Here is a 288358-nt window from a genome sequence, read left to right on the forward strand (position 1 = left end):
CAATCATGCAGGAGGGAAGCATCCACTATTGAATCCTAATGCAGGATTCGGGGGCAAATGGCTTGTAAAACCTACTGTAGAGCATAGAGTCTGTGATGGAGAGTAGGAAAAAAGGCACCATGGTACCAAGGTAAATGTGGTTCCTGTTTTAGGGAGGTACTGTGCTCTGTTTGCCAGAGGTCTATGAAGATCTAAGCAGAACAATCTTAATAGATGTTCACTTGCCTCTTAGCAGCCTCTATTTGCTGGCTAATGACATATCTCAGTGTCAGAAGAGTCTGTGTCAAGGTCTGGTTTGCATAAAACCCTGCATGAGCGTCTATGAAAAGCCACCTTGCACTCCTCACATCCACGCTTTTGTGACATAGGCCGGATGGGCATATTTGCTTCGTCTTTACGTTGAAGCTTTTAGAGACTTCTCCTTTGATACCAATCAGCTAGTACCGACAAGACAGAGCCCAAGTATTAAGTCAGGCTGTGTCTGAGCAATGTCACACTTTGCAAAAGTCCAAGAAATCCTCTCTACTGGTCTCTAGTGCCAACACCTAGGAAGGGATCATGACTCCAGCCCCTCCTGGGCTCCATCTCAACTGCCTCATGGTCTGACTTGGAGGTTGTGACGACCCCTGAGACTGCAAGAACCACCAATAGCACATGAGAGATCTCGGCTCTAGCACCTGCAAGCCAGACCTTTCTCCACAGCACGGTGACCTGACCTTGGGGGAAGAGAGGTTCCTGGCTTCCTTTAGAGCAGTTTCTGAAGGGATCAAGGCAGCACGCGGCGTCAGATCCTGGCCAGTCTCTCACAAAGTTCTTCCCGCCTCTATTCTAGTGCTACAGCCCATGGTGGGAAGAACAATGCCCTGTTCAGCGGGTTGGGAATTTTCTGTCAAATGATTTTTTGATGGTTGTCACAAAAGTGAAACTTCCTGCAGGAAAACGTTGATTTCAGCTCGAATTTCTGTCAGGAAAATCAAGTTGAAACATTTTATTTCGTGTGGGTTCGACATTAAGCTAAGTCCGTGGCGCTGGGAGTTGTAGTTCAGTGCCTCATGCCCCCCATTCTGGCCTATGGACTGAGCTCCCTGACTGGACCACATCTCCCATGATGCACCAGAATCAGAGGTAACACTATGGTCCAGGTCTCCTGGTGATGTAAATCAGCACTTCATTGGAACTGTGTCAGTTTACATCAGCTGAGGATCTGGCCTTTATCTCCCCTGAAGCATCTACCATTATGAGGGTTGTCCTGGAGTCTCCAAGAATTAAAGATTAATCTTTAATTAAAGACTATGTCATGTGATTAAACTTCCAAGGAATACATCCAACCAAAATTGGCACCCCAACCAATATTAAGGCTGCACAGACCTCCACATGGACTAGTCAGGGCCTGTGGTGAGTGAGGCCAGGGCATCTATACTGAATATTTGTTCAGCTGTGTTTTGCTGTTATGATTGCCGTGTGATTCTGGTGTCAGCCTGCTATAAAGATGTCCGTGTTTGCAGTATGAAGTACATCTGCTTTACACTGGAGGATAAACAGTCTCTTATCTTTGTTTTCAGTACAGCCTTGTGTAACTGGAGATAACAGATCAGCAGAAACCAGCATTCTTTTCAAAGGAACTCTCCATCTTTAATTACATGATCACATCTTAATTTTTACCATAGCTTCATTCAGTGCACAAGACAGTCTGTGCTCTGGGGATGAAACAGGGGTATGTCGCAGGATGTGGGAAGGATCCCTTGTGAATCCTCACCCCAACCCCTTCATTCACCTGTGCTTGTCTAGGATTCGGGCCCAGGTAGGACAGGTTTAAGGGTCTGGAAACTCAAGGTTGGTGGATTACCAGGCAGGGTGGCCCAGCTGTGTTATGCACGGGGCAGAGAGAAGGAGTTGGGGCAGAGAGGGGGTGTGGTTCAGTAACTCACTATGAGATGGGCTGTTTATTTGTGGTCCGGAAGGGAGGAACTTCACTTCAAGGCTGGATCTGTTCCTGAGAGGAGAGCTGGAAGGGCCCATCCTGTGAACTTTCCAATGAAAAACAGCAGGGGGAAATACTTAAGAACAAGACCTAACCTGTAATTAGCCTTTGAGGGCTTCATTTTCAAAAGAGCTTAGTATTAGCTTAACTCTGCTCTCAGTGAAGCCAAAGGGAGCAGGGCCTTTGCCTTCAATGGGAGCAGAGTTAGCTCAATGCCTAGCACTAGTAAAATCCTGTCCTTACAGACTAATTACAATGTCATTCTGTTCTCCCCTTGAGGTATGATTCTTACACATATTTTCTAGATTAAATCTATACCACAGCAGCAGGTCTTCCCCAGGCACCATGTACCACTTAGTCACTGTGTTAAGTGCCTACTAAACAACGAGTGGAGCCAATGGACGATGGAGATGTTAAGGGAGCACTCAAGGATGATAAGGCCATTGCGAAGAAACTAAATGAATTCTTTGCATCAGTTTTTACAGCTGAGGATGTGAGGGAGATTCCTAAACCTGACCCATTTTGTTTAGGTGACAAATCTGAGGAACTGTTCCAGATTGAGGTGTCATTAGAGGAGGTTTTGGAACAAATTGATAAATTAAACAGTAATAAGTCACCAGAACCAGATGGTATTCATCCAAGAGTTTAAAGGAACTCAAATGTGAAATTGCAGAACTACTCACTGTAGTCTGTAACCTATCATTTAAATCAGCTTCTGTACCAAATGACTGGAGGATAGCCAATATTTATAAAGGGCTTCAGAGGTGATCTTGGCAATTGCAGGCTGATAAGCCTAACTTCAATACTGGGCAAACTGTTTGAAACTATAGTAAAAAACAGAATGATCAGACACACAGATGAACATGATTTTTTGGGGAAGAGTCAACATGGTTTTTGTAAAGGGAAATCATGCCTCACCAATCTACTAGAATTCTTTGAGGGGATCAACAAACATGTGGACCAGGGTGAATCAGTGGATATAGTGTACTTAGATTTTCAGAAAGCCTTTGATGAGGGACTGGTCAAAGGCTCTTAAGTAAAGTAAGCTGTCATGGGATAAAAGGGAAGGTCCTCTCGTGGATCAGTAGCTTGTTAATGTTAGGAATCATCAACAAAGGGACACCAGAGAATATCATGTTGCCTCTATATAAGTCCATGGTATGCCCACATCTTGAATACTGCGTGCAGATCTGGTCACCCATCTCAAAAAAGATATATTGGAATTGGAAAAGGTTCAGTCAAGAACAACAAAAATGATGAGGGGTATGGAACAGCTTCCATTATGAGGAGAGATTAAAAAGACTGGGACTTTTCAGCTTGAAAAAGAGACAACTAAGGGGTGATATGAGAGAGGTCTATAAAATCATGACTGGTGTGGAGAAAGTAAATAAGGAAATGTTATTTACTCCTTCTCATAACAGAAGAACTAGGAACCACAAAATGAAATCAATAGGTAGCAGGTTTTAAAAGAACTAAAGGAAGTATTTTTTCACACAATGTAGAGTCAACCTGTGGAACTCCTTGCCAGAGGATGTTGTGAAGGCCAAAATTATAACAGGGTTCAAAAAAGAATTAAATAAATTCATGAGGATATGTCCATTAATGGCTATTAGCCAAGATGGTCAGGGATGCAACCCCATGCTGTGGGTGTTCCTAGCCTCTGACTACCAGAAGCTGGTTGGGAGGCATGAGATGCAATGTCCTGAGGTTGGAGGTTCCACGACCACCACTCCCAAGAGGAGAAGGCGGGTGGTGGTGGTCGGGGACTCTCTCCTCCGGGGGACTGAGTCATCTATCTGCCGCCCTGACCGGGAAAACCGAGAAGTCTGCTGCTTGCCAGGGGCTAAGATTCGTGATGTGACGGAGAGACTGCCGAGACTCATCAAGCCCTCGGATCGCTACCCCTTCCTGCTTCTCCACGTGGGCACCAATGATACTGCCAAGAATGACCTTGAGCGGATCACTGCGGACTATGTGGCTCTGGGAAGAAGGATAAAGGAGTTGGAGGCGCAAGTGGTGTTCTCGTCCATCCTCCCCGTGGAAGGAAAAGGCCTGGGTAGGGACCGTCGAATCGTGGAGGTCAACGAATGGCTACGCAGGTGGTGTCGGAGAGAAGGCTTTGGATTCTTTGACCATGGGATGGTGTTCCATGAAGGAGGAGTGCTGGGCAGAGACGGGCTCCATCTTACGAAGAGAGGGAAGAACATCTTTGCCAGCAGGCTGGCTAACCTAGTGAGGAGGGCTTTAAACTAGGTTCACCGGGGGAAGGAGACCAAAGCCCTGAGGTAAGTGGGAAAGCGGGATACCGGGAGGAAGCACAGGCAGGAAGGTTTGTGAGGGGAGGGCTCCTGCCTCATACTGGGAATGAGGGGCGATCAACAGGTTATCTCAAGTGCTTATATACAAATGCACAAAGCCTTGGAAACAAGCAGGGAGAACTGGAGGTCCTGGTGATGTCAAGGAATTATGACGTGATTGGAATAACAGAGACTTGGTGGGATAACTCACATGACTGGAGTACAGTCATGGATGGTTATAAACTGTTCAGGAAGGACAGGCAGGGCAGAAAAGGTGGGGGAGTAGCACTGTATGTAAGGGAGCAGTATGACTGCTCAGAGCTCCGGTACGAAACTGTGGAAAAACCTGAGTGTCTCTGGATTAAGTTTAGAAGTGTGTGCAACAAGAGTGATGTCATGGTGGGAGTCTGCTATAGACCACCGGACCAGGGGGATGAGGTGGATGAGGCTTTCTTCCGGCAACTCACGGAAGCTACTAGATCGCATGCCCTGATTCTCATGGGTGACTTTAATTTTCCTGATATCTGCTGGGAGAGCAATACAGCGGTGCATAGACAATCCAGGAAGTTTTTGGAAAGCGTAGGGGACAATTTCCTGGTGCAAGTGCTAGGGGAGCCAACTAGGGGGAGCGCTTTTCTTGACCTGCTGCTCACAAACCGGGTAGAATTAGTGGGGGAAGCAAAAGTGGATGGGAATCTGGGAGGCAGTGACCATGAGTTGGTTGAGTTCAGGATCCTGACGCAGGGAAGAAAGGTAAGCAGCAGGATACGGACCCTGGACTTCAGGAAAGCAGACTTTGACTCCCTCAGGGAACAGATGGCCAGGATCCCCTGGGGGACTAACATGAAAGGGAAGGGAGTCCAGGAGAGCTGGCTGTATTTCAAGGAATCCCTGTTGAGGTTACAGGGACAAACCATCCCGATGAGTCGAAAGAATAGTAAATATGGCAGGCGACCAGCTTGGCTTAATGGTGAAATCCTAGCGGATCTTAAACATAAAAAAGAAGCTTACAAGAAGTGGAAGGTTGGACATATGACCAGGGAAGAGTATAAAAATATTGCTCGGGCATGTAGGAAAGATATCAGGAGGGCCAAATCGCACCTGGAGCTGCAGCTAGCAAGAGATGTCAAGAGTAACAAGAAGGGTTTCTTCAGGTATGTTGGCAACAAGAAGAAAGCCAAGGAAAGTGTGGGCCCCTTACTGAATGAGGGAGGCAAGCTAGTGACAGAGGATGTGGAAAAAGCTAATGTACTCAATGCTTTTTTTGCCTCTGTTTTCACTAACAAGGTCAGCTCCCAGACTGCTGTGCTGGGCAACACAAAATGGGGAAGTGATGGCCAGCCCTCTGTAGAGATAGAGGTGGTTAGGGACTATTTAGAAAAGCTGGACGTGCACAAGTCCATGGGGCCGGACGAATTGCATCCGAGAGTGCTGAAGGAATTGGCGGCTGTGATTGCAGAGCCCTTGGCCATTATCTTTGAAAACTCGTGGCGAACGGGGGAAGTCCCGGATGACTGGAAAAAGGCTAATGTAGTGCCCATCTTTAAAAAAGGGAAGAAGGAGGATCCTGGGAACTACAGGCCAGTCAGCCTCACCTCAGTCCCTGGAAAAATCATGGAGCAGGTCCTCAAAGAATCAATCCTGAAGCACTTAGAGGAGAGGAAAGTGATCAGGAACAGTCAGCATGGATTCACCAAGGGAAGGTCATGCCTGACTAATCTAATCGCCTTTTATGATGAGATTACTGGTTCTGTGGATGAAGGGAAAGCAGTGGATGTATTGTTTCTTGACTTTAGCAAAGCTTTTGACACGGTCTCCCACAGCATTCTTGTCAGCAAGTTAAGGAAGTATGGGCTGGATGAATGCACTATAAGGTGGGTAGAAAGCTGGCTAGATTGTCGGGCTCAACGGGTAGTGATCAATGGCTCCATGTCTAGTTGGCAGCCGGTGTCAAGTGGAGTGCCCCAGGGGTCGGTCCTGGGGCCCGTTTTGTTCAATATCTTCATAAATGATCTGGAGGATGGTGTGGATTGCACTCTCAGCAAATTTGCGGATGATACTAAACTGGGAGGAGTGGTAGATACGCTGGAGGGGAGGGATAGGATACAGAAGGACCTAGACAAATTGGAGGATTGGGCCAAAAGAAATCTAATGAGGTTCAATAAGGATAAATGCAGGGTCCTGCACTTAGGATGGAAGAATCCAATGCACCGCTACAGACTAGGGACCGAATGGCTCGGCAGCAGTTCTGCGGAAAAGGACCTAGGGGTGACAGTGGACGAGAAGCTGGATATGAGTCAGCAGTGTGCCCTTGTTGCCAAGAAGGCCAATGGCATTTTGGGTTGTATAAGTAGGGGCATAGCGAGCAGATCGAGGGACGTGATCGTTCCCCTCTATTCGACACTGGTGAGGCCTCATCTGGAGTACTGTGTCCAGTTTTGGGCCCCACACTACAGGAAGGATGTGGATAAATTGGAAAGAGTACAACGAAGGGCAACGAAAATGATTAGGGGTCTAGAGCACATGACTTATGAGGAGAGGCTGAGGGAGCTGGGATTGTTTAGTCTGCAGAAGAGAAGAATGAGGGGGGATTTGATAGCTGCTTTCAACTACCTGAAAGGGGGTTTCAAAGAGGATGGCTCTAGACTGTTCTCAATGGTAGCAGATGACAGAACGAGGAGTAATGGTCTCAAGTTGCAATGGGGGAGGTTTAGATTGGATATTAGGAAAAACTTTTTCACTAAGAGGGTGGTGAAACACTGGAATGCGTTACCTAGGGAGGTGGTAGAATCTCCTTCCTTAGAGGTTTTTAAGGTCAGGCTTGACAAAGCCCTGGCTGGGATGATTTAACTGGGACTTGGTCCTGCTTTGAGCGGGGGGTTGGACTGGATGGCCTTCTGGGGTCCCTTCCAACCCTGATATTCTATGATTCTAAGTGGAGAGAGGGGATGGATCATTCGATGACTGTCTGTTTTGTTGATTCCCTCTGGGGCACCTGGCATTGTCAGAAGACAGGATAGTGGGCTAGATGGACCATTGGTATGACCAGGATGATTCTTTTATGTTTTGCTGGGGTGGCTTTTAGGCCACATCAGTGAAAGTTCTGTACCTAAATAGTGGGTAGGGTATAAATGATCTTTCCTAGCTAATAGAATCAGTTCATTCATTTGACTTAGCCTGTTCATTCTACTACATGTTCCTATGATGTGTTGGATTTGCGCAGGGCCCTAGAGCAAATATTTTTAAAAGGACATAGACAATTGGGGAGAGGTTTTTGTATTGTTTTGCCATGTTCATGTCAGACAACATGAAAGTCAGCTTAATGCACTTCCCCAGGCTGGGTCATTGACCGGGCCCTAGTCTCGCTATGGAATATTCAGGGACAGACCCCTATGATCATAATAGCAATCATGTCAAAACTGCTTTGGAAAAAATAGAACAGGCAACTGCTAGGCAAGGTCTTGTGTCTGACAGCCTGAATGAACACTTCAGAGATCCAGATTCATTTTCTAGCCCTGACATGAGCTTCATAGGTTACCCCTTCACCTCTCTGTACATCAGTTCCCTATCTCTATAATGGGGAGAATCGTTTTCCCCTTTCCCCATGTGGTGTCATGAGGCTAAACTGACTGGTGCTCAGATATTATGAGGACAGGGCCAAAAAATACAATTACTAGTAAAAGGCGGAAAAAATCACTACCTGATGCTGGAAAATTCATAAATGTTATGAAAACTGCAACACTTCAGGGAAACTGCACTACAATTTTGCACAAAGAAAATGGTCAGTGCTATTTTGTTAAACATCTGTTTCATCCAGATGCTTTGTCCAGCTGTCTTCCTGTATGACATGTGTGGCTCCTGCTATCTCAGGTGGTGGAGGAGAACAGGAGTGACAGTGATCTTTCACAGCTAATCAGGAAAGGGGAGTAGCACAGTTTGCAGACAAGGCCTGTCGCTCCAAAACTGAGAGAGGATCAAACTCTTATCAAGTTCCACTATAACAGTGTCTAGTGCCTCCAGATCAAGGCCCATGGCTTTGGGTGCTGAACAAACATATTTAGGGACAGTCCCTGCTCTGTGGGATTCACAAGCTAAGCAGAGAAAGCAAATATATTATCCTCATTTTGCAGATGAGGGAACCAAGCCCAGAGAGATATGCTTAGGACCTGGTTTCTCTAAAGAGGAGAGTTCACAACCAAATTTTCAAGCGCTGAATTTCAATTTTCAGAATTGGAGCTAGATTTTCGAAAGAGCTGACCAATTTTGCAAATCTGGCCTTATGTGACCTTGTGCAAGGAGCCTATAGCAGGGCTGGGAACGGAGCCTGCCTGTCCTGAGTCCAACTAATGTTTTTTCTCGAAGCCCACCTTTCATTGGGACTTGAACAGAACACAACCCAAACTGAACCCAAATAAATACCAGTTCAGCTCCCTGATGTGAATCATGTTTAAAAACAACAACCCTGCAATGCCATCGTTCAGAACCAAGGTCACAGGCTGGAGTGGGCCCGCCTCCCAAGAACTCAACTCAGAGGCAGAAAGCCCTGGATTGACAGTCACAGATGTTGGAGGATGCTGACATCCATTCACTGTGGCTAATAACCCCCCATTTCGATGTTAGCTATACTTAAATTTGCATTAATTGATGCAAATTGCTATTAACCTGAGACTGGGATACCACTTCAGTTTCAGTGTGCAGCTTTCAGCCAGTGCTGGCAGAAGCAGAAAAGCTGGCGGAGGTGAATGTTTCTCTCTCTTTAAAGCATGATTTGACTTAACCATTTAGTTACAGCTCGTTGATCTGCTACAGTATGTGGCTTTCCAATTCTGTGTGGCATGGGCAAATATTAACATCTCTTTCCTACAGTTTTAGAAAGTGAAGGGGGCACAATTTTCAAATGCAGGTATTGTGACATCCCCCATTTGCACACTTATGGGGGGGGAGGGGAGAATCGTGCCACCCTGCCAGATCCATAAATGGAGCATCCCTTCCACACATACCTACCAGAAGCTGCCACTTCCTCACCATGGTCCCTGTCCCCCTGGGCCTGAGTGTCTCTGAGGAGCTGCATGAGGAGGTTGAATTGGAAGACTAGCTCTGATGTATTCGAATAACTGACCAAGCCAGCCCAGCAGCAGTCAGCAAAGTAGATGTCCTGTGTGTGATCAAACTTTTATATCTCTGTTATTTGTAGTACCATAGCACCTAAGAAACATAGTTGTGGAGCTGTTGTGCCTGGTGCCGTACAAACACAGAACAAAGAGAGGTTTCAGAGTAGCTGCCATGTTAGTCTGTATCCGCAAAAAGAAAAGGAGGACTTGTGGCACCTTAGAGACTAACAAATTTATTAGAGCATAAGCTTTCGTGAGCTACAGCTCACTTCATTGGATGCATCACAAAAGCTTATGCTCAAATAAATTTGTTAGTCTCTAAGGTGCCACAAGAACAAAGAGACTATCTCTGTCCCGGCTATGTACCTTTTTTCAGTCTCTCTTTCTCACTCTGTATTTCTGCTCTGCTCTATTTTCCATCCCATTTATTAATTGATTAATTACTTTAATAAAGTAAATACTAATGGAAACTGCGTGATCATGGGAGACTTTAACTTCCCAGATATAGACTGGAGGACCAGTGCTAGTAATAATAATAGGGCTCAGATTTTCCTAGATGCGATAGCTGATGGATTCCTTCATCAAGTAGTTGCTGAACCGACTAGAGGGGATGCCATTTTAGATTTAATTTTGGTGAGTAGCGAGGACCTCATAGAAGAAATGGTTGTAGGGGACAATCTTGGCTCAAGTGATCATGAGCTAATTCAGTTCAAACTAAATGGAAGGATTAACAAAAATAAATCTGCAACTAGGGTTTTTGATTTCAAAAGGGCTGACTTTCAAAAATTAAGGAAATTAGTTAGGGAAGTGGATTGGACTGAAGAACTTATGGATCTAAAGGTAGAGGAGGCCTGGGATTACTTTAAATCAAAACTGCAGAAGCTATCGGAAGCCTGTATCCCAAGAAAGGGGAAAAAATTCATAGGAAGGAGTTGTAGACCAAGCTGGATGAGCAAGCATCTTAGAGAGGTGATTAAGAAGAAGCAGAAAGCATACAGGGAGTGGAAGATGGGAGGGATCAGCAAGGAAAGCTACCTAATTGAGGTCAGAAGATGTAGGGATCAAGTGAGACAGGCTAAAAGTCGAGTAGAGTTGGACCTTGCAAAGGGAATTAAAACCAATAGTAAAAGGTTCTATAGCCATATAAATAAGAAGAAAACTAAAAAGGAAGAAGTGGGGCCGCTTAACACTGAGGATGGAGTAGAGGTTAAAGATAATCTAGGCATGGCCCAATATCTAAACAAATACTTTGCCTCAGTCTTTAATAAGGCTAAAGAGGATCTTGGGGATAATGGTAGCATGACAAATGGGAAGGAGGATATAGAGGTAGATATTACCATATCAGAGGTAGAAGCGAAACTGAAACAGCTTAATGGGACTAAATCAGGGGGCCCAGATAATCTTCATCCAAGAATATTAAAGGAATTGGCACCTGAAATTGCAAGCCCATTAGCAAGAATTTTTAATGAATCTGTAAACTCAGGAATAGTACCGAATGATTGGAGAATTGCTAATATAGATCCTATTTTTAAGAAAGGAAAAAAAAGTGATCCGGGTAACTACAGGCCAGTTAGTTTGACATCTGTAGTATGCAAGGTCCTGGAAAAAATTTTGAAGGAGAAATTAGTTAAGGACATTGAAGTCAATGGTAAATGGGACAAAATACAACATGGTTTTACAAAAGGTAGATCGTGCCAAACCAACCTAATCTCCTTTTTTGAAAAAGTAACAGATTTTTTAGATAAAGGAAATGCAGTGGATCTAATTTACCTAGATTTCAGTAAGGCATTTGATACCGTGCCACATGGGGAATTATTAGTTAAATTGGAGAAGATGGGGATCAATATGAACATCAAAAGGTGGATAAGGAATTGGTTAAAGGGGAGACTGCAACGGGTCCTACTGAAAGGCGAACTGTCAGGTTGGAGGGAGGTTACCAGTGGAGTTCCTCAGGGATCGGTTTGGGACCAATCTTATTTAATCTTTTTATTACTGACCTTGGCACAAAAAGTGGGAGTGCGCTAATAAAGTTTGCAGATGATACAAAGCTGGGAGGTATTGCCAATTCGGAGAAGGATCGGGATATTATACAGGAGGATCTGGATGACCTTGTAAACTGGAGTAATAGTAATAGGATGAAATTTAATAGTGAGAAGTGTAAGGTTATGCATTTAGGGATTAATAACAAGAATTTTAGCTATAAGTTGGGGATGCATCAATTAGAAGTAACGGAAGAGGAGAAGGACCTTGGAGTATTGGTTGATCATAGGATGACTATGAGCTGCCAATGTGATATGGCTGTGAAAAAAGCTAATGCGGTTTTGGGATGCATCAGGAGAGGCATTTCCAGTAGGGATAAGGAGGTTTTAGTACCGTTATACAAGGCACTGGTGAGACCTCACCTAGAATACTGTGTGCAGTTCTGGTCTCCCATGTTTAAAAAGGATGAATTCAAACTGGAGCAGGTACAGAGAAGGGCTACTAGGATGATCCGAGGAATGGAAAACTTGTCTTATGAAAGGAGACTTAAAGAGCTTGGCTTGTTTAGCCTAACTAAAAGAAGGTTGAGGGGAGATATGATTGCTCTCTATAAATATATCAGAGGGATAAATACAGGAGAGGGAGAGGAATTATTTAACCTCAGCACCAATGTGGACACAAGATCAAATGGGTATAAACTGGCCACCAGGAAGTTTAGACTTGAAATCAGACGAAGGTTTTTAACCATCAGAGGAGTGAAGTTTTGGAATAGCCTTCCAAGGGAAGCAGTGGGGGCAAAAGATCTATCTGGCTTTAAGATTCTACTCGATAAGTTTATGGAGGAGATGGTATGATGGGATAATGGGATTTTGGTAAGTAATTGATCTTTAAATATTCAGGGTAAATAGGCCAAATCCTCTGAGATGGGATATTAGATGGATGGGATCTGAGTTACTATAGAAAATTCTTTCCTGGGTATCTGGCTGGTGAATCTTGCCCATATGCTCAGGGTTTAGCTGATTGCCATATTTGGGGTCGGGAAGGAATTTTCCTCCAGGGCAGATTGGAGAGGCCCTGGAGGTTTTTCGCCTTCCTCTGTAGCATGGGGCATGGTTGACTTGAGGGAGGCTTCTCTGCTCCTTGAAGTCTTTGAACCATGATTTAAGGACTTCAATAGCTCAGACATAGGTGAGGTTTTTCATAGGAGTGGGTGGGTGAGATTCTGTGGCCTGCGCTGTGCAGGAGGTCGGACTAGATGATCAGAATGGTCCCTTCTGACCTTAGTATCTATGAATCTATGAATCGGGCTGGTTTTTACTCTATCTTCTCCCTTGCTCCCCATCTGTCCTAAGGCAAATGCAACCCCAATACGGGTCATATCTAAGTCAAAATGATGGTTTGAAATGATGGACAAACACGTTTGCTCCTCTCTAATGTAGTCAAATAGTTATGTGGATAGATGATGGCAGTAATTTTATTTTTCTGGGTAGGAGCCCAAACTATGGCTTTTTCCAGACATTTAAACACTGTTATTAGGACAATGACAGTTTCCCTGCTTCAGATTCTTTGTTTGCTCAGCAAGCTGGAGGATGCAATTGTGGTAAGTCCTCTTGGAGAGTTGTGTCCTTCGGCGTCTGTTTCGTATGGAGTATTTTTGATTGCAAAGCCACGTTAAGTAACAAAGCGTAAAATATGGCCTTGCCCTTGCCCATTAGGAACAGCTCAATGTTAAGAGTGTCTCACTTCAGCACTGAAGAGCGGGTGCTGCAGAACTGAAAGAATATGAAAGGACAAGCTACGACCTCTGCAAGGCAACATCTTCATATAGCAAGTGAAGAGCCCTGACAACCACACAGGTCCCTCAGCAAAGCAATCATCGGGTGTGCAGCAAAGATAAGAACATGAAAGACAGAGCCAGAGCTCCCTGAACCAGGAAAACGTGCTGCTTTGCTCAAGCTACAGTATTAAGTCAGTCTCTGAGTTTTGAAATAGTTTTTGCAGCAGAGCGATTTAATTTCCGCCTCTTCATTTGTTTTTAGGGATCTATTTTTCTTCATTTGTTTCCCCAGCAAAAGAGACGTTGCCTTCTCCTTGCGCGTGGACAGATTTTCTGGTTGGAGTAGATGAAGCAAGGAGTGCACTGTGTTGTCACTGCCAAATCAGTGCAGAGAAATGTAAAGTCGGGGAAAGCAGAGTGTTGTCAAAGGTAGAGTTTTCAGAACTGAGCACTTGCGCCTTTTAATATATGGTCATGTTCTTTATCCCGGGCAGGGATGATTTAGTTGGGGTTGGTTCTGCTTTGAGCAGGGGGTTGGACTAGATGACCTCCTGAGGTCTCTTCCAACCCTAATCCTCTACGATTGTATGATTATAAGCTATTTGTCAGTCAATACAGGCATTTCTTATGTAGCTTTTACATGCAGTAATTCTGCAGCATGTTCAGGCTTCAAATTTGCATTGATTCTGAACATTCAGTGAGAGCTACAAAACAAGCCAAGTTTGAACTGAGCTCTGTAGGCCACTGGGGGGAAACAATAGGACTTTGTGAGCTACAATGTCCAGCTACAGCATTTGCAGTTCAACCTGATTGGGGCCAGGGCCCATTGTTCTCAGTGCAAGACCCTGGACTGAAGGGTGCATTCCCACCAAAGACGTGGCACTTTCAGCATGTGAGGCTAGTCTCATCTTTGCCATGAAGCCTTGCTATAAGAAGCTGGATGCCAGCATCAAGCCTATGGTAGCTAGAACCTGTCATTCCTCTATCCATCTAAGGGCCATGCATTCTTAAGTTGAGGCCTGTATTTACAGGCAAAAGGGGTAGAAAAGAGGTTCGCTTCTCTTTGGTGGAATCTGTTTCTTTAAATCCACTATAGTGAGGCACCTTATACATGTGTGCCTCACTATAGTGGATACTGTAAAGATGATTTGTATTCCAGTAGCCTCAGCTGAGATCAGGGCCCCCTCGCATGGGGAATGGCCCAAACACGTAGCAAACGACAGTCCCTGCCCCCAAAACACTTACAATTGAAATGGCTGAGACAGAGAAATTGTTATTCCCATGTTACAAAGTGGGAGCCGAGGGCCAGAGAGATGAAGGACTTCCCCAGGGTCACACACAGAGTCTGTGGGTAGGTCAAGGCAGCAAAGAGAGCCCTGTAACAGCCAGTCTCAGAGCCCGGGTCAGCTGACCTGGACTCATCAGGCTTGTGCAGTAGGCTAAAAATAGCAGTGTAGACGTTCCAGCTTGGGCTGGAGCCTGGGCTCTGAAGCCCTCCCCCCTCGCTGAGTCTCAGCCTGAGTCCAAAGATCTACACTCAGTGCTGGTTTTAGCTCTACAGTGTGAGCCCCAGTCAGTCCCCCTGGGCTGAGAGACTTGCTGCCATGGAGGGATTTTTTTGCAGTGTAGACATACCCTGAGTTAGAGCCAAGAAGTGCTGGGAATCCTGAGCATCAGACCGCTGTCTTGGCCACACTGCCAGAGCCCCCCTCAGAGCGTAAGGAGCCGCAATGTCCTCTCTGTGGCTCGGCCCTGCGGCTGTGCCACTGTCTGTGTTCCCCCCTTCTGAGGGAGGTTTAGCTCCTCAAGAGTCCAGCCACTTCCTCACTGGCCACTGCAATAAATTGTCCTCACACTTCTCCAGTGATGAGTGAGGGGGACCCGGGCCCTCCCACTACTCCAGGTCCCAACCCAGAGGCCATATGGATTGCAGCCTCCTGCTGCACCTCCAATTCCTCTCACTGCTGCTATGTCTCCCTGGGCCACTGCCCCATGATCCCAGCACCTTCTTCACCCTTTCTCAGGGCCTGCAACGTGCCAATCTCAGCAGCCAGCCAGGAACTCCTCTTGCTCCCCCAGCAGTATCTCTGTCCAAGGTGCTACCAGGTCACAGCCTACTCCCCACACAGTTCTCCCTCCTCAAGCTCCAGGCAGCTACTGACTCTGCTATACCCTGAGGCTCTTTTTATATGGGCCTGCTGGGCCCTGATTGGCCAATCTTCACAGCCCCTCTCCTGTTGGCTGCTTCTCACACAGCCTCCTTAAGGCTCTATTAACGCCTTCCTGACCAGTGTGGGGTGGACGCAATAATAAAAAAGCAAAGTGTTTTCCAATCAGCTTACCTTCTATGAGGCTCTGTGGGGTATGCAGGGTGCACAACACCTCACTACCATCTGCTGTTAGTGTGCCGGAGCCTGGTCTGTACCTGCCAGGGTCAGCTCCCTGACAACCCCAGACACAGACAGCACAAGCTCTGCCCTCCCAGCCTGCACAGCTGCTGCTGTCCCTCTGCAGGTTAGCAATAGGCAGACTCCAACCCTGAGCCCTCCATCCTGCTGGAGGACCAACCCCTGCTCCATGGGGCACACACAGAGGGCACAGATATGGCATTCCCAAAGGAACAGCACACCCCAGCTTGCACCTTAGGCTCCAGCTCACAGCACCTAGATTTGTTTGGAGTGAAAACAAGAGTTAGTTTATTTACCAATGATCACAACTGGAATTAATGGGAACACAGGGTTGCACATACAATGCATTCTAGCAGTCAGATTTAACAAGATGCCCTCTGCCTACAAAGGTAGGGCTTACCAAAGTCCTTCTTCACAGCATTTTTCAACCTCAATGGCTGAGATCCACTTTTCATGAGACCAAATCTGCTCTATCCACCACATGAAGGACACCAGGGCACCTTTCTGCCCCTCTAGATAGGCCAGGCCTTTGTTCTTCACCTGTAAACAGGGTCATCCCCTGTCCCCTTCACCTCTTCTTGTTAATTTTTTCCTCACAGTCCCCACAAGCTCTTCATTAGCATTTGGCTCAGTGTGCAGATAGACTTCCATTGTCAGCCACACAAGAGTCAGCCTGAGCGAGAAGTGTCTCCCATCAGGTTTGATGGGGCTTGCCTTTAACTATGTGGCCTTAGGAACATAAGAACATTCAATCTTTATACACCTACACCTTGCATATTATCTGCACATACATTTTGCAAAGATTCCAATGACCCATGTGACACAGGCTGTAACCCTCAGCAGGACTAAAATCCAGGTCTACAGAAAGGTAGCTGGTATCTCCAGGCTGCCACCCAGCACTAGCTGTAACCAGCCTGTGTTCCACTGCCCATGGTCTACTGTGGACACAGATCATGTCCCATCTCAAAGAGTCTGACAGGCGGCAGCCTCAGGGCTACTGATTGGTTCCCCGCTCTATATAAACCCAAGAGGTGTTCCAGGAAGCACCCAGACAATGGATGGGGGAACCTCCTGCAGCTGCTGTGACTATTACTGCTTTTGAACTCCTGGATTTGACCTTGGCTTGATTTGGACTTTGCCTCTTGACCTGAAACCTGACTTGGGCTCTGTATCGACCCCTGCCTAGTATCAACCCCTTAGTATCGACCCCTGCCTAGAACCTGACTATGAACTCCTTCATTATCCCCAGCCTCAGGTTTGCCCCTTCTCTGACCCGTGGTCCTGACTGGTCTTGCTGGGATCCTGACACAGGCTTTCTATAGAGACCTTGCATCACACTCATTGATCTAGAGTGTAAATACCAAGGTATCCTGTAACCCTTATGTACCAGTCCCAAGGTATCCTGTAACCCTTATGTACCCCTCTACCTGTTGGCTTTGAGCGGTCCTGGGGTCACACCTTCAGCTAAGTGATCAATCCATAACACACAGATAGTGGTGCTGTAAAAGACAAATTACCTAGTTAATCCTTTACAAGTGCTTCATGAATACCAACTTCCATCATTGTGATGGAGGATGTTGCAGCCAGTACCAAAAGAATTAGGGGTGATTAGACACACAAGTGGTAAGGGATGCTGAGTTTTCTTGCAGACATCTTGAAGGGAAGAGACGCTTTGTACAGCAACAGCTTCTGTTGATTTGATAAGAACGATGACACTGCTGCACGGTACTAAGCGTGTTAACTGATGTTGAAGATGAGCCTACGGATCTAGGTTGCTGTGCTGTCTGGAAGGCGACAGACAAGTCCAACACTGGGGCCTTTGACACAGAGGAGTGAGATGTCCCTGCATGGCGCACTTGCTGTTACCGAGTCCTCTATAAACTGTGTGCGTGAGGACAAGTCCCTTTCCTGTCTGAGGATTTCTGGTGGCTTAGGTGAACAGATCATCAGGCACGGACAGCACAGCCCATGGAGAACACAAGGCATAAAGAAGGTCTCCCTAACTCCCCCAGCTCTGATAAATATATCTGGGGAAGAGAATTGGTTTCCACCTACTTTGGTTATTATAAAAAGTAGAGTATAGGAATTGGGTAGTGTCCCTCTACTCTGGGAGCCCTCTAGGGGGCAGCCCTCTGTGCCAAAGCCTCCCCCCAACCCCGACTCCACCAGTGCTGCAGTGCATGTATGGGGCTAGGCCTAGCATGTTTGGATATAGTTCACAAACGCAGCTCTTTGGAACTTGGCCACAGCTCTGTGGTTTCTTCCTACTCCTCGTGCTGCACGCCATGACCAGTGCGGCCTCACCGTCTGCTGGACTGAGGTCAACAGGAGCTTCACCATTCACTGGGTGCCACATCAAACCCAGCAACCACAAAGCGCTTGAGCTGCTGAGATGCCACTCTTGCAGGGAGAGTTGCCCAGTTATTTTCAGACAGGTTATCAGGTCTGACACCTGAATGAAGCTGGTGGGTGTAAGAGTTGCCCTTCACTCAGGATCGATAGGAGAAGCAGGTAAGCTCCGTTTGTTTAAGAGCTGAAACGACAGCAGCCACCTCCCAAAACGCTGGCTCCGTGCAAGGTCAGCTAAGAGCTAAGCTATGTGGGTAGAGGAGTTTCACTGCGGGCTGAATGTAAACACAGAGGGCTGGGTATTGTCGCACGGAGTGTGGGAGCCACTGATGGAGAATCTACCACAGATTGGTAAATTATTCCAGTGGCTAATTAACCTCACTGTTAAAAATGTATGCCTTATTCCCCCACTGCCAGAGACAGCTAAGAGAGCTTTTCAAAGAGAGTGCTGGCTAGAAAGAGAACCAGCTGGACACTGTCTCCTGATTCCATAGGGATTTTTAGCCTTTCTTTACCCTCTCATCTATGACCCCTTTCCCTGCTACCAGGTTTGAAACAGATTCTAATGCCCAGGACTTGTGTTTTGAGCTGTAGTGGAATGAATGCACGATGGTTGCTGTATCCTTCTCTAAGTCAGCATAGCAGTCAAGCTAGCTCCAGTAGTTAGCTTTCTCCCAAGGACCAAAGACTTCTCCTTCTCTTCCCCATAAGCCTCCTGTTTTCTCCCCCATGACCTGGCCTTCCCCTCCTTAGCTTCCCTGTTCCCTGTGCTGCAGGATTTCAGAGTGAAACTAGCTAAAGATGAATATTTTGCTGCACATTGGAGCCAGCAGCATTTAGACAGAGGATTTGCAGTAGCGTCCAAAGTAGCCCAGCTCTCCTCTGCTGAGAGCATCGCATCTCCCTGGCAAAGAGACACCTACAAGCCTTCATTTTGAAATCCCACGGTGCAACAGCACTGTGAATTGGGAGAGAAGCAGGGCAGAGAGAAGGACTGGGGCAGCCCAGGCTCTAATTGGGCTAGGTCATGGCTGCTTGGCAGGCTGGTGCTCTTTCCTGGGGGATGCCATCCAGGATCTAATCTTTCATTTAAAAATAAAAACCTAGCTCAGTGTGTGACATGAGTATTAACTGGCACGGTGATGTCTGCCTGAGTCTTCAACGAGTCTGAAACAACAGCTCCTGACAGTAAGAGGGTGAACTATCCCATTATTGCAATCAGGGGATAACTCTGAAGAGTCCTCATGGGTTAGATGGCCACATTATTAATAGCTTCCATCAAGAAAGAATAGGGTGAAATCCTAGCCCCGTTGAAATCAACAGCAAAACTCTCATGGGCTTCAATGGGGCCAGCATGTCCCTCAGCTATCTAAGCAGTTTCTGTCCCCTCATGCAGAGCACTTGAGAGAGCAGGGATGATTTGCAAAGTTTCCGACATGTGATGTCAGGAATATCACCCAGGCAGAATTTGGCTTGTAGGTGGAGCATTGGGGGGTATGACCAATTTTATCCATCACCTACCAATTTCTTTAAAATTCCTGTGGAAACAGTTGCAACCCAAACATTGCACCTTAGAGAACCTGGAAGTGAAATTGACTTCATTCGTTCCCCCCAATGTCCACACTGATAGAAATGCAGGTAGGAAGCAATTGGCACAAAGAGTGAACCTGAATATCTCTTTTGAGTTGAATAATCTTGGCTGTGATTAGCAGCGGAGATTAAAACTCCTCTGACAAACATGTAACATTTCTTTATGTGACAAGACCCTTATACGTTCACCAGGCCAACTTCTGCAATCAGAACTCTCTGCATTGCTAACCCACGGTGTTCAAAACTCCCAAATTGGGCCTCTCCCCCCAAAAATAATAAGATTGGCTTAAATCATGAGATTCACAAAAATAATACATGTTGGGTCCTTTTTATTTGCCCCTTTTTTGTGTGTTTTTAGAGGCTTTTAGGGTTCGTATTACTAAGGCCTGTTCTACACCTAAAAATTAGATCGATCTTGCTATACAGCTCAGGGCTGTGAAAAATTTCCTGTTCTGTGGGATATAGTTAGGTCAACTTAAGCCCCACTGTAGACACAGCTAGGTTGACAGAAGAATTGATCCGTTGACCTAGTCCTCTTGGAGAGGTGGATTAACTACATTGATGGGAAACCCCTTCCATCAAGGTCAGAAGCATCTACACGACAGCGCTATTGTCACAGGCCTAACACTTTTCTCTGCCACCATGAAGACTAGAAACATGGACTTAAAAAAAAGGTGCAGATCCAGTATTCTCATGACTCCAAGACCTGGGGCTTTAAGAAAAGTAGCACATATCATGACACTCACAAGAACATCCCAAGAGTTGGCAATACTGCAAACTCCTGTCGGTCCAATGGCATTCGAATGTCTCCCTCTCTCACGTTAGCGTTGTTGACTGATGGCCTCTCCCCTGCTTCCCCTGCATTTGCTGTTTGCAATAAGCGTAATGACATAAGGTGTTTAGGACACCCCTAGATGTTTTGCTTATTCGTTTGAGACATGCCTGGGGGGCAAGCAGGTGAACGTTAGTGGGTGTGTCACTATTTGTAAGGACTGCAGTGTTTACAACCAACACAAATCCAAAGCTCCGCACCTCTGTGTGTTTCAAAAGCTCTTTCTGGCCTTGCCCCAGCTCTTGGAGTCTCATGAGAGTCTGAGCATTATCTTCAGTTTAACCGTATGGCTTTCTCTTTACATTAAGTGTTCAGTTCAAAAGGAAATCCCTGTTAGCGAGTAGGTGATGCAGTGTCTCTCGAATGACAGAAGCCGGGGCATGGCCTGATACAGGATTAGACTGGTAACGCTGTTCATGGAACCCCTATAAACGTTGGCTAAACATGCCCCCTTGAATCATTATGTGTCTGTGGCAAAGGCTTGGTGGCGTGCGCTGTAGCCAGTTCTGGAAGGCGCTAGCGAGGGGCCATGGCACAGGACCAGAGGAGAGCCATCCTAAAACCAGCATCCTGCTCTGCTAAAGCAGGCAACAGCAGAACGTGGGCAGCAGTAGATTAGGTGGATTAAGATCAACAAGCAAAGAAACCACTGCTATTGTCTCTGGCACATCTGTGCAATGATCCTCAGACTGGCTTATGTCTTGCTCACAAAGGACCCTGAGCAGCTACCCTTGCCCTAGAGAACAGGGATTGGGTGAGGATTTGGGACCCCCTTCACTGGGCCTGCAGCCACTGTGCTCTCTGTAGGAGCAACCTGCTTCTGGTTTTGGCAGGGCTGGGCCCACAGAGGAATGGATGCTGTGGGAGGGGTCAATTGACACCTCCCCAGAAGGAGGGCAAAACTCAGTGCAGCAGCCTCAAGGCTCCTGTAGTTTTCCTGTCGCCATCCTGTGCTCTGGGTGGCAGGGAGGGCCCAGGTCAAACTAGCACTCAGGTGCTCTCACTCCCAGAAAAATACGCTAGTGACTGGGCCACACCACCTCCCATCAGTGAGGAGCTGAAGGGGCTCAGCACCATAGGGCCACACCACAGGTGAGCTAGTGACATTGGGAGCTCCCATCCATGTCAACATGGCAGGGCCACATCTGCTCGGGCTGGCCTGGGGGACAGGCAGTCAAGTGTAGCGGTTAGCAACCTGGCTCAGGAGAGTCACGTTCAGGTTACGGGGGTTCAGGCAGGAGCTGGTCAAACGTAACTGGGGGTCAGGCCCTGCTTGGTCACCAGAAGTCAGGCCGAGGTCAGAGTCTGCAGCACTGCAAGGGGTATGAGCAGCGGCCAGGTAACGACCAGTTGTGCAGACAACTTCCTGTGCCTCCCTCTGGATTTAAACAGGAAGCCCTGACCAATTGGAGATCCTGGTGTTCCTCCAGTCAGGGTCTAAGGGAAGCCTCCGTCATGTAGCTTCAGGTTTCAGGGTCTCTCTGCCCACACAGTTGGTAGCGAGCCACTGAGTGAGAGCAGCAAGGCGCCAGTGACGAGGACCCTCAACACCACCCCCCGCCCCACAGGAACCAGGTGTGGGAGCTGTGGGGTCAGGGGATTCTGTTCACTGCTCACCTGACCCAGCTATGCTTCTTCCTAGCCAAGGACTAAGGCCCAGGACCCAGAGTTTCTAAGCAGCCCCCCTTTGGAGAGCTCTCCCCTGCATCTCTGCCGGGTCCTCTCCCCTTTGCATCACCCTTTGGGAGAAGCAACCTTGTCTCCCAGCACAGCACATTCATCGAGATGTCTGCACTCGCCTCTCCTGCTCCTCATTACCCGGTCAGTGCGGGCAGGCCCGGACCGACCAACGGGCACTCAGTACAGGTGCCCAGTGTCACCGGCCACCACATCTGGGTGTGTGGCAGCAAAACAGGCCTAATCGGAGTGGCGCCATGAACCCCTGTCCCAGGTCACAATGCCAAGCACTCAGACTTGGCCCTGCTGCCCCTTTCATGATGGGGTGCGGAGGTGGCAGCTGGGCCAAGTCTGAGTGATCGGCGTTGCAAACTGGCAATGTCACGTGCTCAAACCTGGCCTGCACTGTGTGAGTGCGGGGTGGGTGATGGGAGCGAGCAGAGCAGCTGAGCGACCAGGCTGGGACTGGAGTGGAGCACTGAGAGGGATGTGGGGGGAGATAAGTGGCCCAGGACATTGGGTGAGGGGCTGGATTAAGGGAAGTGTGGGTGAGGGCAAGGGGGAATGTTGGGGGTGGGGGTGAAGATGGGGATGTTGAGGCCATAGCTAGTGGGGTGGAGGTGTTGGGGGTTGTGGTGAGTGGGATGAATGTCACAGCTGCTGAGATGTGTGGGGCAGGGCTCAGGTTAAATGGGGGCTGTCTGATGGAAGCACCCTTGTGCATTGCACATGTCTGTAGGAGCAGAGTGCCACTGAGTTAGGGAGTGAAAGTCACATTCTTAGCCTTAGCTGCTGACACATTCAGCATTAGAGGCTCTTCTGTCTAGAATAAAATCCAGTTGTATTCCCTGCCATTGGAGGAAGTGGCTAAGGGTACTGGGGATGGCTGGCACGCAGTACACACCTCTGAGCTGTCCCTCAGCAGACTGCCTTGAGATGGGGCTCCTTTGAACACAAGCCTGTAATGGGGGAGGATTATTTCTGGATCATTAAAACAAGCATATAGGAAATATTCTTGGTGCTAGTGAAACGAATGACATCGTTGTCTGCTGTCTGCACGTCTACTAGGTCGTTTTTCTTTCATATTCTCCATTTGGCTGCACGCCCGTTGGGGAAAGGCAGCATGGTTTAGTGGTTAATGAGTGGGATTGAAAACTGGGAGACCTGAGTCTGTTCCTGACACTGGTCTGGGACAAGTTACTTGGTTTCTCTGGGAGAGTTTTCACAAGCACCCAGGGGAGTTAGGAGCACAAGTTCCAGTGACCTTTTCCCACTTTGCTACTGAAATCGTGTGTGGAGGGGAGAGAATAACTCAAAAACCAAAAAATTATTTTTAAAGAAATCAGATGGGAGGGGCCCCAACAATGTTCCACAAACAATGTTTATTTTTTGGGGGGGGAAGGGTATTTTTGGTCAAACAATGTTGCAAAGAAAACCACTGAGTGGCTCTGCTTTGCAATGTGATAGCCCCTTCTCTCTGAAGATCTGAAAAATACCCATGCCTGTAGGGAGGTGGGGAACTATCATTACTGCCATGTGACTGAATGCATCCCTGTATTCACACCCAATGCACTCACTATTATAGTAATCTTTGTACAAAATATCTTTGTGCGGTATCTTTTGAAAACGAATAACTCACTGGTCAGTAATATCACGCTGAACAATGTGTAGCAACATTACATTTAAAGTGATTAATTCCCCGTGTGATGTTGGTAGCGCATATTCAAATCCACACCGTCCTGATTAGGCAGGAGTGGATAAGCAGGTCTGTCTTAAGCAAAGGATTTTGTGTGTACCTCAATTTACATATAAGTAGTAAACAGGGTCCTTGAGACAGCAAGAGGGAGACAAGGCAAATCTGCATTTCAGCATACACAGGGAAGGAGATAGGGCAGGGGCCACCTTCATCCCCAGACTTCATGTCGCCTCCTTTATGGTTTGAATAAACTTTGCTTTGAGTGCTAATCCTCAGTCTAATTCACTTCAAAGTGGGACTGGACTATTAAAGTGAGGGACAAGTTAGGTATCTCTCTCAAGCTCTTTCACCTAAGATGACAAAGGAACCAGCCCTTTGGACTTTGGGGGCTGATCTTGATCTAAGAATTTGGTCAGCCCTGTTGCTGGGAGCATGTGCTAAGGATTTGACCTTGAACCAAGTCTTGGCTACTAGGAAGTGTTTTATCTTGTAACCATTTCTGACTTCAATGACTTGCACTTGGACTCACTTAAAGTCTCTCTCTTTATAGTAAAATAAACTTGTTTTATTCTTTAATAAAAATGAATAGAGTGTTGTGTAAACTGAGCTGTTTGTGTAACTCCAATTAAAGTAGCAGACCCCTTACAGGGGCAACGGACCTCTAATGTCTGAACAGCCCAGGAGAGGGCGGGACAGTGCAGAACACTGGACTGAAACTCCAGGACTGGGAGTGTGCTGCGGTGGAAGCCACAGTATGACTGGAGTGTTGGTGGCAGGCTGCAGCTATAAACAGACACTCAGGATGTAACTTGCATGCTGTTTTTTGAGCAGCCCAGGTTGGGACTTATGGCAGCAAAGCACTGTAAGGTGCCCCAGGTTACAGGACAGGCAGTGACACAATCCCCCACTGGTCTGGATTGCACCCTGGAGTGTCAGACCCTATTTTACAGAAAGGGAAACTGAGGCACAAATGGGTTATGGCCAAAATCTTACAGTTCGGAGCTGAAAGTTAAACACTTCAATCTGTATGAAGTCACTGAGCACCAGGTGCTCTGAAAGCAGGGCCACTCTCATTTTGAACCATACGTCTGGCCAGCCAAGCTTGAAAATATTTAAATATTTTGCCCATGGTCACCCAGCTACTCAGAGTTAGAAAAAGAAACCAGAGCTGCTAATTCCCAGGGCTTTGCTTTAACCACTACACCATGCTTCCTTTAAAGCAAATAAAATATTTCACACAATATTTCCCTTTGTTAGTATTTTCCTCCATTCCAAATGCTGTGTGGACCTTGGAATGTTAGATTTCTACCACTGGATATCTCTTTTCACCTGCTGCTATGCCCTGTTTCTGTCCGCAGCTTAACTGCAGAGGTTATTACTATCGGTGTAAAAGGGCGAGAAGGCCTCAGATAGCACTGCTACCAGAGACATAATTCCGCTCAGTGGAACAGTTCAAAGTAGCAGGTATGGGACGTGGACAGCTGTTGGGAGTGACAAAGAACTCTTGCGAAGCAAGAAACTGCAAGCTAGCATTTCAGCCAAGGTTACAAAGTGATTTATGTAAACTCTAGTGAGAAACTAAACAGCTGCTTAGTCCCTTGGTGGTGAGGAAAAGCGGAGACTCCTGCAGCATCAGAACAATACACCTGTATCCAAAGGGTTTAAAAAATAAAAGGGGCCGTAAAGAATCCCCATCAGGCTGGTTTCACAGCACAGGCTAAGAGGGATGGCATGGATGGGTTGTGGGAAGAGCCATGTCTATTGTCATTCAGATGCTGTGGGTATTAGGTGCCATATAAAATACCCAGAGACACAGTTAGTAGACTTGGTGGTGAAGACACCTGTGCCTTGTCTACATTATTGATTGTGTGTTGAATATGTATTCCTTCCTACTCTGAGGCTGGGCTTAGAATAAAATGACCACAGAGCTAGCGTTTGTTTTATGTTTCACAGCATACACAGAGAAATTAGGTTAAAAACCAAAATACCCTTGCTGGAAGGTTGAGCATAACAAAACTTTATTTCTTAGAAATCAGAATGATCATACACAAGAACTCAAAAACAGAGAGAGACAAAGCAGGCTGCTCCCTAACGCAGAGACACAATTCACCCACCTGACTCTAGACTGGTTCCTTCTTGCCTGAATTGCTGCTCCCAGATGCTTCCCTACAAAGCCCCTTAGTGTGCAAGCTGAACCAAGAACCCCCACTCCCCTTCTCTCTCTAAAAGTGATAGCTTGCAATGGCTTTACGACTCGTTTCTCTTAGCCGAGACACCTAACATTCACTTTGGGGGAGATTCTCAAACATCACAGGGCTCTTCACGCTTCCTCACAAAATCATTCTGCTGCTTTGATCTTCCAGGATGTGCAATTATAAAGTAATGTGCTCTCATACAGTAAATGTAGTGAGGTGACCTGAAATCCAGGGCCATGACTTCACAGTGCTCTGGGTGCCTTTCAGATAGAAATGTGAATCCACGATTCCTAGAGCTTAGCCTCCGATTTAACGCCTGCCATTTGGTTTCAATCACAGCACCAACAAAAAGAAATGAGGTCTCTCTCTTTTTTTTTTAAAAGGCGATTGCTGGCTTAAAAATGCATGACACCAGCCAGCCAGTCTGTGCAACTGAAATGCAGAAGCAATAAAGACAGCATGGGCAAAGGAGGAAGGAAGGACGTGTTTTATCACTTCAGGAGAACGAGCGCTCAATGCAAAGGCAAGCTTGTGAGGTACTGATCTCATCCCGCTTCTGTTCCAGACAGCGGCAAAGCTCCTGTATCACTGGCAGCAGGATCAAGCTCACTGGCTGAAATTAAATTTAGGAACACAGGGATAGCTCAGTGGTTTGAGCATTAGCCTGTTAAACCCAGGGTTGTGAGTTCAATCCTTGAGGGGGCCATTTAGGGATCTGGGGCAAAAATTGGGGATTGGCCCTGCTTTCAGCAGGGGGTTGGACCAAATGACCTCCTGAGGTCCCTTCCAACCCTGACATTCTATGAGTCTATATTGTAAAACAACGCAGATAACTTATGTGCCCTCATCACATACAGCTTAAACAATTATTTGGTGGTATTTAGCTTGTCAAGAAACAAAACCATGCAATTAACCATCCCAGCCTGGTTTTAACTGAAACTGCTGACGAAGAGCCAGACTTCCAGCCGGTGTCAGCTCTGTTGACATGGATGGTGCTCTGCCAATTTACATCAGCTCAGGATCCGGCCCAAGTTTTTGATGAGGCTTGTTGTCAATTTCCTAGAATGCAGCAGTATGCTCCTGCTGGGTATTCAGATGGGGAATTGCTAGCTTCAAAGTGGTTTCTAGGAATTATGATAGAGCAACAAGAAATTGTCTGGGAATGAAGACAAAATTGAAGCAGTTCTTTTTCTGCTCAGGAGAAATGCTGACAGTGAGCAGTTGTCATTCTTGCTCATGCTTTGTGACCTGTGCTGCAAAGTTAGTGCAGTTCTGGTCAGCAGAAAGTTGAGTGTTGACTGGAACATCTTGGGTGAAAATGGCTGGTGTGGTTTTGTTCCATCAGACAGCCTCCCTGCCCAGCCAGGAGCTAGAATTGTCACTAGAGAAATTAGACTAGCAATTTACCCCAGATGTTCTAACTCACAGTGGCCCCAGATGGATTTTGTTTCTGCTGCCATGCTTTCGTCCCCATAAGTATTGTGCTTTTATTATTTATTTCTAGTACAGCAGCTCCTAGAAGGCCCACCTGAGATGGGGGCCCTATTGTGGCAGGCACTATAAGCTCTTTGGGGGCAAGAACAATCTCTTATGATCTGAATAGATCAGACAAGGAGTGGGAAGGTAAATTGAGGCACAGAGCAGGGCAGTGACTTGCCCAAGGTCATGCGGCTGGTCGATGGCATATCTAGGAATAGATCCCACCTCCCTTGGCTTGCCCACCAATGCACTACTACTGGACTACACTGCCTGTCTAAATGGCTGTCAGTTTCCTATGTACAGGGCGGGTAGATTTCACCTATCTAGGAAACCTCTCTCACTTTTGTACAATGGCTAATTTGCCACTTAACATTGGGTTTGTTCAGCACGGAGTTCTTGGCACTTCACATATAAATAAGACATCCCTACCTGATCATTTCAACTCCCACTCCTCCACTGACATCCTCCCAGGGCGCTGAAGGTCACACGGGTTCAGAATATACACTTATTAGGTGGTTAATCCTGCCATGTGCTGACTTGTTACTTCCCAGAAAGTGCTCAGCACCTTGTTGAATCAGGTCATAAACAGACACAGTGTAACATTTGCCTTTTGTTGCACATTGGATAGCTGAAGAGCAACTGTTTAACCTTATCACATGGTTTGAGTCCAGCTGTAATAAAGGAGTCCTGTTAAAGGACCAGCCTCCGTAGCTGACCCCAGTCACATGACCAGAGTTACGGCTACAAATGATTCCACTCGATCACATGATGAGGTCAGTACAGAATGGTGCTGGTGGTTACTGTTACACAGTCCCACATGCAAAGTCAAACCATATTATAACATGACTGGGCAATGACTGTATTTAAGCCAAGTGATTATAGCAGATTTTATAGTGTAGGTGGCAACTAACTCCTGGAATGGGATTTTAACCACTAACTGAGCCAACAAGGGTGACACAGAGTCACACTGACACAGTCCTTAAGACAAATTCACACCCACGTTTTATTAGCATTTACGTCAATGGGACATAAACATATGCAGTAGTGCTTTGCTGAATCGGGGCCATTGTTTCTCTCTGCCTGCATTTTGTGACTCGCTGTTGTTATGCAAACCATACAACTGGACAGAAACTTTAAATTATATAGCGGAAGCTAAGTGACAAACTGATGAAGCCCTGCGCGTTGAGTGACACAATCTGTAATTGTAACCCCGGCTTACACAATGTGGCTCACTGTTTCCCTCCAGTGACTAGACCACATAGGGGTTTGTAAAAAGAAAAGGAGTACTTGTGGCACCTTAGAGACTAAAAAATTTACTAGAGCATAAGCTTTCGTGAGCTACAGCTCACTTCATCGGATGCATTTGGGGTTTGTGAATCCACAACTGTCTTTGAGCTCACAGCAGCAGGTCTTTGAACAGGCAGTAGCAAGTCCTGCTTTTGGCTCCATAGATCCTCCACTTCAGTGTAGAGTCATGTTGCACAACAATGGCTGTGAAGTGCTGTTGGAGCAGGAAATCAGAGAGGCTGTTTTGACTTTCAATGGAAAATTGCTTTAAGTCAATTGATATTAAACAGGCACACTTGGTGCTAAGCAAAACGCGACGGTGGCTGGGGACATTTCCTAAGGAGGCCCTGAGCCTGCAGCGAGACTAGGGCAAGAAATCCGTGGGGCTCCCTATGGGTGAAGGGGTCAGCCTGGGCGCATCTCACTACAGGACTGGGGCCTGAATTCAGGGTTTATTAAGGATGACCAGCAATGGCAGGCGGGGGCGAGGGGGGGGGGAATTGGGCTTGTGCCCATTTGTGCTGTGACATGATGTATAATGGCAGCCTGCTTGTTTCATAATAGACCCTGTCTAGGCTAGAAATGCACAGAATGGTGTGTGAAGGATTTCCTGATGACGTTCATACACCAGTGGGAACATGGCTTTGGGCACTTGTTCCACAGGTGAGATGAGAGTGAGCAGATCAAACTGCTGTCCGTAATATGCAAGCACTGGAGAATCCATGAAATGACATTACAGGTCACAGGCACCAGCTGCCTAGCCATTGTCAAGTGTTCTGTAGTGGCTGAGAGTCATGGGAGAGCAAGGCTGACACCTTTCCAAAGGCACAGGTCCCAGTGGAAGGGAGCGCCATGGCCTCTCCTCTCCCCTTTGGCAAGCCTAGCACCATTTTACCAGGATGCTGACTTTGAGCAGTACCAGACCCTCCATACGCCCCCTCTCCACCTTGCTCTGCCCACAGGGCCATGGCACGCTCTGCTGTAGCTCAAAGAAAAGCTGTGGGCTCGATGCAGGAATCACGGGGTGAGGTTCTCTGGCCTGGCTTACCTAGGAGATCATGAGTCAGCCAAACTCTTGCTTGCACAGATAGGAGAGGAATCTGAGTCCCTCTTTTTGTCAAGAGCAACATTTTTGCTGCAAAAGCGACTTCCACTGTCCTACATTAGGAAGATTTCAGTCCACACAAGGGAGCATGGTCCTTTTGGCATACAGAAGAGATTCTTTGATAACTGTATTGGTGACATCAAGTCAGGTGATGAGCTACTCATTTGTTTGCGCTTTCCCTAACCAAGCAAAATGGAACCCTGCCAAGAAATCCACACGGAGCAGATATGGGAAGGCATCTGTACAAACAATCGATACATATTTTGTAACAACCTCTATTCAGAACCCTGATTTTCCTGCTATTACAAATGGACTCGACGTGATTTGCATGCAGCGAGGAACTCTAGAGGCTTAAAGATCTGGAAAGGTTTTTAAAACACTTAAAATGAAACAAAAGATCTCAATGCATTATTCTGTTGCTGTTGCATCCTTCTTTTGTTCTGGTTGGTTGGCAAGATATTTGCTGTGTACCCTCCATTTATACTTACTGTCTCAGTGATAATGCCAGAGAAAACTTTTTCGCTCACCTCAGCCTTTGAGAGTAGCCAGTAACCATGGCCTTTAAAGTAAATATTTTTCTTTAATTGTGCCAGCTCTTTTCAGTGGGACAGAAATGCTAACTAACTTTTTCCCAGCAGTAGAAACTTTCTGGTCTCCCAGTGCATCATTTCACCCCATTTCACAGACCACCAGGTTTTGTTGTGTTGTTATTTATGGCTCAGGACTACTCAAAAGGCAGGTTTGGTCACAATGTGTGTGCCAAGTCAAAAGATCTACCCAGCGTGAAGCTCAGTCTAAAACTTTAAATGGGAAGTGGTCCAGGAGGAGGACAGATCACAAATCCCATCTGGATCAGATTTTTGATTTTCAGTTCGATTGTATGTTCATTAGTAAAACGTAAAACTACCATTTTTAGCAATGGCCAGAGCAAACTGACAGTGGATTTCCTATTCCAAAAAGAATACAGTATTCCATTTAATAGTAACTTAATTAAAGGTGACCTGCAAGAGATTTTTTTATCAAAACTCGGCCTGTAACCTTTTTTGATTCGTGATGATGTATTAAAAAGGGTTTTTTATTTTCTCTGCTTTTAATTTTAAATGTAAAAACATCAGAAATGACGATTCTGATCTTCCCTGGTTCTGCTGGAGGATTCGTTAAGGGGATCTATGGAATCTTTCTCATCTTAACTGCTGAGGTACAATGTTAAAACTTTAACAGACTTCTTTTATCCAAAATGTCTATTCATCATGGAAGTTAATCGGTGTTAAGAAGAATAAATAAAATCAAGGTGTTACACAAATCTGATTTAAAGCCCCTTCCCCTCTGACTCACTCAGCTTTCACTCTCCAGTGTGGCCAACTCTTGTATGTCTGGGCATATCTGAGGGTTTTCTTAAAGCCCCTGTTGCTGGAATCAAGAGACTGTCTGAGAATCCCAGCTTTCAGTTGTTTAAAAGCAAGTTTTTAGCCTTTGCGACTGTTGAAAAAAGTTTGAAAAATTGAAAGAAATACACCCCGAACATTTCGAAGCCAGAAGGCAATCAGAACAACCCCAAAGGAATTATTTAAGAACAGTCAGGATGTTCACCATTGTATCTGAGCACCTTCCATATAAAATCGATAGCAACAGTGACATCCCTAATGGGCTCCATGGAGTCTATAGCCCTTGTCCCTTTCTGGGGTCTAAACTCTGCTTGGGGCCTGGGTTCCCCCACCTCTGGTTGGCTTTAGGGGCTTTGGACCGTGGTGGGGTGCTCAGTTTGTGAGTATCCCATATGATGGAAAGACTGTTCCTGAAGCTGGCCTGATTTCCACTGGACGATTGCCTCCCGGACAGGTCCCCTCGACCCAGAATGCTTTGTCCCCAGCATTGACATGTTTTGTCCTGAGCTTTGAGCTCCGTATAGTCCCACAGAAGTGCAGCTGGCACGGGAATTCATACATCCAAAGACTGAGTGTAATACAGCTTGATCCATTCATTGTTTTGAAAATTAGGACTGAAGTCTGTCTTCTGGCAAGGAATGTGTCTGAGGCTGTGGCTACATGGCAACTGGGGAGGTGAGACTGCACCAGGAGCAGACTTACCCCAGCTAGCTTGCTAAAACTAGCAGTGAAATCCCGGCAGCACAGATGGCGTATGTAACCGGGTTCTGCTGGACTTGTACTCAGGGGGCTGGGAATTAATTCCCAAGGAATTCATTCATTTCTCTGCCTGGGGCAGGTTGAAGGAGTAGCCGGTACAATCAAAGTGGACCTCATGGGGTCTTGTTCACCCTTCGTCAAATGACAGCTCAATCATGCCTCCCTTAAGCACCCCTATCGGCTTGTCGTCATTGAGGATAGTTGATGTGCTGTCTCTAGCCACCTGGTGTGAAGGGCGAATTCTGCCCAGCTGCGGCGGTGTAAAACTGGAGTACCTTGACTTGTGCAGTGTAACACAGCGGTGTCTGGCCCTGCCACTTGCAATGGAAGGCGGTGCTGAGGTCGATCAGTAGGCCCAGTGCTGCAGCTGGAAAGCCCTTGCACTTTGGTATAGACACTGCTTGAAAAGAGCCGTTGGAAAACGAGTAATTTCAGGGGAAGTACAAATAGACTTCTCGGTGCATAGCCAGGGGTGTTTAGAGTCAGCTCTCAATAGATGTGCGCTCCGCGGAGTGCTGAAGTGAAGACTGGTGTGGGGGAGAAGCACAAGGAGCACAATCACTTAAATACAATGTGAAAAAACCCTGGGCTTTCAGACTGGCCTAGTTTTTCAGAGACAAATGAGAGCAAGAGGGAGGGGAGGTAGAGTCATGCTGGGCTATTTGATACATAAGGTTGTCATGGAAACTACTCCATAATTAAAGGTTTCCTCTCACCTCAGATGCTCCAGTCGTGCTGTAGACGGAGTGTGTTATAACAAAGCAAATGGCAACAATTTGTTTTCAAATTGTTCAAAATAGGGCCGTATCCGCTGTGGCGATCGTGCATCGGCAGAGCTCCGGTGTTATTAGAGAGAGGGTTTTCTCCAACAGCACCATGCAAAATGTGCAGTCTCCCGCTCCCGCCTCACTCACAATTCTTATATGATGGCAGCACATGCACTGCCTCTAATCTGTCTCGGCATAATCCTGATTGCGGCTGCCCACTCTCAATGTCAGTGGGGGGCTGGGGGAGCAGCGCTTTATAGGAGTGGGGCCTTGCTTTGAAGACAAATGGGGGGGATATTCTGCGTTGCTATTTGCATTGCAGTAGCACAGAGAGGCCCCAACCGAGGCCAGGGCCACACTGTGCTAGGTGCTGTGCAAACACAGAGGGTGACACAGTCCCTGGTCTGAAGACCTAGACAGACAAGGCAAAGGGCGGGAGAAAGGAAGGATTATTACTCCCATGTTACAGGTGCGGTAATTAAGAGAGAGGATGATTGACAGCCAGACACCAACACCTCAGTCCTTAAGCAGATTCACTGACTTCAGTGGGATGACTCGTGCAGCAAGATACCTCTCAATGTGAGTGAAAGCATCAGCCACTGAACTACCCATGGTTCCTCGGGGGACCTGTGCCCAGCTGGAATTGCACCGTGATCTCCTGGGCCCCAGGTTGGTATGTGACTCTCAGCTCACTCTCCCTTCCAGGGATGTGGTTCGTTCTAGACGCAACCTTAACCATGTTCCAGACACATCATGTACCCTCATTTTTATCATTCAAAATCGTTTAGGGCATGTCTGTGCCCGGGCTGGCCTACCCAAGCTGCTGTGACTCTAGCTAGCAGAAACAGGAACAGTGAAGACTCCGCAATGTGGGCTTCAGTGCAGGTAGACCAAGCCCAGCCCGGATGCTGGGTATATCCTTAGCTTGCTCAGAGGGCCATGCTGCTCCATTTTCACTCCTATAGCTATCCATGCCCAATTAGATTCACAAAAAGAAAAGGAGTACCGGTGGCACCTTAGAGACTAACAAATTTATTAGAGCATAAGCTTTCGTGAGCTACAGCTCACTTCATCGGATGCATCCGATGAAGTGAGCTGTAGCTCACGAAAGCTTATGCTCTAATAAATTTGTTAGTCTCTAAGGTGCCACCGGTACTCCTTTTCTTTTTGCGAATATAGACTAACACGGCTGCTACTCTGAAACCTGCAATTAGATTCAAGTAACCTCAGGTAGGCTAGCCCACACACAGCTCCTGCTATGTAGACATAGCCTTTGAGCAGAAATGTGGAGTCATGAAACTCAGGTTACAGAAAGGGTTATTTACACTAAAGGCTGGAGTCGCAGGGCAGGAAACCCAGGGCATTGAAGTCTCCTAGATAACTAATATTCATGCATCCCACAGTGTGTCCCACATTGGGGCCTTGGCAGGGGGCCCAGTGTGCCTCAACCTCAAAAGCATTTTTCCTCTCTGTGTTGTATCTGAGCACTGCTGAACCCCACCCCCGCCCCGATCCTGGTAGTATTTCAGTGCCATTTGATTAGAATGAAATCCAAACAGCAGGGCAATGAATATTTAAGCGTATATTTATCAAGAACAGAACAGGTCTTTTTACCTTTCGATAGCAGGTAACTGCTACTAAGGAGAAGTTCAGTGGGTGCATATGCTTATTGCAGTCGGTACAGCAATACGCTACTAATACATCATAGTCTTATTGGCCCATTGCAAACTGTTGGTACATTAAACAGCTTTTGTTCCCACCCTGATGATTAAACCTTTCTCAAAGATTTCCCAAAGACCTGCGGAGATCACTGGGTGATGTTCTCTGGCCTATGTTATGCTGGAGGTCAAATAAAATAATCAACATCCTTCCTTCTGGCCTTAAAAATCTGTGCAGCGATAAAGAGGGAAATGCATTACCACTGTTAAACGGTGGGGAGTGTAACAGGGTGACTGTCCCTTAAGGGTAGTAAGGACTAATGGTCACTCAATACCTGGTTCGGGTGTGTCCTTCAAGTCCTGGGACTTTTTAGAGTGGCTGAAGACCATGGGAAGGCAGAGCTGGGAGAAAGGGAGACAGTCCCAGGAGAACAGTTCAAGCTTGGGGAAAAGTCAGGCTACTGTTTCTTTAAGGGCCTGGGACCAAGAGGCTTGTAGAGTGGGTGGGGCAGGGCTCCCTTCTCTCCCAGCCAATCAGGACAAACTGTGGGAAGATGACTGTATATATTCAGCCTCTTCTGTCAGAACAGGGGCCAGACTGTTACTTGTGGCCCTCTGTTAGCCAGGGAGGTAAGGGAGAGAACTTCAGAGAGCTGCTGGAAGGTGCCAGAAGGAAGCAGCTGGGGAAGCCACTGAGAGCCCAGAAACACAGGGCCAAAAGAGGAGAACTGTGCCGCCCTGGACTTGAAGGAGAGACTACAAGCCAGGGAGACTTTAGCTGGGATCGGAGACTTTATTGCAAATTTGTGTGGACTTAGTAAAGTTGAACCCCAGACAGGGAATTTTGTCTTATACCTTTGGACTGTGTTGAGTTCTTAAAGGGCCCTGAGAGAAGGGGAACTGAGGCAGGGTGTTTCAGAGCCATGCTTGGCTAGACAGACAGGCAAGCCCCTTTACAGATAGGCAAATGGGTTAGTGGGTTGGCAATGGGCCATAGCCCTTTGCATGCATGCGCACATCTCCCCCCTCTTGTGAGCTGCCAGTCCAAGCCAGGTTCAGGCTGCTAATGGCTGAAAGTTTATTCATTCAAATGTATGTTAGACTAGAATAAACAAGAGCATTCATGCCCAAACTCTTGGGCCCCTTCACCAAACCCTTAAAAACACATTCATACAGGCAAAGACTGTGGAATTACCCCCAGGTAACACTGCCCCAGCAGAACTATGTAACCCGCTCCCACACCTAACTCCCTATGGGCCAGGAGACAAGCTGAGCCTTGCAGATTGTTAAAAAACTTGGGTTGTTATGGACTAAGAGGGGAAGGTTGGTTCCAGAAGCACAGGGCCCTAGTGGGAAAACAACCTTCCACTCCCCACTCCCTTCTCTTACACCAGTGGTTTTGTACTGGTGACCCCTTTCATATAGCAAGCTTCTGAGTGTGACCCTCCTTATAAATGAAAAACACTTTTTTATATTTTTAACACCATTATAAATGCTGGAGGCAAAGCTGGGTTTGGGGTGGAGGCTGACAGCTCGTGACCCCCCATGTAATAACTGTGCGACCCCCTGAGGGGTCCCAACCCCCAGTCTGAGAACCCCTGTTTCACCAATGGGATTTCAGATCAGGCACCTCCACTGACTGCAGCTGAGAGAGGGATGTTCTCCTAGTCTAGGTGGTATCTGAATGATGAATTTTCAGTAACTTTTACAAAAAAAATTTGAAACTCCTGCAGAAACATCTGGCAGCCCTGTTATGAACCTGTTCCTTTAAATGTGCTATTTGCATCTGTTCCAAAAGACCACGTTACCTTCCACATAAAGCACTGGTTCCATACTGACTCAGAGGAAAGTACAACACTTACTGAATCACCAGCAGCACTTCCTCCTGAAGTACATTGCAGGTCTTCCATGCAAATATGGCCACCAGAATGCTCCTTAGAACGGGATATGTGGTAGGGGTGCAGAGAAGTTTATATGAATTCTGGCCATATGGTGCAATCTTTCTTTACCCAACCTTTTCATGCCTTGTATATGATCCTGTTTGTGTTTCCATGGGAATGGACATACCTGATCAGTTTATCTTGCCCAGTATTAAAAAGGGGTTTTTATTTTCTTTGCTTTTCATTTTAAATGTAAAAACATCAGAAATGACAATTCTGATCTTCCCTGGTTCTGCTGGAGGATTCGTTAAGGGTACCAGGCGATCTATGGAATCTTTCTTATCTTAACTGCTGAGGTACAATGTTGAAACTTTAAAAGACTTCTTTTATCCAAAATGTCTATTCATCATGGAAGTTAATCGGTGTTAAGAAGAATAAATAAAATCAAGGTGTTACACAAATCTGATTTAAAGCCCCTTCCCCTCTGACTCACTCAGCTTTCACTCTCCAGTGTGGCCAACTCTTGTGTGTCTGGGCATATCTGAGAGTTTTCTTAAAGCCCCTGTTGCCGGAATCAAGAGACTGTCTGAGAATCCCAGCTTTCAGTTGTTTAAAAGCAAGTTTTTAGCCTTCGCGACTGTTGAAAAAAGTTTGAAAAATTGAAAGAAAGACACCCCGAACATGCCGAATGACCAGTGCCAGGTGACTCGGGCTGGTTTAAAACCAACACAATGGATATTTGTGCAATGATATGCTCAGAGTTTCTTCCCAGGCAATTCGTGGTTTAGTTATTCCTTGAAACATGAGTTCAGATCCCCGGTAACCTTCTTATCTAACATAAGTGTAGATATTCTTGTTATACAGAGAAATGTGTAGACCAAGATCCTTAAAAGAGCCTAGTGATTTTGGGGGCCCAACCTGGGACACCTCAAAAAGGTCCTATTCTCAGCACTTCTTGAAAATTGGACCCCTCTAAGGTGCCTCAAGTCAGTAACCTGAGCCCACTAATCCCTTGGGAAAATATTGGCCTTAATCTTTTTTCTGAGTTCTATTAAACTCATCACCTCAATAACTTGTGGCAGTGAGTCCCACAAGTTAACTAAGCAACAGTATGTAAAATAAGCCTTTCAGTTTTGAATGTGTTGTCTTTTAGGGTGTCCCCTTGTTTTAGTACTATGAGAGTTGGAGCACCCTCATTGATTTTCTCCCTAGCAGTCATTGTTTTAATTACCTCTTATTCATTTCCTCTCTGAACAAAGTATTCCTAACCTTTTAAGTCTCTGCTCAGATGAAAGTCTTTCCCAAGTCTGACCATATTTGTAGCCTTCCTCCGGACATTTTTCATCTCTGCAAAATCCTTTCTGTGATGAGGGGGTCAAGAATTAATTAGTATTGTTCCAGTATCGGTCTCTCTCTTTGGCTTAATCCAACCTAACATCTTGTTTATTTTCACAATCGCTACTGCATGTTAAGTAGATATTTTCAATGAGCCATCCACAATGACTCATTTCCCTTTCATTCATTAACATTCCTCTATTATAATTAGCCTGTCTGTCCACCCAGAAGAAAGTCATCTCATATTACAGTCAGGTCACTTAGTTTCGATTTGACACCTTCGCAGCACACTAATCAAAATGCGAGCTGAATGTCCAACATTAGATCTTAGTTTTATGGTCAGTGGAATGGAAAGAAGAGCTACAGAAAAATGAGCTATTGGAAACTAATTGCGTATTAGCTGACTTGGTTGTACATCTTCATTGATAGAGTGATTTCTGTTGACAAGGTGGCTCACTGTTTCATTAAACATGGTGCTATTTTTGTTAATTATAAAAGTATTCTGGTCATTCCCTCTGGGGCACCTGGCACTGGCCACTGTGGGAAGACAGGATACTAGGCTGGATGGACCTTTGGTCTGACCCAGTTGGGCTGTTCTTAGGTTCTTATGTTCTTACTAAGTATTGGAGGGTTCTAAATTAACATCGTTGGTGGTGAATTAAGATGTCTCTTCTCACTCTCTTAGGACTAGTATGAGTGCTATAATCAGATTCCACTTACATTATTGGCCATATTCTCTACTTGAGCCATCCATACAATTCCTCTTATTTTTTTATGTATGGAAACCAGGAAGAATGACTCATTTAATAATTGCTACATTTAATTTTGCAAAGAGGAAGTACACCAGAGTTATGGTGGAAATGCTGGAATGCTAAGCTAAATGTAATTCATTTATTGTAATCACAGATCATATTTTCCCGTATGGTGCAGGGGCACGGAGCTTCTCCAGTCTCTAGGCTGCAGCAAGGGGGAAGGGTGGAAAGGAGCGAGCAGGGGGGCAGGGCTGCGGGGGAAGGAGTGGAATAGGGAAGGGTTATGGGTAGAATAGAGATGGGGTTGCAGGGGAAGGGGTGAAACAGGGTGCCATCATGGGCAGAATGGGGACATGGACACAGGGAAGGGGCAGAACAGAGTGGGGCCACAGTTCCAGCTCTGTCCCAGGGCCCCAGGAGACTTTAATCCACTTCTGAATCTCCCTTTTGAAGTCAGTGGGGATTTTGTTAGCAGATTTTCAGCTCATTGTGGTGGGGAGTGCCTTTTTGGTCTGTGTTTGTACAGTACCTGGCACAAGGGGGTCCTGGTCCATGACTGGAGCTCCCAGGGGCAACCGCAATACAAATAATTGATAATCATAAGCTTGTATTAGCATGACTTTCTAAGCACAAGTGGGTCAATCTAGTTTAACATGATGACATTATTCCATACCCATTCTTCATACAAAATAGGGCATATGTAATGACAGCTAATGTGCTCCAAGGGTCACAGATGCAGAGGAAACCCATCCCAAGGGGATATTTTCCCCCAAGAGAAAGCTAATTCCTAGCATGGTCTAGCTTCTGTCAGAACCTTTCAATATGTAATAACCCCAGTGGACTGGACCCAAGGAACACTTACACAAGCCTGGCTCTGAGAAGTTCTGCAGAAGGTCTAGAGATCCTCACTGGGAACAAACTCGAGAGCAAAGCAGACGTGGTTTGGAAGCTCCCAAGATGCTGGATCAAATACAGACACTTCTCCTGGCCAACAGCTTCCAACGCTTGCTTCTCTGCTGCAAACACAAAACGAGAGAAGCGCCAAAGTTACAGTCTGGAGGGGTCAGTTCTATGCAGCGTTCCGCCAGGTACTCAGTGCCCATGGCAAAGGCCAGAGAACTCTCGGCTTCTGGGGGCATCAGGAGCCATTGAAGTTCCTGTTCCCTTTGTGCAATTAGGCTTAGAAACCAAAGAGTCCCGGATTGGGTCCCTGAGCTCCCTCCCTCCCCCGAACAGGACAATATCAAACATGCAGCCTGTTTCACTAGCCAACCAAAACACAGCTGCGGGCTCCAGGCAATGCTGAAGTCTGTGGTGGGCCCTATCTAATGCTCCATTAATGCCTAGAAATGGCATTTCCCTGCAGCCCTGGTTTGTGCATAGAGGAAGTGGCCACACTTCCTTGCATCACAGTCACTGTCCTGCTTCCCACTCACCTTTCTCTGATGCTCCCATTCAGGAGCTCTGACTTCTTCGTGGTTTTCAGAGCCTCCATTTCCCACAGAGATTTGTATTCTGCCAAAAGCACCTGGAGACGAGGACGAGTTATTTAGTCCAGTAGTGCAGTGTCTGCTTTCCAATGGCCACTCCAGAAAGGCTTCAGGGAAATGTACCTTTTCAAGGCTGCCTTCCCCAGCACGGCTGGGAATCGGAGGCCCTGGCACTGCTCGGAGATCTGTCAGACACAAAACTATGGAGGGAGGGGTACAGAGCATTGCAGTAACTGCACACTGAGGAGAGCAAACATGGAAATGGCCAGGAAACCCTGGAGTTCTTGTTACCTCCCTCACAGCTCAGCCCCCTGGCCGTGCTCCAGAGATGCCAGCGGCTTGGGGAGAGATTGCACCAGAGCAAGGCACTTGGGCTCCGTACTGCCTGGCATTGTCTCTGTTCGCTATGGCTGGCTCGGCGCATGTGGCAAGGTCTCCATTGTCTCCAGGTAAGGATTTCTCTGCCTCGCCCTCGCACTCCATGACCATCCCCACTAGCCGGTCAGGAGAAGCCAATGGCAGGTCAGCAGGAAGCCAGCTGTCCTGCAGCTGCTGCTTGGAAGGGCTGAGGGCCGTGGGGCTGGACAGACTTTGCAGAAATCCATGGAGCTGTGGAGTTGATAGCCGGAGAACTCGGCCTGCCGTGTAGTGGGCAGTCATGCCACAGGCTGGCCCCTCTGTGCTGCTAGCAGCCCTGCCTCGAGCAGGGGAGGAGGCGCAGAGGGAACTAAGTCTGTGGCTCTTCAGTGTTCAGACCAGGGGCACTGGAATGGGGCGGGGCAGGGGGCCAGGCCCTTCCACTTTTTACTAGCCATAAGGACGAGCAACGGGGAGGAGGGGGTGGAGAGGAGTGAGCGAGGGCAGGGTGTTAGGGGGAAAAGGTGGCATGGGGGCGGGGCCACAGGGGATGGGGCAGTGTGAGGGCAGGGGCTTGGGGAGAAGGGACCGTGTGCGGGGTGGGGCCACAGTTTGGGTACCGGTGGCCACCACGCTTCTGGGCAGCATCCCGCACTCCTGGCTCAGACCCCTGCGTCTGCTCACGGTTACAACGGAAGGAAGAATACTAGCTCTTCTGTGCATGTGAACACACCCCTGCTGGAGCTATAGTCACTTCTCTAACAGCTTTCAGAGTAGCAGCTGTGTTAGTCTGTATCCGCAAAAAGAAAAGGAGGACTTGTGGCTCCTTAGAGACTAACACATTTATTTGAGCATAAGCTTTCGTGAGCTACAGCTCACTTCATCGGATGCTGTAGCTCACGAAAGCTTATGCTCAAGTAAATTTGTTAGTCTCTAAGGTGCTACAAGTACTCCTTTTCTTTCTCTGACAGCCACATCCAGTGCTTTGGTTGCCCCTCCTCTTCCACCCCAATGTGCCTCTCGCTGTGGGTGCTTCACTGTTTGTAGTGTTGAACTGGTGCTTAGCTCGGTGGCTCAAGCTCTCTGCTCACACCCCAGGCTCTCCTTCCCCCTCATTGTTTTCACTGCTCTTCTCTGGACTCCTGCACTTTGCCAGCACCTCCCTGTTACTGAGATGGCCAGAGCTGGACCATGTTCTAGGTGTGATCCCTCAGAGCACTCTCGAAGGCTACCTTTACCTCCTGGCAGCCTAATCCGCTCCCGGCTGCTCCATCCTCTCACAGCTCTTGGGGGCTTCCTGAGATTCCAGCTGCAGACCTGGGGGAACAGAAATGGACACGGTGACTGTCACAATCACACAGCACAACAGGAAGGGGATAGTCAGTGACACTCAGAGGCGACACATTCAGCACTGGATATGCTTTTCCACACAGTTTCGAGGCACTTGCTGGAGGGGATTCTGGAAAACTGGGCACTGGATGAAGACACTTAGATAAATATTGATATCACCCCCCTGAGCACATGTTGTCACCATCATGGCTAGTGGACACGCTGCCAAGCAGCTTTGGCTCAAAGGGGACATGATCGAGGGACAATCCATATGTTCTTGGGACAGTCTAAGTGCCCGGGGAAAGGTTGTACTTCGATATCGAGGGAGTAAGCTGAGCTAGGTGGAACAAGCAGCCTGGGTTGCATTGACGTGACAGTTGCAGCCCCGAAAGTCAGTTGGATACGTTCTATCAATGCATTTATCCCTCGGCCCTTCTAGCAGTGCTTTGTACAAATACGGTGCCTTCCACCCAAAGATCTCAAAGCGCTTCCCTGACACGAATTACTGAGTCCTCACGGCACCCGTGTGACTCAGGGACTAGCATGATTACAAATGGGGCTGAGGGACAGAGGTGAATGGACCATGCCCAGCCCAAGGAAGAATTTGTCAGAGCTGGACCGAACCAGTGGTTCTGGTTCCCAATCCTGCACCTGTAGCTGACGACCATTTTCCCTCTGGATTCCCTGCCAGTGTCCCCCCCACAGCTAATGTTACTGTTTGATGACTATAACTCCTGCTGGACATGCAGTGTGTTCAAGCTGTGCAGACCTGATGAAGTAACCTTCCTGGGGATTTCCCTGCATTCGAGCATGAGCTCGTACTCTGCCCTCCAGCAAGCCGCCAAGGCCCACATGTGCTCCAGAAGGCCTGCGGTTCTGTCAGCACACGGGTGTGTACTGGGACTCCAGAGGGTGGATTAAAATCACAGGCAAGCTGCACAGTCAGGGGAACCTGTTAGTCATGACTCAGCTTCCATCCAGGCCCCTCTGAGGCTCCTCCCGAGCCCATCAGTCTCTCACGGTGCTAAAGGTTGTCATTGCCTTTGTCATGTCCCAGGCAGGCAGGCCAACATTGCTTTGGCGCCAGACTGCAATGGAACCAGCTCGACTTCTGACTCCATAATATATGTCCAGGACATAGTGCGCAATGCTGGGCCTGTCTCTGGTTAGATTAGGCCACCAGTCACTTGTTCCTGCCTGTATTATTTGTAGTGCCCTGGACCTAGGAGCCCTGGTCAGGGAGCAGGACCTCATGGTGCCAGGCGCTGTACAAACACGGAACAAAAGGACAGTCCTGTCCCAAAGATATTACTTGCATTCCCAAGTGACAGGCAGGGTAATGACTGCTTCCCATTCAGTGAACATCAGGAGCTGCATTGTTTGAAGTTAAGAAAATTTAGTGAGAAGCTGAAATGAGAGCATCCGACCTATTAAATGTTCATTTCTCTCGAGTCCCTCTCTCAGCCACCATGGTCCATAGTTTTCAAGGTTACTTTGCCTCTACAGGATTTAAAGTGCTGGTTTGGGGCTCAAGTGACAGATTCAGCCCAAGCAAGGAGCTGACAACTGCAGGGCTAGCCTTGAATTATCCGCTTGGAGTCAAGGCTCCAGAACAGACTTTCTGAGGTGACTACGTAACCATCAGGGCCACACAGCGCTGAGGAACAGGAGTCACCTCCCGCTCGCTGAGCCGCGGAAGGTGAGGAAGGAGCAGCCTCAGGGGAAACTGGGAGCACAGAATCCTGCCAGGAAAAGTGCGGCGTCATTGTGTAGTCGCCTGACGCAGAGGTACCAAACAGGCTCCGTCCCTCTCCTTGGGGACATCGGTATCTAGAATAACGGGCATAACAAAGATCCAGTCGATGGTACTGGTTCAATAGTATGAAGTCTCATGCTATTTTAGTCTATGCTATAAAGCACCTGGAGTATCTTTGCTAGGCAAGGTGCTTTAGAAGGAACGCTATTGTAACACCGTGAATCACCCTCAAACCTTCCCGTGTGCTCAGTGGCTCGTAGTGTTTCTCCTCAGGGGCTTCCACAATGGCCGCTGTGCCCAGCAGCCTGAGCAGAGAGCTGATGGCATTGGGGGAGCTGTGCCAAGCTGAGGGATTGATTCAGCACAGTCTAGCACGGTGGTTCTCAACCTTCCGGGGCTCTGGACCCATTTGTAAACTTTGATGGCCTGTCATGATCCACGCGCCCTCCCTCCCTCCCCACACAGGTCCATTGCGGGAGGGCTGGTAGCTAGCCTGAAACTCTGGCTAGATGTGAACAGCTGGGGAACGCCCCCCCCTGCCCAAAAAACACATAGCTCCCCCGACATGGCCCATGGGGGCAGTGTAAGGGCTGTGGGGATTGAGGGGCCTGGAGATAAAGAGCGGCCCTAGGGGAGTAGTGAGGAAGGAATTAGAGGCTCAGCAGGGGTGGGGAAGGATATGGGGATAGAGGGGCTGGGCAAGGGATGGGAATCAAATAGCTCCCCAAAACTACACAATCCCCCATGTCTCATGGATGGCAGAAGATAAAGGGGTGGAGGGGATAAAGTGGAGGGCTGGACAGGAAGGGGTGGGGGGCAGTGAATGAAGGTCTGGGAGGCTGGGGTCCAGGAGGACTGGTATGACAGAGGGGGAGTCACCTGACAGTAGTGGAGGGGTACATTAGGGGGCCCATTCTGGGGGTTGGGGGCAGGACAGGGGTATGGAAGATGGGGAGTGACTGGGCTACAGAATGGGCGGGTGGGTAAATTAGGGGGCCGGTACTTATGGAGAATGTGACACCAATTGCTCCCTCCCAGCTCCTGTCCCACAGTCCCCCCTTTAGTCGTCTCTTTTCCAAAGTGAACTGTCCCAGTCTTTTTACTCTCTCCTCATACAGCAGCTGGTCCATCCCTTGAATCATTTTTGTTGCCCTTTTCTGAACCTTTTCCAATTCTACTGTATCTTTTTTGAGATGGGGTGACCAGAACTGCCCACAGTATTCAAGGTGCAGGTGTACCATGGATTTAAATTCTGGCATTATGATATTTTCTGTCATATTATCTATCCTTTTCGTAATGGTTCCTAATGGTAATGGTTTCGTAATGGTTAGCTTCATTGCCCGCCACTGCACATTGAGTGGATGTATTCATAGAACTATCCACAATGACTCCAAGAGCTCTTTCTTGAATGATAACAGCTAATTTAGACCCCATCATTTTATATGTATAGTTGAGATTATGTTTTCCAATGTGCATTACTTTGCATTGATCAACACTGAATTTCATCTGCCATTTTGTTGCCTAGTCACCCAGTTTTGTGAGATCTCTTTTTAACTCTTCGCAGTCTGCTTCGGATTTAACTATCCTGAGTAAGGAAAGAGTGCCTACTATGGATCAACACCAGTTATTGCAGCTCCAATCCAAAGAGCCTGGGGGCCAGACAATGCAGACGAGGCCATAGCATGAGTTGCTAGGGCATCATGAATGTATGCTGCTCTTTTGCTGTGCCTCTTTTCAGCTTCACACAGGGCAGGAAACACAGCACTGCGATTTTAATACCAACAAATATGTAACTGATTAAGCAATTCAGTGAAATTATTTCCAGCATCAGCCCTGGGGATGTGAGCCATGGGTTCCTGTTTATATGGCTTGTTTTCATGGCCTCACAGCCAAATGCACCCAATCCATACCAACGATCTGCTAGCCTCAGTGTTACATCACCCGCATGCTGTTGGTTTTCCAGTTCATTTGGCATCGGTAACCACAGCTTAAAGCTATCTGTATGCAGGTGCATGCTCTCCACCCGTCAGCAAAGTATTAAGGAAATGAAAAGGCCAGCCGAATGCATTCTTGTGGTGGGATGCTCATGCCCACATGTTTTACAGCTCAGCACCTGCTAGAGGAAGTGGGGAGGTTACTGTGATGAGAGGATTGAATTCTGCTATGTGCTATTCCCATTGAAACCAGCCAGGCCCCTATGGGGTGGCCTGTGAATTTAAGCATGTGTTGTACTGGTGGGTGGTGAGTCGGGGCTGTAGGAGCCCCTGACTGTGTGCATGAGGCAGGGCATCTCTGCCGCATGGTGAAAGGGGGCTGCGTGCTGTGCCCCTCCTCTGCTGGCTGGAAGGGCTGAGACGAGAAGATGGGGCTTGGAACTGCTGGCTGGCCAGCCCTTTGAGGAGCGCTGGGCTCAGCCTGGCCCCTGACTCAGCAGCTACCCCTCGGCCTTAGCTAGCAGCCCAAGGGCTAATTCCTGACCCCAGCTGGGTGTAATAATGGGGCTTAATCAGACAGACCGAGCCCACCTGTGGTGGCACAGCAGGGAGAGCGCTACTTCCATAGAGCTGGGAACTCAGCAGAGGGAGGAGCAAGGGGAGTGCCCCTCTGGCACTCAGGCTGAGTCCCCCTCAGGCAGCGGGATAGGCTCCTGTGGGGAAAGCCCTGAGATAGGCCTACATGGAGCAGGGAGCTCCTCAGGGTGACCTGCTGGAGACCCTGGGGACAGGCAGCAGTAGAGACTCCTGCTTGGGAAGGAAGTACAAATTCTTACCAATGACAGTAATTAAGCTTTGGAGGGAGTTACCCAGAGTCATGGGGGATTCTCCATCGCTGATGATTTTCAAATCAAGGTTGGGTGTTTTTTCTAAGAGATCTGCTCAGGGAATTATTTTGGGGCTATTCTGTGGCCTGTGCCGTGCAGGAGGTGGCCCTGGATGATCACAGTGGATCTGGCCAGGAATCTATGAAGATAAGAGCCCGGCTGCAGGGGCCAGGAGAAGGGACCAAGGAGCAGAGGATTTTGCCTGAGAGGGGCATTTTCTGGGTATTTGATATGAGTTGGCCCGTTTGTAGCTCCGGAAGGGGAGTGAGCTGTAACTTGGCCAAAGGGATGAGCTGCACAAACCTTGAGAAGGATTTGGGAGAAGACTCTGGCTGGGACTGGTCACCATGGCCAAGGAAGTGGTCATCAAGAGAGGGATGAGAGTCAAAATCCCCTGCAACGCCCTATCTGGGCATGGAAAGAGGTGAGGGTGAATGCTCCCTCGGGGTTGTTTCCGTGAGCTTGTAACACGCACGAGGCCCCCTTGATCAGGGTTTGCAAAGGGGCGCATGAGGATTTCAGCCCAGCTCTGGGTGTCTCTTACATTCTGGAACGAGCAACCGAAAGCCAATACTTCTGGGAATGATAAACAATTCCCACCGGGGCCTTGGGACCCATATACTAGGTTTTGTTGCAATGATTAGTACAGTAGATATACTGGAGATTTTTCCTTTGACTCTCTCTATAATTTTTTGCTGTTAAACTAAGTTTTCTTTTAAGTTCAGTTTAAATTGCCAGACCATGGGGACAAAACAGGTGTGTTTCCCTGACCTATTTTCTTTGTCCGTACCCTGGCCAGGGGTGGAATGGCTAAGAGGAAAACACTTCACCAGGAAGGAAGAACCTTGTGACCATCTCAAACAAGAATCATCAGACCTTCCATTAGTATCAGACTGGGATGGTCTAATGCTAAAGGAAGCACCTTCTAGTGCTCTTTGGCTAGACCTGGTTCCTCATAGCAAGGAAACATGGAGATTTCGGCTGCTCCATTTGGAATATGTGGAAAAAACAAGTCATGGCAGAATGGAAACAGTCTCCCAGATTGGAATGTAGTCAGGCTCCAGGTGATGTCTGGTGGCTTTTGTGAGACCACCAACCCATTTCAGAGCAGTTTCCTTAAAAAAGAGCGGAGCAGTATCTCAGGCAAGCCTATGGAGCAACCTATCACAGAAATAATTTGCTAATCAGCAGAGACACCTAGGACTTGCATGGTGACAGCAGAGACGGGCTTGTGCCACAGAGTCCCCGGTGTCTGAAAGTGTTTGGGTTCGGCCTGTTGTTGAGATAGGTGCCAGAGGTGAGGTTCAAACTTCCCCAGAGCTCAGGTGTTTTATCTGGAGTGTTGGCATTATGGAGGCCCTGGAACCTGTGTCTAGAGGTGGCTCCTCCAGGCCATGTTTGGAGCGTGCTGGTGAAGTGATTGCAGATGCCCATGCTGTAGTTGTCCTGCTTGGTAGACAGAGAACATCAGACTCCACAACTTAGAAAGAGACAGCCCAGGGGCAATGTGTGCTGGAGTGATCTAATATGTTGAATAAAAGCTATTACCTCACCCAGCTGGTCTCTCTAATACCCTGGGCCCAACCTGGCTACAACAACTTCACTTATTCACTTCATAGTCCTTTCAAGTCACATGTCTCACCTAGGATGGTTCTGTGCACACAAGCTTTTTCCACCTCCCTTCACCCGTGCATTGAGCTCTGACCTCTTGCCCTTCAGCATGTGCATTCTCTACATACCAACCCTGGCTCTTCAGGGCACTCCCTCCCCTCTCAGATTGCAGGCTTGAGTTCTTCTGGACCTTTATTGTGCTAAGAACCAAACAGCAACCAGAGCTTTTGAAGCCTCCAAGCATAAGCAAAACAGGAATGAACTTTGAAAAATGCTTTAGAAGCAGCAGAGAGCAGTTGAGGATTTGATGGTGTGAAAATCCATGTGTGTATGTGAAGCACTCAGGCCGGAGAGCCAGTCATCAAAAACATTGTAAGAGGAATATGGATCTTTGGGCATTTTCCCCTTAGGCACTCCTGTCATTTGCTCTCATATCTGGAGTCTTCCTGTTATTTAAACAGCTGACTCACTGCTGCCTCTGGAATGCTTAGGAAATTTATAACAGTCAGGCCCAGCGCTTTGTCTCAGGGTTGACCTCCAGTCAAATTCAGTATCAGATATTTGTACAGGGGATCCAGAGACAAGCCCAGATCTGAGCCAAACTCAAACCATGCTGGAATTGATACTGATTGAGACATGTTTCTCCTCCTGCCCCCAGGAAAAGTGTAGATGAAAATGAACATTTTCAGGTTTTCATCAAAAAAAGAAAAGCCAGATATTTAACTGGTGCCTCTGTGCACAGGCGCTGACTTCTACTGGCGCCAGTGGGTGCTCGACCCCCCACTCTGCCCCCGGCCCCTCCCCAACTCCACCCCTGCCCGGCCCCCTCCCACTCTCATTCCAACCCCTTCCCCAAAGTCCCCGCCCCCACTCTCCCCCTATTCCAACCCCTTCTCCAAATTCCCGCCTCTGCCCCGCCTCTTCTCCACCTCCTCCCCCGAGCGCGCCGCGTTTCCGCTCCTCCCCCTCCCTCCCGGAGCCTGTTATAGCTGTTTGGTGGGGGCGGCAAGTGCTGGGAGGTAGGTGGAGGATCGGGAACGCTCAGGAGACGAGGCAGAGGAGGAGGTGAGATGAGGTGGGACAGGGCAGGGCAGGGAGCTTGGCTGCCAATGGGTGCAGAGCACCCACTAATTTCTCCCCGTGGGTGCTCCAGCCCCGGAGCACCCACAAGTCGGGGCCTGTGCCTCTGTGTCCTGGTCTATAAAATGGGGCGAATGATCCTTGCCCACCTTTAATGTGATTTTTGACATACAGGTTAGTGTTGTTACAAATTAATGTTCAAGGTAAGTAGAGGCGTGTTAATATGTGTTAATGCTAGGTTCCCTTACCCAGTACCCCTTACCCAGCTGAGATCCAGACATCATGCTGCAGTGTGTTCCTGAGACCCTGTAGCACCCGGCCATTTGAACTGTCTAATATGGGAAAATGGGGTGCAACTCTCCACTGTTTGCAGCTGTCCTTTCTTTGGTAAACCCGCTGCTTTGAATCTGTGACCTGCCTATGTCAGGTTAAAAATCATATATTGGAAAATGAGTTTCCTTACACGGTATTAATGATGACTTGATTATTGCAAGTGACTATTTACAACACCCGTCGCCTTTTCACCATTGAACACGATTGTTTACTTCCGGTGTTTTCTGTGTGTTGAAGAACACCTAGCACAAAGTGGCCCCAATTTTGTTGAGGTATCCAGATGCTACGTGATATCAACATTCAATAGTAAGTCCAGTCACTTTAGGGAATACAACTAGAATGATCACCTTCACTTTGGTTCCTAGTCAGTTTCATCTGCCGAGGTAACGCACTTTGTTAGCACTGCAAGTTAAACACAGATAAAAGTCTTTTCAGTTTATACCAAAATTCCACTGAAACATTTCTGTAAGTCTTAGGCCAAGTCCTGCCGTCCTTCTAGTTCATAATTGGTCAAGCTGTTGGGCCACCTCTCCTGTTATTGGATGGTCTTCATGTGTTTCTTGACCAATCAAGGGTAGGTTGGCCCCAGATACAAAATTCAGATCTACAGTTCTGGAGTGTTTGCATCCAAAGTTTTGTTCTTGGCCCCCAGCTTATAAAGTGTACTTTCTCTCAGCGTAAAGGAACCTCCACTGATGTCAGTTCCAGTTAAACTTTGTAAGTATAGTCCCTATTTTTCCCAAAAAGATGCATCTTGAACAGAGATCTTAGACAGATTTAAGAGGCTGTCTCGTCAAGAAAAATAAATGCCCCAGCTTCAGATAGCATGGATAGATGGTGATTGACCTGTCCTATTAGAATCATTTATAACAGGAAAAAAAGCTTCTAAAAAGTAGCCTAATGACTTGTTTTACTTTTAAAATGTCCCTTTGTTATTTATGCTGAGTATCTGCAGCCAGCACTGCCTGGTCTGGGAAGAAAAAGCAATGAGAGCTCCTCCTACCCACCTTTTTCCAGTTTGTTTCCCTTTTTATTCATCCTGTCCCCCAGAAACAAGAGCATGGCATATTCACCCATCTCCCTCCAGCACATCTCTTTCAAGCACCGTATAGTAAGGACTTCTGAATCTGGAGTCCTTCAACTGGATACTGTATTGCCAACCCGAAAAGTTCAAAGATCATGATCAGACCTCAAAAAATTATAAGATTTTAAAAACAAATCTTCTGATTTTAAGCCCAATGTATTTGTTTTTATTTGCCTTTTCTGTTCTGAACCTTTAGGTTATACTCAGGTCACAGTTTCAAGCTTCTCTCCACAACCATGAGAACTAGAGACTTAAAGATAAAGAAAGAAAACTCAGATTCTCACCTGACTCCAAGAGCTGGGACTGCCAGAATATTGTGAGACTCAATAAAATTGTGAGAATTGGTTAACTGTTAACAGTGTTGCCAACCCTAAACATTTCAAAGTAATTAGTCGGGTTTCAAAAAATCATGAGCGGTATTAAAGTCCTGAGATTTAAAAAAAAATACTTGAGGTTTGTTTTCTTTTCTGTATCAATTCTGAGTCTTTAGTTAACATGCAGGTCACATTTTCAAACTTTTCTCAACAACCATGAGGGCTAGAAACATTTATTTAAAAAAATAAATAAAACAAATGCTTGAGACTTTCCTGTCGTCAGAAGCTGGGGCTTTAAGTAGAGCACCTAATATTGTGAGATAAGTTATAAACTTGTGAGCATTGCCAACTCTGCAGTCTTGCCAAGATTTTCAAACTTTGCTGTCTAATATTAGGCACCAAAATTCCTTGTGGACCCACTCTAGATCCTCACATCCAAGTTACATGTAGAACTTGCCAATTCTTTCTGCATCAGATGTCTATGATACAGCTTTGCCTAGACATCCACACAGCTAAAACTCTCAGCCACGTTCTCATCATCTTGCATCTCAATTACTTGCAGCATTCTTCTCTCTGGCCTTCACAAATACCATCTTCATGTTCTCAAATCCAGAGACCATTTTCCTAGTCCACCAGTATCATCACCATTCTCTTTGCATCGCTCCACAGGCTCCTCTTCTCTATTGAATCAAATATAAGCTGCTTGTCTTCATTTCCAAGGCATTTTATGGCCTATCCCCACCCCACCTATAATCCCTCATTCACAAGAAGTTCATCAGTCCGTGAAGCCAGCCTCAATCATCCAGTTGTTAAACTTCCTCTCTGGAAGGGGATGGCTAGATGGCAGATCTGCACCCCAAGAGTGTGCCTAGAGCCACTGGCTTGACTCTACTCTCAGGCTCGCTATTCCCCTGGGCACAGGGGATCCAGTGGTTGGATCCAAACACAGCAACCTGGTGAGTGTCCAGTAGGGAGAGTTCAGCCAAGCTTGTAGCAGTCTTTGTTCTGTGTTTGAACAGCGCCTAGCACAGTGGGGTCCTTCTCCATGACTGGGGCTCCTACGTGCTATGACATAGAAATAATAACTCATAATAACACAAGTAGCATGATTTTCAGCTACGCCGGCCACGCAAGTCACCTAAATATGGATTAATGATCAAGTCTGAAAAACATGGCCTAAGTATCTGCTGGTGCCTGGTCCAAAGGGATGAGCCAGTTGTTAAGTTGATACAATGCCTCATGTCAGTACACACCGAGCAGCAGGAGACAGTCAATCTGTGACAACTGACTGGCTCCTTTAGCACCTCCATTGTCTAGTGGCCCGGTGACGGTTTGGCAGGCTTCCCGCTTCTGATGTAATGTTAAAAAAGTGCTGTTAGGTTTTGAGTCTTTGGCTAGTTGCTCTTCAAACTCTTTGCTCTCCTGCCTAATTATACTTTTATACCTAACTTGCCAGAGTTTATGCTCCTTTTTATTTTCCTCAGTAGGATTTGACTTCCCATTTTTAAAGGAGGCCTTTTTGCCTTTAACTGCCTCTTTTACTCTGTTTAGCCATAGTGATTTTTTTGGTCCTCTTACTGTTTTCTTTTAATCTGGGGTGTACATTTAATTTAAGCCTCTATATGTTATTTATAAAAAGTTTCCATGCAGCTTTCAGGTATTTCATTCTTCTCACTGTTTCTTTTAATTTCCGTTTAACTTAATTTCCTCATATTTGTGTAGTTCCACTTTCTGAAGTTAGATACTACTGTGGTGGGTTTCTTTTTGATATTTCCCCCCCACAGGGATGCTAAATTTAATTATATGATGGTCACTATTACTAAGCGGTCCAGCTATATTCACCTCTTGGACCAGATCCTGTGCTCCACTTAGGACTAAATCAAAAATTGCCTCTCTTCTGGTGGGTTCCAGGACTAGCTGCTCCATGAAGCCGTCATTAATGGCGTCTAGATACTTTGTCTCTGCATCCCATCCTGAGGTGACATGTACCCCATCAATGTGGGGATAGTTGAAATCCACTCGTAATTATTATTGAGTTTTCTATTTTTATAACCTCTCTAATTGCCGTGAGCATTTCACAATCACCGTCTCCAGACTGGTCAGTTGGTTGGTAGTATATCCCTACTGCTATAGTCTTCTTGTTCAAGCGTGGAATTTCTATCCGTATTCTATCGTATAGTTTGGTTCATTTAAGATTTTTACTACATTGGACTTTATGCTTTCTTTCACATACAGTGCCACTCCTCCACCAACGTGACCTATTCTGTCATTCCGATATATTCTATACCCTGGTATTACTGTGTCCCATTGATTGTCATCATGCCACCAAGTTTCTGTGATGCCTGTTGTATCAATATCCTCATTTAATACCAGACAACCAAATTCACCCATCTTAGTATTTAGACTTCTAGCACCGCATTAACATTTATAAGTAGAACCCGATCTGCACAGTCCTCACTGCTGGGAGTGAGAGTGGCAGAATCAAGCTCTAATTACTTTGCTGTTGGTTCTTGGATCCTGTATTTATGATGCTGTTGGGTCCTATTGATGTTTGATTGAACTCAAGGTCCTGTCATGATGTCCTCGGGACATCCTGTAGCATGTCAGCTGTGATCTGCCAACTGCTGCTATAAGAGGCAGGTATTTAATTGAAAGCATTTGCTGCCCTTGTTAGTGAAAATACAATGAATGACAGGTTTCAGAGCAGCAGCCATGTTAGTCTGTATTCGCAAAAAGAAAAGGAGTACTTGTGGCACCTTAGAGACTAACACATTTATTTGAGCATAAGCTTTCGTGAGCTACAGCTCACTTCATCGGATGCATTGAATGATGAATGAATAATCTAACTGTGGTTCGTATGTGCCCCCCCACTCCATTAGTGTGCACATGACAATCTTCAATGTATTTATCCTGTCACCATTCTGTAAAGTAGGAATTATCCCAATTTCACATATGGGAAACTGAGGCCCAGATTTTTAAAGGGAGTTAGGTGCTGCTGTGCTCAGTGTTGCTTTGTTTAATGAACTAGACACCATTAATTTGGGCTTGAATAAAGACTGGGAGTGGATGTGTCATTACACAAAATAAAACTATTTCCCCATGTTTATTCCCCCCCGCCCCCCTCCCCACTGTTCCTCACACGTTCTTGCCAACTGCTGGAAATGGCCCACCTTGATTATCACTACAAAAGGTTTTTTTTCTCTCCTGCTGGTAATAGCTCACCTTACCTGATCACTCTCGTTACAGTGTGTATGGTAACATCCATTGTTTCATGGTCTCTGTGTATATAAAATCTGTATTTTCCACTGCATGCATCCGATGAATTGAGCTGTAGCTCATGAAAGCTTATGCTCAAATAAATTTGTTAGTCTCTAAGGTGCCACAAGTACTCCTGTTCTTTTTGCGGATACAGACTGACATGGCTGATACTCTGAAAGAAAAAGTGAGTGACTTGGAAAAACCAGGAGACAATCAGAAAACATCTGTTGTATCAGATGCTAAACATGTTAGCAGCATTGACGACCTCAGAGGTGAGACAGGCACCCCCGAAGGCAAGACAACAAATAGGAGATACCGATGGGAAGCCTGACAATAACCATCAAATGATAACAGCAGAAAACCCCAAGATTAACACCACTTAAGGACAAATAATTACAGGATGACATTGCAAAATGCATGGACTCAAATGGGAATTTACAACTATAAAGCTGGGGTTTTTTGCCATGGAACTATGGGTTCAGTCCTGCAAAGCCTCAGAGCATCGGATCGCGACCGACAGAGCCCAGTTTCTCACTTGTGTTCAATCTAACTGGCCATTAGATTGACTCGAGCTATACCAGACTGGTAACTATAAACAACAACTGGCAGGACTCTGTGTGTGTGTGACTGAAAAGCATATGCTAACTGTTGTATTTTCAATAAATGTGGCGTATTTGCCTTTTCCCCCTGAAAAGATCCCGTGTGCTTTGTATGAGCATAACCTCCTCGCTTCCTCCATATCCATATATCGTTTCATACACACTCTCATTGTTCTTACTTATAGCCTTCCCCTCTTCTAGAATCAAACCTACGTGTTTCTGCTAGGAAGTTCTCGAAATTCCTCGCTTTCTCACTCCATATCTTTCAGACAGGTAAATCTTATTTTTGACGTTCATTATTCATTCTTTCCATATGTTCAAACCATCTTAACTTTCCAATTATTATCCTGTTTGCAATTTAATTTTAAAATTTATATTATCTTACCCTATTAATCAATGTTCTCCCGCACATATTTCTCAATAAAAGCATTCCCACTGCATTTATTCAGCTTTCATCCTCATATCATAAATTAAGTATATATCCGGGGTAATGGAATTTATATTAATAATTTTTATACCTAATTTACAGATGGCAAAGCGAGGCCCAATCCACATATTTATCAAGCGGAGACATCCAGTTGCTGAACACGCAAGTAATTCTGAATCAGATGACAGCAATGTAAATGAAACCGAAGTATTGTCAACAAAAAGAATTCATACTAGCTTTACTCCGAAATATGACTCCTCATACATTCAGTTCGGTTTTGTAGCCATGAATGATGGTGGAGTGCCAAAACCGCAGTGCGTTATTTGTGGTGATGTTTTGGCTAACAATGCAATGAAGCCGTCAAAGCTCAAGAGGCATTTAAATACAAAACATAATGAAATTGGTTAAAAGCCGAAAGAGTTCTTTGAAAGAAAGCATGTTGATTTAAAAGGCTGTCAGAAACAGATCTTTTAAGTTTCACACATAAATACTTGTGCTTTGCGAGCTTCTTTTAAAGTAGCGCTTCGCGTTGCTAAGGCTAAAAAGCCATATACAATTGATGAGACACTAGTGATAGGCTGTATTAAAGATGTCTGCGTGGAAATACTGGACGAGCCAGTGGCAAAGAAAGTGGCTCAGGTGCCACTTTCAAATGACAATATAGCTCGACAAATTCACAATCTGGCTCATGATATGGAAGATCAGCTCATAGGACAGATTAAATTAGCAAAGTACTTTTCTTTGAAAAAAGAAAAGGAGTACCCGTGGCACCTTAGAGACTAACAAATTTATTAGAGCATAAGAATGAATGGACACAAATCAGACGTCAAGAATTATAACATTCAAAAACCAGTTGGAGAACACTTCAATCTCTCTGGTCACTCGATCACAGACCTAAGAGTGGCTATACTTCAACAAAAAAGCTTCAAAAACAGACTCCAACGAGAGACTGCTGAATTGGAATTAATTTGCAAACTGGATACAATTAACTTAGGCTTGAATAGAGACTGGGAATGGATGAGTCATTACACAAAGTAAAACTATTTCCCCATGGTATTTCTCCCTCCTACCCACCCCCCCGCACTGTTCCTCTGATATTCTTGTTAACTGCTGGAATTAGCCTGCCTTGCTTGTCACCATGAAAGGTTTTCCTCCTTTCCCCCCCTGCTGCTGGTGATGGCTTATCTTAAGTGATCACTCTCCTTACAGTGTGTATGATAAACCCATTGTTTCATGTTCTCTGTGTGTGTGTATATAAATCTCTCCTCTGCTTTTTCCACCAAATGCATCCGATGAAGTGAGCTGTAGCTCACGAAAGCTTATGCTCTAATAAATTTGTTAGTCTCTAAGGTGCCACGGGTACTCCTTTTCTTTTTGCGAATACAGACTAACACGGCTGCTACTCTGAAACCTACTTTTCTTTGCAGCTTGATGAATGTACAGATGTTGCTAATACGGCAATTCTGATGGTGTATTTGCGTTTTCAACGTGAGGGTGATTTGAAGGAAGAGTTTTTGTTTTCTGCTTCACTACCAACAAAGGTTTCAGAGTAGCAGCCGTGTTAGTCTGTATTCGCAAAAAGAAAAGGAGTACCGGTGGCACCTTAGAGACTAACAAATTTATTAGAGCATAAGCTTTCGTGAGCTACAGCTCACTTCATCGGATGCATTTGGTGGAAAAAACAGAGGAGAGATTTATATACACACACACAGAGAACATGAAACAATGGGTTTATCATACACACTGTAAGGAGAGTGATCACTTAAGATAAGCCATCACCAGCAGCAGGGGGTGGAAAGGAGGAAAACCTTTCATGGTGACAAGCAAGGTAGGCTAATTCCAGCAGTTAACAAGAATATCAGAGGAAGAGTGGGGGGTGGGGTGGGAGGGAGAAATACCATGGGGAAATAGTTTTACTTTGTGTAATGACTCATCCATTCCCAGTCTCTATTCAAGCCTAAGTTAATTGTATCCAGTTTGCAAATTAATTCCAATTCAGCAGTCTCTTGTTGGAGTCTGTTTTTGAAGCTTTTTTGTTGAAGTATAGCCACTCTAAGATCTGTGATCGAGTGACCAGAGAGATTGAAGTGTTCTCCAACTGGTTTTTGAATGTTATATTCTTTACGTCTGATTTATGTCCATTCATTCTTTTACGTAGAGACTGTCCAGTTTGGCCAATGTACATAGAATCATAGAATCATAGAATATCAGGGTTGGAAGGGACCCCAGAAGGTCATCTAGTCCAACCCCCTGCTCAAAGCAGGACCAAGTCCCAGTTAAATCATCCCAGCCAGGGCTTTGTCAAGCCTGACCTTAAAAACCTCTAAGGAAGGAGATTCTACCATCTCCCTAGGTAACGCATTCCAGTGTTTCACCACCCTCTTAGTGAAAAAGTTTTTCCTAATATCCAATCTAAACCTCCCCCATTGCAACTTGAGACCATTACTCCTCGTTCTGTCATCTGCTACCATTGAGAACAGTCTAGAGCCATCCTCTTTGAAACCCCCTTTCAGGTAGTTGAAAGCAGCTATCAAATCCCCCCTCATTCTTCTCTTCTGCAGACTAAACAATCCCAGCTCCCTCAGCCTCTCCTCATAAGTCATGTGCTCTAGACCCCTAATCATTTTCGTTGCCCTTCGTTGTACTCTTTCCAATTTATCCACATCCTTCCTGTAGTGTGGGGCCCAAAACTGGACACAGTACTCCAGATGAGGCCTCACCAGTGTCGAATAGAGGGGAACGATCACGTCCCTCGATCTGCTCGCTATGCCCCTACTTATACATCCCAAAATGCCATTGGCCTTCTTGGCAACAAGGGCACACTGCTGACTCATATCCAGCTTCTCGTCCACTGTCACCCCTAGGTCCTTTTCCGCAGAACTGCTGCCGAGCCATTCGGTCCCTAGTCTGTAGCGGTGCATTGGATTCTTCCATCCTAAGTGCAGGACCCTGCACTTATCCTTATTGAACCTCATTAGATTTCTTTTGGCCCAATCCTCCAATTTGTCTAGGTCCTTCTGTATCCTATCCCTCCCCTCCAGCGTATCTACCACTCCTCCCAGTTTAGTATCATCCGCAAATTTGCTGAGAGTGCAATCCACACCATCCTCCAGATCATTTATGAAGATATTGAACAAAACGGGCCCCAGGACCGACCCCTGGGGCACTCCACTTGACACCGGCTGCCAACTAGACATGGAGCCATTGATCACTACCCGTTGAGCCCGACAATCTAGCCAGCTTTCTACCCACCTTATAGTGCATTCATCCAGCCCATACTTCCTTAACTTGCTGACAAGAATGCTGTGGGAGACCGTGTCAAAAGCTTTGCTAAAGTCAAGAAACAATACATCCACTGCTTTCCCTTCATCCACAGAACCAGTAATCTCATCATAAAAGGCGATTAGATTAGTCAGGCATGACCTTCCCTTGGTGAATCCATGCTGACTGTTCCTGATCACTTTCCTCTCCTCTAAGTGCTTCAGGATTGATTCTTTGAGGACCTGCTCCATGATTTTTCCAGGGACTGAGGTGAGGCTGACCGGCCTGTAGTTCCCAGGATCCTCCTTCTTCCCTTTTTTAAAGATGGGCACTACATTAGCCTTTTTCCAGTCATCCGGGACTTCCCCCGTTCGCCACGAGTTTTCAAAGATAATGGCCAAGGGCTCTGCAATCACAGCCGCCAATTCCTTCAGCACTCTAGGGTTCAATTCGTCCGGCCCCATGGACTTGTGCACGTCCAGCTTTTCTAAACAGTCCCTAACCACCTCTATCTCTACAGAGGGCTGGCCATCTCTTCCCCATTTTGTGTTGCCCAGCACAGCAGTCTGGGAGCTGACCTTGTTAGTGAAAACAGAGGCAAAAAAAGCATTGAGTACATTAGCTTTTTCCACATCCTCTGTCACTAGCTTGGCAGAGGGGCATTGCTGGCACATGATGGCATATATCACATTGGTAGATGCGCAGGTGAATGAGCCTCTGATAGTGTGGCTGATGTGATTAGGCCCTATGATGGTATCCCCTGAATAGATATGTGGACAGAGTTGGCAACGGGCTTTGTTGCAAGGATAGGTTCCTGGGTTAGTGGTTCTGTTGTGTGGTGTGTGGTTGCTGGTGAGTATTTGCTTCAGATTGGGGGGCTGTCTGTAAGCAAGGACTGGTCTGTCTCCCAAGATCTGTGAGAGTGATGGCTCGTCCTTCAGGATAGGTTGTAGATCCTTGATGATGCGTTGGAGAGGTTTTAGTTGGGGGCTGAAGGTGATGGCTAGTGGCGTTCTGTTGTTTTCTTTGTTGGGCCTGTCCTGTAGTAGGTGACTTCTGGGTACTCTTCTGGCTCTGTCAATCTGTTTCTTCACTTCAGCAGGTGGGTATTGTAGTTGTAGGAATGCATGATAGAGATCTTGTAGGTGTTTGTCTCTGTCTGAGGGGTTGGAGCAAATGCGGTTATATCGTAGCACTTGGCTGTAGACAATGGATCGAGTGGTATGATCTGGATGAAAGCTAGAGGCATGTAAGTAGGAATAGCGGTCAGTAGGTTTCCGATATAGGGTGATGTTTATGTGACCATCGCTTATTAGCACCGTAGTGTCCAGGAAGTGGATCTCTTGTGTGGACTGGTCCAGGCTGAGGTTGATGGTGGGATGGAAATTGTTGAAATCATGGTGGAATTCCTCAAGAGCTTCTTTTCCATGGGTCCAGATGATGAAGATGTCATCAATGTAGCGCAAGTAGAGTAGGGGCATTAGGGGACGAGAGCTGAGGAAGCGTTGTTCTAAGTCAGCCATAAAAATGTTGGCATACTGTGGGGCCATGCGGGTACCCATCGCAGTGCCGCTGATTTGAAGGTATACATTGTCACCAAATGTGAAATAGTTATGGGTCAGGACAAAGTCACAAAGTTCAGCCACCAGGTTAGCCGTGACAGTATCGGGGATACTGTTCCTGATGGCTTGTAGTCCATCTTTGTGTGGAATGTTGGTGTAGAGGCTTCTACATCCATAGTGGCTAGGATGGTGTTTTTAGGAAGATCACCAATGGACTGTAGTTTCCTCAGGAAATCGGTGGTGTCTCGAAGATAGCTGGGAGTGCTGGTAACGAAGGGCCTGAGGAGGGAGTCTACATAGCCAGACAATCCTGCTGTCAGGGTGCCAATGCCTGAGATGATGGGGCGTCCAGGATTTCCAGGTTTATGGATCTTGGGTAGCAGATAGAATACCCCAGGTCGGGGCTCCAGGGGTGTGTCTGTGCGGATTTGTTCTTGTGCTTTTTCAGGGAGTTTCTTGAGCAAATGCTGTAGTTTCTTTTGGTAACTCTCAGTGGGATCAGAGGGTAATGGCTTGTAGAAAGTGGTGTTGGAGAGCTGCCTAGTAGCCTCTTGTTCATACTCCGACCTATTCATGATGACGACAGCACCTCCTTTGTCAGCCTTTTTGATTATGATGTCAGAGTTGTTTCTGAGGCTGTGGATGGCACTGTGTTCTGCATGGCTGAGGTTATGGGGTAAGCGATGCTGCTTTTCCACAATTTCAGCTCGTGCATGTCGGCGGAAGCAGTCTATGTAGAAATCCAGGCTGCTGTTTCGACCTTCAGGAGGAGTCCACCCAGAATCCTTCTTTTTGTAGTGTTGGCAGGAAGGTCTCTGTGGGTTAATATGTTGGTCAGAGGTGTGTTGGAAATATTCCTTGAGTCTGAGACGTCGAAAATAGGATTCTAGGTCACCACAGAACTGTATCATGTTCGTGGGGGTGGAGGGGCAAAAGGAGAGGCCCCGAGATAGGACAGATTCTTCTGCTGGGCAACAACTAGTTCTGAAGTGTTCAAGACTGTGAGCGACTACATCATTAACAAATGTGGGTTGAATTTCAAGTTTTGTGTAGGCGTATGTTCTGATGGTGCTGCCACAATGACAGGACGGCATTCTGGAGTGATTACCCAGATTAAGGCGCTTGCACCCGAATGCAAGTCGACACACTGCTTCCTTCACTGAGAAAGTCTTGCAACAAAAAAAATGTCAACAGAACTAAACAGTATGCTCAGCGAGGTTGTAAAAATTGTGAACCATGTAAAGGTGAATGCTTTAAATTCGAGACTATTCACTGCATTATGTGATGATATGGAAGCTGATCATAAACAGCTCCTACTGCATGCCGATGTACGTTGGTTATCGAGGGGAAAAGTCCTGTCAAGAGTATTTGAGCTCTGAAATGAGCTTGCCGAGTTTCTTCAGGACATAAAACCAAATTGATCACAATTGTTCCGAGATGTGGATTGGATAGCCAAGCTGGCTTATTTGGCTGATATCTTTGCCATCTTTAATGATCTCCACACCTCCATGCAGGGAAGGATGGCTTTGTGTCTTACAATAGCAGACAAGATCGACGGACAGAAACAAAAGCTAAAGGCGTGGAAGAGTCAAGTGTCAAGAGATTGTTATGACATGTTTCACAACTTAGCGACAATCATCGCCGATGCAGGTGAAGACCTTGATGTTACATCTCTACGAAATATTATCAGTGAACATTGACGAATTTGGCAGAACGTTTTGAGTTTTACTTTCCAGCAGAAGATCCATGGAAAGGGACTGGATGGATCTGAAATCCATTGAAAGATGACTTAACTGTCACTACGGAGGATAAATTGTTGGAGCTGGCTGCTGACAAAAGATTGAAGATGGGTTTCGAAACTACAACATCACTTGCTTCCTTTTGGATAACAGTGAAAGCAGAATATCCTGAGCTTACTGAAATTGCTCTGAAAACTCTTCTCCCATTTCCTTCAATATACATCTGTGAGACTGGCTTCTCAACCATGAGTGTCATTAAGACAAAGTACAGGAATAGTATGGATAGTCATTCTCCATTGCATGTGGCACTGTCCTCAATTGAAGCACGACTGGATAAACTGACAAAGAAGAAGCAGGCTCACCTTTCACATTAGTAAAGGTTAAGGTTTTAACATGCCTAATATTGTGTTAATAATTTTTTATAATATCTTTGTTAGGAGACTTTGCTGGTTTAATTTTTTAATATTTTTATTTGTATTGTAATATTGTATTATTTGTTTACAAAATAAACATAAAATAAAAAATGTCTGCCAACTTTTATTTTATTCATTATATTGTTTCCGATATAAATTAATATTACTATGAATGTTCAAATAATATTTTCTTGGATCATAAATGAACAATAGTCATTTTATACTATCCGCACAGATGCACAGCTTTTTAGTCAGCCTTCAGTGTATTTAAATGGGAACATCTCCTCCTGTATGCCAGACTCCCATTCCAATTAATACAGTGAAGAATGTTTGTTTTTCTGATCTGATGTGCTACGTGCCTATGCGAAAATGATAATAATATGGCAGGAATATGGTACCGGTCCCTGGCAAATATGGTACCAGTCCCTGGCACATTGGGGGGAAAAAGTTGCAGGTCCGCCATATCAGATAGTTTGAGAAGCACTGCTCTAGAACACCAGGCAAGTGCATGTTGTAATGGGGCTCTGTGAGCATTATTCCCGTGGGTAGCAGACAGCCATACAAAATGGAGTGGCCAATAGAGGGGAGAGAAGTATCACTCTTCACAATAGTGCTAGTGTTGTATGTTCATGATGGATGGCCCTACCTAGGTTGGGGGTTTGGATAAGTCTCTAAACATTGTTTCCTGTTTTTCTGAGCATCCCGAGTCTGCAAAACGGAGGCCTCAGGGGAACAAGCTGTCTTGGGAGATTGTCAGCACTTCCTCTTGTGGAAAATGGAATTGCAAAGAGAACAACCTCTCCCAAGGGCAGCTGGTGCTGCAGACTCCTGTCTCAACTTGGAAATGAGCATGGGGAGGAGATGTATCCAAAAATATCTCAGAACCTTAAATAAAATGCCCTATACAAGTTTGGCTTTGAAACAGCCACAGGGTCAGGTGGCTTGTTGTTTTACACCTGGACTATTCTGTCTCCCCACTAATATGAATTAAGGTTCTCAGAAAGTCTTAGGCACAGCTGAGGGGAATGTCAATTTTAAAGTTAGATGGTTACCTGCAACTGTCTAGGGGAAAAGTATGAATTGGTCAGCCTTCAGCTAGGTCAGCCCCTTGGCCTCAATAGGGTTGCCAACTTTGACTGAAGCTATCCTGGGAGATTTCCTCTTCCCCGCCCTGCCCCCCCTCCCCCGCCAACATGACGTAATGTCACTTTCTTAAAATATCCGATTAAAATCTCCCAGATTGCTTTCTATAGTCACCGGGAGATTGATGCCAATTCCAGGAGACTCTAGGCCAGTCCTGGAGGGTGGGCAACCCTAGGCCTCAATGGTAGCTCTTGAGGCTTTAGTCACATTTAACAGATTCCCCTCTAAACGTGGATGGGAAGGTGGTTTTGTGGTTAAAACACTGGGTTGGGACTCAGGAGATCTGAGTTCAATTCCTGATCCTGCCAGGGTGACCTTGGGTAAGTCACTTAGTCACAAAGCCTTAAAGGTATATGGGCGCTACTCCACTCAGCATTGCAATGCCTAACCCATATGGCTTGTGGCCCAGTGGCATCTTCAGCCCTGAGCTCGGTGCCCAGGCTCCCCACACAAGAGAGGGGAGAACTAGATGTCAAAGGAAGGGATCCTCAGAAAGCTGAGTGGGGAGCTCGTAAGTTAGCCAGGAATGAAATGCCAAAGGGAGAGGCTTAGGCACCTAAGCCATGTCAGTCACTCAGGGGATTGCGGTGGAATGTACCAACCCCACACTGGGGAACAAGGGGTTGAGGAGCAGCTCTGGTCAAAGGATGCTCTTCCCAGCCATGCCTGCTGGGCAGGTTCTCAATGGGATGGAGATTAAAAAAGCGCAGCGCAGCTCATTCAGGGTGGGCAATGCAAGGGAGCAGACCTGCCCTGGTAGCTCCTACAGGAATCCAGTAGGAGCCCCACGCCGCCCTGAAGCACACCTCAACCCAGAGCTGCAAGCCGCTGCGGAAGGGACAGCAGAGCATCTGTTTGTGAGGGGGGAGGAAACCTCCGGGCCCCCTTCTGGGGAAGACATGTTACAGGCTGTTAGCCAGGCCTTCAACAGGCCTCTGAAGAGGCAGGGATGCGGTAGGAGGTAACCTGGAGAATAGGCTGGGTGGTACCCTGCCCCAGGGCTCTGGGGTGGAACTTGGTGGAGCAGGAGGGCCAGGGTTCCCCCTACAGCCAACCCCAGACTTGAACCAGCAGGCAGTATGGCTAGCCAGTGCTCTGACCACTAGGAGACATGGTCAGGGCGACAATCCCCGCTCACTTTACAGGGACTTATGGGGGTTAGGTGGCAGCTGAGTGACAGCTTTGAAAATGTCAGTGACACCAAAACATTGGCCTTGGTGCCTGAGCCAACTCCCATTCAAGCCCATGCTCTCTGCGCCTCAATTTCCCCATCTGCAAGTGAGGCTGAGGCTACGTCCATTCTCTTGCTAAAGGGCGGATCGGCACCCAGCACAATGGAGCGCCCTGGGGTGGCTGTAAGACAAGTAAGTTTGCACACCCAACAATGCACGGCTGTTCAGGGCAGCCCCAAGAAGGGGTTAGAAGTTGTCCTAGCTTAGCTGCTCGATGCTTTGCTGCGTGTGATATCGCTGCATGGACGTTCACAGCGAGAGAACTGAAAATGACAGGCAGCACTGCCCATATGTGCCAAGAGATTGTGGGAAAATGGCAAGGGACATTTGAGAGAGATGTGTGCCGGCTCTGTGGACTATTCAACAAGCCTCTTACATTGGTGGTGGCTCTGCCCGGATCCTGCCCTGTCTTCACTATTACAATGGTGGGGAGTGACTTTGTCCAAAGTGGCCTATGCAGGGACGGCCGCACTAAATGGACTTCTCCTTGCCCACAAAGTTCCATCAGAACATGGCATCTGAGAGCAGTCACTTCTGCTTACTGTCATCCAGCCCTGTTAGACATTTCAGGAGCGGTTCAAAGGACAGCAGTGGGAAATGGCAGCCCTTTGAAAGGTGATGGCTCCATGCCATTTTCATTCTGGGCCTTGTGTTGAAGACTCAGCACCAACAAAACTTGTGCTTCATCAGCTATTTAAAAAGATCTACCCTGTCAATAAGAATGCCTCTGGCTGCCTGACCTCATCCAGTCAGTATCTCATTTTCAGTCCAGGCACCGGGTAAGGTAATGATTTGACACAGGTTGCTTCACCTTATCTAACAGCTGAGGGCCAGTATGCAGGATTGATAGAGAGAGCTGCTCTCCAATTGTAACAGTACCTGTTTGCGGTCCCTGAGATAAGGATCTGTCAGGATTTATTATCCACTTCCATGTTCCTGATTTTTAAGCTTCGCCATTAGAATTCTCTCTGTGCTGCAACATGAGATGTAAACCTCTTGTTCAGGGGCATGATTTGACTTATGGCTGACATGCAGGGAGCCATCTTGTCTAGCCAAATTGGAGATCGTAGGCTTTATATTTAACCTAATAACTTAAGTCTGACCTCTCCGAGTTTTGTATTCAGGAGTCAGAGACAGGGCATGTACTGAAGTGTCACCAGATACCTCTTGTGGCTTTGGTAACACGCTTCTTTTCATTAGGTGCCAGCAAGGTGCTTGGTAAGACCTCAAACAGCTTATAGCCTAGCAGAGACACCCAGGAGCTAGGATGCCCAGGAAGACCTAGAGGGGGGATTAACTTGGAGCAGTCTGGGAGAAGGGGTTGTTTATTTGGGCATCTGTGACATGATTTGAATCATACCGGTCATTCCCCTTGGCTTCAGGGATTTCTTGCAATGCACGAGCCTGCTCTGCAAGGTGCTAAGCACCCTGAGATTCCACTGGTCTCAGTGGGAGGAGAAGGCACCTCAGCTCCACACAAAGGAAATTCTAACAGAGAGATGACCCAAGGCAGGGGGGAGGGATTCAGAACCTGCGTCCCAGCCACTTGCTGTTCTGGGTTGTGACCTGATGCTGAAAGGTGCCAGCTGCCTTCTGTGCCTGGCTTGGGCAACCTCTGAGCCAGCTCCGGTCGCTGCAGAAATCACAGAGGTCATGGAAAGTCTTGGAGTCCGTGACTTCCGTGACCTCCATGAGAGACAGGCAGCCTAACTTATAAATCATGAAATATTATACAGAAAAGGGTGGGGTTCTTTTTTCCTGCCTTTTGGTTGCAGAACCTTCAGGGTGCACTCGGGTCATGTTTTCAAAAGCTTTTATCCACAACTATACGGGATAGAAATATACTTTGTATTTTAAATGAAAGCCAACAGTCAAATGGCTGGTCATTTAAGAAAAACGGTGAGACTCTCAAAAAAATCACAACAGGTAGAAACACTGAGTTAGGAGTTTCAGACCGACCTTTTTATAGTTTGGGGGATTGCTAATAGGTATCTATACATTTTACAATTGTTTTAATGTAACACAGTTCATCTTAGTAAAAGAACAAAATTGTAGAAATTCTGACTTCTCTGGAGCGTTTAGGTTTGCTGAATAGGTTCCATAGGCTTGACACTAACTAATTAATCTCCTTCATCTAAATTGCTTTTTCTACATGCCTGTTCTATAGGCAGGAATAGAATGAGACCAAACACCCAAGAGAGCAAGTTTAACTTATTTAAAGTATTGTTTCAGAAAAGCAATTTCCAGCCATTAATATGAGAACATAAATAAGCTGTGCATATCAGCCTTGGCTTGGGAGTCTCCACACCAGCTTGAGTTGTTTCAAAATCCTGGCTCAGATTCTGATTATGAGTCATCCTTTTTGTGCAGTGACTCTTAATGATACCAGATACCCCAACAGAGGTGTAGTCATGACAGCTTCTACAATCTTTATTTGGCTTGAGGCAGGGAACAGCATATCTATGGGGAGTATTTTGTGTGAAATTCCCATGTCATATTTCCTTTGTTTTGGCCAAGAAAGCCCAAACACGAGTTGACTTGATAGAAGTCAATGAATTATGTAGTGAAGCACAGCTGGGGAATGGCCTCCCATTTTCATCTGGTTATTCCCTGGCAGTCACAAGAGGGATATGAATGAAACTTTATTCATGAAGAATTATGTCAGATTTGTTAACGCTCACAATTAAGGGTACAAGCAATAAAACTTTGCTGGGTTCTAAATGTCTCCACTAAGTGAGGTTTAGTGGTGGGTGGCCAAATACTCTGGGGGATTTTTAAACTTTCTTTAATTCAAAATGGACTTTTTTGGTGGGGAATGGGGAGACTATTTCATCCACTCGACTTTTCTTTCTTGAGGAGTTTTCAGCCAATTGCTCCTTTCTCCCGGGGGAAGCGAGGAAAGCCATATTAGCACACAACTCAGTGCAGAGGCAGAGGTGGGATAGTTGTCATCTTTGACAGGTGTCTCCTGTGGGGAAGCGGGTGCGAGGAGGAGCCTGTGAGATCCACGCTCACATTTTTTGTGATGTGGGAGTACGTTAAGAGGTGGGGAAGTAGAGAAGAGGAGGAGGGGAAGTGATAGGGAGGCTGTGAATACTGACTATGGTTGGGGACACAGGTCTATCTAGGTTCTTAGACTGTACCCATCACATTAGTCTCTGTGCCTCCTACCTAGCTGGGCAATATTTAATTAAGCTAGCTGAGATGGAGTGTCCACCCCACACAAGCACTGAGGGGTTACCGTGGGCCAGGAGAGTCAGGTAACTTTAGATGCTTCACCTGGAGGGGAACCAGGGATTGACAGGGCCTAATGGCAGATGAAGCCCAGCTAGGGGAGGAGCTGAGATAGGAATACAAAGCCAGGAAGGGCTATGGGGAGGATATCTGCAGTCACTCCCTAGAGGGAAGGGAGTTGGCCAGGGACAATGAGGAGATTCAGGGGGAGTCCTGCCTGGGACTAGAGAATCTTACAGGAGGCCTAGAGTGGTAACAAGTAGCCACTCTACAAGGAGCCAAGAGAAGGAGCAACTGACTCTGAGACTGAGCAGACCTGGATTGCCAGTCAGAGGGTCCCTGGCCTGGAACCTGAAGCAGGGGACAGGCCTGGGTTCCCCTACCAGCCACTGGGAATGTGGCACGGGGCCTGGAGTTGGGACTGACGGCTGCCTGAGATGGCATATGGACAGCTTGTCAGTGGGTCTCTGTCACCCTGGCTGAAGGACTGAGTCACAGAGAGAGAGAGAGAGGCCACAGTGTCAGCAACCAAGGGCGGGAGTACCAGATGGGGTGAAAGCTGATTCCCAGCCACAAGGAGGCACACGTGTGGGGAGTGGAACCTCTATGCAACAAGGAATGAGGCCTAAAAGATTATGCTGAATGCACAGAATACAGGAAGGAAGTGACCAATACTCAAGGACCGTGTGCAGAGCTCACAGCAATAGGAACACATCTCAGCCTCACCCACCCCACAGATGTGTGCTCTGCTCTCTGGAGGAAGGTGGCTTTTGTGCCTAATGAGAGAGGAAAATACAGCAGCTGTCCAAGGACTCAATACATATGTTTCCCTTGACTTCAGTGACAGCTGGAACAGGTCCCCATGCAATAAAAACTAGAGATGGGAAGAAGTGGATTGATTTGGGGATCCATTTATTTAGATCTTTGGGGCAGGGACTGTCTTTTTGTTCTCTGTTTGTACAGCGCCTAGCACACTGGGGCCCTGGTCCATGACAGGGGCTTCTAGGTGCCGCTGGATACAAAGAAGTAATAATAGTCACACTAATGCTCCACAGGAATATGTGATATCTTATTGTTTCCAAGATACACTTGCTTATTTATGATCCCCAAGTGCCCATCCCTTCATTTCATTCCAGCCCTTCTAGGACTACAAGAAAAAAAAGACCATGCAAAGCCCAGTTTTACCATAACAAGCCACAAGAGAACATGCACTTGACTAGCCACAGAAAAAAGGAATTGAAGCTCAGGGCCAGCTCTGAGCAGCTTTAGTTTTGAGTGGAGTAAGGTTGCCAAGGGGAAAGTTAAAAGGCAGTCCCTTGGGTAATCAACCTGTAGGAATCCGGGGGGAGGAAATCTTTGAGGATTTCTTCTGTCCTTCCATTAGGGTGCCTTGCTTACCCCACAGAAAACTGTACTGGGCTAGTTAAAGCAGTTCAACTATACTATACTATGCTATAGAGAAGTGCTAAGTCTTGTGTGAAGTACTACACTGAGTATTAGAAGGACAGGCAAAATGTTCAATAAGTTCTACTCTGTGGCATGAGTCATTGATACAAATGATAACCTTGGGCCCGTTCTACTCTGCAGGTAAGAGAAGTCTGTGACTCTTTTCTGCTGTAAAGCACATCTGTGCCTAATGTCCTCAGTCAGGTCGGATTTGCAGTGAGAACAGCATATATACAAACAGCTCTCTCTGGTGTCATAAAAGAGCAATGACACAAGAATGGGAAACCCAGTTAGGCTAACTCGTGTATCACATGAAATCAAGCCTGGACTACATTTTGTTTAGTAAGAGGATTCCTACATGCTAAATTTATCTCAAGTGATTATTAAAAACTGTCTTAGGGAGCAGCCTGCTTTGTCTCTCTGTTTTGGGGATCCTTGTCTGTTATCATTCTGAATTCGACAGCAGGATTGTGCGTGCAACCAGCAAGGTGCCCTTGATTATCCATTTGCACATGGAAGCATGCTAACTATGTGCCAAGGTTGGTATGCAGTTTTAGTGCTGGGCTCAAGGGTCTTCCCTTCTAGAAGTTAGGCACATGATCACTATACAAATTATTATCTTGTTGAAAATTAGAAATGTGCCATGTTTATTTAAAGATCTACTAACCTGGAAAGTTGTGGAAGAGATTCTATTTAGAAATAAAATCTGCTTGAATATATTTTGACTTTTTTGACTCTGACCTCCAGAAAGCTTCCATATTATAAGTCTGTCTGTGCTACACCTGCTCTGAGCCAAATCAAATGACACCAGCTGTCTTTAGTATGCAATTAAAAAGTGCTTAAGTACAAATCAGGCTTGTTTATTTTCCTTGCCTCAAAAAAAGGTGACATGGTGGATCCTTTACTATTCAGTTTTGATCACATCTCACTTCTACAGCACTTAAGATCATGGCTCCTCCAGCCAGATCAGAATAGCTGAATTTCTGAGATGGGTAAGAACAAGAGAGAACTCCATCCCTGAAAGCAATCTGACAGCTGAAACAACCCAAGTAGACTGAGCGGTGCATCTCTCATGTGTTGAGTGACTTGTCCAAATTAAAGCTCAGTTGTACTTGGTAGGTCTGCTACTGTCCCCAGGGTTCCTAAAGCTGGTAAAATAAGAAATAGAGGAAATGTGAGGATGGCAGCTCTGTGGAGTGTGCTGATAAACTTCAGCAAAACTGCAATAACACATACTCCCTCTAGTGGTTACAAGGGGAAAGAGGCCTAGGCTGAGTTTGCAAAAACAAAAAGAAAAGGAGTACTTGTGGCACCTTAGAGACTAACAAATTTATTAGAGCATAAGCTTTCGTGAGCTACAGCTCACTTCATCGGATGCATGGTCCCAGGACCACGTGAACCAGAGATTTTAAGAGAATCTAAAATATTTTTATTATGAAGAGCAAAGAAATCAATTTGAAACTGCTGAGGATCCTATATTGCTAACAGGATACAGACACGAGGTCCGTAGTCCTTCAAATGCTTATGCACTTGCTTAACTTTAAGCATGGAATCATAGAATCATAGGGTGAGAAGCAGAGATGAAAGTAGGCCGATCCGGTCCGGTATGGCATACCGGCAAGAGCTGGTACGCAGCCGACTGTACTGGCATGGGGCAGCTTCCCCAGGCCAGCGATTTAAAGTGACTGGGGCTTCCTGCAGTGGCTGAAGCCCCAGGTCCTTTAAATCGCTGCCAAAACCCCAGGGCTCCCTTCCGGTGCCGCTACTCCAGGGCTCCAGCAGCAGGCTCTGGTGGCAATTTAAAGGGCCTGGGTCTCCAGCCACTGCAGGGAGCCCTGGGCACTTTAAATCGCTGGTCTGGGGAAGCTGCCTTTGCTTGAAGCATTTTGGGTTCAGGAAGCCCCCTGCCCTTAGTGCCATTGCCCCCCCCTCCCTCCCCAGGCACTTCTGCTCTAGGGCCTGGCAGCCACATGGAGACCTAGGCTCACTGGTAACAGCAAGTAGCAGAGCTCAGGGGCAGGGAGTAGCCTGTGGGGCTCCTAGCTGCAATGAGGGGGTCAGGCTGTGAACCCCCACTCAGCCTGCCCAGAAAGGAAGTGTGTGTGGGTGGGGGCATAGGCAGTCCCTTGAAAATCTTGGGAGAGAGCAGAGAAGAGTAAAGTCACCACCTCTTCTCCCTCCTCCGCCAACCCCTGATTTTCTTTTCAGTGAATGTTCCAGATGACAGGAAGGTTGCCCTCTTCAAGGCTCAGAGGCACTGCTCCTGGCCACACACACACACACAGTATTTTTAAGTTACTCTCCTACCCTTCTGAAAAACAGACAAGTTCATGGGACCAATGACAAATAGGCTCTCTCATTTAGGGACAAAACAGGATGTCCAGGAGTGAGGCAGGTACTGAAGGCCATGTCCCTGCTGAAGTTACCTTTCCCCACACCTGGGGCCACAGCTCTCCTGTCACCTAGACACATGGGAGCCTCTGCCTTTCCTCCAATGAGTCCCTACAGCTGCCCCCTCCACGGAGCCTCAGCCCTCAAGTGAACCCCCCCCTACTGTCCCCTCCCAGGAGCTCCTGCCTCCCCCTCCCTGCTGATGCGCTCAGGTCTGTCCTGCTTCCTGGTCACTGGCACCGAGGGGATCCACCGCTGTTTTGGCAGATTGAAGGCCACTTTTATAGTGGGATTTCTTATGAGACTATTCCTCTCGGCTCATCCAGAGCACCTCACCCAGTTCTGGAAAAACACTTCATCCAGTTCTCTGGCATCCAAGTCTCCCTGCTCCAGTCCAGCTCGTCAGTCAGGTTATTTTATTAGGCATGTAACGCTCTTTGCCTGTGCTGGCCAGGCCCAGATGAAGGGGCTTCGGGAGCGGGAGAGACCACAATTCCAATTTATGTCACACAGTTCACATCTTCCCTGACCACTACATCTACACTTCTTTGCGGGTTGTGTAAGGCAAGTGTATCGATGCAGAGTGCTCCTGCCTACTTTGTTTGTCCTACACCTCTCCCTGCACCAGAGAACTGCAGATGTGGGCAGGGGTTGTGAACCCCTGAATCAGGACCAGCACCTCTGGAAGGAGGCAGAGGATGGGTCTGCAATGCCTAACCACATATCACCCCAGGTTCTGACCTAGTGGGATAATCCCAGGACATAACCCAAAGGACACGGGTCGAATCCTGAGAGCAGCAAAAGTCCTTCTAAGGCTCTTCTCTCAGGGAGTCTCATATTCCACCCTGGCCCCTGATGATCAGCCCTAGGGCGTGGGGGAGGGGAAGGGGCTCACTGGTACAGAACATGCACCTGCCCATTGACCATGTCCTGCCTCCTTCTCCTACAGCACGTCAGCTTCTGGATCCAGTCCAGAGTCAAGGGAGAGCCAGGGCCATGAGGAGCAGCACCGCCCTGCTGTGATTCCCCACCTGCCTCCTGGGATTTGACGTAAGTGACCTTTACCCCTGGGTCCTGCTCCTCCGCGTAGCCAGGGCCAGTTCTGACAGGCAGCGGGAGCTGGGGCTGGGCAGTAGGGTCAGTGCTGGGTTTGAGCCTCCTGCTCACTCCCCCTTCCCACCCAGCGTGGAAGAGTGAGGAGAACTGAGCTGGGCCTCATGGGCTGGAGCCTTTCACCCTCATCTGAGAGCTGTCTGGGCCCTGCCCTTCCTGGGCACGTCTGGTGCCTGGCTGAGAGCTTCCTTCCAGGCCCCCTGAGAAAGTGCATCCTGTTCCTGACAAGACAGGCTTCTTCAGAGCCCCCAGCTGCTACTGCTTCTTTCCGTTCCCAGCCACCCCTGCCTTGTTTTCACTGGCCCTATCTCCCATGGCCAGACAGCCCTGTGCCTCTCTGCCCAGCCCCTGCCAACCTGCCCCAGGTCACAGATGGTTTTATGGATACCAGCAAACCAGTCTCATGCCAGTCTGGGGTAGTGGGGGGGATGAGTGATTCCACAAGGAGGTTGGGGTGGGGGGCAATGTGTGGGGAGTTCCCTTCCTGCTGAACCTGCTTTCGGCACTGCTGAGCTTTTTGCTTGTCCACACTGTGCTGAGAGGTGTCCATGGTGCACTGACCCCAGGGTGGGGCAGAGGGGCAGCCTGAAGAGCAGAACCCCATGTTTCCACCTGCTCCCTGCAGTGCTGGAACCAGCCCCATCTGCTTCAGGCCAGGCCAGGCTAGTGCTGATGGTGTGGTCACAGCAGGACTAGCACAGTTTTCTGGTTAGTTAGGGATCACACTCCAAGCACTCGTAAGTTAGAGTCTGAGAGATTCACAAGTGAGGAGGTTGGGAACAGACAAACCAAAGGTTACGGCTTGTTTGAATTTTGCTTTATTTCAGGTAAAGGAACGAGTGCAAAGGAAAGTATAGAATCCTAGAACCATAGCATTAGAAGGGACCACAAGGGTCATAAGAACATAAGAATGGCCCTACTGGGTCAGACCAAAGGCCCATCTTCCGACAGTGGCCAGTATCAGGCGCCCCAGAGGGAATGAACAGAACAGGAAATCATCAAGTGATCCATCCCCTGTTGCTCATTCCCAGCTTCTGGCAAACAGAGGCTAGGGACACCATCCCTGCCCATCCTGGCTAATAGCCATTGATGGACCTATCCTCCATGAATTTATCTAATTCTTTTTTGAACCCTGTTATGGTCTTGGCCTTCACAACATCCTGTGGCAAAGAGTTCCACAGGTTGACTGTACGTTGTGTGAAGAAATACTTCTTTTTATTTGTTTTTGTTTTGTTTGGTCATCTAGTCTAACCCCAGTAAGATGCAGAGAGCAGCAGAAAAGGCAGGTAAGCAGAGAAACATGCTGAGCTCCCTGAGAAGTAGTTAGCAGAATTGTGTCCACAGTAAAGTCCATCAGCTGCTGATACAAAGAAATTGGAGTTGGTGGCCATGCTGCACTCACAGTCTATGAGGTCCTTTTTTCTCCAACCGGGTGTGCAGGGGACCAGGCAGATGGTTCCCCAGAAGCTCCAGAAGAGGCAGTTGTGAGAGCAGGAGGTCCAGAGCTGTGGAGGCTGGACTGGAAAAGGCTGCTAGCATAGCTGAGACTGATGGAGCTGGAACCAGGTGTCAGAGTGAGGAGGCAGATCTGCAGTAGCAGATGCTTGCTGACCAGGACAAGCGCAGGTGGCTCGAAGAGAAGAAGGGAGCTTCCCCCATCCCTGGATCCCAGCCCTATGGCTGGGATGTGTTTATCATCATGTCATCCAGAAGAAGCATCCCCAGAGCAGGTGTTCTGGGACTGGACAGTGTTGTTTCCTGCAAGAGGTTTCAGCCACGTCCTTAGGCAGAGATCACTGTCTTTCATACAAGTTCTCTGGTGCCCATTTCTGCTCTCCAGCTCTGCTCACTCCAGGCCAAACCACACCCTGAACTCCCAGACTCCTGTTTCCTGCCACATGATGGCTGAGAGGCAGCACTGGTACTGCCACCGCCCCCACAACAGCAGGTTTCCTATGGGAATCTCTCTATAGTAGAGGAGAAAGAGCTTCTCTTCTTAGAACCAGCTGCTCAGTAATTCCAACACTGACCTCCTCTGAGCTGCTTTTTGTCTGGGAGTGAGGTCAACTTTTGAAAGGCCTTTGTGTGCGGAGGTGGGGGAAGAGACAAAATCTCTGGCCGTTTACACTGGAGAACACCACCCTTTGTTTCTACGGTCTGTCTAGGGCTCACCATCCAGTACGGAGATGAAAACCCAATGCGAGCTGAGAAACTGTCCTTGATGTGCAGCTTTGTCACAGAGAGGGTCAGCAGCAAACACACTACACATAGTGAAGAATGGGCTAAGCAGCCTGCAGTGATGGGTAAGGCCACCCATGGCCACAGAGATACCCTGGGCATGGGTGGGGGTTGAATCTGGGCCTTTCACCACCAACAGCACAAACCCTGTGAGGCTCCCATTCAGGAAGCCATGGAAAGCTCTGCTTGCAGACACCCCCTCTCCATTCCCACTGCCAGACTGTTGCCCGCGGTGACAATGAAGAAGCAGGAGAACTCCTGCGAGAGAACCCCAGGGCTGCACAGTTCGGTGTCACTGGGAGCCATTTACAGCAGATTCTGTAGAGCAGTGTTTCTCAACCAGGGACAGGCTTGCTGCCTTCCTAAACTGTGTCAGAGAGATCTCAGGGACTGGCATAGGTCCACGGACCGGTCGTTGAGAAACACTGCTGTAGAGGACCTTTTCCTTCCCTCCTCCCAAATAGTTCCTAGGAATCCCACTTAAGTTTGTTTCTCTAGCACGTTGTTTCCAATCCTTTAGAATCTAAAATCTAAAGGTTTTATTCATAAAAGGAAAAAGATATAGATGAGAGCTAAAACTGGTTAAATGGAATCAATTACATACAGTAATGGCAAAGTTCTTGGTTCAGGCTCATAGCAGTGATGGAATAAACTGCAGGTTCAAATCAAGTTTCTGGAGTACATCCAAAGCTGGGATGGGTCATTCAGTCCTTTGTTCAGAGTTTCAGTTTGTAGCCCTCCAGAGGTCAGAAACAGGATTGAAGGCAAGATTGAGGACCTTTTATATTCTCTGCCCATGGAAGGACCCCTCTTTGTTCTTACCGTGGAAAATCACAGCAGCAAGATGGAGCTTGGAGTCACATGGGCAAGTCACATGTCCATGCATGACTCAGTTTGCAGGCCAACGCCATTGTTTACATGCTAGTTTGAACATTCCCAGGAAAGCTCAGATGTGGATTGGTGTCTCCCAAAGTCCATTGTCAGTTAAGTATTTCTTGATTGGGCACTTACTGAGAATAGTCCTTTCTCAAGAAGCTAACCAAATGATTTACTGAGGCTACTTGGAATCAAATACATTTGAGATACAAGTACATAGCCAATATTCATAACTTCAACTACAAAAATGATACACACATACAGATAGCATAATCATAACCAGCAAATCATAACCTCTTTATAGATACCTCACACGACAGCCTTTGTATAATATTTGCTGCAAATATATAACAGTGGTTGCAACAATGATCTATATGGTCACAGTTTATGTCAATAACGTCACAACTGGACAACAGGAAAGTTATATGTGAGACATGTGAAGCACATTTCTCCATTGCCCATGTTGGTCAAAGTGACCTTCTGTTTTCTAAACACCACCAGTAATTAGTTACACAAATTAACATAGGACAATTTATCCATTAGGCTGTCTATCACAAACTTCGAAGAGACATCTAGACAATGACATGATTTCACCCAAGATTCATCTAAATGTTAATATTCCCTTTTGATCTCTAATTTAGTAGCTATAGTGACAGACAGGAACTGTGTGTTTACATGGGTAACATTTAAGATACACACAATTAGTATCATTTCTAACTTCTAACAATACAGGTTTGCATTTCAAAGTTCTAGCCCAGGGATCTCAAACTCAAATCACCACGAGGGCCACATGAGGACTAGTACATTGGCCTGAGGGCCGTATCACTGAAACTTCCAATCTTTCCATGAGGCCCCGCCTCTTCAAACCCCTTCCCCAAAGTCCCCACCCCATCCCTACCTCTTCCCCGCCTCCTCCCCTGAGTGTGCCACATTCCCGCTCTCCCCCCGCCCTGGAGAGTGCAAAGAGCTGTTTGGCGGCAGCTGGGCAGGAAGCGCTGGGAGGTAGGAGGAAGAGAGGGGACGCGGCATGCTCATGGGGGGAGGAGGAGGACGTGGGGCGGGTGGAGGAGGGGAGCTTGGCTGCCGGTGGATGCAGAGCACCCACTAATTATTCCCTGTGGGTGCTTCAGCCCTGGAGCACCCATGGAGTCGCGCCTGTGGCGGGCTGCAGGAAATAACTCCATGGGCAGCATGCGGCCTACTGCCCGCGTGTTTGAGACCCCTGTTCTAGCCTATCTAGCCATAGAATAGCCCTCATTACCATTTCTAATGTGTCTTTAATTAGCTTGCTAGCTGTTTAACTCTTTCTGGCCATGTGTTATACTCTTTATAAGATTTGTTGCAAGTATATAACAGTGGTAGCACTAATGATTTGCATGGTTATATTTTAATTAGACAACATCACAACCTTTAGCGGGACCTTGAGGATCAACAGCACCGGTGAGAAGGCACACATCAGTGCTCTCGACCACGGAATCAGGAAGGCATCCGACAGGGAGTCCTTGTTCCTGCCCCTGCAGTGAACAGGACACATGGCACTTTCTATTCTGCCTGGACGCAAACAGGTCCACGTGGGGAGTCTCCCACCTGCGGAAGATCAGGCTGACCACCTCCGGATGAAGCAACCATTCATGGCAAGACGAGAAGGTCCTGCTGAGGTGATTTGCCAGGACGTTCCTGGTTCCGGGCAGGTGGGCGGCTATCAGATGGATGGCATGCTGCACACAAAAGACCCAGAGGCTGAGCTCCTCCCAACAAAGGGCTGAGGACCTGGTGCTGCCCTGCCTGTTGTTGTGACTGTATTGTCCATCAGGACCTGCACCACCCTGCTCTTCAGGTGGGGCAAAAACACCTGGCAGGCCAGGCGCACCGCTCTGAGCTCCCTGACGTTGATATGAAGGGCCAGATCATTCTGTAGCCAACAGCCCTACGTGTAGAGCTTGCCCAGGTGGGCTCCCCAGCCCAGGTCCAATGTGTCCGAGACTAGGGTAAGCAACGGAGACGGGGTCATGAAGGGAACCCCCTGCAGCACTGACTCGGGATCCAGCCACCAGTCCAAGGATGAGAAGACATGGACTGAGGCCAGCCGTGCCTGCAGAGATCGTAGATGAAGTTGGCCATGGCTGACCATGTATGTTCATGTGGCCATGTTGCCCATCAGTCGCAGGCATGTGTGGGCTGTGGTGAGCGGGTGGCTCTTTACGTGGGCGATCAAGTCTGACATGGCCTGAAAACGTGCTTCTGGAAGGAAAGCCCTGGTCCGTGTGGAGTCGAGAACCGCTCTGATAAACTCAGTGCATTGAACTGATGTTAACATGGACTTGTCTGTTTATTAACAGGCCCAGGTCATTGCATATGGACCGCACCAGACTGAGGTTTCATTGCACCTGCTCTGGGGACCTGCCCTTGATGAGCCAGTCATCAAGATACTGGAAGATCTGGACCCCTCGATGTCTCAGGTAAGCTGCTACTGGTGCCACACATTTTGTAAACACCCTGGAGGCTGAGGACAGGCCAAAGAGCGGCACCGTGAACTGGAAATGGCACCTGGCCACTATGAACTGCAGGAAATACCTGTGCCCCAGGAATACGGAGACATGAAAGTAAGCATCCTTTAAGTCGAGAGCGGCGTACCAGTTCCCCTGATCCAGGGATGGGATGATGGAAGCCAGGGAGACCATGCGGAACTTCAACTTCTTGAGAGACTTGTTGCGGCCACGCAGGTCCAGGATGGGTCTGAGGACCACTTTTGCCTTCGGGGTTAGGAAGTAGCAGGAGTAGAATCCTCTTCCTTCCATGTCCCGAGGAACCTCCTCCACTGCCCCCAAGCTCAGGAGTTTCTCAACCTCCTGAATGAGGAGTTGCTCATGAGAAGGGTCCCTGAAGAGAGTGGAGTGGGAAAGTGGGGGGAGGGAAGGAGAGGTAACCAAGAATTGTAGGGTATAGCCCCAGCTACTATGTCCAGGACCCAGCAGTCTGATGTAACCCATGACCAGGCTGAGCGGTAGGGAGAGAGGCAGTTGAGGAAAAGGCGGGTAAGATCTGGTTGGCTGACTGGGGCGTCACTCTCAGGCACACCTTCAAAATGATCACTTCTGGCCTCCGGGTGTTTGGCGGGCCCAGGCTGGGCTGGCGAGCAGGAGGAAGAAAGGTGACAGCAACTAAAACCAGCATCCCTACTCCTTGAATATCCCTGATGGGATTGCCTTGGTGGTGGCCAGAAGGGCTTTCTGGCTGATTGTGTGCATGCCCAGTGAGCGAAGGGTAGCCCTAGTGTCCTTCTACCCATGCAGCCTGGTGTCTGTTTGATCAGAGAAAAAACCTGTGACAGTTTGGATCACAGAACACCCTTGGGGCTACTACCTGATGTGCCAAGACTACTTCTGCCCCTGCTTTCCCTGCTCACCCAGCTTGGGACTCCAGCACCCTGTCTTGCTGAGCCAGACATGCTAGCCTGCTCCAACAAAGACCCAGGTCTGAACCACGTCCAACAGCTATAGGCTTAATTGAAAGCAGCTTGGGAAGTGTTTCTGTCTTTAACACTCAAATGCCCAACTCCCAATGGGGTCCAAACCCCAAATAAATCCATTTTACCCTGTATAAAGCTTATACAGGGTAAACTCATAAATTGTTCACCGTCTATAGCACTGATAGAGAGATATGCACAGCTGTTCCCCCCCGCCCCTCCCCAGGTATTAATACATACGCTGGGTTAGTTAATAAGTAAAATGAGATTTTATTAAATACAGAAAATAGGATTTAAGTGGCTCTGAGAAATAGCAGACAGAACAAAGTGAATTACCAAGCAAAATAAAATAAAACATGCAAGTCTAAGCCGAGTACAGTAAGAAAACTGAATACAGCTAAAATCTCACCCTCAGAGATGTTTCAATAAGTTTATTTCACAGACTGGACGCCTTCCTAGTCTGGGCACAGTCCTTTCCCCTGGTACAGCCCTTGTTCCAGCTCAGGTGGTAGCTAGGGGATTTCTCATGATGGCCATCCCTTTGTTCTGTTCCACCCACTTATATATCTTTTGCATAAGGTGGGAATCCTTTGTCCCTCTGGGTTCCCACCCCTCCTTCTCAATGGAAAAACACCAGGTTAAAGATGGATTCCAGTTCAGGTGACATGGTCACATGTCCTGTGAGACCCCAAGCCTTCACTGCTCCCAGCCTGCCTCATAGGAAGGCCTGCCTGCAAACAGAGTCATCCACAGTCAATTGTCCTAGTTGATGGGAACCATCAAGATTTCAAACCACCATTAATGACCCACACTTTGCATAATTACAATAGACCCTCAGAGTTATATTTCATATTTCTAGTTTCAGATACAAGAGCGATACATTTATACAAACAGGATGACCACACTCAGTAGTTTATAAGCCTTGTAATGATACCTTACAAGAGACCTTTTGCATGAAGCATATTTTAGTTACATTATGTTCACACTCATCAGCATACTTTCATAAAATCATATAGAGTAAAATGTCACAAGACTAACTCATTCAAAAGGGAGGTCCTGGATCGAGGCCTGCATCTCCTCGGAGAGGCCCCCTGTTTGGAGCCAGACCACTGCTGATGTGACCACCCTTGCCACCAAGTCCACTCCGTCCCACGTCTTCTGCAGGGAACATCTGGCAGCCTCAGTACCCTCCTCCACCAGGGTGCCAAACTCTTGGGCCAGACCTTGAGGGAGAGATTCCTGGAACTTCTTAAGACTGTCCCAGAGATTAAAATTGTACTGGCCCAGCAGGGCCTGATGGTTTGCCACCTGGAATTGCAGGCTGGAGGTTGAATAAATGTTTCTCCCAAATAGAGTTTTTTCACCTTTTTGTTTTTGGGAGTCGAGGAGATGGGAACCTGCTTGTCCTTGTTGGCCGCAGACACAACCAGTGAGCCTTAGGGCAGGTGCGTATAAAGGTATTTGAAACCTTTGGCTGGTACAAAGTACTTTTTCTCAGCCCATTTTGAGGTGGGAGGGATGGAGGAGGGGGTCTGCCACAGGGTCTTGGCTATCTTGAGGACACCATCATGCATGGGCAGGGTGACCCAGGTGGGCGTAGAGGCCGAGAGGATGTTGAAGAGGATGTCTTCCTGCTCTGCCATCTCCTGCACCTAGAGCCCCAAGTCCTCAGCCATGCGCTGGAGAAGGGCTTCATGCTCCCTAAAGTCATCCGGCGGGCTAGCTCTGGAAGGCCCCACGACCGCCTCGGCTGGGGATGACAAGGAAGACTGGATTGCTGGTGGAGGTGCTGGGGTCTCAACCACCGTCTGAGAAGGAGGCTCAGGGGTGGGCACAGGTTCCTCTCTCCCTATCTCAGAACAGGCTTCCGGTACTGGGCCCAGTGCCGGTGGGGCCGCTAACTGATGCCCTGATGTGGCCACTGAGGAGTGCTGCGAAGGGGGCATCGTCACCACCAGTACACTCCATGCACTCCAATAATGGCCACTGCTTTGACCACTGGCCATGCTGCCACTGCGGTGCTGCAGAAGAGGGACCGGGCTCCAGTGCCCAGTCATGCCAATGGGACCTGGGCAATGGGCTGAACTGGCCTTCTGTACCAGAAGAACCACCTTCCGGTGACCAGGGAGGAGCCGTCAATGCCTGCATTTGCTTACTGGTCATGGCTACTGGTAACCGTTGACCAGGAGTAATTGACCAGTGACTGAACCGGGGAGAGTGGTACCAGTGACGGGGAGACCATTGCCAAGACGGGGAACATTCCCACTGTGCCAGCAACTGAGACCAACGCATAGAGTATGACCGGCGAGAGAGTGAGCGGTGCTGGGAATAGCAAGGGCAGGGTTGGCCCTGTACTGGAAAGGAGCACCGCGGGGATCTGGAAGCTCACCTGGGTGACCGATGATGCAACTGGGACCTTCCCTGGGATTCCCAGTGTGGCAGCGAAGATCGACGCCATCTGTCTAGCAACCAGCAGTGTTCCTCTGTCTCCTCAGGATTCTTAATGGAGGTCTTGCCCTCTTGGGGAGCCTTAGCTGGGTCCTGCGGCCCCAAGGCCATCAGTGGAGCAGGTGGAGACCTGTGCTCTCTCTGCACCTGGGGAGCCTGGGATGATGACAGTGCAGGCAGGGGCATGGGTCCCATACCACTCCCAGGAGGTGGTGGCCAACCTTTAAGGGGGCTGGGAGCCCCAATGGGGAGGTACAATCGTGTGGCTCTGGAGTAGCCTGGCGACCAGGCCTGGGTCCCTTGGCAGACGACCCCTGGGCCTTCTTGCTCAGTGCCGGGGAATGCTTATTGGCCTTCTTCTTCGGCACCAGCAATAGTGAACGGTACCGGGAGGAGCTCAGTGCCGGCGGTACGCTGTGCATGGAGGCTGAGGCACTCGGTGCCACCTGCCTGGATGGCTCAGAAACCGGGCGAAGGGCAGATTCCATCAGGAGAGCTCTGAGGCGGATATACCGTCGTTTCTGGGTGTGGGGACGAAAGCTTTGCAGATCCGGCATCGCTCTTTAACGTGTGACTCCCCCAAGCACTTAAGGCAGCTGCTATGGGGGTCACTCACAGGCATAGTCCTGCTGCAGTCCGAGCAGGGCTTAAATCCGGGAGACTAGGGCATGCCCTGCCTGGGACAAAGTCCCCGCTGGGACCCTAACTACTAACTCTCACTTAACTTCTTAACACTACCAAATGCAATTATGTGCAAAGGCCCTAAGGCACAAAGTTCAAAAAGGAGAAACCGCTAGCTCTTGCTAAGCAAAAAAGGTGCTCTGACCGACCACCAGGGGCCATAAGATGGAAGTGAGAGGACATAGGGCCAGCAGTGCCTGATATATCACGGGCATGAGCGTGGTACTCCAGAGGGCATCACAGTCGGCCCTAAGGGTACTGCTAATGCAAAAACCTCCGCGCATGCACACCTAGAATGGAATTGACACAAGGAAACACTCAAAGAAGAATAAACTATCTACTGCCACTCAAGGTTCCCCTGTTTACGCATCCCAGGATTTCATTAGCTTTTTTGGCCACAGCATCACACTGAGAGCTCATGCTCAGCTGATTATCCACCTTGGCCCCCAAATCTTTTTTCAGAGACTCTGCTTCCCAGGATGGAGTCCCCAATCACATAAATATGGCTTACATTCTTTGTTCCTAGATGTATATCTTTACATTTAGCTGTATGAAAGGCATGTTGTTTCATTGTGCCCAATTTACCAAGCAGTCTAGATTGCTCTGACTCAGTGATCTTTCCTCTTTATTATTCACCACTCACCCAGTTTTTATGGCATCAGCTGCTCCATGATCTATGTTAGGCTGACAGGCCTATAATTACTCAGGTCATCCTGTTTAGCCTTTTTAAAAATGGGCACAACATTAACTTTCTTCCAGTCTTTTGGAACTTCCTCTGTGCTTCAGGACTTGTTGAAAATCAACATCAATGGTTCAGCAAGCTTCTCAGCCAACTCTTTGAAAACTCTTGGATTCAGGCTATTGGGACCTGCTGATTTAAAAGTGACTAACTTTAGTAGCTTCTGTTTAATCTCCTTCAGAGACACTAATGGATTGGAAAGAGTGTTATCACTATATGATGAGACCCCATCATCTGTTTTTCCCCAAATACACAACAGAAATATTTATTGAACACCTCTGCCTTTTCTGCATTTTTATTGACAGTTCTACCATGTGCATCTAGTAATGGACCAATACCATTGTCAGGATTCTTTTTGTTCCTAATATGTGTGAAAAACTCATAGACTCACAGACTTTAAGGCCAGAAGGGACCATTCTGATAATCTAGTCTGATCTCCTGCACATCTCAGGCCTCAGATTCTCACACACCCACTCCCATAATAGACCAATAACCTCTATGTTACTGAAGTCCTCAAATCATGATTTAAAAACTTTGTTACAGAGAATCCACCATTTACTGTAGTTCAAGTCAGCTAATGATCAATTCCTTCTTATTACCTTTAATTCTGCTTGTCATAGAATTTTACTTGTGTCCCTTGGCTTCCCTTATCTGTTTTCTATCATTTATAATTTCTGATTTATATTAATTACTATGATCTTCCCCCTTCTTCCTTTTTGTTTTATATGTAAAAAAAAAATTTGTGTCTGTGCAGCTCCCTTCATTTCTCTTACTAATCAAGTAGTTTTTCTAACCTGCACAGCCTTCTTCCTCAATTGTAGGACCGTGATTTAAATAATTCCCAATTATCCTTCATATATTTCTGATTAAAATCCTCCTCCCTTCTGATTTCACTCAATTGTTTTCAGCTTTGTGAAATTGGCCCTATTAAATTCTGGGTGCCACACTTTAGGAAAGATGTGGATAAATTGGAGAGTCCAGAGGAGGAGAGCAAGAAAATTTTTAGAAAATCTGACCTATGAGGAACGGTTAAAAAAAACCGGGGGCATCTTGAGTCTGAGAAAAGAAGTCTGAGAGGGGACCTGGGAACATTATGCAAATACACTAAGGGGTGTTATCCAGAGGATGGTGATCAATTGGCTTCCATGTCCCGAGAAGGTAGGACAAGAAGTCTTGGGGATAATCTGCAACAAGGGAGGTTTAGGTTAGTTGTTAGGAAAAACTTTCCAATTATAAAGGTAGGTAAGCTGTGCAACTGGCTTCCAGGGAGCGGGGGGGGGGCAGGGGAGAGGGGAAGGGTTGTGGAATCCCCATCATTAAAGGTTTTTCAGAACAGGTTGGACAAACATCTTGATAGTCTAGATTCTGATTGGCTTCAGCTCCCAAAAGCAAAACCTGACTCTGCGCTACCTGGCTGGTTTTCTGTGGGAACATCATAGAATCACAGATGGAAGCAGGGCTGGGGAATTTTGAGGGGAGACTGGGTGAGGAAAGTGGTCAGTGGAAGCATGTGACTAAAAGAACCAGGCAGAGGAAAAGATGGGCTAGTGAAGAAGAAATAGAGCTTAGGAACAGGTTTGCAGAGATGGAAAATGAAGAAGGGGCTCAGCAGGTACTTGTTGAAGGTGGAAGGGTAAGGAAGAAGAGAAGAGAGGCTAGTCCTATAGGAAAAGCGGAAGAGTCAAGGGAGACTACACCAAATATGAGCCCCGGGAGGATACAGGATGGGTTGAAGAGGATTATAAGGGAAAATAGGAATGGAAAGAACTTGCAGCCAGAGGGAACAGGGGAGAGACTGGAGAATAGCACTGTCACCAGGAAAAGGCAGGTCTATGTGATCGGGGACTCTTTATTGAGAAGAATAGACAGGCCTGTAACTAGAGCTGATTCAGAGAATAGAAGGGTGTGCTGTCTTCCGGGTGCTAAGATACGGGATGTAGACCTGAGGTTGAAAAGGATCCTAAAGGGAGCGGGAAAGAATCCCCTAATTATCCTTCATTTGGGAACAAATGATACGGCTAGATTCTCGATGGAAAGTATTAAGGGAGACTATGCTAGGCTGGGGAAGACGCTTAAGGAAATTGAGGCTCAGGTGATCTTTAGTGGGATCCTTCCTGTTCCTAGAGAAGGGCAACAAAGGTGTGACAAGATTATGACTGTCAACAGATGGCTTAGACAGTGGTGCTATAAGGAGGGCTTTGGGATGTTTGTCCACTGGGAGGCATTCACGGACAGAGGACAGTTCTCTCGGGATGGACTTCATCTGAGCAGGGAAGGAAATAGACTTCTAGGATGGAGGCTGGCACAACTGATAAAGAGAGCTTTAAACTAGGAATGTGGGGGAGATGGTTGGGAGATGTCCAGGTAATCTCCACGCCAGATTTTAGCATTGAGAGGGAAGAAGACAAAGTAAGAAAGGATACAGCCGTGGGTAGGAGAATGTATATAAGGAGCAAGGGCGGTGTGGATACTAGTCTAATAGGTTATACTGGCTGTAGAATGACTGTGCCTAATAGAGTACAAAATGTGAGCGAGGCCAAACAGTAAAAATTAAGATGTTTGTACACCAATGCGAGGAGCCTAGGTAACAAAATGGAGGAACTAGAGCTACTGGTGCAGGAAGTGAAACCAGATATTATAGGGTTTACAGAAACATGGTGGAATAGTAGTCATGACTGGACTACAGGTATTGAAGGGTATGTGTTGTTTAGGAAAGACAGAAACAAAGGTAAAGGTGGTGTAGTAGCATTGTATATTAATGATGAGGTAGAATGTAAAGAAATAAGAAGCGATGCAATGGATAAGACAGAGTCCGTGTGGGCAAAAATTACATTGGGGAAGAAAACTAGTAAAGCCTCTCCTACGATAGTGCTTGGGGTGTGCTATAGACCTCCGGGATCTAATTTGGATATGGATAGAGCCCTTTTTAATGTATTTAATAAAGTAAATACTAATGGAAACTGCGTGATCATGGGAGACTTTAACTTCACAGATATAGACTGGAGGACCAGTGCTAGTAATAATAATAGGGCTCAGATTTTCCTAGATGCGATAGCTGATGGATTCCTTCATCAAGTAGTTGCTGAACCGACTAGAGGGGATGCCATTTTAGATTTAATTTTGGTGAGTAGCGAGGACCTCATAGAAGAAATGGTTGTAGGGAACAATCTTGGCTCAAGTGATCATGAGCTAATTCAGTTCAAACTGAACGGAAGGATTAACAAAAATAAATCTGCAACTAGGGTTTTTGATTTCAAAAGGGCTGACTTTAAAAAATTAAGGAAATTAGTTAGGGAAGTGGATTGGACTGAAGAACTTATGGATCTAAAGGTAGAGGAGGCCTGGGATTACTTTAAATCAAAGCTGCAGAAGCTATCGGAAGCCTGTATCCCAAGAAAGGGGAAAAAATTCATAGGAAGGAGTTGTAGACCAAGCTGGATGAGCAAGCATCTTAGAGAGGTGATTAAGAAGAAGCAGAAAACATACAGGGAGTGGAAGATGGGAGGGATCAGCAAGGGAAAGATACCTAATTGAGGTCAGAACATGTAGGGATAAAGTGAGACAGGCTAAAAGTCGAGTAGAGTTGGACCTTGCAAAGGGAATTAAAACCAATAGTAAAAGGTTCTATAGCCATATAAATAAGAAGAAAACAAAGAAAGAAGAAGTGGGGCCGCTAAACACTGAGGATGGAGTGGAGGTTAAAGATAATCTAGGCATGGCCCAATATCTAAACAAATACTTTGCCTCAGTCTTTAATAAGGCTAAAGAGGATCTTAGGGATAATGGTAGCATGACAAATGGGAATGAGGATATGGAGGTAGATATTACCATATCTGAGGTAGAAGCAAAACTGAAACAGCTTAATGGGACTAAATCGGGGGGCCCAGATAATCTTCATGCAAGAATATTAAAGGAATTGGCACCTGAAATTGCAAGCCCATTAGCAAGAATTTTTAATGAATCTGTAAACTCAGGAGTAGTACCGAATGATTGGAGAATTGCTAATATAGTTCCTATTTTTAAGAAAGGGAAAAAAAGTGATCCGGGTAACTACAGGCCAGTTAGTTTGACATCTGTAGTATGCAAGGTCCTGGAAAAAATTTTGAAGGAGAAATTAATTAAGGACATTGAAGTCAATGGTAAATGGGACAAAATACAACATGGTTTTACAAAAGGTAGATCGTGCCAAACCAACCTAATCTCCTTTTTTGAAAAAGTAACAGATTTTTTAGATAAAGGAAACACAGTGGATCTAATTTACCTAGATTTCAGTAAGGCGTTTGATACCGTGCCACATGGGGAATTATTAGTTAAATTGGAGAAGATGGGGATCAATATGAACATCAAAAGGTGGATAAGGAATTGGTTAAAGGGGAGACTGCAACGGGTCCTACTGAAAGGCGAACTGTCAGGTTGGAGGGAGGTTACCAGTGGAGTTCCTCAGGGATCGGTTTTGGGACCAATCTTATTTAATCCTTTTATTACTGACCTTGGCACAAAAAGTGGGAGTGCGCTAATAAAGTTTGCAGATGATACAAAGCTGGGAGATATTGCCAATTCGGAGAAGGATCGGGATATTATACAGGAGGATCTGGATTACCTTGTAAACTGGAGTAATAGTAATAGGATGAAATTTAATAGTGAGAAGTGTAAGGTTATGCATTTAGGGATTAATAACAAGAATTTTAGTTATAAGTTGAGGACGCCTCAATTAGAAGTAACAGAAGAGGAGAAGGACCTTGGAGTATTGGTTGATCATAGGATGACTATGAGCTGCCAATGTGATATGGCTGTGAAAAAAGCTAATGCGGTTTTGGGATGCATCAGGAGAGGCATTTCCAGTAGGGATAAGGAGGTTTTAGTACCATTATACAAGGCACTGGTGAGACCTCACCTAGAATACTGTGTGCAGTTCTGGTCTCCCATGTTTAAAAAGGATGAATTCAAACTGGAGCAGGTACAGAGAAGGGCTACTAGGATGATCCGAGGAATGGAAAACTTGTCTTATGAAAGGAGACTTAAGGAGCTTGGCTTGTTTAGCCTAACTAAAAGAAGGTTGAGGGGAGATATGATTGCTCTCTATAAATATATCAGAGGGATAAATACAGGAGAGGGAGAGGAATTATTTCAGCTCAGCACCAATGTGGACACAAGAACAAATGGGTATAAACTGGCCACCAGGAAGTTTAGACTTGAAATCAGACGAAGGTTTCTAACCATCAGAGGAGTGAAGTTTTGGAATAGCCTTCCAAGGGAAGCAGTGGGGGCAAAAGATCTATCTGGTTTTAAGATTCTACTCGATAAGTTTATGGAGGAGATGGTATGATGGGATAATGGGATTTTGGTAAGTAATTGATCTTTAAATATTCAGGGTAAATGGGACTAATCCCCTGAGATGGGATATTAGATGGATGGGATCTGAGTTACCCAGGAAAGAATTTTCTGTAGTATCTGGCTGGTGAATCTTGCCCATATGCTCAGGTTTAGCTGATCGCCATATTTGGGGTCGGGAAGGAATTTTCCTCCAGGGCAGATTGGAGAGGCCCTGGAGGTTTTTCGCCTTCCTCTGTAGCATGGGGCATGGGTGACTTGAGGGAGGCTTCTCTGCTCCTTGAAGTCTTTAAACCATGATTTGAGGACTTCAATAGCTCAGACATAGGTGAGGTTTTTCGTAGGAGAGGGTGGGTGAGATTCTGTGGCCTGCGCTGTGCAGGAGGTCGGACTAGATGATCAGAATGGTCCCTTCTGACCTTAGTATCTATGAATCATAGAAGATTAGGGTTGGAAGAGACCTCAGGAGGTATCTAGTCCAATCCTCTGCTCAAAGCAGGACCAACCCCAACTAAATCACCCCAGCCAGGGCTTTGTCAAGCCAGGCCTTAAAAACCTCTAAGAATGGAGATTCCACCACCTCCCTAGGTAACCCATTCCAGTGCTTCACCACCCTCCTAGTGAAATAGTGTTTCCTAATATCCAACCTAGACCTCCTCCACTGCAACTTGAGACCATTGCTCCTTGTTCTGTCATCTCCCACCACTGAGAACAGCCGAGCTCCATCCTCTTTGGAGTCCCCATTTAGGTAGCTGCAGGCTGCTATCAAATTCTCCCTCATTTTTACCTTCCGCAGACTAAACAAGCCCAGTTCCCTGAGCCTCTCCTTGCAAGTCATGTGCCTCAGCCCCCTAATAATTTTCGTTGCCCTCTACTGGAGACCCTTTCCACCACAGAGGTGGCTGGACATTTCATCTCAGCGCTCCCCTCCGGTTGCTAGCTGATGCCCCTCCGCTCTCTGTTGGGACCTTTCTTGTGGATGGGGTCTCCAGAGGCCCATGCTAAGGGGCTGAACTGCCATCCTAGGGAGGGGGAACATGGCCATCCAGGTGAGGTGATGGGCGTTGAGCTCAGAGACCAGGAACGTACCCTACACTGAGCTGGCAGCAAACCAAGATAGTTATAAAAGTGGGAGAAATTTATCTTTTGAGAAAGTTCCAGTGACATTTACCCCTCCAATATACTGATGAGGAGGCATTGCTATAATGGAGGGATGAATCATCTCTCTCTCTCTCTCTGCAGGATTCTTGGAAAAACTAGATTCTCATTGGCTTAGTAATGACCGAACATCTATTGTGTTCTCTGGCTAATCAGAATCTGGCCTATTCTTAAAAGTGAGATTGAATGTATCTGTATTAAACTAGTTTCTGATTAGCTGAACTAGTTAGGCCTAAAATTTAATTGGTAAAATGGTTTGCTGTGAACTGCCTTGGACAGAAAGCCAAAAGAGTCACTTTGGCACATATCAGATTCTTTCAACATTTTTTCACAATGTGATCAGTTGAAAACTTTGTTTTAAATCAGTTTTTACCATTAGCTGAAACTTAAAGTTCTTAATGATAAAGTAATTTTTCCTCAGGTTTGGATTATTTCTTTTAATTAAGTTACTTTCTGGAATTGGGATTGTTGGCTTTCAGACTTCCTTGCTTCCACAGTAGAAAAACTGGACTGTAACAGGATCAATAGGTGGGGAAAAAATGCCTAACGATCAGGGTTTAAGAAAACTGGGGAAGATGAAAGAACCGCTTGTTGACCTGTGAACGACGGATTCATGTACCACCAGTGTTGTCCATATTAGCAATGAACACATTTGTGTAATGGTTCATTGCTAATACCTAGCCATATTAATTTTCTATGTGTAAAACTTGAGCCATTAATTTAGGCATAAGGAACTGGGATATGATTTGCTTTCTTATTAATGCAGTGTGTAAACACTGAATGGAGTCTTTGTATTCATGCATTTTGATCATTCATGTTTTTAATGGAGTGTGAGGAACCTAAATGTTCTCTGTTCCCAGGGCCCCAATAAAATCTTAACCCCCCTCTGCCTCCAGGCTTAGTGCAATGTGTCAGGAATCACCAGCTGCAGAGAGGGTTCCAGGCCAGACGCCTGTTCTAGCCAATAGAAGCTAAATACCCCAAAGACAGGGCTAGCACCCAGGGGTGCCCACACCCTGCTGTACTCACTGCAAGCCCTGCTTCCCAAGCTGCACAGAATCCTGTGTCTTCCAACCAGATCATCCTCTCTAGGCTGGAAAGGTGTCGTTTACTGCCCTTCTTTGAACTTCCTATGAGTAAGGGCTGTTCCAAAGGCGGCGCAGACTCTTGAATGGATCCTCACAGCTGCTTCTGCCCAGTGAGAGAGGTAGGGGAAGATTATTGTCCCCCATTTCTTGATGGAGAAACTATGGCAGAGGAAGGTGAAGTGACTTCTCTAATATCAAATGGGCAGGCAGTGGCAGAGTTTGGATTAGAACCCAAGAGTCCTGCCTTCCCTTGGGGGACTTTCCCCGGGGTCTAGGAGGAATGGAACCCAGGAGTCCTGACTTCCAAACTTACTGACTGCTCAAATTTCAGACACCAAATGCTCACAATAAAATGCTCTCAAATGAGCTACACGAATTGTACCTTGAAAATATGCAGCAAGTAATGTGGAAGAACTAACAATCAAACACCTCCCAGATATTAGTGGAGAAAAGATGGCAAACCTTATCATCTGTGTTATGAATTGTTGCTCAGTCTTGAAAGTGAATAACTCGAGGGTGGAACGCTTCATTCCTACCAGAGCTGAGCTGGCAGGGGGTGGAGGGGGCAGGAACACAGTCTCTACCCCTGAGCCTGTAGCAATTCTTGTCCGAGTGAAGTGAGGCTACCACGCAACTCCATGGCAGTGAGATAGATTGCGATTTCCCACAATATCTGAGAGATTCCTATGGAATGAGGTTAAACTTGATGGAACTAAGATTCAGTGTTTTAGGAGATCATTGTATTGAAAAGGCAAATGTTTCTGTATTATGGTGGGATTGTATGGAAGTTCTTTAAGGAGGAGACATGGCAAATGGAAACCTTGAGAAGCACTATGAGCTTCAAGGGACTCTGAAACAATGTGCTAGAGAAACAAAGGTAAGTGTCATAGGAAATCCATGAGAGGAGGGAAGACAACGTCTCATTCTCAAAACAACCCTTTGAAGCTCCACCGTGGTGAAAGACCCTTGACTGCTCCTCACCCGTTGCATGAAGAAGATGAGAGGCCTCTAGCGGGTAAAAGAGTGACTCAGAGATTCCTGGGTATGCTTCTTCTGGGCCACAGTGCTTCTGATGAACTAGTAACCACAGACAACCACCTAGGAGGGGTGTGAAGGCCTGGTCACTGGCCAGAGCCTTTTGTGGAGTGAGGTGATCTCTGGGAAGCTTAGCAGTGTGTGGGTAGGTTCTTCATACAAAGGAAGCTCTTTTCAGGTACCTGCTCCAGGATAGCGTACATGCCGCAGCTCCCATGTCCGGTCATCTTCATTGTCTCTTCCAAAAAAAAAAAACAAAAAAAAAAACCAACGAACCAAACACCAGTCAGTCCCTCCCCCGAGGTCCCTTACCAAGTACCACAGAAACTCCCCTGTGTTCAGCTGCTTGCTATCTCCTGTGGTGAGACTTTTAGACTTAATCATGTAAAGCAGACGAGAGTATAATCATACAAAACAATAAAAGTAAATGTGTGCCCCTGCCTCAGTTTCCTCATCACTCCAGGGGATTCTCTGTGCTGGGACCCCGGATTAGCCAGAGTCCTGGGCCAAAGTAGGCAGCTCCTCCCCCCACACTCCTCATGAGCCTTCTACATGTTAGGTGGCCTCTTTTCTGGACCCTTCATCCAGCTTCTGTGACCTTGCTCTCTCTCCCACGCCACCCCTCACTTCCTCTTCCTGGCTGGCCCCTGTTCCTGTGTGTTTCTTTATTTTAAACCACCGTGTTCTCATCTGGTCCCTTTTGTTCTTCTCCTTATAAGGTTCCACGGCTCCTGCTTTCCCTGCTCCCTTCAGGAGCCATCTGCACGTGTTTGCAAAGGATGCAGCTCACCCATTGTCCCAGATGTTTGTACCTCAGTAGGGTCATTCTGTCCTAAGCACCATCTCCTTGTAGCTGTCTGGTGCATGGTGCTACAGGGCTTGTCAGCACTGGGGGCTCCACATACTTACAGGCTCTCCTGACACAGCAGATTTTCATAGCACAACTCCACAAAAAGAACCACAGTCCATCACGTGTACTGCCATAGCCCCAAACCATACAGATTCGGTGGGAAAACGGCAGCGGGAAGAGAAACAGATCCACGCAGGACCTGCCCCTGAGTAACTGACTTCAGTGCTGGGCAATGGAGGAAAGGAGCGGAACTGATTGAAACACAAACACACACCCAGCGCTAGAATGGTACAATAATATCACCTCCCAGCCCTGCACACCCACCACCGAGGCTGAACAGGTAGTGCCAGTGACTGACATGGCTTCTTGCTTCTCCTCTCATTGTATTTCTCCTTCTCCCCCTACACCAGAGGGGCATGAGACACAGGACGCTGGGGAGTCAATGTGGCCAAGCAGAAAGCAGGTTTAGCCTGCCCTGGGAAGTTACCTTGTTTAGCAGGAGATAGGAAGCTAGGGCATTGGAGCAAGGGGAAGGGGAAAGGAATGGACATTGCTCATTGGATCCTAAGCCCATTGAAACTCTGGAGGGGGCACAGCTAGGGAATGTTACTAGAAGTAATTCAGAGCAATGGGAGAAGTTAAATATAAGGCAAAGGGGTGTGTGTAGACCACAGTTTGTCCTCAGGGGCGGGGGCGGAGGGAAGGAAATCTGCTAATTTCTTCCTGTTCCTTCAGTTTGCTTTATTTCTTCTTCTCCCTTATCTTAAAGACACTCAGAGTGGAAGTGGTGAGACTTCTCCCCTGAGGGAATGGCTCTGAGTCACTTTCCTTTGCTTCTTCCCACCTTTACCAGGGCAGCTAGCAGGGCGATGATCCTGACCAACGGCTATTTTCATTCTTTTCTGTCTAACTGTTTAGCCCTGGAATTGGCCTTGCTAGATAGTTAATTTCTAATGGGCAGTCCGGGGAAAAAACTTCGTCAGTGCACAGTTAAGATCACCTGGGGAGACTTTGTCCCCTTGCAGAACCTAAACTTCACCAAAACTCAAACCTCTGAACATCAGGAAATGCTCCCACACCCTTAACTCTGCCCTCTTTCAGCAATATCCCAATATGCCCCGGTAACACACATACGTTTTGCTCTGCCAACACCACAGTGGCTGAAATGTCTGAACTTTTCACCTCCATTTACAGCCCTTCCAAACAGACCCACCCCTTCAGTTAGGCCTGACACAGCACAACCCCTGGGCAAGCCAGATGGGGGTGCAGGCTGGGCCTGGCCATGAGAGTGACTGCAGAGCCAGCCACCCCCCACTCAGAGGAATACCCCCACCTCACTGACCCCTTCTCACTCACCCACATTGCCCCCCTCAATTCTTAAAGCCTGGGTGGGGAAGCTTATTTTCTTGTGTGATGCTCTGAGCATCTGGATCTAAGAATGGTGCCCCCTCAGCTGTTCCCCTGGAAACCAAAGGGTTAATTTTGAGGGAGCTGATTAGGCTCCAGGCTGGACCAGATGATCATCACCTAAGCTCTCCATGGTCTCGGCCCATGTTGCTAATTGAAAGAACTAAGATCCGATGTCCCTCTTATACAGTTTATTAAAGTGAACAAATCGAGACCACACATCACTAAGGCTAAATTACTGTAAACACTATAGAGCTAACTAAGGGTTAAATGATATAGTTATACAGTTACGCTCAAATCATTGAATCAATGAATTAACAAAGATATTGCACTGGAATAAAGTGTCATCAATTTAGTGAAATCATCAGAGTAATACAGCAGAACATCAGCCCTTATAAATCCTAACACAAGGGGAGCCGGCCAATGAGCTGTGACTGTCGAGTGAGGTGTCTATGGAAAGGTTAGGATTTGCTGGTTAGGATTATGCTATCTGTACGCATGCATCATTTTTGTAATTGAAGTTATGAGTATTGGCTCGATACCTGGATTTCAAATGTTGGCTCCTAGGGTACAGCCCACAAGGTAGCTAGCCAGCACATCTTGAAGGGACTGTTCAAATTAACAGGTTTTAGAGTAGCAGCCATGTTAGTCTGTATCCGCAAAAAGAAAAGGAGGATGTGTGGCACCTTAGACACTAACACATTTATTTGAGCATAAGCTTTCATGAGCTACAGCTCACTTGTACTCCTTTTCTTTTTGTTCAAATTAAGTGGTTCATCAAAGAACACTTGGTTGACAATGGACCATTGGAGATGTCGCTCTGCACTGAATGGGCTGTCAAGTAAAGATGCTGTCTGGAGTGTAGGTAATGGCTTCCTACAAAGAGTGAGGGAAATTGATCATGAACATATGACTTGCCCATGTGACTCCAAACTCCGTCTTGTTGCTATAATTTTCCACAGTAAGAACAATAGGATCACCTCCACATGGCAAAAGCTGTAAAAGACCCTGGAAAGACCTCCATTTTGTCTTCAATCCTGCTCTTAACCCTGGAGGAACTTTGCTACAAACTGAAGCTCTGAACAAAAGGACAATGACCCATCCAAGCTGTGGACGTACTCCAGGGACTTAACTTGAGCCAGCAGTTTATTCCATCACTGCTACAATCCTGAACCAAGAACTTTGCCATACTGCATGCAATTGATTCCTTTAACCAATTTTAACTCTCACCTCCCCCCCCCCTTTTAAATGAATTTTAGATACTAAACGATTGGCACCAGCGTGATTTTGGGGTAAGATCTGCATTATATATTGACCTGGGTGTGTGACTGGTCCTTTGGGATCTGAAGAACCTATTATTTGATTAGACTTCTTGTAAAGAGCCAGTCACCTCTGAATCCATTGGTTTTGGTGGTGATATAAGAACTGGAATGCCTGAGGAAACTACCTTTATGTTTTCTTGTTAGCCAGTGTGGTGAAACAGAAGTTTACTTTTGTGACTGGTTTCGTATATCCTTTAAAAGAATAACCACCAGTTTTGGGTTGTGTTTGCCCTATTTCTCAGCAGTTTGTCCTGAATTTGACATTCTCAGTTGTGACCCACTAAGGCACAGTTACAACTGGAAAAGAGATGATGGAATGGGACACAGGCAAGGCTCCGTGGCATCAGAGCTCGGAAGGGAATATTGGGGAACAGACTCTGCCAGTGTGAAGAGCTATGAATATGTGTCAAGGTTTCTTCCCCACTCTGAACTCTAGGGTACCTGCATGAAAGACCCCGTAAGCTTATTCTTACCAGCTTAGGTTAAAAGCTGCCACCACCAACCTGTTACACAAAGAACAAGGAAAGTGCCCACTTGGAAACGTCTTCCCCCAAAATATCCCCCCAAGCATTACACCCCCTTTCCTGGGAAAGGCTTGATAAAAATCCTCACCAATTTGCATAGGTGAACACAGACCCAAGCCCTTGGATCTTAAGAACAATGAAAAGCAATCAGGTTCTTAAAAGAAGAATTTTAATTAAAGAAAAAGTAAAAGAATCACCTCTGTAAAATCAGGATGGTAAATACCTTACAGGGTAATCAGAGTCAAAACATAGAGAATCCCTCTAGGCAAATCCTTGTTACAAAAAGATACAAAAACAGGAATATACATTCCATTCAGCACAATTTATTTTATCAGCCATTTAAACAAAACAGAATCTAACGCATATCTAACTAGATTGCTTACTGACTTTTTACAGGAGTTCTGACCTGCATTCCTGCTCTGGTCCCGGCAAAAGCATCACACAGACAGAAAAGACCTTTGTTTCCTCCCCCAGCTTTGAAAGTATCTTGTCTCCTCATTGGTCATTTTGGTCAGGTGCCAGCGAGGTTATCTTAACTTCTTAACCCTTTACAGGTGAAAGGGTTTTTCCTCTGGCCAGGAGGGATTTAAAGGTGTTTACCCTTCCCTTTATATTTATGACAATATGTTTGCCTGGAATTAACCCCAATAAACATTGCATTGCCTGTGTAACCCTTCTGCCCATAGAGTTGGCATCAACAAGGGCCGGGTTCAGTATCTAGGCATTCCATTCCAAGAACACAATGCAAAACCGGCTCGAGCCCCCACCCAGTGACCTGGGACAAATATATACCACCCCCCCCCCCCTTGGGTGCCTCCAAGAGGCAATACTTCCCCTCTTGCAAGCACAGAGTCTGAGTGTTGCAAAACCTTTTAATAACAGAGAGAAACAATGTGGCATTATGTTGAGGAAACACCACCAACAGGATTCATAACACAACCCATAAGCAAAAAACCCCATTTTTTGGGGTATGTCCTTTCCCTTTGACTCTTGAGTCCAGCAACCCAAAATCACCCAAAATCATAGAATATCAGGGTTGGAAGGGACCTCAGGAGGTCATCTAGTCCAACCTCCTGCTCAAAGCAGGACCAATCCCCAATATTTGCCCCATATCCCAAAATGGCCCCCTCAAGGATTGAACTCACAATCCTGGGTTTAGCAGGCCAAATCTCAAACCACTGAGCTATCCCTTCCCCCAAAAGTCCAACATCCCAAAATTCTGTGTCCCTGGTCAGTGCAGCACCAGAGTTCAAAAGTTTATCTGCAGAGTTTTATCTCCCAACCTGGTGGAGATGTGTGTGTGTGTGAGGGGGTGTTAAGGGGCACCTTACGTGGTCCAAAGCTGATTGCCCCACCTCTCCATGGGGCTCTGCTCCACCAGCAGCCCCCATGAGCTGCTCCAGGCATCCCACAAACTGCTCCACTCCACCAGTCATTCTGCTCTACCAGCCATCCCATGAGCCACTCCAGCCGCCCTGCTAACTGCTCTGCTTCACAATATATCTTCAGGCTCCCCCACTACTTAACACAATTCTCGGTGATTTCAGCTCTTAGTAAGTTTAGCTCTTTTGTGATTTCAACTTGAAGTAAGGGAGCCTCAGTACTAGTGCACCATTAGCCCAAAGTGAATTCAGCTCAGCAGCCTGTAACAAGATTCCTAATAGAATCAAAATCAGCTCTGATATTCCACAATGGAGAGAGAAGGTAGTGTAATTAGCACATAAGGCCCTCACCATAAAGCCCCTACCACCAGGTATTAATACCTATCCCCAACTTCTCTCCATTCACTGGGGTTTTGGAACCCATGACCCTTGCCGAGTGAGTGTTACTTAATTGATGATGAGTCCCTGCATCATAACAAAAGGCCAAAGTTCCACTGTCCTTGATTCACATAATCAGGGTAATAACAGTTTATTCCTGCCCCAATAACAGAGAAATTGGGGCTCCTACAGCAGCCAAAGTGACCACCGAGGCAGGGTGGGTGTGCCTATGCAAACGAGATCAGCCTCTGTCATAAATATAAAGGGAAGGGTAAACACCTTTAAAATCTCTCCTAGCCAGAGGAAAAACCCTTTCACCTGTAAACGGTTAAGAAGCTAGGATAACCTCGCTGGCACCTGACCAATGAGGAGACAAGATATTTTCAAAGATGGAGTGGGGGAGAAACAAAGCCTCTCTCTGTCTGTGTGATACATTTGCCAGGGACAGAACAGGAATGGAGTCTTAGAATTTAGAGCATATCTAGCTAGATATGCGTTAGATCTGTTTGTTTAAATGGCTGAGAAAATAAGCTGTGCTGAATGGAATGGATATTCCTGTTTTTGTGCCTTTTTGTAACTTAAGGTTTTGCCTAGAGGGATTCTAGGGATTTGAATCGGATTACCCTGTAAGGTATTTACCATCCTGATTTTACAGAGGTGATTCTTTTTACTTTTTCTTCTATTAAAATTCTTCTTTTAAGAACCTGATTGCTTTTTTCATTGTTCTTAAGATCCAAGGGTTTGGGTCTGTGTTTACCTATGCAAATTGGTGAGGATTTTTATCAAGTCTTCCCAGGAAAGGGGGTGTAGGGTTTGGGGAGGATTTTGGGGGGAAAGACATTTCCAAGCAGGCTCTTTCCCGGTTATATATCTCTTAGACGCTTAGTAGTGGCAGCGATAAAGTACAAGAGCAAAAAGTAAAATAGTCTGTACCTTGGGGAAGTCCTAACCTAAACTGGTAAAAATAAGCTTAAGGGGTTTTCAGGTCCCCACATCCGTACCCTAGAGTCCAGAGTGGGGAAGGGACCTTGACAGCCTCTGAAGTTCTTTTCCACAACCCACCCTGACTCACCACCAGATGTCAGGGTAGAGCTCAGCCTGACTCTGCTTACACCTGCACTTGGGATTTCTGGTCTTCTGCTCTCTCTCTGTGTGACAAGAGCCAGGGGAGAGGGTGAAGGAAAGGAGGCAATTAAGTCCACTTCTAAGAGGTTTAGAATAAAGGCAGCATTATGAGAGATAGACAGTAATTTTTTTTTAAAGTTTGGTGCTACTCCAGTAAAGGTCACTGGAGTACTTTAAATTAAAGTTTGGGGTGGTTAAAGATAACTTGGCACAGCAGGTTTTGGTCGGAGTGAAGAAAAAAGAGGAAAAAATGGTTTTGAAGTGGAAAAAGGGAGAGTGAGTGGGTTAACCCGGGAAGTTGCTCACAAACAATTAACTGCAACAGAGAATGGCACTTCTGCAATTCAACTGAGGTGCAAACAAAAGCGCAAAAAAAAAAAAAAAAAAAGGCCCAGGGTAAGGCAGCTGTATTGCACCTTAAAGAATTGAATGCAGAAGTAAGTGAAGTAAAGTAAGTGAAGAGTTACAAGTAGCTTTTGCAAAAATTAATACTGCAGACTTTGTAGGGAAGTAAACACTTGGGAGTTGTGAAAATGTTAAAAAGTAACAGTTGTGGTGTTATAAAAAGGGAATTCTTGGTTTAATAATAATCCCCAGTTATGTAAGTATAAATATATGTGCAATGACTCGTCCTTCTCACTGGCTTCAGTGACACGGCGGCAGGCTCAGGAGATGACAGCTGGGTGTTCACAGGCGAATGACAGTGATGGATGTTAACTGCCACAGAGGGTAAGTAATAGCTGCAGGTGGCTCTTGCCCGGAGTTTCCATCACCTGTGGAAGCAAACCCACATGCACCTGCCACTCGGATGGACAGCCCCCAACTGAGGTAATGGCTGCTTTTATATAGACTCTATAGCGCAAAACACCTTAGAGAAACCCCCTAGGATCCCCAGGAAAATCCAGTTAAAACTGGAACATGTTTACTACTTGGGCCCCGACCATTGGAAAGGGCAGGAAAACACTCCAACTGCCCTCCTGATCACATGACCAAGTCCTCCATTTTAGATAACATAATGGGTTCCATACAAACATAATAAATCATAATACTAATAGCCTTACAAACACAGCTTTAGAAATTTGCCCCTAACAGAGGGGAAATGGGAATAGTTTGTAATCAAAATCACTAGATGGGTGTGTGTGTGTGTGTATATGCATATGTGTGTGTGTGTTCTTTTGGAACTTAACTTGACTGCCTCCATTATACAAAATGGGAATGTAATCAGGGTACAGTATTATAAAAAAAAAAATTAGAGCAGTGCAAGGGATATTAGGCAAAAAATAATTTGTGTGTGTAAATATTTCTGTGTAATGATGCAAGTTTTAAGGACCTAAACCAACACTCATGGTTTGTAAAATCCTGTTTGTAGGTTTAAGGATAATTGGGTTTGTTTTGTTTTTAAATAAAAAAATAATGCCACTAAAAGTCCATTTGAATCTCACATCCAAAGTTGCAACATTGACAGACCCTTTTGCCAGCTAGGATGATGTGGCTTTGGAATTTAGCATTTGGAATTTAGTACCTTTGGGTACTTCTATGTGTTTATTAAGTTTAATATCTTTTTAAATGAGGACCAAAGAATGTGGCCATAGCAGAGGCAGCCACAACTGGGAAAATGGAGAGAGATACTGGATCCTTTTTTTTTTTTTTTTTTAACTAATTGTGAATTGGTTGGGGATCAAAATAATACTGGGGTGGGGGGAGTAAATGGGATGGAAGGCTCCCTTGCCATGCAAACAAAAATGACACTACTAATGTTTAGAGGAAGGAAAGTCCACTGAACACTTTTACTTTCATCTAAGCGTGCAGCCAGCAATAACCTAAGTGACTGCATACCGCATCACTGATATTTAAAATATGCCTTTTCCTAATTCTTTCTAAATGATCCTATTGTTTTTCAGCTGTATCTTTGTATCTCATACTGTTATTTATCAGTTTTGTTCCCCATCAAGTGTTTTTATATGGAAAAAAATGTATTGAAGAAACTTGTTATGCAGTTGACAAAGAGGAATTTGGTGTAATTATGATTGGTGATTATTTTTTATACTGTAAGTGCCAAAGCTTTACTACTGTAGAAAGACAACTGTTTTAATAAGATTTACAAACCAAATGTGTGGCAAGTGATTTTTTTTATTTTTGTTGTTGCAATGGGGTTCAGGGAAAGAAGGTGTACACTGAACTCAAATAGCTTTGCCTTTGGAAAGAAGACAGGACAGCCATCTTTCTGCAGTATGAAGTTGAAAATAGGAGAATATTTGTTGATCATTTTCTTAAAGAAAGTAGCATAGAAATGATTATTTGAATTACAGTAGCCCCTAGAGACACCAGTGGAGATCAATGCATCACTGAGTTAGTACAAACCCCATAGAATTAGTACACACAGAGTAAGAAAGTGATTGAGAGAGCTTCAGGGCAGGGACTAATTAGATGAGACAGACAAAGAATGGGAGAAAGGAAGTATTATCTCCATTTTAAAGATGGGAAACTGTGGGACAGCATTTAAGGCCTCAGTCCAACAAGATACTAAAGTATGTGAGTAATTTTAAGCACACCTATTGTCTCATCAGTTTTAATGGGATTACTGACATGCTTAAAGTTAGCCCTATGTTTAAATATTTGCTGAACTGGGGTCCAAGCGCCTTGCCCAGCATCCCAAAAGAAGTGGCAAAGTCAGGAATTGACCCTACATCTCCTGAGATCAGGCCTATAGCTTAGCTGCACTATCACCCATACAGAGTAAGCACTGGGGAAGAAGATTATAAACTATCTTAATTCATCTCTCCCTATAACTGTGGATGGAGGATAATTTAATCACTCGTTTCTAAGCAAGGGATGGAAATATATAAGAGATACCTGTCTCCATTTTACAAGAATTTACAGATCCATCCTACTTCTTTCTTCCAAAAGTGGGCTGCTATTCAGGGTGGATAAAAACAATCTATGATTTAAAAAACATAAATAAAAAAAATCACTTTTTTTTATTTAAATCAGATTTTTGAGGAAAAAACCTCTCTAAAGATAGTTTTAAGATACACCATAGCTCAAAGATATCTCATCATGGAATAGGGATTATAAATTATCTAGTATGAGACAATATATGCATGTAATGTTTAAGAAAAGTTTTGTAAATGAGTTCCAATAGTTCGTGGATTAGGGACCCAATCTTATGGGGTTCTAGGGGCTTCTGTATAGATTATTTAGGGTAATCTTTCTATCTATCCAATGGGGCTCAGTCTGGAAGATACCATCAGAGATGCTTAGTTTTTGTAGTTCTCAAACTGTGGATTTGTGTCTCCAGAGATAACATGCTTGTTAACAGCAAAAATGTTTTAAATAAATAGATAATATAGAGAAGTGAGAAATAACAGACCTCAACCCTATTGTCCCTCTGCAAATTTGTGTACACAGAGTCAATCCCTTACCTCTCACTAAAAGTGCAAAGTTTCCAAAAGTTCAATGAATAGAAGATTGTTGGGGGCAGAATAGATCTGGACAAGGAGAAGAAGTTTGGAGATAAATGTGAGAAGGAAGGGACAGGCAGTAGAAACAAAAGTGAAACTGTTTGAGCAGCATATTCCAGAAGTTTTGAGGTCTTTCTGAGTGTAGCCTTCATTGATTTGAGAAGTACCATACCATTCTCTCACTAGAAGGGAAAACCTATAATGGCAGCAGGCCGTAAAAGAGACCCAGTTTGGGAATATTTTAATGAAGTTCCTCTACCTGTGCGTAACACAGGCATGCATGTAAAATGCAAACAGTGCAACAAAGAAATGCAAGGTCTGGTTGCCCAAATGAAACAACACCATGAGAAGTGTTCCTTCTCAGGGGGAAGCTGTATTGAAGATGATGAGAGGAACATGTCTGAACATGCAGGATCTTCAGTTGGTAAACTTTATTTCATTCTTTCTTAAGGACTGTCTGTCTTCCTTCTGGACTATTCTTGAATTCTCATGTTTGAGCAAAAAATATAGTTGTTACTCTATGGTACTATCATTTTAGATACAGTTTTAATAAAAAATAAATAGCTGAAATCAGCAGATCTTCCTTTTACGATTTCACCTTTAAAGTAGTACTGAGGGTCAGTGAATGCAATGAGTAATACGAAATGAGCAGTATGGTAATAATAACTGCATTGACTTATTTTGTTTAGGAGAATCCATCCTCAACATACAGGATTCCGAAGACTATCTGCCTTCAAGATCACCATCATTTTCTATAGTTTTAGAGTTATCTGCCAATGATAGTGTTTCAGGAACATCAAGTATGTCACATAGCCACAGTATATCACCTGTAGCAAAAAGAAAAAAAAATCTACATCATCCAAAAACAACCAAAGATAAGTTTGTGATAAAAACCAGCAGATTACAAAAAGAGGTAATGATGAAAAAATTGCCCAGTTTGTTTATGCAACAAACTCTCCTTTCCATATGATCAAGAACCCACACTTCATTAACATGGTTCAGTCATTAAGACCAGGATACAGTCCACCCAACAGAGCAGATGTCGCAGGCAAATTGCTGGATAAAGTGTATGAAAGAGAAATTGAGCAGTGTGCAAAAGGTCTAGGGGTAAAATTGTTAACCTGAGTCTTGATGGATGGAGCAATGTCCACAATGATCCTGTTGTATGTGCTTGTGTGACAATAGAAGAAGGGAATGTCTTCTTTACAGAAACAATTGATACATCAGGAAATGCACACACAGCAGAATACTTACAAGAAATAGCAGTAAAAGCTATAACAAACTGTGAAACAAAATTCAAATGTCTAGTACGCAGCTTGGTCACAGACAATGCTGCAAATGTATCCAAGATGAGAAGAAATTATTTTGAAGAGAGTCCAAAGCTAATAACATAGGGATGCAGTGCTCATTTGATGCACCTCCTAGCCAAAGACTTCAGTGTTTCAGAAAAAAAGGCCAATGTTGTTGAAATTGCAAAAAAATACTTTGCAGCAGCTGCTCTGAAAAAAGTGGGAGGACCCAAGCTAACTCTCCCACAAGACGTGCGATGGAACTCAGCAGTGGACTGTTTTGAGCACTAGATTAAGAATTTGCCTAATCTGATGACAGTTTGTGAACAAAATCCTGAAAGAATAGATGGCACTGTCACAGCCAATGTTCTCAACATTGGGCTTAAGAGAAATGTTGAACACATGCTGAGTACCCTGAAGCCTATTTCTGTAGCCTTGAATGCAGGGAAATAGCTGTTTTAGTGCTGATGCTGTTGAAATTTGGAAGGAACCGAGCGAGATCTTAAAAAGAGAAATATGCAATGACGGAGATAAATTACAAGCATTAAAAAAACAAATGGGACAAGCACTATCTCCAGCTCATTTTCTTGCAAATATTCTCAATACTTGGTACTAGGGTCAAATCTTAACTGCTGAAGAAGAGGGGTTGGCTATGACATGGACATCCAGCAATCATCCCTCCAGAACGCCAACTATAATACACTTCAGAGCTAAGGGTGAACCATTCAAGAAATATAGGTTTGCTAATGGTGTTTACAAGAAAGTCTCACCAGTGAACTGGTGGAATTCACTTAAGCACTTGGATTCAGAGACTGTTGAAGTGATAATCTCACTTTTAACAGCAGTCGCTTCTTCTGCCAGTGTAAAAAGAATATTCTCTTCCTTTGGATTAGTTCATTCCAAATTGAGAAATCGTTTGGGACCTGAACAAGCAGGGAAGCTTGTTTTTTCTTTTCCAGATTATGAGCAAACAGGAAAATGAAAGTGAAGACGACTGAATTACCTGCAGAAGCCAGTATTTTAAGTTTCTCATGTTAACCTGGCTGACATAGTCAATTTAATTTTTTAAAAAATATTTCATTTAACTATTTTAGTTACAATTATTTTTAACAAAAAACCTGATTTTAAAAAACTTGAATGTTTAACTAAATTCAAAAATTTATATGCTTGTTTTGTTAAAATATTATACGTTTGCTGTTGAAGAAAAAAAATCCAGAATACATAATGTTGTTGTTAAATAAAACAATTTAAATGTCTGTTCTCCTTCTAATACAGCAGGGATTGGCAACCTTTGGCACGTGGCACACCAGGGAAAGCCCCTGGAGGTCCAGGCTGCCATGTCCTCAGGTTCGGCTAATCGCAGCTCCCACGGGCTGCGGTTTGCCATCCGAGGCCAATGGGGGCTACGGGAAGGGAAGCCAGCACATCCCTTGGCCCGTGCCACTTCCCGCAGCCCCCATTGGCCTGGAGCAGCTGAACCTGCGGACGCTGCAGGTAAACAAACCGGTCCGCCAGCGGCTTTCCCTGGCAGGCCGCGTGCCAAAGGTTGCTGATCCCTGTAATGCAGCATGGCAAGAAAATCCTCCAAATATTAATGATTAACCTGTTGAATTGGAGATATTTATGAAGTCATTGGGAGGTGAACTATCTACTTCAATTACGGTTGGTAAATGAAATAACCAAACAATCATTCATTTTCTGATATAGCTGTAAAACTAATCTGAAAAGTTTTCAAAATAAATCACTTTAAAAATGTATAGTGTTTACCTTCTAAAAATGAAACTTGTATCTATCTCTGAGTTGTGAAAAATATTTATTAAGGTTATAACAACCAACAAAAATGCACTTTTATGTAGAAATCCATGATGAAATCAAGTCTTCCTTACTAGTGATTTAAATTAAATCCACCCTGATCTTAGCACTTTCAGTGTCCTTACAAACTAGATGCTTCTCACCACAGGCTGGCTGGTTGCCCTTCACCCAGGCTCTCCCCTTTGATCAGCACTTCAGTCACTTGGTGTGGTGATGTCTGTAGATGGAGGTGGAAGAGAGAGAAAGAGCATGGCAAACGCCTCTCCCTTTTATCATGTTCTTTCTTCCCTCTTGACTTTGCCATCTCCCTTCGGAGCTGGGTGAGCATTACTTCATCACAGTCCCAAACTGACCAAAGTAAGGGGGGTGACTCACTCGAGAGTCCAACAGATCCTTTGTTGCTGCATAAGCCAGTGTCCTTTGTTCCTGTGAAGCTGAGCTGGGTTTGTCCCATACATGCCCTGATGAGGTGTGAACTGTTCCTCTGTTCTTGGACAGTTTTGCCTGGGCCTGTTTTAAGCCCTGAGGCCACATTTTCAGCCTCATAACTATATACTTGAAATTACAACCTAACACATTACATTACTATAACAACAATGCTCAGTGCATCATGAGCCTTCCAAAGACGCCCAACATGGCAAACTTTGCATTGGATACTACACAATCCTTTTATAAGGATGAACATGTGAGCGTAAGGTGTTCCCACGAGGTACAGAACCTCACAGTGGGCTAAAAATATCTCCACACATGGGCCGAGGTCAGACAAGTTCTCCCACAATACATTACAAAACAGTTCAGAGCGTGGCTTGGTTGAAAAATAGCCAGTTATGGGGAGTCTGCCACAATCATTGGCTGTTAAAAATGTGTGCCTTATTTCCAGTCTGAATTTGTCTGGCTCCAAATTCCAAAGATTGGATTGTGTTAGACCTTTGCCTGCCAGATGGAAGAGCCCATTATAAAATTTCTGCTTCGAAGCAGGTACTTAGAAACTATGATCAAGTCACTCCTTAACCTTCTCTTTGCTAAGCTAAATAGACAGAGCTCCTTAAGTCTCACTGTAAGGCAGATTTTCCAATCCTTTCATCATTCTGGCAGCTCTTCTCTGAATCTCTCCAATGTTTCTACGTCCTCTTGAACTGTGGGCACCAGAACTGGACACAGGATTCCAGCAGCAGTCACACCAGTGCCAAAAACAGAGGTGAAATACCCTCTCTGCTCCTTCTCAAGGTTTCCCTGTTTATACCTCAAAAGATCACATTAGCCCTTTTGGCACAGTGTCACATTGGCAGCTCATGCTCAGCTGATTGTCCAAGATGATCTCCAAGTCTTTTGCAGAGTTGCTGCTTCCCAGGATAGAGCCCCCCATCCAGTGAACGTGACCTACATTCTTTTTTCCTTGCAGGACATTTACATTTGGCCATATTAAAACACATATTGTTTGCTTGTGCCCCGTTTACCAAGTGATCCAGACTGCTCCGTATCAGTGACCTGTCCTCTTCATTATTTACCATCCCTCCAATGTTTACCATCCCTCCCTCTGCAAACTTTATCAGTGACACTATTTGCCTTCTTCCAAGTCATCAATAAAAATGCTAAACAGCATAGAGCGAAGCTTCGATCCCTGTGGGACCCCTCTGGGGAAACACCCATCAGTGAGGATTCCCTGTTTACAGCTACCTTGTGAGACCAGTCAGCCAGCCAGGTTTTAATCCACTTAGTGGGTGCCAGTATGTTAATTTCACACTGTTCTAGTTTCTTCATCAAAATGTTGTGAGTTAAGAAGTCAAATGCCTCTCAGAATTCTAAGTACACTACATCAGCGCTATTACCTTTATCAACCAAACTTGTGAGTTTGAGCAGATCTATTTTCTACAAACCTGTGCTATTGGCATTAATTATATTACCCTCCTTTAATTCTTTTTTGATTGAGTTGGATATCTACCATTCCATTCTTTTGCCTGGGATCAATGCCAGTCTGACAGGCCTACAATTACCCAGGATATCCTATTTACCCTTTTAAAATACTGGCACAACATTAGCTTTCGTCCAGTCCTCTGGAACTTCCCCAGTGTACTAAGAGTTATTGAAAATCAGCATTAATGAGTGAGCAAGCTCCTCGGCCAGCTCTTTTAAAGCTCCTAGATGCAAGTTATCTGGATCTGCTGCTTTAAAAGTAGCTGCTGTTAACATTCTCCTTAGTCACTCTTGGAATAGAAAGTATTTCTCACCATCATATAACATGAATACATTATCTGGCATTTTCCCAAATGGAAAACAGAAATATTTATTGAATGCTTTGGCCTTCTCTACATTATTATTGTTGGCTCTACCATTTCCACCTAGTAATGGACAAATACCATTGTTAGGTTTCCTTTTGTTCTGAATATTCTTAAAATGTGTTTTTATTGTCCTTAACTCGGCTGGCCATAGATAATCTCCTTGTGTCCTTTTGCTTCCCTTAGCAATTTTCTACAATCCCTAGCGTCTAATTTATATTTCCCCCCATTTGTTACATATTGTATATTTTTATAGCTGCTTTCACTTCTCCTCTCAGCCAGGTTGTTTGTTTTGTTTTTTTTCCCCACCTGTGTAGCCTTCTTTCTAGCTTGGGGAATTTGGGCTTTTGGGGCATCTAGTACAATGTTCTTATACAACTCCAAAATATCATTTACAATTTTCTGATTAAATCCTTTCTCCCAGTTCACTTGACTCATCACTGTTTTCAGCTTTGTGAAACTTTTAAAGCATCAGTGTAGATAGAATTATACTGGTTTGGACATTATTCTGTTTGCACATGACAAATGTAATCAAGTCATGATCACTGGCACCTAAGCATCTTGGGCTTATTCATCATTGCTGCTCCTTAATAATAAAATAAAAATAGTAATAAGACCCAGCTCTTATCTAGTGCTTTTCATCATTAGACCTCAAAGTGTTTAGAAAGGTCAGTAACATTATTCTCATTTTACCAATAGGGAAATTGAGGCAGAGAGCTGGGCAGTTACTTGCCCAAGGTCACACAGCATGCCACTGGTGCAGCCAGGAATCCTCTCTGGATTCAATCCCAATGCCCCCCGTTACATGATTCCCAAGCAATTAATCACCCCAGGAATGTGCTCCCTTCCCCCAATCCCACAACTCACAGCTGACCCGACATGCCTCGAATGGCGTGTGATGCAGAACATGTCTGGTGGGATGGGGCCGAGCGGGCCCAGGGGATATGGCATTGCTGGTTTGTATCTGGCAAAGTGTGTGACAGATTTTTGTTACCAGTCTGTCAGGTGATCAGTCTGAGGCCACAGGATCATTAAGAGAGGAGATGACATAACACATCAAGTGTCTAAATTTTAAAGCTTTATTGATAAAATAATAAAATAACAGCAGAGAGTGCTGGGGGGGGCATACCCCACATCACTCAGAGGAAGGAAGAAAGCGTTAGTGCCCCAAGCCCTAACCCACTTTCATACTCACACATGCACTACCCGAGGCCGGCCAGGCCTGGGTGTAACATAAGAAGAAGAGGGAGAAGGGTGGATGGGAGTTCTGTCCTGTGCACACATGTTGTCTGGGTCCACTGTGATCTCCAAGTTGCTGCAGCTCTCAGGAGGGTTTTAAGTCCCAGGCTCCTTGGGGTGGGTGCTTCTTTCAGTGACCTCTGCTCCTGGTGCCCTCTGTGCCAGTCCAAACTGGCTTTCCATGGTGTCTTCAGTTTTCTCAAAACACCCTGGGCTCCAGGGACGCAAGGCTCGGCTCCCCCTCTTGCGGTCTCGCCGGTGTTTTCAATCTCTGCAGTCTTAGACCTTGTTTTCTTCTTTGCTGGCCTCTCTGCCTTGCAGGTCTGTGCAGTTGGGTTTTTCTTTGTCACGGCTGTTTGGGCACTTTCACGCCCCCGTCTTTCTTGGCTGTGAGCAGCATCCTTGGGCAGAGCGTCTTATCATTGGACTGAGCTTGCTAGCTGCAATGTTGAGTTAACCCGTTCTCTGCTCTCTTTCTCCTTCCCTCTTTGGCCTCTTGCAGCCTGCAAAAGAATCTTTCACTCTTCACTCACACCTTTGACCCTCCCCAAAATGCTTTGTGATGCTTGCAACAGCTTTAGCAACATGCAGTGCTGATCTGCCTTCCCCAGGGGAACCCCTGAGGTTGTGAGAGGTGTCTCTGATGCAACATCAGCTGTGACGTCCCCCATAGTCAGTGCACGGATGGGGCTTCTCTCTGTGCAGCTCCAGAGGGTGCCCACTGCTTCACTTGCTCTCCAGTTGGGATTCCCAGGTGAGGACTCTCGAGTTGGAGACACAATCCTGTCATCATCTGGGATAAAGAGGCCATCTGGGCATGAGCCATCCCCTGGGGGTGGAAGACAGAGAACTCAGGAATAGGAACTGCACACAGGGGTGTCATGGAGAACCTCTGCTCCCAGGGCATGAACCCCAGAGCTGAATGCAAAACATCCATCTGCTGAGGGGAGGAGATGGGCGAGGACAACTAGGAAAGGGAACAGTGAAGGGAAGGTGATTGGGAGGGGGGGCAGGAGGGGAGAAGGCTGCAGGAGTCTCGCTCTCTCTTTGGATACCTAAGATCCTTTCTGGCTCAGTCACTAATGACTGGGCTGGATGCAGGATTCTCCAGAGGAGGTTCTCTGGCCTGGGTGATTGAGGAGGCCAGACTGGATGGGCATAATGGTCCCTTCTAGCCTCAGGACTCTACATTTATGTTTTGTTTTACGGCTCCCTGGTACTCAGGGGGCGAATCCCCCCAGGCAGAAAGGGCTGCTCAGAGCCATGGGATGGCAAACACTGCACATTTCCAGCTGAGACCTGCCTCTGCAGAGCTCACAAGAAGAGGCAGAGCTGGGGGAACTCATGCCGCTTTCCCAGGGTCCCAACATTTAATTTCATTCGTTGGTGGGTTCATAGGTGCTTTATCCCATCCCGCATCTGTGTAGATGCTTCTCAGCGTCTCTGGTTCCTCAAGGCCCTGGGCAGCTGGGACAAAGGGCTCCTCTCCTCGCTCCAGGCAGGAGATGATGTCAGGCTTGTGAATGGGAATCCCTGCTTATGGGAAAGTCCACAGGTAGGGTCCCAGCCCGCCAAATGTCTCAGCATTCATGGTTCCATTATTTTAACCCCAGCCACCCTTCCCGTGCTCAGAAGGACATGGGATCCGCACAGCTGGGGAAATACCAAGGAAGCCTTCTGGGGAGGCAAAGTGTCTGCGAGGGGGGTTGATGTGCCCTGTTAAGACGCCAGAGCCTCTGTTAAATGCCAGTGGACCCTCTATCTCCAACTCAGAGGGCTAAATCCAATCCTTGCACTGCCACTATTGTCGTCATCCCCCAGCAGCAAGTTACGACTGGGGGGCACAAGCTAAGGGGGGAGAAAGACGTGACCGCCCCACGTGTCTCCCCTGCCGAGTAAACCCCCGCTCCCCCGCCCAGCCTGGGAACACTGTGTTCTCCCCACCCCAGGTTACTTGTGGGGAGGAGCCCAGTGGGTTCTGTCCTTCTCTCCCTGTGCCTCCTCCCTCCCCCATGCAAGTTCGACCTGCTCTCCCTGGCAGCTGGGCAGGGAGCGGGACAGAGCCACTTCTGCCTGAGAGAGCCTGGCGTGGAGGCAGCCTGGGCTCGGTTTCCAGGGAAGGGAGCAGGCTCCGGCTCACTTGGCCCCTGTCCCTCCAGCAGGACCGGGTGTGGGGCTGCTGCCCCAGTTGCCAGGGACGGGGTGAGCAAGCCAGAGTCCCCTCCCCCCTCCAGCATGTTTCTGGCTCACTCGGCCCTTGTCCCTGGCAGCTGGGTGGCAGCAGGCTGCCCCCTGCTCAGGCCTTGCTATGGGGACAGGGGCCAAGGGAGCTGGAGTCCCCTCCCACTGCGCCTGAGCTAAGGCGGGGTGGGGGCTGCCCCTGCCTCCCAGCCAGGCTCTCTCAGGCCATGCGGCTCTGTGCCCAGGTGTGGTACAGGAAACTGCTCCCCCTAGGTGTGTGCTACTTATGGGGTACTGAGCATGCTCACATGAACTGAGCATGCTCAGTAACATCTCCTGAAGCCACTGCCCTTCACCCTGCCCTTATTAGCCATAAGATTCTGCAGACTGCTTTCTACGGGGGCTTCAAAAGGGGAAAATCGGAGGAGGGGGTGATCAGGGTCTGAGCAGGGGGTGCAAATTGACTGGTCAGGGGAGTCAAGCAGCTGGAGGTAGAGTTAGGAGAGGGGCTGAAGGCAAAATCAGGGATGGCGGGGGAAGGAGCTGGGGTTAAGCCCAGGGGTGAGGCACTGCCAGAGGGTGACGGAGGGCAAAACCCTGGCACAGGCAAGGGCAGAGGAGGTAACAGTTACCCCACTGGACTGAGTCACCAGTGTTTGCAAAAAATAGGGTGTGGGGAGCGGAGGGGCTTTTTTATTTCCCCTCCCACAGACAGCACCTCTCAGCACGGGCTTCCCAGGGCTGGGTTCTTAAAGACACAGACATCTGAATGTCTAGTCACTGCAGCTCCTCTTTCTCTGATGTAACCTACTGAGGTGCTCCAGCAGGAGACTTAATTCAGTGAAACCGGGCCTCCCCTCGACCCCCGTGAATTTCCCCAACACCCCCCGGTGGTCAACTAGTCACATGCAATGTTGCCAATTTAGTCATTGGTTGGAAATTTGAATTGAAACTGAAACATTAATACACACTTTAAAAGCACAGAAAATGTATGATACTTTTTCAAGTACAAGTATTTTATAATAGGTTTGAAAAGTATGAACAAAGACTAGCTTCCTCACACAGCTGTTGTTTTTGCTGACAATGTTGGTGCATTCATTTCAGCAATGTAGTCCAGCCTTATAATTTAAAATTATGATTAGTAAGCAAGGTCAGAATGAGCTCTCCCCTGACAGCTAACGATGAGCCGGGGAGGGGGAAGGCTTCAGGACCCGAGTGTGTTTACATGAACTCAGCTACTCTGCCTAGGTATCCTGCAGACAGAGCCGTGTTGCCCAAGTGATCAATTTTGGCTGCTGTTGGGAGTTTCCAAACTAAACGTTTTCATTATAATTAAGTTTTACATAAGAACATAAGAATGGCCACATTGGGTCAGACCAATGGTCCATCTAGCCCCGTACTCTGTCTTCTGACAGTGGCCAATGCCAGGTGCTTCAAAGGGAATTAACAGAACAGGGCAATTATTGAGTGATCCACCTCTATCACCCACTCTCAGCTTCGGGCCAACAGAGGCTCTCAGAGCTTGGTGTTGCATCCCTGCCCATCCTGGCTAATAGCCATTGTTGGACATATCCTCCATGAATTAATCTAGTTCTTTTATAATCTTGTTCTAGTTTTGGCCTTCACAACATCCCCTGGCAAAAAGTTCCACAAGTTGATTGTACGTTGTGTGAAGAAATACTTCCTTTTGTTTGTTTTAAACCTGCTGCTTATTAATGTCATTGGGTGGCCCCTAGTTCTTGTGTTATGTGAGGGAGCTTTTCACTTTCTCCACACCAGTCAAAATTGTATAGACCTCTATCATATCGCCCCTTAATAGTCTCTTTTCCAAGACGGAAAGTCCCCCAGTCTTTTTAATCTCTCCTCATATGGAAGCTGTTCCATACGCCTAATCATTTTAGTTGCCCTTCTCTGTACCTTTTCCAACTCCAATATATCTTTTTTGAGATGGGGCGATCAGGACAGCACATAGTATGTGAGCATTCCATGGATTTATATAGTAAAAGTGGAGGAGCTTGGTTTGCCAGGCTGATCAGCAAAGCCAATGCTGACAAATTCTGTGAAAAGGCTGCAAAACACCAATCCTTGGGACTGCATTGACATGCAGAAAGCCTTATAAGCCAGTCATTGTCAAAGCCAATTTTAGAACTACTTAATGAGGCTGTTAAGAAAGCTGGAGACATAACACAGTTTATGCGAACAAACATGGCTGTCACATCATCCTCTCTCTTTAAGCAAGAGATACCACACACTACAAACTGGAGGCCAATGTTAAGTGCATTGTCATTTGATAATCCTGAAGTTGGACACTGGTTACAACCAAGACCAGCAAATGCTCACTATCTTTCTGCAAGAAACTTAGCTGACTGGCTAGAAGCATGCGGTGCAATAGTGAAGGACTCAGCAGTTGAAAAAGTGAATAACTCTCTCACTGCATTCAGAAAATGTGCATAAATGCACCGATGGAAATGGGTGTCAAGTATTAAGTCACTACGTATGTTATCTCGATATCAGTGGTAGGTCAGTAGATGAGCTTCTAGATGTTCAGGTTATAGAAGACACATTGGCTGCATCTGTGACAAGCCACACCTTAGAAGAGTTAAAAGCTTATCAACTGAACCCCAAACAGATGACTGCTTGTGCACTTGATGGAGCTGCAAACTTCTCTGGAAGGCATGGTAGAGTACAAGCTTTGCTCAGAGAAAAGTGTAACTCTAATCTCTCCAATATACATGGCAGAGGCCATCTACTCCAACAAGCTGCATAATCTTCAAAAGGCATTTAAAAAGCTATACATTTAATGTCTTCATTATACTCTTTTTCAGCAAGAGTCCAAAGGACTGAACGTCTTGGAAAATATAGAAGATACATTGGGACAGAAGTTCAAATTAGTCCAACCTGGGAAAATCCACTGGCTTTCTCATGAGCGGTCCTTGGCTGTTGTCTTAAAATTATGGAAACCATTATTATTGGCTTTGGAAAGTTTCTGCTGAGATGGGACAGATCTAAGTAGTGAGGCTGGTGGACTACTTTTGCTGCTAAGTTCAGAGAAGACAATCACCATTCTCTCTTGTAAGTCTACTGTTGAAACCACTTGGGTCATTAAACAATGCCATCCAGGCATCTGCTACAACAGTAGTAGATCTCGGTCAAGCAATGGAAGCTACACTTGGATCAATCAGAGAGATATCCACTGAAAATGTACTGGAAGAAGCAAAGACTTCAGTTCAGAAGTTGACTAATTAGGGCACTTATATTAACTCCTTAAATGAAGACAAGAAGTGTTTGTTAAGCCAGCTGAAAAAGTAAAGTACACTGACTTGATTCTTACATCTCTACAACAACTTTTGGATTCCATCAACCTTTACGTAGCTTTTACAGATGTCTGTCTTATAAAACACCGACAGTTGAGTGGAGTGAGGCCCTACCAGCAATGGGGCTGCCATGTGAACAGGACAGAATAGAGAATTTGAACACAGAGTGGAATATCATACAATGAACGAATGTAGTTTGATTTCAACTTCTTCTTTATCATCGCTAATGGTTTGACCCAATTTTTGTGCTATGTTTCCTGGGATGAAAGAAATAGGAATTCATCTCTTTCTACTCCCTGTCACAACAGCTACAGTTGAATGTTCTTTTTCCTCATTGAATAGAATTTTGTGTTCTGAAAGAAGTCCCCTTGGGCCTGATCATGAGCATATCATGAAGGACTGGCAGTCCCTGACACATGAGAAGCCACCAAAAATGAATGCACTGCATTCGAGAAATTCATTAACAGAGTTGTGCAAAATTACAAGAAACCAAGGAGGATATAAGTATAGTGCTTCATAGTAGGCTTGTATAGCCAACTATAATTTGTGTGATGATTTAAAAACATCAGTTAAATCTAATAAAATGGTTGTGAAACATTTTTCAGTTTTTACTATGGTGCCATACAGCCCACCTTTGCCCTAACAGTTTCGCCCTTCATCGGTCCTCACCCCTCCCCCTGTATTTTTCAACACACACCCTAATTTCTGAGGAAAGCACTGCAGTGAAATATATTTTCTGTGTGATACTTGTTCATATAGTATTCTCTCAACTGCACTATTCAGCATCAATTCTCCTCCTAATGTAAATAGCAGGGTAGGTTGGTTTCTTTTGCTAGGCTGCTTCACTGGCTCATTTGATTGTGGGAGAAGCCTGAACCTCTAAAGAGCTATTCACCTCACTGAAAACACCATGTCAGTTTTTCAGTCGAACTCTTTGCCTCCTCACCAAGGTTTGTCTGAGTTTGAGATCCTCAGTAGCAACAGTTATAATCGTCCTATGCCATGTTTTATAGAGATCATGAGCACTTTACCAACTGCAGGCTCAAATTATGGCTCTAAAGCTTGAGCAATGGTGTGGAGGAGGAGAAGGTCATACATCTTCAGGCAGTGGTGGTAGAAGCGGTGTTTGTGCTGGTGGAAGCTGGGGAAGCCCTGGGGCCACCAGGAGCACTGCGGAGTGAGGGTTGCCCTCACCAGTACAGAATGGGTGTAACAGCATACACTCCACACAATGCCTGGCTCCTCTGGGGTGCTAAGAACAGGTGGCAGGACCGTCGGCCCCTCCCCGTCTGCCATCAGGGTATTTAGGCAGCAGCAACATTATAGCTTCCACATGCATGGGAGTGTTTGGGGGAAGGAAAGGGCATTTTGGCCCTCTTCTCACCTCCATCACCACTAATGCCTCTGTGTGATGGCAGCCATGTTTTGACCCTGTAATAAACAGATAGGAACTGCTTCTGCCAGGAAAAATTTCAGGTGAGTTTAGCTGGTCTTCAGTAAGGGAAATAGGAAATGAAAAATACTTCTCTCTCCTTTCTACCCAATCCCCAGAGAATAAGATATAGCTGCATGGAGACAAAACCATCTGGCTCATTTTTACCCTACAGACTTCAAAATCTCTTTCTCAACAAGCCCTTGCATCTCCAATGAGATATTACCCCCAGGAGCTGGCTGGAATCTACGCTCCCTTTGATCAGAAACCTCTCTCAGTCAAGGCAACAGGATAAGTGGATTGCTGCCTATGCCTACCTGCTGAGGGGATGAACTGTAATGGTCAGAGTTCGCACCAGCATAGATGTATATGGAAAGGGAACCCTAAGGAAATTAAGAGTTTAAATTATCCTCCACATGTCCAGCGTCCCACTACAATGAATCCAGGCCAGGTCATTTGGAAGCTGAACATTTTATACTTCCATCCCACACCACTGTAAAGTTTTAGCAAATTAGGACAAGTCAGCAAATAAGAACAACCTTATTTATCAGTAATTGCTAATGGTAACAAAATTCTTACAAATAGTAGTTTCACACATCCTATGGTGTAAGAAACTACTATCTGTAGGAATTAGCTACATCAGCTAGCAGTTTTTAGCAAGTTAGGACAAGTCAGCAAATAAGAACAACCTTGTGTTCTTGCTGGTGATGGGGGACTTCAGCTACTCAGACATCTGTTGGGAAAATAACATAGCAGGGCACAGATTATCCAACAAGTTATTGGAATGTATTGGAGACCATTTTTTATTTCAGAAGGTGGAGAAAGCTACTAGGGGAGAGGCTGTTCTAGATTTGATTTTGACAAACAGGGAGCAACTGGTTGAGAATTTGAAAGTGGAAGGCAGCTTTGGTGGAAGTAATCATGAAATGATAGAGTTCATGATACCAAGGAATGGTAGGAGGGGGAACAGCAAAATAAAGACAATGGATTTCAAGAAGGCAGACTTTAGCAAACTCACGGAGTTGGTAGGTAAGATCCCATGGAAAGCAAGTCTTAGGGTATGTCTACACTACGAAATTAGGTCGAATTTATAGAAGTTGGTTTTGTAGAAAGCGTTTTTATACAGTCGATTGTGTGTCCCCCCCACACAAATGCTCTAAGTGCATGTCGTCGGTGGCGTGTGTCCACAGTACCGAGGCAATCGTCAACTTCCGGAGCGTTGCACTGTGGGTAGCTATCCCACAGTTCCCGCAGTCTCTGCCGCCCATTTTGAATTCTGGGTAAAAATCCCAGTGCCTGATGGGGCTAAAACATTGTCATGGGTGATTCTGGGTACATATCGTCAGGCCCCCCTTCTGTGAAAGCAAGGGCAGACAATCGTTTCGCGCCTTGTTTCTTGAGTTACCTGTGCAGACACCATACCACGGCAAGGATGGAGCCCGCTCAGTTCAGCATCACCGTATGTCTCCTGGGTGCTGGCAGACGTGGTACTGCATTGCTACACAGCAGCAGTTTATTACCTTTTGGAAGCAGACAGTGCAGTATGACTGGTAGCCATCGTCAACGTAGTCTGGGTGCTCTTTTAACCGACCTCAATGAGGTCGGGGCGCCTGGGCAAACATGGGAGTGACTCAGCCAGGTCATTTCCCTTTTAAGTTTTGTCTCATGGCAATTGAGTCCTACCGGCAGTGCACTGGCTTTTAATCAGCAGCCAGCAGAAGACAATGGCCAGCAGTCATACTGCACTGTCTTCTGCCAAGCACCCAGAAGATGATGATGGTGGCTAGTGGTCATACTGCACAGTCTGCTGTCAGCAAGATGTATAAAGATAGATGAAGTGGCTCAAAACAAGAAATAGATCAGATTTGTTTTGTATTCATTTTCCCCTCCCTCCTTCCCTCCCTCTGTGAAATCAGCGGCCTGCTAAACCCAGTTTTGAGTTCTATCCTTGAGGTTTTGAGTTTTATCCTTGAGGGGGCCATTCAGTTTCTCGCAAAGCCACCCCCTTTGTTGATTTTAATTCCCTGTAAGCCAAAACTGGAACATAGTTCTGATAACACGGATTCCTCTCCCCATACAGCGATCGGATCCCGTACCTCCGGTTCAGTCCATGCTGGAGCTCTTTTGCGATTCTGGGACTCCATCATGGTCACCTCTGCTGATGAGCTCTGCATGGTCACCTGCAGCTTGCCACGCTGGCCAAATAGGAAATTGAAATTCAAAAGTTTGGGGGCCTTTTCCTGTCTACCTGGCCAGTGCATCTGAGTTGAGAGTGCAGTCCAGAGCGGTCACAATGGAGGACTCTGGGATAGCTCACAGAGACCAATACCATCTAATTGTGTCCACAGTACCCCAAATTCGACCCAGCAAGGCTGATTTCAGCGCTAATCCCCTTGTCGGGGGTGGAGTAAGGAAATCAATTTTAAGAACCCTTTAAGTCAAAAAAAAGGGCTTCGTCGTGTGGACGGGTGCAGAGTTAAATCGATTTAACGCTGCTAAATTCGACCTCAACTCCTAGTGTAGACCAGAGCTAAGCACCACTCCCCACCTGAATTATGGGGAGTTTGATATCCAGGTAATATTTTGCACTTATTTGGCACCTTCCATCTGAGATTCTCTACAGTTTACAGATGTGTATTTAGCCTTACAATATCTCTTTGAGATAGCACTTACCTATCTGTTGTTATTCCCATTGTACATCTGAGGAAATATAGACTCAGAGACTGGCTCAAAATTATAGAAATGTGCTGGAGGGGACTTCTGGGAGCTCTCGGAAGCCCACTATTAAAGCAAAGGTGAGGACTGTGTTCAATGCAAGGTCACACAGGATGTCTGTGTTAGATCCAGGAATAGAAGCCCAGGATCTGATTCTTTTCTAACTTATACTGATTTTTACACTAGTGTGACCCGATTGGCTTCAGTACGGTTACTTGATTAATATTAGTGTAAATGATGGGACTTTGGGCCCTTGGTCTCCCCTCTCCCAATCCTGTGATCTGCTCATAGCTCCACATCTGAATTTTGCACCTTGAACCAGAGTGGGTGGTAGGCTATGCAAGCAGTGAGGGTCAACATAGCATTTTTTTACCCATGGTTTCCATTACATTCCATGTAGGTAAAATCCCATGGGCAGCAGCTCTAAGGGGAAAAACAATTGATGACAGTTGGCAGTTTTTCAAAGACATTATTAAGAGCACAAGAGCAAACTATCCCATTGCATAGAAAAGATAGGAAGGATGGCAAGAGACCACCCTGGCTTTACCAGGAGATCTTCAATGATCTAAAACTCAAAAAAGAGCCCTACAAAAAGTGGAAACTTGGTCAAATTACAAGAATGAATATAAACAAATAACACAAATATGTAGGGACAAAATTAGAAAAGCAAGGCACAAAACAAGATCAAATTAGCTAGGGATATAAAAGGAAACAAGAAAACATTCTACAAATACATTGGACACAAGAGGAAGACCAAGGACAGGGTAGGCCTGCTACTCAATGAGGGGGGAAAAACAATAACAGAAAATGTGGAAATGGCAGAAGTGCTTAATGATTTCTTTGTTTTGGTTTTCACCAAGAAGATTGGTGTTGATTGGACGTCTAACATGGTGAATGCCAGTGAAAATGAGAGATGAACAGAGGCAAAAATAGGAAAAGAACAAGTTAAAAATTACTTAGACACATTAGAAAAGGAGTACTTGTGGCACCTTGGAGACTAACAAATTTATTTGAGCGAAAGCTTATGCTCAAATAAATTTGTTAGTCTCTAAGGTGCCACAAGTACTCCTTTCCTTTTTTGCGAATACAGACTAACACGGCTGCTACTCTGAAACCTGTTAGACAAATTAGTTGTCTTCAGGTTACCAGGGCCTGATGAAATGCATCCTAGAATACTCAAGGAGCTGACCGAGGAGATATCTAAGCCATTAGCAATTATCTTTGAAAAGTCGTGGAAGACTGGAAAAGGGGAATTATAGTACCAATCTATAAAAAGGGAAATAAGGACAACCCAGGGAATTACAGACCAGTCAGCTTAATTTGTATACCCAGAAAGATAACGGAGCAAATAATTGAGCAATCAGTTTGAAAACATCTAGAAGAAAATATGGTGATAAGTAACAGTCAGCATGGATTTGTCAAGAATAAATCATGGCAAACCAACCTGATAGTTTTCTTTGACAGGGTAACAAGCCTTGTGGATGGGGGGGAAGCGGTAGATGTGGTGTATCTTGACTTTAGTAAAGCTTTTGATACTGTCCTGTGTGACGTTCTCATAAACAAACTTGGGAAATGGAATCTGGATGGAGCTACAATAAGGTGAGTGCAAAACTGGTTGGAAAACCATTCCCAGAGCGTAGTTATCAGTGGTTCACAGTCATGCTGGAAAGGCATAACGAGTGGGGTCCCGCAGGGATCAATTCTGGGTCCGGTTCTGTTCAATATCTTCATTAATGATTTAGATAATGTCATAGAGAGTACACTTACAAAGTTTGCGGACAATACCAAGCTGGGAGGGGTTGCAAGTGCTTTGGAGGATAGGATTAAAATTCAAAATGATCTGGACAAACTGGAGAAATGATCTGATGTAAATAGGATGAAATTCAGTAAGGACAAATGCAAAGTACTCCACTTAGGAAGGAACAGTCAGTTGCACACATACAAAATGGGAAATGACTGCCTAGGAAGGAGTACTGCGGAAAGGGATCTGGGGGTCATAGTGGATCACAGCCTAACATGAGTCAACAATGTAACGCTGTTGCAAAAAAATGAACATAGTTCTGGGATACACTAGCAGGAGTGTTTTAAGTAAGACACGAGAAGGAATTCTTCCACTCTGCGCCGCGCTGATGAGGCCTCAAGTGGAGTATTGTGTCCAGTTCTGGGCGCCACATTTCAGGAAAGATGTGGACAAATTGGAGAAGATCCACAGAAGAGCAACAAAAATGATTAAAGGTCCAGAAAACATGACCTATGAGGGAAGATTGAAACATGGGAACAGTTTTCAAGTACATAAAAGGTTGTAAAAGGAGGAAGGAGAAAAATTGTTCTTCTTAATCTCTGAAGATAGGACAAGAAGCAACGGGCTTAAATTGCAGCCAGGGCGATTTAGGTTGGACATCAGGAAAAACTTCCTGTCAGAGTGGTTTAGCACCGGAATCAATTGCCCAGGGAGGTTGTGGAGTCTCCGTCACTGGGGATTTTTAAGAGCAGGCTGGACAAACACCTGTCAGGGATGGTCTAGATAACACTGAGTCCTGCCATGAGTGCAGGGGACAACACACCAGTGCATCTGCTACACCAGACACCCGTCTTTTACAACAGCAGTTTTCTACAATCCATTACATTTCAGGTTTCAGAGTAGCAGCCGTGCTAGTCTGTATTCGCAAAAAGGAAAGGAGGACTTGTGGCACCTTAGAGACTAACAAATTTATTAGAGCATAAGCTTTCGTGAGCTACAGCTCACTTCATCGGAGCTCACGAAAGCGTATGCTCTAATAAATTTGTTAGTCCCTAAGGTGCCACAAGTCCTCCTTTTCTTTCCTTACATTTCAGTAACTGCTACAGGCGGCCGGTTCCCACAGGGGGTAGTTTCCTACACTACAGGCCGGCGGAACCATCGACCCACCCCGGTTCCCGAGCCGGGGCAGACGGTTCACCCCGTTCGCGGCCACTGTTATCCTCTCTGCCCCCCGCCCCCGGCTTCTCTGCCGGCGCCCGCGCCCCCTTCTCGCCCCGGCTCCTGCCCCGCCCGGCCTCTGCCCGCCCCCGCCGGCTTTGCCCCGGGGGCCCCAGGCCAGCAGGGCACGTGCCCAGCCCCGGGCCGGCGCCTCAGCCGACGGGAGCGAGCGGCGGGAGGCGCCGGCCCGGCCCCGCCCCCTCCCCAGCCCCGCCGTGCTCGGCGCGGGAGCGGCTGGGGCGGGGCCCGGCGGGGGGCTGGAGCCGCGGCGCGGGCGGGAGCGGAGGTAACGTCGCTGTCTGGGGCCCGAGGGGGAGTCGGGCCGGGGCCGGGGCCGGGGCCGGGGGCTGCTCGCGGGGGCTCCGGACGCACCGGGGCTGGGCCGCTCCCTGGCGGGGCGGGGCGATGGGGGCGGGTCTGACCTGGCCCCAGCCCGCGGGGTGCCGGGAGAGGAAGTCCCGGGCCGCCCCGGGCTCGGTCCGTAAGTCGCCGGGCCGGACCCCGCTGCACGGAGCCTCGGGGCCCGCGGTGCCGCCATCACCGGGCAGCCGGGCTCCAAGGGGAGGAATCTGGGCGCCTCCCCCGTCCCCTCCGCCGGCGTCCAGCCTGGGGGCTTCCCCGCGGGGCCGGGCCGGGCCGGGCCGGAGACCAGGTAACCGGGGGGCCGGGCCGGGGAGCGACTCTGCGCCGCGTCCCCGGGGCCCCGGATCCCCGCCGGGGGCGGCTCCCGCGCTGGGCCTGCGCCGGCCGGGGGCTGCCCGGGACAAGGCGGGAGCCCGTGTGAGCTGTGGTGGATTTACCCATCTCCGTGCAGCCAGGACATCACGGGGGGGGAGAAGAGCCGGGGCCCAGCCGGGGGGTTAAATCCCCCCCGATTTCACCTCTTCCCTCTCCCAGAGCGATACAATCCTCCCGCCTCCGCCCCGCCGCTCCAGAATGAGCCCGTCGGGGTGTAAAACCCCTGTCGCTTCCCCTCGCCTGCCCCGCTGAGTCCTCGGGTCTCGGCCACGGCTTTTGCCCCAGGCTCCACCCTGGGGACCCTAGACCCAGCAGCCATGTCCTGCCCGCTCCAGCCCATCGCTGCGATTCCCTGGGCCGCCTCCGACAGGGCCCTTGTATCTGCAGCCCTGTCGCGGGGCGCCATCCTCGCTTCTTCTCTCTCACCGGGCCCGGGAAGAGCCCCCCGGCTTTCCTCCTTCAGTCCGGCCAGGGCCTGAGCTGCTGGGCCCCTGCCGCCCCTTTGCTCCCAGTGGCTGCTTCTGGGAGGCCTGTGGAGGCCCTAGAGAGACCCAGAGGACCCACCTCGGCTGTTTCCTGGCGCAGGATGTTGTGATCTTGTGGGCTCTCTTGTAGGGAGCGGCAAAGGCCAGCTGCATCCATCACAAATCCCCTGAAATGTTCCCGCTTTTCCCTCCCGTTCTTCAATGTCGACGTAAAGTCCCCTCAGATGTTGCTGTTTTTCTCTTGTATTGGGAAATGTTTAGTTTTTGCCCCATTTTCTCCTCCGTTCTGAAATATTGACAGAAAATTCCTGGACATTTTGCCCCATTTTTCTCTCTCGTTATCTATGATTTATTATCCCCTGAGATTTTCCCCATCTAATCATCTGACATTGTCTTTTTCTTACATTTGTGAATATTGTTTGCTGTAAAATCCTTGCGCATTTTGCCCTTTCTCTCCCTAATGATCAAATATGAAATCCACTCAAATATTATCTCTTACCTTGTATCAACTATTGATATACAATCCTTCAAACTTCTCTGTTTTTCTCTGTTCTGTGGAAATTTCTCATATTTGCTTCCTTTTCTTTTTAGTTACTGAGCACTGATGTCACATTTCAGAATTTGCCATTTCCAGATAATTATCAGTTATTGATTTTAAAAAATCCCTTCCAGCTTGTAGGAGTTCCCCTTGTTTTTCATGTGCAGACCCTTCTCCTTTTTTGGAGGGACCCTGTAGCCCTGAGTCATTCTCCATAACGGAGGTTGCAGAGGCGTTAAATTCCCCAGTGATCAACCTTCCTCCTCACATTTGAGAATCATTTGTTTCCCCCTTTGTCTCCATTAAAATCCACAGGGTTGCTGATCAGAGTGACTTGCCCCCTTTCAGATACACATCCCAGGCAGGCCTTACACTATCCAGTGTCTCCCAGACCCTGGCTGAATTTCCTTTCCCCAGACGGTGCGAGACATTAACTCCCCTCAGCGGGCTGCTCTGTGCGTGGGTGGGTCCCTGTTCCCCCTGCAGGCATTGCCCAGAGCAGCTGAGACGCTCCATCCTCCTGTACTAACTTCTCACATTCCGATAGCTGCTTTCACCAAAAGGGTCCCCAGAGCTGGTGGTGAACGGTCACCATGAGGGGTCTCTTCCTGCAGTGCTGAGACCCAGCCACCTCTGGGGTGGGTCCATGGTGGCCATTATTAGCCAATGACAGGACATGGAAGTTTATTGAATCGTCTGGCTCCTCCATCCCCTCCCGTCTCCTGTTAAAGCAGCTTTGTCCAGGGCTGTGTGAGTGGCCAGTCAGGGCAGTGATAACTTTCTCTCCATTGATCAAATACTAATATAAAATCACCCAAATTTTGTTTCTCTCCCCATTCAGTGAGATGTCGGATGTTCAGGGTTTGGAGGAAAGATAGTTGCCCTGAGTCTTTGCTCCAGATGTGGGGAGCGGGGGAGAAGGGAAGGCCTGGAACCTCCCCTCCCAGGATGTGTTTAAACAGATTTTGGCGTCTTTCCCTCCCCAACGTCACATTTCTGGTCTCATTGACTCCAGAGTCGCTGCAAGGAAGAAAAAGGAGCGATTCTGGATTAACATAGGAGCCGATAAGATCCGGGAAGTGGTGTCCTTAGCTGCTGTCATCAGAGGGCTCTGGCTGTTGCTAAGGGAGGGGAGGCTGTTCTCTCTGTCTCTCTTTACCCAAGATATCAGGGTTGAGTTTCTTGGGTGGGACGGTGCTGCCTCCCTTGTGATCTGGGAGCCCAGGCCTAGCCGCTGCTGATCCTCAGCAGGATCTGTGCTGTGGAGAGACCTTCATTAAAGCCTCCTCCATCCCCAGCCAGGGACTTCCTCCAGTGCCTGGAACTAGCCCCCTAAGGGAGCCCCGAGGCCTCTCCAGTGAGCTGGTTACCATTGTCACATGTGTAAGTTACAGCTGACCCATAAGAGAAGTTTTTCATGAACCTGCCAGTCAGTCTTCCATTGGGGATGACACAGAATATGCTCACAAATGGGTACATCACTGCTCCATGCAACACGCATGCCAGAAATATCACATTGTCTGTAAGGCTGTCCAATCAACTGGTGCCCTTCTTCACATGTAAAGTTGATGGCTAATCCAAAGAGGATATCTGTTAAAATATTCTGCCATTCTCCGGCTCTCCTGGATGATCACACGATTTCTCAGTTAATTTTGTGATCAGGGTAGGAGCTCTCTTATCAGGGATTTCATGTATTGCATACAGCCTTTTGAAGCTTATTCAGCAATATCATTGTCTTCACTGTTTGTAGGACATAAGTGTTCCCATTTGTGAATTTTTGGAATGGTTAGGGTCCTGGGGCATTCTGGTTCTTCTTCCCTAGCAGGTCCAGTTGCTGTTTTCACTCTTTCTCTTTTTCTTCCATGGCCCTTTGGCGTGCAACTTCCTCCCTGGCTGCCTTTGTCTCCATAGCCCTTCTGTGTGCTGCAATCCCACAATGCATTGGGGGGGTCAGGATTCCTCAAACTGCACCAGCTGCGAGAAGTGACCCAAGTTGGCAAGAGCCATGTGTTGGCTGAGGGGAATTTCTGTAACTTAAAGTAGAAAGCAGAACACTTTTATCTTCCTCTGCTCAGGATCCTCGTGTCTGTCCCATCTTGAAATGGGAACTGGAAGTGATTTAGAAGATGATATTCAATAACTTCTTGGTCTACTGCAGCTTTTGCTGCGCAGTGTGTAAGCCCAGAAGTGGAGAATGGAAGAATAAATGGGGTACAGCCTGTCTACAGACCCAGAGACATCGTTGTGTTTGAATGCAACCCTGATTATACACTTGAGCAGCAGCCCAGAGACTCCCCCTTGGGAGAACAAGCCTGGTACATAACAATTTCTTTGTTAAATTGATGAGCCTATATGAGCTTGCAGTGTCCAGGGGGCATAACTAGACATTGCAAGACGAAGGTTCCCAGGGTTGTTTCTGGGACCGGGGATATTGGCTAGTGTCATTCGCTTGCAAGTAGCTGGGAGCAGCTGACATGCCAGAGGCTGTGTGTGACCAGCCCAGGAGTAGGGGCTCTTACAGTAGAGCAGGGTAAGGCTGGATCCCAGCGTCAAGGATTGGAGAGGCCTAACAGATCACTGGTCCAGATAACACCAAGGGGAATCTCTGACACACTGCAAAGCAAATGCACTGCTTCAGGTAGAATAAACAAACAGATTTATTAACTATAAAGGTAGATTTAAGTGATTATAGGTCAAAGCATAACAAGTCAGATTTGGCCAAATAAAATAAAAGCAAAACTCATTCTAACCTGATCTTAACACTTTCAGTGTCCTTAAAAACTTAGATGCTTCTCACCAGAGTCTGGCTTTTCAGTCAGGCTCTCTCTTTTGGTCAGCTTTCAGAGTAGCAGCCGTGTTAGTCTGTGACAATGTATACCTTCAAATCAGCGGCACTGCGATGGGTACCCGCATGGCCCCACAGTATGCCAACATTTTTATGGCTGACTTAGAACAACGCTTCCTCAGCTCTCGTCCCCTAATGCCCCTACTCTACTTGCGCTACACTGATGACATCTTCATCATCTGGACCCATGGAAAAGAAGCTCTTGAGGAATTCCACCATGATTTCAACAATTTCCATCCCACCATCAACCTCAGCCTGCACCAGTCCACACAAGAGATCCACTTCCTGGACACTACGGTGCTAATAAGCGATGGTCACATAAACACCACCCTATATCGGAAACCTACTGACCGCTATTCCTACCTACATGCCTCTAGCTTTCATCCAGATCATACCACTCGATCCATTGTCTACAGCCAAGCGCTACGATATAACCGCATTTGCTCCAACCCCTCAGACAGAGACAAACACCTACAAGATCTCTATCATGCATTCCTACAACTACAATACCCACCTGCTGAAGTGAAGAAACAGATTGACAGAGCCAGAAGAGTACCCAGAAGTCACCTACTACAGGACAGGCCCAACAAAGAAAACAACAGAACGCCACTAGCCATCACCTTCAGCCCCCAACTAAAACCTCTCCAACGCATCATCAAGGATCTACAACCTATCCTGAAGGACGAGCCATCGCTCTCTCAGATCTTGGGAGATAGACCAGTCCTTGCTTACAGACAGCCCCCCAATCTGAAGCAAATACTCACCAGCAACCACACACCACACAACAGAACCACTAACCCAGGAACCTATCCTTGCAACAAAGCCCGTTGCCAACTCTGTCCACATATCTATTCAGGGGATACCATCATAGGGCCTAATCACATCAGCCACACTATCAGAGGCTCGTTCACCTGCGCATCTACCAATGTGATATATGCCATCATGTGCCAGCAATGCCCCTCTGCCATGTACATTGGCCAAACTGGACAGTCTCTACGTAAAAGAATGAATGGACACAAATCAGACGTCAAGAATTATAACATTCAAAAACCAGTTGGAGAACACTTCAATCTCTCTGGTCACTCGATCACAGACCTAAGAGTGGCTATACTTCAACAAAAAAGCTTCAAAAACAGACTCCAACGAGAGACTGCTGAATTGGAATTAATTTGCAAACTGGATACAATTAACTTAGGCTTGAATAGAGACTGGGAATGGATGAGTCATTACACAAAGTAAAACTATTTCCCCATGGTATTTCTCCCCCCCACCCCACCCCCCACTGTTCCTCTGATATTCTTGTTAACTGCTGGAATTAGCCTACCTGCTTGTCACCATGGAAGGTTTTCCTCCTTTCCCCCCCCTGCTGCTGGTGATGGCTCATCTTAAGTGATCACTCTCCTTACAGTGTGTATGATAAACCCATTGTTTCATGTTCTCTGTGTGTGTGTATATAAATCTCTCCTCTGTTTTTTCCACCAAATGCATCCGATGAAGTGAGCTGTAGCTCACAAAGCTTATGCTCTAATAAATTTGTTAGTCTCTAAGGTGCCACAAGTACTCCTTTTCTTTTGGTCAGCGTTTCAGTCGCTTGGTGTTGGTGGTGTCTGTAGATGTTGGTGAAAGAGTGAGCATGGCAAAATGTCTCTCCCTTTTATCATGTCCTTTATTCCCTCATGGCTTCCCCCCCTTCAGAGTCAGGTGAGCATTACCTCATTGCAGTCCCATACTGCCCAAAGGAAGGGGGTAACTCCCTCCAGGGTGTAACAGATTCTTTTGTTGCTGCCTAAGCCAGTGTCCATTGTTCCTGTGAAGCTGGGCTGGGTTTGTCCCATCCATGCCCTGACGAGGTGTGAACTCGTCTGCCTCTCTGTTCTTGGAGAGTTTTTGCATGGGCTTGCTTTAGCCATGAGGTTACATTTTCAGCCTCATAACAATATACATTAAATTATAATCTTACTATAACATTACTGTAACAGTTATTATAATGTCACTATAACAATAATGCTCAGTGCATCTTGAGCCTTCCAAAGACACTCAACATGACAAACTTTGCATTGGATACCACACAATTATTTTATAAAGATGAACATGGGGGTGTAGGGTGTTCCCCTGAGGTACAGAGCGACACAGGGAACTTCCTCCAGTGGCTGGAACGAGCCCCCTAAGGCAGCCCCAGGCTCTGCCAACCCCAACTGCTGAGCCGGAGACTCCAGGTGACTGAGAGAGACCAGGACATGGTCAGAAAAGTGACTCTGCACAAATGTCACCAGGAGCCTCGTATCTCACAGCCCCTGGGAATCTGCTACTTGTTGTTAATGCACCTGTGGGCGGAATCCAAGTTGCCTTAACAGCACCAAAGCCACTGATCTCCTGCTAGAATCTGCCTAGTGGCATAACTGGGGATTGAGGAGGGGAAGAGACTGGCTCCATGGGTTTTCCCTTTGCGTGTCTGGGGTGTGGAGGTGCCAGGCAGGGAAGAGTGGTGGAGGGACAACGATGGAGGGAGAGACAGTGTGAGTTGGGAGCAGTCAGGAAATTACAGGGGCGAGGGAGCATGAAATCCCCTGTGATTTTGCCACTTCCCTCTGAAAGATTTATAAAATTCTCTTTGATTCCGTTATAATTATCAAATATGGATATAAAATCTATGTCAATTTCTTCTTCTTTTCTCTCAAATTATTGACAATTTCTCCATTCAGCTTTTGCCCCATTTTCTTTCTTAATTCTCCAATGTCAATTTAAAATCTCCTCAGATTTAGGGTGTTTCCTACCCCTTGGATCTGCAGTGCTTTGTCCTTGTTTGGTAGGGAATAATTGACTTGAGCCATTCCCCAGGTTGGCCAGTCTTTGCTGGCAGTGGGGCATGGAAGGGGCACGTGAGGGAAAGGGAGAAGCAAATCTCCTACATGGAGACTGCCCAGCCCCTGGTTACCCAGTCCCAGCTGCTGCCCCACACTGTGACCTGTGTGAATGGCATGTGGAGCGGGGAACCATTGTTTTCTTTTTATTGAACACCCATTTTCCCTGACAACTTCCTTAATGCAGCGCTAAGGGTGCCCAGTGCTGTCTTGTGCCCTTCCAGCATGTTGAGTTCAGCAAAATTCAGACCTCTCAAAAGTAGGAAATCAAAGCTGTATCGGTCTGGTGTAGACGTACCCTAAGTGTTTCTCAGTGCAGCAGAACCTGGAATGTATGTTTTCAGGGAGAACGCCTGGGATGAATGGAGGATGTGAAATGGACAAAACCCCTTCTGAAATCACTCCAACTGCCCTTCTCGCCCTGACAGGCTGCAGAATAACATCCACATTTTGCTCTGGATTATCCCATCCTCCCAGGGGAAAGGAAATGGCGTCAGAGGAACCAGCTCAGGTAAGAAGTTGTCTGGGAGCTGGTGGTGGGTTCTGGCAGGAGGGAGAGGGACAGTAAATGTACAGGAGAATGGGAGCTGCTGGAGGTGGGAGGAGGGGGGCAGGAAATAGACAATGTAGAGAAAGGGAGAAGACAGTGTGACCATTCTGCTGGAATTAGTTGTATCTGGGGCTTGCTTTTGAGGAACAGACTCATGGGGTTTGGAAGTGGGACTTCCCCTGTTTGTAGAACAGGAAATAACCCCCCCCGAGAAAACTTTCCACACTCCCAGAGCCTGAACCTACCGATAGACTTCATTATTTGCCGCTCCCCCCAATCTTTGTGTCATCTGCAAACTTTATCAATGATGACTTTATGTTCTCTTCCAGCTTGTTGATAAATAGCACAGGGTCAAGAACCGATCCCTGTGAGATCCCACTAGAAACACACCTACTCAACCATGGTTCCTCACTTACAGTTACGTTTTGAAACCTATCAGCCACATTTTAATTTTTTTCATGTGTGCAATGTTAATTTTGAATTTTTCTGGTGATTTAATCAAAGGATTGTTCTGTATCAAGTCAAATGCCTTAAAGAAGTCTATGTATATTACATCAATGTAATTACCTTAATCAACCAAACGTCTAATCTCATCCAAAAAGACATGCAATTAGTTTGCTAGGATCTAAACCTATGTTGATTGGTATTAATTATATTACCCTCCTTTAATCTTTTATTAATATAATTATGAGATGCTCCATTATCTTGTCTGGTATCAATGCCAGATGGACAGTCCTATAATTTCTTGTGTCATCTCTTTGAAACCTTCTAAGTATTCGCACAGGACCATCTTTCTTCCATTCTTTTGGAAGTTTCCCAGTGTTCCAAGACCCATTGAGAATCAACTGTAATGGTCCAGCGGCTCCTCAGCCAATTCTTTTAAAACTCCTGAACGCAAGTTATCTGGACCTGCTGATTTTAAATATGTTTAACTTTAATAATTGCTGTTTAACATCCTCATTAGTTGTTACTGGAATGTAGAGAGTGTCAGTATCATATAATATTACTATCATCTTTGTGTCTTTTCCCCAGGTACAGAACAGAAGTATTCACTGAACACTTTTGCCTTCTCTGTATTATCATTGATAATTCTATGGTAATTGAGCAATACCATTGTTAGGATTCTTTGTTAATATATTTACAAGAAAACCCTTCATATTTTCCTTAACTCTGCTGGCCATAGATTCCCCCTTCTGTCCCTTTGCTTCCCTTAGGAATTTTCTACAATTCCCAGTTGCTGATTTATATTCTTTCCTGACCACTTCCCCTTTCCTTCATTTGATATCTATTGCTTTTTTATGGTATGGGTTTGGGATTCCTGCTGGGATTCCATGTCCTGTATCAGCCCCTGGCTAATAGGTGTGTGATAAATGTGAAGACCCTTGTTCCCTCTGTGTGCTGGCCGGGACAAAGGGCTCTCTCTTTCTCCCCTCACCCTCTTGGCTGCTCTGAGTGGGATAGGGATGCGAATCTGCTACCGTCCCTCCCAGAGCATTCATTCTACTGGCCCTTCTCTCCTGTGAATACTGGTGGTGTCACTGGGCAGCAGGTACTGAGTGGGCGACTCTTGTTTTTTTAGGGGCTGGTGACCTTCGAGGAGCTGGCTGTGTACTTCACGGAGGGGGAATGGGCTCTGCTAGACCCTGATCAGAGAGCCCTCTACAGGGAGGTCATGCAGGAGAACTATGCCACTGTGGCCTCACTGGGTAAGCATTCCTGTGCCCTGGTTATTAGAAGCTGTGGGGTCTCTACAGAACCCGAGTAGTAATAACTCTGGACCTTTACTCAGCCTGTAATTTTTGGCAGGTTTCCATGCCCGGCTTTTTGCTTCATGTCTTTCCCCGATGTCATTTCTGGACGTGCGTGTATTTGATGTCGGCCATTTTGAAAAAAATGTGATTTATAAAATTTAGTTTAATTTATCCTTATTGGATGCATTAAAACTAATGAATAAATAGAGCATTCACACCTTTCCTCATTTGAAGGGGACTCTTTGCAGCTGGTACAATTCTAGATACAGTCCAGTAAACAGGGGAACTACGAGGTACATGGATGGTATGACAGTCAGGTGAGCCCATCTTTTGATAGGTGAGCGTAGGAGGTTGTCTCTCAGGAGTCCATGGGTGACAGGGAAACAGCAGTGGGAGGGGAGGAGAAGGGGAGTAGATATGCCAGGATGGGCTGAGAGCGGTGGGAAGAAAGAAGGGGAGTGTGGAGGAAGGGCACCCAGGAAGGGGGCAGGGGGGGTCGGGGGAAGGAAAAGAGGTTTTGGGGCTCTGGAGCAATGGGGGATCCCAGCCCTTTCTCACACAATCCCTGACCAGGCCTTGTTGCTTCAGAGCCTATGCTCCAGTTTTAGTTCTGTTCAGTTTCACTTTATTTTACATTTTTTCCCAAATATTAAACTGGGCAGGTGACAACCCTGATAGACGTAGATGGAATTTGGGTCTCCATCCTCATCCACTCCAGTTGTGGACAGACTCTGGTACATCAGGACCTCATCAAATCCCCAGAGCCGCAGCTGGGGGTCATTAGGCTGTTGTGCATCCATGGGTACATAAAACCTTATCCTCGAGCCTGAGCCACCGTAACTGTGAGGGGAGAGATGAGGGTTATGATGGCGGGCCTGGCCTAAAGGCTGGTCCACCCAGTCATTTTAGGTCAAGACTGGAGTGGCTCTACACACTGCGAGATCCTACACACCGCGAGCCTTGAGTCTCAACACCCCGGGTGGTTCTTGATGGAAAGCCTCTCGAAGGGGCCAATGGGACACTCGGAGACCCCAACACAGGCACCCCAGGAAACTCTGAGGCTGACTGGGACCCACCCCCCGATGATAAGGACAAGTCCAAGCTTCTCACTGAGGGTGAGCCTCCCAGTTTAGGCACAGACTTTAGCTGTGACCAACGGAAGGATCCTACCCTGGGGCGGGCCTATGAACAATTGGCTTATGTTGATGGAACGATTACAGACCCACGCCAAACGACTCAATATTCCCACTTGGAGTTGACCAGTGACTGCCTCTATCGGGTTGATTGTGATTCCCAGACCCAGGACATCCGGACCCAACAGTTCCCCAATGCCACTGACGGGCCATCCTGCAGCTGGCCCGTGGCATTCCCACAGTGGGGCATCAGAAAATCCTAGCCAGGACCTGATGCAGTTTTTCTGGCCAGGAGTGCACTGGGAGGTAAAGGATTTTTGTGACTCCTGTCTGGAGTGTCAACTCGCAACTCCATGGGGGGTACCGAAGGCTCCCTTTGTCCCCCTGCCAGTGATTAACACTCCTTTCGAGAGGATCACATGGATCCTGATAAGGCATCTCCTGAAGAGCACTGCAGGTTTTCAGTATATCCTGGTTGTGCTCAACAATGCCACCCTTTTCCCAGAGGTGATTCCCCTTCAAAACATCATGGCAAAAATGCTGATTGCAGAGCTTCTGAGGATATTTTCCTGGGTAGGTCTCCCCTGGGAAGTCCTAACAGACCAAGGCTCCGATTTCACCTCAAAGCTATTCTGACAGGTCTGTGACCTCTTAGGAATAAAAATGTTAAAACTGTGTACCACCCACAGACTACCAGGTTGATAGAACGCTTTACATAAGAACATAAGAATGGCCATACTTGGTCAGACCAAAGGTCCATTTATCCCAGTATCCTGTCTTCCGACAGTGGCCAGTGCCAGGTACCCCAGAGGGAATGAACAGAACAGGTAATCATCAAGTGATCCATCCCCTGTTGCTCATTCCCAGCTTCTGGCAAACAGAGGCTAGGGACACCATTCCTGCCCATCCTGGCGAATAGCCATTGATGGGCCTAGCCTCTGTGAACTTATCTTGTTCTTTTTTGAACCCTGATATGGTCTTGGTCTTCACAACATCCTCTGGCATGGAGTTCCACAGGTTGACTGCGTTGTGTGAAGAAATACTTTCTTTTATTTTTTTTAAATCTGCTGCCTATTAATTTAATTTGGTGATCCCTAGTTCTTGTGTTATGAGAAGAGTAAACAACACTTCCTTATCTGCTTTCTCTACACCAGTCATGATTTTAAAAACCTCAATCGTATCTTCCCTTAGCTGTCTCTTTTCCAAGCTGAAAAGTCCCAGTCTTATTAATCTCTCCTCATAAAGAAGTCGTTCCATACCCCTAATAATTTTTGTTGCCCTTTTCTGAACCTTTTCCAATTCCAATATATCTTTTTTGAAATGGGGCGAACACATCTGCACGCGGTATTCAAGATATGGGTGTACCATGGATTTATAGAGGCACAACATATTTTCTATCCTATTATCTATCCCTTTCTTAATTATTCCCAGCATTCTGTTTACTTTTTTGATGGCCGCTGCACATTGAGTGGATGTTTTCAGAGAACTATCCACAATGACTCCAAGATCTCTTTCTTGAGTGGTAACAACTAATTTAGATCCCATCATTATATGTATAGTTGAGATTATGCTTTCCAATGTGCATTATTTTGCATTTATCAACATTAAATTTCATCTGCCATTTTGATGCCCAGTCACCCAGTTTTGAGAGATCCTTTTGTAGCTCTTCACAGTCTGCCTGGGTCTTAATTATCTTTAGTAATTTTGTATCATTTGCAAATTTTGCCACCTCACTGTTTACCCCTTTTTCCAGATCATTTATGAATATGTTGAATAGGACTGGTCCCAGAACAGACCCCAGGGGACACCACTCTTTACCTCTCTCCATTCTGAGAACTGACCATTTATATCTACCCTTTGTTTCCTATCTTTTAATCACAAAAAGAAAAGGAGTACTTGTGGCACCTTAGAGACTAACAAATAAATTTATTTGTCAGTCTCTAAGATGCCACAAGTACTCCTTTTCTTTTTGCGGATACAGACTAACACGGTTGCTACTTTGAAACTTATCTTTTAACCAGTTACCAATCTGTGAGAGCACCTTCCCTCTTATACCCTGGCAGCTTATTTTGCGTAAGAGCCTTTGGTGAGGGACCTTGTCAAAGGCTTTCTGAAAATCTAAGTACATTATATCCACAGTATCCGCTTGGTCCCCATGCTTTTTGACCCCCTCAAAGAATTCTAGTAGATTGGTTTCAGAGTAGCAGCCGTGTTAGTCTGTATTCGCAAAAAGAAAAGGAGTACTTGTGGCACCTTAGAGACTAACAAATTTATTAGAGCATAAGCTTTCGTGAGCTACAATGCATCAATTCATCCGATGAAGTGAGCTGTAGCTCACAAAAGCTTATGCTCTAATAAATTTTAGTCTCTAAGGTGCCACAAGTACTCCTTTTCTTTTTTAGTAGATTGGTTAGGCATGATTTCCCTTTACTAAACCATGTTGACTCTTCCTCAACAAATTATGCTCATCTATATGTCTGACAATATTGTTCTTTATTATAGTTTCAACCAGTTTGCCCGGTACTGAAGTCAGGCTTACAGGCCTGAAATTTCCAGGATCACCTCTGGAGCCCTTTTTAAAAATTGGTGTCACATTAGCTATCCTCCAGTCATCTGGTACAGAAGCTGATTTAAAAGATAGGTTGCAGACTACAGTTAGTAGTTCTGCAATTTCACATTTGAGTTCCTTCAGAACTCTGGGGTGAATACCATCTGGTCCCGGTGACTTATTGCTGTTTAATTTATCAGTTTGTTTCAAAGCCTCCTCTAATGATACCTCAATCTGGGGCAGTTCCTCAGATCTCTCACCTAAAAAGAATGGCTCAGGTTTGGGAATCTCCTTCACATCCTCCGCCGTGAAGACCGATGCAAAGAGTTCATTTAGTTTCTCCGCAATGGCTTTATTGTCCTTGAGTGCTCCTTTAGCACCTCGATCGTCAAGTGGCCCCACTGGTTGTTTAGCAGCCTTCCTGCTTCTGATGTACTTTTAAAAAAAAAATTGCTATTACTTTTTGGGTCTTTGGCTAACTGTTCCTCAAATTCTTTTTTGCCCTTCCTAATTGTATTTTTATACTTCGTTTCCCAATGTTTATGCTCCTTTCTATTTCCCTCACTAGGATTTAACTTCCACTTTTTACAGGATGCATTTTTACCTCTCACTGCTTCTTTTACTTTGTTTAGCCACGGTGGCTCTTTTTTGGTTCTCCTACTATGTTTTTTAATTTGGGGTAAACATTTAAGTTGAGCCTCTATTATGGTGTCTTTAAAAAGTATCCATGCAGCTTGCAGAGATTTCACTTTTGGTGCTGTGCCCTTTAATTTCTGTTTAACTAACCTCCTCATTTTTGTGTAGTTCCCCTTTCTGAAATTAAATGCTAGTGTTGTGCCGCTGTGGTGTTTTCCCTGCCACATGGTTATTAAATTTAATTATATGATGGTCACTATTCCCAAGCAGTCCAGCTATATTCACCTCTTGGACCAGATCCTGTGCTCCACGTAGGACTAAATCAAGAATTGCCTCTCCTCTGGTAGGTTCCAGGACCAGCCGCTCCAAGAAGCAGTCATTTAAGGTGTCAAGAAACTTTGTCTGCATCCCGTCCTGAGGTGACATGTAGCAAGTCAATATGGGGATAATTGAAATGCCCCATTTATTTTTATTGAGTTTTTTTATTTTAATAGCCTCTCTAATCTCCCTGAGCATTTCACAGTCACTGTCACCATCCTGGGCAAGTGATCGGTAATGTATCCCTACCGCTATATTCTTCTTATTAGAGCATGGAATTTCTAACCATAGAGATTCTATGGTACAGTTGAATTCATTAACGATTTTTACTTCATTTGATTCTATGCTTTCTTTCACATATAATGCCACTCCCCCACTAGCATGACCTGTTCTGTCTTTCCGATATACTTTGTACCCTAGTATTACTGCGTCCCATTAATTATCCTCGTTCCAGCAAGTTTCTGTTTTGCCTATTATATCAATATCCTCATTCAATACAAGGCACTCTAGCTTTAACTGAACCCTTAAAGAGATGCTAAGAAGTTTCCACCAGAAGATCTTTGCCACTGGGACCAGCTTATCCCATACCTGTTACTAGCCATTAGAGAAGTTCCCCAGGCATTCACTACGTTTTCCACATTTGAACTATTGTATGGCCGGCGACCCTGGGGGCTATTAGACTTCATGCAAGAGAACTGGGAATGGACGTCATCGCCATTCCAAGGTCTCCTGCAGTATGTCCTGAAACTCTAGGGGCAGTCGGCCCAGGTTGCGGATCTAGCAAAGGAAAACCTCCAGAATGCCCAAGCAGCTCAGGATCATACTTACAACAAGAGGGGGCCCACGGAAGAACCTTTGAGCCTGGTGAAAGGGTCCTCTGCCTATTCTACTCCAAGGAGTCGAAACTCCAAGCATAGTGGCAAGGGCCCTATGAGGTTATTCACCAGGTAGGTCCAGTCACTTATGAACTATCTCAACACAATTGGAAGAAAAAGCGACAGATTTATCATGCCAGTCTTTTAAAGGCATGGTGGGAACAAGAGGAGCTGTTAACTGCCCCTGGAACCAGACTTAGGACCCCAGCTCCCCAGCCTAATTGACTCTGAAGGGCCCCAGTTGGGCGATACTCTGACCGAAGAGCAGCAAAGGCAGACTAGGTGCTTGTAGAAGGCCCCAAAACCTTTACAGCCCAGCCTGAACCGACCACCCTCATCCAGCATGCAATATTGACAAATCCAGAGGAAGTCGTCCAAGAAACTACTAGCCCTTGCCACGACAGACCCGCAGGATAGCCGAGAAGGAGGTCGAGGCCATGATGGAACTATGTATAATTGAAAGATCACAAGGTGAGTGGTGCAGCCCCATCGTGTTAGTCCTGAAACCAGATGGGACAGTTAGGTTTTGTATTGATTTTAGTAGAGTTAACACCATCTCTAAATTAGAGTCTTACCTGATGCCATAAATCGATGAGCTTTTGGACCGACTTGGGGAGGCCTGGTACATCAGCATCTTGGATCTCACTAAGAGATTTTGGCAAATCCTCCTGGACCCGAGCTGCATGGAGAAGACTGCTTTTGCCACTCTAACCATGCTGTATCAATTTACCCAGATGCCCTTCAGACTTCATGGGGCACCAGCCACCTTCCAGCGACTGATGGGTTGCATATACGCTACTGCCTATCTGGATGATGTGGTGATTATATAGTAGCCACTGGGAGGACCATCTTAACCAGGTCACCACCATCCTTAGGGTCTTACGTGCTGCTGGGCTGACTGTAAATCCTCGAAAATGCAAAATAGGTAGTCTCCTGCCAGCCTATCTGGGGTACACCCTGGGGAGAGGCTAGGTATGCCCGTTGTTGGGGAAGGTCCAAGCTTTACAAGCCTACTGACTACTGACAACAAAGAGGGTTGGTGGGCTATTACCCCCGGTTCATCCCCATTTTGCCTCAATTGTCACCCTACTAATAGAGCGCCTGAGAAAGGATGATAGTCCCTGACATATGCCCTGGATAGAAGAGTGTGACCAGGCCTTCAAAACCCTCAAAGAGCACCTATCCCGGGAGCCAGTGTTATTCTGCCCCAGCCTCACACTGGAGTTTATTTTGTGGACAGATGCCTCAGAGGTAGGACTGGGAGCTGTCCTCTCACAGGAAGGGGAGGCACATCCCATCCTGTATATTAACTGCAAGCTGTTTACCTGAGAGAGAAACTACTTGGTCGTGGAGAAAGAGGCCCTTGCTGTCAAGTTGTCCATGGATGCCTTAAGATACTACCTCCTACGAGCCCCCTGGAGTACCTGAAAATGGTCAAGGAAACAAACCCCCTACTGATACCTCACCTTGCAGCCCTATGCTTTCACAGTGCACCATCGGACTGGTAGGGACCATACCAATGCTAATTTCTTCTCCCGATCTGGAGACGGAGACTTTGCCATCTCAGGTTTCCTGGAGACGGACTTGAGGGGGGAATGTAGTGTGGTGTGTAGTTGCCTCCCTTTGAGCAGGAAAATGAGGGACCACTACACTCCTCCTGGTGGTTGAAGCTAAATACCTCACTGGAAGTCCGGCGTGGGACAGGAAGTATAAAAGGAGAGCCCCGTCACACATTTGGGGCTGGCGCACAGGAGGGAGCAGACTAACCAATCATTCTAGGGAACTGGGCTCTCAACAGGATCCTGAATTAGGCCCCGAGTGGAGCTACGGCCCTGAGGAGCTGCCAGGACCACCATCGGACAAATGCACTGAGGAGCTGTGAGAACTGCTGGTGGCCGAGTAGCCCAAGGAGACAGAGGCCTGCATTCGTCTGCTGTGCACCTGAGCCAGGATGCCACACCCCCGACTGCTTCGTGTGCTGTGTCTGCTCTGCCCCTGCCTAAAGGGCCCAGAGAGGACAGAATGTTTGTGCTCTGCCCCACCCAGGGAGCCAGAGCTCTCTTAGACTGTTACTTAGTATTGGCCTCAGCCAGAAGGTGCTTGGCATAGAGTGTGTGTGGCTCTGCCCCGCACAGGGGGCTGGAGTTTCCCCTACTAACTGTGACTTGCAGCCTGCCTGTAGTGAGGCAGAGTGGCTTCCCTCCCAACTCGAGAGCGTGGAACCACTAGACTTACGTATACTGACCATGGCTCAACGCTGCTCAGGAAGGTGATGTTACTGTGCTGATGCTTCTGGGACAGTGGCTGTGGGGGCAGGACAGGATAAGGGAATCTGGGCCCTACGGCTAGCTCCCTATTGAACAGGGGAAGCTCAGGCGGCCTACCTGGCGCTCAGTGACAAGCAGGCAAGAGACTATGACGTAGTTTAGGCAGCTGTCTTAGACTGGGTGGGCCTTTCGGTAGAAAAGTAGTGGCAAAAATTTCGAGCCGCAGACTGTACGGGAGGATTAGGGCCCCAGGCATTTACCCAAAAACTGACAGACTGGGCCACTCATTGGCTAAGGCCAGACACCCAACATGTGGCCAATATTATGTCATTCTTGACCATGGCCACTGTCATTCTTGAACCATTCCTTCAGAGTCTCCCAGAGAGGACCCCGGCATGGGTCAGGTCTATCAAACTGTCACCCTAGATGTGGCAGTTAACTAACAGAGGAGTTTGTAGAGGCAGACCGTCCCAGAGGGGTCGGCAGTTTAAGGTCAGGATCCAGGGAGGAAGATCAGAGAAGCTACATCGGGAAAGGGCGCTGAGAAGAAGAGGGTGGAGGCCAGGGAAACACTAGTGCCATCCTGGGTGATGGTGTGTAACAAGCGGGGGTGGCAGGGACATATTAAAAAAAGACTGCCCGTATATGGAGTGTGTAAGGTGACCAGATTGCAAGAATAAAATATCGGGACATATGGGGGGGAGGGGAACCACAGATTCACAGCTCCCACCGGAGCCATAGGGGAGGGGGTCATACAGTCCTAGGAAGCCATGGGTTGGGGGTGCATGGCCCCAACTCTGACCCCTGGCAGCAGTCCCCCTGCAAGCCACTGCCACAAGCTGTGGATTGGTCGGCGCACATCCCTGGCTCCGGCCCCCACTGCAAGCCGCAGGTTAGTTGCGGGTGCATGGTCCCAGCTGCAGCCCCCAGCTCCAGTCCTGCTGCAAGCCACCCGCCGCAAGCCATGGGTCAGTTAGGGGCGCATGGTCCTGGCTCCAGCACCTGGTGGCAGTCCCACCACAAACCATCTGCCACAAGCCGTGGGTTGGTTGAGGGCACACGGCCCATGCTCCAGTTCCTGCTGCAGGCTGCGGATCGGTCGGGGGCGCATGGCTCTGGTTCCAGCCCCTTGCAAGCTGCGGATCAATCGGGTTGCATGGCCCTGGCTCCAGGCCCCGCTGCAGGGAGGGGGTCTCAGGGCTGGGGTACAGGGTTGGGGCATGGGAGAGTGTTCAGGATGCTGATTCCGGGAGGGAGTTTAGGTGCAGGAGGGGATTCAGGGCTGGGGATTGGGGTATGGGAGGGGGTGCGGGCTGTGGGCGGGGTTTACCTCAGATGGCTCCCTGCAAGTGGCAACATCTCCCTCTGTGTCCTAGGCAGAAGCGTAGCTAGGTGGCTGTGCGCGCTGCCTTACCCACAGGCGCTGCCCCCTGCAACTCCCATTGACTGCAGTTTCCAGCTAGTGGGAGCTGCAGAGCAAACGCTCATGGCACGGGCAGCACGCAGAGCCCCCTGGCTGTCCCTGCACCAAGGACCCAGAGGGAGCTGTCGCCACTTCTGTGGAGCTGGGTAGGAAGCCTGCCAGCCCTGCACCAACTGGACGCTGGCAAGCAACCCTACAATATCGGGACACATTGCGTCCTGATTGTACATCAGGTGGGATGCAGGACAAAGAGAAATATTGGGATGTCTGGTCACCCTAGGAGTATGGGTTTGCAGAATTCTGTTGTTGGGCGGGGAGCAAGAACGAACTTGCTGAAATATGATGTTTGTGGGTGGAGAATAGATAGGCCCTATGAGGGGATCCTAGATGACTACGGCAGGGGTGGAATGGGGAACAGGAAAGAGTGGGTAACCCCCAGCACAAAAGCAGTAGTGACAGGCAAAGGGAACCCAACTCTAATGGCAGTAGAGCATACACCCACCCAAAAGATCAACGGGGTAGGATATGGAGAGAAACTGGGGACAGGTATAGCCCTGGAAATCCACGGATGCGGATATCGATGGACCATTTCTGTGAAGAGTGGAGCAGCTGCGGACACAACCGTGCAGGGCTCTAAATAAGGGGTGGGTTATTTCTTTATTTACCTCGGAGGGAAATCCTGGGGGGAGTGTGAAAGCAACACACCTTGACTCTGGTCTAGTCTTCTGCCCGTCTAGTGCTCCCGCCACTGTGTGCAGCCTCTGACCTTTCCCTTTCTCCAGCTCTTGCTCAGGCTTGTGCCCCCCGCATCTGCCTCTTGTGCTGAGGGGGACAAGAGATGCTCAGGGTATGGGCAGCAGCAGCTCCCCTTCCTCCTGGGTGGGCCCAGCCCCTCTGCACGTGTTCTTGGGGCTGCCCCAGAGTGTGCAGCCTCCTTTCTCCCACCCTTTCTGCCGCGTCTGCCTGCAGGCTCTGGGCATGGCAGCCATTCAGCTGGGCTCCTCTGGCCGCAGCAGAGGGGACTCCCAGGAGGACCACTGGCTGCTCCTCCTTAAGCCTGGCTCGGCTGTAGCCCTGCGATGGCACACACCCGACAGGAGCACCAACCACCAGGCAGTGAGCCTCCTGCAGTCCTGAGTTTGCCATAATATTTAAAGTTGCTCCCTCTTGGGGATGCAGAACTTGAGGGGTATGGTGTGTATGTATGTGGTGGAGGAGGGTGGTGTTACCCAAACATGCAACATCCTCACTCGCAACGCTTTGAAATCCTCCTGTCTATTATTGCCTGGTTTGGGAGCTCCATTTCTGACATTTAACTCTTTCTCTAGTGTGGACAGAGGAAATGAACCCAAGCCTGCCAGCTACATTTCACATTTAGAAAGTCCTTCACTTATTTATTTAAAGACACTTTTCTGCATTTACGTTCAACAAGCGTTAAGACACCAAATAAACAGCATAGCTGTGACACCCCTTGCCCCACAGCCCCTACCCACACTGTCACTTCTCAAGACCCCACCTCCACGCCACCCCTTACCCCCAGTCCCTGCCCTCCCGCTGCCTCTTCCCTGTAAGACCCCACCTCCCGCTCGCTCATCTAGGCTGCCTTTCCCCTCCCCTGCAGACGGCTTGCTGATGTGGATAGAGGTAAAAGATGACTAGCGGATCACAGATTGATCCTGGCAGATGTGGATCCACATTTTTGTATCCGCGCAGTGCTCTAGGGACAGGATTGTTACCACAGAGAGGAAGCAGATTGAAGTCAGGTGAATACAGAGGCCCTGGGGAAAACTGGCTCAGCACTTCTTGTAGCTGAGACCCAAGAAACAGATGAGACCACGCAAAGAGTGTGATCTGCAGCTGAGAGACACGGAGGAGATTTGCTGGGGGTGCTCCAGGAGAAGGATCAATTGCTCCAGGAGGTGCACCAGCTCAAGGGGGATGTGGAAGCAATGAAGCACATGATTTGGTGGAGGCACAACTTGTAGACCTCATTGGGGGTTGGAGCAAGATTTTTGAAGGGGGGGGGCATGTGTGATGGGGTTTCTTCCCTATCACCTGTAAGACAAAGGAGAGAACCTAATTAGTTATGTGCTGCACCTGGTAGGTGATTAACTGATTGCCTGCTGGCCAGAGGAGAGGAAGCTAGGTAGAGGGGGGATCTTGGCGGAGAGGAGAGAAGCAGGCAGCGCCGGAGATGGAATATTTTCTGCCCCTAAAATGAAGTCACTTTGGCAAATGAAGGAAAGTGAGGGAAAATGGATCCAAGTAGAAAAGAAAAATAAAGTCGAAGCAGTCTCAGATGATACCAGCAAAAAGCAAAGCTGAGGAAGGAACTAACCTGAACTGTTTTAACTAAGATCCCTCGCCAAAGCAATGAGAGCAGATGACATTAACCCTGTGAAAGTAGCTAACTGGGTTGCAAAAAGCCAAAGGGATACAGTAAGAACCAGGAGGTTGCAAGAGGGGGATCTTGTAGCTGAATGTAAAAACAAAGAGCAGGTCGATAAACTGCTAAAAACTGCAATGCTAGGGAAAGTTAAAAGTTGCCAGCAACAAAGGTTGGTTCCTGGAGCGAAGGGGGTGATGTATAGGATGCCATTGGAACTGAGCAGTGATGAGAGAAGGAAAAGCATGTGAGAGGACAGAGTGTTAGGAAGTCACACCTGTCATCGGGTTTGGGGGCAATGCACACCAGGGGGGTTGTGTCTCCACTAACCCTGCAACCCTGGGTGCCCCACAAAACTTTGAGGCTGTAGCTCCCAACCTGGGCTGCTGATAGCCAGCCTACCAGCATGCAGGTCACACCCTGAGTGTGTGTGTGTACTAAAAAGCCCTGGTACAGCAGCTCTGATCCCAGCAGCCTGTCTACAGCCCCACAACCCTCTCGGGTTGCAATGATGAAAGTACCCAATAAATGTGAGGATGGCTGGGAATTCAATAGATGAACTATAGCACAACTTGTTAGACCTCCACATGCCGTTTGAGTTAAAATGTGGGTGTAGAAGTTGAAAGGAAAAGTTAAACGCAGTAAAAACTTTCAGTGTTGGGAAAATTATTTATGGATAAAAAGTCACATGTCCAAATATGGATTTAGATTTATTTTATAAATTCAATGGGAGAGAAGAGATGGTAGGTGTGACCCGTGTGCCTGGGGTAGCCCTTACTGAAAACGCCAAGGTCACGGCAGACTGCAAAATGGAGAGTAGATACTCCCAAAACTCGTGGCTAACATTCAAGTTAAACCTCCCAGTCACAAATTGTGTAGCCTGATCTATAGATTATGAATAAAAATTCCCCCAGTTATAAGAACAGCCATACTGGGTCAGACCAAAGGTCCATCAAGCCCGGTATCCTGTCCTCTGACGAGGTCAATGGCAGGTGCCCCAAAGGGAATGAACAGTCAGGTTATCATCAAGTGATCCATGCCCTGTCACCCAATCCCAGCTTCTGGAAACAGAGGATGGGGACACCATTCTTGCCCATCCTGACTAATGGCCATTGATGGACCTATCTTCTGTGAATCTATCTAGCTCCCTTTTGAACCCTGTTATAGTATTGGCCTTCACAACACCCTCTGGCAAGGAGTTTCAGAGATTGACTGTGTTGTCTGAAAAAATACTTTCTTGTGTTTGTTTTAAACCTGTTACCTATTAATTTCATTTTGTGGCCCCTTGTTTTTGTATTATGATGAGTAAATAACACTTCCTTATTTACTTTCTCTATACCACTCATGATTTTATAGACCCTAATCATATCCCCCCTTAATCGTCTCTTTTCCAAGCTGAAAAGTCTCAGTCTTATTATCTCTCCTTATACGGAAGTTGTTTCATACCCCTGATCATTTTTGTTGCCCTTTTCTGAACCTTTTCCAATTCCAATATATCTTTTTTGAGATGGGGCGACCACATCTGCAGGCAGTATTCAAGGTGTGGGTGTACCATGGATTTACAGAGAGGCAGTATGATATTCTCTGTCTGCTTATCTATCCCTTTCTTGATGATTCCCAACGTTCCATTTGCTTTTTTGACGGCCGCTGCACATTGAGTGGATGATTTCAGAGAACTCTCCACAATGACTCCAAGATCTCTTTCTTGAGTGGTAACATCATTGTATATGTATAGTTAGGGTTAATATTTTCCAATGTGCATTACTTTGCATTTATCAACATTAAATTTCACCTGCCATTTTGTTGCCCAGTCACTTTGAGGGTTGACAGGTTCTTGTCCCAAGAACAGGCCCAGTATTATTAAAATGATTATATAGTTGGGAACCCCGATGTGCACAGGTGCAACCCTCACACTATAGGAACTTTTATATTTACAAATAAGTAATTTATTAATACATTTAGGAAAGTCACACACTCTAACTCAGTAAGGTAGATAGAGATAATACAGAAAGTATATCTGAAGATCCATACTCCCACCATCCCTTGCAGAACAACCTGAAATGTTAGGCCTTATCTTCCTCATCATTGTCACCTTCCTCATCTTCACCAGTAGCCATCATCCTGGCCCCTCGCAAAGGCTACATCTCTCTCCCCTACTGTCCTGGGATGCCCTTTTTATAATATGTAACGCTGATGTTACCATGTCTAATGCATATTCAATAGGGGTTTCTCCCCTCTTCCTTTTTTGTATTTCCTCCCCTTACCAATGTTAAGGTGTCTTTCTTCTACAGGTTAGTGTATTTATGATTTCACCCCAGTAACATATACGTCAATTAGTTGCCATGGCACTTTTGCAGTCAGATGTTCCATCCAAAACCTTCCAGATGCTGATGTCAGTTCATTTTCTGAGGTTGGCTGATATCATTATGGACAAAATTCCCTCCTATACTCTACTTCCAGTTCTCCAAAACTTATGAGTTACCTAAGTTTATCTATACCAAAGTTCATAGGCCACAAGCCTCATGCTAACTGCTGAAGCCAGTGTCTTACAGGATACAAGCCTGTAAGTCCTTGCATTACTGCTGAATATAATAAAGCAGAATATAATGCAAAGCAATGAATATAATAGAGGTAAGCTGGCCCACTGAACTACAGCTGTGCTTCTGATCCTTCACACAGGTTATCGAGAAGCTGAAAAAAGAAATCACACGGACCCCTTTATTGCATTCCAGTTCTCTGGCTCCCAGTCGGCACTTAGGTCCAGTACAGTGAGAAGTTATTTAAAAAACTCTGCTCACCTATACAAAATGTTCTTCTGACCACAAAGGGTCAGCCATGTTACCCCGTCAGTATAGGTTTGGCTCTTACCCAAAATACCACGCTGCCAGCCAGTCCTTTAGTGTTTAAAACTAAAGGTTTACTGTAAAGACAAAAGAACAAGAAGAGAGATGTTAAATGGTAAAGCAGTTACATACATACAACGACTTCAAAGTCCATATATCAGGTTCTTAGCAGTAGTGGCGAGTTTGTTGGCTTGAGGGTCCCTCTGGAATACATCCACAGCTTGGATGGGTCATTCAGCCCTATGTTCAGAGCTTCGTTTGTAGAAAAGTCACTCCAGAGGTAGGAAGCAGGAATGAAGACAAAATGAAGAAGATGCAGTTGCCTTTTATATAATTTTGCCATGTGGCACTTACTTCCTTTGTCCCAAACACAAGCTTCACAGCATATGGCATGGAAAAGCCTTAGAGCTCCCTGTCCATAGGCATGCCCCTACAAGTCCTGCTGAGTCGTAAGGTGTACTCTGGCTCCTTTCAAGGGGTTCATTGTACAGCTGATGACCCCTGATGGGCCATCAAACAGGCTGTGCAGTGCTGATGCCAATCTGTCTGGGGGTGTCACCCAAAAACACAGCACAAATTTGGAAATACAGATATAGCCCACATACCTATATCTCATAATACAAAGGTGACATAAACAAGATTATCATACTTTGCAAATTATAACATTTTTGCAGATACCTCACACGACATATCTGGTCAGATTCCTTGCAGTTTTATAACATTGGTATCAACAATATCATAAAGTGTCCCACATATTCCATACAGCGTCACAGTAGCTATTAAAAATGAAGTGTACCAATACATAGACAAAAAGTGGAGTCAGTTTTGTGAAATATATACATATGGGTCCAAACAAGAAAAAATAGAAAGAGTAGGGGCAAGATATTGTACACCAAAAATTGGAATTAGTATATCTAAAAGAATATCTGATTTTGCAGCTGTCATGATGGCCAAACTAGCAGCAATAATACGAGCATTAAACTGGATCTGGGCTATATGCCCAAGAACAGTAGTCATTTTTTTGACTCAGTGTCAGGCCTTATGGTGTTAAAAAAGGGTGTCTCAGTATGTAGAAGTGATTTAATCAATGAAATTATATTTCTAAGAACAGAGTGCAGATGGGGATACATGTAGTGTTAGCTTGGATCCTGCAGCAGATCGGGATAACAGGAAATGAAATGGCAGATAAATTAGCTAAAAATGCTGTAGGAAATGAAAGCCTAGTACCGAAAAATACAACAAAGAGGAATGTCAAAAATTTTGGATTAAGAAAAGAAGAGAGAGAACAATTTTTGAATTGTGCCCTAGAGTTGAGCATAAGGATGTACATCAGGGCCTGGTTAGGAAAAATGAAACAATTTTGTTTAGAGTACTAACTGGCCACTGTGGCATAAACAAAAGTGTATTTAGAGTAAATAGACACAAAGGTGGATTATGTGCGCTCTGTAAGTTGGAAGAAACAATTGATTACCTTTTATGGGTATGTAAGGGCTTTGATAAAGATAGGGATTTCAGTGTCAGCAGCAGAAGTATCGCTCGGTCTCCAGGTTAGAACTCGCTGAGATGGGCCTTGTTACAGACCTGCTCCTGATTATGTTGTGCCTTTTGCGGCTTTTCCCTCGCAAGTGCTTCCAGGGTCTTCAGTTTCTTTCTTGACTGTATAACATACCGCACTACATTGGTTGTTCTGGAGTTCTGCCCTTCCCATGTCTGATGGAGGAGATCCAGGATTCGCCTTGACTGCCTCCCATGCAATAATTCAAATGGGGAGAAACCCGTGGATGCCTAGGGCACCTCGCAGGTGCTGAGCAGGCCAGTAGGGTGGTCCCAGTGTCACAAGTGAGTGGTCATGAACTTCCTCAACTTTTTAATGTTTTGTTAAACTGTTCCACCAGACTGTCGGTCTGGTGGTGGTATACTGACGTCTTCAAGGACTTGAACCGCAGCAGGTTGCACAACTCCTTCATTAACTGTGAGGTGACGTTTGTCCCTTGCTCTATCAATTCTTTGGGGATCCCTACTCAGGCAAATACTCAGGGTTGTATGTCCTCGTGCATACACTGGAGGAAGACCATGCACCTAGATTCTTCTCCCGACCCCACCAACCACTCCCTGACTAAAGTCTGGCTGCAGCCAGAGTCTCAGTCCTTGTACGTTTACTCCATTCACTAGAAGGGAACTAATGTTTTCCCTGGGCCCCTTTTCTGAGCCCAGTTATCTGCTCTCCAGGCCTGCCCATAATTATAGTCCATGAATGGGCAGTCCCATCTAAAATGGCCTGGCTGCTCACATGCAACTAGCCCCCATGGGAAAAAGAGATTTCGCATTAATTCTCCTGAGTGGAATGGTCCCTTCTAATGAGGCTGCCCGGCTTGACCTAAATGGCTCCTGACTAGCTGAGGGTGGGCTTCCAGGCTCCTCTATTGGCCTTTGTATCCCCCTCTGCTAGGATTCAGTATCCAGATCCCCCTGGATAGTCTCAGTGAGGTGTGGGTCAGTGGTACCTGGGGCCCCAGGGCTTCACCAGACTGGCTTTTGGCATTTCAACTTTGGACCCAAGGGACATCAGGTAGTTCTCCACCATGGCAACTGCCTCTGCTGAGGTCTCTGGTCAGTGTCTCATCTCCCACTCAAGCTTCCCCCTGGAGTTAAAAAGAGCAGAGCCCTGTGAGGTCTTCTGGTTGTGAGAAAAGGGGGGCCGGGGTTTGGAGAAGGCATGGCCTGGGGGCTTCACCAGCATCATGCTTCCATCCCAAGACCAACCTTCCAAGTGGCTTTTCAGGTGAAGGACCTGTTTTCCCTTAGCCTGTTCCCTCTCCCCCATTTCCCTGGGCTTCTGAGCATCTTCTAACCTGCTTCTCCAGCTGAAGCATGCTCCGCAGGCCTGGGGTAGGGGCTACCTGTGCCCAGTAGTGTCCTTTAACCCCATCAGGCCCAGTGTGAGGTTTGTGTACCCCATCACAGTTAAATACATGAGTATCAACATATGCCTGTGTTTATCATGTCTGTCTGCCATTACATTGTTCACCCTGCTCGTGTATTCTAACCCTTCCCCCACCCGGTATGTGTCTTGTCATTTTGGACTGTAAGTTCCTCAGGGCATGGATGATCTACTACTCTGTGTTTATACAATGCCTAGAAAAATGGGGCCTCTTTTTTTATTGTCCCTTAGGCATTAATGTAATTAACATGATTAATAATAATAACTGTCCTACTGCTTGGAGCCCAGGAAAGTGGCCTCGGGATGCTTAAAAAAGGAGCTGAGGGTAAAATCAGGGAATGCTCTTTGTGACAAGTATCCCACAAATTCAGCTGATCTTCCTTGTTTTTGTTCTGATATGCAGGGTTTCCAGTTTCCAAACCTGATGTGATCTCCCAGCTGGAACGAGGGGAAGAGCCGTGGGTCCCAGATCTCCAGAGATCTGAGGAAAGAGAGCTCCAGACAGGTGAGGCATCCGTTAAACCAACTCAGTAACTGTCCATGAATGAAGGAAATGTTTGGGATTCCCTACAAAGATCTTGTGAGCTCTCCAAACTCTGAATTTTTCCCAGCAGGTGTGGCATCCTCAAGGAAGATGTCACTCATGACTTACTGCCTCTCCTGACTGACACGTAGCTGTAGCTCCCTTCGCAATCTTCCTTCCCCGGAGTGGGATGTAGACTCAGAAATGACCCTCTATTCTCTGACCTCCAGAGTAGGGCTTTGGAAAGGGCAGGGAGAGGTTGGAAATCAAATCTTGATTGTTTGATCTCTCCATCACTTATTTTGGTTTGTTCCCATCTTTTCCCATTCCTCTCCCTGAGGTATCCTCTCTCCCCAGCACAGGGAGTAACCTATGTCTGGATTCTCTCTTTATCCTTCCAGGAGATGGGATGCTGAGTGAGAACAAGGAGAAGAGTCCCCAGCAGGAAGATGCTGAGCAAGTAGAACCACATGGGACATTAGCAGGAAGAACCAAAGGGAAAGTTTCTTGGAGTTGTGGAGAGGCAAAATCCTATGAGAGTCAGCATAGGCCAGAGAAAAGCTTCTGTAATGACTCAGACGTTATTAGACATGAGAGAATGAACATGGGAGAGAGACCCTACACATGCCTTGAGTGTGGAAAAAGTTTTAGTCAGAGCTCAAACCTCATCACACATCAGATAATCCACACAGGAGAGCGACCCTACACATGCTGTGAGTGTGGGAAAAGCTTCAGTCGGCGCTCAGACCTGATCAAACATCAGAGAGTCCACACAGGAGAGCGACCCTACATGTGCTCTGAGTGTGGGAAAAGCTTCAGCCAGAGCTCGAGCCTCAACAAACATCAGAGAATCCACAGAGGAGAGCGTCTCTACACATGCCTTGAGTGCAGGAAAAGCTTTATAAACAGATCACACCTTCTCGCACATCAGAGAATCCACACAGGAGAGCGACCCTACATGTGCTCTGAGTGCGGGAACAGCTTCAAACTCTACTCTCACCTCATCACACATCTGAGGGTCCACACAGGAGAGCGACCATACACATGCCTTCAGTGTGGGAAAAGCTTCAGCCAGAGGTCACAGCTTACCACACATCAGAGAATCCACACTGGAGAGCGACCCTACACATGCTCTGAGTGTGGGAAAAGCTTCAAACACAAGTCACACGTGTTGGCACATCAAAGAATCCACACTGGGGAGACATCCTACACGTGCTCTGAGTGTGGGAAAAGGCTTAGTGGGAGCTCAACATTCAGCATACATCAGAGAATCCACACGGGAGAGAGACCCTACTTGTGCTCTGAGTGTGGGAAAAGCTTTTGTTGGAGCTCAGCTTTTATCAAACATAAGAAAATCCACACAGGTGAGTAACGCCATAAATGTCTTGACTAGGGCTCACCAAAGAATTTTTGTAAAATACATTAGCTAATGCCCACAGTTTGTACCATTTTCTTCAGTGTGGTCTCTCAGCTCCACGTGAGTTGTCGGCCTCTGTCTTTTCCATCTCCCCACCTTCCACTGATTTGCAGTGAATCCCATCATCCTTTATCAACTCCTTTGTCTTACAAATCCTGGGAGTGTCCTCCCCTGCCAGAAATATCCATCAGTGCCAGGTGTGGGAGATGGGTTGACCTTGACTAGCTACACTGAGGTAAAAATTTACCCGTGCCTTGTCTCCACTGGGATTGTGCATGGATGTGCACAGTGGCTCATTTTAGCAATCTTGTTGTAACAACAGAACTACATTTGCAGTGCAGACATAACCCGGGTACAGTGGCCGGGGTTAGCTTTCTCCCCTGAGTTCACCTCCATCATTTCCCCTAGTCTATACAAACCCCGAGCATCACTTTGATACTATTCCCCCATTACAAAGTGATTGATAGTCACCGTGTTCCCCCTTGGGGACAGATTGTCTCAATCCCAGTTGTTCTCACCTTGCTCAGGGTTGTGCTGGACAGAAGTATTTTTTTCTTCCATTTTCCTCAATTGAAGTAGATTGAAGTAGAACAAAGAGCGGGAGTGGGGAAAGAAAAATGTGTCATTTCAGCCTCTGTGACTCCTGAAGGAGACGGGGTGAGTCAAAGGGATTCCCTCCTTCCCCATCACTGTTAAAATCCCTCCTTGCCCCAGCAGCATTAGCTTCTGTGTAAGCCACAATAGCGTTTATCCTCCCCACGTTCTATTCCTGGACCTCCCAAAGTGTCACGTGATGCCACGTTCTGAGCACTCTCTGTGCTTAGGTGTCACACTTTGATCCTAAATCCGACTCACTGGGGCTAAAGATGAAAGTGTCACATGCCTGGAGGGGGAATTTGAATGGATCCCAAAGACAGAGTAATCATTCTGTGCTTTCATCTCTGCTTCCATCTCTTGGTAAAGCTGCTTCTGGTCTTTTTCCTGCTGACCGTGGATTGTTTGCAGATGGGAAGGTTGGCTGTTTTTCTCCCTTATGATGAAACTAAATCTTCTGTAAGTAACATAACTCAATAATAATGAGGTGGCACAGAGTGAAGGAAAATTGAATGGATCAGAGGCGAACGCAATGGGAGAATCTGTTTTGATTTTGAGTTATCAGATATTATCTGCTCTGGAATTTAATTTTATATGAAAGTGTCTTCCATCCCTCTGTGTTGTGTGTTTTTCTCTCTGTCCTGAAGGTGGATTGGTCTCATAAATGGATGTTACCTTTGTTTGACAGCATGTATCTCAGATTTATTGGGGGTTTTGAGACAAATGACAGTTTGCTAAAATGATAATATCTTATTTTATATGTGTCTTTTCCCCACCCCTGTATGGTGATATGGAGGAAGTTCAAGTGCAGTTCAATAATTGGGAAAGAAGACAGCAAACTATTGGGCATGCTCCCAAGGAAACAGAACCATTTTAAAATGTGTACTCTGAAACAGTGAAGAGAGGCATACCATAATTGTGCAACAAACTGAAGTAACTGGACACGTTCACAATTGTTGTGGTTACATTATGAATTAAAAAGAAGAGATGTCCAAAACTAGGCTTAATCAATTGATTAATCAATGATTATTAGTCAAAGATTAATACAGCTTAATACAGAAAGGAAGAGTACCTACATTACCAATCCCTGTGGAAGACAGGAGTTGCAGTGCTCACAGTGTCTGAGAGATTCTGTGCTTATCTCTCCTGTATTTATACCTAACTGGGGGGAGTTTCATAATTTTCCCTACATCACTTTATCTAATATTTTCTCTTATTTTCTGTGATATGTTTTTCATAAACAGTAATTGCTACACCTTCCATGTAGGGGATATATTGTAAGTTTAAACATGACTTATATTTTATATTTTGAGGGTTATGCAGATATTAAACAAAAGCACAAGACTAGAATTTTTTTTTGAACATTCCAGGCCTAGCATTATCTATTTTTCTATTATGTTGTGCCTAGCCCTGAAATTACAATACTTCACCTATCTCTTTCTGTAACGTAAATAAAAAAGCATTCTGGAAAATCTTAAAATGAGGACAATTCAAGAAACATAGTGATATTATATACAGTATGATGTTAATGTTGTATATACTATTAATATTGGCTAACACTGTTGACATTACGGACTTTCTCTCACCTAACTTCATCTATATTTTAGTAACCTGGTATAGCACAACACCTAGAAGCTGTTGTATTTAAGTGTATTTTATAAGCTTCTTGTATCTTAGTTTTTGCAAAGCTTGCATTCTCCAGCACAGCTACAAATGAGAAGTTCATACAAAGGTAACAGCATCTACCTACCATACAGTTTCAGAGAATTTAACATGAATATTAAGGACTTCAAATATAATATACTTTACATATTCACTGTTGACTACTTTCTTATTTTGATTATATAACACCACTATTCCACTTACAGTTGCTAACGATAATACATTTATATTTTGATCAGTTATTACACTTTTAACCTTGTACTTACAAGAACTTATTTCCCAGTATATCTTATCCATACGAACTGGTAGTTTGTAATCAAACAATTTACATCCCTGAATAATAATTCTAATTGCAAGAGTTTAGATAAGCAAGTTACATTCCAGAATAATAGTTCTATGTTAGAACTCAGGTTTCAGTAAAATTCCATTCTTACATGGTAGCTGTCATTGCAACAGCATTGCCATGATTTCATAACCTGTCTTTTTCCACTTGTGTTTAGTTTAGCTGAAGAGTATACTGACTCAATTTGCTCAATAGTCAGATCGTAAAGCACTCTGGTCCAGTTTTGTCAGCTAGTGTTATGAAGCATTTGTGGTTTTAATTTAGTTTGGTAAACACAGTGTTTTTCAGGGTTATGACAATATAGTTTCAGATGATCTGGGAAGTGTATTCCCCAGTTAGTGACTTGGAACTAGGCAAATGGCCCATATATCTGGATCCCAAAGTAATTGTGGTCCAGGCCCTACAGAAGGTTACTATTGAAAATATTTCCTTCCAAATAAGGTGCACACTTCCTGTTATAATCCGTATCTCTGTAGTGATGGAGACAATGGAAGTGGCATTATAGAATCATAGAATCATATGACTGGAAGGGACCTTGAGAGGTCATCTAGTCCAGTCCCCTGCACTCATGGCAGTACTAAGTATTAGCTAGACCATCCCTGACAGTTGTTTGTCTAACCTGCTCTTACAATCTCCAGTGACAGTGTGACGAAGTGGGAATGTTCTTAATGTTTTCTCTGAATACTGTGTGTGTGCCTCAGTTTCCCCTATGCCTTTCTTAAGTATCTAGGTGGTGAGATAAGGGTGTGTGATTGTTGCAGAGCCCTAGAGGGCAGAGGTGTGCAGGGGTCTGCACAGAGAATGGCCAACACCCTGTCTCCTGGCAACTGATGCCCTGAGCCCCTCCCCTGCAAGGTGCCAACTGAAGGTGTTGGAGAACAAAGAGATCAGGTGGTCTCCTTGCCCGGGAAAGGAACAAAGGCCAGAGGAGGGGCTGGGGGGAGTCTCAGTTTGGAGCTGGCTGGGGAAACGCAGGGAGGCCCAGAATCAGGGTCTGGGCTCCCTAGCCCACAAGATGGACCTGATGGAGGGGTCCTGTTTTCTGTACTTACAAGCTCTGTTTTGGACTGTATTCCTGTCATCTAAAAAACCTTCTATTTTACTGGCTAGCTGAGAGTCACTGTGAATCGCAGGAAGTGGTGGGTGTAGAGCTCTGAATCCCCTAAACTATGTGACAGATGGAAATTCCACAACCTCCCTAGGCAATTTATTCCAGTGCTTAACCACCCTGACAATTAGGAAGTTTTTCCTAATGTCCAGTCTAAACCTCCCTTGCTGCTATTTAAGCCCATTGCTTTTTGTCCTATCCTCAGAGGTTAAGAAGAACAATTTTTCTCTCTCCTCCTTGTAACAACCTTTTATGTACTTGAAAACTGTTATCATGTTTCAGTCTTCCCTCATAGGTCATGTTTTCTAGACCTTTAATCATTTTTGTTGCTCTTCTCTGGACCTTCTCCAATATGTCCACATCTTTCCTGAAATGTGGCACCCAGAACTGGACACAATACTCCACTTGAGGCCTAATCCGTGCGGAGAAGAGTGGAACAATTCCTTCTCATGTCTTACTTACAGCACTCCTGCTAATACATCCCAGAATGATGTTCACTTTTTTTTTGCAACAGTGTTACACTGTTGACTCATATTTAGCTTGTGGTCCACAATAAACCCCAGATCCCTTTCCGCAGTACTCCTTCCTAGGCAGTCATTTCCCATTTTGTATGTGTGCAACTGATTGTTCCTTCCTAAGAGGAGTACTTTGCATTTGTCCATATTGAATTTCATTCTATTCTTCTTCAGACCATTTCTCCAGTTTGTCCAGATCATTTTGAATTTTAATCCTATCCTCCAAATCACTTGCAACCCCTCCCAGCTTGGTATCGTCCGCAAACTTTATAAGTGTACTTTCTATACCATTATCTAAATCACTGATGAAGATATTGAACAGAACCGGACCCAGAACTGATCCCTGTGGGACCCCACTTGATATGCCCTTCCAGCATGACTGTGAACCATTGATAATTACTCTCTGGGAACGGTTTTCGACCAGTTAAGCACTCACCTTATAGTGGCTCCATCTAGGTTGGATTTCCATAGTTTGTTTATGAGAAGGTCATGCGAGACAGTATCAAAAGCCTTTCTAAAGTCAAGATATACCACATCTACCGCTTTCCCCCTATCCACAAGGCTTGTTACCCTGTCAAAGAAAGCTATCAGGTTGGCTATCAAATCCATGCTGACTGTTACTTATCACCTTATTATCGTCTAGGTGTTTGCAAATTGTTTGCTTAACTATTTGCTCCGTTATCTTTTCAGGTACAGAAGTTAAGCTGACTGTCTGTAATTCCCCAGGTTGTCCTTATTTCTCTTTTTATAGATGGGCACTATTATTGCCCTTTTCCAGTCTTCTGGAATCTCTCCTGTCTTCCATGACTTTTCAAAGATAATCGCTAATGAGCTCATCCCTTGTAGATGCTGCAAATATGTATAAAATGAAATCAGTGTTGAATGTGAGGCAGCTGCAGGATTATACCTGTTTTTAATAAACACCCCAAAATCCCTGGGTTACAGGGATTCTGATCCAGGCCTGGATTTAGTTTCTATCTTAGATCTGTGGCACCAGATTAAATAAATAAAACAGGCATGTTTGGGGAAACTATTCCTCACTATCACTACTGACATTTGGTATGGTTTGGTAAGGATGCTAATCCAGAGAAGTGTCAAGTTACCCCAACCAAGGCCTAGGAGTGCACAAGAACTCAGGTAGAAATAGCAGATACCCAGTGGTTGATTTTCACCCCAGAGATGGAAACTATGATGTCCCATGACACAGCAAAACTATTTATTTTCAGAACTCTACTCCTTAGTTCAGGGGCATTCATTCTGGTGCCAAAAGATGCTATGGTTAAACAGGGAGCAATTGTCCTTTGCCTTTTGGGTTGAAAGCTTCATGAGGCAAAGAGAGAAATAGTTGCTGCCTTCAGCGTACATTCCTTCACCATCTGATGGCCTTTTTGGACAAGGAGCACTTCCATGTTGTGCACGTGATGATGGTCAATGAAGGACTGAATGTGTCAGACTCCAAGTTCAAACTGCAGGATACAGGATTGTTGAGTCCCAGTTCTATGCTTTCGTCTCTTAGCTTTGCTCTTGTGTCTTATGCATTTGTATCACTTCTCCATCTCCTGCTTCCTTGACAGATTAGAAAATGTAAAAATAAAATATAGGTGGTTTTTTCATGATGCAAATCTTCTCACATAGTATGAGACCCCTTCCACCAATGCTTACAGCAGAAGACAGTGGGTATGTCTACACTGCAGTGTAACCCCAGCTTGGTGGGACTTGAGTCAGATGACCCATGTGAAGAAACCCTGGGCTTGAGTGTCTGCGATAGATTTTAAATCTATGTTAAGACTTTTCTAACCTGTGCTGGAACCTAGCGCTCTGGCGTTCACACAGCAGTGCGCAGACCCGAGTCAAAGTAACCACATCCCGAAGTCCCTTGTACCCCCATACCCTAAATGTGGCTGCTCTAGCTCTTGGACCATGGTGTACTGTGTGAAAATTTATTGCCCACCTCTCTGTCATCTGGGGAAGGGCTTTGGCAGGGGAGAGGGTGGAAATCAAATCCTGTTTTGTCTCTCCTGCACTTATTTTGGTTCCCACCTTTTCCCATTCTCTCCCCGAGGTTTCCTTTCTCCCCAGCACAGGGAGTGACCTATGTCTGGATTCTCTCTCTGTCCTTCCAGGAGATGGGATGGTGAGTGAGAACAAGGAGAAGAGTCCCCAGCAAGAAGATGCTGAGCGAGTAGAACCACGTGGAACATTATCAGGAAGATCCAAAGGGAAAGTTTCTTGGAGTAGTGCAGAGACAAAAGCCTGTGAGAGTCAGCGTAGACCAGAGAAAAGCTACAGTAGCAGCTCAGATGTTATTAGACATGAAAGAATGAACATGAGAGAGAGACCTTACAAATGCCTAGAGTGCGGGAAAAGCTTCAGATTAAGCACACACCTTATCGCACATCAGATAATCCACACAGGGGAACGACCCTACATGTGCTCTGAGTGCAGGAAAAGCTTCAGTCGGCGCTCGGACCTGATCAAACATCAGAGAGTCCACACAGGAGAGCGACCCTACAAGTGTTCCGAGTGTGGGAAAAGCTTCAGCCAGAGCTCAACCCTCAACAAACATCAGAGAATCCACATGCGAGAGAGATCCTTCACATGCCTCTGAGCGCGGGAAAAAGTTTTAGACAGGACTCAGCTTTTATCAGACATAAGAGAACCCACCCAGAAATGCCGTAATGTCTTGACTAGGGCTGGACAAAGATTTTTTTGTAAAATACATTAGCGAATTCCCACATCGTTTGCACCATTTTCTTCAGTGTGGTCTCTCAGCTCCACATCAGTTGCCTGCCTCTGTCTTTCACACCTCCCCCTTCTTTGTGGTGAATCCCATGATTAAGGCTACGATTTAGTCATGGGTATTTTTACTGGAAAGTCATGGACGGGTCATGGGCAATAAACAAAAATTCATGGCCTGTGACCTGCCCATGACTTATACTGTAAATACCCCTGACTAAATCTTAGGTGTTGGGAGATGGGCTCCAGGGTACTGCAGGTGCTGGCAGGGGAGACCTCTGAGGCACTGCAGGTGCTGGGGGGAAGGCCTCTGAGGTGCTGCAGGTACTGGGGGAGGGCTCCAGGGTACTGCAGGTGCTGGGGGGGGGACTCTAGAGCACTGCAGGCATGGGGTGGGGCCTCCGGGACCCTGCAGGCGTGCGGGGAGCACCTCTAGGGCACTTCAGATGCTGGCAGGGGGCTCCAGCCCGGGACCCCATCGCTGCTGCTGCTGCTGCTGCTTGGGGGAGGGAGTGACCTGGGCCCCACTGCCGCTGCTCCGGTGGACCCCGGAGCCAGCTGCCTGGGGCCAACCAAGCATCAGCCAGGGCAGCTTGGGCCAGCGAAGCTTGGGCGGCCCCAGGGTCAGCCACACCAGCCGCTGCAGAAGTCATGGGAGCTCCCGGAAAGTGACGTAATCCGTGACTTCCTTGAGCTTTGTGAAAGACTCTCAGCCTTGTCTTTATCCTTTATCAATTCCTTTGTCTTATAAGTCCTGGAAGTGTGTCCTTCTCCTGCCAGAAATATCCATCAGCCCCAGGTGGGGGAGATGGGGTGACCTTGACTAGCTACACTGAGGTAAAAAATACCTTGTCTCCACTGGGATTTTGCATGGAATCAAAATTAGTTTTGATAGTAAACTAGTGGCTCATTTTAGCGATCTTGTTGTAACAATACAACTTCATTTGCAGTGCAGGCATAATATGGGTACAGTGGCTGGGGTTAGGTTTCTCCTTGACCTGAGCTCACCTTGATCATTCTTCCTAGTCTAAACAAACCACGAGCATCACGACGATACCATTCCCCCATTACAAAGTGATTGTTAGTCATCGAGTTCCCCTTTGCTTTCATCTCTGCTTCCATCTCTTTGCAAAGCTGCTTCTGGCCTTTTTCCTGCTGAGCTGGGATTGTTTGCAGATGGGAAGGTTGGCTGCTTTCCCCCCTTGTGATGAAACTAAAACTTTTGTAAGTAACATGACTCAATAATAATGAGGTGGCACAGAGTGAAGCAAGTTTGAATGGATCAGATGAGAACACAATGGGAGAATCTGTTTTGATTTTAAGTTATCAGCTATATCCTGCTCTGGAATTTCATTTTATATGAAGTTGAAAGTGTCTTCTACCCCTGTGTGTTGTGGGTTTTTCCTCTCTTTTCTTAAGGCAGTTTGGTCTCATAATTGGATATTACTTTTGTTTGACAGAATGTACCTCAGATTTACAGTAAAAGACAGTGGGTATATCTACACTGCAATGTAATCCCAGGCTTAGTCGGTCTTGAGTCTGACCTTTGTGAAGAAATCCTGGGCTTGAGTGTGTTAGATTTTTCTAACATATGCTGGAACCTAGGGCTCTGGCAGCCACATGGCAGTGTGCAGACCCAAGTCAAAGTAGCCACATCCCATACTCCCTTGTATCTCCCCCACCCCCCAAAGGTGGCTTCTCTAGTTCCAGGACTGAAGTGCACTTTGGGAAAATGTACTGTCCACCCTGCGTGTTACAAGGAAGGCTCTTGCTTTGCCAAAGACTTGATGGATTCGCTCTCCTTTGCACACCCAGGAGACTCTTTGATAGCATGCTTCCAGATCAGTAGTTAGAAGAGAATGGGTTAATGCTGACCTGAGTTGCTGCCATTTTCAAAGCAGGGAAAGCTACTGTTTTCAGTAGAGTGGATTGGAGATTGTTGGGATAGAGAGGACTAAGGAATTTGTCCTATGGAATTTTGGGATACTTCCAGCTGACTCCTGGGACCCCACTCAAGCGGGGCTGCATCTACACTGCAAAGCAATGGGGCTCAGTTTAACTTGAGTTTGGGCCCTCCAGCCCTGCAGGGTCCTAGGACCCTGGGTCCAAGCCCTGGGTTTGCGCAATTGCAGTGTAGATGCAAAGGGCTTTAGGCTTGAGCCTGGGCTCAGTCACGGGCTTATGCTGCAGTGTAGACATCCCCCTGGAGACAAATGAACTCACAGAAATGGAAGGCACCTATGTTAGTGGAGAACAGAGCATTACATAGAGCTCATTTGGTGGAAATGAGGATTGAGAGATTTGATAATATGATAAGATTTTGTAATGTTTGAATATATGGTTGTTGTTACCAGTGATAATAGAATTAAACATGAAGTTCATCATTACAGAATAAGAGACTGATTATATGATAACAGGAATTATATTGTAAGTCTGCAAATATTGTTTTTTCTTTCTTTTCTTTTTTTTTTGTTCTTGTTTTTGTTGCATCAGTATTATAGGAAATGGTGGCTAATTCTGAAAAGTTATTTGATGTAATTCAGCCTCTTTGGATTAAGCAGTACTGTAGTAAAACCTCACTCCAAAGGGGTTGAGAGAAGTAGCGTTTAGGAGAATAGACACCCAAGATAGACCCTAATTATTTCTATTTCAAATGGAATTTATGTTGCTCAGCTTTAAAATAAACTTTCTGTGAAGAGGCAAGTTCCTGAGGGAGACAAGTTGTGTAACCGTCTCCCCGTCAGACTGTAACAGTCACTGCAATGTGAGCCGGCGTTTGCAGGACTCGAGTTGCAGGCTCAGTGTGTTTAAGCCTGTGCTGGAGAGTCCACACTGAACGGTGACCCTGGGTTGAGAATGTCAAGACCCGAGTCTCATCCCAGTGCTCATGTGCCCACCATGCACGGCGCAGACCCGGTCACAGCCTCTTCCAGGCTTCCTAGCGCTCTCCCAGCTGTAGCCTCTTCAGCCCTTTGTTCCTTGTGCCTCGTGGAAACACTTGAGTGTCCCTCCCACAGCATTTTATCAGAAGTTGTCTCCCCTGCCAATACAGCCAGCCAAGCTATGTTTTGGGTCTGCACGCTGCCGGCCACTGGATCCAGCAACCTGGGTGAGGCCCTATTTGAAGTATTTGCCCTGCTTGAATTTTCACTCCTGTTTCATACAGTGAGCAGAACATCCGTGAGATGCTGTGGACATTTTGGTGGCATTTTCTGACTGTGATAGAGCCTTCGGTGGCTGGGCGGCCTAGTGGCTAGATCATTGGTCGGGGAGGGTTGTAAGGGGACCTGGGCCCTCCCTGTCCACCAGATCCCAGCCCAGGGCCCTGTGTAGTTCAACCCTAAACAGGGGACGTGTCTCCCCTCCCCCGGGGGGGGGGTGTTCAAGACCCATTTCCCAGGGCTACTTCCTACAAAAGCCTGTTTAGTTTTGGGCATGTCCTCACTGGCCCAGTCACCCTGCAGTTGGCGCATACCCGCAGGCTGCACTGGGCAGGGAAAGGCAGAGTTGTCTCCAGTGGCTGCGTTGGATGGCAGGTCACTGGTCCATCCCTTTGGGTAGGACTGAGAGCTCCTGCCTCCTTGCCAGTCAGCCCCCAACTGAGCCAGGCTTCATTCTTTTCTCCCCCCTCCAGGCCTGGCATTGGCTGCGGGGATAGCTGGGCAGGGCTAGCTGAACCCATGGATTTTATTTAACCCCTGTTCTGCCAGGAAGCAGTTTGTCTGCTCCTTCACACTGACCTACTGAAGGCTCCTGTCGGAGGAGGAGGATACATGTCAACTGGCTGGTGCTGTTAATTTCTCTTGGTATAGCCACTGATGCCCCCTGTGTAGTCCAGCACCAGTCGAGAAGGGCCACAGGCACAGACTGGTGGGATCACATTGTCGTGCAGACCTGGGATGACCAGCAGTGGCTCCAGAACTTTCCTGTGAAGAAAGCGACGTTTCTGGAGTTTTGCGAGCAGCTTTCCCTGACTCTGCAGTGTCCGGACACATGCAGGACGGTGGTGAAGTTGGTCCAGAAGTAGGTTGCTATAGCCATCTGGAAGCTACAGGTCCACTGCTGACCAGTTTGGTCTTGGCATGTTAACTGGGGACAAAGGTTTCTGAGGCAATCAGGCATGAAATTTACCCAAAGGTGGTGAGCATAAACAATGTCAAGAACATAACTTCAGAACATAATAATGGCCATACTGGGTCAGACCAATGGTCCATCTAGCCCAGTATCCTGTCTTCCAACACTGGCCAATGCTACAGGCTTCAAAGGGAATGAAGAGAACAGGGCAACCATCAAGTGACTCATCCCCTGTCACCCAGTCCCAGCATCTGGCTGTCAGAGGCTTAGGGACACCCAGAGCATGGGGTTGCATCCTTGACTATCTTGGCTAATAGCCACAGATGGACCTATCCTCCATCAGTTTATCTAATTCTTTTTTGAACCCATTATAGTTTTGGCCTTCGCAACATCCCCTGGCAACAAGTTCCACAGGTTGGCTGTGTGTTGGGTGAGGAAGTACAGCAGAACCCTGTTCATCCGATCTAAGTGGGACCAGGGCCACATCGGGTAATCAAACATTTGGATAATCCAGAGAATGAAATGTGTGAGGCTGCATCGCCATCTAGTGGGCACAGGAGAGATCACCGGCTTCTGGACCTGCATGCACTGGTTGGTTGGTTAATACGGACAGTCAGATAATGGAGGGTCAGATAAACAGGGTTTTCCTGGACTTCCTTTTCTTCATGTTAGACCTGCTGCCTGTTGATTTCACTGGGTGACCCTGGGTTCTTGTGTTATGTCAAGGGATAAATAACACTTCTTTATTCACTTTCTCCACACCCCACTCATGATTTTACAGACCTCTCTCATATTTCCCCTCAGTAGGGTGACCAGATGTCCCATTTTTAAAGAGACAGTCCCATTTTTGGGGACCTTTTCTTATATAGGTGCCTATTCCCCCCTCCACCCCCCCCGGGCGTCCCATTTTTTAACAGTTGCTATCTGGTCACCCTGCCCCTCGGTCGTCTCTTCTCCAAGATGAACAGTCTTCGTCTTTTTAACCTTCTCCTACGGAAGCTGGTCCATCCCCCTCATCATTTTTGTTGCCCTTCTCTGTATCTTTTCCAATTCTAATAGATCTTTTTTGTGATGGGGTGACCAGAACGCCACACAATATTCAATGAGTGAGTGTACACTGGGTTTATATAGAGGCAATATGATATTTACTGTCTTATTATCTAACCCTTTCCTAATGACTCCTGAGATTCTGGTAGCATTTTTGACTGCTGCTACCTGTTGAGCACATGTTTTCAGAGAACTGTCCACCATGACTCGAAGATCTCTTTCTTGAGTGGTAACATCTAATTTAGACCCAGTCATTTTGTATGTACAGGTGGGATTTACATTTTCCAATGTGCATTACTTTGCATTTATCAACATTGAATTTTATCTGCCATGTTGTTGCCCAGTCACCCAATTTTGTGAGATTCCTTTGTAACTCTTTGCCATCTACTTTGGACTTAACTATCTTGGGTGGTTTTGTATCATTTGCAAACTTTGCCACCTCACTGCTTACCCCTTTTTCGAGATCATTTAGGAATATGTTGAACAGCACTGGTCCCAGTACAGATCTTTCTGAGACCCTGTTGTTTATCACTCTCCCATGTGAAATCTGACCATTTATTCCTACCCTTTGCTTCCTGCCTTTTAACCAGTTACTGATCCACAAGGGAACGTACCCTCTTCTCCCATGACAGCCTAATTTGCTTAAGAGCCTTAGGTTAGGGATCTTTTCAAAGGTTTTCTGAAAGTACAAGTATACAATATCCACTGGCTCACCCTTGTCCACGTTTCTTGACTCCCTCAAAGAATTCTAATAAATTGGTGAGGCATGATTTCCCTTTACAGAAGCTGGGTTGGCTCTTCCCCAACAAACTGTGTTCATCTATGTCTGTGATCATTCTGTTCTTTAATGTAATTTCAGCGAATTTGCGGGGTACTGAAGTTAGACTTAGCAGTCTGTAATTGCTAGGATTGCCTTTTTTAAAAATTGGTGTCACCATTATTTTGTACACAGGCTGATTTAAGCAACAGGTTATGTACAACGGGGTTGGACTAGATGAGCTCCTGAGGTCCCTTCCAACCCTGATATTCTATGATTCTATGACAATTAGTAGTTCTGCACTTTCATATTTCAATACCTTCAGAACTCGTGGGTGAATCCCATCTGGTCCTGGTGACTTATTACTGTTTAGTTTACCAGTTTGTCCCAAACCTCCTCTATTGACACCTCAGTCTGGGACAGTTCCTCAGATTCATCACCTAAAAAGAATGGGTCAGATGTGGGAATCTCCCTCACATCGTCTGCAGTGAAGACAGATGCAAAGAATTTATTTAGCTTCTCCATGGTGACCTTGTCTTCCTTGAGTGTTCCTATAGCAACTCGATCATCCACTAGTCCCACTGATTGTTTGTTTGGCAGGCTTCCCACTTCTGTAATTGCTAGTTTGGAGAGAATGGGGTTTCCAAACTGCACCAGGGCCATTGTCGGGACTGACATGACCCTAGTTTGCCTTCCTCAAAAAGTGCAAGAGTACATCCACCACAAGGGGTACTAACTACTCCATTGTTATGCAAGTGTTTGTGGACCACAGAGGCTGATTCATGGGCTGCGCTGGAAAAGTTGATGATGCCGGGATTGGGAGTTTACCTTCATGGACAGGCTGGTGCACGATTCCCACCTAATGACTTTGTCATAAACAGAGTAACTGTTATTCTAGGGGACCCCACGTGCTGCCCTTAGCCATCGCTTATGAAACCGTACCCTGGTCTCAGAGGCCCTGGCAGAAGACGGGTTCATTACACTCTCAGTAGGTGAAGAGTGGTAGTTCAATAGGCATTTGGCAGATGGCAGTTCTGCTGGCACTCTTCCCAGAACCATTTGGATGGCTCTATAGTCGGTGCTGTCCCCATTATAGTGTCTTGCCATGCTCCTCACAATCTTTGTGAATTCATAGGGGAGCCATTTGCAGTGGAGCAGATCCATGACAGTAGTGGATTGCTGAACTGCTACACTCAGCCCGAAAGTGCACCTGCCACAACTGGAACAGGAGGTCATGAAGGCTCACTAGCCCAAGTCACATAGGTTGGAGTGTGAATGGAAAGAGGGTTTGGGCTTGAACCTGAGTCTAATTTCGGGCTTACTTTGCAGTGTAGACGTACCTTGAGTTGCCCAATTCTCTTGTTTGCAAAGCAAGATCTCACATCTGTCAGATGTCTAAATTTAAGGTGGTGATGGATGTATGATGGTAGCTTTTCTGTTAATCTTTTTTAACCAATTATTTTTATGGATGCAGTCTCCTTTTGCTTTTGAGGAGGCCAGATGATAGAACATGGCTGTTAACATATAAAAACCTCCTAAAAATGGCCTTGTCTTTCTTTCATTTTTTGATGTCTTTGGGTTCACACATCCACACTGTATGTGCTGTGCAACAATGGAAACTTTGAGAACATTGCTGAGTTATCGGGCATTTTCCAAACTGACATTGGCCCAAAGCCAGCTTCACTTCAGCTGGATCAGGAGGCAGGACACGTTGTCTGTATCCGAGGAGTACTTCACACCTGATTTGTGAGGATGGTGGAAGCGCAGTATGGTGGGGTAAGCTGGAACTGACAACCACAAAGATCCAGGTAAAGGTGGAAGCCCCTCGCCTTTCAGGTTATCAGGCCCTCTAAGAGAGAATGATGCACCTGAATCTGCTCCCCACTGGGAAAGTAAGTCATGACATCAATAACAGACTACACACGCCTTGACTAGTCTCCCTGTATCTGAAGAGCCTCACTAGCCTGAATGCTGGGCCAGCTACATCATTGCCTTGTTCCTCGACTGCAGCTTCAGCTCCTCCTCCATATGAAACCAAAGCATGAGAGAGCTGCAGAGGTTCAACCCCTTGCCATGTTATAACTTATTGTTCCTTCTTCTCTTGTTTGTCTTTATTCAGTGGGGCATATCCCAGCCTTTCTATTATGTTAGGATGTGACCATGTGTCTTAGTGTGTGTGAAGCAACTCTGAAATCCACCCAGGGAAGATGTTAGACACAATAGTTCCCAAATCTAAATAGCCCTAAACTCTAGACTATGAAATCATTGAATGCATGTTGCTCATCTGTGCTAGCTTTCAAAGAGACTATGCTCTTGGGTATAAATTGTTCAATGAGAGCTGTTTAAACTTCTGCTTACTAAAGTCTCAATAAGGTCTGTGTCTGTGTTGGTGTGGGGAAGGGAAGGCAAGGAGAAGGGTAGTTACACAATGGTGAAAGGTAAAGAGGAAGCTTTAATTGGCTTTGAGATTGAGTCTGAAATTAAAGGAATAATTTGGTTTCAGTATTGAACTAATCAGCTGACTAGCTCTGGATTGCCCTGCCTGGGTGAAACTCTCTGAATGGGGTTTATAACTCAATACGCAGCCGCTTCCATGGATTCCTGTTTTAGGGTTTATAAGGGTTGATGTTCTGCTGTGTTACTCTGATGATTTCACGACACTTTATTCCAGTGCAATATCACTGTTAACTCGTTGTCTCACTGATTCGAACGTAACTGTATAACTGTATCTTTTAACCCTTAGTTAGCTGCACAGTGTTTACAGTAATTTTGCCTTAGTAATGTGTGGTCTTGATTTGTTCATTTTAATAAACTGTATAAAAGGGACATCGGCTCATAGTTCTTTCAATTAGCAACATGGGCCGGGGCCATGGAGAGCCTAGGTGGAGATCATCCGGTCCACCTTGGACCTAATCAGCTCCCTCAAAATTAACCCTTTGGTTTCCCCAGGGGAACAGTTGAGGGGGCACCATTCTCAGATCCAGGTGCATCCCAGTGGAGCTCAGAGCATCACAAGAGAAAATAAGCTTCCCCACTCAGGCTTTCAGAATTGAGGGGGACAATTGAGGGGGTGAGTGAGCAGGGGTCAGTGAGGTGGGGGTATTCCTCTGAGTGGGGGGTGGCTGGCTCTGCAGTCACTCTCATGGCCAGGCCCAGCCTGCACCCCCATCTGGCTTGCCCAGGGGTTGTGCTGTGTCAGGCCTAACTGAAGGGGTGGGTCTGTTTGGAAGGGCTGTAAATGGAGGTGAAAAGTTCAGACATTTCAGCCACTGTGGTGTTAGCAGAGCAAAATGTATGTGTGTTAACAGGGCATATTGGGATATTGCTGAAAGAGGGCAGAGTTAAGGGTGTGGGAGCATTTTCTGGTGTTCAGAGGTTTGAGTTTTGGTGAAGTTTAGGTTCTGCAAGGGGACAAAGTCTCCCCAGGTGATCTTAACTCTGTACTGAAGAAGTTTTTTCCCCTGACTGCCCATTAGAAATTAACCATCTAGCAAGGCCAATTCCAGGGCTAAACAGTTAGACAGAAAAGAATGAAAATAGCCGTCAGTCAGGATCATCGCCCTGCTAGCTGCCCTGGTAAAGGTGGGAAGAAGCAAAGGAAAGTGACTCAGAGCCATTCCCTCAGGGGAGAAGTCTCACCACTTCCACTCTGAGTGTCTTTAAGATAAGGAAGAAGAAGAAATAAAGCAAACAGAAGGAACAGGAAGAAATTAGCAGATTTCCTTCCCCTGCCCCCCCCCCAGGCCCCTGAGGACAAACTGTGGTCTACACACACCCCTTTTGCTTTATATTTAACTTCTTCCATTGCTCTGAATTACTTCTAGTAACACTCCCTAGCTGTGCCCCCTCCAGAGTTTCAATGGGCTTAGGATCCGATGAGCAATGTCCATTCCTTTCCCCTTCCCCTTGCTCCAATGCCCTAGCTTCCTATCTCCTGCTAAACAAGGTAACTTCCCAGGGCAGGCTAAACCTGCTTTCTGCTTGGCCACATTGACTCCCCAGCATCCTGTGTCTCATGCCCCTCTGGTGTAGGGGGAGAAGGAGAAATACAATGAGAGGAGAAGCAAGAAGCCATGTCAGTCACTGGCACTACCTGTTCAGCCTCGGTGGTGGGTGTGCAGGACTGGGAGGTGATATTATTGTACCATTCTAGCGCTGGGTGTGTGTTTGTGTTTCAATCAGTTCCGCTCCTTTCCTCCATCGCCCAGCACTGAAGTCAGTTACTCAGGGGCAGGTCCTGCGTGGATCTGTTTCTCTTCCCGCTGCCGTTTTCCCACCACATCTGTATGGTTTGGGATTATGGCAGTACACGTGATGGACTGTGGTTCTTTTTGTGGAGTTGTGCTATGAAAATCTGCTGTGTCAGGAGAGCCTGTAAGTATGTGGAGCCCCCAGTACTGACAAGCCCTGTAGCACCATGCACCAGACAGCTACAAGGAGATGGTGCTTAGGATGGAATGACCCTATTGAGGTGCAAACATCTGAGAGAATAAGTGAGCTGCATCCTTCGCAAACACGTGCAGATGGCTCCTGAAGGGAGCAGGGAAAGCAGGAGCCGTGGAACCTTATAAGGAGAAGAACAAAAGGGACCAGATGAGAACGGAGGGGCTTAAAATAAAAAAACACACAGGAACAGGGGCCAGCCAGGAAGAGGAAGTGAGGGGTGGCATGGGAGAGAGAGCAAGGTCACAGAAGCTGGATGAAGGGTCCAGGAGAAAGGTCAGCTAACATGTAGAAGGCTCATGAGGAGTGTGGGGGGAGGAGCTGGCAACTTTCCTGAGCCCAGGTGGGCCCCAGGACTCTGGCTAACCTGGGGTCTTGGACCCAGCACAGAGAATCCCCTGGAGTGATGAGGAAACTGAGGCAGGGACACACATTTAGTTTTTATTGTTTTGTATGATTGTACTCTCATCTGCTTTACATGATTAAGTGTAAAAGTCTCAGCACCGGAGATAGCAAGCAGCTGAACACGGGAGTTTCTGTGGGACTTGGTAAGGAGGGCTGGGGGGAGGGACTCACTGGTGTTTGATTGGTTGCTTTTTTGCTTTTTTTTTGGAAGAGACAATGAAGATGACTGGATATGGGAGCTGTGGCATGTACGTTATCCTGGAGCAGGTACCTGAAAAGAGCTTCCTTTGTATGAAGAACCTACCCACACACTGCTAAGCTTCCCAGAGATCACCTCACTCCAGCAAGGGCTCTGGCCAGTGACCAGGCCTTCACACCCCTCCTAGGTGGTTGTCTGTGGTTACTAGTTCATCAGAAGCACTGTGGCCCAGAAGAAGCATACCCAGGAATCTCTGAGTCACTCTTTTACCCGCTAGAGGCCTCTCATCTTCTTCATGCAACGGGTGAGGAGCAGTCAAGGGTCTTTCACAAGGGTGGAGCTTCAAAGGGTTGGTCTGAGAGTGAGACATTGTCTTCCCTTCTCTCATGGATTTCCTAGGAATGACACTTACCTTTGTTTCTCTAGCACATTGTTTCAGAGTCCCTTGAAGCTCATAGTGCTTCTCAAGGTTTCCATTTGCCATGTCTCCTCCTTAAAGAACTTCCATACAATCCCACCATAATACAGAAACGTTTGCCTTTTCAATACAATGGTCTCCTAAAACACTGAACCTTAGTTCCATCAGGTTTAATTTCATTCATCAGGGATCGCTCAGGCTATTGCATTGATATACCGCTTGAAGTCACGTAAGCCCATTGATCCTTCAACAATGGAACTTCAACCCTGATGAAACTTGGAGAACCGCATGGAGTTCACAAGAAGTCACAAACAAACACTCTATGAAAGACCCGATGCAGAAGATCCCTGGCTTCGATCTCCCACCAACCCTAAACCGTGTCCACACAAACCATGGCAGATGTGGATACTTACTGAACAAATGGAAAATTAAAGACTCCAGCATGCGACTGCTCACCCAGAACAGACCATGTAAAATTACAGTTGTTGCTCTACCATTACATCAACCATACAAAGAAGAAGATGAAGAAGAAGAAGAAGGATATTGCAGGAAATTACCATCTCTCTCACTCCCACTGAGTTGCATTGTAACGTCACTTCGCTCAGACAAGAATTGCTACAGGCTCAGGGGCAGAGACTGTTCCTGCCCCTTCCACTCCCTGCCAGCTCAGCCTCTGGTAGCAACCAAGCAACCACCCTCTAGTTATTCACTTTCACGACTGAGCAACAATTCATAACAAAGATGTTTAGTTGATAAGTTTTACCACCTTCGCTCCAGTAGTGTCTGGGAGGAGTCTGTCCTGAGTGTGTTAGTTCTTCCAAATTACTTGCTACATGTTTTCAATGTACAATTCATGTAGCTCATTTGAGAGCACTTTATTGTGAGCATTTGGTGTCTGAAATTTGAACAGTCAGTAAGTTTGGATGTAAGGACTCCTGGGTCCCATTCCTCCTAGACCCCAGGGAAAGTCCCCCAAGGGAAGGCAGGACTCTTGGGTTCTAATCCAAACTCTGCCACTGCCTGCCCATTTGATATTAGAGAAGTCACTTCACCTTCCTCTGCCATAGTTTCTCCATCAAGAAATGGGGGACAATAATCTTCCCCTACCTCTCTCACTGGGTGGAGCAGCTGTGAGGATCCATTCAAGAGTGTCTGTGCAGCCTTTGGAACACCCCCTGTTCATAAGAAGGGCAGTAAATGATGCCTTTCCAGCCTAGGAAGGATGATCTGGTGGGAAGACACAGGATTTTGTGCAGCTTTTGAAATGGGTGTGTGTGTGCAGTGCTTACAGCAGGGTGCGGGGAGTCAGAGCCCCTGGGTGCTAGCCCAGGTATTTATGCAGGTATTTATTTTTGCAGGTATTTATCCTCTATTGGCTAGAACAGGAGTCTGGCCTGGAACCCTCTCTGCAGCTGGTGATTCCTGACGTATTGCACTAAGCCTGGAGGGGACTCACCCCTGGGCTACAGCAGTGATGGCTGCAGAGGCTCAGGATCTCTCTTCCCAGAATGCCTGGATTGGAGGGCAGAGCTGGAACATGCTGGTGTGGTTAGATGTTTGGGGTGTGTGTGTTCTCCCTGTGTGCTGCCCCAGCTCTGTGCAGGTAGCTGGCACAGCAGAACTGGAGCGAACTGCCCAATGACCACAAGATCTGTTAAGATACGAAGGCGCCAGGCCAGGTTTATTGTCGACGAAGCACGGTAATAGCATCTAGCAGACTCTACATGAATACTAAGACATGTATGCCTGTGACAATGTATACAGCTCAGTGAATGGCGGGACTTTCTATTCCCCCCTCGGCTGGACAAAGATACTCCCTCTGAGATACATCTTTATACCTGATACAAACAAGTTATGTACCGTCTGTGGCATAGTTACTGCCCTCTGACTTGGCTAGTTATTACCCATCACCTTGTACATGTTGGTTCGATCAAAACATCTCTATTATGTACTGTCATTCTGACCTTATCTTTTAGGAGGGGTCAATGTGTTCCTGTTATCCTTGGGAAATGTTTTTGTACCGTCCTTGATATCAGGATGTTCTGGTACCATTTCATATTGGGATGTGTTTGCAAGAGTACTCTGTGCTTAGCACTTCTTAGCAATGTGTATTTCTGCAATATTAGCCCTGTTCTTGCCAGATTGTGTGAGTAGGTCCTGCCTCAGACCAGGCCTCTAATACAAGGTCTAATGTTTCAGGCTCTCTTCCTACTACAGCTGGAAGCTACCACCAGAACCAATCAGAAGGCAGAGCTCAGAGACAAAGGGGTTGGTTTACACACAGTGGTTGGCTGTTGGTGGAGTGGAGGGAGATGTATCATAGCCTGGGAGGTGCCCACTGACCTTCCTACGCCTATACAAAGGGAAACTTTGAACCCTATTGGTGGCCACTGGGCCATGTATGTCAGCCATAGAGACCAGCAACCCAGAGGCTGAGGAGCGATTCTTGGTCAGGCTAGCGACAGCCACTCGAATTGTCCGCTGGACTGTAGAGCAGGGAGACTGAAGACCTGATAAGAATCCCCAGGTTTGCTTGTTTTCCTTGTGAATTTCAAGCTGGCCAATGAGTACAGGGTGGCAGCATCCCCTAGAAAACTGCTACTCAACTCCCATTCTGCTACGCAGGGGCTGGGAGGGAGATAGGGCAGAGGGGTTGGGCCTCTCATAAATGCTTGCGGTGCAGGGTTTAAAGTACCGTTGATGGCTTCTCATTCTGGTTACTCCTGTTTTTTCCTTAGCCCTGTCCTTTGTTCCCTGTACCTAATAAGCTCCCACTCTTGTTGTATTGTTACTGTGGGGCTTGTGTTTGTGCTTATACACTGTAAACAAGTCAACTTCCCTGCTCCATGTCTCAGTTTCCCCATCTGTCCAATGAGGGTATAGACGCTTCTCCAGCTCCTGGCAGTAGTGAGTCCTGATCAGCCAAGGAGTGTTAAATCCTCTGAGCTCAGAAGGACAGTGCATTCTGGTTGTATGGGTAAGAATCCCAGTGGTTTTCCTGCTGGGTGCCATCCCAAGCCAATAATAAAATGTCTAATAACACATCTTTGGGGCTGGACTCAAGAGCCGCTTTCCCTGGGTAAATCCTACAGCCATGTCCAATAGCAGGTAAGTATCCAGTCTCCCTTTTACAGCTGGGCTCTGAGCCACAGAGCGGGGAGTGACTTGCCCAAGGTCCCACAAGCACTAATGAAACCAGCCATGCAATGCAGGAGTCCTGACTCCCACCCGCCCTGCTCCAGTCACTGAAGCAGATCCCACTCCCTCTCCAGGCCAGGGCCAGGGAACAAGGGCCAGGTTGCAATTCCCAGCTCTGGGAGGCAGTGTGCTATAGTGGTTAGTGCAATAGTCTGGACAGAAGGACCCCTGGGTTCCATCCCTGGCTCCATCATTGACTCATGACCCTGAGCTAGTGGCTTCCCCAGCCCAGGTACCGTTCCCCATCAGAGGGACTGGGTCCCCAATCCCTACAGCCCAGGGGTTGGGAGGCTTCAGGGACATGTGTAAAGTGCTGGGAGATCATGAGCTGGGAGGTGTCACCTGCCCCCCGCCCCCCCCACACAGTGTTCTGGCCCCTGCTGCTGGCCTGAGAGTTCCCATCCCTTGGCAGTAGGACCTGCTCTTGTCTCAGCAGATGTCATTTCTCAGTGTCCTGGCAGGGGAAATTTCCCAGAGGAAGCCCGGACTCCTGGGTTCTCTTCTTTCTCAGGCCGGGGAGGGAGTGTGGCCTGGAGCTGGAGGAGGGAGCTGCCTGTCCAGACTGACTGCAGGTCTCTGTCACTGACCCCACTGCTCAAAAGGAATGAGATCCCCCTGGTGTCCCAGCCTTGTGGATGGTGCAGGGGAGCTTTGGGGGCAGCCTGTCCTATCAGCTCCTGCCAGTGTGTGCGGATCCCAGTCCAGGTGCCCCCTCCTTGGCATGGAGTGACAGGGAGTCACCCCAGCTGGGGAGCCAGACAGGCCCATTGGCGAAAGGCTGAATTGCCCCAGACTCACGGCTGCTCCCTACTCAGTTCCAGGATGGACGTGCTGAGGAGGATTCTCGGGAGGAAGGCTCTGCAGGTGGCCAGAGGGGGGCAGCTGGCAGTGTCCCCAGACAGAGCGCTGTCTCTCCATCTCCACTGGGGGGAGAAGCATCTCCATGTCAACACAGTGGGGGGACATGTCTGTCCTCGCTCACCAGGAGGAGACCAGCTCCCGGGGCTGGTGCCAAGGGTAGACAGACAACATCTGGACTGAGATGGAGGTGGCCCAAGTTCGAGCAGGACAGGCGGGACCCAGCCCACAATGAGAACCAGGCAACTTGTCCCTGGGGCCACTTTTGCTGGAATGCCAGGCCTCAGGAACCCAGCCCATTGGCCCAGCAGGAGGCATTGCCCTGCTGGCTCCCTGGAGCTCAACCCACCTTCCCAGGGCAGGAGATGGGAGATCCCTGCCCCAGCAGCACGGCCGACACCAGAGGGGGCTGCTGTCACTCCCGAGAAGCTTCCTGGAGTATGAATGCTGAGTGCTGCACCACTGCAGGTAAGTAGATCCCTGGGAACGGGGAGGAGTAAGGGGCCGTTAATGCCCCGTGATCCAACACCCTGTCAGTTATTGGGGGGTTCCCAGCCAAGGGGTCTGTCCTGAACCACTCACCCCACTGATGGCTGTGGGAGTCGCACAGCTGCCCCCTGCACCAGGCATGGGGTGAGGTGCTAGGAAGTGGGTCACTGATGCTCTGGGGGTGGGTTCCTCCCAGGGAGAATGGTACAATTTAGGGCCCTCTCTGCCACAGGGACCTTGCATGGGAGAGGGGAACATTAAAAGCCGCACCTCTGTCTGTCCCCTTCCGCCCCGCAGCAGCAGAAGACGTCACTCTCTTCCCGTCTCTGCCCAATGCAGTGACCCCAGTACCCAGCCAAAGGAGGAGGAGGGTGGCAACAAGGACCTAGTAATAGGAGAGGTGGAAGATATGACCACAGAAGAGAAATAGGAGGAGCAGGAGGAGGAAGAGGAGAATGATGAGGACTTGGCCATAGCAGAGGAGGAAAAGAAGGATGAGGAAGAGGAGGATCAGGCCATGGAAAAGGAGGAAGATCTGTCTACAGAGCGGGAGGAAGAGGAGAACCTGGCTGCAGAGGAGCACATGGCTATGCAGGAGGAAGAAGAGGAGGAGGAGGTCTTGCCCAGAGAAGAGGAGGAAGATCTGGCCATGGAGGAGTGTTGCTGGCCACAGAGGAGGATGAGGGCGTAGAGGACCTGGCTATGGAGGAGTGTTCCTGGCCACAGAGGAGGATGAGGGAGTAGAGGACCTGGCCATGAAGGAAGAGAAATGGGCTGTGGAAGAGGAGGAGGAGCACCTGGCAACAGAAGAAGAGGAGACTGTGGCCATGCAGGAGGAGGAGGAAGAGAAGGACCTGGCCACAGAGGAGAAGGAGGAAGAACTGGTCACAGAGGAGGAAGAGGAAGAAGACCTGGCCATTGAGGAGGACTTAACTGTGGAGGAGGTGGAAATAGAAGAGAAGGACCAAGAGGAAGGACATGACCAAAGAGGAGAAAGAGGAGGACCTGGCCGCTAAGAAGGAGGAGGAGGAGAAGGAGGAACTGGTAACGCAGCAGTATGAGATATAGGAAGAAGAGCAGTACCTGGCCATGGCCAGGGCCAGTAGGACTTGTGCCGTGGAGCAGGGGGAGGAGGACCTTGCCATGAAGGAGGAGCAAGAGGAGGAGGAGGACCTGGCCATGGTAGATTGTGTTGCTCAACAGATGGCGCAGGCAGTGGTGCTATAAGGAGGACTTCAGGAGGTTTGCCCACTGGGAAGCATTCATGGAAGACAGTTCTCATGGGATGGACTCCATCTGAGTAGGGAGAATAATAGACTTCTGGGATGGAAGCTGGTACAACTGATTAGAAGAGCTTTAAACTAGGAATCTGGGGGAGACAGTGAGGAGATGTTCATGTAGTCTCCACGCTTGATTCTACCATTGAGCAGGAGAAAAATCAAGTAAGAGAGGATACAGCACTGGAGAAAGGAACTGCAGAGGGCAGGAGAGTGGAGATGAAGAGGAAAGATGGTGCCATCACCAGTGACACTAATAGTCACTGGTGGTAGAATGACTGTACCTAATTGGGCGAGGAGTCTGGGTGAAGCCATGCAGAAACAAGTAAGATGTCTGTACACCAATGCAAGGAGCCTGGGTAACCAAATGGAGGAACTAGAACTACTGGTGCAGGAAGTGAAACCAGATATTATCGGCATAACAGAAACATGGTGGAATAGTAATTGATGGAGTAGTGGTATTGAAGGGTATATACTGCTCAGGACATAAATAAAGGTAGGTGGAATAGCATTGTATATGAATGATGAGGTAGACTGTAAAGAAAATAGAAGTGGTGGAATGGATAAAACAGAATCTGTTTGGGTCAAAATCACTTCGGGGAAGAAAGCTAACAGAGGCTGACCTGGAATAGTGCTTGGGGTCTGCAAAAGATCCGGATATGTATAGAAACCTCTTCGATATTTTTAATGAAATGAATACTCCTGGGAACTGTGTGATTCCGGGAGACTTTAATTTCCCAGCCACAGATTGGAAGATAAATGCTGTTTATAATGGCAGGGCCCAGATATTCCTGGATGGGATAGCTGACGGATTTCTTCACCAAATAGCCCAAACCTACCAGAGGTGATGCCATTTCAGATTTCATATTGCTAAGAAGTGAGGGCCACAGAAAAGAACTTAAGGCAGAGGACTACCTTGGCTCGAGTGATCATGAGCTAATTCAGGTTAAACTAAATGGAAGGAGAAAGAAACATAGGTCTGCAAGTAGAATCCTTGATTTCAAAAGGGCAAACTTTAAAAAATGAAGGGAGTTAGTTAAGGAAGTGGTCTGGACTGAAGAACACAAGGGCCTCAGTGTGGAGAAGGCTTCAAATTACTTTAAGTCACAGTTGAAGGACACTCTCTGAAGCCTGCCTTCCAGACAGGGGGAAAAAATTCAGAAGGAACTGTTGCAGACCAAAATGGATGAGCATGCATCTCTAACAGGTGATTAAGAGGAAGCAGAAAGCCTACAAGGGATGGAAGATGGAAAGGCTCAGCTACCTCTTGGAAGTGAGACAGTGCTGGGAAAAAGTGAGAACTGCCAAATGCCAAGCAGAGTTGGACCTTACAAAGGGAATTAAAACCAGTAGTAAAAGATTCTATAGGCATCTAATAAAAAGAAAACAGGGAAAGAAGAAGTGGGACCTCTAAGCACTGAGAATGGGGTGGAGATTAAAGACAATCTAGGCATAGCCCAACACCTAAAGAAATACTTTGCCTCAGTTTTTAACAAGTGTTATGAAGAGCTTAGGGGTAGTGGCAGGGTGGCTAATGGAAATGAGGATATGGAAATAGACATTTCCACATCCAAGGTGGAAATCAAACTCAGACAACTTAATGGGACCAAATCAGGGGGGCTGGATAATCTCCATCCAAGAATATTGAAGTAACTGGCACATTAAATTGCAAGCCCAAGAGCAAGAATTTTTAATGAATCCATAAACTCAGGGGTCATATCCTGTGACTGGAGAATTGTTACTATAGTACCTATTTTTAAGAAAGGGGGAAAAAGTGATCCAGAGAACTACAGGCCCGTTAGTTTGATTTCAACTATATGCAGGGACTTGAAACAAATTTTGAAAGAGGAAATAGTTAAGGACATAGAGGTCAATGGTAATTGGGATAAAATGGAACATAGTTTTACAAAACGGAGATTGTATCAGACTAATCACTATCTTTGAGAAGGTGACTGATTTTTAGACACAGGAAACGTAGTAGATCTAATCTACCTGGATGTCAGTAAGGCATTTGATACAGTTCCACAAGGGAAATTATTGGTTAAACTGGAGAAGATGGGGATTAATATGAGAATTGAAAGATGGATAAGGAATTGGGCAAAGGGGAAACTTCAATGGGTGAACTGTCAGACTGGAGGGAGGTTACTAGTGGAGTTCCTCAGGGATGGGTCTTGAGACCAGTCTTATTTATCATTTTCATTCATGACTTTGGCACAAAAAGTGGGAGTGGGCTAATAAAATTGGCAGAGGACACAAAGTTGGGAGGCATTGCCAATATGGAGGAGGACCAGAATATCATACAAAAAACTCTGGAGAACCTTGAAAACTGGAGTAATCAAAATGAGATTAAATGTAATAGTGCAAAGTGCAAGGTCATGTACTTAAGGACTAACAACAAGAATTTTTGCTATAAACTGGGGATGTATCAGTTGGAAGCGACAGAAAAGGAGAAAGACTTGGGTGTGTTGATTGATTGCAGGATGATTATGAGCCGCCAATGTGATGTGGTTGTGAAAAAGCCTAATGCAATTCTAGAATGCAGCAGGCAAGGTATTTCCAGTAGAGATAGGGAAGTGTTATTGCCATTATACACGGCACTGGTGAGACCTCATGTGGCATGCTATGTGCAATTCTGGTTTCCTATGTTTAAGCAAAATGAATTCAAACTGGAACAGGTGCAGAGAAGGGCTACTGGGATGATCAGAGGCATGGTAAATCTATCTTACGAGAGGAGACTCAAAGAGCTTGGCTTGCTTAGTCTAACCAAACGAAGGCTCGGGGAGATATGATTGCTCTCTATAAATACATCAGAGGGGTAACCCAGGGAAGGAAAAGAGGCATTTAACTTAAGAGCCTATGTTGACACAAGAACAAATACATATAAACTGGCCATCAACAATATAGGCTTGAAATTAGATGAAGGTTTCTAACCATCAGAGGAGTGAAGTTATGGAACAGCCCCTGGGAACAAATACCATAACTGGTTTCATGACTGAGCTTGATAAGTTTATGGAGAGGATGGTTTGATAAGATTGCCTAAAAAGGCATATGGCCCATCTGCGACTGCTATTAGCAAATGTCCCCAACAGCCAGTGATGGGATACTAAATGGGGAGGGCTCTGAGTTACTACAGAGAATTGTTTCCTGGTTTCTGGCTGGTGGGTCTTGCCCACATATTCAGGGTCCAACTGATCTTCATATTTGGGGTCAGGAAGGAATTTCTCCCCAAGTCAGGTTGGGAGAGACCCTGGGTTTTTTGCCTTCCTCTGCAGCATGGGGCACGGGTCACTTGCTGGTTTAAGCTAGTATAAATGGTGGATTCTCTGTAACTTGAAGTCTTTAAATCATGATTTGAGGACTTCCGTAACTAAGCCAGAGTTTCTGGGTTTCTTACAGGAGTGGGTGGGTGAGGTGCTGTGGCCTGCAATGTGCAGCACATCAGATCAGATGATCATGATGGTCCCTATTGGCCTTAAAGTCTATGAGGAAGAGAAGGAGGAAGATCTGGACAGAGTGGAAGAGGAGGAATTGGATCTGATAATGAAGGAGGAGGAGGAGGAGGATGCCATGGAGGAAGCTGCCCAGAGGTCATCATGGAACATCTCCAGGGTGCAGACAAGATATAAACATGGCCTATCTTAGTGGGAACCGAATCTTTCCTGCCCCTCGTCCCATCCCTGCTCGCTCCCTGTGGAGGGCTCTAGTCCCTGACAATCTACAGCCCCTACTGGTGATGCTTCTCCCCTAAGATTTGAGATCCCCCAAGAAGGTGACATTTGTCCCACACAATCTAGGGTCCCCTCCCTCCACAGGCCATGTCCCAGCTCCTGTCCCTGCCTCTGATGGAGGAGGTGCTGGTTTTGGGAAAGGGAGGCCCTTTCCTGGCCTCCCCCATGGTTGGCATGAGCCCCAGAGCCAGTTTGAATGGTGTCATGGAGTCCCCGGGCGATGCTCTGGAACTGCTCCCTACGAAGCCAGGCAGGATTCTGGGGTAGCCTCCTCTCTGGGAGCAGCCTGTCTGCAGGACACACAGCTCACCCGGCTTCCACCTTCCTGGGTCTGACTTCGGAGCATTCAGCATCCTCTGCCCCTCCGTGTGCTTCCCACAGCGAGTCCGCCCAGGTGGGGTCCTGGGGAAGCCAGAGGGTCCTGCCCCCCATCTTCGCAGTCAGACACGACTCTCAGCCAGCCAGTAAGACAGAAGGTTTATTAGACGACAGGAACATGGTCTAAAGCAGAGCTTGTAGGTACAAAGAATAGGACCCCTCAGCTGGGTCCATTTTGGGGGGCAGTGAGCCAGACAACCACGTCTGCACTTCACTCCATGTCCCCAGCCAGCCCCAAACTGAAACTCTCTCCAGCCCCTCTTCCTCTGGGCTTTGTCCCTTTCCCGGGCCAGGAGGGCACCAGATTCCTTTGTTCTCCCACCCTTTAGCTCTCACCTTGCAGGGGGGAAGGGCCAGGCCATCAGGTGCCAGGAAACAGGGTGTTGGCCATTCTCTGTGTCCAGACCCCTGCACATACCTGCCCTCTAGGGCTCTGCAACGATCATACACCCTTATCCCACCACCTAGATACTTAAGAACTGCATAGGGGAAACTGAGGCACCACCACACTATTCAGAGGAAACATTAAGAACAGTCCTGCTTCATCACAAATGGCATGAGGTATCTCTGGCTAACAGACTCTCTATTTCCGGCTCCCATCGTGCAGAGTTCAGGACATGGCTGAGCAGATCCACTTCCTGCATCGCCGGTGCACTTCGCAGCACAGAAGAGCTGGCAGGACACCCTGGAGATGTCCAACTCTAAAGTGGCCTGGAGGAAAGGGTCATGGTGAGTGGAACGTGGGACCAGGTACCTGGAGGGAGGGCAGGAGACCTGGGATGAGAAGAGACCTCCCCAGGGCTGGGGGAGAGATCAGTGGGGTGAAGGGGGCAGAAGGGAGTAGGGATTCCTGGGGCTGAGGATTGGACGGCAGAGAAGGGGTAATTCTGGGTGTAAGTGATAGAGGACAAGTGGGAAATTGTGGGGCTGGAGGGCAGCTGAGGCTGGAGGTGGAGAAGTAGGGGGCGACTGGGAGGCATTGAAGGGCAGAGGAAGGGTCAAGTTGGACGGGAAGGAAAGAACCAGGAGGGCAGGGCCCAGCTGTGTTGCCAGAGGACCCTGCTGGCTGTATCTGGGCAGCCTCCTCTTTGGGAAGTGCCCAGGGATCAGTGAGGCCTGAATCTCACATTCTCCTTTGGGTCTTCCAGGAACTAACTGAGGAGCTGCCCTGGGACTCTGGGCCCAGCTCTGTCCTCTCCAGCTCCATGGACCCCATGTGAAACCTCACGTGAAACCTCACGTATCAGAACCTCCCACCCAGCTCCCCCAACTCCGGTGCTGCTGAGGCCCCAAGACACTGCCTCCTCCATGGCTAGGTTCTCCTCCACCTCCTCAACAGCCTACACCGAAGGGTAACGAAAACCGTGGCCACACACAAAACATAAGAAGAACATAAGAATGGCCATACTTGGTCAGACCAAAAGTCCATCTAGCCCAGCATCCTATCTTCTGACAGTGGCCAGGACCAGGTGCTTCAGAGGGAATGGATAGAACTAGTAATCATCAAGTGATCCATCCCCTCTTGACCACTCCCAGCTTCTGCCAAACAGATGCTAGGGACACCATCCCTGCCTAACCTGGCTAATAGCCATTAATGGATCAATCCTTCATAAATTTATCTAGTTCTTTTTTGAACCCTGTTATAGTCTTGGCCTTCACAACATCCCCTGGCAAAGAGTTCCACAGGTTGATAGTGTGTTGTGTGAAGAAATACTTCCTTTTGTTTGTTTTAAACCTGCTGCCTATTCATTTCATTTGATGAGCTCTAGTTCTTGTGATATGAGAAACTTCCTTATTTACTACTTACTAATCATGATTTTGCAGACCTTCATCACATTCCCCCTTAATTTTCTCTTTTCCAAGCTGAAAAGTCCCAGTCTTTTTAATCTCTTCTTATATGGAAGCAGTTTTATACCCCTAATCATTTTTGTTTCCTTTTTCTATGCTTTTACCAATTCCAATATATCTTTTTTTGAGATGTGACGACTGGGTCTGCCCACTGTATTCAAGATGTGGGCATACCATGGATTTAAATAGAGGCAATATGATATTTTCTGTTTTATTATTTATCCCTTTCCTAATGATTCCTCAACATTCTGTTCATCTTTTTGACAGCCGCTGCACATTGAGTGGATGTTTTGGGAGAACTACCCACGATGACTCCAAGATCTCTTTCCTGAGTCATAACAACTAATTTAGACCCCATCATTTATATGTATTGTTGGGATTATGTTTTGCACTGTGCATTACTTTGCATTTATCAACATTGACGTTCATCTGCCATGTTGTTGCTCAGTCATCTAGTTTTGTGAGATTGCTTTGTAGCTCTTCTCAGTTTGCTTTGGACTTAACTATCTTGAATAGTTTTGTATCATCTGCATACTTTGCCACCTCACTGTTTATCCCATTTTCCAGATCATTTGTGAATATGTGGAACAGTACAGACCCCTGAGGGACACCACTATTTACCTCTCTCCATTCTAAAAACTGACCATTTATTCCTACCCTGTGTTTTGTATCTTTTAACCAATTACTCATGAGAGGACCTTCCCTCTTATCCCATGACACCATGGGCATGGGTGGGGATTGAATCTGGGCCCTTCACCACCAATGGCACAAGCCCTGTCAGGCTCCCATTCAGGAAGCCATGGAAAGCTCTGCCTGCAGACACTCCCTCTCCATTCCCACTGCCAGGATTCACGATGGGCTGCAGGAATCACCATGTAGGTGTGCAGCAGCTATAGCACCTGCATTGACCATGGACCAAAACCTGCAGCCCTCACAGCCCAGGATACCCCACTGATGCCAATGGGAGTGTAGCCTGGGTAACTAGCTGCTGGAGCCAAATGATATAGAGAGAGGATTCAAAGATGCAGCAAACCAATGGTCAGAGAAGTGAAGGATGTAAGGAAGCTCCTGCAGTTAAGGGATCCCAGCTGGAGTGGTTTAGACACACAAAGTCCTGCATCTTGGTAGGGGTTAGACTAGATGAACCTTGCAGTCCCTTCTGACCTGATGGTTCTATAATTCTAACGTGTGTCACCTAAAAAGAAGGGCTGGCGTGTATGGATTTCCTCCACATCCTCTGCAATGAAGACAGATGCAAAGAATTCATTTAGCTTCTCCGCATCGGCCTTGTCTTCCTGGAGTGCTCCTTTAGTACCTCGATCGTCTAGTGGATTTGCTGTTTGGCAGACTTCCTGCTTCTCATGTATTCAAAAATAAATTTGTGCTAGTTGTTGTGCCCTTTGTTAGTTGCTCTTCAAATTCTTTTTTGGCCTGCCTTATTATACTTTTCATTGGACTTGCCAGAGTTTATACTCCTTTGTATTTTCCTCACTAGGATTTGACTTCCAATTTTTAAAGGAGGCCTTTTTGCCTCTAAGTGCCTCTTTTACTCTGCTGTTTAGCCATGGTGGCATTTTTTGGATCCTCATACTGTTTTTTTTTATTTGCAGTATAGATTTAGTGTAATCCTCTAGTATGGTGTTTTTAAATAGTCTCCATGACGTTTGCTGGCATTTCACCTTGGCATGTTGTTTTCAATTTCCATTTCACAAGCGTCCTCATTTTTTTGCAGTTCCCCTTTTTGAGGTTCGATGCTCCTGAGGTGGCTTTCTTTGGCATTTCCCCCTCCAGGGCTGTGACATGTAATTCCATTCGGGCTGCGAGTACGGAGAGTAACGACTCCAGCATGGAGGCTGCATGGTGAGCGCACACACTGCACTGTCCTAAGCCGAGAACGCCTCCAGGAGCCGGCGCTGCGGTACCACTGCTCGCCAACGCCGCCCGGCTCGGCTGCATGTGCCCCGTCAGCCAGCAGGGGTTGGGTCTCTAGTGCCACAAAGGGGTGAGAGAAGGACTCTCCTTATCTGTGTGAGGGGCACCGTTCCCAGCATTCAGCCAGGATTCACAGAGGCGCTGGGCTTCATCTGGCCCCTTGGCAGCTGGGGGCACAGTGCAGAAAGGGAACTCACAGCCTGCGCTGATTCAAGGTCCTGCCCTCCCCCACACTGCCCATTCCCCTTCCCCTCCCTCGCCTTCCCCCAGGTAATCAGACCTGTTTACAACAGCAGCAGGGGCAGGGACAGAGGGGCAGGGACAACACTCACCCACGTTTGTCACAGACTTTGGAGAACCTCAGATGAAAGGCCCATGGAAGCACATGAGCCCATTACTCTCTGGGAGGGGCCGGCAGGGGTGGGTCAGTGGCAGCAGGGGGTGGGCACAGAGTCTCCTTTGCGCTAGCTCAGGGGCTGTGCGGTTAACATGACACTTGCTTTGCTTGGCGTTGTCTAGCCGTTCGTCTGTGACACTCCTCAGTGCAGCAGGGATCTGTCCCTGCACCAATGAACTGAGCCAGGCCGCGCTGCAGGGACGGCGCGAGGTGGGGTGGGCCGGGCAGCTTCCCCTCAGCAATCAGAAGAGATCGACCCCACCATCGAGATGCTATTTTAAAGTCACTTTCCCAGTCAGGAAGCTGCAGAGGGGCCTGAGTGAGAGACAGAGCAGCCCACCTGCCCCCACAGGCCAGCCCCTGCCATGCTGGCAGCTCAGCGCAGGGCACATTCCTGGTCACGGAGCTCAAGACCCATCACCTCACCTGGATGGCCGTGTCCCCCCTGCCTAGGATTGCAGATCAGCCCCTTAGCATGGGGCTCTGGAGACCCCGCCCGCAAGGGGGGTCCCACAGGACACAGAGTGGAACGCGCTAGCTCAGGGGCATCAGCTAGCAACTGGGGGGGAGCACCGAGATGAAACGTCCATCCACCTCTGTGGTGGAAAGGGTCTCTGAGACTCAGGGCAGGAGGCTACCAATCCTCAGGGACCTGCTCTGACTCCTGCTCTCACAGCTGCCCCAAGGCCTAGCGCACAGGGGTGCTATCTGCGGGGGGCTCACTGGTGACAACAGTCGCACTGCACAAGGCACCTGCTAGGTCAGAGGTGCAGAGCACCCAGCAATCCCGAGACCTGAACCGGCCTCCGCAAGAACTACATCACTTCTCCAAAATCCCAACCCAACCTGGCCTCTCCCCGCTCCTCTCTGGGACACTCAGTGCTGGGCTAGAGCACTGGCAGCCACTGAGTGAGGAGATCATCTGCACACAGGGGTGTCACTCACTGTCCTCCCTCACTCTCTGGAGAGGACACAGCACAGACCCGCCGAACCCCATCGCCCCTCGGAAGGGGGCTCAGGCCCAGCCAGGAGACGTTCCCACAGAAGACCAGCCAGGTAGCACAGAGTCAGACTTTGCTCTTGGGAGCTGAAGCCAATAAGAATCTAGACTATCCCTGATAGATGTTTGTCCAACCTGTTCTTAAAAACCTCTAATGAGAGGGATTCCACAACCCCCCTTGGAAGCCTGTTCCAGAGTTTACCTACCTTTATAGTTTGAATGTTTTTCCTAATATCTAACCTAAACCTCCCTTGCTGCAGATTATCCCCAATACTTCTTGTCCTACCTTCAGGGGACATGGAGGCCAATTGATCACCATCCTCTGGATAACAACCCTTAGTATATTTGCATAATGATCTTAGGGCCCCTCTCAGACTTCTTTTCTCAAGACTCAAGATGCCCCGTTTTTTTTAACCTTTCCTCATAGGTCAGATTTTCTAAACCTTTTCTCATTTTTGTTTCTCTCCTCCGCTGGACTCTCTCCAGTTTATCCACACCTTTCCTAAAGTGTGACACCCAGAATTTAATATGACCAATTTCACAAAGCTGAAAAGAGATGTGCAGGAGCTCAGACTAGATAAACACAATGGTCCCTTCTGGCCTGAAAGTCTGAGTCTACAAGTTTTTAACACATATTAGGAATAAAAAGAATCCTAACAACGGTATTGGTCCATTACTAGATGCAAATGGTAGAACTGTCAATAATAATGCAGAAAAGGCGGAGGTGTTCAATAAATATTTCTGTTCTGTATTTGAGGAAAAAATAGATGATGGAGTCTCATGATATCGTGATAATACTCTTTCCATTCCACTAGTATCTTTGGAGGATGTTAAACAGAAGTTACTAAACTTAGACACTTTTAAATCACAAGTGCAGATAGCTTGCATCCAAGAGTTTTAAAAGAGCTGGCTGACAAGCTCACTGAACCTTTCATAAAAAGAAAAGGAGTACTTGTGGCACCTTAGAGACTAACAAATTTATTAGAGCATAAGCTTTCGTGAGCTACAGCTCACTTCATCCGATAAAGCTTATGCTCTAATAAATTTGTTAGTCTCTAAGGTGCCACAAGTACTCCTTTTCTTTTTGCGAATACAGACTAACACGGCTGCTACTCTGAAACCTGAACCTTTCATGTTGATTTTCAATAAATCTTGAAGCACAAAGGAAGTTCCAGAAGACTGGAAGAAAGCTAATGTTGTGCCAATTTTTATAAGGCTAAACAGGATGACCTGAGTAATTATAGGCCTGTCAACCTGACATAGCTACTGGGCAGGATAATTAAGTGGCTGACACAGGACTCAATTAATAAAGGAAGAAAGTAGGATAATGTATGCAAATCTACGTGCATGTATGGAAACTAGATCCTGTCAAACTAACTTGATATCTTTTTTAAAATGAGATTACAAGTATGGTTGATAAGATAATAGCTTTGAGGTAATTTATTTATAATTCTGTAAGGCATTTGACTTGGTATCTCACTACACTGATTAAAAAACTAGAGTGATATTAAATTAACATGGCACACATTAAATGGATTAAAAGTTTGATAATTGATAGGTCTCAAAATGTCACTGTACCAGGGAATCATCATCAAGCTGGTGTGTTTCCAGTGGGGTCCTACAGGGATCATTTCTTGGCCCTATGTTATTTAACATCTTCATCAATGACTCAGAAGAAAACATAAAATCATCACTGATGAAGTTTGCAAGTGACAAAAATTGTGTGAGTGGTGAAAAATAAAGAGGACAGGTCACTGATTCACAGCAAGCTAGATTGCTTGGTGAAATGCATGCAAGCAATATGCTTTTCATGCAGCTAAATGTAAAAATATACATCTAGGAACAAAGAATGTAGACCATATTTACAGTATGGGGGACTCCATCCTGGGAAGCAGAAAGTCTGAAAAAAGATTTGGGGGTCATAGTAGATAATCAGCTGAGTATGAGCTCTTAGTGTGATGCTGTAGCCAAAAGAGCTAATGAAATCTTGGGATGCATAAACAGGGGAATCTCGAGTGGGAGTAGAGAGGTTATTCTATCTCTGTATTTGCAGAGTGCAACCACTGCTGCCATACTATGTCCAGTTCTGGTGCCCACAATTCAAGAAGGATGTTGATAAATTGGAGAGGGGTCAGAGAAGAGCCACAAGAATGATTAAAAGATTAGAAAACACGCCTGTTAGTGATAGACTCATGGAGCTCAATCTATGTAATTTACCAAAGAGAAGGTTAAGGGGTGACTTGATCAGTCTATAAGTACCTACATGGGAAACAAATATTTAATAATGAGCTCAGGAATCTAGCAGAGAAAGCTCTAATACAGTCCAGTGTCTGGAAGTTGAAGCTAGAGAAAAATCAGACTGGATAGAAGGTGTATATTTTTAATGGTTAGAGTAATTAACCATTGGAACAATTTACCAAAGGTTGTGATAGATTTTCCATCAGAGACAATTTTTCAATCTAAATTACATGTTTTTCTAAAAGATCGGCTCTAAGAATCATTTTGGAGAAGTTCTCTGACCTGTGCTATACAGGAGGTCAGACTGGATAATCACTATTTGTCCCTTCTGGCCTTAGAATCTAAGTATCTAGCTAAGTATAGGCTTTTAGAATGTGTGTTATGATGTTGTTTTATATGTTGCCATTTGTTCCCATCTCTCATATTGATTTCTCTTTGAATATTCTTTCATAAAGAAATTTCCATTTATTTTTTAATAGAACTCAAGTGCTCTGCATAATACAGGAGAGGTATTATGGCAAATACTGAGAGTACACTAGTAGTATAAATGCCCTACTGTCAATCAAACCCTAACTCCGCCCCTTGACCCCTTAAACCCTGCCCAGATGTCTCCGGAAGTCCCCGGAAGATGTGTCATGTGACCCCTCTAAGAACTCCTCCCACTGCCCTCTACCAATCAGGATGTGTTTTGCCCCCGTAGGATCGCCCCGAGAGGAGATTTGACCAATCGGGTAGTTCAGGGGATGGGGGTTACCTGTCCAGAAGCAGTTCATGTGACCCCTCTAAAAACTCCTCCCATTACCCTCTACCAGTCCTGATGGGTTTCAGTCGCATAGGACTGCCCCGAGAGCAGATTTGACCAAAATAGGGCAAATTCCGGGATGAGTGAACCACCCAGAAGAGGGTCATATGACCCCTCTAAGAACTCCTCCCAGCGCCCTCTGCAAATCAGAATGCAGCACCACCACCCCATAAGGCCCAGCGCCGGGCAGAAGAGGCCATCTTTTACCAAGTACGTGTGTTTTAGAAATCGTGGAAACATGGACTCCTTCACCAGCCCCATGAAAACTTCAGACTTTGTTTTAGCCTCGAGGGTCTTCAGACATACAGCTCCTTGAAAACAAACCAAGATGCTTCATTAAAACTTTTAGCTCACGTAAGGGTCAAAGGCCTTCTAACACAAACACAGATAGTCACAAAGCCCTTTTCAATAATTTTTTTTTTTTTTAATTTACAGCTACCAAGTTTTATATCGCATGTTTGTCCCCTCACCATTCTTTAACTTAATCCTTTTAGATTTCTTACAAATAGCCTTTTTCTTAAGCAGGGTTCTGTAATTTTTGTGCAGACTAGTTGGTCAATATAACGTTGCAAGCAGGTATCTTCTGGTTTGGTCATTTTGTTTAAAACACGGTAAGGGTCTCCAGTGAATTGCACAGCATTTATCAAGGTCACCCATTGCGCTATATGTTCTTGGGTGAGGCACAGACATTGCATAGCATAACCTATGGCAATCACAGTGTTTAATAAGCTTTCCAAACCCAGCTCAGCACACAGGCCCCGGAGCTTGCAGTTTATATCCACTGAAGTCCAAGTCACACAGTCATGGCACCACTGGCCTGGCGCATCTATGACACAGCCCTCACAATCTTCAAAAAGCTTTTCCCTAAGACAGTGGTTAAGGACAGCATAAACAGCAACACGTACAATAGTCCGCATGACTTTTTTACACTCATGACGTGGCACTGGCTTAGTTAGTTACATGCCAAACCTCCTCCTAAACTCCTCATAGCTGTCATCCTCGGAGTCCTCTTCAACAATTTGTATTGGCGTTGAGCAAAAACAAGGTGGGCCCGGTTCATCTTTGCTGCTTGATGCAACACTGTCCAGGGCCTCCGGGTCCTCTAGAAAGGCATCTAGAGATGTTGAGAGATTTTCAGACAAGAAACAAGTGTAAGTTCCCACTGCTTGTTTTTAGATTTACACAACCTCCGGTTCCTAACCCGTTACACCCCATCATCATCCATCACTTCTTAATCATTCATTTACCTGAGCGACGTCTTTTTGGTTCACCTTGTCCGCTGGTGACTCTCCCGAGCTGCGTTCGCCTTCCTTCTCCAGGGGGGTGGATGAGAAGAGGTCGTCAAACTCATCGGGGTGTCTCACAGCAGTTGGGTTTCAGGTTCAGGTTCTGGCATATCCATCAATGGCTGGGCCAAAGGGCTCCCCTTGGTCGCTCTCTCCTCCTCCTCGGAACTGTCGCCGATGTAGTGATTTCTCTGCAGATGGTCGAAAACCCTCAGGGATAAAACGAAGTCTGAAGTTCTCACGGGGCTGATGAAGGAGTCCATGTTTCCACGATTTCTAAAACACACGTACTTGGTAAAAGATGGCCTCTTCTGCCCGGCGCTGGGCCTTATGTGGTGATGGTGCTGCACTCTGATTTGCAGAGGGCGCTGGGAGGAGTTCTTAGAGGGGTCATATGACCCTCTTCTGGGTGATTCACCCATCCCAGAACCTGCCCTATTTTGGTCAAATCTTCTCTCGGGGCAGTCCTATGCATCTGAAACATCGCGATTGGTAGAGGGTGATGAGAGGAGTTTTTAGAGGGGTCACATGAACTGCTTCTGGACAGCTAACCCCCATCCCCTGAACTGCCCCCGATTGGTCAAATCTCCTCTTGGGGCGGTCCTAAGGGGGCAAAACCCATCCTGATTGGTAGAGGGCAGTGGGAGGAGTTCTTAGAGGGGTCACATGACACACCTTGCTTCCGGTCATGTGCCCGCCTTGACCCGGAAGTAATACCCCCCATGGGGGGGAGGGGCTTCCGGTGACAGGTGGGCGGGTTTTAAGGGCTCAAAGGGTGGGGTTAGGGTTTGATTGATGGTAGGGCCCTTATAATATTTACACTGTTCCTATGGGAATAGAGTTTCTGAGATTTGTGTGTGTATCCTGTGATGAGAGGCTGGATACCACAGGTGGCACTCTGAAGGGACTTGGGTGCTGGGGTGCATTTGTTTTCAACCTGCAAAGAAAAGACAGGGTTTCCCCTGACAAATCATCAGATTGGCCTAGAAATCATGAGGGTTTTTTCCAAAATAAATGTTGGGTTCTTGTAATTTGTCTTCTGCCGTTTGAGCCTTTAGGGTGTAGTGGCTACACATCCCCAAGCTTTTCTCTTGTAATAGGATTCCAGCAACAACACCACAAATCTAAAGACACAATAAAATCATGAGAGTTGGCAACACTGGAGTATCAGAGACACAGTCTGGTAACTGACTGCCTTAAATATATACTGGGAACGATCTCTTTTTGTACTAGCAAAAAGAAAAGGAGGACTTGTGGCACCTTAGAGACTAACAAATTTATTAGAGCATAAGCTTGAAGTGAGCTGTAGCTCACGAAAGCTTATGCTCTAATAAATTTGTTAGTCTCTAAGGTGCCACAAGTCCTCCTTTTCTTTTTGCGAATACAGACTAACACGGCTGCTACTCTGAAACCTGTCTTTTTGTACTAGATTAACCGTAATGCAGCTCTGTGTGAAATCCATTTCAGACTCCACATGGTGTGTCCCACAGTGGAGAGTATCCTGTGCTTTGAGGCTCTAGTTAAATAAGGTGATGATTACACAGCACTGCGCCGTGGGGAACAGCTACTCAGGTAAAAGGGCCCGTCAGTGCCCTGGGGCAGCTGGGTCTAACAGGGAATAAAGCATCTCCACCAACTGAGTGCTTTGGCTGGGTTGGGCATTCCAAGCACATCCACCTGCCCAGGACAGGAGTAAAGCTCCTCTTTAGATCACAGAGAGAGACCCCAAGCTGGAGCCCGTTGGAGTTTGGAAGCAGGCTGTCCTCCTGCGGGGTCACTGGCAGAGGGGGTTCAGCAGTCCTGGGGAAATTGCCATAATCTGACCCTCCACTGCAGCCTCCCCAACCCCAACCCCTACAGCAACTCCAGGACAGGGCTTGTATTCTTTCCCTCCAGGCAGCCAGTACACAGGGCCCTGCATCCTAGCACCCCAGCCACAGCTTGCCCTGAACTCCAGGCTCCACAGTTTGCAGCTCTCACAGTCACTGGGTGTCAATGAACTTGGGGGGCACCCACAGGTCTGAGCTCTAAGAGTTCCCTTTTCTACTGCCCACCCCAGGACATGGGGTTAGCACAGAGATTCCAGTGACCCAGCCCCACCTCTGTGAGCTAGTTGCATTGGTCGCTGCTCCCCTCAGGGCTGGTGCTGAACCCACATGAACGCACCTCTGAACTCTGGCTCTTGGCTGTCCTTGGTTGGCAAACTGTGAATGGGTTGCAGTGCAGGAGAGGGGAGTGGTGTGTTAAAGGAGCATTTGTTTTAGGGTTGCCAGGCATTCAGTTTTCAACTGGAACACCCAGTGGAAAAGGGACCCTGGTGTCTGCAGTCAGCACAGCTGACTAGGCCGCTAAAAGGCCGGTTGGCCACAGCAGCCGGCTCCGTGTGGCTCCCGGAAGTGGCCAGCATGTCCCTCTGGCTCCTAGGCACCCACTCCCCAAGCGCCAGCTCCGGAGCTCCATTTGCTGGAAGTTGCTTCCTGGGAGCCCCCTGAAATAAGCGCTCCCTGGAGCCCACCCCCCAACCCCAACCTCCTGCCCGAGCCCTGAGCCCCTACCCATACCCACACTCCCTCTCAGAGCCTGCACTCCGCACCCAAACACCGTGCCCCATCCCCTCCCATTCCTGAATCCCCCCTCCTGTACCCCAACCCTTTGCTCCAGCCCTGAGCACAGAGGGGGCAGAGCCCCTGCCTCAGAGCAGCAGCCCCCCCCGCTAGAATTGGGAGTGTGCAGGGGGGTTGCTCCGGCTCCCCACGGGCGGCTCTCACCCAGGGGCGCCAGGCAGGCTCTGCTGCGGCTGCGGCTGCGGCTGCGGCTCCCAACCCGGCTCTGCAGGGGACGGGTGAGTCCCAGGCCGGGCAGAGGGAGCCCGGCGGGGGCTGCAGTCAGGAGGCGGTGAGGGGAGTCTGCAGTTTGGGGGTGGGGGGCATGGGCCCAGAGGCCAGGCATGACCTTCTGCCCCCCTTTCCCCCTGTTCCCGAGCCGGGGCAGACGGTTCACCCCGTTCGCGGCCACTGTTATCCTCTCTGCCCCCCGCCCCCGGCTTCTCTGCCGGCGCCCGCGCCCCCTTCTCGCCCCGGCTCCTGCCCCGCCCGGCCTCTGCCCGCCCCCGCCGGCTTTGCCCCGGGGGCCCCAGGCCAGCAGGGCACGTGCCCAGCCCCGGGCCGGCGCCTCAGCCGACGGGAGCGAGCGGCGGGAGGCGCCGGCCCGGCCCCGCCCCCTCCCCAGCCCCGCCGTGCTCGGCGCGGGAGCGGCTGGGGCGGGGCCCGGGCTGCGCTGGGCCCGGCGCTGGGGGCGGGGCTGGAGCCGCGGGGCGGGGCGGGGCGGGGCCGGGAGGCGGGAGGCGGGAGCGGGCGGCGCTGGGGAGAACAAAGGGCCGAGCGGCTCCCGGCAGCCCCGGGCCGGGGCGGGGACGTTGCAGGGCGCTGCTGCCTCCCTCCCTCCCTCCCTCCGCGGGGAGCCCGGGCCGAGCAGCGGCCGCGCCACGGGGCTGGGCCACGGGGCGACCTTCGGGGCCGCGGCTTCTGCGCCCGGCCGAGGGGGCTTCCCCGCGGGGCCGGGCCGGCCCGGGCCGGAGACCAGGTAACCGGGGGGCCGGGCCGGGGAGCGACTCTGCGCCGCGTCCCCGGGGCCCCGGATCCCCGCCGGGGGCGGCTCCCGCGCTGGGCCTGCGCCGGCCGGGGGCTGCCCGGGACAAGGCGGGAGCCCGTGTGAGCTGTGGTGGATTTACCCATCTCCGTGCAGCCAGGACATCACGGGGGGGGAGAAGAGCCGGGGCCCAGCCGGGGGGTTAAATCCCCCCCGATTTCACCTCTTCCCTCTCCCAGAGCGATACAATCCTCCCGCCTCCGCCCCGCCGCTCCAGAATGAGCCCGTCGGGGTGTAAAACCCCTGTCGCTTCCCCTCGCCTGCCCCGCTGAGTCCTCGGGTCTCGGCCACGGCTTTTGCCCCAGGCTCCACCCTGGGGACCCTAGACCCAGCAGCCATGTCCTGCCCGCTCCAGCCCATCGCTGCGATTCCCTGGGCCGCCTCCGACAGGGCCCTTGTATCTGCAGCCCTGTCGCGGGGCGCCATCCTCGCTTCTTCTCTCTCACCGGGCCCGGGAAGAGCCCCCCGGCTTTCCTCCTTCAGTCCGGCCAGGGCCTGAGCTGCTGGGCCCCTGCCGCCCCTTTGCTCCCAGTGGCTGCTTCTGGGAGGCCTGTGGAGGCCCTAGAGAGACCCAGAGGACCCACCTCGGCTGTTTCCTGGCGCAGGATGTTGTGATCTTGTGGGCTCTCTTGTAGGGAGCGGCAAAGGCCAGCTGCATCCATCACAAATCCCCTGAAATGTTCCCGCTTTTCCCTCCCGTTCTTCAATGTCGACGTAAAGTCCCCTCAGATGTTGCTGTTTTTCTCTTGTATTGGGAAATGTTTAGTTTTTGCCCCATTTTCTCCTCCGTTCTGAAATATTGACAGAAAATTCCTGGACACTTTGCCCCATTTTTCTCTCTCGTTATCTATGATTTATTATCCCCTGAGATTTTCCCCATCTAATCATCTGACATTGTCTTTTTCTTACATTTGTGAATATTGCTTGCTGTAAAATCCTTGCGCATTTTGCCCTTTCTCTCCCTAATGATCAAATATGAAATCCACTCAAATATTATCTCTTACCTTGTATCAACTATTGATATACAATCCTTCAAACTTCTCTGTTTTTCTCTGTTCTGTGGAAATTTCTCATATTTGCTTCCTTTTCTTTTTAGTTACTGAGCACTGATGTCACATTTCAGAATTTGCCATTTCCAGATAATTATCAGTTATTGATTTTAAAAAATCCCTTCCAGCTTGTAGGAGTTCCCCTTGTTTTTCATGTGCAGACCCTTCTCCTTTTTTGGAGGGACCCTGTAGCCCTGAGTCATTCTCCATAACGGAGGTTGCAGAGGGGTTAAATTCCCCAGTGATCAACTTTCCCGCTCACATTTGAGAATCATTTGTTTCCCTCTTTGTCTCCATTAAAATCCACAGGGTTGCTGATCAGAGTGACTTGCCCCCTTTCAGATACACATCCCAGGCAGGGCCTCACACCATCTGGGCCTCACACTATCCGGTGTCTCCCAGCTGCTAACAGGAGAGGTGGCTGGACCCTGACTGAATTTCCTTTCCCCAGATGGTGCAAGACAAGGGGTTTACTCCCCTGAGAGGCCTGCTCTGTGCGTGGGTGGGTCCCTGTTCCCCTCCAGGCAGCACCCAGAGCAGCTGAGACGCTCCATCCTCCTGTACTAACTCCTCACTTTCCGATAGCTGCTTTCACCAGAAGGTCCCCAGAGCCCGTGATGAACGGTCACCATGAGGAGTCTCTTCCTGCAGTGCTGAGACCCAGCCACCTCTGGCTTGGGTCCATGGTGGCCATTATTAGCCAGTGACAGGGCATGGAAGTTTATTGTATCTTCTGGCTCCTCCATCCCCTCCTGTCTCCTGTTAAAGCAGAATTGGCCAGCACTCCCTGATGCCTGTGTGAGTGGCCGGTTGGGGGCAGTGATAACTTTCTCTCCATTGATCAAATACTAATATAAAATCATCACAAATTTTGTTTCTCTCCCCCTTCAGAACTGTAGGATGTTCAGAGTTTGGAGGGAAGATAGTTGCCCTGAGTCCTTGCCCCAGATATGGAGAGCAGGGCAGGGGGGAAGGCCTGGAACCTCCCCTCCCAGGATGTGTTTAAACAGATTTTTGGCATCTTCCCCTCCCCAGTGTCACATTTCTGGTCTCATTGACTCCAGAGTTGCTGCAAGGAAGGGAAAGGAGTGACTCTGGATTAACATGGGAGTGGATAAGATCCGGGAAGTGGTGTACTTAGCTGGTGTCACCAGAGGGCTCTGGCTGTTGCTAAGGGAGGGGAGGCTGCTCTCTTTACTCAAGGTATCAGGGTTGAGTTTCTTGGGTGGGATGGTGCTGCCTCCCCTGGGATCTGGGAGCCCTGGCTGAGCCCAGGGTCTGTGCTGTGGAAAGACCTTCATTAAAACCTCCTCCATGCCCAGTCCAGGTGGGAACTTCCTCCAGTGCCTGGAACTAGCCCCCTAAGGCAGCCCCAGGCTCTGCCAACCCCAACTGCTGAGCTGGAGACTCCAGAGAGACCAGGGGATGGTCAGAAAAGTGACTCTCCACAAATGTCACCAGGAGCCTCGGATCTCACAACTCTTGGGAATCTGCTACTTGTTGTTAATAATAGAATATCAGGCTTGGAAGGGACCTCAGGAGGTCATCTAATGTCCAGCCCCCTGCTCAAAGCAGGACCAATCCCCAATTTTTTTTGCCCCAGATCCTTACATGTTCCCTCAAGGATTGAACTCACAACTCTGGGTTTAGCAGGCCAATGCTCAAACCACTGAGCTATCCCTCCCCCCCAATGCACCTGTGGGTGGGATCTGAGCTGCCTTAACAGCACTGAAGCCACTGATCTCCTGCCAGGATCTGCCCAGTGGCAAAACTGGGGATTGAGGAGGGGAAGAGACCGGCTCTGTTCCCCTTTGTGTGTCTAGGGTGTGGAGGTTCTAGGCAGGGAAGGGTGGGGGAAGGACAGAGATGGAGGGAGAGACAATGTGAGTTGGGAGCAGTCAGGAAATTACAGGGGTGAGGGAGCATGAAATCCGCTGTGATTTTGCCACTTATCTGTAATTATCAAATATGGATATAAAATCTGTTGTGTTCTCCTTCTTTTCTCTCCAATTATTGACAATTTCCCATTTCAGCTTTTGCCCCATTTTCTCTCTAATTCTCTGGTGTTAATTTAATATTTCCACAGATTTGGGGTGTTTCCTACCCCTTGGATCTGCAGTGCTTTGTCCTTGTTTGGTAGGGAATTGTAGCCCTGAGCCATTCCCCAGGGTGCCCATTCTGGCAATGGAGCATGGAAGGGGCACATGAGGGGAAGGGAGAAGCAAATCTCCCACATGGAGACCACTCAGCCCCAGGTTACCCAGTCCCAGCTGCCATCCCACTCCACCCCATGACCCAACCCTGCTCCCCCCAACTCCACTGTCAGTCATCCCCAGCTGCTACCCCCTCCCACTGCCAGGGAACCTCCCAGCTCCATCCACCTTCGTTTCCCCCTTCAAGTTGCCAAGCCCAGGGCCTGTGAATGGCTGGTGGGGCAGGGAACCATCCTTTTCTGTTTGTTTGTTGAACATTCATATTCACTGAAAATTTCATTAATGCAGCGCTAAGGGTTCTCAGTGCTGTCCTGAGCCCTTCCAGCAGGTCAAGTTCAGCAACACTCAAACCTCTCAAAAATAGGAAATCCTAAGCTGTATCGGTGTAGATGTACCCTAAGAGTTTCTCAGTGCAGCAGAACCTTGAATGTCTCTTTGCAGGGACATACGAAAGCTTATGCTCTAATAAATTTGTTAGTCTCTAAGGTGCCACAAGTACTCCTTTTCTCTTTGCAGGGAGAAAGCCTGGGATGAATGGAGAATGTGAAATGGACAAAACCCTTTCTGAAATCACTCCGGTTGTCCTTCTCGCCCTGACAGGCTGCAAAATAACATCCACATTTTGCTCCATATCTTCCCAGCATAAAGGAAATGGCGTCAGTGGAGCTGTCTCAGGTAAGGGATTGTCTGGGAGCTGGTGGTGGGTTCTGGCGGGAGGGAGAGGGGCAGTAAATGCACAGGAGGATGGGAGCTGCTGGAGGTGGGAAGAGGGGGGCCGGAAATACACAAGGGAGAGAAAGGGAGGGGACAGGGTGTGACCATTCTGATGGAACTAGTTGACTCTTGGGCTTGCTTTCAAGGAACAGACTCTTGGGGGTTGGGAGTGGGACTTCCCCTGTTTGTGGAGCAGGAAATAACCCCCCTTGCCAGACGTGGGAAAACTTCCCAGACTCTCAGTGCTGAAGACTGAACCTTCCGATACACTTAGTTATTTGCCCCTCTCCCAATCTTTGAATCACCTGCAAACTTTATCAATAATATCTTTATGTTCTCTTTCAGGTCATTGATTAAAATGTTAAATAGCACAGTGCCAAGAGATCCCACTAGACACACACCTACTCAACCATAGTTCCCCACTTACAGTTACATTTTGAGACCTATCAGTTAGATACTTTTAAATGTATTTCATGTGGGCAATGCTAATTTTGAATTGTTCTGTACCAAGATCATTCTGTACCAAGTCAAATGCCTTACAGATATTTACATATATTACATCAATGCTATTACCTTTATCAACCAAACTTCTAATCTCATCCAAAAAATTATGCAGTTAGTTTGCTAGGATTCGCAAAAAGAAAAGAAAATGGATGCATCCGATGAAGTGAGCTGTAGCTCACGAAAGCTTATGCTCAAATAAATTTGTTAGTCTCTAAGGTGCCACAAGTACTCCTTTTCTTTTTGCGAATACAGACTAACACGGCTGCTACTCTGAAACCTGTCATTTTGCTAGGATTTAAACCTATGTTGATTGGTGTTAATTGTATTAACCTCCTTTAATCTTTTATCAGTGCAATTATCAGGTGCTCCAGTACCTTACCTGGTATCAATGTCAGATGGACAGGCCTATAATTACCTGGTCATCCCCTTTTCAAATTCTGAATATTGGCACAGGACTATCTTTCTTCCATTCTTCTGAAGTTTTCCCAGTGTTCCAAGACCTATTGAAAATCAACAACAATGATCCAGTGAGCTCTTCAGCCAATTCTTTTAAAACTTCTGGATGCAAGTTGTCTAAACCTGCTGATTTTAAAAATGTCTAACTTTAGTAGCTGCTGTTTAACGTCCTCATGAGTTGTTACTGGAATATAAAGAGTGTCATTATCATCATACCATATGATTGTATCATCTGTTTGTTTTTTTCCTCTGGTACAGAACATATTCATTGAACACTTTTGCCTTCTCCGTATTATTACTGATAATTCTATCATAGTAATGGACTAATGCTGTTAAGATACTTTCTTGTTAATATACTTTAATAAATCCTTTGTATTGTACTTAACTCTGCTGACCATAGATTTCCCATTTTGACCTTTTGCTTCCCTTATGAATTTTCTATAATTCCAAGCTGCTGACTTATATACTTTCCTTTTGACTTCCCTTTTCCTCCATTTGCTATCTATTGTGTTTTTATGGTTAGGGTTTTGGGATTGCTACCAGGGACTGTCCCTGGACCCTCCTGGGGTTCCATCTCCTGTACCAGCCCCTGCTTACTTGGTGTGTGATAAATGTGAAAGGCCTTGCTCCCTGTGTATCCTGGCAGGAAGAAGGGGCTCTCTCTTTCTCCCCTCACCCGGGTGCTTCCTGGCTGCTCTGAGTGGGATAGGGATTGGACTCTGCTACTGTGTCCTTCCCAGAGCATTCATAGAAGATTAGGGTTGGAAGAGACCTCGGAAGGTCATAGAGTCCAACCCCCTGTTCAAAGCAGGACCAACACCAACTAAATCATCCCAGCCAGGACTTTGTCAAGCCGGGCCTTAAGAACTTCTAAGGATGGAGATTCCACCACCTCGCTAGGTAACCCATTCCAGTGCTTCACCACCCTTCTAGTGAAATAGTGTTTCTTAATATCCAACCTAAACCTCCCACACTGCAACTTGAGACCATTACTCCTCGTTCTGTCACCTGCTACCACTGAGAACAGTCTAGATCCATCCTCTTTGGAACCCCCCTTTAGGTAGTTGAAGGCTGCTGTCAAATCCCCCCTCACTCTTCTCTTCTGCAGACTAAATAAGCCCAGTTTCCTCAGCCTCTCCTCGTAAGTCATGTGCCCCAGTCCCCTAATTATTTTTATTTTATTTATTTTGTTTTGTTTATTTCCGCTGGACTCTCTCTGATTTGTCCACATCCCTTCTGAAGTGGAGGGACCAAAACTGGACACAGTACTCCAGGTGTGGCCTCACCAGTGCCGAATAGAGGAGAATAATCACTTCCCTTGATCTGCTGGCAATATGCCATTGGCCTTCTTGGCAACAAGGGCACACTGCTGACTTATATCCAGCTTTTCGTCCACTGTAATCCCCAGGTCCTTCTCTGCAGAACTGCTGCTTAGCCAGTCAGTAGCGGTGCATGGGATTCTTTCTTCCTAAGTGCAGGACTCTGCACTTGTCCTTGTTGAACCTCATCAGATTTCTGTTTATTCATTTATTCATTTTACTGGCCCTGCTCTCCTGTGAATACTGGTGTAGTCACTGAGTAGCAGGTTCTGAGTGGGTGACGCTTGTTCTTTCAGGGGCTGATGACCTTCGAGGAGCTGGCTGTGTACTTCACGGAGGGAGAATGGGTTCTGCTAGACCCTGCTCAGAGAGCCCTCTACAGGGAGGTCATGCAGGAGAACTATGCCACTGTGGCCTCACTGGGTAAGCATTCCTGTGCCCTGGGTGACAGGGAAACAGAACAGTGGGAAGGGAGGAGGAGGAGAAGGGGAGTAGATGTGCTGGGGTGGGCTGGTGTAGATGTACCCTAAGAGTTTCTCAGTGCAGCAGAACCTAGAATGTCTCTTTGTGGAGGAAGGGCACCCAGGAAGGGGGCAGGGTGGGTCAGTGGGAAGGAGAAGAGGTTTTGGGGCTCTGGAGTTGTGGGGGATTCCAGCTCTTTCACACAAAATTCCTGCCCGGGCCTTGCTGCTTCAGAGCCTACGCTCCAGTTTTATTTCTGTTCAGTTGCGGTTAATTTTACAGGTTTTTCCCCAAATATTAAACTATTGTCCTTCATCCACCACTCGCTGCCCCTGACTCAATCCCCCCCGCCCCCCCGCTGTATCTATCTACTTACTGCGACCCTGGGCACTATTCCTGAGTCCTTACTTTGTTCCTCTGACCCAGAGGACAACCGCTGCCCCGGCACAAATGTGCTGTTTGTCGATGAAGTCACAGGGTGGCAGTGAGAGGTCCAGGTCTTTCTCTTCCCCACCCCTATCTCCAGCAGCCATGGTCTACCTTCCCTCCAGGCATTTTGGATCTTTTCGTCAGTCCCTTCTGAGGCCACGTTGCCCGATTCTTGTTTATCACATTCTCCTTTTCCAGAGGAATTAGTCTGTTGCTCCTGAATTATAGTGTCTTAATTCCCCAGCCTTACCCAGATGTGTGTGTGTGTGGAGGGGGGGGGTGGTGGTTAATACATCCTCCTACTGCACCTAACCCACTGGATTCCCTAATTCTCCCAAAACTGCTTTTCTGATGTCACAGGTCTGGGGGAGCTACATGTTTGACCCCCTCCGAAGTCTGCTTGAGGAATGCCCTCTCAGGTACCAGGCCTCCAACCATCACCTCTCTGTGGGCAGGGACATAGGTGCCTCTGCATGTTGATCAAGGTTTAAGGCTTGCAGTCCCTTCGCCTTTCATTGTGTTCACTGGCCTAAAGTCCAGCCCCTGAGCTTTGCTTCTCTCCAAGGGCTGTGACCAATGTGTGTGTGATGGATGTGGGAATTTTGGTAATATTTCTGTTACTCCAATACATGCCTCAGCTGCCCTCTGTATTTGGGGTTGCTCTGCTCTGAGTGTGAAGAGCTGTCATAGGGTGATACGAATGGCTCATTATGGGGCTGACTGGGACTAACTCATATCAATGGAAGTCCTTACAGAGTCCACAGTAACCCCCAGGACTGAACAATTGACACCTATCAATGAGAGGCTCCCAGCTTGTCTAGGTGGAGCACATGTGAATTCAATGTGTTTTGAGGAGCAGGAAGAACTGGGCTCCCAGAGACAGGGAACTTTCCTGGAAATAAGACTAAGGGATAGATACAGGGAAAGGACACTAAATGGGTTCCTACAGCAGCCTGGCTCAAGGCCTTTGGCCAGTATGGATTATGTCTTAACCTTTACTTCTCTGTGCTAACCTAAGGATTTGCCTCTGCTGTGTTCCAGTTGGCTAATAAACCCTACCGTTTTTGAGAAGGCTGCCGGGTGTCACTGCAGATACTTGCTGGGTGCATTAATCCCTGAAGAGTCTAACAGTCTCTGACCAGGAGTCTATCTCAGCTGGACTTGCTGGGCACAGCTCATGGTGTGAGGCAGGAGAGCTGGAGTCCAGAGGCTCAGTCTTGAAGGCATTGAGGCTGCATGGCCTACCCTGAGGGAAGAGTGGGACCCCTTGGGGATTTGGCACAGTGAAGAGGTTCCTCTAGGGACTGTTTAAAAGCTGGGGCATAGGACAGAGTGTGAGGATCCATGACGGTGGCAGCTGGTGGGATTCTGAATGCAACAGGAGGATTTTGCAAGAAGTGACTTGCAGCAATAAAAACAAGATTAGTCAAAGGAAACAGCAAGAAAATGGTGTATAACCACCTCCCTGAGAAGAGCATCACAGAGCTGAGCAGTTGGAGAGAGTTCAGCTTTGGAAAGTTACACAAAGCTCAGCCGACTGCATGGCTGGAGAAGGATGATCGGATCAAGAATTAGGGTCCAAAGCCAGGTGGGATTTTGAGAGAGTCCCAGGGCCACAGAGGCACTTGCAGCAGCAGCCGGGGGGGAGGGCATCCTGATGATCTGGTTCCCCCTTTGCTAGAGTTGAAGCATTGGGAGTTGGAGCAGAAAGCAAAAGAGCTTCAGATGGAGGAACAGAGACAAGCAGACTGAAAGGCAGCAAGGTAATCGAGAGAAAAGGGTAAACAGGAGGAGAAGCAGAGGAAAAACCAGGAAGAGCAGCGATAGCATGGAGTGGGTATGGAGAAGCAAGAAGTTCCATAAGGGGGAAAGTGGGGAGAGACCACGGGAAGCCAGTTCCATAGGAGCCCAGTTACCAAATGGTTGGCCCAGTTTAATGAGAGGGGGGTATAGGTGCCTACCTCACTGCCTTTGAGAAGGATTGTGATTGGAACCAGATTGATTGTGTAAACCCTCTTCTCTGTCTTCCCTCTTCCTTGGTGCCAAAGTGATAGAGGTGTGTGATGGGTTGGATCACAGAAATCTCCTTGGGGCTGCCAACTATGTGCCAAGACTACTTCTGCCCCTGCTTTCCTGCTGTCATAACCATAAGGGTAACCTAAAATTTCTCCTTACCTGTAAGGGGTTAAGAAGCTCAAATAACCTGGTTTGCACCTGTCCAAAGGAACCAATGGGGACAAAAGATACTTTCAAACCTGGGGGCGTGGGGGGGAGGCTTTGTTTTGGGTTCTTTGTTTCTGTGTTCGTTTGCTCTTGGCACTAAGAGGGACCGGATATCAATCCATGTCCTCCAAACCATTCTGAACCAGTTTCATATTCCAGAAATTCTAAGTACAACCAGGCAAGGCGTATTAGTTTCTTTGTTTTCTCAACTTGTGAATTTTCCCTTTGCTGGAGGGAGGTTTATCCCTGTTTTCTTGTAACTTAACCCCTCTGCCCTGAGGCAGAGAAAAAAACTCCAGCTGCTCTCAGCTAAAAAACCTGCTTCCAAGCAGCCAAAAGGGGGAAAAATAAATTGTCCTTTTTAAAATCCTACTGTGGTTTTGGTTCAAAATGATCCCATGGCTTCCACCATGTCAGGGTTCCTTCCCCACTCTGAACTCTAGGGTACAGATGTGGGGACCCACATGCAAGTCCCCCAAGCTTATTTTTACCAGCTTAGGTTAAAAACTTTCCCAAGGCACAAATTCCACCTTATCCTTGAACAGTAACATCAAGTGATTTAGACAAAGAATCAGGGAAAGGACCACTTGGAGTTCCTGTTCCCCCAAAATATCCCTCACACCCCTTACACCCCCTTTCCTGGGGAAGCTTGAGAATAATATCTTAACCAATTGGTTACAAAGTGAACACAAACCCAAGTCTCTGGAACTTTGGACACTGGAAAAAAAAAATCAATCCGTTCTTAAAAAGAAGAATTTTATTAAAAGAAAAGGTAAAAATCCCATCTGTAAAATCAGCTTGGAAGATAACTTTACAGGCTAACAAAAGATGCACAAAACACAGAGGAACACCCTCCAGCCTTTAGTTTCAAAGTTACAACAAAACAGGGATAAACCTTCCTTCAGCAAAGGGAAAATTCACAAGTTGAGAAAACAAAGAAACTAATACGCCCTGCCAGGCTGTATTTACAATTTCTGGACTAGGAGAGACTGGTTCAGAATCTTTTGGAGGACATGGATTGATATCCAGTCCCTCTGAGTCCCAAGAGCAAATGAACACAGAAACAAAGAACCCAAAACAAAGCCTCTTCCTCTTCCCCTCTCCCCACCCCCATCACCTCCAGGTTTGAAAGTATCTTTTGTTCCCATTAAGAAAAGGAGTACTTGTGGCACCTTAGAGACTAACAAATTTATTAGAGCATAAGCTTTCGTGAGCTACAGCTCACTTCATCGGAAGCTTATGCTCTAATAAATTTGTTAGTCTCTAAGGTGCCACAAGTACTCCTTTTCTTTTTCCGAATACAGACTAACACGGCTGCTACTCTGAAACCTTTGTTCCCATTGGTTCCTTTGGTCAGGTGCAAACCAAGTTATTTGAGCTTCTTAACCCCTTACAGGTAAGGAGGAATTTTAGGCTACCCTTAGGGTTATGACACCTGCCCTGGCAGCTTGGGACTCTAGTGCCCTGCTGGGTTTGAGCCTGACCCAGTAGCCTGCTGCAAATCCAGACCCAGGTCTGAAACCATGTCCCCTAACAGCTGTAGGCTTAAACTGAAAGCAACTTAAGAAGTGTTCCTGTCTTTAACACTCAGGCCATGTCTACACTACGAAAGTACTCTGATTTTACAGAAGTCGATTTTTGGGAACAGACTGTAGAAGTCGAGTGCATGCGTCCACACTAAGCACATTTAATTCGGTGGTGTGCGTCCACAGTACCGTGACAAGCGTCGACATTCCAAGCGGTGCACTGTGGGCAGCTATCCCACAGTCCCTGCTGCCCATTGGAATTCTGGGCTGAGCTCCTAATGCCTGATGGGGCCAAAAATTTGTCGCGGGTGGTTATGGGTAAATGTCGTCAGTCACCCCTCCCTCCCTCCCTCCATGAAAGCAACAATACACAATCATTTCGTGCCCTTTTCCCTGGATTGCCCGAGCATACGCCATAGCATGGCAAGCATGGAGCCCATTCAGCTCACTGTAGCAGTTATGACCGTTGTAAACACCTCACGCATTATCATGCAGTTTATGCAGAACCAGCACCTGAAAAACCAGGCGAGGAGGTGACGGCAGCGCGGTGATGAGGACATGAACACAGATTTCTCTAAAACTGCGGTCCCCAGCAATTTGGAGATCATGGTGTTACTGGGGTAGGCTCATGCTGTGGAATGCCGATTCTGGGCCCGGGAAACGGCACAGAGTGGTGGGACTGCCGAGTGTTGCGGGTTTGGGATGATTCCCAGTGGCTCCGAAACTTTCGCATGCATAAGAGCACTTTCATGGAACTTTATGACTTGCTTTCCACTGTCCTTAAACGTAAGAATACCAAGATGAGAGCAGCCCTCACAGTTGAGAAACTAGTGGCAATGGCCCTGTGGAAGCTTGTAACGCCAGACAGCTACCGGTCAGTTGGTAATCAATTTGGAGTGGGCAAATCTACTGTGGGGTTGTTGTGATGCAAGTAGCCAAGCAATCATTGAGCTGCTGCTATCAAAGGTAGTGACTCTGGGAAATGTGCAGGTCATACTAGATGGCTTTGCTGCAATGGGATTCCCTAACTGGTGGGGCTATAGATGGAACGCATATCCCTATCTTGGGACTGGACCACTAGGGCAGTCAGTGCATAAACCGCAAGGGGTACTTTTCAATGGTACTGCAAGCACTGGTGGATCACAAGGGATGTTTCACCAACATCAATGTGGGATGGCCGGGAAAGATTCATGACGCTCGCGTCTTCAGGAACTCTGGTCTGTTTAAATGGCTGCAGGAAGGGATTTTTACTTCCCAGACCAGAAAATAACTGTTGGGGATGTTGAAATGCCTATAGTTATCCATGGGGACCCAGCCTACCCCTTAATGCCCTGGCTCATGAAGCCATACATAGGCACCCTGGACAGTAGTAAGGAGCTTTTCAACTATAGGCTGAGCAAGTGCAGAATGGTGGTAGAATATGCATTTGGCTGTTTAAAGGGTCGCTGGCACAGTTTACTGTCTCGCTCAGACCTCAGCGAAACCAATATTCCCATTGTTATTGCTGCTTGCTGTGTGCGCCACAATCTCTGTGAGAGTAAGGGGGAGATGTTTATGGCAGGGTGGGAGGTTGAGGCAAATCGCCTGACTGCTGAATACGCACAGCCAGACACCAGGGCGGTTAGAAGAGCACAGCAGGAAGCGCTGCCCATCAGAGAAGCTTTGAAAACCAGTTTCATGACTGGCCAGAGTACCGTGTGACACTTCTGTTTTTCTCCTTGATGAAAACCTGCCCCCTTGGTTCCCTCTAAATTCCCTGTAAGCCACCTGCCCTCCTCCCTTCGATCACAGCTTGTTTGCAAAGGAAATAAAGTCACTATCATTTAAAAAACATGTATTCTTTATTAACCGATTATAAAAATCAGGAGATACTCACAAGGTAGCCTGGGTGGGGTGTGGGAGGAGGGGTAGGAGGGAAGGAAAAGGCCATTGTAAAACTTCTTGAATGACAGCCTTCTGTAGCTTGGGCTGTCCACTGGGGTGGAGTGGTTGGGTGCCCAGAGCCTCCCCTCCGTGTTCTTGGGCGTCTGGGTGAGGAGGCTATGGAACTTGGGGAGGAGGGAGGGCGGTTAAACAGGGGCTGCAGCGGCAGTCTGTGATCCTGCTGCCATTCCTGAACCTCCACCAGACACCGGAGCATGTCAGTTTCATCCCGCAGTAGCCCCAGCGTTGCCTCATGCCTCCTCTGATCTTCCTGCCGCCACCTCTCCTCATGTTCACTGGCCACTTTCCTGTACTCTGCTATTGCGTCCCTCCACACATTCTGCTGAGCTCTGTCAGTGCCGGCCAACTGCATGAGCTCAGAGAACATTTCATTTTCGCCGCCTTATCTGAGATACCTTTGGGACGGAGGAGGGAGTCTTGAAACGTTTGCAGCTGTGTGAGGGGAAAAAAAGGGAGTGAAGTATTTAAAAAGATACATTTTACAGAACAATGGCTATACTCTTTCACGATGAACAACACTATTCACATTACATAACACCTGTGATTTTGGTAGAAGGTCATATTTTGCATCTTATATTGAGTGCCTGTGCAGTGCCAGGCTACAGAATTCGGATTGCAGGCGGCCATGGTAAGCCATAGTCTTTCGGCTTCTGCAACCTTCATAACAGCAGCCCCCTCCCTTCCCATACCAAGCAAAGCCCATTGAGTTGGCCATTTAGTGCTGCAGTTTTCCTGTTAATGTGCAGCAGCACAAACCAAACTAACCCCCTCCCCCCATCCAATTCTCTGGGATGATCGCTTTTCCCCTCCCCCCACCGCCTGGCTGGTATCAGGGAAGATCCCTGCTAGCCAAATGCGAACAGCTCAGCACCAATGCTCCCCCCCCCCCCCGCACCGCTTGGTTAAGTGTGGGGAGGATTTCTTTTCAGCCACAGGCAAACAGCCCAGTAGGAATGGCCACCTCTGAATGTCCCCTTAATTAAATTCCCCTATTTCAACCAGGTTACCATGAACGATATCACTCTCCTGAGGATAACACAGAGAGATAAAGAACGGATGTTTCTTGAATGCCAGCAAACACCAGGACCATACACTGCCAGGCTTTGTCATGCAGTGATACCAGATTACTTGCTACTAGCATGGCATGGTAAAGTGTCCTACCATGGACTATGGAATAAGGCTGCTCTCCCCAGAAACAAAAGCTTTTCGAGTATCTCCAGGAGAGCTTCATGGAGATGTCCCTGGAGGATTTCCACTCCATCCCCAGACATGTTAACAGACTTTTCCAGTAGCTGTACTGGCCACAAATGCATCCCAAGTCCTAAGGGCTACTTAATCATTAAAAAATGCTTGCTTTTATAACATGTATTATATTTAAAAAGGTACACCCATTAGAGTTCCCTTCTCCGGCTTGGTTGGGTTGGGAGGGTATTTCAGTCAGGGTGATTAAAAGATCCTGGCTGTTGGGGAGAACAGTGTGCTGTGTGCTCTCCTCAAGCTTCTCCTCCTCCTCCTCATCTTCCCCGTCCGCAAAATCCTCAGGCATGGCGGAAAGTACCCCATCATCGGAGTCCACGGACAGGGGTGCGGTAGTGGTGGCGGCCCCCCCTAGAATTGCATGCAGCTCAGCGTAGAAGCGGCTTGTCTGGGGCTCTGTCCTGGAGCGTCTGTTTGATTCTTTGGTTTTCTGGTACACTTGTCTGAGCTCCTTAAGTTTCTTGCAGCAGTGTGTTGCGTCCCTGCTGAAGCCTCTGTTCCTCATGGCCACGGAGATTTTTTGAAATGTTTTGGCGTTTTGTCTTTTGGAACATAGTTCTGATAGCACGGATTCCTCTCCATATACAAAAAGAAAAGGAGTACTTGTGGCACTTTAGAGACTAACAAATTTATTTGAGCATAATCTTTCGTGAGCTACGGCCACTTATGCTCAAATAAATTTGTTAGTCTCTAAGGTGCCACAAGTACTCCTTTTCTTTTTGCGAATACAGACTAACACGGCTGCTACTCTGAAACCTCTCCATATACAGCGATCAGATCCAGTACCTCCCATTCGGTCCATGCTGGAGCTCTTTTTCGATTCTGGGACTGCATGGTCACCTGTGCTGATGAGCTCGCCTGGCCAAACAGGAAATGAGATTCAAAAGTTCCCGGGGCTTTTCCTGTACACCTGGCCAGTGCCTCTGAGTTCAGAGTGCTGTCCAGAGCAGTCACAATGGTGCACTGTGGGATAGCTTCCGGAAGCCAATACCTTCGAATTGCGTCCACACTAACCCTCATTCGAAACGGCAATGTTGATTTCAGCGCTAATCCCCTTGTTGGGGAGGAGTATAGAAATTGCTTTTAAGAGCCTTTTATGTAGAAAAAAATGGCTTCGTTATGTGGACAGGTGCAGGGTTAATTCGATTTAATGCTGCTAAATCCAACATAAACTTGTAGTGTAGACCAGGCCTCAGATACCCAACTCCCAATGGGGTGCAAACCCCAAATAAATTCTTTTTACCTTGTATAAAGCTTATACCTACACCTAAAAGATCTTCACCAAGCATTCTAAAACTACGATACCCACACGAGGAAATAAGGAAACAGATCAACAGAGCCAGATGTGTACCCAGAAACCTCCTAGTGCAAGACAAGCCCAAGAAAGAAACCAACAGAACTCCACTGTCCGTCACATACAGTCCTCAGCTAAAACCTTTCCAACGCATCATCAGTGATCTACAACCCATCCTGGACAACAATCCCTCTCTTTCACAGGCATGAGGAGGCAGGCCAGTTCTCGCCTACAGACAACCCGCCAACCTGAAACATTTTATCACCGGCAACTATACACCGCACCATATTAACTCTTAACTCAGGAACCAATGCATACAACAAACCTCGATGCCAACTCTGCCCACATATGTACACCAGCGACACCATCATAGGATCTAAGCAGATCAGCCAAACCATCACCGGTTCATTTACTGCACATCCACCAATGTAATATACGCCATCATGTGCCAGCAATGCCCCTCTGCTATGTACATCGGCCAAACTGGACAGTCCCTATGTAAAAAGATAAATAGACACAAATCAGATATTAGGAATGGTAATATACTAAAACCTGTAGGAGAACACTTCAACCTCCCTGGACACACAATAGCAGATTTAAAGGTAGCCATCCTGCAGCAAAAAAACTTCAGGACCAGACTTCAAAGAGAAACTGCTGAGCTTCAGTTAATTTGCAAATTTGACACCATCAACTCAGGATTAAACAAAGACTGTAAATGGCTAGCCAACTACAAAAGCAGTTTCTCCTCCCTTGGTGTTCAACTGCTAGAAGAGGGCCTCATCCTCCCTGATTGAACTAACCTCATTATCCCTAGCCTGATTCTTGCTTACATATTTATACCTGCCTCTGGAAATTTCCACTACATGCACCCACGAAAGCTTATGCTCTAGTACGTCTGTTAGTCTATCAGGTGCCACAGGACTCTCTGCTGCTTTTACAGATCCAGACTAACACGGCTACCCCTCTGATACTGATAGAGAAAGATGCACAGCTGTTTGCCTGCCCCCCAGTGTTAATACCTACTCTGGGCTAATTAATAAGTAAGAAGTGATTTTATTAAATACACTTTAAGTGGTTCCAAGTAGTAACAGACAGAACAAAGAGAATTACCAAGCAAAATAAAATAGAACACGCAAGTCTATGTCTAATATAGTAAGAAAACTGAATACAGATAAAACCTCACCCTTAGAGGACCTTTCTTTTACAGACCAGTCTCCTTCTAGTCTGGGTCCAGCAATCATTCACATCCCCTGTAGATACTGTCCTTTGTTTCAGGTATTCTTGGGGGTGGAGAGACCATCTCTTGAGCCAGCTGAAGACAAAATGGAAGGGTCTCCCAGGGGTTTAAATAGACTTTCTTTTGTAGGTGGATACCCCTCCATCCCTCTGTGTAGAAGTCCAGCTACAAGATGGAATTTTGGAGTCACATGGGCAAGTTACATGTCCATGCATGACTCAGAACTTAAAGGTAGCAACCATGGTTCACATGCTACCTTGAATGTCCTCATGTAGACTTTTTATGTGGATTGGAGCCTTCCAAGATCCATTGTCCCTTAAGTGCTTCTTGATTAGGCACTTAATTTGCACATTCCTTTCCCAAGAAGCTGACCAAATGCTTTACTAAGGCTATTTAAAAATCAAGCAAGTACACAGCAAATATTCATAACTTCGAATACAAAAATGATACATGCATACAAATAGGATGAATAGATTCAGTAGATATTAACTTTTACAGAGATACGTTACATGGCATATGTAGCATAAAACATATTCCAGTTATGTCATATATACATTCATAAGCATATTTCTATAAAGGCTTATGGTGTGCAACATCACAAGGTGTATAGCCAGGTGCGTGGAGTTGATACTGGAAACTATGAACAGTTCAAAAGGGCTCTACTGCATAAGCTTGAATTGACACATGTGGCTCATAGGAAAAGGTTTTGGGATGTGCAAAGACCCAGAGTTTACTGTACATGGAAACTGCCACCCTGGTGGTGAAATATCTCTGCTAAGGGAGTAGAGATGCAGGTGCCAATATGCTTGAAAGTTTATATGACCTGGTGAGGTTAGAGCAACTCTGTGAGATGCGTCTCCATGAGCTTCTAATGTGGTTAGTGGACAAGAAGCCTGAGTGTAGCACATTCCAGTTGGCAAATGAGTTTGTGGACAGTAGGACCCATAGTGAGAAAAAACAAAGGTAATTGGATCAAGTTGGGGACCCAAAAGGGGGGGTCACACAGGGGCACCCCAGAAGTGGGATTCAATTAATTCAAAACCAGGGGTGACGGGCAATGCGGGTAAACCAGCTCCAAGGGATTCTGAAGACCTCTTGTGTGGCATCTGCAGGAAAACGAGCATAAACGGGTGCGCTGCTGAAGACTGGAGAAGATGGGGTGTGTCTGGGCCTGAGAGGCTCACCCGTCCTGTGTCCAGCCAAGACGGCTTCCTGTAGCTCAGCTTCATCTAGTGAGCTATGTGCCCAAACTTCCAGGGGAAAGGTGAGGGGCTTCTGGGCCAGAGGGTGAGCTGGAGGATGAGCTCACACCCCAGGCACTGTGCACATGTCCGGTGTGCTCAGACTCGTCCCCCCAGCAGGAGTGGAAGGTGGTTACTGGGGGGACATTGCTTGGGTGGAGAGAAGCTGGGAATGAGAGACCCCTTGTCAAACCCCGTGTGGTAAAAACCCTCTGAATGCTGAAAGGCTGCACAGCCTGGTGCAAGGGGCCAAAGGTGAAGCCATTTGCCCTACCTGTGGCTCATGTCCCTGTGCAGACACTGGAAGGAGCCAGGGGCTAGGTAGGAGGGGGTTCTCCAGGATCTCACTGTGACGCTGTCGGGGTTACCCGAGGTGTCTGGGGTGAATCACTACTAGCTGCGCACAGAGTGAGAGAGCCTTGGCTGTGCCCACCGCGGAAAGTTCTCCCAGACCTGCAGGTTGCTGGCAGCACAAACACACTGCCCTGCTCCGCGAGCCCCACGTCTTCCCTCTGCAAGCTAGCAGTTAGCGCACCCCACCTTGTTACACTGAAGTGCCCAGTCTCTTGTCTTCTGGGCACCCGCTCTGTACAGCAATCTGCTGCCTCGGTGGGAAGCAGTGCACCCCAGGGTTGCCAGCCCCCCCTCAGCTTAACACACTCTTTAGTGTCAGGCATTTGGTGTAATGTATTTAACTCGGCTTAAGTCAAAGATCCAAAATAAAGGCAAGTAAGGGGATTGGAAACGCAAGGTTCTGGATAAAAGAAAAATATAAAACTCAATTTAGAGCCTACACTTATTACCCAGATCCGCTCCAGTCGAACAGTGTATTCCTGCCCCACTGGTCAGGCCGTACCGCACTTGTCCAATGCAGAGAGCTGGGATCTGCTTTTCATGAGCCGCTCACGCTGGCAATGTCGCCTCTGTAATGGATAACACCTTGTGGCCGTTCTTCTCTTACAGAGTCCCAGGCTTTGTCTCTTCATAATCCGGGTGGTTCACTGATTTTAGCTCAGCCCTGAGGGTTTCCTGTTCAGAGCCTCTACCCCAGCCCCAACCGGGGAGCTGCCACGGCAGAGACAAGTGCCCCCCCCCGAGGTGCTGATGTGGGGAGAGTCCTCTCTCTCCACTGTAACTCTGGGGGAGCCTTCAACCAAACTCCTCATCCCTGGCCCCACCCCAGAGCCCTCACCTGCAGCCGGAGTCCTCACACCCCTGCACCCCAAACCCTCTGCCCTAGCCCTGAGCCCCCTCCCATACTCCAAACCCCTCAGCTCCACTCCCACCACATGAATTTTGTTATGTGCGCTAATATGAAGGTGATATGTCACACCTCACCTCCATATTGGTGCACATAATAAAATTTATTCCAGACGGGAGGGAAAAGTTAGAGGGAACACTGGGGGAGGGATAGTTCAGTGGTTTGAGCATTGGCCCGCTAAACCCAGGGTTATGAGCTCAATCCTTGAGGGGGCCATTTAGGTATCTGGGGCAAAAATTGGGGATTGGTCCTTCTTTGAGCAGGGGTTGGACTAGATGACCTCCTGAGGTCCCTTCGAACCCTGATATTCTGTGATTCTATGATTCACTGGTTCTGGCTTGTGGCACATCTTGAGCCGCTGGTCACCTGTCCTCCTCCTCCTCTTCCTCCTCGGCCTCCTCCTTGCTGTTCATGGCAGGACCCTGTGACTCAGTGGTGGTATCCTCGGCGGTATCCACAGTCGTGTGCGGGGTCATGGTGGGGTCTCAGCCAAGCATGCCCTGCAGCTCCTTGTGAAAGCAGCAGATCTGCAGCTCAACACCCAATCAATCGTTGGCCTCCCTGGCCTGGGGGTGTGCCTGCCGCAGTTCCTTGGCTGTCACGTGGTATGGCTGCTGGTCCCGGTCATAGCCCGTCTCCGGCATCCCCCCAGCAATCTGCTTGTAGATGTCAATGTTCCTACGGCTGGTTCAGAGCTGTGCTTGCACAGCCGCTTCCCCCCACAGCCCAGGAGATCCAGTGTCTCCTGTCTACTCTAGGCGGGAGTATGTCTGGAGTATGCGGCTGGCACGGGCAGCTGGGCAATTGCCCACAGCAGTGGAGAGCTGCTAGTTGTGCTCATCAAGCTGAACAACCAGGAAAAGGTATTTCAGAAATTTACAGGAGTTTTAAAGAGGGGCTGGGGGGATGCAGCGGCTTCCAGTCTACATGACCCCTGGGCAGTGGAGTTCACAACTGTGACCACAGCACTCAGTGTTGGGCATTGTGGGACAGTGGCTGAAGGACTGTTATAGTCAACATAAGTAATTCAGCATCTGCACTCATGCTGCATTGACCTATGTATATCGACCATAGCCCAAAGCTGCTCGGGAAGGTGATGTTACTGTATTGGTGCTTCTCTTCGTTTAGGAGACAACTTTAAGCATAGACGTGAACAATTTTGTAGCGTAGAGCACGCCTGTAAATAGTGGTACTGCACCTGTGTGTAAAAGGCAGTGGAGTGAGACAATGTCAATAAACTTCAGAGTGGTATCTGTGCAAGAAAAGGTCTCTGAATGGTCTGTGCAAAGCAAAGAGGACAGGCATAGTGAGTGCTCCAACACACATGGGGGCTTGGATGGGATCCTGCATTTATTCATGGGGATGGAGAACGTGATGGGGAGCCAATGTAAAAGTTTGGCAGTCTAAGAGATGGAGAAAACTTTAAAATGGCAGGTTGATGAGCAGAAAGAAATGCAGAAGACCTTGCAGGCCTTCCTGCTGTCCCACCATTTGGGGAAGAGAGTCCTTGCTCACCTATCAGGCTGAGGAATTAAAAAGTATGTAGGAATATATAAGGAAGGAAGAAGCAGCAGCTATTACAAAGTGTGGTGAGCCCTGTGGCAGGATCAGCAGCTGGGCATAGGGTCTAGGCCTCCGCAAGATGGACCCCATGATTGACCCCAATGGATTTTTGGTCACATTAGGGAGAATGGCTGTGGGGCAGGACGGGATAAGGGAATCTGGGCCCTACGGCTAGCTCCCTATTGAACAGGGGAAGCTCAGGAGGCCGACCTGGCACTCAGTGACGAGTGGGACGAGGAGTTTGTAGAAGCAGACATTCCAAGAAGGGTTCGGCAGTTTAAGGGTCTGGATCCAGGGAGGAAAATCATAGAAGCTACATCGGGAAAGGGCGCCGAGAAGAAGAGGGCGGAGGCCAGGGAAATGCTAGTGGCTTCTCGGGTGATGGTGTTTTACAAGTGTGGGTGTCAGGGACATATGAAAAGAGAGTGCTTGTGTATGGAGTGTGGGCTTACAAAATTCTGTGGTTGGGCTGGGATTCCTGGGCAGGGAGGAAGAAGGAAGTTACTGATCATTTCTATAACATTGGGAAGGAGCTATCAAAGGGATCTGGTAGACATTGCCTCAGACATTTTATTAATCAGGTGTGAGTTGGTGAAACCCCCCCGGAGACTTCCCAGAGGAAGAGTGAGGCTCGAATGTATACATGGGAGTAAGAAACTCTGCCCTGTGGCACAGATGCCCCTGGAATTTCAGGGGAAGTTTAAATGGAAGTGGGTTGGAGTAGTGGATGGGTTACCCCATCCCTTTGTGTTAGGCACAGCCTGGAACCCCTTCCCATTAGGGATACAAAGGGGAATCTGGAAACTCTGGAGGGAAGGAGCCATTAAGCACAGAAAAGTCAGAAAAGGTCAGACAGAAGAAAACAAGCCAGAGAGAAAATAAAGAAAGGGGAGTTCCCCGAGAGATGAAGGGGGAAGAGGAAAATGAAAATGAAATAGCCTCGGGGGATAAAGTTAACTCAAGCTCATTAAAAGAGATCAAGCAGGTATCGGAACTTCTGCCTCCGGAATGCCAAGGAGGGGGGACCCCACAAGCAGCTTGGAAGGCTGGCGGAACAAGAGATGATGGGTAACCATGAGGAGGAGGGAAACCAGCAAACTCCCCAACAAAACAAAGAGGGTGAGAATGAAGAGTGTCCCTCCGCCCAGTGTGAGGTCCTGTGGGTTGAAGTGAAATTATGGGACAACCTCTGCCCACTACATATGATTTTGGTGGGTGGAGAATGGATGGGCCCTACAAATTGGATCCTAGATGACCACCCTGAGGGTGGAATGGGTGAACAGGAAAGAGTGTGGGTAACCCACAGCACAAACGCAGTAGTTACAGGCAAAGGGAACCCAACTCCAATGGCAGTAGAGCATACATCCACCCAAAAGGCCTATTTGGTCGGAGATGGGGAGAAACTGGGGGACAGGTTTGTTACCACTGTGAGGAACCAGCTTGAAATCAGGTGAATACCGAGGCCCTGGAGCAAGCTTGCTCTGCAGTCTTGGTAACACATGTAGCTGAGACCCAAAAACCAGATGAGACCATGCAAAGAGTGCGATTTGCAGCTGAGAGACATGGAGGAGACTTGCTGGGGGTGCTCCAGGAGAAGGATCAATTGCTCCAGGAGGTGCGCCAGCTAAAGAGGGATGTGGAAGCAAAGAAGCACATGATCCGATGGAGGCACAGCTTGTAGACCTCACTGGGGGTTGGAGCAAGGTTTTGAAGGTGGGAGTATATGTGATGGAGTTTCCTCCCCGTTACCTATAAAACAAAGGAGAGAACCTAATTAGTTATGCACTGCACCTGGGAGGTGATTAACTGATTACCTGCTGGCCAGAGAAGGGGAGCTAGGTGGAGGGCGGATCTTGGCGGAGAGGAGAGAAGCAGGCCGGGGTGGAGATGGAATATTTTCTGATGTAGTCACTTTGGTAAGTGAAGGAAAGCATAGTAGGGAGGGAAAATGGATTCAAGTAGAAAAGAAATATTAAATAGAAGCAGACTCAGATGATGATACTAGTAAAAAAGCAAAGCTGAGGAAGGAACTAACCTGAACTATTATAACTAAGATCCCTCGCCAAAGCAATGAGAGTAGGTGTCGTTAACCCTGTGAAAGTAGCTGACCGGGTTGCAAGGTGGGGATCTTGTAGCTGAATGTAAGAACAAAGAGCAAGTTGATGAACTGCTAAAAACTGCAATGCTAGGGAAAGTTAAAATAAGTTGCTAACTACGAAAGTCGGTTCCTGAAGCGAAGGGGGTGATGTATAGGGTGCCATTGGAACTGAGCAGCGATGAGAGAAGGAAAAGCATGTGAAAAGACAGAATATTAGGAAGTCAGTGGCTGTCATCGGGTTTGGCGGCAATGCACACCAGTGAGGGGTTGTGTCACCACTAGCCCTGCAACTCTGGGTGCCTCACAATGCTTTGCTGCGGTAGCTCCCAACCTGGGCTGCTCAGAATCAGCCTACCAGTATGCAGGTCACACCCTGAGTGGGTGTGTGCTGGACAGCCCCGGGTCATCAGCTCTGATCTCAGCAGCCTGTCTACAGCCCCACAGCCCTCTCTGGCTTCCACCAGCCTTGGTTGCAATGATGAAAGTACCCAATAAATGTGAGGATTGCTGGGAATTCAATAGATGAACTATAGCACAACTTATTAGACCTCCGCATGCCGTTCGAGTTAAAATGTAGGTGCAGAAGTTGAAAGGAAAAGCTAAACACGGTCAAAACTTTTAGTTTTGGGAAAATTGATTATGGATGGAAAGTCACATGTCCAAATATGAATTTAGATTTATTTTATAAACTGAAGGGGGGAAAAGCAACAGGAGGTATTATGAAGTGTACCAATATATAGATGAAAATGAGTCAGTTTTGTGAAATATGTACAGATGGATCCAAACAAGAAAAAACAGAAGTAGTGGGGCAAAATATTGTACACCAAACTTTGGAATTAGTATATCTAAAAGAATATCTGATTTTGCAGCTGTCATGACGGCCAAACTAGCAGCAATAATACAAGCATTAAATTTGATCTGGGATATATGCCCAACAGAGTAATTTTTTTTTTACTCAATCTCAGGATTTATGGTGATAAAAAAGGGGGTCTCTGTATGTAAAATGATTTCATCAATGACATTATATTTCCAATAACGGAGTAGAGTTGGGGATACATGTAGCGTTAGGTTGGATCCCACAGCATATCGGGGTAAGAGGGAATTATATGGCACATAAATTATCTAAAAACGCTTTAAGAAAGCCTAGTACAGAAAAATACAAAAACGAGGAATGGCAACATTTTGGACTAGCAAAAAAAAAAAAAAGAGGCAGAAGGATTTTCAGTTGTACCCAAGAGTTGAGGATAATGACATACTTCAAGGCCTGGTTAGGAAAAATGAAATGATTTTTAGGGCTGTCGATTAATCACAGTTAACTCATTGATTAACTCAAAAAAATTAATCACAATAAAAAATTAATCACAGTTTTAATCGCACTGTTAAACAATAGAATACCAATTGAAATTTATTAAATATTTTGGATGTTTTTCTGCATTTTCATATATATTGTATTGTATGTTGTAACTGAAATCAAAGTGTATATTTCTGATTATAAATATATTCACTGTAAAAATGATAAACAAAGTAAATAGTATTTTTCAGTTCACCTCATACAAGTACTGTAGTGCAATATCTGTCGTGAAAATGCAACTTATAAATGTAGATTTTTTTTGTTACATAACTGCACTCAAAAACAGAACAATGTAAAACTTTAGCGCCTACAAGTCCACTCTGTCCTACTTCTTTTTCAGCCAATCACGAAGAGATAAACAAGTTTGTTTACATTTACAGGAGATAATGCTGCCTTCTGCTTATTTACAATGTCACCAGAAAGTGAGAACAGGCATTGGCTTGACACTTTTGTAGCCGGCATTGCAACGTATTTGCATGCCAGATATGCTAAACAGAAGTCTTAAAAGAGCAACACTGATGTGGAAACTACAGAACCCAAACCACCAAAAAAGAAAAACAACCTTCTGCTGGTGGCATCTGACTCAGGTTATGAAAATGAGTATGTATCAGTCCGTACTGCTTTGGATTGTTATCGAGCAGAACCTGTCATCAACATGGACCGTGTCTCCTGGAATGATGGTTGAAGCATGAAGGCACATATGAATCTTTAGTGCATCTGACACATAAATATTTTGCAATGCCGGCTACAACAGTGCCATACGAATGTCTGTTCTCACTTTCAGGTGACATTGTAGATAAGAAGCAGGCAGCATTATCTCCTGCAAACGTAAACGAACTTGTTTGTCTGAGCGATCGGCTGGACAAGAAGTAGGACTTAGTGGACTTGCAGCCTCTAAAATGTTACATTGTTTTATTTCTGAATGCAGGTTTTCTTGTACATAATTCTACTTCTTCGTCGAGAGATGTCCCTGTGGGTGCTTCATTTCAGCTCAAGGTGCGTCCCAGTGCCTTCGGTCGGAGATTTCTACAGTAGTACCACTACGGGCTGCGCACGCACTGTGCCTGCCTCTTGAGCTGTCAGTGTTTGAATAGCACTTGCACAGCCCGGGCTCCTCAGTTCCTTCTCTACCATCCCCGGCTAGAGACGGAGTTCAGCAGTGTTTGTTGAGATTAGCTAGTTAGTTTGTTTCTCAGTTTATTTAGATAGTTTCAGTCTTTAGAGTTACTACTTAGATAAGTTACATTAACTGTTACATTTATTTCTTTAAAAAAAACCCAACCCTCCGTGGTTTCGATTCCCCAGGCTCAAGAGATGCGCCTCCTCTAAGGATGCCATCCCCATCTCGGATAGGCATTCACAGTGTGTACGCTTTCAATTTCAACAAATTGAAAGTGCGGACCTGCAAGGACAGGGAGCTCAGAGTTAAAATGCTGCTCCTGGAAAACTCCCTCAGACCTGCGTCTGACCCTGGGCAGCAAACCTCTGTGACATACCCCAGAGGCAAAACAAAAGCAAAAAAAATGGCCAGCTTCCTCTCCCCTCAGGAGCTGTTCCTCGGGGAACAAGTTAAAATCGGCTCTCCTGTCTCCAGTAACTGCCACTCCGCAGCTTAGCACCTTCCATACGGCAGGCACCTCAGGCTCCGACCTTGAGTTGGCTGCCCCACTACATGGTGCCAAGGCTCAGGGCTTCCAGTTGCCTGCCTCTTTCAGCTCTCCTTCGGCCACCTCTGTCAGTTCGCTGCCGAGAGCTGCTACAGTGCTGACAGTACAAGCGGCGGCTGCGGCACCATTCTTTGATCTTGCGGAGCTGCTTTTACAGCCGCCGCTCTCAGCACTGAGCCTCATGAGGTCTCCAGCCTCCCTTGCAGTGCCTCCCTCAGGGACTCCTATTCCACGGAGCCAGCTTGCGCCCCCGGGACACCCTTCAGTGCGCCAGCAGATGTCCCAGCAGACTCTGCCTCCAGCAGCTACACCGGCACTAACTCCTGGTCAGTCAGCTCCACCGCAGTTTTTACAGGTAGAGGAATTAAGGGTGTCCCATGCTCCTGACTCTCCTCTTCTCAGCACTAGTCTATCACCGAGATCTTTAGCACCCTACCTTCAGTACTCCCCTACCACTTCAAGCCGCTCCAATGAAGTGTGGGAGGATGAGGACAAGAAAGAAGAATATGATGATCAGATGTTTTCCTCTCAATACTCTCCCCAGATTCAGTTACCTACAACTGGGAGACGCATTACAGCACAATCTCCATATCCTCAAGGCTATCCACACTGGTATGGCAATCCCTGGATGGAACCACAGAATACAAAGTGTACATTGCTCACTTTATATTTATTTTTTATTACAAATGTTTGCATTGTAAAAAAACAAAAGAAATAGTATTTTTCCAATCCCCCGTTACAGGTACTGTAGTGCAATCTCTTTATCATGAAAGTGGAACATACAAATGTAGAATTATGTAAAAAAACCAACAACCTGCATTCAAAAATAAAAAAATGTAAAACTTTAGAATCTAGAAGTCCACTCAGTCCTACTTCTTGTTCAGCCAATCACTCAGACAAGCAAGTTTGTTTACATTTGCGGGAGATAATGCTGCCTGCTTCTTGTTTACAATGTCACCTGAAAGTGAAAACAGGCATTTGCATGGTATTGTTGTAGCTGGTGTCGCAAGATATTTATGTGCCAGCTGCGCTAAAGATTCATATGTCCCTTCATGCTTCAACCACCATTCCAGACGACATACATCCATTCTGCTTGATAATGATCCAAAGCAGTGCGGACCGACACATATTCATTTTCATGATCTGAGTCAGATGCCACCAGCAGAAGGTTGTTTTTCTTTTTTGGTGGTTCGGGTTCTGATGTTTCTGTATCAGAGAGTTGCTCTTTTAAGACTTCTGAAAGCATGCTCAACACTTCATCCCTCTCAGATTTTGGAAGGCACTTCAGATTCTTAAACCTTGAGTTCAGTGCTCTATCTATCTTTAGAAAGCTCACATTGGTATCTTCTTAGCATTTTGTCAAATCTGCAGTGAAAGTGTTCTTAAAATGACAGCATGTGCTTGGTCATCATCTGAGACTGCTATAACGTGAAATATATGGCAGAATGTGGGTAAAACAGCAGGAGACATCAATTCTTCCCCAAGGAGTTCAGTCACAAATTTAATTGACTCATCATTTTTGTAACGAGCATGATCAGCATGGAAGCATGTCCTCTGGAATGTTGGCCGAAGCATGAAGGGGCATATGAATGTTTAGTATATCTAGCACATAAATACCTTGCAATACCAGCTACAAAAGTGTTATGCGAAGCCTGTTCTCACTTTCAGGTGACATTGTAAATAAGAAGTGGGCAGCATTATCTCCCACAAATGTAAACAAACTTGTTTGTCTTAGGGATTGACTGAACAAGAAGTAGGACTGAGTGGACTTGTAGGCGCTAAAGTTTTACATTGTTTTGTTTTTGAATGCAGTTATGTAACAAAAAAAATCTACAGTGTAAATTGCACTTTCACAATAGAGATTGCACTACAGTACTTGTGTGAGATGAATTGAAAAATAGTATTTCTTTTGTTTATCATTTTTACAGTGCAAATATTTGTAAGCTTCTTTCGTATGGCTGGTGTACAGCAGTAACTACAGTTTCACCTGAAGTTGATTGAGCCAAATGGTTACATCAGGAGTAGCAGAATTTATTGCAGTAATACCTCCTTCATATTTATAAATTTGGCAGTAGGTAGTGATATGTTCGATGGTCTATCATGGGGAACCACACTCGCACACTGGGGAGTCTTTGATTTTCCACTTGTGAATTAGATATCCGTATCTACCATGGTCGGTTCAAATTTGGTTCAGAGTTGACCAAGATGACTGTGGACGGTTAAACCCAGGAACTTTCTGCGTGGGATTTGGCATAAGATGCTTATTTTTTAAGTCTCATTTAGCCCCATTGCTTTCCAAGCCTGCTTCTGATCATAGCCTGATTGCATGAGGCTAAACGAATGTTCCCAGACAGGCTTGCGGGACTTAAGACATTAAGTGGGGACTTTGTCAAGGTCTTGGTGAATAGGAAGACATCTTTTTTCCTGGATTCACCGAGCTTCGTGGAATGTTGCAGCAGTTTGGCGTATTGGCAGGGGAGCAATGTTAGACAGGACAGGTAGCCATGGTGCTGGAGTCAACTTAAGGGTTACCGTGATGCTCCTCATCACTGTATTTAGCTGGGTATCCACAAGTCATGTGTGGTTGCATCTGCTCCATACCGGTGCACAATATTCAGCTACCAAATATACAAGTGCTATTGCAGATGTTTGCAACACTGATGCTGATGCACCCAGGTTTTACCTGCTAGTTTCTGGATTATGTTGGCTCTCATTTTGTAATAAAAAATAATAATATAAAGTGAGCACTGTACACTTTGTATTCTGTGTTGTAACTGAAATCAACATATTTGAAAATGTAGAAGAACATCCAAAAATATTTAATAAATTTAAATGGGTATTCTATTGTTTAACAGTGTGATTAAAACTGTGATTAATCACAATTAACTTTTTTAATCACGATTAATTTTTTTGAATTAATCGGATGAGTTAATTGTGATTAATTGTTGGGGAAGAGTCAAAATGACTTTTGTAAAGGGAACTCATACCTTACCAATCCATTAGAATTATTTGAGGAGTCAACAAATGTTGACAAGGGTGATCCAGTGGATATTGTGTACTTGGACTTTCAGAAAGGGTTTGACAAGATTCCTCACCAAAGGCTTTTAAGCAAACTAAGAAGTCATGGGATAAGAGGGAAGATCCTCTCATGGATTAGTAACTGGTTTAAAGGGTTAATAGGAAACAAAGGATAGGAATAAATGGTCAGTTTTCATAGTGGAGAGAGGTAAATAGCGGGGTCCTACAGGAATCTGTACTGGGACCAGTGCTGTTCAACATATTTATAAATGGACTAGAGCAGCGTTTTCCAAACTTGGGACGCCGCTTGTGCAGGGAAAGCCCCTGGTGGGCCAGGCTGGTTTGTTTACCTGCCACGTCTGCAGGTTCGGCCAATCACGGCTCCCACTGGAAATGGACACAACAGGGCAATCATCCAGTGATCCTTCCCCTATCCCCCAATCCCAGCCCCTGCCAGTCAGAGGGACCTCTGCACTAGGGAGTAGTACCAGGGGGGCCTTTCAGATCTTTTTCTGGCTCACCCACTGGCACCTGGGGCAGGAGGCACAATAGGCCCGTACCTCTGGGGTGAATTCCCAGCCAGTAGAACTCCATGGTTGCTCTGTTGAGTGTCTTCTCTGTCCCCAGGTGCCCCGGCACAGCATTGCATGAGCCCATTGAAACACCTCCCCATTGGAAATTCATGGGTACCAAAGCTGCATTCTGACCTCCCCTATCAGAAATAGGGCCACTATTTCATCTGCTGAGCATCTAACACTTTGTCATCTACATGGGTGAGACGTTCGTAAACCTGACTCAGGGTTGGGTCTCTCCTTTGCTCTCCCACAATGTTTATTTGCTAGACAGCAGGTCCACGTTGAGAGATGGTAGCAGGCCCCCACTGCTCCAGTTAAGTTCAGGTGAAAAGTCATTTATCTGTCAGCATGCTTTCTCTCTCCTAGATCTTTGGCTTCCAATGGAGCCATCGCCTCGTGGCACCTCCTTGTGGCCACCATGGCCATCTCCTGTCCTCCTGGTTCTTCCAGTCCGGGCTTTAGCCCCTCTGCAGATGCTCCATGCCTTCCCTGGACATCCTCCCTGAAAAACTTCCAGTCATGCCAAAGTATGACCAGATGAGCCAGGTCTTTGGCCACTCTGGCCTGCACTGTCTCAGCGTGGTCTTGCACAGTGAGTTGGTCTCATCAAACAGGGTTGTATGTCCCATGGATACACTAGCAGTAAACCATGCCTCTAGATTCTCCTTCCAACTCCACCAACCGCTCCCTGACTAAAGTCTGGCTGCAGCCAGAGTCTGTCTTGTACTTTTACTCCATTCACAAGCAAGGGGACTAAGGTTTTCCTTGGGCCCCTTTTCTGAGCCCAATTATCCGCTCTCCAGGCCTGCCCATAATTATAGTCCATGAATGGGCAGTCCCATCTGAAATGGCCTGGCTGCTGACATGCAAGCAGCCCCCAGATTTTGCCGTTAATTCTCCTGAGTGGGATGGCCCCTTCAAATAAGGCTGCTCTGCTTGATACAAATGTCTCCTGACTAGCTGAGGGTGGGCTTCCAGGCTCCTCTGTTGGTCTTTGCATCCTTGTCTACTAGGATTCGGTGTCCAAGTCCCCCTGGATAGCCTCAGTGAGTTTTGGGCTCAGTGATACTTGCGGCCCCAGAGGTGCATCAGACTGGCTTTTGGTGCTTCAGCTTTGGACCCAAGGGACATCACATAGTTCTCCAACATGGCAACGGTCTCTGCCGAGATCTCTGGTCGGTGTCTCATCTCCCACTCAAGCTCCCCCTGAGTTCAAAAGAGCAGAGCCCTGTGGGATCTGTTGGTTGTGAGAAAAGAGGGGGCAGGGTTTTGAGAAGGCACTGCCTGGGGGCCACACCACAGTTGCTGATCCATCCCAGGTCCAACCTTCCAAGTGGCTTTTCAGGAGAAGGACCTGTTTTCCCTTAGTCTGTTCCCTCTCCTCCATTTCTCTGGGCTTATAAGCATCTTCTAACCTGCTCCTCCAGCCGAAGCATGCTCCACAGGCCTGGGGGCGGGGCTACCTGTACCCAGTAGTGTCCTTTAATCCCATCAGGCCCAGTGTGGGGACTGTGTACCCCATCACAGTTAAATACAATAGTGTCAAGTTATGTCTGTGTTTATCATGTCTGTCTGCCATTAGATTGTTCACTCTGCTCATGTATTCTAACCCTTTCCCCACCTGGTGTGTGTCTTGTCCATTTTGACTGTAAGTTCCTCAGGGCATGGACAATCTACTACTCTGTGTTTATACAATGCCAAGAACAATGGGGCCCCGTTTTTTATTGGCCTTTAAGCACTACTGTAATAAACATGGGTTAAGTTTAGAGGTGAGAGCAACAAGGGTGATGTCGTGGTGGGCGTTTGCTATAGACCACCGGATCAGAAGGATGAAGTAGACGAGGCTTTCTTCACAGAACTAACTGAAGTCTCCAGATAACAGGCCCGGTTCTAATTGCGGACTTCAATCACCCTGACATCTGCTAGGAGAGCAATACAGCTGTGCAGAGACAATCCAGGAAGTTTTTGGAGAGTGTTGGGGACAACTCCCTGGTACAAGTGCTGGAGAAACTGACTAGGGGCTCTGCTCCTCTTGACCTGCTGCTCACAAACAGGGAAGAATTGGTAGGGGAAGTAGAAGTGGGTGGCAACCTAGGCAGCAGTGACCATGAGATAGTTGAGTTCAGGATCCTGAGAAAAGAAAGAAAGGAGAGTAGCAAAATACGGACCCTGGACTTCAGAAAAGCAGACTTAGACTCCCTGAGGGAACTAATGGGCAGGATCTCCTGGGAAGCTAATATGAGGGGGAAAGGAGTCCAGGAGAGCTGGCTGTATTTTAAAGAAGCCTTATTGAGGGCACAGGAACAAACTATCCCGAAGTGCAGAAAGAATAGCAAATATGGCAGGTGATCAGCTTTTAACAGTGAAATCTTTGGTGAGCTTAAACTCAAAACGGAAGTTTACAAGAAGTGGAAATTTGGACAGATAGGAGTATAAAAATATTGCTAGAGCTGTAATCAGGAAGGCCAAGGCACAATTGGAGTTGCAGCTAGAAAGGAATGTGAAGGGTAACAAGAAGAGTTTCTACAGGTATATTAGCAAAAAGAAGGCAGTCAGGTAAAGTGTGGGATCCTTACTGAATGTGGGAGGCAACATAGTGACAGATGATGTGGAAAAAGATGAAGTAGTCAAGGCTTTTTTTGCCTTGGTTTTCACAGACAAGGGCAGCTCACAGACTGCTGCACTGGGCAACACAGCATGGGGGAGGAGGTGAGCAGTCCTCAGTGGTGAAAGAACAGGTTAAGGACTATTTAGAAAAGCTGGACATGCACAAGTCCATGGGTCCAGATCTAATGCATCCAAGGGTGCTGAGGGAGCTGGCTGATGTGATTGCAGAGCCATTGGCTGTTATCTTTGAAAATTTGTGGCAATCGGGGGAGGTCCCAGACTATCAGAAAAAGGCAAATATAGTGCCCATATTTAAAAAAGGGAAAAAAGAGACCCCCGGGGAACTACAGACCAGTCAGTCTCACTTCAGTCCCCAGCAAAATCATGGAGCAGTTCCTCAAGGAATCCATTTTGAAGCACTTGGAGGAGAGGAAGGTGATTAGGAACAGTCAACATAAATTTACCAAGGGCAAATCATGGCTGACCAACCTGATTGACTTCTATGATGAGATAACTGGCACTGTGGATATGGGGAAAGTGGTGGATGTGATATATCTTGACTTTAACAAAGTTTTTGACACGGTCTCCCACCGTGTTCTTGCCAGCAAGTTAAAAAAGTATGGATTGGATGAATGGACTATAAGGTGGATAGAAAGCTGGCTAGATTGTCGGGCTCAACGGGTAGTGATGAACGGCATGATGTCTAGTTGGCAGCCGGTATCAAGCGGAGTGCCCCAGGGGTCGGTCCTGGGGCTGGTTTTGTTCAACATCTTTATTAATGATCTGGTTGATGGGATTAATTGCACCCTCAGCAAGTTCGCAGATGACACTAAGCTGGGGGGAGAGGTAGATATGCTGGAGGGTAGGGATAGGGTCTAAAGTGACCTAGACAAATTGGAGGATTGGGCCAAAAGAAATCTGATGAGGTTCAGCAAGGACAAGTGCAGAGTTCTTCACTTAGGAAGGAAGAATCCCATGCACCGCGAAAGGTTGCAGACCGAGTGGCCAAGCAGCAGTTCTGCAGAAAAGGACCTGGGGATTACAGTGGATGAGAAGATGAATATGAGTCAGCAGTGTGCCCTTGTTGCCAAGAAGGCCAATGGCATATTGGGCTGTATTAGTAGGAGCATTGCCAGAAGATCTAGGGAAGTGATTATTCCCCTTTATTTGGCACTGGTGAGGCCACACCTGGAGTATTGCGTCCAGTTTTGGTCCCCCCACTACAGAAGGGATGTGGACAAACTGGAGAGAGTCCAGCAGAGGGCAACAAAAATGATTAGGAGGCTGTGGCACATGACTTACGAGGAGAGGCTGAGGGAACTGGCATTATTTAGTCTGCAGAAGAAAGGGGGGGTGGTTGATAACAGCCTTCAATTACCTGAAGGGGGGTTCCAAAGAGGATGAAACTAGGCTGTTCTCAGTGGTGGCAGATGACAGAAGAATAAGCAATGGTCTCAACTTACAGTGGGGGAGATCTAGGTTGGATATTTGGAAACACTATTTCACTAGGAGGGTGGTGAAGCACTGAAATGGGTTACCTAGGGAGGTGGTGGAATCTCCATCCTTAGAGGTTTTTAAGGGCCATCTTGACAAAGCCCTAGCTGGGATGATTTAGTTGGTGTTGGTCCTGCTTTGAGCAGGGGATTGGAGTAAATGACTTCCTTAGGTCTCTTCCAACCCTAATAGTCTATGATTCTCTGATTCTAATAATAATAACTGTCCTGCTGTTTGGAGCCCAGGAAGATGGCTTCGGGATGCTCAAAAATGAGCTGAGGTTAAAATCTTGGAATGTTCTTTGTGACAAGTATTCCAGAAATTCTGCTGATTTCTCTTGTTTTTGTTCTCTTACGCAGGGTTTCCAGTTTCCAAACCTGATGTGATCTCCCGGCTGGAACATGGGGAAGAGCCGTGGGTCCCAGATATCCAGGGCTCTGGGGAAAGAGAGCTCCAGAAAGGTGCCCAGACTGGTGAGGAGTCAGCTAAACAACTCAGAAACTGTATATGAATGAAGGAAACGTTTGGGATTCCCTACAAAGATCTCATGAGCTCTCCAAATTCAGAATTGTTCCCAGCAGGTGTGGCATCCTCATGGCAGATGTCACTCCTGGCTTCCCACCTTTCCTGACTGACACTTGGCTGTCGCCCCCTCCCCAATCTTCCTTCCCTCTGAATGGGATGTGGACCCAGAAATGACCCCGTCTCTCTGTTCTCGGGTGAAGGGCTTTCGGCAGGGAAGGTTGGAGTAGGGGTGCAAATCAAATCCTGTTTTGTTTGATGTCTCCGGCACTTATGTTGGTTTGGGCCCACCTATTCCCATTTGTCTCTGGGATTTCCTTTCTCCCCAGCACAGGGAGTGACCCATGCCTGGATTCTCTCTCTCTCCTTCTAGGTGATCGGATGGTGAGTGAGAACGAGGAGCAGAATCCACCGCAGGAACTGGAACCACATGGGACATTAGGAGGAATGTCCAGAGAGAAAGTTTCTGGGAGCTGTGGAGAGGCAAAAGCCTGTAAGAGTCAGCATAGGCCACAGAAAAGCTTCAGTAGCTTCTCAGACCTTATTAGACCTTATTTGATAGAATCAACACGGGAGAGAGACCCTACACATGCTCTTATTGTGAGAAAAGTTTCAATCACAACTCAAACCTCAGCAGACATCAGAGAGTTCACACCATACAACCATACACATGTTCTGAGTGTGAGAAAAGCTTCAATCGGCGCTCACACCTTATCACACATCAGAGAATCCGCACAGGAGAAAGATCCTTCACATGCCCTGAGTGCAGGAAAAGTTTTAGAGAGGACTCAGCTTTTATGAGACATAAGAGAACCCACACAGGTGGGTAATCCCATAATTGTTTTGACTAGGGCTAGCCAAAGATTTTTAAAAATAAGACCTTAGCTAATTCCCAAGTAATTTGCACCATTTTCTTCAGTGTGGTTTCTTAGGTCCACAGGAGTTGCCTGCCTCTGTCTTGCACCTCACCCTTCTTTCACAACTCTTTGTCTGGAAATTGTGTCCTCCTCCTGCCAGAAATACTATCAGTGCCACGTTGGGGAGATGGGGTTGACCCTACAGTGAGGTAAAAAGTACCTGTGCCTTGTCTGCACTGGGATTGTACATGGAATTAAATGCTTAGTTTAGCAATCTTGAAGAAACCATTGGCCTGAGTGTCTACATTGTATTTTAACCCTATGTTAAGACTTTTTTTACCTGTGCACACAGCAGTGCCCTGACCTGAGTCAAAGTAACCACATTCCAGAGTCCCTAGTTTCCCCTCCCAAAATGTGGCCTCTCTATCTCTAAAATTGTGGTGAACTATGGGAAAATGTACTGCCCATTTCTCTCTTCTGGGGAAGAGATTTGAGGGTGGGCGGTAAAAGGTGAAAGTCAAATCCTGGTTTCTTTTATCTCTCGAGCACTTATTTTGGTTTGTTCCCACCTTTTTCCATTCCTTTCCCTGAGGTTTTCTTTATCCCTAGCACAGGGAGTGACCTATGTCTGGATTCTCTCTCTATCCTTCCAGGCAATGGGATGGTGAGTGAAAACAAGAAGACGACTCCCCACCAGGATGATGCTGAGCCGGTAGAACCATACGGGACATTAGCAGGAAGATCCAAACGGAAAATTTCTTGGAGTTGTGCAGAGGCTAAAGCCTATGAGAGTCAGCAAAGGCCAGAGAAAACCTTCAGTAGTGGCTCAGACCTTATTACACATGAAAGAATCAACACAGGAAAGAGACCCCACTCGTGCTCTGAGTGCGGAAAACACTTCACTCGGCGCTCAGACCTTATTACACATCAGAGAATCCACACAGGAGAGCGACCTTACACATGCTCTGAGTGTGGGAAAAGCTTCAATCGAAGCTCAAACCTTATCATACATGAGAGAATCCACACAGGAGAGCGACCCTACAAGTGTTTTGAGTGCGGGAAAAGCTTCAGTGAGAGCTCACACCTTATCAGGCATCAGAGAATCCACACAGGCGAGCGACCCTACAAGTGTACTGAGTGTGGGAAAAGCTTCAATGTGACTTCACATCTCATCAGACATCAGCGAATCCACACAGGAGGGGGATCCTTGACATGCCCTGACTGCGGGAAAAGTTACAAAGACAGCTCATACTTCATCAGACATCGGAGAGTCCACACGGGAGAGACATCTTACAAGTGCTCTGCGTGTGGGAAAAGCTTCATCAAGCGTTCACACCTTATCACACATCAGAGAATCCACACAGGAGAGAGATCCTACAGATGCCCTGAGTGCGGGAAAAGCTTCAAAGTCAGTGCATACCTCATCAGACATCGGAGAGTCCACACTGGAGAGAGACCCTACAGATGCCTTGAGTGCAGGAAAAGCTTTAGTTGGAGCTCAAGTTTTATCCGACATAAGAGAATCCACACAGGCGAGTAATGCCATAAATGTCTTGACTGGGGCTGGCCAAATATTTTTTGTAAAATACATCAGCGAATTCCCACCTAGTTTGCACCATTTTCTTCAGTGTGGTCTCTCAGCTCCACGTGAGTTGCCTGCCTTTGTCTTTTGCCCCTTCCCCTTCTTTGGGGTGATTCCCCTTATCCTTTATCAACTTCTTTCTCTTATATCTCTTGGGAGTGTGTCCTTCTCCTGCCAGAAATATCCATCAGCACCAGGTGGGGGAGATGGATTGACCTTCACTAGCTACACTGATGTAAAAACGGCCTTGTCTCCACTGAGATTGTACATGGAGGTAGCTGCTTGTCTTAGTGATCTTCTTGTAACCAACCAACTACATTGCATTGCAGACAAGGGATTAGCTTTCCCCTTGACCTGACTTCACCTCCATCATTTTTCCTAGTCTAAACAAACCCCAAGCATCACATTGATACCATTCCCCCATTTCAAAGTGATTGTTAGTCATTGAGTTCCCCCTGGGGGACAGATTGTCTGAATACCAGTTGTTCTCACCTTGCTCTGGGTTGTGGTAGACAGAATAATTTTTCCCCCCACCATTTTCCTCTTTTAAAATAGATTGAAATAGAACAAAGAGTAGGAGCAGCGTAGGGAAAATGTGTCACTTCAGCCTCTGTGACACCTGAAGGAGATGGGGTGAATCAAAGAGATTCCCTCCTTTCCCATCACTGTCACAATCCTCCCTTGCCCCAGCAGCATTAGCTTCTGAGTAAGCCACAGTAACATTTATCCTCCCCATGTTCTATCCCTGGACCTCCAAATATGTCACGTGATGCCATGTTCTGAGCGCTCTCTATGCTTAAATGTCACACTTTGATCCTAAATCAGACTCACTGGGGCTAAAGATGAAAGAGTCACAGACCTGGAGGGGGGGTTTGAATTGATCTCAAACACAGAGTAATCGTTCTATGCTTTCATCTCTGCTTCCATCTCTTGGCAAAGCTGCTTCTGGGCTTTTTCCTACTGAGCTGGGATTGTTTGCAGATGGGAAGGTTGGCTGCTTTCTCCCTTTGTGATGAAGCTAAATCTTTTATAAAGAACATGACTCAATAATAATGAGGTGGCACAGAGTGAAGCAAGTTTGAATGGATCAGAGGGTTTGAATGGATCAGAGAAGAATGGAATTTCCGGGAGAATCTGTTCTGATTTTGAGTTATCAGATATATGCTGCTCTGGAATTTCATTGTATGTGAAACTGGAAGTGTCTTCTACCCCTCTGTGTTCTGGGTTTTTCTCTCTGTCCTGAAGATAGTTTGGTCTCATAATTGGATATTACTTTCGTTTGACAGAATGTACCTCAGATTTATTGGGGACTTTGAGACAAATGACCGTTTGCTAAAATGGTAATATCTTATTTTATATGTGACTTTTCCCTAGCCCTCCATCATGATATGGAGGAAGTTCGAGTGCAGTTCAGCCATCGGGAAAGAATACTCCAAGCTATTGGGCATGCTCCCAAGGAAACAGAACCATTTAAAAAATTCTACTCTGTAACAGTGAACAACGGCATACTACAAATTGTGGAACTAACAGAAGTAATTGGACATGATCACACTTGTTCTGTATGCAATATAAATTAAAAGCAAGAGATGTCCAATAACTAGGCTTAATCAAGTGATAAGTAAATGATTATTACAAAGATTAATACAGCATAATAGAGAAAGGAAGAGTAGATATGTTACAAATCAGTGTGGAAGACAGGAGTTGCAGCGGTCCACCGCCTCAGAGATTCTGTGCTTATCCATCCTATATTTATACCTAATGGGGATAGGGAGTTTTCAATTTTCCCCATATCACTTTATCTAATATATTTTTCTTTTCTATTTTCTGTGATATGTTTTTCATAGACAGTAATTGCTATGCCTTCTATATGGTGGATATGTTGTAGGTTTCAACATGGCGTATACTTCACATTTTGACAGTTATGCAGACCCCACTCATTGAAGAAAAACAGTGAGGCATATATACAAGACTAGAATTTTGTTTTGAACATTCCAGGCCTAGGTTATCTATGCTATATTTGTGCCTAGCCCTTAATTACAATATTTCAGCTCTTTGTTTAATGTAAGTGAAAAAGCATTTTGGAAGATGTTAACATGAGGACAGTTCAGGAAACATATGTGCTATTATATATAATTTTCATACTGTATATACTATTAATATAGGCTAACTTAGAATTTACAAACTTTCTCTCACCTAATTTCATATATATTGTAGTAGCCAGATATAGCACAACACCTAGAAGCTGTTGTATTTAAGTGTATTTTACAAGCTTCTTGTATCTTAATTTTTGCTAAGCTTTCATTCTGCAGCACAGATACAAAGCAGATGTTCTTACAAAGGTTGCAGCATCTACCTACCATACAAAAAGAAAAGGAGTACTTGTGGCACCTTAGAGACTAACAAATTTATTAGAGCATAAGCTTTCGTGAGCTACAGCTCACTTCATCGGATGCATTTGGTGGAAAAAACAGAGGGGAGATTGCTATACACACACAGAGAACATGAAACAATGGGTTTATCATACACACTGTAAGGAGAGTGATCATTGTGTATGATAAACCCATTGTTTCATGTTCTCTGTGTGTATATATAAATCTCCCCTCTGTTTTTTCCACCAAATGCATCCGATGAAGTGAGCTGTAGCTCACGAAAGCTTATGCTCTAATAAATTTGTTAGTCTCTAAGGTGCCACAAGTACTCCTTTTCTTTTTGCAAATACAGACTAACATGGCTGCTACTCTGAAACCTACCTACCATACAGTTTCAGAGAAGTTAACATGAATACACAGGACTTCAAATATAATATACTTTATATATGCACTGTTGACTTTTTCTTATTTTGATTATAAATACCACTATTTCACTTACACTTGCTACAATAATACATTTATATTTTTATCAGTTATCACACTTTTAACCTTTTACTTATAAGAACTGATATCCCAGTATATCTTATCCAGACTGGTAATTTGTAGTAAAACAATTTACATCCCTGAATAATAGTTCTGATTGTGAGAACTTAGATAAGCAAGTTACATTCCTGAAAATAGTTCCATGGTAGAACTCAGGTTTCAGTAAAATTCCATTCTTACACGGTAGCTGTCATTGCAACAGCACTGCCGTGATTTCACAATCAATATTTTTCCACTTGTGTTTAGTTTAGCACAAGAGTATACTGACTCAATTTGCTCAATAGTTGGATCGCAAATCCCTCTGGTCCAGTTCTGTCAGCTAGTGTTATGAAGCATTTTGGGTTTTAATTTAGTTTGGTCAACACACTGTTTCTCACTTGGCCATATGGCAATATAGTTTCAGATGATCTGGGAAGTGTATTCCCCAGTTAGTGATTTGGAACTTGGCAAAAGGCCAATATATTTGGATCCCAAAGCAATTGTTGTCCGAGCCCTACAGGAGGTTACTGCTGAAGACATTTCCTTCCAAATCAGGTGCACACTGCCTGTTATTTGGGAAACACAATCCTTATCTCTGTAGAGATGGAGAAAATGGAAGTGACATTTTTGAGGAGCTTGCCCCTTGTACCTGCTACAAATATGTATACAATGAAGTTGAATGTGAGACAGCTTCAGAATTATACCCGTTTTTAAAAAATACCCCACCTATGGTGGGTTACAGGGATTCTGTTCAAGGCCTGGATCTAGTCCCTATCTTAGAACAGTGCCACCAGATCTAATAAACAAACTGGGCGTTTTGGGGGAAGCTATTCCTCACTATCACTATTGACATTTGGTGCGGGTTGGTAAGGATCCTACCACAGAGAAGTGTCAAGTTACCCCGACCAAGGCCAAGGATTAGACAAGAACTCAGGTAGAAATAGCAGGTATCCAGTGGTTGATTTTCACCTCAGAGATGGAAACTATGATGACCTATGGCCCAGATAAACTGTTTATTTTTAGAACACTGCTCCTTAGTTCAGGGGAATTCATTCTGGTGCCAAAGAATACCATGGTTAAATTGGGAGCAATTGTCCTCTGCCATTTGGGTCCAAAGTTTCATGAAGCAAAGAGAGAAATACTTGAAGCCTTCAGAGGACATGACTTCTCCATGGATCCCAATCTGATGGCCTCTTTGGACAAGGAGCACTTCCATGCTGTGCACGTGATGATGGTCAGTGAAGGAATGAATGTGTCAGGCTCCAGGTTCAAACTGCAGGATACAAGAATGTTGAGGTCCTGATTCTATGCTTTTGTCTTTTAGCTCGCTCTAGTGTCTTATGCATTTGCATCACTTCTCCACCTCCTGCTACTCTGGCAGATTAGAAAATGAGAAAATAGAATACAGGTGTTTTTTTCATGATGCAAATCTTCTGACAAAGTGTGAGAACCCCTTCCTCCAACGTTTACAGCAGAAGATATTGAGTATGTCTACACTGCAATATAATCTCAGGTTTAGTGGAAATTGAATCAGATGACCCATGTGAAGAAACCCTGGTCTTGAGTGTCTGTATTGTATTCTAAGCCTGTGTTAAGACTTTTCTAACCTGTGCTGGAACCTAGGACTCTGGTGTCCACACAGCAGTGCTGAGACCCAAGTCAAAATAACCACACCCAGAATCTCTAATGCCCTCCCACCCCCCAAAATATAAAAAATATGGCTGCTCTGGTTCTAGGACTGTGGTGCACTGTGGGAAAATTTACTGCCCACCTCTCTGTCCTCTGGGGAAGGGATTTGGGAGGGCAGGGATAAAGGATGGAAATCAAATCCTATTTTGTTTGATCTCTCCCACACTTATTTTGGTTTGTTCTCACTTTTTTCCATTCCACTCTCTGAGGTTTTCTTTCTCCCCAGCACAGGGAGTGACCTATGTCTGGATTTTCTCTCTGTCCTTCCAGGTGATGGGATGGTGAGTGAGAACAAGAAGAAGACTCCCAAGAAGGAAGATGCTGAGCAAGTAAAGCCACATGGGAAGTTAGCAGGAAGATCCAAAGGGAAAGTTTCTTTGAGTCGTGCAGAGGCAAAAACCTGTGAGAGTCAGCATGGGCCCGAGAAAAGCTTCAGTAGCTGCTCAGACCTTATTAGCCATGGAAAAATCAACACAGGAGAGAGACCCTACACATGCTCTGAGTGCGGGAAAAGCTTCAATCAGCGCTCAAGCCTTATCATACATCAGAGAATCCACACAGGAGAGCGACCCTACTCGTGTTCTGAGTGTGGTAAAAGCTTCAATGTGAGCTCACACCTTATCAGACATCGGAGAGTCCACACTGGAGAGAGACCCTACATGTGCTCTGAGTGTGGGAAAAGCTTTCGTTGGAGCTCAGCCTTTATCATACATAAGAGAATCCACACAGGAGAGCGACCGTACACATGCTCTGACTGTGGGAAAAGCCTCAATGGAAGATTACAGCTCATTACACATCAAAGAATTCACACAGGAGAGCGACCCTACATGTGTTCTGAGTGTGGGAAAAGCTTCAATGTGAGCTCAACCCTCATCACGCATCAGAGAGTCCATACAGGAGAGAGATCCTTCACATGCCCTGAGTGCGGGAAAAGCTTCAAACACAGGTCAAACCTGATAGCACATCAGAGAATCCACACTGGAGAGAGACCCTACTCATGCTTTGAGTGCCATAAAAGTTTTAGTCAGAGTTCACACCTGATATCACATCAGAGAATCCACACAGGAGAACGACCCTACTCATGCTCTGAGTGTGGGAAAAGATTTAGTGAGAGGAAAACCCTCATCACACATCAGAGAATCCACATGGTAAAGAGACCCTTCACATGCCCTGAGTGCAGGAAAAGTTTTAGACAGAGGTCAGCTTTTATCAGACATAAGAGAATCCATACAGGCAAGTAATGCCATAAATCTCTTGACTAGAGCTGGCCAAAGATTTTTGTAAAATAATTCCCAAGTAATTTGCAGCATTTTCTTTAATGTGGTCTCTCAGCTCCACGTGAGTTGCCTGCCTCTGTCTTTTGCCCCTTCCCCTCTTTGGGGTGAACCCCATCATCCTTTATCAACTCCTTTCCCTGATATCACCTGGGACTGTGTCCCCTGCCTGCCAGAAATATCCATCAATGCCAGGTGAGGGAGATGGGGTTGACCATGACAAGCTACACTGAGGTAAAAGCTACCTGTCCATGTCTCCACTGGGGTTATACATGGATGTAGCTGCTCAGTTTAGTGATCTCGTAACAACACAACTACATTTGCAGTGCAGACATAACCTGGGTACAGTGGCTGGGGTTAGCTTTCCACTTGACCAGAGCTCACCCACATCATTTTTCCAATCTAGACAAACCCGAAGGATCTAATTGATACCATTCCCCCATTTCAAAGTGATTGTTAGTCACCATGTTTCCCCTTGGGGACAGATTGTCTCAATCCCAGTTGTTCTCACCTTGCTCAGGGTTGTGCTGGACAGCCTCTGTGACATCCGAAGGAGATGGGGTGAGTCAGAGAGATTCCCTCCTTCCCCATCACTTTCACAATCTCCCCTCGCCCCAGCAGCATTAGCTTCTGTGTAAATCACAATAGCGTTTATTCTCCCCACGTTCTACCCCTGCACCTCCCAAAGTGTCACATAATGCCGTGTTCTGCATGCTCCCTGTGCTTAGGTATCACACTTTGATCGTAAATCAGACTCACTGGGGCTAGATGTGAAAGTTTCAATCCTGGAGGGGGAATTTGAATGGATCCCAAAGACACAGTAATCATTCTATGCTTCCATCTCTTGGCAAAGCTGCTTCTGGCCTTTTTCCTGTTGAGCTGGGATTGTTGCAGATGGAAAGGTTGGCTGCTTTCCCCCCTTGTGATAAAGCTAAATCTTTACTTGTGCTACATTCATGACATCTTCATCCTATGGACCCACGGGAAGTAGGCCCTTGAAGAATTCCACCTGGATTTCAACAATTTCCATCCCTCCATAAACCTCAGCCTGGCCCAGTCCACACAAGAGATCCACTTCCTGGGCACTACAGTGCAAATAAATGATGGTCATATAAACACCACCCTGTACCGGAAACGTACTGACCACTATTCTTATTTACATGCCTTCAGCTTCCATCCAGGACACATCACACAATCCATTGTCTACAGCCAAGCCCTAAGATACAACCACATTTACTCCAATCCCTCAGACAGAGACAAACACCTACAAGGTCTTTATCAAGCATTCTTAAAACTACAATACCCACCTGGGGAAGTGAGGAAACAGATTGACAGAGTGAGACGGGTACCCAGAAGTCACCTACTATAGGACAAGCCCAACAGGGAAAATAACAGAACACCACTGCCCATCATGTAGAGCCCCCAGTTAAAACCTCTCCAGCACATCATCAGCAATCTAAAACCTCTCCTGGAAAACAATTCCCCACTCTCACAGACCTTGGGAGACAGGCCAGTCCTCGCTTACAGACAGCCCCCCAACCAGAAGCAAATACTCACCAGCAACCATAAGCGCTGACTTCTACTGGTGCCGGTGGGTGCTCAACCCCACTCTGCCCCCATCACCACCCCCTCCCACCCCCATTACAACCCCTTCCCCAAAGTCTCCACCCCAACTCCATCCCCTCCCTGCCCCTATTTTGACTCCTTCCCCAAATCCTCGCCCCAGCCCCTCCTCTTCCTCGCCCCCTCCCCTGAGCATGCCATGTTCCCACTCCTCCCCCCTCCTCCCAGAGCTTGCTACAGCTATTTGGCAGTGGCAAGCACTGGGAGGTAGGCGGCGGAGCGGGGATGCAACATGCTCAGGGGAGGAGGTGGAGGAGGAGATGAGGTGGGGTGGGACGGTGAGTTTGGCTACTGGTGAGTGCAGAGCACCCACTAATTTTTCCCCTTGGGTGCTGCACCCTGGAGCACCCACGGAGTTGGTGCCTATGCCAGCAACTACACACCACACCACACCACAGAAACACTAACCCAGGAACCAAACCCTGTAACAAACCCCATTGCCTACTCTGTTCCCATATCTACTCTAGCGACACCATCATAGGACCCAACCACATCAGCCACACCATCAGGGGATCATTCACCTGCACTTCTACTAATGTGATATATGCCATTGTGGCAGCAATGCCCCTCTGCCATGTACATTGGCCAAACCGGACAGTTTCTACCTAAAAGAATAAATCAGACATCAGGAATGGTAACATACAACAGCCAGTAGGAGAACATTTCAATTTCCCTGGACATTCAATAGCAGATTTAAAAGTAGCCATCCTGCAACAAAAGCACTTCAAAAACAGACTTCAAAGAGAAACTGCAGAACTACAATGCATTTGCAAAACTTAACACCATTAATTTGGGCTTGAATAAGGACTGGGAGTGGCTGGCTCACTACAAAAGCAATTTTCCCTCCCTTGGTATTGACACCTAATCATCAGTTATGGGGAGTGGACCACATCCACCCTGATTGAATTGGCCTTGTTATCACTGGTTCTCTACTTGTAAGATAACTCCTTTCTCTTCTTGTGCCAGTATATTTATGCTTGTATCTGTAATTTTCACTCCATGCATCTGAAGAAGTGGGTTTTTACCCATGAAAGTTTATGTCCAAATAAATCCCTTCATCTTTAAGGTGCCACCGGAATCCTCATTGTTTTTGTGGATACAGACTAACATAGCTACCCCTCTGATACTAAATCTTTTGTACATAATATGATGCAATAATAATGAGGTGGCACAGAGTGAAGAAAGTTTGAATGGACCAGAGGAGAACGCAATGGGAGAATCTGTTTCGATTTTAAGTTATCAGACATAACCTGCTCTGAAATTTCATTTTATATGAAACTGAAAATGTCTTAAAAAGAAAAGGAGTACTTGTGGCACCTTAGAGACTAACAAATTTATTAGAGCATAAGCTTTCGTGAGCTACAGCTCACTTCATCGGAAATGCATCCGATGAAGTGAACTGTAGCTCACGAAAGCTTATGCTCTAATAAATTTGTTAGTCTCTAAGGTGCCACAAGTACTCCTTTTCTTTTTGTGAATACAGACTAACACGGCTGCTACTCTGAAACCTGAAAATGTCTTCTACCCCTCTGTGTTGTGGGTTTTTCTCTCTGTCCTGAAGGCGGTTTGGTCTCACAATTGGATATTACTTTTTTTTGACAGAATGTACCTCAGATTTTTTGGGGACTTTGAGACAAATGACCAAAGTCAAAAGCTGACTTTTTATAGTTTTTTGTATATAATTGTATATAGTTCACTTAGTAAAGTTAGTTAGATTAGTAGTTAGGTTAGAACAGTCAGTAGTCTCCTCAGGAACTTTGTCCCAGGGACAGGGCATGCCCTGGTATTCAAGCCGTGTGCCATTTACCACAAGCACATGTTGGTCAGCGATTCAAACACAAGCTGTCTGAAGCATCTTGGGGAATTGCACATTAAAGAGAAGTGCAAAATCTGTAAGACCTTTATAGCACACACTCTGAATTACGGAGACATCTGTCTCCAAGCCCTCCTGATGGAAGCGGCTCTTAGACCAGTAGGACTCTGCGCCGAGTACCTCAGCCTTCGTACAGAGCATCCTACTGGCACCGGGTTCTCTCCAGTGCTGCTCCATGTAGGAAACATGCCCTCCATGTAGGAAACAGCACGTTGAACACAGGTGATCTCTGGTTTTGAAAAATGAAGGGAAAGATGTGACAGGCAAAGGACCTGTGTCAGGCCATCTGCCCTTGTCAGATGCAGCCTCCCGACCAGGGCTCTTAGCCAAGTACGGGAATTGCCTCCAACTCCAGCGAGCGACAGGGGTCCCATGCACCTTATGGTGCCTTCCAAACGGCCAAGGATGTGATGGCCCTACAGGTGCTGCCCACTGCACTGCCGTCCACCGGCAGAATCAGTGAAGGCTTCACCTCTCAAGGGGAAGCCTCCCATGTGCCGCCCCAGTGGTTGCTTGGGTGTCGCTGTTCACTAGAGTCTCGGCACCACTCTGCAACCTCACAGCCCCAGTCTCCAGCACTGCATCTGCGGTCTCTGTCCCCAGCTCAATGCTCTCGGTCTCCAGCCATAAGACGTGGATCATTGGCCTCTCAGTGTTGGTCCTGATCTCCCCAGTACTGACAGCCCTCCTCCAAGCACCACTCAACATCACTGCGCTGCCACTCTCCAACGCCCCATTCCCGATCTCCAAAGCCTCTGTTTCTGTCTCCATGTGTTTCACCACCAACTCAACTCCAGTCTCCAATGCAGCACTGTTCTTCGGACTCCCGCCACTGGTCACCTTCCCCCCCAGCACTGTTTGGCTCTGCGTCTAAGCCGGCAGTGAGAGGCACTGCATTGGTACCCAAGAGAGGAGTCCTCCTTGGAGTTGGAAGGGGGCCTTGGTTCCCATTCCCAGAGGCACCGGGTTGGCCCATGCACCAGACTGCGGTACCAGCCCTTCAGTGGATGTCTTGCCACAAGTTCAATGGCCGTTACATTGGCCATATTGGAACCCATGGGGGCTCCCTATGATGCTGGGACCATACTCCTAGCAATCATCCATAGCTGCGTTGGAAAAGTGAACCACCCCCAACCCCCACCTCAGTACAGGAACCAGATTCAGGTTTTGATGCAGGTACCAAGGTACAGGCTTCGACTCAGGGAAAAGCCTCTCCAGTGGAGGAAGGGGCACCTGTACCCCACCAAGAGTTATCATCATCCTCATTATCCCCGGACGAGGCGGTTGCCAGGACTGCTCACTCGCTCCCTCCAGATGACTTTAGGGCCCATCAGGATATTTTGAAGAGGGTGAACTCAAATTTAGGATTAGAGGCGGAGGAACTCACTGAGTCCTTGGACAGCCTCTTGGATATTTTGGCCATTGTGGCACCATCCAGGGTGGCATCCCCAGTGCATGATGGGGTGCTGAAAGTAGTAGAGGCTCTCTGTCTGACACTTTCCTGCTCCTTTGGATGAGAACACTGCTGTACGCCTTCCCACCAATACCCCTGGTTCACTAGGTCCTACTGAAGGTCAAGAGGGACAAAGTGAAGGGCATCCTGGTGGCTCTGGTGTGGACTTGCCAGCACTGGTTCAGCATGCTTTTGGATGTGCACAGACTCCAGTCAAAGTACCCACATCCCTTGTGTCTCCCCTCCCCCGCCAAAAAATTGTGGCTGCTCTAGTTCCAGGACTGAGGTGCACTTTGGGAAAATTTACTGCCCACCCTGCATGTTACCGGGAAGGATCTTGCTTTGCCAAAGGCTTGATAGGTTCACTCTCCTTTGCACATCCTGAAGAGTCTCTGATAGCATGTTTACAGATCAGTAGTCAGAAGAGAATGGGTTAATGCTGACCTGAGCTGCTCCCATTTGCAAAGCGGGGAAGGCTTCTGTTTTCAGTAGAATGGATTGGAGGTTGTTGGGGTAGAGAAGACTAAGGAACTTGTCCCATGGAATTGCGGGATACTTCCAGCTGACTCCGGGGATCCCAGTCAAGTGAGGCTGCATCTACACTACAAAGCTCAGCCTTGGGTCTCAGCTTAACTTGAGCTTGGGCCCTCCAGCCCTGCAGAGTTCTGGGAACCTCGGTCTGAGCCCTAGGTTAGCGCAATTGCAGGGTACAATCAAAAGAGCTCAGGCTTGAGCCTCAGCTCAATCACAGTCTTATGTTGCAGTGTAGACATACCCCTGGAGACAAATGAACTAAGAGAAATGGAAGGCACCTGTGTTAGCAGAGAACAGGGCATTACACAGGGCTCATTGGTGGAAATGAGGATTGAGAGAAAACTAACCCATATGATAAAATTTTGTAATCTTTGGCTATGTTGTTGTTACCAGTGATAATGGAATTAAACATGAATTTAATCATTACAGAATAAGAATCTGATTATGTGATAACTTGATTATATTGTAATACTGCAAATTATATTGGGGTTTTTTTTTGCATCAGTATTTTAGAAAATAGTGGCTAATTCTGAAAAGTTTATTTGATGTAATTCAGCCCCTTTGGATTAAGCAGTGCTGAAGTAAAACCTCACTCCAAAGGGTAGTAGTAGCAGCGTATATGAGAATGAACACCCAATATAGACTCTAATTATTTCTATTTCAAATGAAATTTATGTTGATAAACTTTAAAATAAACTTTCTGTGAAGAGGCAAGTTCCTGAGGGAGACAAGTTGTGTAACTGTCTCCCCGTCAGACTGTAACAGTCACTGCAATGTGAGCCGGTGTTTGCGGGACTCGAGTTGCAGACTCAGTGTGTCTAAGCCTGTGGTGGAGAGTCCACACTGAACAGTGACCCTGGGTTGAGAATGTCAAGACCCGAGACTCACCCCAGCGCTCACGTGCCCACAGTGCATGGCGCAGACCCGGTCACAGCCTCTTCCAGGCTTCCTAGCGCTCTCCCAGCTGTAGCCTCTTCAGCCCTTTGTTCCTTGTGCCTCGTGGAGACACTTGAGTGTCCCTCCCACAGCACTTTATCAGAAGTTGTCTCACCCGCCAATACAGCCAGCCAAGCTGTGTTTTGGGTCTGCACGCTGCCGGCCACTGGAGCCAGCAACCTGGGTGAGGCCCCATTTAAAGTATTTGCCCTGCTTGTTTTTTCACTCCTGTTTTATGCAGTGGGCAGAACATCCGGGAGATGCTGTGGCAGATTCTGAGCTGGTGAAGGCTCCTGTTGCAGGAGGAGGATACATGTCAACTGGCTGATGCTGCTCATGATTCTTGGTATAGCCACTGATGCCCCCTATGTAGTCCAGCACCTGTGGAAAAGGACCACTGGCACAGACTGGTGGGATCACATTGTCGTGCAGACCTGGGATGACCAGTGGTGGCTCCAGAACTTTCATATGCAGAAACTGATGTTTCTGGAGCTTTGTGAGCAGCTTGCCCTGACTCTGCAGTGTCAGGACACATACAAGTGGGTGGGGAAGTTGGTCCAGAAGCAGGTTGCTATAACCATCTGGAAGCTGTGTACTCCTGACTGCTGCAGGTCACCTGCTAACCAATTTGGTCTTGGTAAGTTAACTGTGGGGACAGAGGTTTCTGAGGCAATCAGGCATGTGATTTACCCAAAGGTAGTGAGCATAAACAATGTCAAGAACATAACTTCAGAACATAAGACTAGCCATACTGGGTCAGAGCAATGGTCCATCTAGCCCAGTATTCTGTCTTCCAACAGTGGCCAATGTTATATGCTTTAAAGGGAATGAAGAGAACAGGGCAACCATTAAGTGATCCATCCTCTGTTGTCCAATCCCAGCATCTGGCTGTCAGAGGCTTAGAGACACCCAGAGCATGGGTTGCATCTCTGACCTTCTTGACTAATACAGTTGATGGACCTATCCTCCATCAATTTATTTAATTCTTTTTTCAACTCTGTTACAGTTTTGGCCTTCACAACATCCCCTGGCAACAAGTTCCACAGGTTGGCTGTGTGTTGGGTGAGGAAGTACAGCAGAACCTTGTTCATCCGATCTAATTGGGACTGGGGCCACACTGGATAACCAAAAATTTGAATAATCTGGAGAATGGGAATGTGTGAGGCTGCAGCAGCATCTAGCAGCCATAGGAGAAATCACCTGCTTCTGGACCTGTATGCACTGATTGTTTGGTTAAAATAGGGAGTCGGATAACGGAGAGTCAGATAAACGGGGTTCTACTGTACTTCCTTTTGTTTGTTTTAGACCTGCTGCCTGTTAATTTCATTGGTGACTTTGGGTTCTTGTGTTATGTAAAGGGATAAATAACACTTCTTTATTCACTTCCTCCACACCCCACTCATGATCTTATAGATCTCTATCATATGCCCCCTCAGCCATCACTTCCAAGCTGAACAGTCCCAGTCATTTTAATCTCTCCTCATATGGAAACTGTTTCTTACCTTTAATATTTTTGTTGCCCTTCTCTGTACTTTTTCCATTTCTAATATATCTATTTTGAGATGGGGCAAGCAGAACTGAATGCAGTATTCAAGATGTGGGTGTACTGTGGATGCATATAGTGGCATTATGATATTTTCTGTCTTATTATCTATCCCTTTTCTAATGATTCCTAACATTCTGTTAGCATTTTTGACTGCAGCTCTGTATTGAGCAGATGTTTTCAGAAAACTACCAATGATGACTCCAAGATCTCTTTCTTAAATAGTAACATCCAATTTAGACCCAGTATGTATAGATGTGATTAAGTTTTCCAATGTGCAATACTTTGCATTTATCAACATTGAATTTCATCTGTCATGTTGTTGCCTAGTTTTGACAGATCCCTTTGTAATTGTTTAGTCTACTTGGGACTTAACTATCTTGAGTAGTTTTGTGTCATCTGCAAACTTGGCCACCTCACTGTTTACCCCTTTTCCCAGATCATTTAGGAATATGCTGAACAGCACAGGTCCCAGTGCAGACCCCTGTGGGATGCTATTATTTACCTCTCTCCATTGTGAAGACTGACCATTTATTCCTACCCTTTGTTTCCTGACTTGTCACCACTTACTGATCCACAAGAGGACCTTCCTCTTATCCCATGACGTTTAGCTTCCTTAAGAGCCTTTGGTGAGGGATCTTTTCAGAGGCTTTCTGAAATTCCAAGTAAACAATATCCACTGGATCCCCCTTGTCCACATGTTTGTTGATCCCTTCAAAGAATTCTAATAAATTGGTGAGGCATGATTTCCCTTTACAAAAGCCGGGTTGACTCTCCCTCAACAAATTGTGTTAATCTATGTCTCTGATAATTCTGTTCTTTACTATAGTTTCAACCAGTTTTCCTGGAACTGAAGTTAGGCTTACAAGCCTGTAATTGCCAGGATCGCCTCTGGAGACTTTTTAAAAAAATTGGTGTCACATTAGCTATTCACCAGTTATCTGGTACAGAGCTGATTTAAGTGGTAGGTTATATACACAGTACTAATACTTTTGCAATTTCATATTTGAGTTTTTTGAGAACTCTTGAATGCATCTCATCTGGTCCTGGTGACATATTACTGTGTAATGTATCAATTTGTTCCCAAACCTCCTCTATTGATACTTCAGTCTGTGACAGTTCCTCAGAATTGTCACCGAAAAAGAATGGGTCAGATGTGGGAATCTCTCTCACATCCTCTGCGGTGAAGACAGATGCAAAGAATTTATTTAGCTTCTCTGCAATGGCCTTGTCTTTCTTGAGTGCTCCTTTAGCACCTCAAGCATCCAGTAGTCCCACTGATTATTTGATAGGCTTCCTGCTTCTGACGTCCCTTCAACAATTGCCAGTTTTGAGAGAATGGGGTTTCCAAACTGCACCAGGACCATTGACAGGATGGACATGGCCCTTCTCAAAAAGCACAAGAGTACATAAACCACAAAGGGTACTACTCCATTGTTATGCAAGTGTTTGTGGATCACAGAGGCTGATTCATGGGCTGCGATGGAAAAGTTGATGATGCTGGGAACAGGCTGGTGCACTATTCCCACTTAATGACTTTGTCGTAAACGGAGTAACTGTTATTCTCAGGGACCCCATGTACCCTCTTTTGCCTTCGCTTATGAAACCATACCCTGGTCTCAGAGGCCCTGGCAGAAGAAGGTTTCATTAAACTCTCAGTAGGTGTAGAGTGGTGGTTCAATATGCATTCGGCAATGACAATTCCGCTGGCACCCTTCACAGAACCGTTTGGATGCCTCTATATTCCATGCTGTCCCCATTATTGTGTCTTGCTGTGCTCCTCACAATCTTTGTGAATCCAAAGGGGAGCCGTTTGCACTGGAGCAGACCCATGACAATAGTGGGTTGCTGAACTGCTACACTCAATCCGAAAGTACACCTGCAACAACTGGACCAGGAGGCATGTGTGCAGCAGAAATCAAAGATGCTTTGTGCGCCCAAATGTAAACTTGAATGGACCAATGGGAAAGGGAGAATATTACATTTATGAATGTATTTGTACAGGAATGTCAACAGTAAATGCAGCACTATCACTGTAAGCTACAATTGCTGTGCCGTCTAACTATGGACTACATGCAAACACACTTAACAAACGGACTGTTAAAATATTACACAGCCACAACCCCCCTGCCATATTTTGGACAGTGCATTCGTCATCCATGCACTAGATTTTCCCCTTCCCCCTCAGAGTTTACAGGCAGCTTGTTGCTCTGTGGTGTGGCTGACTTGTACGGTGCAGCATACTTAAGGGAAGGCAATTTAAGGTTCTTATTTTTAACACCCCAACATCTCTTTGTAACAATGTGCAAACATGCAGTAAAAATGTCATTGTAAATGCTTGTTTAACTATTGTCTGCACTACCTGGTATCTATTCTGAATTCCACATCATGGGGAGTTACCCCCAAAATCAGACTCAAGGCACCCCCACAATGACCTGCCTATATTATTTACTCAGTTGTCAATTTGTCTGGTTTTGGTAGGTGAAAGAGGGTGGCCCACTATCGAGGAATTGCCACAGTTTTACCAAGTTTGCACTTTCCCTCTGACCCCTGGAACACTCCCAGGTTAGACTAATCCTGTTGACCCTTGGGAGGACATGGATACAGCCTTCCGCTTGAAGAATTGACACTCAGGCAGGGTTCTTCAAAAAACAAAATAATATTTATTCAATATACCAATATTCCCTGATACAATAAATATTAAAATCATACATCAAGAAACAAAACACAAATCCCATTAGCACAGGTATATATATCAAAGTACCCAATACTGCAATACCATAAAGTGGGAAATAGTTTTTAAGTGGTTACATTCTACATGCGGTGAGCAATGACATGTAGGATGCTGACAACAAGTTGTTACTTAAACATTAAAATGAATTGGCTGCTCTGGTCCAGGGAGGTGGGACTGGAAGTTTACTTAGGTGACACATAGGGCTGTCACACATACTTTTCTTTACACTGTGCCCTTCCCCCTCCCTGTCAGCAGGCAGTAGTCATCTCTCAAGCTGTCACCAGAACCAATCAGAAGGCAAAGCTCACAGTCAAAGGGGTTGGTTTACACTCAGTGGTTGGCTGTTTGTGGAGTGGAGGGAGACGCATCACAGTTTGCAGCAAGTTTGCAGATGACACTAAGCTGGGGGGAGAGGTATTTATGCTGGAGGGTAGGGATAGGGTCCAGAGTGACCTAGATAAATTGGAGGATTGGGCCAAAAGAAATCTGATGAGGTTCAACAAGGACAAGTGCAGAGTCCTGCACTTAGGAAGGAAGAATCACATGCACCACTACAGGCTGGGGATCAACTGGCTAAGCAGCAGTTCTGCAGAAAAGGACCTGGGGATTACAGTAGATGAGAAGCTGAATATGAGTCAACAGTGTGCCCTTGTTGTCAAGAAGGCTAATGGCATATTGGGCTGCATTAGTAGGAGCATTGCCAGCAGATTGAAGGAAGTGATTATTGCACTCTATTCGGCACTGGTGAGGCCACATCTGGAGTATTGCATCCAGTTTTGGGTCCCCCCCACTACAGAAAGGATGTGTACAAATTGGAGAGAGTCCAGTGGAGGGCAACAAAAATGACTGGGGGGCTGGGGCACATGATTTACGAGCAGAGGCTGAGGAACTGTGCTTATTTAGTCTGCAGAAGAGAAGAGTGGGGGCGAGGGCTTTGATAGCAGCCTTCAACTTCCTGATGGGGGGGTTCCAAAAAGGCTGGAGCTTGGCTGTTCTCAGTGGTGGCAGATGACAGAACAAGGAGCAATGGTCTCAAGTTGCAGTGGGGGAGGTCTAGGTTGGATTTTAGGAAACACTATTTCACTAAGGGGGTAGTGAAGCACTGGAATGTGTTACCAAGGGAGGTGGTGGAATCTCCATCCTTTGAGGTTTTTAAGGCCTGGCTTGACAAAGCCCTGGCTGGGATTATTTAGTTGGTGTTGGTTCTGCTTTGAGCAGGGGGTTGTACTAGATAACCTCCTGAGGTCTCTTCCAACCCTAATCTTCCATGATTCTACGAAAATGTGGACAAAGAGGAGGAGAAGGAGGCAGTCATGGCAACAGAAGAGGTAGGGGACCTGGACACAGAAAAGGAGGAGAAGCAGCACTTGTCTGCATAAGAGGAAGAAGAGGAGGAGGAGGAGAAGAACCTGTTTGCAGAAGAGGAAAAGGAGGAGGAGGAGGACCTCTCCATAGAAGAGGAACAAGACTTGACCACAGAGAACTAGGAGGAAGAAGGTCAAAGAAGAGGAAGAGGAGGATGTGGTCTTAGTGGAGGAACATCTGATCATGGAGCAAAAGGAACAAGAGAGGGACCTGGCCATGGAGTAGGAGGAGGAGGAAGAGGAGCACCTGCCTATAGAGGAAGAGGAGGAGGACCTGGCCCCAGGAGTGGAGCACCTGGCCATGGAGCAGGTGGAAGAGGAGGAGGACCTGGCTACAGAGAAGGAAGAGGAGGACCTGGCTATGGAGAAGGAAGAGGAAGACCAGACCATAGAGGAGGATGAGGAAGACCTGTACCAGGAAGAGGAGGAAATAACCATGGAGGAAGAGGAGGAGGACCTGGCCATGGGAATGGAGCACCGGGTCACACAGCAGGAAAAGGAGGAACAGAAGGAACTGGCTATGAAGGAAGAGGAAAAGTATCTGGCCATGGAGGAGGAAGACATGGCTGAGAATGTCCTGGCCATAAAGGAGGAGGGCCATGGTGAGGAGGGACAGGTCACAAGGGAATAGGAAGAAGAGGAAGACCTGGCCACAGAGGAGGAAGAGGAGGATGATGAAGACATGTCTATCAAATAGGAGGAGAACTTGACAACAAAGGAGGAGGAGCAGGGAGAAGAGGAACTGGCCATAGAGAAGGAAGTGGAGGAGTAGGAGGACCTGGCCAGAGAGGAGGACAAGAAGGAGGAAAAGGAGAAGGAGAACCTGGCCACAGAGAAGGAGAGGGAGGACCTGGCCATAGAGGAGGAGAGGGAGGACCTGGCCATAGAGGAGGAAGTGTAGAAGGGGGAGGACCTGTCCATGGGAGTGGAGCACGTGGTCATGGAGAAGAAAGCAGAAGAGGACAACTTGGCTGAGGAGGAGGAAGAGGAGGGCAAGGTCATGTCCTCATCCTCCACCTCCATGGCCAGTTCCCTCTTGCCCAGGTTGTTGTTGTCCTCCTCTATGACCTTGTCCTCGTGGCCATTTTCCTCCTCCTCCTCCTTGGCTAGGTCAGAAGAGGAGGACACGGCCATAGAGGAGGAGGACAATGAAGACTTCTCTATCAGGTGGAGAACTTGACAAGAGAGGAAGAGGAGGAACTGGAGGAGTAGGAACTGGAGGAGTAGGAGGATCTGGCCACAGAAGAGGAGCAGGAGGTGGTCCTGGCCATGGAGGAGGAGGATATGGTCATGCAGCAAGAGAACAAGGAGGAGGAGAAGGAGAAGGGCCAGGCCACGGAGAAGGAGATTGTGGATGAGGTTATAGAGATAGGTGAAGAGGAGGAGCAGGAGACCCTGGCCACAGAGGAGACTGAGAAGGAGGAAAAGGAGGAAGGGAACCTTACCACGGAGGAGGGGAGGACCTGGACATAGAGGAGGGGGAGGACCTGGCCATGGAGGAGGAAGTGGGGGAGGGGGAGGACCTGGACATGGAAGAGGAAGTGGAGGAGGGCAGGATCTGGACACGGAAGAAGCTGCCCAGAGGTTGTCGTGGAGATTCTCCAGTGTGGTGACAAGGTACAAATGTTGCCTATCATAGCAAGAAGTGAGTCCATCCTGCCCCTGCCCCATTCCAGCTCCCTGCAGAAGGGCTTGTACAGGATGATTCAAAGCCCCTAATGGGGACAATTATCCTCTAGGATCTGAGACTTTTGGGACTAATAGGGGACATTTGTCCCATTCAATCTGGAGTACTCTCCCCCCATAGGCATTGTCCCAGCTCTTGATCCTTCCTGTGCTGGAGGAGGTGCTGGTTTCAGGAAATGGGTGTGTGTGTGGGGGGGTGTTTTCCAGCCTCTTCCATGGTTAGTGTGATCCCCAGAGATGGTTTGGATGGCATGGGGGTCTTTGACCAACAGGCTATCTCTGTTTCACACCCCCACTTCACTGGGTTCAGGACGTGGCTGAGCAGATCTGGTTTCCGACACTCTGAGCTGCTGTGTGTCACAGATGGACAGTCAAACCTACTGCAAACATGCAGAGGGCACAGCAAAAACAGAAAGGCTAGATTTAGTGTCTTCTGTTTCCCTGACAATATTTTGGCATTTGACTGCACCTGAGAGTGCCCATAATAGAAGCCAACCTGCATCAAATAATCTTTAACACACATTGACACACACAGGTTTTTCATTTTTGGAAGGGCACTTGCTAGGGTGTTTTTTCTCTGAACAAATTGAATTTGGATTGGCCATTTGGACGGCGGGAGTTGAAGAACATATCAGTGGCGCACACACTCAATGGATTAAGAACTGGATACCTGACAGATCTCAAAGTAGTTGTCAGTGGGAGTCATCACTGAATTGAGGATGTTTCTAGAGAGGAACCACCGCGATCATTAGTAGGCCTGATGGTATTTAGCATTTCCATCAATGCCATTGAAGTAAGTATAAAATCACCGCTGATCAAATCTGCTGTGGACACAGAGAAGGGGGTAGTGGAAAATAGTGATGAGGACAGGGCAGTCATTCAGAGCCATCTGGGTCCCTTGGTAAGCTGGACCCATTCAAACAAAATGGGTTTGAATAGAGCCAAGTGCGGAGTTCTATATCTAGGAACAAGGAATGCGGCGACATGGAGAGCAGTGACTTTGAAAAGGAATTTGGTGTCATAGTGCTCAAGCCACTGAACACGTGCATCCAGCATGATGCTGTGGCCAAAAGGGCGAATGTGATCTTCAGATGCATAAATAAGGAAGTAATGAGTAAGAGAAGGGAGGGTATCTTACCTCTCTCGATAGTATTGGTGAGAGACATAATGGAATAGTGACAGCCAGTTCTGGTGTCCATGTTTTAAAAAGGATGGTGTTAAATTGGAGAGGGTGCAGAAAAGAGTCGCACAAATGATCTGAGAGATGGAGAAAATGCCCTACAGTGAGAGACTCAGAGAGCTCAAGGCATTTAGCTGCTCAAAAAGAAGATCAAAAGTTGACTTGTTTACAGGGTATAAGAACCTTCACAGATAGAAAAATATCAAGTATCAGAGGGCTCTTTAATTTAGCAGAGAGAGGCAAATAAAAACTAACAGCTGGAAGTGAAAGTCAGACATATTCAGATTAGATAGAAGACACACATTTTTAACAGTGAATGTGATTAACCACTGGAACAAACTCCCCAGGAACACGGGGTGTTCTCCATGTGTTGATGTCTTCACATCTAGACTGAATGCCTTTCTGGAAGGTATGCTTTAGTCAAACACAAGTTTTTGGGCCTAATACAGGTGTAGCAGGGTGAAATTTAATGGCCTGGAACATTCAGGAGGTCAGATGAGATGATCCAATGATGCCTTCTGGCCTTAAGCTCTATGAAACTCCAAGAAGCATCGTCCCCCATCCCAACTCCAATGTGCTTCACTGCATAGAAGGGTGGGCAGGACAGCCTGGAATGGCCCTGCTCCAAAGCAGCCCTGGCGGAGAAGACCGCGGTGAGTGAGAGATGGCTGTGGGGACCTGGCGGGAGAGCAGGAGACCTCAGACAAGGAGAGGGCTCCCCTGGGCATGAAAGCAGATCAGTGGCACTGGACAGGACTGCAGAGAGCAGGGACTCCTTGGGCTGAGGGCTGGGCAGCAGCAAAGAGAAAATTCTGGGCATAAGCGCTAGGGGGCAGGAGGGGAATTGTGGGAGTGGAGGGTAAGCTGAGGCTGAGGGTAGAGAGGTGGGGGCAGCTGGGAGAGGCTGGGGATGGGCCACAATGGAGGGGAAGGAAGGAATCGGGAGAGCAGGGCCCAGCTGTGTTGCCAGGGGATCCTGCTGGCTGTGTCTGGGCAGCCTCTCTGGGAAGTGTCCAGGGGTCAATGGGGCCTGAATCTCACATTTGCCTTCGGGTCTCACAGGAACTAACTGAGGAGCTGCCCCAGGACTCTGGGCCCAGCTCTGTCCTCTCCAGCTCCATGGATCCCACATGAAACCTCCCGTACCAGAAGCTCCCACCCAGCTCTGGTGCTGCTTAGACCCAGAGACGCTGCCTCCTCCATGGCCAGGTTCTCCTCCACTTCCTGAACAGACTGCACTGATGGGTAAGGGAACCCATGGCCACTCAGAGACACCATGGGCACGGGTGGGGATTGAATCTGGGCCTTTCACCATCAAGGGCACAAGGCCTGTCAGGCTCCCATTCAGGAAGCCATGGAAAGCTCTGCCTGCAGACACCCCCTCTCCATTCCCACTGCCAGACTGTTGCCCACGGTGACAATGAAGAAGCAGGAGAACTCCTGCGAGAGATCCCCAGGGCTGCACTGTGGGTGTCACTGGGACATTTCTGGGACGCATTTACAGAGTGTTCTGTTGGGGCCATTTTCCTTCTCTAACCCAGGGAGGTTACCCTCCGGAATATGGCCCAGCAGCTTGGCGATGGGCTGCAGGAGTCACCACATAAGTGTACAGCAGCCATAGCACCTGCAGTGACCATGGGCCAAAACCTGCAGCCCTCACAGCACAGGATAGCCCCATGGATGGCAATGGGAGTGTAGCCTGGGTAACTAGCTGCTGGAGCCAGGACTTATAGAGAGAGGACTCAGAGATGCAACAAACCAATGGCCAGAGAAGTGAAGGATATAAGAGAAAGAGGAGAGCTAGGACATATGGGAGCTCCTGCAGTCAAGGGATCCCAGCTGGAGTGGTTTAGACACACAAAGTCCTGCATCTTGGTAGGGGTTAGACTAGATCAGTGGTTCCCAAACTGGGGTTCATGAACCCCTGGGGGTTTTTGAAATGTTACAGGGGGTTTCTCAGGAAAAAATTCCCTAATGGCGGACAGAGCTGTCCCGCGGGACCCCAGGCAGCATGGGGCCAGCAGTCCGGAGCCCCTGGACTTCCAAGAGCTAAGCAGACCAAAGCAAGCATATCTGTCACACTGGAGGAGATTTAAACTTCGAGACTCCTTATAAGAAATGGAAAGGGAGGTGGATATTTTTTGTTGTTTTTAAAATTAAATAGACAGCTAGTATTGTTTTTAAAATAATTATGAAGAACAAATTTAAGCTTTGTGGTAACGTGCGTTGTTTGCCTGGACTGCTCAAGACCTGAATGCTTGTGTAGGAGGAACTCTTTAAGTTGGCTTTTTAAATATCTTCATGCTGTTTCACATCTGAAACTCCTTGATTAAACATAGGAGCCTTGTCTTATAACAGGCTTATTCAAAGTGATACAAGCTACGAAACTGAGATCTTGGAAGAGTGTTGCCGTTTTCAAAAAGTAATAAAAATACTGTAATGATATATAATAATTAATAATAAATAGTGTGTAAAAAGCATGCCATAAAAACAAATTTTATATTTCCAAGATCACTGCTTTTATAATTTATGCTCAGATAAAGGAGAAAATCCCTGGAAATATTCATTTTTAGGAGGGGGTTTACGAGACTTGACATTTTATTGAAAGGGGTTCACAGGTTGTTGAAGTTTGGGAACCAGTGGACTAGATGAACCTTGCAGTCCCTTTTGACCCGATGGTTCTATAATTCTATGATTCTAGCATGTGTCACCTAAAAAGAAGGGCTGGCGTGTATGGATTTTCTCCACATCATCTGCAGTGAAGACAGATGCAAAGAATTCTTTTAGCTTCTCCGCAATGGCCTTGTCTTCCTGCAATGCTCCTTTAGCACTTTGATTGTCTAGTGGCTTTGCTGTTTGGCAGTCTTCCTTCTTCTCATGTACTTAAAAAATAATTTGCTGTTAGCTATGCCTTAGCTAGTTGGTCTCCAAATTCTTTTTTGGCCTGCCTTATTATACTTTTCATTTGACTTTCCAGAATTTATGCTTCTTTGTATTTTCCTCATTAGGATTTGACTTCCAATTTTTAAAGGAGGCCTTTTTTCCTCTAAGTGCCTCTTTTACTCTGCTATTTAGCCATGGTGGCATTTTTTTTTTATCCTCATACTGGTTTTTTTTATTTGCGGTATACATTTAGTGTGAGCCTCTAGTATGGTGTTTTTAAATAGTCTCCATGCTGTTTGCTGGCATTTCACCCTGGCATGTTGCTTTTAATTTCAGTTTAACTAGCCTACTCACTTCTGTGCAGTTCCCCTTTTTGAGGTTAAATGCTCCTGCGGTGGGTTTCTTTGGCATTTTTCCCCCTCCAGGGCTGTGACATGTAATTCCATTAGGGATCCCACAGGAGAGAGTGGAACATGCTAGTGCAAGAGCATCAGCTAGCAACTGGAGGGGCGCACTGAGATGAAATGTCCAGCCGCCTCTGTGGTGGAAAGGGTCTCTGAGGCTCAGGGCAGGAGGCTACCAACCCTCAGGGACTCGCTCTGACTCCTGCTCTCACACCACCCCAGGGCCTAGCGCACAAGGGTGCAATCTGCGGGGGGCTTGTCATATCCCCACAGCCCGCCTCCCTCAGGGGTCCCCTGGGGAGGCAGATCAGCATTGTATGTTGCTAACGCTGTTGCAAGCATCGCAAAGCCTTTTGGGGAGGGTCAAAGGTCTGAGTGTGGAGTGGAAGAGTCCTTTGCAGGCTGCGAGAGACCAAAGGGGGAGGGAGGAAGAGAGCAGAGAATGGGTTAAATCAATACTTCAGCTAGCTCAGTCCGAAGATAAGACGCTGGCCCCAGTCCAAGGGCACGGCGTCCAACGACAAGTCTGCAACTGTGTCCATATCTTAGCCAACCCCAGCCAGCTGTGAGAAAAGGAGAACTAAGCTGAGCAGGACTGCAGAGATTGCAAAAATGAATGAGACGGTGAAGGCCAGCAGAAGGGGAGGGTGGGATGGACAAAGTTTCATGTCCCTGGAGCTGGTGTGTTTTGGGAAAGCTGAGGAGGCCACAGAGACCCAGTTTGGACTGGTACAAAGAGCATGGGGAACAGAGGTCACTGAATGAAATGCCCCCAAAAGAACCCAGGACTTAAAAGCCCTTCTGAGAGCAGAAGCAAGTTGGAGATGACAGTGGACCCTGGACGACCCATGCACGGGATGAGAACTCCCATCCACCTTTCCCCCTCTTCTTCTTACATTACACCCAGGCTTGCTAGCCTCGGGTCATGCATGTGAGAGTATGAAAGTGGGTTGGGGCTGGGGCACTAATGCTTTCTTCCTTCCTCTGAGTGATGTGGGCGCATTCCCAGCACTCGCCGCTGTTATTTTATTGTTTTATTAATAAAGCTTTAAAACTTAGATACTTGGTGTGTTCCATCATCTCCTCCCCTAATGATCCTGCTGCCTCAGCCATATCATCTGATGCCTCAGGTAAACTGGTAACAGAAATCTGTCACAGGCTCACTGGTGACAAATCGCACTGCACAAGGCACCTGCGAGGTCAGAGGTGCAGAGAACCCCCTCAGTCCCAAGACCTGAACTACCCTCTGCGCAAACCACATCACTCCTGCAAAATCCCAACCTGGCTTGGCCTTTCCCTGCTCCTCTCTGGGACACTCAGTGCTGGGCTAGAGCACTGGCAGCCACCAAGCGAGGAGATCATCTGCACACAGGGATGTCACTCATCGTCCTCACTCACCCTCTGGAGGGGACACAGCACAGACCGACCGAACCCCTTTGCAACTTGTTTTTATGCGCATCCCTATCGGACCAAAATGTGACACACTCGCTCAGCTTAGGGCTGCAACTTTAGCAAATAAGCAAATAAGAGATGTGATTTGGTAAAAGACATAATTTTTTTGTTAACTGATATAGATTTTGTCATATTAAAGAGTTTAAAATGTTCATAAATATTAATTAAAATATATTGGTTCTGATGGCACAAGATTAGACCGTGATGAACGTGTCCTCTCAGATCAGCTGATTATATAAACAAACCACTACTAGTGGCTGGTGTTGGATCAAGTGTGTGTTGAAAGGTAGAGAACTGTTACATTTTAGTGTCTTTATAGTTCTATGTCTAGTTGACTAAGGAATTATTTATGTGTGAGAATTCCTCATTATTATCTTCATATGGTAGCTAAAAGAGGTGACTGGTTGGTTGGTTGAGCCCTAGCTTGGTAGCTTGGCCATCATCCTAGGCTTTCATAGTCTATAGGCCCAGATTCAAGGTGAAAACTTGTAAGGACAGTCTTGTACAGTGAGTTTCGTGAGGACATATGTTTGAAATTTTTGGACATTATCCCTCTGTCTGAATCCATGGCTGTGTTTATTATATATATATATATATATATATATATATGTCATCCCTTTGTCTTCAGCTCAGCCTGTTATATTATACCTTGCGTGATTGAGTTTTGATTCAGTGATAAGGATAATAATCTGTCAGACTGTTTCATTTTGTGTTCTTAATTAGTATTCCTTCATTTTAAGTCTTTTCAGCATTTGTGTACCATTCAGCATCTGTGTGAATCTCACTGCACAGGCTCGAACTGAACTTCAGTCTATTCAGAAGCACATCTCCAAATTTGAATGCATTCTGATGTCATCTTTGTGGATGAAGCTACTTACAATGATCTACCAAACTAATCTGGTAATTGAAGCACGCAATGCTACACTTGATGTTGAGGGGGATAACATTGAAAGATAACAATGTCTTATCAATGACATTCAACAGCTTTGTGAACAAGGGGATGCGATCCTGACTGAGTCCAAATTAGTAGCACAGAATATTGGCATTTCATGTGATCCGATGCTGAGCAGCATTATAGGGTCAATGTCTCCCTTGTCGTCATTGACTCTATTCAATCAGGTCTTACACGTCGATTTGAGTCACTGCGACTAATTTGTACCCTTTTGGGGTTTCTTTGGCACTTAAATAGACTGAGTAATGAAGATCTACTTTCTGCAGCTGAACAATTTTAGCAACCGTATAACAAAGAAATCTCAAAAGATCTCAGTGATGAGGTCGTCTTCCTCAAACGAATATATTCCACGAACTTTAAATTGGATTGCAAGCCAAAGGAATTCCTTCAAGAAATACTCAGACTTGGACTCTCTGGGGTGTTTCCTGATATCACAATTGCATTGCGTATTTTTGTCAGTTTGCCAGCCTCAGTGGCTTCAGGTGAACACACCTTCAACGTGTTGAAGCAGGTAAAGAACTATCACCATTCAACTATGGGACAAGAGCATTTGAATGGGCTCACCATGCTTAATATCAACTGTGACATTGCACGAAAGCTAGATTTTTCCTCAGTTAGTGCATTTGCACTAAAGGCTAGAAAAGCATTTGTTAAATAAAAAAATATTCAAATTGTGTCTCACTCTTTTTTTGGTGCCTTATTTTGTTTTCAAGAGTCATCATTTTTTATTTTTATTATGGATAGGGGCCTCAAAAGCTGGAAGGGCCTAGGCCTCTCTGGACCTCTGAGAGGGCCTGAGTACCTTAAAAATATATTAGCAACGGTCTCTTTTTGTACTAGATTAACCTTATTGCAGTTGAGTGTGAAATCCATTTCAGACTCCACATGAAGAATATCCTATGTTTTGAGGCTCTAGTTAAATAAGGTGATGATTGCACAGCACTGTCCTAGGGGGAACAGCTACTCACACAACAGGGAGTGTCAGTGCCCTAGGGCAGCTGGGTCTAACAGGGAATAAAGCACCTCCAACAACTGAGTGCTTTGGTTGTGTTGGGCATTCTGAGCGCAGCTACCTGCCCAGGACAGGAGTAAAGCTCCTCCTTAGATCACTTAGTTAGCAGATCAGAGAGATACCCCAAGCTGGAGTCCATTGGAGTTTGGAAGCATGCTGGGGGGTCACTGGCAGAGGGGGTTCAGCAGTCCTGGGGAGATTGCCATAATCTGACCCTCCACTGCAGCCTCCCCAACCCCAACCCCTACAGCAACTCCAGGACAGGGCTTGTATTCTTTCCCTCCAGGGAGTCAGTACACAGGGCCCTGCATCCTAACACCCCAGCCACAGCTTGCCCTGAACTCCAGGCTCCACAGTTTGCAGCACTCACAGTCACTGGGTGTCAATGAACTTGGGGGGCACCCACAGGTCTGAGCTCTAAGAGTTCCCCTTTCTACTGCCCACCCCAGGACATGGAGTTAGCACAGAGATTCCAGTGACCCAGCCCCACCTCTGTGAGCTAGTTGCATTGGTTGCTGCTCCCCTCAGGGCTGGTGCTGAACCCACATGAACGCACCTCTGAACTCTGGCTCTTGGCTGTCCTTGGTTGGCAAACTGTGAATGGATTGCAGTGCAGGAGAGGGGAGTGGTGTGTTAAAGGAGCATTTATTTGTCAGCCTTTCACACTGCAAGGTGGGAAACGGAGGCAAAGGTCACTGCCTGATGTATTGTAGGCTGGGTGTTTGCTTATAGCTTTTGAACTGTGGTTGTGGTGTCTTCCCAAATGAGTGCCGGGTCGCCATTTCCCTGTTAGTAAAAGTGTCTTTTGTTACACACTCAGTGCTTGCAAGAGGGGGAGTACTGCCTCTTTGATTTGCCCCTGGGGGTGGTAAGTTTTCCCAGATGACTGGTTAGGGGCTTGTAGTCTGTATGGTCGTCCCTCCCTGTCAACCTCAGAGAGAGGCCATGCCTCCTCGCTGTCACCCACCTGTAAAGGTGAGCTCAAAAGCAGGGAATTAGCTGCAGCTAGTATTCAGGCCCACTGGCTGGGTAGAGCAGTTAAGTAGTCTATGAGCCCCAAGCCCTTGGTCAGAGCAGGGCAGAAAACAGTTAGTAAGGTCTGGCCTGCAGTCAGGGTAGAGCAGGGCTGAGCACCCACTTGCTCTAGGGGCTCAGGTAAGCACCAACACAATCTGGGACTCAGGTCAGGCTGAGCATCAGCAGAGTCCAGAGGCTCAGGCAGGGGTGAGCGTCCAAAGCAGTCTAGCGTCCTAGTTAAGACCAACCCAGGTCTCCTGGCCTAAGTTGGGGAAGCTGACACCCCAGGGGTGGGTTGATAGGAAGAGTAATGAAGACTCCACCACGTCCCAGTCCAGGGGAGGGCCCATGTCCTAACAGTGGCAGGGTTGACCTCCATTGGGTCAGCGGGGATCTGCCAGCAACACGCTGACCTAGGATCAGGCCAACACTTAACCAGATTTCAGAGTGGTAGCCGTGTTAGTCTGTATCAACAAAAACAATGAGGAGTCCTTGTGGCACCTGTCAAGGTTCCCTCCCCACTCTGAACTCTAGGGTACAGATGTGGGGACCCACTTGAAAGACCCCCTAAGTTTATTTCTACCACCTTAGGTTAAAAACTTCCACAAGGCACAAATCCTTCCTTGTCCTTGGATGGGTACTGCTGCCACCACCAAGTGAGTTAGAGAAAGATTCAGGAAAAGGACCACTTGGAGTTCCTGTTTCCTAAAATATCCCCCCAAGCCCCTTCACTCCTTTTTCTGGGGAGGCTTGAGAATAATATACCAACCAAATAGGTAAACCAGATTCTTAAAAAACAGAACTTTATTAAAAAAAAAAAAAGTAAAAGAAGCACCTTGTAAAATCTGGATGGTAGGTAACTTTACAGGGTAATCAGATTCAAAACACAGAGGATTCCCCTCTAGGCAGAACCTTAAAGTTGCAAAAAAACAGGGATAAACCTCCCTCTAAGCATAGGGAAAATTCACAAGCTAAAAACAAAAGATAATCTAACGCGCCTTGCCTTATTTACTTACTCTTTTTGCAATATTGAGACTCGTTGTAGGAGAAGGAGTTTTCTGACCTGATGCTTCTCTGCTTCCCCAGAGAACACACAACAGAGAGCACAAACAAAGCCTGTCCCCTCGCCCCGGATCTGAAAGTATCTTCTTTCCCCATTGGTCCTTTTGGTCAGGTTCCAACCAGGTTATTTGAGGTTCTTAACTCCTTACAGGTAAGGAGGAATTCTAGGCTACCCTTAGCTGTATGTTTATGACAGCACCTGAGAGACTAACAAATTTATTTGGGCATAAGCTTTCGTGGCCTAAAACCTATGTCATCAGATGCATCGAGTGGAAAATACAGTTTAATTGGGGGCTATAGGTGAGGCCTGAATAAAGATTGGGAGTGGATGAGTCATTACAAAACCCAGTTTTACCATACTAATTTTCCCCTACTGTTACTCACACCTTCTTGTTAACTATTTGAAATGGGCCATCCTCATTACCATTACAAAAGTGATTTTTCCTCCCTTGGTATTTTACTGATAATTAAATAGTCTTGTTAGACTGATCCCCCCCCACACACCTGGTAAGGCAACTCCCATCTTTTCATGTATTATGTATAAATATACCTGCTACTGTATTTTCCACTCCATGCATCTCATGAAGTAAGTTTTAGCTCACAAAAGCTTATGCCCAAATAAATGTGTTCATCTCTAAGGTATCACAAGGACTCCTCATTGTTTTTACTTAACCAGATGGTCGTCTAGATTACTTGTTGAGGCTCAGAACAGTTCTGTTTTGTGTTATTAAGAGGAACCCCTAGATAGTGAACCCAGCCCTTGCTGCTGACTCCACCTGGCAGAAGGGTAACATTAGGAAAGGAATAAAAAATAAGACAGAAAATATCATAACCCCACTATATAAATTCATGGTGTGTCCAAACCTTGAATATTGTGTCCAGTTCTGCCCATCCTATCTTAAAAAGGATATAGTGCAACTGGAAAAGTTTCAGAGAAGGGCAAAAAACATAATCAAGATTAGGGAACAATTTCCATATGAAGGAGTGCCTAAAAAAGACTATGGCTGTTCAGTTTAGGAAAGAGACATATAAGGGGGGATATGACAGAGGACTATAAAATCATGAATAATGTAGAAAACGTGAAGAGAGAAATGTTATTTACCCGTTCCCACAATACTAAAATCAGCGCTCACCTGATCAAATTAATAGGCAGCACGTTTAATACAAACAAGAGGAAGTATTTTTCTCACAACACACAATTAACCTGTGGACTCATTGCCAGGGGATGTTGTGATGGAGAAAACATGTAACTGGGTTCAAAAAGGGACTTGGTAAGTTCATGGAGCATTGGTCCATCACTGGCTGTTAGCCAAGAGGGTCACCTCTGACTGCCAGGAACCAGGGGTGGATCATACAGTAATTGCCCGTTCTGTACACACAGCCTGATGCTCCAGCACTGACCACTGACCCAGAATGGCAGTTCCTATTAATCCAATAACCCAGCCCTCCCTTCCCACCCAATGTACCTCTCCCAGAGCCAGCCAAGCCCTGTACTGGCTTAGGGCACCATCCAGAGGAAATCCCTCGAGGCACCCATCAAAGCAGCCTCATGCATGCAGGGTGCTGCTGAGCTACCTGGCTCTGGGCGTGTGCAGAGAGCAGCGTGTAGCAGCAGGAGGGGAAAGACAGCTCCGCATGCACTGAGCTCCCACAGACTATATTTCCTGAACACCCGCCATGGGGCTTCCAGGCACCTGTGGCTCATGCAGAGGAGGGTCCACTCCCTGCCTCCGTCCCTTTACGTGCATGCTGGTGTCATGGGAGATTGTTAGTTCAATAAATAAATCAGCGGTTCTCAAACTGTGGGTCGGGACCCCATTTTAATGGGGTTGCCAGAGCCATCGTTGGACTTGCTGGGGCCCAAGGGCTTCAGCCTGGGGCGATAGGACACAGGCTCCGCCTGCGCCTGGGGTCAGATAGTAATTTCTGTTGTCAGAAGGGGGCTGTGGTGCAATGAAGTTTGCACATCAGTGAAATGGATCAATAGTCGATCTATAAAACTGTACCCCTTATAAAGTGTCGGTTTCTGGGGAGCATCTGAGATGTGTCACCTCTGGTGCAAAATAAGGGTTCAAGAGGTAGGGAGGACCCAAACTCTGCCCACCCCCCGCTGGGTTTGCCCCAGGGGCCCCAGGCCAGCAGGGCACGTGCCCAGCCCCGGGCCGGAGACCAGATAACCGAGGGGCCGGGACGGGGAGCGACTCTGCACCGTGTCCCCAGGGGCCCGGGATCCCTGCCGGGGTCTAGTCCTGCGCTGGGCCTGTGCCGGCCGGGGGCTGCCACGGGACAAGGCGGGGGGGGACAATGTGGCGGGACGCGGGGGCGGGGGGGCCGGGAGCCCGTGTGAGCTGTGGTGGATTTACCCATCTCCGTGCAGCCAGGACATCACGGGGGGGGAGAAGAGCCGGGGCCCAGCCGGGGGGTTAAATCCCCCCCGATTTCACCTCTTCCCTCTCCCAGAGCGATACAATCCTCCCGCCTCCGCCCCGCCGCTCCAGAATGAGCCCGTCGGGGTGTAAAACCCCTGTCGCTTCCCCTCGCCTGCCCCGCTGAGTCCTCGGGTCTCGGCCACGGCTTTTGCCCCAGGCTCCACCCTGGGGACCCTAGACCCAGCAGCCATGTCCTGCCCGCTCCAGCCCATCGCTGCGATTCCCTGGGCCGCCTCCGACAGGGCCCTTGTATCTGCAGCCCTGTCGCGGGGCGCCATCCTCGCTTCTTCTCTCTCACCGGGCCCGGGAAGAGCCCCCCGGCTTTCCTCCTTCAGTCCGGCCAGGGCCTGAGCTGCTGGGCCCCTGCCGCCCCTTTGCTCCCAGTGGCTGCTTCTGGGAGGCCTGTGGAGGCCCTAGAGAGACCCAGAGGACCCACCTCGGCTGTTTCCTGGCGCAGGATGTTGTGATCTTGTGGGCTCTCTTGTAGGGAGCGGCAAAGGCCAGCTGCATCCATCACAAATCCCCTGAAATGTTCCCGCTTTTCCCTCCCGTTCTTCAATGTCGACGTAAAGTCCCCTCAGATGTTGCTGTTTTTCTCTTGTATTGGGAAATGTTTAGTTTTTGCCCCATTTTCTCCTCCGTTCTGAAATATTGACAGAAAATTCCTGGACACTTTGCCCCATTTTTCTCTCTCGTTATCTATGATTTATTATCCCCTGAGATTTTCCCCATCTAATCATGTGATATTAACATCAAATCTCCTCAGATGTCATTTTCTTAAATATTGATTAATATAAAATCCTTGTACATTTTTCTCTTTCTCTCCCTAATGATCAATATTGTTATGAAATCCACTCCGATTTTACCTTTTATCTTGTATCAACTATTGATATAAAATCCCTCAGACTTTTCCACTTTCCTCTAACTTGTGACAAATTCCTCATATTTGCTCCCTATTCTTTTTAATTACTGAACACTGATGTCACATTTCAGATTTTAGCATTTCCCATTAATTATAAATTATTGAATTAAAAAAAATCCTCTTAGGCTTGGAGGTGTTCTCCATATTGTTCAGACCCTTCTCTTGTTTGGAGGGAACTTGTTGCCCTGAGTCATTCTCCATAGTGGAGGTTGCAGAGGGGTTAAATTCCCCAGTGATCAACTTTCCTCCTCACATTGAGAATCATTTGTTTCCCCCTTTGTCTCCCTTAAAATCCACAGGGTTGCTGATCAGGGTGACTTGCCCCACTTCAGCTACACATGCCAGGCAGGGCCTCACACCATCTGGGCCTCTCACTATCCCATTTCGGGGTAGCAGCCGTGTTAGTCTGTATCCGCAAAAAGAAAAGGAGTACTTGTGGCACCTTAGAGACTAACAAAGGTGCCACAAGTACTCCTTTTCTTTTTACATTATCCAATGTCTCCCAGACCCTGACTGACTTTTCCTTTCCCAGACAGTGCGAGACATTAATTCCCTTCAGCGGGCTGCTCTGTGCGTGGGTGGGTCCCTGTTCCCCTTGGCAGCGCCCAGAGCAGCTGAGACGCTCCATCCTCCTGTACTAACTCCTCACTTTCCGATAGCTGCTTTCACCAGAAGGGTCCCCAGAGCTGGTGGTGAACGGTCACCATGAGGGGTCTCTTCCTGCAGTGCTGAGACCCAGCCACCTCTGGGGTGGGTCCATGGTGGCCATTATTAGCCAGTGACAGGGCAAGGAAGTTTAGTGAATCGTCTGGCTCCTCCATCCCCTCCTGTGTCCTGTTAAAGCAGCATTGCCCAGGGCTGTGTGAATGGCTGGTCGGGGGCAGTGATAACTTTCTCTCCATTGATCAAATACTAATATAAAATCACCACAAATTTTGTTTCTCTCCCCATTCAGAGAGATGTCGGATGTTCAGGGTTTGGAGGGAAGATAATTGCCCTGAGTCTTTGCTCCAGATGTGGGGAGCCGGAGAGGAGGGAAGGCCTGAAACCTCCCCTCCCAGGATGTGTTTAAACAGATTTTGGCGTCTTTCCCTCCCCAATGTCACATTTCTGGTCTCATTGACTCCAGAGTTGCTGCAAGGAAGGTAAAGGAGAGACTCTGGATTAACCTAGGAGCTGATAAGATCCGGGAAGTGGTGTCCTTAGCTGCTTTCACCAGAGGGCTCTGGCTGTTGCTAAGGGAGGGGAGGCTGTTCTCTCTGTCTCTCTTTACCCAAGATATCAGGGTTGAGTTTCTTGGGTAGGACGGTGCTGCCTCCCTTGTGATCTGGGAGCCCAGGCTGAGCCGCTGCTGCTCCTCAGCAGGGTCTGTGCTGTGGAGAGACCTTCATTAAAGCCTCCCCCATCCCCAGCCAGGGACTTCCTCCAGTGCCTGGAACTAGCCCCCTAAGGGAGCCCCGAGGCCTCTCCAGTGAGCTGGTTACCATTGTCACATGTGTAAGTTACAGCTGACCCATAAGAGAAGTTTTTCATGAACCTGCCAGTGTGTCTTCCATTGGGGATGACACAGAATATGCTCACAAATGGGTACATCACTGCTCCATGCAACACGCATGCCAGAAATATCACATTGTCTGTAAGACTGTCCAATCAACTGGTGCCCTTCTTCACATGTAAAGTTGATGGTTGATCCAAAGAGGATATCTGTTAAAATAACTCTGCCATTCTCCGGCTTTCCTGGATGATCACACGATTTCTCAGTTAATTTTGTGATCAGGGTAGGAGCTCTCTTATCAGGGATTTCATGTATTGCACACAGCCTTTCGAAGCTTATTCAGCAATATCATTGTCTTCACTGTTTGTAGGACATAAGTGTTCCCATTTGTGAATTTTTGGAATGATTGGAGTCCTGGGGCATTCTGGTTCTTCTTCCCTAGCAGGTCCAGTTGCTGTTTTCACTCTTTCTCTTTTTCTTCCATGGCCCTTTGGTGTGCAACTTCCTCCCTGGCTGCCTTTGCCTCCATAGCCCTTCTGTGTGCTGCAATCCTTGTGCTTTACCACAATGTATTGGGGGGTCAGGATTCCTCAAACTGCACCAGCTGCAATAAGTGACCCAAGTTGGCAAGAGCCATAGGTCGGCTGAGGGGAATTTCTGTAACTTAAAGCAGAAAGCAGAACACTTTTATCTTCCTCTGCTCAGGATCCTCGTGTCTGTCCCATCTTGAAATGGGAACTGGAAGTGATTTAGAAGATGATATTCAATAACTTCTTGCAGCTTTTGTTGCGCAGTGTGTAAGCCCAGAAGTGGAGAATGGAAGAATAAATGGGGTACAGCCTGTCTACAGACCCAGAGACATCATTGTGTTTGAATGCAACCCTGATTATACACTTGAGCAGCAGCCCAGAGACTCCCCCTTGGGAGAACAAGCCTGGTACATAACAATTTCTTTGTTAAATTGATGAGCCTATATGAGCTTGCAGTGTCCAGGGGGCATAACTAGACATTGCAAGACGAAGGTTCCCAGGGTTGTTTCTGGGACCGGGGATATTGGCTAGTGTCATTCGCTTGCAAGTAGCTGGGAGCAGCTGACATGCCAGAGGCTGTGTGTAACCAGCCCAGGAGTGGGGGCTCTTACAGTAGAGCAGGGTAAGGCTGGATCCCAGCGTCAAGGATTGGAGAGGCCTAACATATCACTGGTCCAGATAACATCGAGGGGAGTTTCTGACACGCTGCAAAGCAAATGCACTGCTTCAGGTAGAATAAACAAACAGATTTATTAACTATAAAGGTAGATTTAAGCGATTATACGTCAAAGCATAACAAGTCAGATTTGGCCAAATGAAACAAAAGCAAAACTCATTCTAAGCTGATCTTAACACTTTCAGTGTCCTTAAAAACTTAGATGCTTCTCACCAGAGTCTGGCTTTTCAGTCAGGCTCTCTCCTTTGATCAGCGTTTCAGTCACTTGGTGTTGGTGGTGTCTGTAGATGTAGGTGAAAGAGCGAGCATGGCAAAATGTCTCTCCCTTTTATCATGTCCTTTATTCCCTCATGGCTTCCCCCCCCCTTCAGAGTCAGGTGAGCATTACCTCATTGCAGTCCCAAACGAAGGGGGTAATTCCCTCCAGGGTGTAAAGGATTATTTTGTTGCTGCCTAAGCCAGTGTCCATTGTTCCTGTGAGGCTGGGCTGGGTTTGTCCCATCCATGCCCTGACGAGGTGTGAACTGCCTCTCTGTTCTTGGAGAGTTTTTGCATGGGCTTGCTTTAGCCATGAGGTTACATTTTCAGCCTCATAACAATATACATTAAATTATAACCTTACTATAACATTACTGTAACAGTTATTATAACAAAAAGAAAAGGAGTACTTGTGGCACCTTAGAGACTAACAAATTTATTAGAGCATAAGCTTTAGTCTCTAAGGTGCCACAAGTACTCCTTTTCTTTTTGCGAATACAGACTAACACGGCTGCTACTCTGAAACCAGTTATTATAACGTCACTATAACAATAATGCTCAGTGCATCTTGAGCCTTCCAAAGACACTCAACATGACAAACTTTGCATTGGATACCACACAATTATTTTATAAAGATGAACATGGGGGTGTAGGGTGTTCCCCTGAGGTACAGAGCGTCACAGGGAACTTCCTCCAGTGGCTGGAACGAGCCCCCTAAGGCAGCCCCAGGCTCTGCCAACCCCAACTGCTGAGCCGGAGACTCCAGGTGACTGAGAGAGACCAGGACATGGTCAGAAAAGTGACTCTGCACAAATGTCACCTGGAGCCTCGTATCTCACAGCCCCTGGGAATCTGCTACTTGTTGTTAATGCACCTGTGGGCGGAATCCAAGTTGCCTTAACAGCACCAAAGCCACTGATCTCCTGCTAGAATCTGCCTAGTGGCAAAACTGGGGATTGAGGAGGGGAAGAGACTGGCTCCATGGGTTTTCCCTTTGCGTGTCTGGGGTGTGGAGGTGGCAGGCAGGGAAGAGTGGTGGAGGGACAACGATGGAGGGAGAGACAGTGTGAGTTGGGAGCAGTCAGGAAATTACAGGGGCGAGGAAGCATGAAATCCCTTGTGATTTTGCCACTTCCCTTCTAAAAATTTATAAAATCCTCTCCGATTCCATTGCATTTCTCTGTAATTATCAAATATGGATATAAAATCTAAGTTGATTTCTTCTTTTCTCTCAAATTATTGACAATTTCTCCAGTCAGCTTTTGCCCTATTTTCTCTCTAATTCTCTGGCGTCAATTTAAAATCTCCTCAGATTTGGGGTGTTTCCTACCTCTTGGATCTGCAATGCTTTGTCCTTGTTTGGTAGGGAATTGTTGCCCTGAGCCATACCCCAGGGTGCCCATTCTCTGCTGGCAACAAGGCATGGAAGGGGCACGTGAGGGGAAGGTAGAAGCAAATCTTCCACATAGAGACCACCGAGCCCCAGGTTACCCAGTCCCAGCTGCTGCCCCTCACCATGACCCAACACTGCTCCCCCCAACTCCACTTTGTCATCCCCAGCTGCTACCCCCTCCCACTACCAGGGAAACTCCCAGCTCCATCCACCTTTCTTTCCGCCTTCAAGTTGCCAGGCCCAGGGCGTATGAATGGCAGGTGAAGTGGGGAACCTTCCTTTTCTGTTTGTTCATTGAACACCCAATTTCCCTGACAACTTTGTTAATGCAGCGCTAAGGGTGCCCAGTGCTGTCCTGAACCCTTCCAGCATGTTGAATTCAGCAACACTCAATCCTCTCAAAAGTAGGAAATCCAAAGCTGTATCAGCCTGGTGTAGACGTACACTAAGAGTTTCTCAGTGCAGCAGAACCTAGAATGTCTCTTTGCAGGGAGAATTCCTGGGATGAATGGAGAATGTGAAATGGACAAAACCCCTTCTGAATTCACTCCAGTTGCCCTTCTCACCCTGACAGGCTGCAGAATAACATCCACCTTTTGCTCCGGATCGTCCCATCCTCCCAGCATAAAGGAAATGGCGTCAGTGGAGCTGTCTCAGGTAAGGGATTGTCTGGGAGCTGGTGGTGGGTTCTGGCGGGAGGGAGAGGGGCAGTAAATGCATAGGATGATGGGAGCTGCTGGAGGTGGGAGGAGGGGGCAGGGAATACACAAGGGAGAGGACAGGGTGTGACCATCCTGCTGGAATTAGTTGACTCTTGGGTGTGCTTTCAATGAACAGATTCATGAGGGTTGGGCGCGGGACTTCCCCTGTTTGTGGAACAGGAAATAACCCCCCTGGCCAGACCTGGGAAAATGTCCCAGACTCCCAGTGCCGGAGCCTGAACCTACCGATACTCTTCGTTATTTGCCGTTCCCCCAATCTTTGTGTCATCTGCAAACTTTATGAATGACAACTTTATGTTCTCTTCCAGGTCATTGATAAAAATGTTAAATAGCACAGGGCCAAGAACCGATCCCTGTGAGATCCCACCAGACACACACCTACTCAACCATGGTTCCCCACTTACAGTTACATTGTGAGACCTATCAGCCAGCCGCTTTTTAATATATTTCACATGTACAATGTTAATTTTGAATTGTTCTGTTTGTTTAATCAAAAGATCATTCTGTACCAAGTCAAATACCTTACAGATCTACGTATATTACGTGAATGCTATTACCTTTATTAACCAAACTTCTAATCTCATCCAAAAAAAAGGCAATTACTTTTCTAGGATCTACACTTATGTTGATTGGTGTTAATTGTATTACCAAAAAGAAAAGGAGTACTTGTGGCACCTTAGAGACTAACAAATTTATTAGAGCATAAGCTTTCGTGAGCTACAGCTCACTTCATGCATCCGATGAAGTGAGCTGTAGCTCACGAAAGCTTATGCTCTAATAAATTTGTTAGTCTCTAAGGTGCCACAAGTACTCCTTTTCTTTTTGCGAATACAGACTAACACGGCTGCTACTCTGAAATTGTATTACCCTCCTTTAATCTTTTATCAGTGCAATTATCAGGTGCTCCATTATCTTGCCTGGTATCAATGTCAGCTGGACAGCCTATAATTACCTGATGTGATGCAGCAGGGAGTGGGGTGGATTGACCGGGGAATGTCATCTAGTTCTGCTGGGACTGTCTGCATGGGGGATGGGAGAGCAGGGGATGACTCCACTGGAGTGAGGAGACCTGAGCCTGTAACCTGAGCTGGAAGGGGGTTGGACCCAGGTGACACATTGGCCCGGGAAACTGGACAAAGGCTGGAAGAGGAGCTGGGGGAAGAAGGAGTGAGACGGGGGGGGGGGGGGGGGAGTTGGTTTCAGTTTTGGGCTGGGTGGTCGAACGCAGGGAACCCCAAGGCTGGGGTCTAAGCTCCCTGCCCCCCAGAAGGACTTGTCTGAGGGGTCCTAGTTGTACCCACAAACTCTGTTTTAGACTGTATTCCTATTGTCCAATAAACCTTCCATTTTACTGGCTGGCTGAGAGTCACGGTGAATCCCAAGAAGAGGGGTGCAGGGCTCGAACTCCCCCACGCTCCATGACACCTGGTCATCCCCTTTTCATATTCTGATTATTGCCACAGGACTATTTTTCTTCCATTCTTCTGGAGTTTTCGAAGACCCATTGAAAATCAACAGCAATGATCCAGTGAACTCCTTGGCCAATTCTTTTAAAACTCCTGGATGCAAGTTATCTGGACCTGCTGATTTTAAAAATGTCTAACTTTTGTAGCTGCTGTTTAACATCCTCATGAGTTGTTACTGGAATGTAAAGAGTGTTATTATCATCATATGATATGACTGTATCATTGGTTTGTTTTTTCCCCAGGTACAGAACAGATGTATTCTTTGAACACTTTTCTTTCTCTGTATTATTACTGATAATTCTATCATAGTAATGGACTAATGCCATTGTTCGGATACTTTATGTTGTTGATATACTTTAAAAAATCCTATGTATTGTACTTAACTCTGCTGGCCATAGATTTTCTGCTGACCTTCCACCTCCTGTGCCCCTGGCTAGTAGGTGTGTGATAAATGTGAAGGCCCTTGCTCTCTGTGTCTGCTGGAAGGGAGAAGGGCTCTCTCTCTCTTACTCTCCTCACCCCAATGCCTCCTGGTTGCTCTGAGTGGTGCGGGACTGGGATTCTGCTACCGTCCCTCCCAGAGCATTCATTCTACTGGCCCTTCTCTCCTGTGAATACTGGTGGTGTCACTGGGCAGCAGGTTCTGATGGGCGACTCTTGTTCTTTCAGGGGCTGGTGACCTTTGAGGAGCTGGCTGTGTACTACACGGAGGGGGAATGGGCTCTGCTAGACCCTGCTCAGAGAGCCCTCTACAGGGAGGTCATGCAGGAGAACTATGCCACTGTGGCCTCACTGGGTAAGGATTCCTGTGCCCTGGTTACTAGAAGCTGTGGGGTCTCTACAGAACCCGAGTAGTAATAACTCTGGACCTTTACTCAGCCTGTAATTTTTGGCAGGTTTCCATGCCCAGCTTTTTGCTTCATGTCCTTCCTCAGTGTCATTTCTGGACGTGTGTGTATTTGATGTCGGCCATTTTGAAAAAAATATGATTTGTAAAATTTAGTTTAATTTATCCTTATTGGATGCATTAAAAGTAATGAATAACTAGAGCGTTCACACCTTTCCTCATTTGAAGGGGACTCTTTGCAGCTGGTACAATTCTAGGTACAGTCCAGTAAACAGGAGAAGTACATGGTGCATGGACGGCGTGACAGTCAGGTGAGCCCATCTTTTGATAGGTGAGCGTAGGAAGTTGTTACTCAGGAGTTCATGGGTGACAGGGAAATGGAGCAATGGGAGGGGAGGAGAAGGGGAGTAGATGTTGCTGGGGTGCTAGCAGGTGGGGAGGGCTGAGAGCAGTGGGAAGAAGGGAACGGGAGTGTGGAGGAGCAGGGAGGAACGGGACAGTGAGAGAGGAGAAGAGAGTACAAGGGATGGGTACTCCCAAGGCACCAGCATGTGGGGAGGGCTGAGAGCAGTGGGAGGAAAGAAGGGGAATGTGGAGGAAGGGCACCCAGGAAGGGGGCAGGGTGGGTCAGTGGGAAGGAGAAGAGGTTTTGGGGCTCTGGAGTTGTGGGGGATTCCAGCTCTTTCACACAAAATTCCTGCCCGGGCCTTGCTGCTTCAGAGCCTACGCTCCAGTTTTATTTCTGTTCAGTTGCGGTTAATTTTACAGGTTTTTCCCCAAATATTAAACTATTGTCCTTCATCCACCACTCGCTGCCCCTGACTCAATCCCCCCCGCCCCCCCGCTGTATCTATCTACTTACTGCGACCCTGGGCACTATTCCTGAGTCCTTACTTTGTTCCTCTGACCCAGAGGACAACCGCTGCCCCGGCACAAATGTGCTGTTTGTCGATGAAGTCACAGGGTGGCAGTGAGAGGTCCAGGTCTTTCTCTTCCCCACCCCTATCTCCAGCAGCCATGGTCTACCTTCCCTCCAGGCATTTTGGATCTTTTCGTCAGTCCCTTCTGAGGCCACGTTGCCCGATTCTTGTTTATCACATTCTCCTTTTCCAGAGGAATTAGTCTGTTGCTCCTGAATTATAGTGTCTTAATTCCCCAGCCTTACCCAGATGTGTGTGTGTGTGGAGGGGGGGGTGGTGGTTAATACATCCTCCTACTGCACCTAACCCACTGGATTCCCTAATTCTCCCAAAACTGCTTTTCTGATGTCACAGGTCTGGGGGAGCTACATGTTTGACCCCCTCCGAAGTCTGCTTGAGGAATGCCCTCTCAGGTACCAGGCCTCCAACCATCACCTCTCTGTGGGCAGGGACATAGGTGCCTCTGCATGTTGATCAAGGTTTAAGGCTTGCAGTCCCTTCGCCTTTCATTATGTTCACTGGCCTAAAGTCCAGCCCCTGAGCTTTGCTTCTCTCCAAGGGCTGTGACCAATGTGTGTGTTATGGATGTGGGAATTTTGGTAATATTTCTGTTACTCCAATACATGCCTCAGCTGCCCTCTGTATTTGGGGTTGCTCTGCTCTGAGTGTGAAGAGCTGTCATAGGGTGATACGAATGGCTCATTATGGGACTGACTGGGACTAACTCATATCAATGGAAGTCCTTACAGAGTCCACAGTAACCCCCAGGACTGAACAATTGACACCTATCAATGAGAGGCTCCCAGCTTGTCTGGGTGGAGCACATGTGAATTCAATGTGTTTTGAGGAGCAGGAAGAACTGGGCTCCCAGAGACAGGGAGCTTTCCTGGAAGTAAGACTAAGGGATAGATACAGGGAAAGGACACTAAATGGGTTCCTACAGCAGCCTGGCTCAAGGCCTTTGGCCAGTATGGATTATGTCTTAACCTTTACTTCTCTGTGCTAACCTAAGGATTTGCCTCTGCTGTGTTCCAGTTGGCTAATAAACCCTACCGTTTTTGAGAAGGCTGCCGGGTGTCACTGCAGATACTTGCTGGGTGCATTAATCCCTGAAGAGTCTAACAGTCTCTGACCAGGAGTCTATCTCAGCTGGACTTGCTGGGCACAGCTCATGGTGTGAGGCAGGAGAGCTGGAGCCCAGAGGCTCAGTCTTGAAGGCATTGAGGCTGCATGGCCTACCCTGAGGGAAGAGTGGGACCCCTTGGGGATTTAGCACAGTGAAGGGGTTCCTCTAGGGACTGTTTAAAAGCTGGGGCATAGGACAGAGTGTGAGGATCCATGACAGTTGGTGGCAGCTGGTGGGATTCTGAATGCAACAGGAGGATTTTGCAAGAAGTGACTTGCAGCAATAAAAACAAGATTAGTCAAAGGAAACAGCAAGAAAATGGTGTATAACCACCTCCCTGAGAAACTCAATTTAGAGCCTACACTTATTACCCAGATCCACTCCAGTCGAAGACTGGAGAAGACGGGGTGTGTCTGGGCCTGAGAGGCACACCCGTCCTGTGTCCAGCAAAGATGGCTTCCTGTAGCTCAGCCTCATCTAGTGAGCTATGTGACCGAACTTCCGGGTGAAAGCAGTCACACAGCCATCTCCTCTGGGCCAGAGGGTGAGCTGGAGGATGAGAGACCCTTTGTCAAACCCTGTGTGGTAAAAACCCTCTGAATGCTGAAAGGCTGCACAGCCTGGCGCAAGGGGCCAAAGGTGAAGCCATTTGCCCTACCTGTGGCTCATGTCCCTGTGCAGACACTGGAAGGAGCCAGGGGCTAGGTAGGAGGGGGTTCTCCAGGATCTCACTGTGACGCTGTCGGGGTTACCCAAGGTGTCTGGGGTGAATCACTACCAGCTGCGCACAGTGTGAGAGAGCCTTGGCTGTGCCCACCGGGGAAAGTTCTCCCAGACCTGCCAGCTGCTGGCAGAACAAGCACACCACTCTGGTCCGCGAGCCCCACGTCTTCCCTCTGCAAGCTAGCAGTTAGCGCACCCCACCTTGTTATACTGAAGTGCCCAGTCTCTTATCTTCTGGGTACCCGCTCTGTACAGCAATCTGCTTCCTTGGTGGGAAGCAGTGCACCCCAGGGTTGCCAGCCCCCCCTCAGCTTAACACACTCTTTAGTGTCAGGCACTTGGTCGTGGCTATAATAAACCACCTAGAAGTGTATTTAACTCGTGTATTATGTCAAAGATCCAAAATAAAGGCAAGTAAGGGGATTGGAAACACAAAATTCTGGATAAAAGAAAAATATAAAACTCAATTTAGAGCCTACACTTATTACCCAGATCCACTCCAGTCGAACAATGTATTCCTCCCCCACTGGTCAGGCCTTACCGCACTTGTCCAGTGCAGAGAGCTGGGATCCAATTTTCATGAGCCGCTCACGCTGGCAATGTCGCCTCTGTAATGGATAACACCTTGTGGCCGTTCTTCTCTTACAGAGTCCCAGGCTTTGTCTCTTTTCATAATCAGGGTGGTTCATTGATTTCAGCTCAGCCCTGAGGGTTCCCTGTTCAGAGCCCCTCCCAACCGGGGAGCTGCCGCGGCAGAGACAAGCCACTCCCCCATCCCCTCCCTGAGGTGCTGCTGGGGGGTGTTCTCTCTCCCCACCTTAACTCCAGGGCAGCCTTCACCCAAACCCCTCATCCCTGGCCCTACCCCTGAGCCTGTACCCCCAGCCTGAACCCTCACACCCCTGCACACCAAACCCTCTGCCCTAGCCCTGAGCCCCCTCCTGTGGGAGATGGAGACTATCAAATGTTCTAAGGAAGAATTTGTCAATGGAAGATAGCAGAATTTGGCAGAGCATAAAGCTACCCCACGGGTCATGAGTAACGAAGTAAACAAGATTATATACAGGTTGGGAATTTGGCTACACTACAAAGCTAATAGCATGAGAAGCGACTTCTAGTTTCCAGCACAGCAGAATAATGAAACACTAAGATAAGGACATTGGATAATGAATTGTAAAAAGGCTAAACAACTATTGTATATATATGACTGTATAATCAGAAATAAAATGCTTTTACCAGCAACTGTCTCAGTTGTGCTGCAAGCAGCCTGCTAACAGCGACAAATGGTGACCCCGACGTGATAGGAATTCCGTGTGTTCGGCACCACGTCCGGAGTAAGAAACAGCAGGGACCGCCGCTGCCGGTGTCCTCAATTTAACAGAAGAACCGGGACGCCCAATTGAGGCGAGGGAGCTCCCCATGATTAAAGGTGAGCGGCGGGGGACATCTCTCATAATGGGAGTCGCCGCATCTGCAGATGAGCAGGCCGTATTCAAGGTCTTAAGCAATCTGCTCAGTAACCAGGAAGAAAAATTTTCCCCAGAGGCTCTTCAAAAACTGCTTCGGTGGGGAAGGCGACGGGGTTTTTTGGTTACTGCAAAGAATTTATTTGATTTTTCGGTATGGAAGGCATTGGGGGAGGACATGTGGGATTCAGTGGGTGTTGGGAATAAATAGGCTATTGCGTTAAGCCCTACCTGGCGAATAGTTCATCGAGCCGTTACAAGTGCGGCGGCTCAGGCTGGAGCCCGTACCGCGCTACGTGAGGCGCTTGGGTCGCCCCCTAAAGGGGTGTTCCCGGCCGGGGCGCGAGACTTTTTTGGGAAAACAACACCCACAATCCCCTTGGCACCCCCAGAGGCTGGTGAAGTTCCACTACCTGGAGATGCCGATTGCTCCGGTAATGAAGAACCAATGGCAGTGGATCAATCGGTTTCAGAGGGACAATCTCCCCAGGGCAAGGTTGTTTCTGTGCCTGAGAAATCCGGGCTATATCCTTTGGTGGAGCATTCTTCGGTTTTACCGTCGGCCCCTGTTGCACCGGTTCGGATTACTGATTTGCCTGAAGGGGGAGAATTTGGTGACCTGACGCAGGAACAAATAATACGCCGTTTGTACAAGGAGGGCAGTAAGGCTCAGCAGATAATGGATGAACTGGATCGAAAGGAGGGTAGACCAGCGAGATCATCACAGTCACAGTCATTGAAACAGCTACGGGATCAAGGCATACCAGATCCTTCGCAGTGGCCTCATGTTTGCAAATTATGCGGATATTATGACTGTACGGAACATCTCACATCGGAAGGAGCCTTGATGACAACAGCAGAGGAAGACTACCGTAAACTTTTGAATCCTATTACGCGACCGGTCCGACCAAAGGCAAAGCCTCTGCCGCCTGAGTACTCTCCGGTCAAACGAGAACAAGGGGACAGAGGGAGAGGGGTGATTTGGAGAACAGAGGGAGAGAGGAGAGAAGGATCCCCTGATCCGATTAAGAGGTGGCATGGGTTGATAAAGGATGCTATTATTGAAGGGGAATTCTTGGATGCTATGCCAGCTACGTTCCCAGTTTCAGTATCACAGACCGGGGCTAGAACATGGGTACCGTTAGACTGGAAACTAATGAGGGAAGCCCAAAAGGCTATTATGGCATATGGGCTAAAAAATCCTTATGTACAAGCATTATTGGAGCAAATATTTTCGGGGCAGGCTATGTGTCCTTTTGATGCACAAAAATTTGCTGACATGCTATTAACACCCACACAGAGATTATTATGGAAAGATTCGTGGAAAAAGAAGGCTGAGCATGCGGTAGTAACTAATTTAGATAAACCCCAGGGCGACCCTCTCCAGGCAGCAACATTAGACATGCTGTTGGGAGAGGGGCGATTTGAAGATCCTCAGGTACAGGCGCGATTGGTACCCCAAATATTACAACAGTCTCAACTTCTAGCATTGGAGGCATTTAAGGAGCTCCCTGATTTGGGCACCCCTTCACCCTCATATTAAAAATCACGCAGGGTATGGGCAAATCCTTTGCCCTCTTCTTGGATCGTCTAAGAACGGCATTGGATAGGGCCCCTAATTTAACACCAGAAGCCCGATCGGCGCTAGGATTAGATTTAGCTCTTCAAAATGCTAATCCCACGTGTAAGAAGATTTTGGTGACTTTGCCAAAATCAGCCTCCCTAGTCGATATGATTGAAGCCTGCACTCGTGCCCCCTTGGTGGAGGAGGAGGATAAGGCAAAGATTCATGCACGCGCCTTGGCGGTAGCCTTGAACACCTCCAAGCCGAATTGGTGAAAGGGAAGGGAGGGGGCGTGTTATCAGTGTGGTATGATGGGTCATTTAAAACGAAACTGCCCAAAGAAAAGGGCACAAACGCAAAGCGGCTCACCCCCTGCCCCTTTTCCTGGGATCTGTAATCGATGTGAAAAATTTGGCCACAGGGCCACAGAATGCCGCTCTCGGTTTAAGAAGGATGGAACCCCATTGCAGGGGGCGGGAAACGCCTCGCGGAGCGCCAACCAGCAGGGCGTGAGGACAAACAATACTCCGGCTGCTTGGATGGCCTCCGCGGGGCAACCGCCGGCAGTGCCGGAGTTGATTTGGCCACCGCCACCGACTTTACATTAGAGAATGATGAGGTAAAACTTGTCCCTTCCGTGGCCTCTGGACTGCTGGGGCATGGGCTAAGTGCGTTATTGATTGGCAGATCATCTTCTTCCCTTAGGGGGCTCTTTGTGCTTCCTGGGCTGATTGATGCTGATTACACAGGGAACATAGGGATTATGGTACGGGCACTTTGCCCGCCCATTACGATTATGGCCGGAACGAAAATTGCACAGCTAATACCTTTCTGTGCGACTGTTCCCTCTGCATTACCTCAGGTGAGAGGGACCAGTGGGTTTGGATCCTCAGACTCTACGCCACTGACGACAGCATTTGTTCTATCAATCGGAAGGGAGCGTCCTACGCGTGTAGTTCAATTCAGAGGCCAAGATGGCTTTTCCTTTGAGCACCGAGTTCTTATTGATACAGGAGTGGATGTTACGGTGTTGCCCCTGCATGCATGGCCATTAACATGGCCACTGCAGCCAGTAACCACACCCCTTCAGGGTATCGGTGGGCAACGTAATCCCATGTTGAGTGAATTCTTTATTAACATTACTGATGTCACTGACCATACATTGATGGGGTCGGTTCGCCCTTATCTTGTTGATACAACTATTTGGTTATTGGGGAGAGATTGTTTAAGTCAGTGGGGAGTCACGATTAGCTCTCCGCCTTTCTAGTAGCGGCCACTGAGGAGCGGCCAACCCTTGCATTATCCTGGTGTTCTGATGAGCCGATCTGGGTTGCTCAGTGGCCGCTGCCAACAATTAAGCTTGCCAGGTTAACGGAATTGGTGGCTGAACAAGTAAATCTCGGCCATCTGGAACCCTCCGTTAGTCCATGGAATACGCCTGTATTCACTATTCTTAAAAAATCAGGGAAATGGCGTTTATTGCAGGACTTACGTGCCATTAATGCCATCATAGTCGATATGGGCTCCTTACAACCTGGCCTACCTGCCCCATCTATGCTCCCATCTGAATGGCCGTTACTTATTATTGACTTAAAGGATTGTTATTTTACCATTCCTTTGCACCCAAAAGACAGAGAACGCTTTGCCTTCTCTGTCCCGACAGTAAACCATGAGGCTCCTGCCCTTCGATACCAATGGAAGGTTTTGCCTCAAGGAATGAAAAATTCACCCACAATCTGTCAACTTTTTGTTGCATGGGCTATTCGAACAAGGTATCCCCACTGGAAAATATATCATTATATGGATGATCTTTTGTTTGCGGCTCCTACAGCCTTTGAACCCTCTGTTATTGCATTGATTACTTCCCAATTAGCACAAGCAGGTCTTGTAGTGGCCCCGGAAAAGGTTCAAACCCAACCCCCCTTTTTATATTTGGGTCTTCGGGTTACTGATCGTACAGTACGTCCTCAACATTTGACATTTTCACCTCATGTCCAGACACTATATGATGCTCAGAAATTACTGGGTGAACTTCAGTGGCTTCGCCCACTTTGTTGTATCACAAATCAAGATATAGCCCCTCTCCTTCCTCTTTTACAAGGGGGGGAGAAGTCCTGGGGATAAACGACAATTATCAGTACAACAGTGGGAGGCATTACAACGAATTGGTCAAAAGGTTGGAAATGGTTATTCGGGCAGATACAAAGAAAATCTGCCCTTTGTGGTAGCAGTTTTTAGTTTGGATTCAGTATTGGAAGCATTGTTATTTCAATGGGATGAAACGGATAGAGATTCGTTAATAGGGTTAGAATGGATATTTCCACCCTGTAAAAATATACGGACGGTGACTTCCAGAGTTGAAGCTATAGCTATGTTAATAATGCAAGCACGAAAAAGAGTAACTACCATGGCAGGGACTGATCCGCACCAGATTTTGTTATCCTTTTCCAAAATGGTTATTACACAGCTGTTGATGCATGATACTATGTTCGCCATTGCCTTAGCTGATTATCAAGGCCAATTGAGCTGTCACTACCCATCCCACCGTCTCTTTTCCTCCCCTCTGCAACTAGAAAAACACCTTATGAAGCAGGAAAGACCGGTAAAAGGAATAACGGTGTTCACTGATGCGGCGGGACGAACGGGAACTGCGGGGATGGTATGGTTGGATGGATGTGTTTGGGCCCATAAAAAGATTATTAGTGAAGGATCAGTGCAGATACTAGAACTTTTGGCCATACTTATGGCCTTTGAAAATTGGAGCAAAGAACCACTCAATGTTATAAGTGATTCTAAGTATGCTGTGGGCTTGGTGAATAAGTTGGAGAGAGCGATGCTTGGAAGAATTCACAACCTTAGATTACAACAAATACTTTTGCGTCTTTGGCATCGACTTGATGGGAGAAGGGACAGATATTTTGTGGGGCATTTAAGAAGCCACACGGGCCTACCGGGATACTTAAGTATAGGGAATGAGCAAGCAGACACTCTAGTAGGATCCGTGGTGGTACCGAATCAATTTGAGCAAGCCCGTCTATCTCATGAGTTCTTCCATCAGTCGGCAAGAGCTCTTACTCGACAATTTTCCCTACCCATATCTCAGACCCGGAGTATTGTGGCCTCATGCTCAGAATGTAACAAACTAGCCCCTGCTTTTCCTGTTGGGGTCAATCCCCGAGGCTTAGAAGCATTAATATTATGGCAATCAGATGTTATTCAATATAATCCGTTTGGAAAATGGAAATATGTTCATGTATCTATAGATACTTTCTCTGGGGCTATTTGGGCCACGCCCCATGCTTCCACCAGTAGCAAGGATGTAATCAAACATTGGCAGGCATGTTTTGCAGCGCTAGGTGTGCCAAAAACAATAAAAACAGACAATGGAGCTGGGTATATTGCTAGGCGTACGCAAGCCTTTTTGCAATTGTGGGGAGTAAACCATAAAACAGGGGTGCCGGGGAACTCTACAGGCCAGGCCATTGTTGAGCGCACTCATGCTACTTTAAAAGGAATGTTAGATAAGCAATCACGATGTGGGGAGGATGCTATACTGCAGACTACCGCTGGGCGACTAGCAAAGGCTATATATGTATTGAACTGGCTCCAACCTATTAACGCTGTTGATAACAGTAATAATGTTCCAATACAAAAGCATTTAGGGGGAACAGGGATGGAAAAGGAGCAGGAAAAACCAAAGGTAAAGTAGTTTGATTATGCCTCTCAACAGTGGAAAGGACCGGTACCATTATTAACCTGGGGTCAGGGTTATGCTTGTGTCTCCCTTGATGCAGGTCCTCGGTGGATACCCGCAAAGTGGGTCTGGCCCTGTATTACAGAATCAACGAAGGATGAAACTACTGCTTCTATGGATAATCCTATGGCTGCTATGGCTAGCCTCTTCTCTGCTTACACGCATTGATCCCCGTCAGAACGTATGGGTCACCTGGGCGAATCAGACAGGGCAATCTTCATTTTGTTTATCTATGGCAACACCCGTGGACCCTTTTAGTACGTGCCTTATAGGTTATCCGAGTATAGATTTAAATGGATATCGAGGGTACGTTAGCAATGATAGTGTTCTTCGCTCAAGTGATTTTAATGATACTAATATTAATAATACTTGTTATCGATTATATAATGGGACACCAGGGCAACAGTGCCCGGGAGTTGCTTGGAGTTTATTGCAAGGAACGCTAATAAATTTATTAAATCAATCACTGCTTAACCCACCCCAAGAACTCACATTATTAGGATCCTTACCCGTAACAATAAACGATACTCATAATCATTCAATGGGGTGCATTGAATTAGGTGAACAATTCCATGTATTGTATTCTCAATATGGGTGGAAAATGGATGCTTCTATGTTTTTTAATATGCAAAATATTACGCCAATTGCCTCCTTTGTGGTGGGAAATTATTGTCAGCAAGGAGGGGCCAACCTAGGCTTACAATTGCCACAAAAGGGTATATGGAATAATGGATCAGCAAAGGCATTACCACCAGGGACCTTTCTTATTTGCGGAAATCGCGCATGGCAGGGTATCCCTAGTTTTCCCATGGGAGGGCCATGTTATTTAGGCCGCTTGACACTGTATGCACCTAACCGTAATATGATTAAACATCAAAACAATCGCCCTAAGCGAGCATTGGAGGACTTTACTCCAATACAATAACCTTTTGGGATACTCCTTCAAAAATATTTGCGGCATTTCTTGCCCCTGGTGTCGCTAGTGTAAAGAGTTTAGTTGATTTATAGAAATTGGCTTGTTGGAGTATTAAGCAATTTAATTTAACTTCAAAAATATTGACTGCTTTACTAATGGGTGTAGATAGTATTCGTCATGCGGTATTACAAAATCGTGCTGCAATTGATTTTTTGCTGTTAGCCCATGGGCATGGATGTGAGGATTTTGAAGGTATGTGCTGTTTTAATTTGTCTGACCATTCTCATTCCATCCATGAATTACTAGCACGGTTAGAACAAAATCTTCATAAATTAACAAAGGAAACCAATCCCTTATGGGATTGGTTGTCTAAATTTGGATGGCCCGGCTAGCTAACTTCGTTGTTGCATATTATAATAATAATGGGATTTTGTATTTGTATTTTTTGCTTATGTGGTCCTTGTATAATCCAATGTATGCGTTGGGCTATATCTCGCATGGTTTCTGCTGCCTTTAAAAAACAAAAAGGGGGAGGTGTGGGAGATGGAGACTATCAAATGTTCTAAGGAAGAATTTGTCAATGGAAGATAGCAGAATTTGGCAGAGCATAAAGCTACCCCACGGGTCATGAGTAACGAAGTAAACAATATTATATACAGGTTGGGAATTTGGCTACACTACAAAGCTAATAGCATGAGAAGTGACTTCTAGTTTCCAGCACAGCAGAATAACGAAACACTAAGATAAGGACATTGGATAATGAATTGTAAAAAGGATAAACAACTGTCGTATGTATATATATATATATATGACTGTATAATCAGAAATAAAATGCTTTTACCAGCAACTGTCTCAGTTGTGCTGCAAACCAGCCTGCTAACAGCGACACCCTCCCACAATCCGAACCTCTCAGCTTCACCCCCACCACATTAATTTTGTTATATGCACCAATATGAAAGTGATGTGTCACACCTCACCTCCATATTGGTGCACATAAAATTCATTCCGGACAGGGGAGAGAAAAGTTATAGGGAACACTGGTCCAAGCTTGCAGCACATCTTGAGCCGCTGGTCGCCTGTCCTCCTCCTCCTCTTCCTCATCGGCCTCCTCCTTGCTGTTCATGGCAGGACCCTGTGACTCAGTCATGTGCAGGGTCATGGTTGGGTCTCATGTGAACCGTTCCTTCAGAGTCTCCCAGACAGGACCCCTCTATAGGTCAGGTGGCATCACACGATCACCCTAGCTAACAGAGGAGTTGGTAGAGGCAGACATTCCCAGAAGGGGTCGGCAGTTTAAGGGTTGGATCCAGAGAGGAAGATCAGAGAAGTTACATCAGGAAAGGGCACTGAGAAGAGGGTGGACGTCAGGGGAATGTTAGTGGCATCTTGGGTGATGGTGTGTTACAAGTGGTGGAGGCCCGTATGTGGAGTGTAGGTTTACAGAATTCTGTGGTTAGGCCGGGACTCCTGGGCAGGGAGGAAGAAGGAAGTTACTGACCATTTCGATAACAGTGGGAAGGAGCTATCAAAGGGATCTGGTAGACATTGCCTCAGACTTTTTACTAATCAGGCGTGAGTTGGTGAAACCCCGCTGGAGACTTCCCAAAGGAAGAGTGAGGCTTGAATTTACACATGGGAGTAAGAAACTCTGCCCTGTGGCACAGGTGCCCCTGGAATTTTAGGGGAAGTTTCAATGGAAGCAGGTTGGAGTAGTGGATGGGTTACCCCATACCCCAGCCTGGAACCCCTTCCCATTAGGGATACGAGGGGGCAGCTGGAAACCCTGGAGGGAAGGAATGACATAGTGAAGGGAAAGAGCAATTAAACACAGAAAGACCAGACAGGAGAGTACAAGCCAGAGAGAAAATAAAGAAAGGGGAGTTCCCCGAGAGACGAAGGGGGAAGAGGAAAATGAAAAAGAAATAGCCTCAGGGGATAAAGTTAACCGAAACTCATTAAAAGCGATTGGGCAGGTATCAGAACTTCTGCCTCCGGAATGCCAAGGAAGGGGGACCCTACAAGCAGCTTGGAAGGCTGGCGGAACAAGAGATGATGGGTAACCATGAGGAGGAGGGAAACCAGCAAACTCCCCAACAAAACAAAGAGGGTGAGAATGAAGAGTGTCCCTCCGCCCAGTGTGAGGTCCTGTGGGTTGAAGTGAAATTATGGGACAACCTCTGCCCACTACATATGATTTTGGTGGGTGGAGAATGGATGGGCCCTACAAATTGGATCCTAGATGACCACCCTGAGGGTGGAATGGGTGAACAGGAAAGAGTGTGGGTAACCCACAGCACAAACGCAGTAGTTACAGGCAAAGGGAACCCAACTCCAATGGCAGTAGAGCATACACCCACCCAAAAGACCTGTTTGGTTGGAGATGGGGAGAAACTGGGGGACAGGTTTGTTACCACTGTGAGGAACCAGCTTGAAATCAGGTGAATACTGAGGCCCTGGAGCAAGCTTGCTCTGCAGTCTTGGTAACACATGTAGCTGAGACCCAAGAAACAGATGAGACCATGCCACGAATGCAATCTGCAGCTGAGAGACATGGAGGAGACTTGCTGGGGGTGCTCCAGGAGAAGGATCAATTGCTCCAGGAGGTGCGCCAGCTAAAGAGGGATGTGGAAGCAATGAAGCACATGATTTGGTGGAGGCACAGCTTGTAGACCTCATTGGGGGTTAGAACAATGTTTTTGAAGGGGGGGCATATGTGAGGGGTTTCTTCCCCATCACCTGTAAGACAAAGGGGAGAACCTAATTAGTTATGTGCTGCACCTGGGAGGTGATTAACTGATTGCCTGCTGGCCAGAGGAGGGGGAGCTAGGTAGAGATGGGGTCTTGGCGGAGAGAGAAGATATACTATTTCATTTGTTTTTTTACAATGCAAACATTTGTAATAAAAAATAAATATAAAGTGAGCACTGCACACTTTGTATTCTGTGTTGTAATTGAGATCAATATATTTGAAAATATAGAAAACGTCCAAAAATATTTAAATAAATGGTATTCTATTAATGTTTAACAGTGCGATTAATCACAATTAATTTTTTTAATCGCTTGACAGCCCTAATGATTTTGTTTAGTGTACTAACTGGCTACAGTGGCCTAAGCAAAAATCTTTTCAGAGTAAATAGACACAAAGGTAGATTATGTGCGCTCTGTAAATTGGAAGAAACAATTGATCACCTTTTATGGGTATGTAAGGGCTCTGATAAAGAAAGGGAAAAACTTTCTGAGAAATCCAAATGTCTTAAAGTAACAAAAGTTACTTTATGTTATTTCTTAAGAAATGCAGGCAAATGGGGTATTAGAAGGGCATTGTTACTTTACCTAAAAGACACAGGACAGAGCGAGGGAATATAAAGCACCAAGTGTTTAGGAATTGAAATTCGTGTCAGCTATAGACTAATCAGTCAAGTCTACTTCACCATTAAAAAAAACAAAAACAAAAAAAGAAAATAAAAGAAAGGCACTAGGGTGCATAGGAGCAGAGAGAGGCTCTAGGGAGAATTCCCTCTCTGGGAAGGGCCTGGACGAAGGCCTGGTAGTTTGGGACAGGCTGTGGCCAGGACTCAGGACTACAGGAGTAGGTCAACTCCTGTGGTGGGGCCTGTCATAAATATATAGGGAAGGATAAATAACTTTAAAATCCCTCCTGGCCAGAGGAAAAACCCTTTCACCTATAAAGGGTTAAGAAGCTAGGATAACCTCGCTGGCACCTGACCACAATGACCAATGAGTAGACAAGATACTTTTAAAAGCTGGAGGGGGGAGAAACAAAGGGTCTGGGTCTGTCTGGGTGATGCTTTTGCCGGGGACAGAACAGGAATGGAGTCTTAGAACTTAGTAAGTAATCTAGCTAGATATGCGTTAGATTCTGATTTCTTTAAATGGCTGAGAAAATAAGCTATGCTGAATAGAATAGATATTCCTGTTTTTGTGTCTTTTTGTAACTTAAGGTTTTGCCTAGAGGGATTCTCTATGTTTTGAATCTAATTATCCTGTAAGGTATTTACCATCCTGATTTTACAGAGGTGATTCTTTTTACCTTTTCTTCTATTAAAATTCTTTTAAGAAACTGAATGCTTTTTTAATTGTTCTTAAGCTCCAAGAGTTTGGGTCTGTGGTCACCTATGCAAATTGGTGAGGATTTTTATCAAACCTTCCCCAGGAAGGGGGGTGCAAGGTTTTGGTGAGGATTTTGGGGGGAAAGACGTTTCCAAACTACTCTTTCCCAATAAGAAACCCAGTTAGATGTTTGGTGGTGGCAGCGAAAGTCCAAGGGCAAAAGGTAAAATAGTTTGTACCTTGGGGAAGTTTTAACCTAAGCTGGTAAAAGTAAGCTTGGGAGGTTTTCATGCAGGTCCCCACATCTATACCCTAGAGTTCAGAGTGGGGAAGGAACCCTGACAGGGCCCAAGAGCAGAGAGGAGCCCCGAGCAAGAGTCTGCGAGGACCAGAGAATGAGGTAAAAGCCCAGGAGTGAAGCATTTATTGTTTGATGTCAAGCTCAGAAGTAAAAAGATCCAAAAAATTCCACCATGGCTTAATAACCGAATAAGAGAGGCGGTTAGAGACAAAAAGCCATTCTTTAAAAACTGGAAGTCAAATCCTGAGGAAAATAGAAAGGATCATAAACTCTGGCAAGTCAAGTTTAAGAGTAGAATTAGGCAAGCCAAAAAAGAATTAAGAGCAGCTAGCAAAAGACACAAAAGCAAACAGTAAAATTTTTTTCAAGTATACGAGAAGCAGGAAGCCTGCCAAACAATGAGTGTGGCCATTGGACAATCTAGTGTTACAGGAGCAGTCAAGGAAGAGAAAGCTATTGCAAATAAGCTAAATGAATTCTTTGCATCTGTCTTCACTGCAAAAAAATGAAAAACAGATTTCCATACCTGACGTATTCTTTTTAGGTGATAAATTGGAGGAACTGTCCCAAATTGAGGAGTCAGTATAGGAGGTTTTGGAACAAATTGATAAATTAAAAGTAATAAATCCCCAGGACCCCAAGAGGTCAGATGGAAGTTAAATATGAAGTTGCAGAACTACTAACTTTGGTATGTAACCTATCGCTGTCCTGGGGTCCATTCACTGCTTGTATTAGGGGTGCTCATCATGCCCAGTCTCTTATGTTCCCTGAGTGCCTGCATTTCCACCAAATTGTCACAAGGTTCACTCACCACTAGGGTGCCTCCTCCTGGCAGCTCTGGGGATTAGCTCTTTCCAGATCCAGTGCCTACTTCTGCAGCTCATTGCACACCCTGCTGCCTCTCTCTTCCACTCTGGGTGCTCTCTCTGTGGTTTGGCTCTCTAGCCAGGTCACTATATGTTTTGCCAGCTATCAAAGTCTCTCCATGAACAATATTTCAGGCAGTTTTCCCATCCACTGCCTGGTCTGCACCACTTCCCTAGTGGCTGGTGGGGAAACCCAGGCCAGCCCTCTACTCCAGATTTCAGCTCAGGGACCCTATAATCAGCAACTGAGGTCTGCACCTCTTAATTCTTTCTACCAATTCCCTGAGCCTTTTGTACACCCTCTCCCACTTGGTTTCCTTGCTTCAGAGAGTGGCTGCAGGCTCCCTCACTGCAGCCTCTTTCAGCTGCTAGCTTCCTAGTTTTATCCTTGCCCCTCCTGTTCCTTCTCAGATGGCTCCATCATCTTTGAGGGGTTTACTTAGGCCACCTAGTACCCTTCACCTGTGGCCTATCTGTTGAGTTGGCCCTATTTCAGCCTCCTTAACCCCTTCTAGGCTAGTGTGGGGTGAATATCACATCACAATTGCTTAAATCAGGCTCTGTACTAGATGACTTGCAGACAGCCAATGTGATGCTGATTTTTTTTAAAAAGGTTCCAGAGGTGATTTTGGCACGTATAGGCTGGTAAGCATAACTTCAATATCAGGTAAATTAGTTGAAACTATAGTAAAGAACAGAATCAGACACAAATGAACTAGGGCTATCAAGTGATTTAAAAAAATAATCGCGATTAATCACGTGATTAAAAAAATATTCAATTAATTGTGCTGTTAAACAATAGTAAAATTTTTTATTTAAATTTTTTTGATGTTTTCTACATTTTCAAATATATTGATTTAAATTACAACACAGAATACAAAGTGCACAGTGCTCACTTTATATTTATTTTTGATTACAAATGTTTGCATTGTTAAAAAACAAAAGAAATAGTATTTTTCCAATCCCCCGTTACAGGTACTGTAGTGCAATCTCCTTATCATACAAATGTAGAATTATGTAAAAAGAAAAACATACCGGTTTAAACACAAAAAGAGGAAAAGTCCAAATGCTCTTCAATGTACCAGACTGGGCATAGCTGGTATTTTTCAGGTAGCTCTCAGAGTAGTGCATCAGCCCCAGTAGGTTGTTTAGTGATACTGTGCACTTGTGTAGAGAAGTCTGTGGGCTAGGGAGCTTCTTATTTGATCTCTGGTTTGTCTTGTAATAGTGGTATAATTGACTCCCACGCCGTAAGGCACTTCTCATAGTATTGGATGTATTTATCTGCCATTCCCATAAGCAGCTGCCTAAAATCTTGGCACTTGTTGTTCTGCCATCTCTCCATGTCGGCATTCAAAAATAAAACAATGTAAAACTTTAGAACTTAGAAGTCCACTCAGTCCTTCTTCTTGTTCAGCCAATCTCTCAGACAAACAAGTTTGTTTACATTTGCGGAAGATAATGCTGCCCACTTCTTGTTTACAATGTCATCTGAAAGTGAGAACAGGCGTTCACATGGCATTGTTGTAGCCGGCATCGCAAGGTATTTACAATCCCAAAGGACCAAGTCCCATACCAAGTCAATATACAAATTAGATCTTACCAACAAATCATGCTGTTGCCAGTTCTTCAGAATTTAAAATCTAAAGGTTTATTCATAAAAAGAAAAAGATATAGATGAGAGCTAAAATTGGTTAAATGGAATCAATTACATACATAATGGCAAAGTTCTTAGTTCAGGCTTGTAGCAATGGTGGAATAAACTGCAGGTTTAAATTAACTCTCTGGAGTACATCCTCAGCTGAGATGGGTCATTCAGTCCTTTGTTCAGAGCTTCAGTTTGTAGCAAGTTTCCTTCAGAAGTAAGAAGCGGGACTGAAGACAAGATTGAGGAGATGCAGCAGCCTTTTATAGTCTCTTGCCATGTGGTCTCTGCTTTCTTTGTCCCAAGGACAAGCTATCCCTCACATGGCATGGAAAAACCTCAGAGTTCTTCCATAAATATGTCCCTGCATACCTTGCTGAGTCACAAAGTGTATCTGTCTTCTTGCAATGGGTCAGTTGTATAGATGATGGTCTTTAATGGGCCATCAAGTAGGGTAGGCAGTGCTGACGCCAAATTGTCTGGGGTGTCACCCACAAGTTTGAAATATAGACAGTATAGAGCCAACACTTATAACTTCAAATACAAAAATGATACATGCATACAGATAGCATAATCATAACCTTGTCTTAGACACCTTATTTGACCCCCTTTATACAAGATTTGGTGCCACTACAGGACCTTGGTTGCAACAATCTATAGGGTCCCAGTTCATATTAATAACATCACAGACTATAAAGAGTTACAAAGGGATGTCACAAAACTGGATAACAGAATGGCAAATAAAATTCGATGTTGATAAATGCAAGTAGTGTACACTGGAAAACATAATCCCAACTATGTATATAAAATGACAGGTTTTAAATTAGCTGTTACCACTCAAAAGAGATTTTTGAGTCATGGATAGTTCTCTGAAATCATCCTCTTAATGTGCAGTGGCAGTCAAAAAAGCTAACAGAATTTTAGTAGTCATTAGGAAAATATAGATAATAAGACAAAAAATAACATAATGCCACCATGTAAATCCATGTGTGGCAGAGCTCCGACCTTGTCCCCATGGGTCCCGCGCTTCTGGGAGGTTTATGCTAGCTTCAGAGGCTCACTGCAACCCTCCACATAGCCCTTCTCTCTCTAGGGCCTGGGATACAGTCTACTGAGCCCTTTTCATCATAAGCCAGCAATGGAGGTTGGTGAGAGAATTCCCACAATCTCTGTTGCTCCTACGGACTCATGCCAAAACAGTTTAGCCTCCTGTCCTGACAGGGGCCTGTTTTCCCCTCCCAGGAAGTGTTTCTGTAGTGGTGGGTTGCGGAGAACCCGGGTCTGCTCTCTACTCTGGGTTCTGGCCCAGGGACCCTAATGGTAGCAGCTGTTGGCAGCCAATCTTTTACTGCCAGAGTTGCTACATTTCCCTGGGCCACTTCCTCACAGCTCTCCTGCTTCTCCCTTCTTCACCCTTACCTTAGGGCTCCCTTACCAATGACTTGAGGGTCTTCATTAACCAGCCCTTCAGCCACACTTCCTCTCTCCAGCTCCTCTCTACCTGACTGGAGTGAGCCCTTTTATATTATCAGAGGGGCCTTAATTAGAGTCAGGTTGTCACATTAGCTTAATGGCCTCACCTGACTTTTTGCAGGTTAATTGGAGTCAGGTGTTCTCCTTAGCCTGGAGCAGCCCCTGCTTTGGTCAGTAAGGGAACAGAAAACTGTTAATCCAGTGGCCAGTAGATCTGCCTTCTCTACTCTGCTGTACGGCTCCTTCACGGGGCCGTGAGCACGGGCGTGTGCTTGGCGCGGTTTACCCCAATCCCGGACACCTTCCCCTTTTGCTGCGTGAGGGAAACCCTGGCGCACGTCTAACTAGAGTGCGCCAGGCTGCAGCCCCTATTCCGGCTCCTCACGAATATTTGTTAAGATTTTGGTTGCACTTTTCCCCTCACCTTCTTATCTATGCACTCCCTGTCCATGGCCCCACCAAGTCACGGGACCTCCTGGTCAACCTCCTCCAGGCCCTGGCTAAAGTGGCCATCTATAAAACCAGGGTGAGGGGGTTGGCTGACGGAGTCTCCTGTGACTGTGGGGCCTATTTCCAATCCTCTGTCCATTCATGCCTCTGGGCAGAGTTCCTCTGGGTGGCCTCCGCTGACTCCCTTGACACCTTCGAGGAGCAGTGGGCACTGTCTGGGGTTCTCTGCTCTGTGTCCCCGTCTGGTTCCCTTCGTTTGACCCTTTAACCGCACCCCTGTCCCCGTTGTTCATTAGTTGTCCCCCGTAATTATTTGGCTTTCCAGGTCCTGTGGACCCCCCTTCTTAGGCTGTGTGGGGGATCCTTTAGCAGTGGACGGGCTTCGCCCACCCACTTCCTGGATCCCAATATGGTTACTCTGCTGTACGGCTCCTTCATGGAACCGTGAGCACGGGCGTGTTCTTGGCGCGGTTCACCCCTATCCCAGACACCTGCCACTTTTGCGGCGTGAGGGAAACCCTGGCACACACATATCTGGAGTGTGCCAGGCTGCAGCCCCTATTCCAGTCCCTCACTAATATTTTATTACGTTTTTGGTTGCACTTTTCCGCTCACCTTCTTATTTATGCACTCCCTATCCGTGGCCCCACAAAGTCACGGGATCTCCTGGTCAACCTCCTCCTGGCCCTTGCTAAAACGGCCATCTATAAAACCAGAGTGAGGAGATTGGCCAATGGAGTCTCCTGTGACTGTGGGGCCTATTTCCGATCCTCGGTCTATTCACGTATCCGGGCAGAATTCCTCTGGGCGGCATCCTTTGACTCCCTTGACACCTTCGAGGAG

General features: G+C 46.9%; 2 protein-coding genes across 20 annotated transcripts; both read left to right on the plus strand.

Moving 5' to 3' along the window:
• Positions 1 to 121419: 121419 nt before the first annotated feature.
• Positions 121420 to 235400, plus strand: LOC119863814 (zinc finger protein 665-like). 19 transcript variants are annotated; one of them, XM_043505789.1, is made up of 9 exons: positions 191165 to 191227; positions 191318 to 191411; positions 195340 to 195414; positions 198029 to 198155; positions 198984 to 199042; positions 225339 to 225452; positions 225875 to 225994; positions 227012 to 227890; positions 232791 to 235400. In XM_043505789.1, the coding sequence occupies exons 4-9, from the start codon at positions 198076 to 198078 to the stop codon at positions 233759 to 233761; spliced, it is 2223 nt and encodes a 740-aa protein (XP_043361724.1). In that variant the 5' UTR covers positions 191165 to 191227; positions 191318 to 191411; positions 195340 to 195414; positions 198029 to 198075; the 3' UTR covers positions 233762 to 235400. The 19 variants fall into 19 exon arrangements, with proteins under 19 accessions (XP_043361711.1, XP_043361709.1, XP_043361710.1 ...); XM_043505776.1 differs by lacking the exons at positions 191165 to 191227; positions 191318 to 191411; positions 195340 to 195414; positions 198029 to 198155; positions 198984 to 199042 and adding exons at positions 121420 to 121671; positions 128915 to 128997; positions 130616 to 130742; positions 148561 to 148662 and having other exon boundaries at positions 225441 to 225452; XM_043505774.1 differs by lacking the exons at positions 191165 to 191227; positions 191318 to 191411 and adding an exon at positions 121420 to 121671.
• Positions 235401 to 265527: 30127 nt separating this feature from the next.
• On the plus strand, positions 265528 to 268437 carry LOC122458214 (zinc finger protein interacting with ribonucleoprotein K-like). The gene is made up of 2 exons (XM_043505791.1): positions 265528 to 265862; positions 268063 to 268437. Exons 1-2 carry the CDS (start codon positions 265710 to 265712, stop codon positions 268246 to 268248), a joined length of 339 nt encoding a protein of 112 aa, XP_043361726.1. The 5' UTR covers positions 265528 to 265709; the 3' UTR covers positions 268249 to 268437.
• Positions 268438 to 288358: the final 19921 nt, after the last annotated feature.

The sequence above is a fragment of the Dermochelys coriacea genome, chromosome 11 (genome assembly GCF_009764565.3).
Source record: "Dermochelys coriacea isolate rDerCor1 chromosome 11, rDerCor1.pri.v4, whole genome shotgun sequence".
NCBI classification, from domain to species: Eukaryota; Metazoa; Chordata; order Testudines; family Dermochelyidae; genus Dermochelys; species Dermochelys coriacea.

Coding starts and splice junctions, on each gene's coding strand:
- LOC119863814 (XM_043505774.1), top strand. CDS start 121,425: ATGGGGGCGGGTCTGACCTGGCCCCAGCCCGCGGGGTGCCGGGAGAGG. Junction 121,672..195,339: donor CGGGCCGGGCCGGAGACCAG/GTAACCGGGGGG, acceptor TCGCCCTGACAG/GCTGCAAAATAACATCCACA. Junction 199,043..225,338: donor CTTGAGGAATGCCCTCTCAG/GTACCAGGCCTC, acceptor TCTCTTACGCAG/GGTTTCCAGTTTCCAAACCT.
- LOC122458214 (XM_043505791.1), top strand. CDS start 265,710: ATGAATGGAGAATGTGAAATGGACAAAACCCCTTCTGAATTCACTCCA. Junction 265,863..268,062: donor CGTCAGTGGAGCTGTCTCAG/GTAAGGGATTGT, acceptor TTGTTCTTTCAG/GGGCTGGTGACCTTTGAGGA.